The sequence below is a fragment of the Lepus europaeus genome, chromosome 15, assembly GCF_033115175.1.
Source record: "Lepus europaeus isolate LE1 chromosome 15, mLepTim1.pri, whole genome shotgun sequence".
NCBI classification, from domain to species: Eukaryota; Metazoa; Chordata; class Mammalia; order Lagomorpha; family Leporidae; genus Lepus; species Lepus europaeus.
The window spans coordinates 85,542,889-85,831,246 of NC_084841.1; the positions used below are offsets into that span (position 1 = coordinate 85,542,889).

The window sequence follows — 288,358 nt, forward strand, 5'->3', positions numbered from 1 at the left end:
TAACATAAAGAATAATAGAAAATAATTTAGAGTATGTCTATGCCACACACAATTCCAATCCCTTTTTTACAAAAATCAACTAATTTCATGGCAACACTGAAGATCATAAAAGGCAAACCTGTTGTATAGGCAAATGTATAACTTGCCCAAAGTCATCCCCAAAGTCTCCAAGCTGGGATTATATTTATATAAAATACTTACACCTCTCCTCCCATATAGAAGTGTAATTGGTCCAGAATAATTTTTCTCTGGGATTTGCTTTAATGCTACCTTTATTCAAATAAAAGTCTCTTGATCCCTTTAAACTATTATATCAAGCTTCAGATATAGGATGTTTGTCCAGGGTTAAAATGGGTCCTTCCAAAGGGAGTCACAGAAAAGCTCCCTGCTCTAAGTCAACAAATGGAAACCGTGGCAGCAACCATGGAGTAATTAACTGCAGGACTGGTGTCGGCACCGCTGAATCCATAGGGTCCCCTTTCCGCCTCCTGATTTCCATGTGAGCGCTGCAGACACGACTAGCAGCCAGGAGAGTGAGCTTAGGCATTGGATACAACCTGAGAGTTCTCTTTCAGGGGGAAAGACTCAAAGCAGGAATTAGGGGTGTAAATAATAAAAGTTAACAGCAGCCTTCAATGACAGGCTGAAGAAAGTACAAAAAAAGAAAGAAAAAAAGTAAAAAAGTCAGAAATCACTCTAAAGCTATGCACACGCACTTACTGGTGCGCTCAGGAAGATCACTAGCATGCCTGCCCTGAACACACTCACAGGCGATCTTGCCCATCAACACAAACAAGCAGGGAATCCACCCATCCCTCTCCAACATAGGTCTCCAAATTTTCACGTAAGTGAATCTTACTTCAATGTAAAGAAAATTTGAGGCAGACTTTTGGCTCAATGTTTAAGGCATTGCTTGGGACACGTGAATCCCATCTTATCAGACCAAGTAAGAAACCCCAAACAGCCAAGCTGTTCACTGAAGGCAAAGACGATACAGAGTTAAAGCAGATGAAGGGTGTTAGAAATGCCATTGGTAGGGGTGGGCGTTTGGCACAGCAGCTTGAGTTGCCATTTGAGGCACCTGAATACTGTGTAGGAATGCCTGGTTCGAGTCCCAGGTATACCACTTCCGATTTAGCAGTTAATGTGCATCCTGGGGGGTAGCAGATGATGGTTAGAATGGTTGGGTTCCAGCCACCCATGGGGAGACCCTGATGGAGTTCTGGGAGCCTAACCTTGATCGGACCCAACCATGGCTCATGGCTTTTGCAGGCATCTGGGGAGGTGAACTAGTGAAAGGAAGATTCTCCTCTGTCTCCTATCTCAAATATTTAAAGAAAGGAAAGACCAAGTATAATGATGTGATCACTTGGAAGAATGAGGACCATAATAATTATAAGATTTCCACTCCTATTATACTGTATTTGTGACTATCCATTTTTCTTCCCTCATCCCATCCCCTCTCATCTAACATGAGATATGTTAATAGTAGTTAACTTTATTCCTCAGTATTTAAGTTAAAATACAGAAAAAGTATGGTGCGATTCTGCTAGACAAAGAAGGATCCACGACCCAAAGACAGATAATGGGATGTCTCCTTTGAGAGGGTTAGCATGTTTCATTGATGCATAATAAGATAGTTACTTCGTAATGTTAGTTGGCTTTATAGTGTGCAAATTTGACTGAGATGAATTATATTTCCTCGGATTCAACTCCCTGAATGTCCCCAGTTAGAATTAGCCATAACAGATTTGCAAGACTTCTAGAACGCACAAGTGAACGGGCAGTCTTGGCTTACTCTCTGAAGGTAAAAAGCCTGTAGGAGGAGCCACGCCTGGTCCCTCCCTTTAAAAATTGGAAATCATACTATTGTTGTTGGTAGGTAATATAGTTGTACCTTAGAAATGCAACAGAGTTATTAAACCATCACAAATGATTTCAGAGAAATGGATAGACACATAATTAATAGAAATGATTGGCTTCTCCTTATACAAAAATATAGGTTGAAACTACATTGCTGGAGATAGGAAACTTTAAAATTACTACAGACAAGAAAATAATGCGTGGACAAATGGAAGAGCATTGTATGATCTTAGATTCAGTATCACAATATTTCCAACTCTTATTAGGGTTGTGATGGGCTTATAAATTACCTTAATAAGAATAAAGGATGAGATTTTCTATCTAGATTTTAGGCTTTATTTATGTGGAAAAATAAACAAGCAAAAAAGGCCAGAAAACTTGTAAATAAAAAATAGTAAAAAGGGAATCTAGCCATACTAAATCGTAAAACTATCTAAGTGCAATCCATTCAGTACCAGCTTATGAGTATGGGAAAGTCTCTTACAAGTCCAGAAATAGACTCAAGTCTACTCATTTAAGACAAGTTAGCATATGGAAAAGATGGTAATATAAGTCTTTGGAAAAGTATCCATAATTCATGATGTTAGGGAAACTAGATAACCACTTCATACCCGACCCTGAAATAAATACTAGTAGATCACAGATTGAACTATAAAAGGAAAGGGAAACTATAAAAGTACTGGAAGTGCTCGTGCCAGTCCTACTAATCGCACGGGGCAGAAGACCTCTGTGGTGCAATCTGAGGTGGAGACAGAAGGAAGGTCGCACACACCTGGTGCTGTCAGTGCCCGAGGAATTCTCCTATAGCAGGATGAAGCTGAGACTCCACTTCAGATCGCAATGTTGGTTCCCTGCTCTGTCTGCCTTCTTTCTCTCTCCTTTTCCTAAGAAATCACTTAAATAAGAATCCCCATCTCGGTCTGTTTCCAAAAAACGTATACCTAAAACACTGCTGAGTTTATGATCTACTAGGAAACATCTTTAATTTTTTTTTTTTTTTTCGACAGGCAGAGTGGATAGTGAGAGAGAGAGAAAGGTCTTCCTTTTTGCCGTTGGTTCACCCTCCAATGGCCGCCGCAGCCGGTGCATCGCGCTGATCCGATGGCAGGAGCCAGGTACTTATCCTGGTCTCCCATGCGGGTGCAGGGCCCAAGCACTTGGACCATCCTCCACTGCACTCCCTGACCACAGCAGAGAGCTGGCCTGGAAGAGGGGCAACCGGGATAGAATCCGGCACCCCAACCGGGACTAGAACCCGGTGTGCCGGCGCCGCAAGGCGGAGGATTAGCCTGTTAAGCCACGGCGCCGGCCAGGAAACTTCTTTAAAAGCTAAGATAAAACCTGCGCCCTGAGCTTTACTGCTGGGCACATCGTTGGGTATTTATTTGATTCTTTTGAGATCCAACTTAAGCCTCGTGAATTCCCTCATAAAAGCAAGCCAGTTAATTTAAAGACAAGCCTCACGCACTGTCAGGTTCTGGTCCACGAGGCCTTCTCAGCACAAGCAGCCACTGCTACTTAAGAAAAAACTCCAAATTGTGAGAATCTCTTCTCTGGCATCAAGAACGAGGCTGGTGACCGAGAACTGATTTCCTTATTTTTGTTCTTGAGACCATGAAGCCTGTAGTACGACACTATAGGAGACTTCAGTGTCAGGAAAGTCAAAATCCCAGGCAAATTCCTTGTTGCTTTCAAGTCCAGTTCCCCAGCCTCTGCTCTCAGCAAAACTACCACTGAAAAATTTTTGAGCACAGGAGATTCTATCTGCAGACTTAAATGCAACACATCAGCCTATGGGTGGTCACAGTTTGACTGATCTTCCCTCATACCAGCAGAGATGGCCCCTTCCAGCACTGTCTCTTCTCTGTCCAACCCCAGCCTCAGCGTTGACCTCTAGGATACAACCATCCTTTATCCCTCGACTACCAAACAGGGGTTCTTACCACTGGTTTTCAGTTCTTTAGGATGTCTTTGTATCTGTGGTTCTTCAGTGGTTTCAAAGAAGAATATGTGTAGTGGGTTTGTCTGGCAATTTCCTGTCACAAGAGTATAAGAACTTCACGCCTTCTTGTTTTCTAATAAGCAGTACAATAGAATTGCCACCTGTCTATACTTAAAAAAAAAAAAAGATTTTATTTATTTGAGAGGTAGAGTTACAGTGAGAGGGAGAAACAGAAAGGTCTTCCGTCTGTTGGTTCACTCCCCAGTGGTCTCAATGGTCAGAGCTGCACCGATCCAAAGCCAGGAGCCAGGAGCTTCTTGCCAATCTCCCATGTGGGTGCAGGGGCCCAAGCACTTGGGCCATCTTCTACTGTTTGCCCAGGCCACAGCAGAGAGCTAGATTGGAAGAGGAGCAGCCGGGACTAGAACTGGCGCCTATTTGGGATGCCGGCACCGCAGGTGGAAAATTAACCTACTGTGCCACGGCGCCAGCCCGAATTATTTCTAACTTTATTCTGGAAGTTCTTATAATTCTTTTCAGTCAGTGTGCTGGGTAATCTGGATGTTTACATCCAGAAGAGTGATTTTGCATGCTGTATTTTGAAATAAAAACTAACTCAGTGGTTCGAAGAACTGAATGTAAGAGCTAGACCATTGAAAACTCTTAGGAGAAAACTTGGCTGTATATCTTACTGACATTACTAAAGGGAATGTAAACTAGTACAATTACTTTGGAAAGCGTTTTGCTAATTCCTCAAATTATTCAATCTATAGTTATTATACCTGGTATATACCCTAGAGACCCAAAAATTTATGTCCATCTGAAAATTTCTACATGTACGTGAAAAGCAATATTATTCAAAATAACCAAAGGTAAAAACCCCACATTTTTATCAAGTGATGAATAGATAAAATATAACATTTGTTCAATGGTGTGCTATTCATGATAACATGGAGTCTGGTATTCCACACTGAACTTGAAGGTACAGCACTGGGGAAGATACTGTGGGACAGCAATTCAGCCACCATTTGGGATTCCCATATCTCTATCATGCTGCTTAGCACCAAACTCTGCTTCTGATCCAGCTTCCTACCAATGTAAATCTTGGAAGGCAGTGAGTGATGGCTCATGTACTTGGGCCCCTGCCACCCAAATGGGAGATCCAGATAGAGTTGCTGGTTTCTGGCTTCCGCCTGGCCAGGCCCTGACTGTTAGATTATTTAGGGAGTAAGCCAGTGGATAAGAAACCTGTCAATTTGCTTTTTAAATAAATAAATATTTTTTAAAAAGAAAATACACTGCTGAATGAAAACTATTCAGAAGAAGCCACACATTGTATGAGTCCCTTTATTAAAATAGCAAAATTCCACAGACCTAGAAAGTAGATTAGAGACAGGAGAAAATGGAGATTTTCTCCTAACGGAGATGAGGCTTTTTGTCAGCAATAAAAATATTCTAAAATCATATTATCATGTCTATTTTACAATTTCATGAATCGCTGAGGTATACACACTAAAATGATGAATTTTGATACATGAATTATAACCCAATAAGCTTTTTTTTTTAAGTTACACAAGGCTCTCTCTACATAAGTACTGAATATACACTATATTGCTCATATAACACTAAGAGCCTATTGAATCAGTAAAACAAAGTTAAGTTTCTCTTAATACAAAATAATTAGAGAAAAAATCTAAAGTTAAAACTTTAAGATGAAAATGTGAAAAGTTAATAAAGTTGTTGAGAAAGTTTTTAACAGTTTAAAGAAGTAGAACCAGAATGCAAAACTTAAAACATTACACATGTTGAAGAAAAAATTAATCCAAAAATGTCTGTAATGACAGTTCCAGGAAGAGAAAAATAGAGATAAAGAAGAATAAAAGAAACAGTAGAAGAAAATTTCCCAGAACTTGAGACTGCAAGTCTCTAAACCAAATGGGTCTACAAAAGGCCACACAAAAAGAATTTTTAAATGACCCATGTTTAGGCATTTTCTCATGAAATTAAATATATTAGTTACAAAAAGATCTTAAAATCTTTGAAAGAAAAGAGACAGTGACCAACAATTGCCAGAAATCAAGATGGCATCAGAGAGGCAGTAATATTGAAGGTTAGAGTGGTGGAGGACTGGCTTCAAACATTGTGAGGATGAATAAATGTTAATCTGAAATTCTGTATCTAGATAAGCTATCAAGCAAGTAGAAGGGAAATGTATTTTCATACTGCAATTATGTATGCATACATAAAATTACCTGTCACGCATTCTTTTTAAAGAAGTGACTCCATTTTGTTCTCAAGTAAAATGAAGCCAAGAGAGAGATTGCTACCCAAGGAAGCAGCAGAGCATTCAAGTGACATTGTACTAGCCCCTGAGAAACCAACCCAGAGGAACAAGGGGATGAAGGAGAGACTCTAAGGAAAATAAAACGTAAAAACCGCTTTAGATTATTTGGCACATAAGTACTTTTGAATAAGATCTGATGGATATTTGAAAAATCTGTTGGATACACTTGTTACAAAATAATGACAGATTGGTATAAATGAGGAACAAGGCAAAAATAAAATGAAATAATTACTACTATCCCTCTGCAAAGAAGAAAGTTTCTACTAGGGAAAAAAAAATCAGAACACCAATGGGCTCAGCAATAAACAGTGTTTTCATTTTCATGATGAAAATATTAACTCAGTAAAACAAAAATAATTCGGTGGATGCAGAGAAGGTGTGGGTGTGGAAATCATGTAAAACTTCATCCTTCAAGAATCATATTAGTAGATAAGACCTAGAATTGACAAATAGAGGTGGAACTTGGGTCTAGCTGTTAAGACACTAGTCAAGAATCCCATGTGCCATATCGGAGTGCCTGGGTTCGATTCCCAGCTCCACCTCCTGATGCCACCTTCTTAACACAGACCCTGGGAGCCAGTGCTAATGGCTCCAATCGTTGGCTTTCTGCTACCCAATGGGAGACCCAGATGGAGTTCGCAGCCTCAGCCAAAATGCCTTGCAGGCATGTGGGAGTGAACCAGTCAATGGAGGTGCTTTCTCTCTCTCTTCCTTTCTCTCAAAATAATTTTTAAAAATTAAATCAATAAGGAAATAATATAGTTATAACATTCAGATATACAGAAGCCAGTTAAAAAGACTCAACAGGGAAGGGCATTTGGTTAAAGCAACTACATCAACCTCTGGGACACTCACACCGTATGTGAGAGGGCGTGAGTCTAGTGCCAAACGCTCAGCTTGGACACAGCTTCCTGCGAATGCACACCCTGAGAGACAGGAGGTGATGGTTTAGGTACTGGAGTCCCTGCCACCTGCATCGGAGACCCACGCTGAGGTTGGGGCTCCTGGCTTCAAACCTGCAGATGGAAGTTCTCTCGGTCTCTCTGTCTCCCCTTGTAAATAAAATATTTAGATAGAGCGGGAAAGGAGACTCAACGTAGCTCTTCCTGGAAGGATAAAAAGAGAATTGGGGTGGTACTCGGCACAGGAACACTATTTTGTCATGGGACCGTTGACATAATTTGACTAACTAGCTTTTGTATGCATTGCTGAAAACAAAGGACTTGGGTCCCGGCCAACACCAGTCAGGGCTTCTGGAGCCCATCTCAAGCCATCCAGCAGCTGCTGCTTGCGAGGCCCTAAGCGAAAGACCTACCGGCTGAAGTAGGCCTACCGGTGCTCAAGGTGAACTTGCACGGCACCGCCTGCAGAGGGAGACAGAGCTCAAGGCCAGCATGGCCGCTAAGCTGGGTTCCCACGCAGTCGCCCCTCAGCACGTGGTCCGGGGCTGGCGTTTTAGGTGGCCCCTAGGAAATACGCAGCCTTAGCAAACTCGAGTTCCGGCCTTAGTGAAAAAGTATTAAATTGTTTCTGTATGTCCTGGTAGGTCACTTCACTCTGGAAAATAGCAAATCTAGCTTTCCTTAGACTTAAAATTTATCCAAAGGTTTTTGTCTTTTTACCATATTTCTTAGAAATTGAATGAACACAGTTGTCTGATTTACTATGCCTGTTAGCTAAAGCAATAAATAGATCATTGTTGAATTCTTTCTTTGCTCTAGCTAAAAAAAAAATAATAATAATAATCTCTGAAGAAAGAAGGGGATTAAAGTTTTTTGAACCTGTGCATTCTTGAAGGTCAGGGGTCTTGCTATGAAAAAGCAGATCAGTGTAACCTGTGTGTAGTCCATTCCAAATATTGAACAGTACTGAAATTGGGCTACTTTTAGTTACTCCCAATCAACATAACTAGATGGCAGAATAGAAGAACTTGTTCCATGTTATTGTTTGATATTCTGATAATCGCTTAAGACTGAAGATTGCCTTGCAACAGAAACAAAAACAAATATATAAATTTGAAAAGGAAAACTGGAGGCACTTGGGAGATTTGAATAACAAGATAAACAACCATTCCAGTTAATATACCTTTTTATCACTGTAAGGTTTTTTCCCCACATTTTAACATCCAAGAATTAGGATGCATTTTAAAATCAAAGGAATATTGTTTTTATTCAAAACAATAGTTTTGCTTTGTAACTAAAACATAAAATGATTATGTAATCAACTATATCTTATATTTAATGAAATATAGTTTGTATATTACTGTAAGAAAGCAAAGAATACATATTTGTATTCTTTTGTCATGAAGATCATTTATAAGAACTAGGTATGGATTGGGGCTGGCACTGTGGTGCAGTGGGTTAACACCCTGGGCTGAAGTGCCGGCATCCCAAATGGGTGCCGTTTCAAGACCTGGCTGCTCCACTTCTGATCCAGCTCCCTGATATGGCCTGGGAAAGCACTAGAAGATGGCCCAAATCCTTGGGCTCCTGCACCCGCGTGGGAGACCCGGAAGAAGCTCCTGGCTCCTGGCTTTGGATCAGCACAGCTCTGGCCGTTGCGGCCAACGGGGGAGTGAACCAGTGGATTGAAGACCTCTCTCTCTCTCTGCCTCGTCTTCTCTCTCTGTAACTCTGACTTTCAAATAAATAAATAAATCTTAAAAAAAAAAAAAAAAAACTGGGTATGGAACTACAAAGATGCTGTCAAAGTTATGGCTACTGGGGATGATTAGAAGTATCAGACAGGCTGGAGCCGCGGCTCAATAGGCTAATCCTCCGCCTTGCGGCGCCAGCACACCGGATTCTAGTCCCGGTCGGGGCACCGATCCTGTCCCGGTTGCCCCTCTTCCAGGCCAGCTCTCTGCTGTGGCCAGGGAGTGCAGTAGGGGACGGCCCAAGTCCTTGGGCCCTGCACCCCATGGAAGACCAGGAGAAGCACCTGGCTCCTGCCTTTGGATCAGCACGGTGCACCGGCCGCAGCGCGCTACCGCGGCGGCCATTGGAGGGTGAACCAACGGCAAAAGGAAGACCTTTCTCTCTCTCTCTCACTGTCCACTCTGTCAAAAAAAAATTTTTTTTAAATAAATAAATAAAAAAAGAAGTATCAGACATACCAGGCAAAGTAGGCTCAACAGGTTTAGTGATATAAAACCTATTGTCACGGAATCAAGAAAGAAAAGGGTAAGAATCCACATGGAGCTGGCACTGAGATGCCTATATTCAGGCTCATAAATATGTTGCTAAATCTGGAGAGTCATTTTAAAAAGCATTGAACAGAAAAATTCAAGGGATGAGAGCACAAGCTAGAAACAATTTTAGAAAAGGTCAAATGAGTAAGACAAAATTAATGTAAAATAAGTTATGATGTTATGAACACATAGGCAAATTCTTATTTCAACAAGCTACCCTTGGAGAAGGAGGTCTTTCTGCCCCCCAATGGAAGGGGAATCCCACAAACATCTGGCTAAATTTGCCACAGGAAGACAGGATGATGCCAAAGAACCATGGCTTAGGTTGCTAGTCATCATGGGATGGAAAAAAATCTCCTTCAATTAAACCCAGAAAGCTTGGGTCTCATTTTTTCCCCCATAATCCATTGTGTAAAGTGTTCAGTTACCCTAATGGAAAGCTGTAGAGTGAAAAAGAACCTTGGGATGATGCAATTGCAAAAGTGGAACTAATGAGTAATGAAAGCTACAAGGACTCCACATCACTATGAAAACCTCATAGTATGGACTTCAGGCATCCAAGGATGACAGTGAAATACAGAATAAGTCCCACAGGTAGTGGAAGATGGAAACCCAGGAGTCCTCAAAGTCCAAGAAGGACTCGCCACTGAAAACCTCAATCCCACTTCTTCCTGCTTTCCCGGGGTCCCCCAGCCTCACTAAGAATAACCAACCCTTGTTTTCACTTTAGTCCACAGAGTGTGGAATTTGTCTGCAAGCTCTTTTCCCTTGTTTTTCAAAAGTCCTCGAAGGTCTTGAAGACAATTATCTCCTCACAAACAGAAAATACTAGAAATAAATCTTCTAGTCAAAAGATATTAAATGTACTAGTAATGTAAGAGACTAGAATAAAGTTTTATATCTGTAAGGAGTACATGGTAAAATTTCTTTTTTAATACAGTGCTTTAAAAAGAATTACATATTGATGTTCATAATGAATTAGTGTTTAACTTGAAGTTTTCACATATCACATTTTTATAGTACTTTGGCTGTCAAATTTCTCTGGAATGTGCTAAAATTTCCCAAAGAGGATGGCACTGATTTTTTTCTTTTTAAATTCTTTCTGAGCAGATTTGTTTCTTTTTCTTACTATTTGTTGAATTCTTTACTTACTGGAGGGTTAATCATATGGTTATAAAATAAACTGAAATATGTCATTGTAAAAATTAAAAGAGGGAGGGTAGGCTGGGAAGTATCACTATGCTCCTAAATTTGTACGCATGAAATACATGAAATTTTCCTCCTAATAGGTTTTTAAAAAATTATAAATAATGAACAACAACAAAAACACTGTAAGCTATTCTTATTAAAGTAAAGGGAAAAGCATTTTCCCAGAAGAAATGTCTCAGGGTGTCAACTTGGGAATGAATTAGAAAGGAAGAGAATCAACTCAAGTGTTATTTTCACATTTGAAAGGCCTGACATCTAAGAAAGAATTGACCATAAGTCCTTGGGCTAGTAAGAAGTGAAAAGTGGGGTGGGTGGGGGGAACAGATGCTAATGCCTTACGTGAACACAAGAAAGGAGTGATAAGAATATAGACTGAATTGAGGGAGCAGGCTTGCAGCAAATGTCTTAGAATGAAAATGTACAGTGTGTTTGTAGCAATGGGAAAAGGAATGGTGCACAAAAGTCAGGAAGGTGTTCAGGTTGAGGGTGACTGATGAGAAATGGACCCAGAGGGAATAGAGGGCACAGCGAGAGATGGTGGGGAATTACTCTGGCCACGTAGAAATGGAAGCGTGGATCCCTCATTTCAAAGAAGCAAAACATAGAATTCTAATTCTAGAGTTTGCACTCATCTTTATACTGAGAGTACTCGCCTAGGTGACAAGGAAGAAAGGGGGCTGGTGCCACGGTAGCTTAGATGACTTTTGGCTATCGTTCTGAGTGACAAATCAGGGCATTAGGAGGACAGAGGGGAAGTGCTGATGCTCAGAAGTATTAAGGAAAGTTGAAGAGAATTGTGAGGATATGAAAGAAAGTGAGATTGAGGTGCGGAAGCCTAGAAAGAGTGTGAAATCAATCCGTCACAAGAAACCCTGCAGGTTTAGTGAGACTTTCAGAATTTCCTCAGCCCAGTAGGTAATGGGATTGGCAACGTGAACTCCCCTACATAAAGTTCTAATTTAGGCAGACATTAAAAGTGCTATCACCCATAATTTCTTTATCCAGTCTACTGTTGATGGGCATTTGGGTTGGTTCCAGGTCTTAGCTATTGTGAATTGAGCTGCAATAAACATTAATGTGCAGATGGCTTTTTTATTAGCCAAATTAATTTCCTTTGGGTAAATTCCAAGGAGTGGGATGGCTGGGTTGTATGGTAGGGTTATGTTCAGGTTTCTGAGGAATCTCCAGACTGACTTCCATAATGGCTTAACCAGTTTGCATTCCCACCAACAGTGGGTTAGTGTCCCTTTTTCCCCACATCCTCTCCAGCATCTATTGTTGGTAGATTTCTGGATGTGAGCCATTCTCACCGGGGTGAGGTGAAACCTCATTGTGGTTTTGATTTGCATTTCTCTGATTGCTAGTGATCTTGAACATACTATACAGCAGTAAGGAACAATGAAACCCAGTCATTTGAAACAAGATGGAGGGATCTGGAAAACATCATGCTGAGTGAATTAAGCCAGTCCCAAAGAGACAAATATCATTTCTATTCCCTGATCGGCGACAACTAACTGAGCACCAAAGGGGAAACCTACGGAAATGAAATGGACACTATAAGAAACAATGACCTGATCAGCTTAGGTCCTGACTCTAGATATAGAATGTAATACTTTATCCTTATACTTTGCGTTTCTGTGTGGGCACAAACTGATGAGCTCTTTACTAATGATATACTGAAGTGATCCTCTGTATATAAAGAGAATTGGAAATGAAAAAAAAAAAAATAACAACCTGGTATTGAAGGGGAAATGGCATAGAAAGTTAATTAATTTGAAAAAAAAAATCATGTGGGTTCTCTGTCTTTAATGTGCTGTACATTGCTATTTGATGCTATAATTAGTAATCCAATGGTAGTTTTTTTCACTTTGTAGTGCTATATGGGCAAAATGTTGAAAACTTTACCTAATATATACTAAGCTGATCTTCTGTATACAAAGAGAATTGAAAATGAATCCTTACATGAATGGAAGGGGAGAGGGAGCGGGAGAGGGGAGGGTTGCGGGCGGGAGGGAATTTACGGGAGGGGGGAAGCCATTGTAACCCATAAGCTGTACTTTGGAAATTTATATTCATTAAATAAAAGTTAAAAAAAAAAAAAAAAAAAAAAAAAAAAAAAAACCCTCCCCTATACCTTTTCTATAGCTAGGCACTTTTTAAGCTCATAAAAGAACTATATGGTAAATGCAAATAAACACTTACTTGGAAAAAAAAAAAAAAAAAAAAAAAAAGTGCTATCACTCCTCCTAAGATGGCAAATACTATATAGAGTATTAAAACGTATTCAATCACAACACACTGCATTTGCTACAGTGGTTTTTAAATAAAGACATTTAGCATATTTGATTATTCCTAAATTTGAGTCTAGTTTTTTTTTTAATGAAAAAATAGAGGTAACTTCAGCTACCTTAGTAACGGCTGATACTGCTCCTGCCTGCCATGTTACAAATCCCTGAAGCAAGTGTATGAGACAAGATGCGTAAGATGAGACCAGGGAAACAGGGGAGCAAGTGGTAAAGGAGGATATGAGACATTCCCTCGTCCATGTTTTTTGACACCTACAGCTGTCTCTCCAAGTGTTTTTGGAAGAACACAGAGTGACTAGACACAAAGAGGAAGTAAAAAATGACTACAGATCCCTTTGTCACAAGGAAACATATTTTCCATATGTATGTGGATGCTGAAACGGCAAGACTGTATCTTCCTTTCTGTAAACTGAAAATATTAAAATATTTAGTATGTATAAAATACAAACAAGAAAGTTACTGTTTACTTGTCTCTTTCAATGAGCAAGTGACCTCAGGACACTAAACATAAGATTTCATGTTCACATAATGGTTTGAAATGAATCCATGTTCTATCCAAATTCCAGAAGCAGAAACATAGCTATGCCAAGTGAGGGTCAGCAGTAATCTGTCCGTAGCTCTGTGGTCTGATGGAGGCAAGAAGGATGATTGTTTCGTAAGCCTAATAACTCTTTGTAGGGTAGAGTGGTTTTCCTAAGCTATTTGTGAAGTGAAATTGGAAGAATTAATGAAGAGGAAGTTTCTGCTCAACAAGTGGATTGGCTGAATTAGAACTATTTCCTTGCTTTGTCATCTATAAAACTCAGAAAATGTTTTATAATATACATTTGAATATCTTTGTCCTTTTTCTGGTCTTAGATCTGTGTAATGCTCAGAGTGCAAACTTGGCCAGGCTTTATCCCTTTTTGATATCTAATTAAACCTGATTTAGTGGAGAATTTATCAGTATGCCTTTTCTCTCATATTTCATTTATTCATATGGACAGCCACCCATTTTTACCATGCACTGTATATTGAAAGATCAAATACATCAGCATAATTTAAATAAATCTGAGCCCTATAAATTCCCACTGGATACAAGACCACAAATGGAAACAAGAACCAGGGCATGCTCAATGGCATTAAAATGCAACTAATTTAGAACACAAAGGAAATGCATTTCTATGGAGTGCCTAATAAATCTACAGCACTCATTTCCACAGGATTTTAGTGATCCAAATGCCTTGGCAACTTTCAAGAAAGAATTACACATTCATAGCATAGGAAAAAAAATATTTGCTGCTATGAGTACATGGACTATCAATTGAAATGCTTTGTTTTGGGGTCAAAAGAGATTCCACTCAACTTCGACTAGTAAAACTTCCTTGACAATTAAGAAATGAGCTAAAGTAAAAACTGTATATCTGGACTCTTCATTTACTTAGTTCTTTTATTTGACTGTTGGGATTATTTCAAATAGCATCGGGCTTAGATAGGTCCAAAATCTTCTTTTGGATATTTTTGGATTGGCTATATTAGGAGGTCATCAGTATAAACTGAAAATATTCCTGAAAAACTAGATTAAAAATTCTAAACTATATTAAAGTAATAAAGCAATAAAAATGAAGTAATAAAGCAGTAAAAGATTATTCATGGATAAGAAGGGAAAGAACAGAAAATTGAGAAAAGGGGAAAATGAAGAAGAACTAGAGGGGAGAAAGGAAGAAAGAAACGGATTATATGTGATGGCTTAGCTGGGGCCACAGAGTGGTTCTGGACCAAAATAGAAATAAGTAATCAAGTTATGCTAATGAAATAGCAAAGCTTGACGTTTCCCTCCTTATTACCAATGTTGCTTAATGCATAGTCTTCCATTTAATGTGTATCCTGATGTTTTTCTCTTTATTCCTCTTCCCATGTCAGCAATCATTAGAGGAGAGGCCTCTGTAAGCTTCCCTTTATCCACATGTCTTACAAGCTCTCCAGGCTTAGACCACCCCAGTTGTCCCTTGCTATGACCCTGATCTTATGGATGCCATTAGTGAATTAACTGCCATTCCAGGAGCATGATTCTTCATTCATTCAACTATTTAATGAGCAAGCCACTCTACCCCAGGCACTGTAGCAGACTCTAAAGACGTAACCATGAGCTTATACTCTTTTGGTGGGGAAGAGGGGAGGAGGAATGGGAGAATAGATAATAAAGAAAATTTGGAAGTATAATATAGAGACAGTTATAAATGCAATGTAGAAAAGCAAAGCAGGAAATGTGAGTAGAGATTGAAGACTGGGGAAAGGGTGCGGTTTAAACAGTAATGGGAAAATTCCCACGGGGAAGTGTGAGTTGAACACTGGGCCAAGTAGAAGTGCATCACCTGGCATCCTGGGTAGTGTGTGATCAAAGAGGGGAGAAAGAATGCAAATTCCCAGAGGCAGCCCCTTGCCTGGAACATGTGAAGAATTACAAGGCCAGTGTGGTTCGAGCAGGGAGAGCAGCAGGTGAAGTCAGAGGCATCAGGGGCAAGGAAACGGGATGCGGAATGTGCAGGGCCATATGGACCCAGACAGCAATCCCAGACCGAGTTTGGAAGATGATGGGAGGTAGGTGGAGTCTGGGGGAGATGAATAGCTGTGTTGTGATCCAACTTGCATTGTGACACAGTCGTTATCTGTTTGTACTCCAATGAGTATGAAGCTCTGAATAGGTGGTTGTAGGGACATAAAAATGGAAGTCTTTAGAACAGATGCAGAAGTTAAAACCAGAAAGGCAGAAAGTTAAAAGCAAAGCAAGCATGTGAGAAGAACAATAACAGGGCAGAGATGGAAATCTGTGGGCCACTACCAAGTTAAGGGGTGGAGAGAGATGGGTGAAGTCATGGAATCCAAGAAAGCAGTGGTCTGAAAACTAGGAAAAGACACAAGCAAGCAGAAACGGTAACAACTGTTGAGCTTGACTAAGGACCCCTGGGCTTAGACACCTTAGACTGACCTAAAATTGCACTGAATTAGGTAAAAGCATGGATGTGTGATTCACCTAGGAGTTCTCCTATGCCAGTAGTCGCAGGAAACCTGGTTGAGGAATTGACTGAGTTGTAGTGTTTGCTGAGTGGGTGCAGTAAGCACATAGGAATATCGGATAACTGAGTTGTTGACAAAAGAGTGTAGATAAGACAGCTGTGTGGTTCTGAGCAGAGGAAAACACAGAGAGCCAAAAGAATGACAAAAACTGAAGAAATGTAGAAATCAAGAAATAGCATATGTCTAAGTTTGAAGAGTTGATTTAGTAGGAATTCAGCAGAAATGAAGAAACAATTGAAAAAACTGTTACAGGGAAATTTTGGTGTTCAAAGTTTTTAACGTGGAACATAACATAATGGAACATAATAATGTGGGACATACTAACCAAAATAAATTTTGATCTCTTTACTCAGTGTATCTTGGGCTATAGACAGTTGTATGTCATGATTTCAATCTAATCACTCTCATTGAAACTTCGTTCATGTAAAATGCCATGTTAAAGGTCTCTCTGTGTGTTTCCGTAAACGGTCTTGGTTCTAGTGTAGCCATCTGAGCACCACAGGCAAGCAGAAGAGCCCATTGTGAGAACGCTGATCCGAGTTCACAGAATCCTCTTCGCACAGACTCACTGAAAACTGGATATGAGTGTTTTTCTCACACGTACCTAGTTCTAGGGAGTTTAGAGATCAAGTTTGACAGTGATTAGGCCACCAAACGCCATCAGAGTGGGGATTTTTTTCTACTAGTCTGAGAGCACTCACACTCATTTAGTAAAACTGGAGAAAATAATATATAGCCATGCAAAGATGTGTTTTAAAATTGTAATGTGTTGTTTCCTACCTAATATAATCACAAAAATGGATAGACAGGTAGATAGCCAGCCTTAGTTCTAGTCTTAAACTCAAGTTGAATTTCTCAAAACCAGGTAACACAGGTGAAACTACATTAATTGTTAATCTCCAACTTCTCTGTATTTTTTTCCCCTAAAGTCTCAGAGCAAGTTTTGCTGGGTATAATTTCTGGCTCTTTGAGAGTGGCTGTGCGTGGCTCAACAGGCTAATCCTCCACCTTGCGGCGCCGGCACACCGGGTTCTAGTCCCGGTTGGGGCGCCGGATTCTATCCCGGTTGCCCCTCTTCCAGGCCAGCTCTCTGCTATGGCCCGGGAAGGCAGTGGAGGATGGCCCAAGTGCTTGGGCCCTGCACCCGCATGGGAGACCAGGAGAAACACCTGGCTCCTGGCTTCGGATCAGCGAGATGCACCGGCTACAGCGGCCATTGGAGGGTGAACCAACGGCAAAAAGGAAGACCTTTCTCTCTGTCTCTCTCTCTCTCACTATCCACTTTACCTGTCAAAAATAAATTAATTAATTAATTTAAAGAAAAAAAGTGGCTGTGGAAGCAAGTTGCCTCCCTTTCTCCTAGGTGAAGGGCGTTACTTCCTTTTGCTGCCAGCCCATTTAAACTCCAGTCCCTAAGGCCCAGCCTGGTCTCCAGCCTTGCTCCTCTCTTGCATCTCTTTCCTGTGATCAGTGGTGCTCACTGCTTTCAAGTTCTGTGTAAAATCCTGACACAATGACTGCAAAGCTAGCTTTTGGTCCTCAGTCTCCAAGTGTCTCTAATGTAAACCACAAAAGAAGAAGTTGATAACTCCCTGCAAGCAAAGGAAATCAGGATTTTATGGTCCTCAGAAGTAGGACTCCCTAAAGTAAATCTTGCAACACAAAATGCTCCCTTTTCACTTAAACCAAATATCCATTTCCATTGGTAGAATAGAGAATTTAGCTAAGGAAACATTCCCATCAAGTTTTAACTGTATGTTATAAGAAATTCAGTTAAAAAATTTAATGAAAAGAGAGACAACATTAGGCATATTTCGGTGAATATTGTCCACCAGTGTGTTAGAACAGAAAGCGAAAGAAAAGATAGGCAAAAAAAAAAAAAAAAAAGTGAGAAAATGGAACAAAGTCTTAGAGATAAGGAGAAAATGAACAGAGGAATGAAAGGCAATGAGAAGTAAATTTTAAAAAGAGAATGGATATTGCTCACCATTGTAAAACAAAGCAGTATTATTTTAATAGTAATATATAAAATTTTAAGTCACAAAGTGATTTAAAAAATGGCTATAAAATATTTTCTTGCTAAACTTCTGTTTACATGCTGCTGTGTTACTATTTAATTTTTTAATTTTCTGTACTTTTTTGGTAACAATGTCCATTTCCCCATCCTTATGTCATTAGATTGGTTAGTTCATGTAGAAATCGGGTGCAAATGGACTAATCACACATCTTAAGTGCAGAGGACTCATTATGTGTGTCCATTAATCAGACTATCCACTCCTACTGGAATAAAGACAATCATAATGCTACAATTTTTGTACTTCCTGGAGAACTAACTATTCAATCAGGCTTTAGGGATTCTTACTTATTTCAAATAGAATTGGGATATCCCCTGAAAACTAATGATTGCTTCCTGTTACAGCTGTGGGCTCAGATTTATGCAAATAGGAAACAATTTCTGCAGCACCCTATAAAAATAAAAAATAAAGTATCTGATCATGATAGCCATTTTGAAGGTTCAGATATTTCAATACCTTCTTTCTTGGGAACAATACCAAGGAACAATAATCACAGGTAAAACTTGGTACCACCAATTGCCTTGAAAAGGAAACAAATATTTCCCACATACACAAGAAAAAACACTGTCCATTCCTGTCAGCCTTTTCAACCTCTTTTGTGTTCCAAGAAATTGTGAGTAATGAAAACAGGGCAGAGCCAATCAAATGGGTGTGTATACCAGTGCACTGTGAGAGTTGAAAGCTCTGCATTGAAAATAAGGCTCATGCATAATTCATAGGCTATGCATGTTTATGTAAATTACCCAAAGCGGAAGTGTATAGGAAACCAGAAACTGAGGTAAAATGACGATGTTATAATATACTGCTGGACTTGCATCTTGCCAATTCAACAGACTCCCTCCCCCACTTAGACTATTCTGGAAAATTACATCATATGCTGGTTCACAGGAGGAAATCTAATAAAACTTCAAGGCTAACCCACATTGTATATTTTTCAACATTTCTTTCAGGTTCAATATAGCATTGAGTCCCAAAACTTGGCCATATATAATTCAGACAGCCTAAAAATAAAGATGTACACATAGATTGCCATAGGTAGGTGCTCCAGAAGTTGAGGGAAATGGAAACGGGGTCCAGAAATGTCACTTACAGATAAGGTTCTTAATGCATGGGGGATTTGCATTACAAAAAACAAACAATCAGAAACAAAAGGAAATGAGCCCTCCTTCTTCGAGGTAGAGGTAGAGCCAGTGAGTTTTGGAAGGGGTATAATCTTTGGAAGGCAACCTCTCTCTACCAGGGCCGGCGGGAGTGGTCTGCAGGCAATTTTCAGCCCCTACTCCTTCCTGGCTGACGGGCTCTGACAGTCATTGTGGGGCGGGGGCGGGGAGGCTCATCTGCATGAGCTCCCCACCTCCTGGTCAGCTTAGAAAATCTTGGCAGCTCAGCCCTGAATTGGCAAGAGTGTTGTTTTTTTTTTTTTAAATAATAAATAAGAGCTTCCAAAGAAAACAGTGTCACCAAATTAAGTCCAACGCACCTGAAATACATTGCTCTGTTGTCTTTTAAATTGTTATAAATATAGCAGGCATTTTAGAGTCATTCTGTTTATTCCCCTCTTAATGTCCTGTGTGAATCATTTTTCACGTGTGTTAGCGTCCTGTATGCAAATGGCGTTTAATGTGTTTTATCCACGGGATGCATTTACAAATCATCCTGTGTGAGGAGGAAAGCAGGGGCTTCTCTTCTGCATGGGAGGAGGAGGAGGAAGAGGAGGAGTGTGTATCACTACGTTTCTAAGATGAGAGAAAATGTAAATGGGATGAGGAAAGCCCACAGATGCCATAATAGAAATTGTCTGTGTTCCTAATTCAGCTCTTAGTACCTTTTCCTCACTTCACAGACTTTGAAAATCTGGTTTGCTGAATTGCCCTCCCCGAGAACTTGAAGCGCTTGTCATTGGAAACAATTATCCTGTGTTTTATTCATGCACAGGTCCGCGTGCGCGCTTCCTCTCAGAAACCACAAGAAAACCTCAGCATTGCAAACACTTTTAAGTAAAGCAAAAAATTAACTTAAACATGTGTGCTCCGTGTACTACTGTAGTGACTGAGAATAATTTCCCACACACCTAATCATGGTGTGTTTTAGTCATGGTGATTTAAAGACTTGCAAATAATTGGGACCCAAATTTATTTTATTCTAAACAGTTTTCGTACACTAAATATAAAGTCACTCACGAGCTGATTGAACTAGAGGAGATAAAATATTAAAGGTGCATTAAAATCTATTTTGTGCAATATTAAATGTGTAACCAAAAATGAACATCTCACATTATTTTTCTAACAATTAGAGAAATGTGGAAAACATAATGCTTTTATTTTGGTCATTTATAGAAATAGGCCTCTAAATGGTTATTATTTTCACTCCATGTACAGAATGACCAGGAAAAATGCTGGCAATTACTCTGAATGGCATTCTACCCTGGCATGAAGCTATCACTCATTTGCATATAGCATTGTTGGAACGAAGCCTGCGACGTGCAGATCCTCACCAGCCCTGGGAGTGCACACTGCCAATTGTACCTCCTCATACAAATAGATACTGCCACTTAGGGATCAGAGAGAGTGTTGCGACCACAGTCCTGAGCTATTAAAAACCACGACCCGCAATGGGAATTTTAAATGTGGTTTCTAAGAGGGGCTTTATCATTAGGCTATTTCTCTTTTGTTACGGAAACAGAAGGAATTCTCTCATAGTTATTCCATGGAAGTATGTAGCTTTTACCTGCAATGTCATATCCCCACCCCCAAGGAAAAAAGCATATGGTATGCAAAATAAAAACTCAATTATTCGCTAAGTTAATAATCAACAGTATTATTTATAACAAAAAGACAATAAAAAGTCCTCTTTACATTTTAGAATTGGAAGGAGAAAGAACAAAATGCAGATACAACCCACTAATCTTTGAGCAGTGGCTTAGTAGTTTCCATGGTGACATGAATCTACAAATATAAACTCAAGTGAGGCAACTTATACCTCATTTATCAGAAAAAAAAAGCAAGAGAAAATTCTGTTTTAAATTACTTGGATAATTCTCTCAGTCATTGCCTTCATGGAGCATATATATCACTGGTAGGTTTATCTCCTAGTAGTCATCTTGGTATTGAAAGGAAAACTAAAAGTTTGTTCTGTGCATGTTAGGAAATGAGGTATTTTGCAATTAATGTAACAAGAGATTGTTACTATTTCTTGATGTTAACTAAAGGTTTTCTTGATAACAAAATAGTGAATTGGTTATAGAGCTTGAAGTGGATTAAGCTCCCAACAGAAATATTTTTCTACCAAAATCTTTGTTCTAGGCCCAGGAACGCCTTTGGTACATTACATCTGCACACGGAGTCTGTCTACAGCAGACTGTGTACCTCATGTGGTGTGCCGAAATTGGCCTGTGGAGGCGTTTGCAACATGTGTGCACTGGAGTATAATGTACGAAATGCACTCCTGAGATATTTCTACACCTCTCACTTACACCTTCCCCATCCTCTAGTTTTCATGAGCTTTTCCCATGCATCTGATTTTCTATTTGGTGAAGAATCTGAGTGATTGGTTATGGATGATAAGAAAAAAAATTAGTCCAGTGTGGACATGGCTGTCCTGCTAATACTGAGATGAAGCACGCTTCCGATTGTGTCATTTCCAGCTATGTTCCAGTCTAAGGCAATGTCCGACATGACACTCTGTGGGCTCCACTGAGTCACACGTTTCACACAGGTAGTGTTTTTCACATGACATCAAGTTAGAAGGGGATACTGACACCTCGGAATCCAAGATCAGCCTTCAAAGTGGCCTCGATAAATTGAAGACAGCATGAAACAGATGAAAATATTTGCTAGCCATAGGTTCCACGGGGCATGGGAGGGAGCAGAATCTAAGCTAGAATTCATCACTCATTTTTTTCACTCATTCATCAAATATGAATTGAATGCCTACTATGTGCTAGCCTCAAGCTGAACACCGGGTAGCACAAACACAATTTACTTTAGAAACCTGTCCCCACCCTTGTTGCATGGCTGACCCCTTTGAGGAAATCGGTCCTATTGCAAATTTTATGTTCTTAAGCAAAACCAATAGATTTGAGAAGAAAAAACATACTCGGCCTAGCACTGACCTATGGGTATATACACATTTGCACCTCCTCATTCTTCTCAATAAATAGTCAATTTGAGGAGACAATGTTTATAGTTAGTGTTTAGCTTTGGGTTAGTTTAGGATTATAATGAAAGTGTTTTAAAAGCTTGTTTTAAAAGATGTATTTATCTGAAAGGCTGATTTACAGAGAGAAGGAAATACATACATAAATATATGAGACAGAGAGAGAGATCTTCCACACGCTGGTTCACTGCCAGACTAGGCCAGGCCAAAGCCAGGAACTTCTTCCAGGACTCCCAGTTGGGTACAGGGGCCCAAGGATCTTGGATCATCTTCCGCTGCTTTCCTAGGTGCATTAGAAAGGAGCTGGATTGGAAATAGAGCATCCAGGACTCAAACTGGTGCCCATATCAGGTGCCAGCACTGCAGGCAGAGGTTTAAGTTGTGCCACAGTGCTGGCTCCTCAAAGATGCTCTCTTGGATCAACCTTCACATGCCGAAACTCAGAAGTCTTCCGTGCACCTTGAAAAACTCGATTCGAGCGGTGGGTGTTTGGCACAGAAGCTAAGACGCCACTTAGGATGCCCACGTTGCTTACTGGAACGCCTGGCTTCATTTCCTGGCTCTGCTTCCATTTCCAACTTCCTGCTGATGCACACCCTAGGAGGCAGCAAGTGATGCATCAAGTTTTTGGGTCCTGGCTTCATGAAGCTGAGTATTCCAAGTATTTCAGGAGGGAACCAGTGGATTTTCTCTCGCTTTTGCTTTCGCTCGCTCACTCTCTCTCTCTCTCACTTTTTTAGAATCTGATCCCACTGGCGTTTAACCTGTGTTTCCACCGTGGCTGTCTTGAAGAAGGGTAACCCCATATCCTGCGTTGGTTAGGACAGTCTACACCTGCTTTCTCAGCACCATTATTATTCTGCCTTTGACTCTCAGAAGTGATCAACTTAAACAATAAATTACTTGGCATCCATGCCTGTTCTGTCTCTTCACTGTGCTCGTGCACAGAACCTTCTGACATGGTCAGATGAGACGCCAACCTTGCCGTCACGAAGCTGAGTGGACATCCAGGGAGACGTAAACATCAGGGGACCTTCCCGGGGAGATCAAGGACCTGGAAGCCGCACAAACTTCCTCCAAAGGTGTAAATCAAAGGGTCTGGCGCTCCAGATGGCATTAAGGCTGTCAAATTGGGGAACATAGGATGGCAAAACCTAATTAGCAGCTTAACTAGTAAAGTGCATCTATGAAAAAAAAAAATCACCTGAGAAAGATGGTTTAACTCAAAAACCATATTCCAGAAACAGTTACAAAACAGGCAGACACGATGAGAGAACACACCAGTAACACCCATAAGTAAATAATACATACCTGCACGCTATGAAAATTACTTCATTACTCTTACCCTCTTATTACTCTTCTGGGCTTTTCCCCATTCTTTGGAAATGGACAAGGCATATACACTTTTTTTTCCCTCAGGAACCAGTGTCTCAAAACTGTTGTGCCTGGTTTCTATTTTTTGTAATGTTTTTCTCCTCTTCTGAAATGGTAGGCCTGAGGAAACAAAGAGTTAAATTTTTAAGCAGCCACTGATATGCTCTCTAAAGCAATTATTCCTTCTGTCACCAAGAGATAAATGTACTACCACAAGACAGTACCAATGTGCTCTTTCAGGCTCTGATACAAATTCCTGTCAGACCACACCATTGAAAGCCCTCTGCCTCTTAGTAAAGCTAATTTCTTGTGATTTTTTTTTTCACATATAAAAAAGAAAATATCTTGCTTGGATGATGGTTGAACACATTTTAACAATTTTTAACCCATTTAGAATAGCATTACCTGCTTATTAACTTTTTTAAAAAATATTTCTTTGAAAGGCCAAGTTGCAGGGGGAAGAGGGAGAGACATAGGGAGGAGAGGAAGAGACAGGGAGGGGGAGGGGGGAGAGGCAGGGAGGAGAAGAGAGGGGGAGGGGGAAAGCCGGGTGGGGGGAGAGGGAGAGGGGAGAGGTGGGGGTTGGGGGGAAGAGGTGGGAGGGTTTGTGCTGATCCAAAGCCAGAAGCTTCTTCTGGGTCTCCACAGGGTACAGGGACTTGGGTCATCTGCTATTGTTTGCCCAGGCCATAGGAGAGAGCTGGATTGGAAATGGAGCCACTGGCGCTCAAACTGGCACCCATATGGGATGCTGGCACTGCAGGCAGTGGCTTTACCCACTATGCCACAGCTGGTTCTCTTGAATCTAAACCATCTGTGATCAGCAAAAATAGGAAGAAATGCTCCGGCATAACATCTGAAAACAATAGGGAGGACCGTGGGAAAGAAGGACAAGGAGGAAAATAAAGACGAGAGGGGATGGGGAGAGGGAGGGAGAAAGGAAGAACTCAAGAAAACCCCAGGAGATGAGGGAAACTCGACAATGCGTTCCTCAGAAAATAAGAGACCCGGTCCACTCAGAAGAAAAGGGAGGAAGAGGAGAGGTGAGCGCAAGGGAAGGAAAAGGAGAAAAAGCAGCAGCAGTGAAAACCATGAAATATCATCCTGAGTAACGATTAGCTACTAAATATTAAGACATAACAAAAACAACACAAAAATTGGTTGATAAATCTCCAAAAAGTTAAGAACAACACAAAAGATAGAAAAAAAAATTAAGGACTAGGTAAAGATCTACAATCAGGAAATGAGAGTTTGAAATATAAAAGCGACGATGGTGCTGTGGCATAGAGGCATCCCATATGAGCGCTGGTTCAAGTCCCAACTGCTCCACTTCCTATCCAGCTCTCTGCTATGGCCTAGGAAAGCAGTGGAAGATGGCCCAAGTCCTTGGGCCCCTGCACCCACGTGGGAGACCCAGAAGAAGCTCCCGGTTTTGTTTTGGCTCACCTCCAGCCATTGCAGCCATCTGGGGAGCAAACTAGCAGGTGGAAGACCTCTCTCTCCATCTCTGCTTCTGCCTCTGGGTAACTCTGCCTTTCAATGAATAAATAAATATTTTAAACATGGAAAATTACAGGAAGAAAATGATCAATGATCTTATACTGGAAAATCTGTTGTAAAAGAACAAATGTCTCTGAAGTGAAAGGGCTCTTCAAGTACCCAGCACAATGAATGAAAGTAGACCACACCTAGGACATACTCCTGTCATTTCAGGGCTAGTGTTCAAGGTATCACCAGGTTAAAAGTCACATGCAAGCCTAGTAAGGCATGCTGACAGGCACACACAGTCCACATGGTGCCAGTTTACTACCTCCATCTATTCTGATCGAGAATCTAAAATGATCACATTAGCTCACAAAAATGGAAGCTAAGGTAAGGCTATAAAATCAAACATAAAAGACAAAGATTTTCAGTCGCTCATACCCAGCTGGAGGAATCTAGACTTCTCTGCCAAATGGCTCACATATCAGGAAAAGAGCTTGGGATCCATACATGAGAACACCTAGCTATTCAACCTTGAAACCAAAGGATTGCATGTAAAAGTCTACTTGTGCTGTTGACAGCACAACATTTTCTAACAGATGATGTCGTGTTCTCCAGTATTCAGACCAAACAATTGCATAGCTTAGGTGGCCAGAAAAGTGTAAACATGTGAGCTCAGAACAGAGGAGAAAGAGGGAACAAGGGAGAAAGAAAGCAGAGAAGGGAGAGGAGGAGAGAAGGGGAGGAGGGAGAGACAGAATTCTTTCAGATAGACCAGTGCAAAATCTTGTGATTTTGAAATTAATCAGTTTTAATGTGTGCACACATGTAAACTTGTGGTTTTGCGCCCAAATCTCAAATTCTTTCTATTTTGCAGTTCTTAATCTGATCATCCCACTAGGTGATTTGCTCCCTTCCAATAGCAACAGTGTCCACCAGGACTAGCCCCACTGATCCTTAGCATTGCAACAAGCCTCAACACCACTGCCTTCTGTGAAAGGACAAGGGAATTCAATCAGCAGCTCACTCTTGAGAAGCTAAAATTGGAATCTGAACTCCTATGTGGCCTTAAGTCATGGAGAGATGGCCTGAGTTAGGCTAGGGACCGGCAGAGTTAGGAGAGTGTGTTGACTTTTTAAATCAAATGACTCTACTTGATAGAGAACGGGAATGATGTGGAAATGCTGAACCAATAAAAGATTTGGCACAGCCGGAGGGATTGGCCCATCGTTGGATGTATTTCCAGATAGACCCTAGTTCCAGCCTCAGAAACTCACTCTAGGCGCCAGCCTCCTAGCATATGTTACAGCTCACTTGCCTTGTTTTCTCAACTAAGGGGAAAAATCTATCTAGGAAAAATAGTTAAAAATTAATTGTATAAACAAACAAAGTGTGGGATACAGGAATTGTCTGGAGAATATAATAGAGGATGTATATTGAAATCAATGGGAAATAGTTCAAATACCATGTCCTGACACTTGGGAGAATATGGCTTTGGGACTATTTATCATAGCAAAAACCTCTTCATACTTGAACTGGAAAACTTTTGCTAAGTTCAAAGTAGGTTCCACAAGACCTTGATCTTTCCTACTACAAGATAATTTATGTAAGATATAACAGTGGGGGCAGGTAAAGCAAAGCCAGAGGCATCACAATATCAGATCTCAGGACACTACAGGGCAGTTATAATCAAAATAGCCTGGTACTGGCACAAAAATAGACATGTAAACCAATGGAACAGAATAAAAAGCCCTGGAAATTAACCCATGCAACTACATCCAACAGATCTTTGACAAAGGGGCTAAAATCACTCCCTGAAGAAAGGACAGTCTCTTCAACAAATGGTGTTGAGAAAACTGGATCTCCATGGGCAAAATTATGAAACAAGATCCCTTCCTTATAAAAATCAACTCGTAATGGGTCAAGGATTTAAATCTGTGACCTGATACCCTCAAATTATTAGAGGAAAACATTGGAAAAACTCTGCAAGACACTTGCATAGGCAAAGACTTCTTGGAAAAGACCCCAGAAGCACAGGCAATAAAAATAGACAAATGGGATTACATCAAGCTAAGAAGATTCTGCACTGCAAGGGAAATACAACAAAGAAGCAACCGACAGAATGGCAAAATATTTGAAAACTATATAATTGATAAAAGATTAATATCCGTGATGAGAAAAGAGCTTGAGAAATTCAACAATAACAAAACAAACAATCCAGCAAAGAAATGGTCAAAGGAAATGAATAGGCATTTTTCAAAGAATAAAACATGAATAGCCAGCAAATACAAGAGGCTCAGGATTAGGATCACTAGCCATCAGGGAAATACAGATAAAAACCATAATGCGGTTTCACCAGTTAGAATGGCTATCATCTAAAAACCAAAAAAATAATAAATGCTTATGAGGATGTAGGGGAAAAGGCACCCTAGTACACTGTTGGTGGGAATGTAAACTAGTACAACCATCGTAGGAGACAGTGTGGAGGCTACTTCAAAATCTGAAAATAGATTTACCATATGACCCAGCCATCCCATCCCTGAGAGTTGACCCAAACAAAATGAAATCAGTATGTGAACGAGATATGTGCACCCCCTTTCTTAACCCAGCTCAATCCACAATAGCTAAGCTATGAAATCAACCCAGATATCCAGCAACTGGGTAAAGAAAATGTGCTATATATATACATATCATAATACTACTCAGTCATAAAAATCAGTGAAATCCTGTCTTTTGCAACAAAATGAATATAATTGGAAACCATTCTGCTTAGTGGAATAAGCCAGTCCCCAAATAGCAAATGTCATGTTTTCTCTGATATGTAGCAGTACTGCAGAATTTTTAAAAATGTATGAGAATGAAACAAACATCTTATATTTGTCATTGTTTGTTAGCCTTTGTCTAACTCCTGTGGAACTATGGTCTCTTTTCTTTTTATGGTTGAATATTATGTTTAGCACTGCGTTAAGACTGTGATTATAAAGTAAAATGAAACTAAGTTTTTGCAAAAATTAAAGGAAAAAACAAATGAAATAAGGAGAATTGAGGGAGGGAATAAGGCAGGCAGGGAAATGATTATTTTCTGAGAATTTTATCTATGAGGGGCCGACGCTGTGGTGCACTAGGTTAATCCTCCGCCTGAGGTCCCGGCATTCCATATGGGTGCCAGTTCTAGTCCCGGTTGCTCCTCTTCCAGTCCAGCTCTCTGCTGTGGCCCGGGAAGGCAATGGAGGATGGCCCAAGTGCTTGGACCCCTGTGCCACATGGGAGACCAGGAGGAAGCACCTGGCTCCTGGCTTCAGATTGGCGTAGCTCTGGCCATTGTGGCTAATTGGGGAGTGAACCAATGGAAGGAAGACCTCTCTGTCTCTCTCTCTCACTGTCTGTAACTCTCTCAAATAAAATAAATAAAAATGTTTAAAAAAAGAAAAAGAATTGTATCTATGAAATACATTAAATCTGTTTCTATATTAATAACAATTCTTTTTTTAAAAGGCTCTTGGGGAGGCTCCTCTCAAAACCAACAAGGATTCTTCACTTATTTTGATTGAAAAGCCACCAAACAGACAGCAAAGACTCAAGGCTCAGTATATAAATTCAGATTACTGTTTATTGCCACCAAAGTGGATATTCATCATAGTTAAAACTGGTAAATTTTATATTATATGCGCCAACTTTAAAAATTAAATAAAAAGGATTTTTAAAAAAATCCTTTGACTTATTTCTCTTGATATTCTGAGTTTCTGAACAAACAACTGTGGAAAGGACTAATTAATGTATGAATTGAGAAAGACATCTCTGTTTCAGATTTTCTAAAATAGGCTAAGAAAAGAGTAAAGCAGGCCTTGAGAATCCATTAGCATTATTTCAGGAATGAATTTTAAATAAAACAACCTGGTCCTTGAGACATCTTTGTTTCTTGAAGTGTTTATTACCATTGTGGAGAGAGAAAAAACAAATGACCAAATAAAAGACTAGTGATCAATGAAAGAGGAAAGCATCAATTTGAAAACATTCAGAAGTCCTTGGGTGTACGATTGCTCTGTTACAACTACAGTGATAAGGACTATTAATTGCTAAAACAAAAAGGGATGGAAAAGAAGGGAGGGAGAGAGGGAGGAGAAAGGAGGAGGAGAGAAAAGGAGAAAAATTGTTGGCATACCAAAAAAGCTAAATAATCTCACAAACATAATTAAGACGTTTCTGTCCCTAAGATCTCTTTAGCACTAGAGAGACTGTCATGTTTGCAGAGACCAGATTGCATCAGGCCCATATTTAATAAAATAGGTTCCCCCTTCAGGTTGACAATACAGTGCTATGGGAATTCAGATATCCCTTTACATAATGCACGTCAACACATTAACATTTTTACCGGAACTCGTAGGCAGTGGGGGGTTAATCCAGGTAAATTCACATTCGTGGATGATGTCATGGGCCTGTGAAACTTCTCTACTCTGCACTGCCATTCATATTCTCCTCTTTCCCCTGTTGCTCTCTGCCAGATGCAACACTTTCCTCTTGTTTTCTTGGTCTTTGTCAAATATGAAGCAAGGCACCACCAATTAGAAACCCAGGCGCCAGGAGAAGCTACCAACTGCACACAGCTGTAGAAGCAGCAGGCCTGTTTCCTCAAAGATGGCAGACGGAGCCACCACACTGAATAGAAGAATGCATTTCCAAAGGATTCTTTTGAACAAGCAATTTCTTCCTCATTTTGTGCCACATAAAAGACAAACATGGGGAAAGTCGTGAGGCTTTGCTGGTTTTGCATGTTTTAGTAATGCGCTGGCTCATGTCCAAGGACAGATGAACAGCTCTGATGAAGGTTCTAGGTAATAAAGACTCTCCTTGGTTTTCCCACTTCTGCCTCTTTTCACAAGCAACAAATGAAAGCATGTTTGCTGTGTGCATGAACCCTGAGCAAAGTTATTCATTAGAAGAAATGTCCCACTGGGACTTCCCCTCTCTCTTTTTATCACCTCTCCCTTGTTGGTGGGATCCATGTTTGCTTCAGTCTTTGGGGAATGTCTTTAAATTTTAAAATACACATGCTCCTTGATCCTGGCACTTGTATGAATATTTCTGTAGCATTGATTTTGAGAACGGGAAATCAGCCCCTGACATCCAGGAACCAGACCAACACAGCAAGGCCTTCACGCTGCCAGTTGCTTGCCTGCACCCACAGAGGTGTCCTGTTGAAAATAAACAAGCTCGGAGAACACCCATGTCAGACAAGGTCCCTTTGTGACTGGGATGAAGTGAGATCAAAGTAAAGCAAAACAAAACTAGCAATCAAAGACCACTTCCGGAAACCTTATTCAAATTGACTGGCCGAAGCGCAGATTCTGCGTCCTTCCTAATTTGTCTCCCTGCTTTGGCCCTATGGTTCCCCATGATGTGTGCAACTCGCATTATTGCATCAACAAGAAACCCGATCTACTCTCTGGTGGTAGCAGGCATAACCTGCAAATATTTTTGTTTATTCAGAGCCCTTGCCATAAATAGCCTTTTTCGGCCCAAGACAGAGAGACAGAGACAGAGAAAACTGTTATAAGTGTATGAACTTAAAAATAAGACCTTGTTACTCAACTAATAAGTCCACAATAAAAGGTCCCAAATGGGATGGAATTTGTGCTAAAAGTCAATGATATCCTCACAGTCATAAACTATAGATCCTCTAGATTCTGATCCCTGACACTTGCATCAGTGACATAATTTGTGGGGTCAAGTGAAAAATGGAAATGCGGGTGTCTTTTTTCTTAAAAGATACTAAAATACAAAACACTTTCCTTTTCCCACTGTCTACTTCTTGACCTGTCTTGACTTTTTAATTGCTTCTTAATGTCATGCTGTCTGGGGCAAGGTAATATTCTTGGACAAAGCACAAATTTCCTCAAGAACTGGGTTGTGATTTGGCCCTCCTGGGGTCCACCAGCAGTCAAGTCTCCCAGCCAATCGGTAGCCAGGAGGAAGCACTGTGCCCAGCCACTTAGGGGCAGGAAAGTCAAACCAGGGAGTGCCCTTCCCAAGGGAGCTGCTGTTTTAACCCCTTGCACCTGGATGAACCCCAAATGATTGCCACCCTTGCTCTGACAATCACACTCAATTCTCGATGAGGCTAGGTGAAAATCTTGCAGCCAGGACTCATGAGTCCAAAATCACTGTGGCATTGCCAGCCTGCCACCAAGCCTTGCTCTCAAATGTCATGGGGTGCAGATACCCAACGCCATCCCTTCTTCAGGCCCAGTCAGGGAGAGCATTGTAGTGGTCTCTGGACAGCTGCAGGGAAGGAGAAATCGGGGGCAGGAGTGAGGAGTCGGGAGGTGAGAGCAGGTCCCAGAGGACGTAGCCACGGAGGCCTAGAAACAGCAGAAGCAGCAGGAGGCAGGAGCTATGTGTACACTACGCCACATCCTCTACACCATGTACACTTCGTGATCCCCCTGGATTTTGCTTTCCAAACCGACACTTGAAATAAAATTACTAAGATTGTCAAGACAGCAACTGCAGAGTATTAAGCCTCCATCATGCAGCTCTCTTGAGTGTGGGGCCTGGTACAACCACACAGGACAAATACTTATACAATACTTAACATTAAAAGAAAAGCACAGATATGACTGATATAGCAAACTATTTTACAACAGAACTTATCATTACCCTATCATCTAGTCTTTTATGAAAACTTACAAGTTTCAGGGGCCAGTGCTGCTGCGCAGCAGGTGAAGCCGCTGCCTGCAATACCAGCATCCCATATGGGTGCCATTTTGTGTTCCGGCTGCTCCACTACTTGTTCAGCTCTCATAATAGCCTGGGAAAACAGCGGAAGGTGGTACAAGTGTTTGGGCCTCTGCCACCCATGTAGGAGACCCAGATGAAGCTCCTGGCTCCTGGATTGGCCTGGGTCAGCCCCAGCTGTTGGGGCCATCTAGGAAGCAAACCAGTAGATGAAAGCTTGCTTACTCTTTCTCTGTAACTCTTTGAAAATAAATTTAAAAATGTTCAAAAACTGTTTGAGATAATGCCATGGATTCCTAAAACCTATTTTAGGAGTATTACTAGTTCATGGAGCATACACTACTGACAGTCATTTGAACTGTACATACCATCCTCCCCTTGAGGAAATGATTTTTGTTTCCCATAGCTCTAAGTTGAAAAAAATGATTTCATGGATGTTACTGGAAACCATGATACTTAGCGAATAAGGCAGTCCCCAAAAGACAAATACCGTATGTTTTCCCTGAGCTGTGGTAACTAACAGAGCACCTGTATAGGAGTGGAATTGACATTTCGAGATTCCATGATTGTTTATAGCCCTTGTCTCCACCTTTGAGGAACAGTGTTTGGTGTTTTTTTTTTTTTTTTCATACTATTTATTGAACTCTTTACTTAGTGTAGGGTTACTCTTATGAGTATAAATTAAACTGAAAATAGATCTTTGTAAAAATTAATAGTGAATAGAGGGAGGAGGAAGAAGGGTGGAGGCAGGGTAGCATGGAAAGTATCACTATGTTCCCAAATTTGTTTATATGAAATACATGAAACATTTATATCTTAAATAAAATCAAAAAATGATTAAAATGGATTTCAGTCCATTTGTGTCCCTAAGTTTTCTGGTCCCTAAGGTTGCTGGTATTAGTGGCTGTGTTATGACAATCTGTCTTCTTAAATTGAAGTTTAAAACAAATCATTGTCTAATGTGTCTATTCTATTTAATGCTTATAATTCTAAATTCTATCCCCTTAAAATTTTTTTGATTGGGGCTGGTGCTGTTGTGCAGCAGGTTAACGCCCTGGCCTGAAAAGCCAGCACCCCATATGGGCGCCGGTTCTAGTCCCTGCTGCTCCTCTTCTTATCTAGCTCTCTGCTATGGCTTGGGCCCCTGCACCCACCTGGGAAACCGGGAAGAAGCTCCTGGCTTCGGATCAGCACAGTTCTGGCCATTGCGGCTAACTGGGGAGAGAACCAGCGGATGGAAGGCCTCTCTCTGCCTCTCTTCTCTCTGTGTAAGTCTCTGACTTTCAAATAAATAAAAATCTTAAAAATTTTTTTGATTTGTTTTATTTTGAAGGGAGGAAGGAAGGGAGGGCTGAGGGGTCAGAGAGAGAGAATATGGATCTCTTATCTCTCAACTCACTCCCCAAATCTCACAACAGCTAGGGCTGGACCAAGCTGAAGTCAGGATCCAGGAACTCCATCAGGGCCTCCCACTTGATTGGCAGAGACTCAGCTATTTGAGCCCTCCCCCATTGCCTCCCAGGGTGCATATCAGCAGCCAACTGGAGTCTGAAGCCAGGACCCCATCCCAGGCATCCCGAGCCATATCCTGACCAGTATGCCAAGCACCCACCCCAATTCTACCATCTTGGATGTAAATATTGCCAGTGCGCTCTCCGATTCTGCTAGCTTAGAATCTCATTGCTTATTCTTTAATTTCCAACTTTTCTATTTTGCTCCAAGTGTGTCCCTTATAACAAATATAGAACAGATTTTATTTTTACCTTAGCCTGATAATTACTGCTTTAAATAGTGGTGACCAGCTTGCCAGCATGTCATGTAACATATGTGACTATAGTTCATCCACCTGACATCATTCCTGGTTTATACTCTTTAATTTCTTATTTTGCTGGTTTTCCCCACATTCTGTTCATTTCCTCTGTTCCCTCTTGCACTGCGGAAGTCCTAGTGTTTTCTCCTCCACTAGTGGTTGCCTACCTTTCTTCCACAGACTCCTGCTGGGAAACAAGATGTAACTGACTTCCAACACACTGGCTGTGCTTTTTCTGCCCCAGAAGATGGGACCTTTTTCTCAACATTCTTCCCACTCCTCGCTCCCTTTCAAGGTCTTGCCTCCCCAGTCTCTCTTCCCCTTCCCCATCTCAACTGTTAGACATCCTGGGGAGGTTTAGGATTTTAATTCCCAAGATTGATGGATTTTTTTTTTTAACCTATAATGTATCTCTTCTATTGTAAAAGTTGGTTTTTAACACTCAGATTACATAGTCCTATTCTTTAATTAACCACTTAAATAGAACTTCATTTACTCATTATATATTTATCTATTATATATTTATTCATTATATTATGTAATATATTTTGATGTGATTTATGCTATTTAATTTACATACATGAGTAATTATATATATATATAGTTCTATAAAAACATAGATGTTTTACTCACCACTTTTTCTACTTTCATCTTCCCCTACTTTGAAGTCTGTCCTGATTCACCTGTTGGTGTGTTGGAGAGAAGCCCGCTGAATCCCCGAGTCCTTGCTCGTTTGCAGACACTTTTATTTCACTTGGTCAGAGGAGCAATGCCCCGACTGTGTATCAGATTCTCCGGCTTCAGTTCTCTTCTGCCTGCAGTACTTCAGCATGCCTCTGTCTTCACTCTTACAGCTAAGAAGCCTTAGGTCAATTTGACTTTTCTTTGCACAGAGTTTCTTCTGTTTGGAAACTTGAATCATTTTCTGTCTTCAAAGTTGGGGATTTTACCAATTTATATATGTGTCTTTTCTCTTCTGCCTGCAAGTTGAATTTTTCAAATGAAAGTTCAAGGCTTTCTTCAGCTTAATTTTCTTCCATCACTTATTAATTGCTGAATCTCCTGCATCCATTCCTCTTTCTTCTTTGGGCCTCTGATTGGTCTCCTGGTTCCTCTCTTTCCTCTAATGATTTCTGCCCTTGGCATTTCTACTCTGTGTGTCAAGACATTTCTCCCACTTCATCTTCAAGGTCATGGGCAGTCTTTTATTGGACACTATTGTCTCACTCAACTCAACAATTTTTTATCTCAAAGATCCTGGGAGTTTTTTCTTAGTTCTAATTTGATAAAAATAAATTGGCTATGGTACATTCAGGTTTTCTTAGGTTTTCTGCTTATATTGTGCTTGTTTAATAATTTGTAGATGGGAGATTCAAATATCATAAAATCAATCTATTCAAAGTGCATGATTAAGTGAGAATCAGTACAGTCACATTATTGTGCACCAGCTCAGTGTAATTGCAAATCATATCTGTCACTCCAAAGTTAAACCCCTTATCCACTCAGTAGTTTCTTCACATACCTGCTCTTCCAGTCCCTGGGAACCGCCAGTCTGCATTCTCTCTCTTTGGATTTATCTTTTCAGGATATCCTCATGTAACTAGAATCATATAAAATGTGATCTTTTGTGCTAGAATCTTTCAGTTAATGTATTTTTGAGGTTCATCCATATTGTAGCATAAATCAAGATTTCATTTGTTTTAATGACTGAATAACATTCTATTTTAAAAAGATATGAAAATTTTTATCCCTTCATTCATGGACATTTACACTGCTTTCACATTTTGATCATTTTGAATATCAGATACATGATTTGCAAATACTTTCTCCTACTCTGTGGGTTGTCTTTTCACTTTATTGATAATGTTCTTTGATCTAAAAAAGTTTTAAATTTTGATACAGCCCAATTTATTCTATTTTTTTCTTTTGTTGTTCGTGCCTTTGGTGTTGTATCTAAAAATCTATTGTTAAATTCAAGGTCATGAAAATTTATCCCATGATGCCTCCTAACAGTTTTGTGATTTTAACTGCTACATTTATGTTGCAGATCCATTTTGAGTTAATAGTTGTATGTGGTATGAGAAGGGGATTTAACTTGATTCTTTCATGTGGGGAAATCCAATTGTCCTGGCACTCATTCTCCATTAAATGGTCATGGCATGACTGTTGAATATCAGTTGGCCATAGTTGTAAGGCTTGCTTTCTGGACTCTCGCTCTATTCCATTGGTCTACATGTCTGTTCTGTTGTCAATACCACACTTATTTGATAATTGTAAGATTGTAGGAAGGTTTGAAATCAGAAAATGTGAGTCCTCTGACTTCATTTGTTTTTCAAGATTGTTTTGGTTATTAAAGAATGCTTGTAACTCTTTATGAATTTGAGAATTGGCTCTTCCATTTCTTAATCGTTGTATTTTTTGAAAGGAATTGCATTAAGCATACTGATTTTTGGGGTATTTTGGCATAATAAAATATTTTTCAGTTCATAAACACTGATGTAATTCACTTTTTTAGATTGGCTTCCATTTCTGTCAACAATATTTTACAGTTCTCAGCATACAAGACTCTAATTTTTTTATTTTTTTTATTTGACAGATAGTGACAGAGAGAGAGACAGAGAGAAAGGTCTTCCTTCTGTTGGTTCACCCCCTCAAATGGCCGCTACAGCTGGAGCTACACTGCTCCGAAGCCAGGAGCCAGGTGCTTCTTCCTGGTCTCCCATGCGGGTACAGGAGCCCAAACACTTGGGCCATCCTCCACTGCCCTCCCGGGCCATAGCAGAAAGCTGGACTGGAAGAGGAGCAACCAGGACAGAATCCGGCGCCCATGTGGGATGCCGGTGCCGCAGGCAGAAGATTAACTAAGTGAGCCACGGCAACAGCCCCAGCATACAAGACTTTTAACTGTTAATTACTCAAGGCTCTTCAGCGATCCAGAACCAGTAGGATAAACATATATGTAGAGAAAGAGATTTATAAGGTAGGATTGGCTCATACAATTAAGACCCATGCAAGTTGGAAGCTCAGAGAAATTGATGGTATAGATTTAGTTCAAATTTAAAAATCTGAGATCTGTGGGACTGATGGCATAAGTCTTGAGCTCAAAAGCTTGAGAACCAGGAGTGTCTTTGAGGACAGAAGTAGATGTGTGTTCCAGCTCAAGCAGAGAGCTAACTCATTCTTCTTCCACATATGCATTCTATTCAAGCCTTCAGTGGATTGGATGATGCCCAACCTCATTGGCGAGGATGATCTTCTTTACTCAGTCTACCAACTCCAGTGATAATCTCCTCTGGAAATACAATCAGAGATACACCAAGGTGTAACATTTTACTAGTTACCTGAGCATCCCTTAGCCCAGTCAAGTTGATACACAAAATTAATACCACAATCTCCTTGGCTAATTTTTTCTAGGATATTTTCTTCCTTTTGATGCTAAGTGAAATTGTTTAATTTCTGAGTTTTTTGGGGAATATATAGAAACATAACTAGTTTCTGTGCATTGATCTTATGCCTAAAAACTTTGCTAAATTTATTTATCAGCCCTAGTAGCATTTCGTGTGGATTTGAGGATCCCTTACATATAGGATCACATCATCTGGAAATATAAGGGGTCTTCATAGTTAAAGGAAATGCAAATTATGGTAAAACTCTGCATGGATTTGAAAATTTTTTGCACCAAAGTAAATTTATCTTGTAATTCCATGAGTATTTATTTCATTCAAGATGAAAAAAGTTCCCATCTCTTGCTTACTCCCCAAATACCTTCAATGATTAGGGCTGGCTTGGGACCAAAGTCAGGAGCAGAGAGCACAATCCAGTTCTCCCAAGTGAGTTGTAGGAACCCAATTACTTGAACCCTCACTGCTATCTCTAGGGTCTGCATTACCTGGAAGCTGGAGTCAGGAATCAAATCCAGATACTCCAATGTATGCCACAGGCATCCTAACCACTAGGCTAAATGCTCACTTCCTGAAATTCTTGAAGTGCCCTCATAGAGATCACTTTACTTCCTCTTCCCCCATTTGGATACTTTTCATTTCTTTTTCTTGCCCAATTGCTCTGGCTGGAACTTCCAGTTTGATTTTTAAAACGTAGTCGTACAAGTATCCACCCTTGTCTTGTTCCTTACGTCACAGGCTTCACTCAGATTTCCCCAGGTCACTTATCAGTTCATCAGCCAACACATTCACAACTTCAGGGACTGTATTGCTAATAACTTTTAACACAAAGATGATATTAACTTTTTGTTTCTAAGATTTCCAAAATAATCAAAAAGCTAATATTCAAGTGTATGCCCACTGATAACTTTATATTTCAATGCTGATCTCTTATGTATACATACTCAATAAATATATTTTATAAATGAATATACTCCCTGGGGTTGAGATCATACTTTACATATTTTGAAGTCTACTTTCCATAATAAGTAAACCTTATAAAACTTTTAAACATACTATTGTTTTGTACATCTTCAAATTGGAACTCTACATTGGTATAATAGTAATTACACTATAACCGCATGTCCAGAAAAATTATTTCTTAGATACCAAATTGTTCCTCAAATTTTACCTAGGTACGTTTAAGAATATACACAATTCTTTAAGTAATTAAAAAGAATTAGTGTACTAGTGGCTTAAACTCATAATGGTTATGGCCTTTAAAAGGTGAAAAGCTTTTAGTTTTTAATTTTTTTTTTTCTATTTAACAGGTACAGTTAGATAGTGAAAGAGAGACAGAGAGAAAGGTCTTCCTTCCATTGGTTCACTCCCCAAATGGCCGCTGTGGCCGACACTGTGCCGATCCAAAGCCAGGAGCCAGGTGCTTCCTCCTGGTCTCCCATGCAGGTGCAGGGCCCAAGCACTTGGGCCATCCTCCACTGCCTTCCAGGGCCACAGCAGAGAGCTGGACTGGAAGAGGAGCAAGCGGGACAAGAAACCGGCGCCCATATGGGATGCCAGTGCCGCAGGCGAAGGATTAACCAAGTGAGCCATGGCGTCAGCCCCTAGTTTTTAAATTTTTAAACTCTGAAATCTATTAGCATTTTTAAAAATATGAGTCCATAAACAAGCTCCTGTGTAAATTTGTTGGTGGTGGCTTGTATGTTTTAAAGGCATGTTTAGAAGATAATTCTAAATGGTGAAAAGTATTTAAGATTTCTATAACTTTTTTTCTTTTAAAATTTTTTATTAATATAGAGAACAGATTTTATTTATTTCATAGGTTCAATTCTAAGAAGGTAATCATACTTCCCTCCTTATCTCTCTCCCTTCCTCAATCCCCCTCTTTTCTTCCTTTTTTTAAGTTTTGCAAAAACATTATAATCCAATCTATAATCACAGGCTTAATGGATTACTAACCCATTAAGAAAAACCACAATTCCACAGGAGTATATACAAGGGCTAAAGACAACAATCAAATCAGAGTATGTCTGTTTCATTCCTATACATTTTTGTATTCTATATTAACTACCATATATCAGAGAAAACATGATATTTTTGGACTTGCTTCTTTCACTAAGCATAATGGCTTCCAGTTGCATCCATTTTGTTGCAAAAAAAAAAAAATTCACTCTTATGCTGAGTAGTATTCCATACTACCACATTTTCTTTATCCAGTCATCAGTTTATGGTCATCTGAGTTGATTCTATAGCTCAGTTATTGTGAACTGAACTGCAAAACACATGGGGGTACAAATAACCCTTTGATATGCTGATTTAATTTCATCTGAGTAAATTCCAAGGAGTGGCATGGCTGGGTCCTATTGTAGATCTGTTTTCAGCTATCTGAGGAATCTCCATACTGCCTTCCATAATGGTTGTACTAGTTTACATTCCTGCCAACAGTGAATAAGGGTACTTTCTCCCCACAACCTCATCAGCATTTACTATTTTTTTGATTTTGAATGATAGCCATTCTAACTGGGGTGAGGTGAAATTTCAACAGTGGTTTTTATTCGCATTTCCCTGATGGCTAGTGATCCTGATCATTTTTTCATGTGTCTGTTGGCCATTTATATTTCAAAGGATGAAAGACTTCACTAACTTATAAAAGTTAAAAGTACCATCCATAAGTAGAAAGTAAATTCCTTTCTTTTGTTTTGCATCTGGTTTATTTAAATACTTCCTTTTACAATGCTTATTTAGAAAATAACTATGAGCCCATTAAGAAAAAAAATGGTACATTTCTCCACATACTCAATATCTGATTCAAAAAATTTTGTTTCACGATTGCTGCTTCTATTGTTGATAAAATTGATAAGAAAATGATCTTGCTTTCCACTTCACTCTATTATTCCTCAATAATTTGGGAAAGTTAATATAAATTTCTTTATATGATCAAGATTGAGTTCAACAAATATGAAATAAAGCAAAAAAAGAATTCTAAGCTTCAGTGTTTGGCAGAAATATTAAAGACTTTGGAAGTAAGGCCATAGAAGTCAACATGGGAGAGAAATCTTGAGTGCTCATGTCCACAGGCAAAGATCTTGCAGTGGACAACTTGCCACCCCCTCATCTCTCTGGCCTTTCCCACACTCTAAACTGCCCTCAGCGCTATAACCTTCACTCTACAGACAATGTCTTTTGTGACCATCATTACAGCTTTTAAACACCTTGTATGCTCAGAATCAACTCTGTTCTGTAGGATTCATCAGTTCAGCTACAGAGTAACAACATGTCCTTGGCATTCAACTCATTTATTGGTGCTTAATATTAAAGGAAGCAAATATCTGAATGTCATTCCTGAACCCCAGGTACTAGAGTCATGCCATGGACCCAACTACTAAGGCCATTTTCTACTGCTTTTTCCAAGCACAACAGGGAGCTATATTGGAAGTAGAGCAGCTCAGACCGGCACCCATATGGAATGCTGCATTGTAGATGGCAGCTTAACCCACTGCTCCACAAAGTGGGCCCTGAAAGCTCAAGCTGATACAGTTGCATTGTGTTGGGTATGATTCCATTATACATGATGAAGCCAGTAGTCTCCCCAGATCCTGAAAGTGAAAGTGCTGAGGCTTTAGTAGATTATCCCTGTGATCCTATAGAGTCTAAGGCATAATGGGTAAAATGGTCCCAATACTAAGTCTTGTTTAATAGTCTCCTAATCTACATTTTACTTATTACCATTTCGGTTATCTGCAATCAACTGTGAATCAAAATTATAAAGTGCAAAGTTTCAAGAATAGAGAGTTCATAGGTTGTAAATTGAATGCTGTTCTTGGTGGTGTCATGACACCACATTCCATTGTGCTCTGTCCTACCCAGAGTGTGAATCCTACCTTTGTCCAGTATATCCAGGCTGTCTAGGTTACCTGACCATTGGACACTTGATATCTGTCTCACTCAGGTCAGCCATTGTGGTATGCAGTGCGTGTGTTCAAGTACCCCTTACTTCACTTCATAATGATCCCTAAGTGCAAGATTACCGATGCTGGAAATTTTATTATAATATATTGCTATGACTATTCTATTAGTTTTTATTACTCATCTATCACTGTGCCTAACTTTATCAATAGTATGTACATATAGGAAACATATAGGGGGTTTGGATTATCCATTGTTTCAGGCAACCAAGGGGGGGAAGGGAGTTTTGTAATATGCTCATGAATAAGTTGTGACTACTGTACTTCTCTTATCTTAAATTTCTGTATCTTTGCATTGAGAATAAATGTTCTCAAAATGTCTCTAGCAGCCTACTGTGTGAGCTACTACCACTTAAAACAGTGACACAGTGAGATCCAGGTTAAAGTAGAGGGGGTGACAGAAAAAAAAAAAAAAACTGCCATGAATGTAGCAGAGGAGTAACGAAGGATAATCAGAAAAACTCTATGGATAAAAGGTCTCTGCAGAATTGGAAATGAAAAAAAAACAACCTGCTGTTAAATTGGAAATGGCATAGAAAATTAATTTAAAAAAAATATTATGTAGGATCTCTGTCTTTAATGTGCTGTACATTGTTATTTAATGCTATAATTAGTACTCCAATGGTAGTTTTTTCACTTTATGTTGCTATATGGGGCAAACTGTTGAAATCTTTACCTAATATATACTAAACTGATCTTCTGTATATAAAGAGAATTGAAAATGAATCTTTATGTGAATGGAAGGGGAGAGGGAGCGGGAAAGGGGAGGGTTGCGGGCGGGAGGGAAGTTATGGGAGGGGGGAAGCCATTGTAACCCATAAGCTGTACTTTGGAAATTTATATTCATTAAATAAAAGTTTAATAAATGAAAAAAAAAAAAAAAAAAGAAAGAAAGTCCTGGCCTGAATCGCCAGCATCCCATATGGGTGCTGGTTCGAGACCTGGCTGTTCCACTTTCGATCCAGCTCTCTGCTATGGCCTGAGAAAGCAGTGGAAGATGGCCCAATCCTTGGGCCCCTGCACCTGTGTGGGAGACCTGGAGGAAGCTCCTGGCTCCTGGCTTCAGGTCAGCGCAGCTCCGGCCAGTTGCAGCCAACTGGGGAGTGAGCCAGTGGACGCAAGACCTCTCTCTCTCTCCTCTCTCTACGTAACTCTGATATTTAAATAAATAAATAAATCTTTTTTTTAAAAAAAAAAGTCTCTACATATGCACATTCTTGCATTTATGATCCAATGATCTAATTCAATGACTTACTGCAAAATGCTTACACTGACACTGAAATTCACGTGATTGAGTTTATGATGGTGAACAGTAAAACCCTGGCAACAGTTTGTCAACATTTCCCTCATTCTGACAAACTTTCCTAATATAAACTTTTATTTCCTTGCCCCATTCCAGCTTCCACCACTCCCACTCTATATTAAGCCTACGCGTGCCCAGAGTCAGAAATGGAATTATCTTGTCCGTCTTCTCTGAGTTTGCATGGATCCAGTTCACATTCTTTGAAGATCCCAGATATGTATTAATTAGTGGCCACACTAATGATACCATCAGACTGCAGCTAATCTAGCCCTCTCGGTATGTTACTTTGAAATGCCCTAGCATGCATGAGGGTATTGAAAAATATCAACCCTTGGGAACAAGATTTATCACCCCTGTCAAATAACACTCACATTGATGAATTCTGACATTCACCTCAATATAAGTCAGAATCCACTTATTATTTAATTAGGTAATCCTACGTAACTTTTGCCATTAGGTCTGACAACACAGGCAGCCTCTCTCTTTTCCTGTATCATGGTGTAACCCAACATGAATTAAAAAGGGATTTAAAATTGAGAGGTCAGCCTTCAAAGTCATTTATTCTTTGACCTTCAGCTTTAGCATCCTTTGGGTGATATGAGCTTCTGTGAAGAACTGAAACCTGTTGTAGCACTGTAAGGTCCAGTCGCATTTTGAAAATGAAATTTTGACATAAAATTGAATAATTTCTAGAAGGAGTAGCTTATGAGGGAGATAATGGCTCATGTGGTTTATCTCAAATATGAATATTCTAAATCAAATAGTCTTTGTCCCTAGTATCTATGTATTGACAAACTGAGCCAGACCTTCTAACTCTCTGAGAATATTTGAGTTTACCAATAGAATCAAAAGTGCTTGTAACTCCATTTCTTCTATCACCAATATAGTTAGATCTCTAAGAAGAAAGTGGATAACCATTCAATTAAACACCTGAATGTATTTAAATCTTAATTTTTTTAAGCAAGAAGAGTCGGAATTTGCTAGGTCATTTGGGACACAAATAGTTAAATTCACTCCTGGCAAACTGAGCCCCAGTTAAGAATGACCCTGAGAATGTCAAGATGGCCCCAAGAGCCTGCTAGCACTCTGGCTCTTAGAGCTACCCACTTGCCCTGAACATATCAAACTGACAAGATCATACATTGTAGACAAGTGGTCTTTTGCTCATTCAAACCTGTTTCATCGCAGTGTAGGTCTCTGCACATCCGCATGTTCCCCACCCAACAAAAAGCATAAATAGGCTATTTACTGCATGGTGGGTTGAATTTCTTCTCAGACACCTGCTCACCGTCTGAGCATAAAACTTAATTCTACCATGGTGTCCTATCTGCAATAAAAGGCCTTTCTGCCTTAACTAGTTGCCTCCTTGTCTCTTTGAACCCTAAAAAAATCTTAAACAAGATGAACCTACCAAAATCCTAACATCTAGTAATCCTCATAGGGTACAATGAACAGAGTTGTTCTGTTAAACCAGCGACCTGTCTCCCAGGACATTAATCTACTAACGATGTTCCTTTCCTTTGTGGAATTCCCTTTCTTCTCATCCCAGTCATGTGTTTCTGCCATTTATATGCTACTATTCTAGCCAAAAGTTGGGTGAGCTCCTGCCTCATCTTGAGCCCAACTTATCACCCGATTCTAAAGCCTACATTGATTGTTCAAACACGAAATAGGTGATTCAAGCTGGACCAGAGGGCATCTTGGTAGAATATAACTGCGAGTGTCAGGATCTCCCTTTTGCCTCTTGAGTAGACGAAAGGGTTTAGTCTAGCGTGGTCCAGAGCTATGTTGCCAATTATGGAAAAAATCATTTGGAATAGGAAAATAATCTCATATGCAGAAAGAATCATGGTCAAGAGTCAATAAGAGAAAAGAAATCTGATTGCATAAACTCCATCAATCTAGTGATCTCTGTGTCTGGTTCTACCCTTTCATTTTCCTTGCACTGGTAATATGAAACAATGAATTCTTCATACTTGCATAAGTTAATTGGTTAGAGGTTTTTCTTTTTTTTTTTTGTCACTTGAAACTACAAGATATTTAAATTACTGTGGAACTCCTGAAAGCTTAATATTTTTCAGGAAACCTAGTGGTTTCTGATGAGCAGGAAACTTTTTGAAAAGAAAGAAAAATTTACATTTAAGCATAGATTATATGTAACACACACAGAGTACATATTGTTATAGTAAAGTAGTAACTATCCCCAGTGATTGGTCCCAAGAGGGAGGTGACATTCATGAAGATGTTCAGATCATGAGGTTTTCCCACATAATCTGAATCCTGGTTGTGCCACACACTAGTACCATATACCTTCAGGCAATTTTGTAACCTCCTGTATTTCTATTTCCTTATATGTAAAATAGAGATGATAATGCATAGCTCACCCGATTCTTACAGTGTATGGTACACACAGCATACTCCAAAGTGGTATCTATGATGAAATCTCAGCTAACTGAATTTAGGTACTTAGCATAGGTAGAACTAAGATATCCCAGAATCGTAAGTGTGAAGAAACTTGTTAATTTAAAACAGTTACTGGGGGTTCGCTATTTTTTTTTTTTTATATTTATTTGAAAGGCAATTATAGAGAGGTGGGGCAGGGGGAGGGGGAGAGGTTTCTTCTATCCACTGGTTCACTCCCCAAATGACTGCAACAGCTAGAGCTGGGCTGATCTGAAGCCAGGAGCCAGATTCCTCTGGGTCTCCCATGCGAGTGCAGGGCCTCAAGGACTTGAGCCATCTTCCACTACTTTCCCAGGCCATGGCTGAGAGCTGGATCAGAAATGGAGCAGCCGGGACTCGAACCAGTGCCCATATGGGATGCCAGCACTGGACAAAGATAAATGGCTTACAGCCTTCTCTCATGGAAGTTAGTTTTATAGGAGACAGCATTAAATACAAATATCTTGTGGAATTCTACATAGTTGGAAAGGTATTAGTGACCCGGGAAGCAGCACACAGTAAAGGATTATTGTGTCTGGAAGTTCAACATGACAGAGTTATCTAAGAAAGCTCTGTAAACCCTGTCTGAGCCAGGTTTATAACAGACTTCTCATCAGAAAATATAAAAATTATCAGAGGAAAAAAATAATGTCATCTTTGAAGTATTGAAAGAAGAAAAGGTTGAGAATGATCTTATTTACAGTAAGTTGCAGAAATTAAGGTGAAGGATCAATGTCATCAAGATGACCGAATAGGAAGTCCTGGTGCTCCTGGAGACATACCAATCCAACTGTCATCCGTGAACACACAAATTTTGAGAGCTCTGGAATGCATGTGGAAGGTCCAGAACCCTCATGGAGCACAAAATCTGAGAGCAGCTGCTGCGATGTAAAGATAAGAACAGTTTCACTTCACTCATATCATTCCTGCACAAGCTGGCACAGGTCAGAGCCAAGAGGGAACCCTCAGCACATTGTTGATTCCTCCTACAGGGGGAATGATAGAGTGAAGAGAGCATCCAATTTCCCTAGACTTTTGAGCTGCTTCCCAAGAGGCCTTCCTCTCTATCACCTCACCTCACCTAGGACACTGAGGAAATCATAATCAGGACACCTGGGAGTAAGTATGAACAAAGGAAAGGGGCAGGTGCTCATGTCAACCTGCCCACAAATCTCAACAACTTCCCTGTGGATTCAACCAGCCAGCTGGTAAACACATGGTACACAGCCACTCGCCTGGGTGTTGACCCAAGCATCCAGCCAACATATGGATCTTGGAAGCTTATGTTCTACACACCATTGAAGCACCAACACACTTTGTCCAAGAATGTGTTAATTTTAGATCTCAGAAGTGGGCTCAGTTTCAAAGGATTGGGAAAAAGCACATAACATTGAAACTGCTCTATCAAGAGGGATGCAGAGAAGTGCAGCTTTTACCAGGTGCTCAGATCTTTCAAGACATTCCCCGGGCATAGCCACATGACAGTGCCCTACACACTGAATGAAAGTCACCAAATCCTGAGAATTCTTCCTCTAGAGAGAGCAAGAGGAGTGTGTGTTCATCCATAACAAAAGGTTTGAGAGACCCTAAAAATCTCCATACTGGCTGACTGCTAAAGGACTTTCCCTGCCAAAGCCATCCCAAAAATTCCAGAAGAGGTTAAGTGACAACATAAAGAACTAGGGAAATTTGACCCCACAAAAAAAAAATAAATAAAAGCCATGGTAACTGAGTCCAAGGAAATGGAGTTCTACAAATTGCCTGACAAATAGCTCATAATAATCATTATCATTTTTAAGAAGCTATTGAACCAGATACCACTGATGGACAATGAAATGATATAAAGAAAATAATATGTGAGCAAAATCAGAAATTCAGTAGATAGAACAAAACCAAAATATCGGAACTGGATAATGCAAATACCAGACTTAAACAGAAGAAAAAAATCAGTGAACTAGAAGACAGGTCTTTTGAAATTATCTAGTCAGAACAAGAAAAAAAAAGAAAAGGATGAAAAAGAATGAATAAAGCCTACAGGACTTAAGGGAGACCATTGAGTCACCCAGCAGGATTTATTATGGGAATCCTAGGGAAAGAGGGAAAAATAAAAGTACAGAAAGCTCCAAAGAAATAATGTGTGAAAACATCCCACATCTGAAGATAAAATTCATCTAGATCCAAGAAGCCAAAAGGTCCCCAAATAGACTGAACATGGGAATAATTTTTATAAGTATGTGAAAGGTCGGTATATGAAAAGCTGTTGAAACTAAAGACATTTTAAAAATGTGTGCATATAAGAATGTTATTAATTTGCCGGCGCCGCAGCTCAACAGGCTAATCCTCCGCCTTGCGGTGCCAGCACAACCGGGTTCTAGTCCTGGTCGGGGCGCCGGATTCTGTCCCGGTTACCCCTCTTCCAGGCCAGCTCTCTGCTGTGGCCAGGGAGTGCAGTGGAGGATGGCCCAAGTGCTTGGGTCCTGCACCCCATGGGAGACCAGGAGAAGCACCTGGCTCCTGCCATCGGATCAGTGCGGTGCGCCGGCCGCAGCACGCTGGCTGCGGCGGCCATTGGAGGGTGAACCAACGGCAAAAGGAAGACCTTTCTCTCTGTCTCTCTCTCTCTCACTGTCTACTCTGCCTGTCAAAAAAAAAAAATGTTATTAATTTGTGACTTCTCCACCAAATTAATCTGTAGTTATTTTATCCAACATGATATCCAGGATTAAGATGTGTTATAAATGTAAATATACACAATATTTCAATGACTTAGTGCCAAAAAGAATTTAAAATATCACATCAATATTTTCATATTGATTACAAGTTGAAATTGCAATATTAGGGTAAAAATAGATTTTTAAAATTTACAGTTTGGGGTTTGTTTCTTTTACTTTTGTAGTGTGTTTATCTGAAAACTTTAAATATTATATTCCCATTGGTCAGCCTTGATCCATAGATTTAATACAATTCTAATCCCCTTAGGCTTCTTGTTAAAATTGACAGACTAACTATAAAATTTATATGGGAATGCAAAGAATCAAAACAAACTTTTTTAATATTTTAAATTTATTTGCGAGACATAGAGATATACAGAGGGAGCTGTCATCTGCTGATTCACTCTCCAGACACCCAGCTGGAGTTAGGCAGAGACTGAAGCCGTGAGCCAGGAACAGAATCCAGGTCTCCCACGTGAGTGGCAGGAATCCAATTACCTGAGCCATCACGCAGCCTTTCGGGGTCTACATTAGCTGGAAGCAAGCAAGAGTTAAAAGAGCAGAGAATCAAATGTAGACATCTCAACTAGAGCCTTAACTACTAGGTTAAATGCCTACCTCCAAAACCTTTTATAAAAAGCAATTTTGAAGGACTTACACTACTCGATTTAAAAACTTATTGTAAAGATACAGTAACCAAAGTAGTGTAGTATTTGGCATCAAGACAAATGGATCTTTAGAGTAGAATATAAGAGTTCAGAAATTGGGGCAGACGTTGTGGTGTAGCAGGTAAAGCTGCCACCTGTGATACCAGCATCCCATAAGGGCACCACTTCTTGTCCTGGCTGCTCCACTTTGGAGCTAGCTCCCTGTCAGTGGGCTAGGAGAAGCTGTGGAAGATGGCCCAAGTGTTTGGGGCCCTACCAGCCATGCTGGAGGCCTGGAAGGGTATCTAGCAAATAACTACACACTGATTTTCAGTGAGAGAGGATAGTAAATCAATGAGGAAAAGATAACTTAAACAATTGGTGTAACAACTAGATCACTATAAAGGAGGAAAATTAAACCTTTACTTCTGTCTTATGGTACACACAGTTCATTAGAAATAGATCAGGGTGCTGTTCAACAAAATCTATGAGAGGTCAAAGTCCTTACCGAACTCCTGCATTGGGTCCCATCAACTGGAACAAACAATGCATTCATTCACTTGTGCCAGGTTCCACATAGTCAAATTGGGCTTTAAAATGGGTTCCTTTCCATCTGGAAAACGTCACGTTGAGTGAAATAAGCCAGTTCCAAAGGGACAAATATCATGTTCTCCCTGATCTGTAACAACTGAGCACCTAAAAGGAAACCTGTAGAAGTGAAAGTCACACTATGAGAAACAGTGACTTGATCAGCCCTTGTGATGACTGTCGAGGGACAGCTTACTGTTTTATTCTTTTTAGTATTTTTTTTTGGTTCTAGTTAATACTATTGGTTGAACTCTTTAATTAACACACAATTATTCTTAGGCATTTAAAGTTAACTGAAAAGTGATCCCTGTTAAAAACAAGAGTGGCAATAAGAGAGGGAGGTGAAGTACAATTTGGCACATGCTCACTTGGACTTACCCCAACGGTAGAGCTAGAAATGTGCCATGGGTCTCCAAATCCCATTAAGTTGGCATGTACCAATGCCATCTTACTAGTTACAGTTCATAATTGATCAAATTGATCAGTTTAAGTTCATAATTGATCATAAACATAGGACTAAGTGTCAAAGGGATCACATAAATAAGACCAGTGTCCGCTAATAATAATTGATAGAATTAAAAAGGAGAGAACGATCCAACATGGGAAGCAGGATACACAGCAGATTTATAGAATGGCAGATGTCCTGGATAGCACTCTGGCCTCAGAATCAGCCCTTACAGCACTCAGATCTGGCTAAAAAGCCATGAGAGTTTCTCAGGCATGGAAAGCCAAGACACTGTGGCAAAAAAATGACCTAAATGAAAGATCTCTGTGAGTGAAATCCCAGTGGAAAGAATGGGCCATCAAAGAAGGAGGTACCTTTCTCTGAAGGGAGGAGAGAACTTCCACTTTGACTATGGCCTTGTTTAAATAAGGTCGGAGTTGTGAACTCAAGAGGCTTCCATAGCCTTGGCAGCTCATGACAAGAGCCTTGGGTGATTACTGATGCCTTAAACAACTGTGTCAATTGTTAAATCAACAACAGGAGTCACTGTGCACTTACTCCCCATGTAGGATCTCTGTCCTTAATGTGTTGTACTATGAGAATTAACAGTAAAACTACTACTCAAACAGTACTCTATACTTTGCCTGAATCTTAAGAATGGGATTGTAGAGGGAGTAGGAGATGGGATGGTTTGTGGGTGGGAAGGTGGTTATGGGGGGAAAAAAACACTATAATCCAAAAGTTGTACTTTGGAAATTTATATTTATAAAATAAAAGTTTTCTTAAAAAATGGATTCCTTTTCAAAGAAACAGGAAATACAAGCAATCTGTTATAAGAAGCCTTGTTTATTTGAGCTGACATGTTAAGGAAGTCTACTCTGTTAAACCCTGTCAGGAATATAACTTTGAAATGACCAATCTACTTTGGGAACCTTATTTCTGCTTCCTTCAGCCTTTTTCTGCCTAAAAGGCCCACCCCCTTTTTTCAGCTCAGCAGATTGCTTATCCACGCTAAGTAGGACGCTGCCCATTCAGAATTGCTTAAAAGCCAATTGGACCTTCAAACTTTTTTAGAAATGACAAAAAAATTCAAACCATAAAAGAAAAAATGATTGGATCTCACCAAAATGCAGAACTTCCTGTGTAAGAGAGACACAATTACCAAAAAAATGCTGGTCACAAACTGAGAGAAAATATTTATAATAGGCTCAACTAAGGACTGGGTACTTACAGAATATGCAAATGATCCAAAATTGTTAAAACTCAATAAGAAAATTAGCAAGATAATTACAATTAGACAAAGGTTTTTAACAAAAATGCCACACAAGATGGTTGACAAATAAAATAAAAATGTGTTCAATTGTTAGTTATTAGTGAAATACAACTTAGAAACATAATGCGAAACAACCACAGACACATGAAAATGGGAAAATGCTTTGATATTGGTAATACTAAGTGTGAGTTAGGAAATAGAGATACAGGAATTCCAGTGCATTGCTGGTGGGATGTACGATGTTGCCACCACTGTGGGAAACAACTTGACAGCTTCTTATAAGGTTAAACATATACTGATCACAACTCAAATTCATAGGTATTTACCTAAGAGCAACAAAAATCAGATCCAGACAAAGATTTGCTCATGCAATTTCAAAACAGATTTATTCATGATAACTCCTAACCAGAACAACTCACTGCCTATCAACAGGTAAATAGATAAAAAAAAATTATGGGAACTGGTGTTGTAGCATAGCAGGCATCCCATATGGGTACTGGTTTGTGTACTGACTGCTCCACTTCTAATCCAGCTCTCTGCTAAATGGCATGGGAAAAGCAGCAGAAGATGGCCCAGTTTCTTGTGCCCATGCCATCCACACAGGAGACCCAGATGAAGTTTCTGGCTCCTGGCTTGGCTTGGCTTAGCCCCAATCATTGTGGCCATCTGGGGAGTGAACCAGTGATGGCAGATCTGTCTTCCTCTCTCCCTCTTTTCCTCCCTCTCTCCCTATGGCTCTGTAACTCTGCCTTTCAAATAAATCTTTAAAAAGAAAGAATTATGGTACCCATAAAGTGGACTATTACTTAGCACTGAGATGAGACAGACTTCTGATATGCACAGCCAACTGAGTATTTATTGAAAACAATGCATGCTGAGTTGAGGATTTTAGATAGAAAAGGGTACATACCTTTTGATTTTTATATGAAACTCTAATATAGGGAAATCTAATCTGCAGGGACAGAAGCATCACTGGATGCTTGGAGTCAGAGACAGGGTAGAGTTTGACAAGGGAAGAGTACAAGGTAATCTTTGGGGATGTTGGACATGTTCTATGCTGGTTCCATGGGTGTAAACAGATTTATCAAAATGCATCAAATTTTTCATTAAAATGAGTGCATTTATTTTACATAAATTAGACTTCAATAAAATTGGAAAGTTTTTTAATTGGTCAGAACAAGAGAAATTTTAGAAGTAGGGTTCTGAGAATACTTTTAACTTTTATTTAGGGCAGGTGTTTGGCACAGAGGTTAAGATGTTGCTTCAGACACCCACATCCTCTATTGCAGTACCTGGAACGAATCCTCGCTCCACTTCCAATTCCAGCTTCCTACCAATATGCACGGCAGGAGGCATCAGGTGATGGCACAAGGACTTGGGTCCCTGCCACCCACACAAGAGACCTAGACTGTGTTCCTGGCTCCTGACTTCAGCCTGGTCCACTGCCAGCTGTTGCAGGCAGAGTGTAAACCAGTATATGGGGGATCTCTCCTTAATCTACCTATCTCTCTGTTGTCTGTCTTTCAAAAGAAAAAAGTAAGGCTTAAAAAACTTTAATGCTTATCATAATTTTTATTAAATAAATGTTTGCTATTAATTTACCTATATAAATATTTCTCCTCACTTTGTGATTTTGGTCTATCACCCAACATAGCAACAGTGTTAACAGAGTCAAGTTTTAGGAATACAAAAAATTAAGAGACAATTTGAACACAACTTCATAAACTGAAGAAACTATGGCATCCTAGCCACTGGAGAATAATTTCATTATAATGAAGAAAGGAAGAAACTCCCTTCAGAGCGCCAAACTACTGATGCATATCTACACAGGAAAAGTGGCTTTTGCTGATAGTCTGAGAAATAATTTCCTGGCAGCCAAGTGTTGTAACCTACATACTAGATGAAACATCTTTGTGAAGAAATGAAAATGCAATCCCTAAGACAAATTGTTATAGCTATTGTCATTTTTTTCCACCAGAGAAAATAGTTAAAGAACCTCAAGTCATAAATACATGGATCATAGCTTGTGAGTTTTGTAACATTTTATCAACTATAAAAGAAGTCTAGTGAAGCTAAGCATGTGCATTTTTTGGTTGGTCTTTTATGCCATTCTCGAACTATTATCTTTCAGTAGCCAAAAAAATACCATTCATGCTTACTAAAGGTGAGGAAGTTCAACTTGTTTATCAAGAAAGAAATATTTTATTGCTTATGTTTTCCACACTGAAGCAAACTGATAAGCTTTAAAAGAGGAAATCCACTCATGCTAGGAATATGGTAGAAGAAATTATCTTTGGGCTTAACCTTCCCTTCCTTCGTGGTATAGGATACAGAATAAAATTTTCAAAATGCATTCTCTCACATCACATGCTAGCAGTTCATATTTCAGTACATTCAGCAAATAAAGAATAGTCCAAACAGTCTGTACTGATAAACATTTTTTAAAAATATATCTTTTTTATTTGGTTATAGATCTACAACTCTCACATGTCCAACCTGAATTATAACTATAGTTTTCTTTCCAACTCATGATTTTCACTTCTCTGGATTATATAAATGTATGACAAGACAATGGAATTAAAGTAGATGACAACTAAGTCTTAAGACATATGCATACTAAAGGAAAGGTCAGATGGCTAGCCATGCCTGTGAATGTCCTGCACACTATAAATGATTCTAACGTGGGCTAAGTTCATTGTATTCACTGTAATGAGACATCCCTCTAGCTTTTTTTCCTTTCTTTTTCCCCTCTCCCTTCTAATACAGTGTTGAAAGGTGTTTGGCTCTGCAGTGGAAATCGCTCATCTCCTTTCCTGTTCTTTGATGAAGATGCCAATATGTGCTTTATTTCACTCAAAAGAACTGAAACCTTCCTGTGCCAGTCATCTTCCACCCACCCGGCTGCTTATATACATCTTCCTCTCTCTGAAGTTTCCATGCTAATTGGAATATTTAGCAATAGATGCCAAAGAGTGTTGGTAACTTTATTTTAATGCTCATAGGACACCAGATTACCCATGTGGAAGAAATGTGTAATTAAGTCCTTGCCCCCTACCGTACCTGAAAGTCCATTACTGAAGGACTAAAAAGATCCACGTGATGCAATGACCACAAAGGTTCCAGGCAAAATATGTTCTCAGGGTAGGAAAGTTTTTAAACAATTCACAAAAACTCATAAAAGATGAATTATACTTATTAAGAGTCTGTTCATCAGTAAACATACAAAGCAAGTAAAAAGTAATACAAATAAAATATTTGCAGTAAATAAGGGCAAAAAAGATTAATATCTCAGTACAGGAAAAAATTTGACAAAAGAAAAATACAAAAGAAAATGGACTAAATAGACATAAATAAAAAACATTTTATAGATAAGGAACACAAGTGACTCAAATATAAAAGACTCATTAAGAGTTATTGTCAGAAAAATGTAAATTAATTTTTGGTACTTCCTATATTGGCATAACTTACAAACCTAACAACACCATGTATTGTCTACAATATAAATCATCAAGGAATTGTAGACACTGTTGATGTGAACACAAGTTGGCACTACTCCTTTGGAAAATAATTTTTGAATTGTGAGTTTGTGATTAATCATTCTCAACAACCCAGAAATTTCCTTGGGAATGGAGCAACTCTTACATATATGAAGGAGCTATATATAAGAAAGAGCAACATAGTTAGTAACAGAAAAAACCTAAACAAGCTAAATTTCTATCAACAGGAGAATTAATACACATATATCCTCATAGTAGCCACCTGATGGAACATTACACAACAGTAGAAGAAATGAACTATACTTAGTTGCTTCAGTGTGGGTGAATCTTGGACACATTTTTTTTTTTTTTTTTTGACAGATAGAGTTAGACAGTGAGAGAGAGACAGAGAAAGGTCTTACCTCCGTTGGTTCACCCCCAAAAGGCCAAACGGCCAGAGCTATGCCAATCCGAAGCCAGGAGCCAGCTGCTTCCTCCTGATCTCCCATGTGGGTGCAGGGGCCCAAGCACTTGGGCCATCCTCCACTGCCCTCCCAAGCCACAGCAGAGAGCTGGACTGGAAGAGGAGCAAGCGGGACAAGAAACCGGCGCCCATATGGGATGCTGGCGCTACGGGTAGAGGATTAACCACGTGAGCCACGGCGCTAGCACCTGGACACATAATATTGATATGCAAAAGCAAGTCACATAAAGTTATATTCTTTTCATAAGATTCAAAAAATACATTCATGTGAACTTAAGTACACAGTCACATATAATTAGCCTATAAAAAAGCAAGTAATTGATAAATGAAATTCAGGACAGCATTTACTTCTTGTCAAGAAAGAAGAAAGAACACGTGTTGGCAACAGTATTTACTATGTTCTAGTTGTTAAACTGAAATGTATTTTCATTGTTTATTACTTAAATATATCAAATATTCTGTATCTAAAGACAAATGTACATTATGGGCTAAAGTATGCCCTTCCCCTAAAATTCAGATGTTGAAGTCATAACCCCAAGAATCTTGGAAGATGGATATTTTTGCAAACAGGATCTTTAGAGAGAGAATGAGGTTAGAATAAGCCCACGTGGTGTGACCTAATGCAACGTGACGGATGCCCTTAGAAGGGTGAGTGGGACACAAACACACACTCAGGAAAGCCTGTGTGAAGACAGAGTGAGAATCCTGCTATCGAAAGGGTCTCAGAAATGAAGCCTGGTGACACCTTAATCTCAGACCCCATCTTCCAGAGCTGTGAGAACCACCCTGCTGTGTCATTTTGTTATGGCAGCCCCAGCAAATGAATGCAATGGGATTGCATTGTTGTAAGTGACATTTTTGAAAGCTTCACTCCCCTGCTCCCGAATGGTCCTGTGCTTGTGAACAGCTTCAGCTATAAAAGCAGAGAAATGTGATAGGGCATTTGAAGTGGGGCTATGGCACCCTGCATAGGTGCCCGTCTGCCTTAGCCTCTGGCTCCAGTCAAAGGCAGGCTGAGGGGAAGGGATATGGTGCCCCAAAGGGATCTGCTAACAACATGGTCTCGCCCACCTAAAGACAGTCTGTGCACTGCTCACGGTGCCCTAGCGAGCAATATGTTAGCCCACAGCCCATTACCTACAGCAGGGAAGTGATAGTATTGGGGACACCACACAGCTTCCCAATACCTAATCCATGACACCTGCAAAAAAAACAAATTTTAAATAAATCAGTACTTAATTAAATGTTACAAGTTTTGAATTACAAATAATTGAGCCTTAGAATAATGATGATAAAATCAAGTGAACACTTTCCAAATTTCAGGAGAGGGGTTTAAGCTAAACTTACAAGTAATATATCACAAAGCTGTGTATCTGATTTTTTTTTTTTTTTTGCTGGCCATGTTTTATTTGCCCTTTTTCTTCAAACAGGAAAACCAAAGATACAGACAGTATTCAATAAAATAAAATAGATGAAACAAATTCTAAGAGTCTACGGCCATACCACCCTGAACACGCCCGATCTCGTCTGTATCTGATATTTTATGCATAAAATATCAAATATAAAATACAAAGCCAAAATTCTCTACTGCTTCACTGATAATATCAAATGATATCATACTATTCTAACCTCTTTTTTCCATGTAATATTTCTCTCTTCTCTGGCTAAAACATTCAGTCACTAACATCAGTGTTGACAAACCAATGAATAAGTTAAACAATTTGAATCTGTGTCAGTGCAATACTTGAAAAACAAGCAAATAGAACTTGCTTTTACCAGAAACTGTGATCCAAAGAGACTGCTTACTGATGTTGCAAAGCTACATAAATTACCATAATTAATGATGTAAAACATCTTCCCATTTAGAATATAACCTTTGCAAAATACATAGACATCTATCACCACCTCTGATTTAAAATGTTCCCGTACGCCCTCAAGAGTCATGCTTTGGTTAGAGTTTTCTCTAAGTGCTGTTTCCTATAGTTGTAGAGACTAAACACTCCTCAGTGACCATGGAACAGCTCAAAACTGCTCTTTTTCTTATTCCACCATCCATGCCCTTGGAAGTAAATCTCTCCTCCCTCAGGTCTCTGACACTTCTGGATGCTCTTTAGCTCTGTATGACCACACACACACACACACTTAAATGCAGAATTCACCTCTGACTTGTCTCTGAGTTTCTAGTGCACCTTAGAAGAATGGTTTTGCATGTAGGGAGTTCTGATATTTATTGGCTCAAAAAGTTACATAAACTGATGCGTCTGTACCTGAAGCTGCCATCAGTTATTCGATGCTACTTCTTTCTTTATCTCACAGACCACTTTAATCCTGACACGTGAAAAACGTCGAGTTCCTTTGGTCCATTTTATCTTCGATATTTTTTCACTTTAATTCACAAATTGGTTATTGTTAATGACTGACCATTGGATTTGCTCAGGTTACCAAATGAGAATAGATCCTTGGAATTTCAAGTTCAATCCTATCATAGTTGATAGATTCATAAATGGTGAGGAATCGGTCTCCAAATCAAACACTTAAGAAAGGGACACTTGCTTGAAATTTGAATTTCAAGTTTTTTCTTGAATATTTTCTTATTCCAGATATTTTTGAAATTATGATACTTCCATCCATAGAAATTTTTAAAAACTAAGTGGTAATTCTTGCCAATCAGTCCTTCTGAAAGAGAATTCTACAGGAAATTTGGACAAAGAGAAACTTGATGGACTTCGCCAGCTGACAGAGCTAACCCACGCATACCCTTCCTTTTTCTTTTTCTTCTCTGTAACGTCATTCAGAGAAGGCAAGAGTCTGTCTAATCAAGGAGACTGGAATAAAACCTCCTTTTGAAAAACTGAAGGTTTCCTCAGTTTAATCACTCTGAAACCACACGATGTACCTTTACATTCCAAAAATGATGACTGCAAAGAAAGCAAAGAGACAGGTTCTGTAGAACAGTCACGATTCTCTTATGTTAATACAGCAGCCTGATGTGCTAAACCTGCTGAGAATGTTTCCAGGAAGATCTTACGAGATGAACAGAATTCCTAAGCTTGCTACTTCTTTCTAGTACCTATCACTAGACATCATCATATTGTCCCAGCTTAATTTCAGTCTATGGAGAGAACTTTGGATATGTTTTTACGAACACTTAAAAAAATTTTTTTTTCTAAAGGACCTAATATTGAATCTAGAAAACATTGTCAGGCTATAAATTTTACCAGACATCTCAAAAAGACAGATTTTTTTAAACCTTATTAACCAAAACAGTATTTCTACAGGATCAGCATCTTAACTTTTTACAGAACTGAACCAAATGCTTTTGATGATATTTTAATTCTAGGCCCATGCTGTCCAAAATGGTAGCCACTAGTCACATGCAGCTACTGAGCACTTGAAATACGGCTAAACCAAGAGAGATGAGATGTAAAATACAAATCATATGTTGGAGGTTGATGTTAAAAAAGCAACATATAGCATCTCATTAATAATTTTACATTGATTATATGTGACAATGATATTTAAAAATATTTGTGCAAATAAGATATAAACATTATTTTGCCTGTTTATTTCTTCTTGTATAAATATGACTAATGAACACTTTAAAAGGTGAAAGATTTATATTATCTAAAGAGAAACCAGATCATAACAAACTTTATTTTTTTAAAAGATTTGTTTATTTGAAAGTCAGAGTTACACAGAGAGGAGAAGCAGAGAAAAAGGTCTTCCATTCGATGGTTCACTCCCCACTTTGCTGGCTGCAACGGCCAGAGCTGCGCCGATCCAAAGCCAGGAGCTTCTTCCGGGTCTCCCACGTGGGTGCTGGGTCCCAAGGACTTGGGCCATCTTCTACAGCTTTCCCAGGTCATAGCAGAGAGCTGAATCGGAAGTGGAGCAGCCAGATTTCGAACCGGTGCCCATATGGGCATGCCGGCGCTTCAGGCCAGAGCGTTAACCTGCTGCACTACAGCAACAGCCCCCATAACAAAAACTTTAAATGACACATATGGGGGGCTTGCTTTGTAACTCACATTATATTACTTTTGTGCATCATTGTTCTCACCTTGACCTAGTTTTGCTGAAATCAGAAATACTTTTTTCAGAAATATGCAACTATTCAAAATTCTGAATCAGGAAATTTAAGGAAACAATGGATAAGGGCTGATTTTTCAAAGATCGGTCCATGTTTAAGAGGTAATAGTTTGCCAAGAGTTTTCTTCCATCAATAATTGTTTTTGGATCTCATGACAGTTTTTTCACTTGGGTTGTCTGCAATCTTTGCATGGCAAAATCATGTCTGGTGTTGTGGTACAAGATGCATACAAACACTGAAGTACCGAGCAGCAGAGTGGGGGAGCCACCTTGGGTGCCACTTCCACTGAAACTTTCAATGTCTGATAATCACAGCAATATTACAGAATGCTCTACATTCAGAACACCCATACAACAAATGAAGAATTCAGAGAGTAGCTCAAAGTCTTTAAAATAAAATCGCCATAGATAGTGAAATGACACTATTAAATTAAAGGGACATGCTTCCTTTTCCTCTCACAGCACTTAATCCACAAGTTGTTTTTTAGCCGGTGCTGTACAAAGAATAATTTTTAAATGTTAAATGGGAGTCTGTCTTACCATTATTATTAGAACTCTGGCTGTCTTAAGTTCTTTACCTCTTTGTCTTTGAAAGCAGACATTACTTCCCAGCATCATCTAATGAACGGTACAAAAGCAAGGACACACAGATAATAGGAGAAAGATGGCTTTGGAGGTGCCTCCTAACATAGAAAGTATATTGCACACTCTTCAGATTCCCAAATTCCTTTTAGACCATGCTTGTTTGCTGTAATTCCACCCACTAGAAATGATTCACAATCAGACACTTAGCATTCAGATTCTCCATCTGTGTTATTTAAACCAGAGGGAAAGAGACATGAGCAGTGAATAAGTAGTGTGGCTCCCCTTACACGGTTATTGTTGCTAGGGAAACCACTTCCTTCTAATCCTTGTGTTCAGCCTGTCCATCCCACTATCTGGAATCATCGCCTCTTGAGGAGAGCAACACCACAGCATGGCATAAGAAGAGGAAACAAAAGGGACAAAAACCACACATTATCCTGCTGCACACAACATTTCTCAGAAAATCTACACCGTAGTGACTTCTGAGAAATGAAAACCAGAGCCAATCCCCTAAAAACTGATGTCTGCACATGTGCTAGTGGCTCCACAGTACTGCATTCACACATAGAAGTATGCAAAAACACCAATTTCCAAGTCACATCTGTTATTGCAGAGGAGAAGCAATGTGTGAGGCCTGGACAGGACAGGGCCTGGCAGAGCAGCATCTCGGGGCATGCTGGGTTGGAAATGGAGCCCTCATTTTTCTGAGAGGTGGAGTCACGGCCTGACAGTATGACCGGTCCAGTGACTTTGTGGGAATAGATCCTGAGAACCAAGCTAAGGAGGACTGAGAGCCCCTAGGTCCTAGGGCCAGGCTGAGATATAGAATAGAAGATAGCCCACCAAGGGCATCATGAAAGAATAAAAAGACAGCTGGCATATGCTGGTCAAAGCACCTCAGGCCACAAAGGCAACTTTTCTTACAAATCCAATAGTCATTCCCTTCTGGACATCTTAACAACTCATTCAGGACCCAGACTGGTTTTACAAAACAAACAAAACCTTGGAACATAATACACAGTAACTAACCTGAATGAATATAGTTAAAAAGCAAGCGCTATTCACAACTGTGTAGAAGATATCAAAAAGTCAGTTTCTATATTGGTTTTGGTTTTGGCCTGTTGTTCTGGTATTTACTCCATGCACACATAAACATGTCAAACTGAAGTGAACGTACAAGACAATGGCTGTAAAGGGTCAACATTGTGTACCAAATTCCAGAGCCAACTGGCAGTATTAAACAGTTGTGGCCCCAGCAGATCATTATGCAACCGATTCAGTTACAAGGCTGCAAAACAAAATGAAATATCTTGCACTGATCCGAGAGAACCACAACCCAAGGATGCTTATTAACAATCAAGTGAACAAATGGGTACAGCTTGGTATGAGACAAAGTTCAAAGACTATTCAGCACAGTCTGTTTGCTTAATTCTTTTATGAACCGTACCACATGAGACTTGGTGGTCTTACAAAGTACATACACTTGTGCTTTCTTTTGGAATGATAATCAAGGGTAATCCTTGACCATGGCTACTATGAAGAGTGCCTATGAAGACCACCGTGGGACATCATGCCAATACAAAGGGGGATTTTCTCAGCCCTGCTATGCAGTCCCAGAAGACAAGCACTTAGAATGCTCCCCAAAAAACCTAATAGCAACTTCTCTGCTTACTACCTGGAAACAGAAGCAAGTTGTCTGAAGTCCTACATTCTTGAAAAGCAAAATCCATTCACTATTCCTACCTGCCTTTCTGGGCTGTGTTACAAAATTGAAGATACCTTTGAGTTCTGCTCCCTGTGCTGTGAAACTTACTTTTTTAACCTGTTTATGCCATCAGTTTTGAGACTTTAAAAATGTGTCAATGATCTCTGAGAGAAATTGAAATCTTTTAAGGATGATGTATATTTCTTTCAGAGGAGTTCATTTTTATAAAACTCAGAAGCTTACCTTTTACACAGAATCATTAACTATAATGTTAATTTCTTGTAAAACATGAATTACGAATAAAATAATAAGTTATTATAGACCACACTCATTTTAATTCCATTTTTGTAAGTAAATATTCTGCCCTGTGACTCGAGACTAGAGAATTCCCTTTCTGATAATGTGAGGAGTCAGTTGCAAGTCTAATGAAAATCCAATACCCATGCAATGTAGAAGCTACTTGGTCCACCATGCCAGAGTAGAGTAGAGAGAAAATTGGAAGCAAGTGGTATCAAAGTGCCCCATGGGTGCTCTCCAAACCATAGCCTTAGCACCCCAGTACCAAAGACAGGGTCATCCACGAGAAAAGTGCTCCATAATCTGATGTACAGACTCAGCCTTTCATGATCTTGTCTTCCTTACGCCCATAATATTCCAAATATAAGCATGACTTTATCAGTGGGGCCAAAGCACAGATACAGTTTAGTAGTTTAGTTCTGAAAGCCATTATGAAGTATCTACCATGTGGTAAGCCAATCATTTATGAGTTCCAAATACTTGAATTAGCTTGCAGTTCATTTGATTGGTTCACTAGCAGTCAACAGTGCACAGACAATAGTACTATTTGATCAGACTGCATGTATAATGAAATAATTTTTTGTCTTGGTGGATATCCAATGAGACAAGAATTGTTTTGTGGAATTTGTACTCTTGCCTGTCCCCATTCCCCAGTGAAAGTGCATTTCTCAGAGAGAAGGGGGAGAGGAAAGGAGGAGACTAAGCCCACACTGGCAAGTCCTAAAGGAACCAGTAAAAGCCAAATCTGAACAATGGAGAAGTATTCTCAGGAGTGCAAATTGGAACCTGGGTATTGATGATATCAAGGAGGACTTGACTGTACCTAAGTAATTAGGTGTGCCTTTTATTATTTGTATTTATACAGATGTGAAATTTACTTTATGTAAAAAGCCACATGAAAAACACTCATAGTTTTTATTTTCATTTACGTCTGAATAACATTTCATGGTGCCGAATGCCCCTGATCATCAACAGTAACCGAGACAAGGGTCTCTCTACTCTCACCTGTGACTGCTGCCCACACACAGTGGATGCATGCAGCTGTATTCTGCACAAAGCCTTAAGGGAGGAAACAAAGGCAAGTTCAGGAACCAAAAGGATTTGTGACAATGGGTGAACTAGATTCGCAGCATAATATATAAGTAATTATATATCTTTAAATAATTATGTATATTTAAGTTATGAGACTAAACTTTTATCTGATACACATACCTAAATAAAAATTAATAGAAACTTTAAAAAACCAAGGATGAAGTTCAGTTCACAGGAGGCCGAATGCAGTGGGAAATGACAAAGTCTCTGGAAAACTCCATGTGAGGAATGGAGGAGGCACAGTGGACAATGGGTGAGGGAACGTGAGAGCGAGAGGAGTCCTGAATCCCTGTTCAAGATGTTCTTTCTGAAATGCCACAGCAGTGCAAAGCTAAACCCTTGAGATCTGTTGTATGAGCAATATTCATAATAGTCAATATCTATGATATTCAGCTATGAATTTCTTGGGATGAAATTTCTCAAACCCAATTTTTCCTCTAAAAAACAGGGAAAAGAAAAAGAACAATATTGTAAGTTTGAAGAATGTAGCAGCATCATATTTATATGTAACACTCAAATTGCCTTTTCTCCTGTTCAATGTATAGAAGGTTGTCCTTGCCCACTCAGCCTTAGCTTGAGCCACAACTGAAGTTAGCTAACCTGAGAGCTTCCTCCAGCTTCCTCTTTTACACTTTGCCTTCTTTCCAAGTAGCCTCTTTCCAAGTGATCTTTCAACAAGCTGAATAGTTTCTTCAGTACATGGGTACCTTGGATGATTTGGCTGTAGTAAATAGTCTTAGAAAATAGATGGTTTTATCAGGCCCTTTAAAGTCTGAAAAAACTTAAATTTCCCTTAGATGGCCTCAGCTGAAGGTTGGACTATATTATGGAGCCCCTGGCAAGGCCCAAATGCCCTGATTAGGAATCAGCAGAACCAGCTGGATGATGTGCTGAGCACCATTTTTAAATGTGGCTTTCTCATCTTTAGGAATATTTCTGAATGCAAAATTGGCTGTAGAATATCTAGTCTTCACTGGGCTACACCAAAACCAAACAAGGCAGACACTGCATTTCCATTCCTGTAGCTTAAAGAATGATCCAATGGAAAGTTTTCACTAAATATTATTAGAAAACAAGGCATAGGATTGAGAAGCCATGATATGTTCTGGTGACTCTGAACTGTTCTTAGCACGCTCAGGGTTTATATTTTTCCTTCAACAACTTCCTGCACTTTACTTAAAAATTATACTTACATATCTATTTCTGAAATTTCATAAGCAATTTTAAAAATAATATAAAAATATGTTCTTAACATTTGATTTTACAATTAAAGATAGAAAATATCACAGAAGTTTTCTCAGCTTGTTGGGTGAATCAGATTTCTAAATGTGTGTGTTAAATACCACATTTTGAAAGTTTTCTACTAATTACTGCCTTTCAAAATAGTTGTTACATAATCAAGTGTGGCATGACACTTTTTGAGAAATAAAATTTTAAAGCACAATCACAAATACATAATCACCAACAACAGCATAGAAATTCACAGAAAATACGTCTACTAAAATCAATTAATAACCATCTCCTGAATGTCAAAATTGACTGCTGAGTTGACTAAATTTACCAAAAATTATTTTAAGAAATATTATTTTAGAATGTATTTAATGAAAAATGAATCCTTTAAATATATCCCCTGAATCTAATCATTTTTCTCACCATCTGTTAAGAACTTAGAAGATATCAGGCATGATTTTTATATGTCCTACACAAATTTGAAGTATATTATATTATCCCATTTATAGAGAAGGAAATTGAAGGCCAGTCATGATAGAAAATTTGTCCAAGTTTACATGGCAAAAAACTGCAGAGTTTGGCCATACCTTTCTGCCACATAACATGACGTTCACCACAATTATATTAATTGATATTTTTAAGAATGTATACATCTAAAAATAAAAGCATTAAACCTAAAAAAATTCTTAAAAGATGTATTAAATCTTGCTAATAATACTATATCATAAATTAAGTGGATAAAACTTGAGTATAATAATGTAACAAGAAAATTCCCTAAAAAATATCATCATTTGGGTTTTAGTCCAGTCATTAAATCCCACAAGGAGGAGAATTAAGATCCACTTCTTGAAAAGAGATTCGGAGTTTATTGACAAGTTTTAAACCACCATACAAAGAAAACTTAACAGAGTAAACCTTAAACATAGAAGACTCTGTGAGGACCTCGCAGATCAAGCTTAGCAACTCCATGTGTTGGAGTTCTGGCAAGATGCTGACTAGGGGCACCAGAAACACTTCCCTCCCACAAAAAATGGATCAACAATGAAGGACAAACAGATACTTTGCAGCTAAAATATTCTGGAGAGAATGGGTGATACAGTGCAGATGAAACAAAGGAACGGGGACACAGACTCCCAAACGCTGGGTGAGGAAGAGAACCAGTGCCCACAGTGTGGACCAGTCTGAACCTGAACAAGTCCTCTCCATGAGGAAGAGGTAAACAGAAGGCCCCCAATAGCCAATATTGGCACCAAGGACCACTCGAGTTATTGCTGCTGGGGAATCCTGCAGCTTTCTAGGCCCCAGTTAAGGAGCTGTTGGGGAGTACAGAGCATTGCACTGCTGCAAAGGGGATTCCAGATCACCACGTACCCCCTCCCCCAGCCAGGCTGCTGCATAGGTACCATGTTGACAACAAGCACAATCGCGCCACCTCTACCGCTGTGAGCAACTCGCCCTCCGCGGCTGTGAGAGTGGCTTCACCTCTGTGCCCTTCATGGACACTGAGAGCTGCAAGCCACATAAGCTTTGCCATAAACCCAGCAAAGATATAAAAATATACAGAAGATTAAAACTACCCCCTTCCCCACCTCCCAGGCTATAATAAAAATCAACTCAAAATGAAACTGCTAGAAGACAACATGGGCAAAACACTTCAAGACATTGGCATCAGCAATGGTTCTTTGGATAGACTCCAAAGCACAGGCAACAGAAACTGACAAAATCTGTCATTCTTTCTTCTGCAAAAGCAAAGGAAACAATCAACAGAGTAAACAGACAATGAACAGAGTGGAAGAAAATATTTACCAGAAATTCACCTGAAATGGATCAATATTCAGAATATATAAAAAAGTCAAAAAACTCAAAAAGAACCAACTAAACATTGAGAAAATAATCTTAATAGGAATTTCTCAAAAGACTAAATACAAATGATCAATGAACTCATGAAAATATACTCAATAACATTTGCCATAAAGGAATGCAAATCAAAACTGCAATAAGATATCACATAGAATGGCTGTCATAAAAAAGACAAAAATTAACTAGTGCTGATGAAGATCTGGAGAAAATGGAACTCTTCTGCACTGTTTGCAAAATGTAAGTTAGTACATCTATTGTGGAGAACAGAATGGAGATTCTCCGAAAAACTGACAATAGATCTTTCATATGGTCCAATTCTCCCAATTCTATTTATGTAATCGAAGGAAATTGTCATGAAAGAAAAGCTGCACTCTCATGTTCATTGCATCACCATTCACCACAGCCAAGATTCGGACTCAACCTAGGTGTCTATCAACAAATGAATAGATAAAAACAATGTAGTGTATATATAAGACTATTTTTCAGCCGTAAAAAAAGAATGAAATCCTGTTATTCACAGCTAATAGATGCATCTAGAGGACATTAAGTTAAATAAACCAGAAGCAGAAAGAAAAATACTCCATATTTTCTCTGCAATATGGAAACCTTAAAAAAAATGATGTGGAGGTAGATGAGTAATTACTAGAACCCAGGAAGAGTGTGGAAGGAGGCAGTGGGAGATTGGCTAGCAAGCACCAAAGAAGTTAGGTAGAAGGAATAAGTTCTAGTGTTTCACAGATAGTGCTATGACCTAGTTCACAAGAATGTATTATATGTTTTATGAAGAACTAGAAGAGAGGAGCCAAAATCTTCAAACATAAAGAAGTGACACAGAGATTGAAATGATAATGACCCTAAATTGACAAATACATGGTGTATTCCTGTGTTGAAATATCACACTGTACCCTAAAAATACATACAATTATTAAATTTCAACAGATAGAAAAATTTAAAGGGAAAAACCTCTAATTAGATGTGCTATGAATATTTCATTGAGATTAAGAGTTTTCTTTTTTAAATATTTTCTTTTAAGACCTACATCCTCAGTTCATTAGCAGCTTCAAATTTTTTCAGTGCTGAAAAGTCTGCAGCTGTGGGCAGTGGCATGGAATGTTTCAGGCAAGAAGATCTTTTTTGCATAAACCACAAGCAAAATCTATTCCTTGATAAGATTATCAATTTGCTTTAGTGATAGAGGGACTTATGTAAGTTAAAAGTTTGCTCACCTCCTACTGAGTCATGTCTATTTCAGGGTCCTCAGATTTCATGCGATTATCTCAATCCTAATCTACTATTGGGTTATCTATTTCATATCCAGCCCATTTTTCCCCTCTAAATTTACTTAAGTTCATTACAGAATCATCATTAGGCTCCTTCTCAGAACTGCAGTAATCAACCTGGGGGAAAATTTAAGAATTAGGGTGACTCAACTCCGCCCAGTGTTTGCTGTAAGATGACTACATGGACACTGCTGATTACTTTGTGTGCTGTGCTCTTCATGTGCACACATTGGCCATTCCTCCTCTCAGTATCAGAAAGAAAATGCATTTTTCTGATATAATTGATTTATATTTGTCTTGTGGACATGAGAATCTCAAAGTTGACTCTGTTTCCATTTTGCATTGTCAAGTAGAAAGTTGAGAGCCTTACTTCTTCCACTCTTTTTTTAGGATTTTTGAAACAACTTGTTCCTGCTAAATCATTTTCCTCCCACTTTCTGCTTTTGTCCTGTTTTCTCCATTGTTTGTTTTACAATTTATGATATTACTACACTGGATTGATTTTTCTAAATTGACTCAATTACTAATCAGATCTCTTGACATCATGACAATTCAAACATGATTTTAACATAAATTTCCCAATTTTCACCTAAATACAACCAAACTTTAATGAATGCTTCTTCAAACACCTTCTCACATTTAATTTTCTACTAGGGCATCTCTTCCTCATTCATGTCTTGCATTAATGCCTGTACTCCATGCGACAACCAGGAAGGTCCATCGCTCAGATCGCCCTTCAAGAAAGAACTTGCTGTACAGCAGTGAGAAGGGATGCTAAGGGACAGCCTCCAGCTGCAGTTCCTTCCAGACTCACCAGTGCCTCAGCCTAGACCTTTTTCCCTGGCCAGCACCCAGCCAATGACTGAATGGTACCAGAGCCTGCCTAATGAGGGAGCCCTCTAATGGTCAGTCTTTGATCTGCGGCTCACTCTTGAGTGGGCCAGGACTTTGTCCAACCTGCATCAGAGTTTGAGGCTCTTTTTGCCCAGTGCTGGCTCTTTCCTGTCAGAACAACATTGTGGTCTGAAAACATTCCATGCCCAAACCCCCATATCTTGTAGGAATCATCAACCCTTTACACTGCTGACCCATAAACCTCCTTCTGCCTAACTCCAATCAGCATCTCAATCTTGAACACAGCAAGACACACTAGATAACTCAAAAATGTATATACTGCCTCATTCCAGATTATTAAAGCCATCTTCAGGATGCCTCAAAGACACTTTGGGTGGGAATCTAGCCACACTGAACTCATAATCTCTCTTTTTTTTGTTGTTCTGCTTTTCCTATCAGTTGACATGCCTAGTATCCATTTGGTTGTGCAAGCAAGAGACCTGGAAGTTATCCTTAAGGTTTCTTCTTGTTTACTTCACAGATCCAATGTATCACCAAGTCATGTAGGTTGTGCCTCCTGAATTCATTCTCTTTCTGGTTATCTCTACTTCCATCATAATAGTCTTGGTCTAGAATACTGTCTATCCCCTTTTGATTTTATTCTATGTTCACCTTCAAAGAACCATATCCGCTATAATCATCATCCAATCCATTGTCCATACTGCAGCTAGAATTAGTTTTAAAACACAAATCAGACCTTGTCACCACATAGCTTAAATTCCTTCAATTATTTCTCATTGCTCTGACAACAAAAACAAAATTCTTTGGGGGCCTGCATTATAGCACAGCAGGTTAAGTTGCCCCTTGCAATGACAGCATCCAGTATCAGAGTACTGGTTCCAGTCCTGATTATTCCACTTCTGACCCAGCTTCCTGCTAATGTGACAAGGAAGGCAACAGAAGGTGGCCAAAGTACTTTGGACTCCAACACCATTTGGAAGACCAGAAGGGAGGGACTGGTTCTTGGCTTCAGCCTGACCCAAACTTGGCTGTTGTGGCCAATTGGAGAGTAAATGGATCTTTCTCTCTCACCCTTCCTTTCCCCCAGCACCCCATTGCTCTGTCTTTCAAATAAATGAATAAATCTTTAAAAAAAAAAAACATGTAAAACTCTAACACAGTCTATAAGCCTCTGAGGTCAAGTTCCACACTCCCTGCTGCATTGTAACTCCATGGTGGCAGAGACTATGCCTATTTACATTTACCATTTTATCCCCACATACTTCTTGAGCTCCTGGTGTATATATCTGTTACCAGGCGTTCAATATTTAGTTGGCTAAGTAAATGGCTGAGTAAATAAATGAATCAAGAAATTGCATCTATGCACAACCCACTGCATCCTTTTTGCTTATTCATTGTAGTACATTATGTCAATGTTCTATCTACATATCCATCATACATAATTCTCAACAGAAATATCACCTCCATCAAGAAGGCTTCCTTGGTTTACCTAGCTGAAAGTAGTTATGTTAACCTACTATAAGTGCCTACATTCTCTTTGTATGTTATGCTTAATATTTAATCATTTGGTTCAAAGTCATTATTATACATCATATATCTCACTAAAGCCCTATATTCCTTGTAGTGTAGAGCCTATAATTTTATGTATTCTGAGCATGAACTAACATACATACATGTATATGACTGTGAGCTCTCATTGACTGAATGGTTTGATTAACTGATTTGGCAACATCTGGATGATTTTCCCTGCCACTAGAGAAACATGATTGTGATATTAGAAGGAGTGGATGAGGCTAATAAAAGTGTGATGGCCCAGTAAAAATGTTGGTAAAGCAATATATCTCTTGAATCTAATGTTAAGTATCAACAAAAGGAGACTCATTTGGCCTATAAATTTTTGTTGGTTTTCTAAGCTCAAATGCCATAAAATCTACTTTGTAGCCACAAAATGTGCAGGAACTATGTATTTTTAAGAATTGCTTAAGCTTTATACTTGAGAAAGTTTCCAAAAGAATAATAAATGTACTACTGGGAACATAAAAGTTGATTTCTGACAGCCAATATTGCAAACTGTTTTAAAATCTTTAATTGTTATGATATATTTTAATATACAGTGCAAAATAAAATATAGCATCAGAAACATGATGTCATGGTATTGTTTTGGATAGGGTTAAGCAGTTTGTTTCAGAAATAATCATTTGAAATTAAAATATTAAAATAATAACTGATATCAGAATACAGCCAAACCTCTGGCTGCAGCATGAGAAATACTGTTTTGGAGAACTGAAGTATTAATCTAATGCTTTGTTGAAATCTAATTTTCTTTTTTATTTTATTTTATTTTATTTTATTTTTTGACAGGCAGAGTGGATAGTGAGAGAGAGACAGAGAGAAAGGTCTTCCTTTTTGCCGTTGGTTCACCCTCCAATGGCTGCTGCAGCTGGCACATCTCGCTGATCCGAAGCCGGGAGCCAGGTGCTTCTCCTGGTCTCCCATGCAGGTTCAGGGCCCAAGCACTTGGGCCATCCTCCACTGCCTTCCCGGGCCATAGCAGAGAGCTGGCCTGGAAGAGAGGCAACCAGGATAGAATCCGGCGCCCTGACCGGGACTAGAACCCGGTGTGCCGGCGCCGCAAGGTGGAGGATTAGCCTGTTAAGCCACAGCACCAGCCTGAAATCTAAGTTTCTATACCTATCAAAGTAATTGGATCTGCTATGCATTTATTTGTAAGATATTTATGAAGCACTGACTATGTGTAAACACAGGCTCAGAAATAGATTACTAAATGGTTAAGAAAGCTTCCTTAAGCAGCTTGCCACCCTAAAAGGAAGACACCACGGAAAAAAATAAATAAACCCAGTGTAAGTGTCCTAATAGAAGCACATCTACACATACCATACAGAAAGGTCAATTATGGAGGAGAAATAAGTGGGAATGATCATCTCTGCTTAGTGAATTGATGCCAACAACAGGGAGCTTCATTTAGAAAGCTGAGAAGCTCATCTGTTAAATGAGTGAGGTCACATCACTTCGGATTCACATCATTCAGATCTCTTATGCCAGAGTACCAACCACAACAAAGACTAATTCCAAATGGCTAGAGCCTAGGGTGCAACATGGTTGGGATAGGAATCCAGCCTAACATAACTGTAGCCATAATGGTCATAACCAACACCTTGTTCTTTGGTGATCCTAAAAGTCAATCCAGATCCTCTAGGATAAGCAAAGTCATCAAGATAATCTGCCATTTTGTGCCAGGAATGTCTCATATCTGATGCCTGAAATGTCAATATTTCTTGAGAAAGTTGAGATACGTTCCAGGTAGAAACTCCTTTTCTCTTGCCTCATGGCATGATAATCCTCAAGTATTGTGACCACCAAAGATGCATTTCTAGCCATAAGTCCCTGACAAACTATGCTCTATGTGATACTGAATCTTGTTCACCTCTCTCTTGGATTTCACCTTCCATCTCTATTGGCTCGTTTCAGTACATCAGATTTTCACTTAACAGTAGGGTCTGAAAACCGTAGCAAAGTAAAAAGTAAACACATAGCATGCTATGCCAAGGAATTGCTCCTATACCTGAAAGGTGATAGAAGACCAATACGTAGGACAGACGTATGATCAGGGTCTTTTTTTTTTTTTTCTTAAAGTTTCATGAGAATTTTATGCTCATATGAATTCCAATGAGAGAAGTTTAAAAAGTGTTTTTATAGTGAAGACCCTTTTACAAAACCCACTTTCTCCAAAATTCCCAAAAGTGAGATTTATTCTAGGGATACAAGGATGTTTCAACATACAGAAATCTGTAAATGTGGTATACCACATTTACAGAATGAAGAATCAAAACCATATGATCATCTCAATACATTCAAGAAAAGCATTTGACAAAATTCAACATCACTCATGACAAAAGCTCTCAACAAATAAATAGGATATCAAATAAATTTATCTCAACACACTAAAGGTCATATATGACAAACTGAAAGCTAACACTATATTCAGTGGTGAAAAATTGAATGTTTCACCACTTCTGTTCAATATAGTCCTGGAAGGCGAAGGCAGAGCAACCAGATGAGAGAAAGGAATAGAGGCATGCAACTCAGAAAGAAAGAAGTTAAATTGACCCTGTTTACTGAAGAAATGTTCTTACACATTAAAAACCCCAAAAGATTCTACCAGGAAACTGTTGGAACCAATAAATGTATTCAGTAAAGTTATAGGATACAAAGCCAAAATGCAAAAGTCAGTAACATTTCTATTCACTAAAGCAAATAATCTGAAAAGGAAATCAAGAAAATAATTCTACTCACACTAGCTATGAAAAACATGAATGTAGTTAAGGAGAAAGACTACACTTACAACTATAGTTAAAGACTATAATAAAAACTATAAGATGGGCCGGTGCCGTGGCTCAACAGGCTAATCCTCCACCTTGTGGCGCCGGCACACCAGGTTCTAGTCCTGGTTGGGGCACTGGATTCTATCCCGGTTGCCCCTCTTCCAGGCCAGCTCTCTGCTATGGCCCGGGAAGGCAGTGAAGGATGGCCCAAGTCCTTGGGCCCTGCACCCGCAAGGGAGACCAGGAGAAGCACCTGGCTCCTGGCTTTGGATCAGCGAGATGCGCCGGCCACAGCGGCCATTGGAGGGTGAACCAACGGCAAAAAGGAAGACCTTTCTCTCTGTCTCTCTCTCTCACTATCCACTCTGCCTGTCAAAAAAAAACTATAAGATGTTGTTTAAAAAATCTGAAGAAGACACAAATAAATGAAGACATTCCATGACTGTGAATTAGAAGAATTAATAATGTTAATCTGTCCATACTGCCAAAATATATATATATGTATGTGTGTATATATTTGTTATATATGTAACATATATAAGCATATATATGTGTGTATATATATGCTTGCTCTTGATTCCATCTTCTTGTTATGCAGACTCTGAGAGGCAGTGGCTATGGCTCAAGTAATTGCATTCCTGACACCTGCATGGCAGACCTGGATTGAATCCCCACTTCCCAGCTTCAGCCCTAGCCAGGGACATTGCAGGCATGTGGGGAGAAAACCAGAGGATCGGAGTGCTCTCTCTGTCTCTATCTCTCAAGTAAATACATAAAAAGTAAAGTTTTCTAAGTGAAAATAGACAAATGAGATTATATCAAACTTAAAAGCAAAGGAAACAATCATGAGTAAAGAGAAAACCTATGAAATGAGAAAAAAAATGCAAACCATATAGCTCATAAGAAGATAATATGCAAAATATAGAATGAAACCCAACAACTCAATAGAAAAAATGAAAACAGTTAAAAATGGACAAGGTCAACACAAATGATAAATGTTTGCAGTGACAGTTACGCTAATTACCCTCATCAGAACATTATACCACCATATGATTTGAAACATCACATAAATCAGAATGATCGTTATGTAGTAAACTATAAAGTGACTAACGAATGTTCAATGCTATGGTACCTTGTGACTTCCTCTACACAGGAAGTAATCTACTTAAAGAATCTGAGACAGAAGGTGAGATTTTCTAATCCCTATTTTGTCAGGGACAACCCAGCTTCTCTAGTCTATAATACAGGACCTTGAAACGTGCTACTGCAGTGAAGTCTGGAGTGACCTCTAAACAAACCCCTTTTGCTGTCTCAGCTCACACAGTTGTCTGTAGGTTCCACACTAGGAGAAAAGATCTGGTTAGGTATTTCTCAAAATAAGGCACACAAGTGTCTGAGAGATATATGAAAAAACGCTCACCATCACTAATCATGAGGGAAACACAAATTAAAACAATAATGAAATATCTCACACCTGTTAGAATGGTTGTTATAAAAAAAAAAAGAACGTTGGCAAGGAGGTGGAGAATGTGCAAACTGTTGGTAAGAGTATGAACTGCTACAGCCAATGTTGAAAACTAATTTTGTTTCCTAAAATGGAGTTTCCTAAAGCATTTAAAAAGTGGAACTACCATATGATCTAGCTATCTCACTGCAGGCTATATATCCAAAAGAGATGAAATCAATAAGTCAAAGAGTTGTCACCATGTTCACCACAGCATTATTTATAATGGACAACATGTGGAATTACCCTAATGACCAACAGCAAATGAATGAATTTCAGAATGTGGTATATGTACACAATGGAATACTTGCTACCTAGCCATATAAAAACAAGGAAATGTATGAACCCGGAGTAGGGGTTGGAGGAGCATCATTACGTTAGGTGAAATAAATCAGAAAGCCAAATATTGTATGATCTTATTTCTATATGGAATTTTTTTAAAGTTGAACTGAGAGTAGAAATGGTGTTTACCAGGAGCTGAGTGGGAGGGGCTTGAGGGAAATGCTGGTGAAAGGACACAAAATGTCAGCTGGATAGAAGGAGTAAGTTCAAGAGATGATCTGCAACATGGTGATTATAGCTAATAACTATATGTTGCATTCTTGAAAACCACTGAGCGATCCTTTTTTATTTTACCATCCTAATCCTTTCCTAAATTTTTTTTCTTTTTATTTACTTGAAAGGCAGAGAGACAGCAAAAGCAGAAACAAAGATATTCCATTCAGTAGTTCACTTCCCAAATACAACATCCAGGACTGGGCCAGGCCAAAAACCAGGAGCTCAGAACCCCATCCAGGTCTCCCACAAGAGTGACAGAACCCACATGCTTAAGTCATCACCTACTGTCTCCAAGAGTGTTCATAAACAGAAAAGAGACCCAGGACTCTAAGTGGGCACTCCAATATAGGATGCTGGAGTCTCAGGCTGTGTCCTAACTGCTGCAGCACATGCTTGCCCCTAAGAGAGTAGATCTAAGTGTTCTTATAGCACATCAAGAGTATGTGAGGTAGGGCATAAGTTAATTATCTCTGTAGAGTCATTCCACAATGTGTACATGCTTCAAAATTTATTGTACATGAGAAATACATATAATTGTGTCAGGCAAAAAGATTAACAATGTGAAAAAAAATCTAAAGCACTATATGATTTATGGTATTATCAGCATTTATATCACATTAATGAAGGAAATCTTAAAATGAAAGGTGATATTTTTTAATAAAAAAGGGGCAAGAAAAAAGAGACAAGGCATATATAGCACAATATGAAATCTTTGACCAAATCTTGATTCATAAAAAAGAACTATGGGGGCTGGCTCTGTGGCATAGCAGGTGAAGCCGCTGCCTGCAGTGCTGTCATCCCATATAGGTGCCAGTTCAAGCCCAGCTGCTCCACTTCTGATGCAGCTCTCTGCTATGACCTGGGAAAGCAGTGGAAGATGGCCCAAGTCCTTGGGCCCAGCACACTTGTGGGAGACCTGGAAGAAGCTCCTGGCTCCTGGCTTCGGATTGGTGCAGCTCAGGCTATTGCAGCCATTTGGGGAGTGAATCAGTGGATAGAAGATCTTTCTCTGCCTCTCCTTGTCTTTCTGTGTAACTCTAACTTTCAAATAAATAAATAAATCTTAAAAAAGAGCTATGAATGGCATGATTGAGCAAATGGAGCATTCTGAGCACAGACTGATAGTAATGTTACTGTTGCTAAATTTCCTGAGTGCGACAGTTGCATACTGTATATTGAAGAATATCCTTGTTCTTTAGAGTTTCAGGCAGAAAAATTTAGGGATAAAATTTCATAATGTGAGTAAGTTATCTTCAAATATTTCAGAATAAAAAACATAGTAATGCTTATGTAAACAGAGAGCTAAAGTAAATGTTTGGAGGAATGGAGGTGTTGATTTACTCTTATAAGTCCTGTATGCTTTATTTTTTTAAAAATGTTGGGGAAAAAATTGACACCTGAGTCCCACATGGAAGTTTCTGACTTGATTGGTTGAGGGCATAGCTAAGCATGGGGATATGTTGAAGCTCCCTAGATAACACTTAGGTTGAAAACTATTGCAGTCCCTCAAAATCGTTACTTCACAATTATGTGGGGGTGAAAATGCCAGTTCCTCAGGCATGGCAGTGTTGAACTCTGACCACATGCCGACACTCACACAGGCATTTCTCATGTGGTAATTGGCTGCCTTACCCAACAGGGAGGGTAGAGGCTTGAACAGACACTTGATTTCAGTATTTTGTCCCTTTGTATAAGATGTATCTATGCGAGTGATCTACTTTGCAGTAGAAACACAAACCATTCCAACTCAGAAATAAGCCCAGCCCATTTAAATAGCATCTGCCTGGATTATGGAAACTGTTAGACCAAAAAGTTAAAATCTGAAAACCCCATGTGAAAAACTCAAAATTATATGTAGTATTGATATATATCACTGAAATCCAGAGTTTTTCACACACAAAATTAATGCAAGAAAAGAGATGATAAAATATGTACACAGTTAAACACTGAAAGTGATAGAAATACAAATTTCAAAAGTCAATAGATTGGTAAAAAAAAAATTGAACTATCTAGCCTTCATCCAATATAAAAGTGAAAATCTCCAACTAAGGCACATTTTATTTTACATTTTCAAAAATATCTAATGGATGATATAGTATCAAAGTAACTTTTTATCACTCTAGCCACATATAAAATTTAGATTTCATATGGCCTGATTTCAGGGATTTGTGTTACTTGCTTTGGGAAAATTAGACATCATCTGAAGCTATAATTACATCCTATTTTTGCCGTGACATTTGTCAGCTAGTCAGTGTTCCTGCTCTTTCCATGTCTTTGCATGTCATAAATTAAATAAATTAAATGGTAATATTTCCATAAAAAGAAAGATTATAAGAAGAATAGAAAATATTCTTCAATATAGCAGATTCATAATCTCTAGGCTTACATAGTTCCAAACAATGTATTTATTATTATTTTGGTAATTTATCACTAAACAGAAGTTTATCCTTTAATAAAATGAATTTAGTTGGTCCAGTACTTTGCTACATTTGTGTTAAGTAAGCTCTAGTTTCACAGCCAAACTTTATTTTTTTTTTTATAAATTTCCAAAGTATAGCTTATGGGTTACAATGGTTTCCCCCCTCCCATAACTTCCCTCCCACCCACAACCCTCCCCTTTCCCGCTCCCTCTCCCCTTCCATTCCCATCAAGATTCATTTTCAATTCTCTTTATATACAGAAGATCAGTTTAGTATATATTAGGTAAAGATTTCAACAGTTTGCCCCCATATAGCAACACAAAGTGAAAAAAATACTGTTGGAGTACTAGTTATAGCATTACATAAGAGTGTACAGCACATTAAAGACAGAGATCCTACATAATAATTTTTAAAATTAATTTTCTATGCCATTTCCAAATTAACACCAGGCTTTTTTTTCCATTTCCAATTATCTTTATATACAGAAGATCGATTCAGTATATAATTAGTAAAGATCTCATCAGTTTGTACCCACACAGAAACACAAAGTGTAAAAATACTGTTTCAGTATTAGTTACAGCATCACTGTACATTAGACAACACATTAAGGACAGATCCCACATGGGATGTAAGTACACAGTGACTCCTGTTGCTGACTCAACAATTTGACACTCCTGTTCATGGCGTCAGTAATCTCCCTAGGCTCTAGTCATGAGCTGCCAGGGCTATGGAAGCCGTTAGAGTTTGCCGACTTTGATCTTATTTCGATAGGGTCATAGTCAAAGTGGAAGTTCTCTCCTCCCTTCAGAGAAAGGTACCTCCTTCTTTGATGGCCCCGTTCTTTCCACTGGGATCTCACCACAGCCAAACTTTAAAATCTAATTGAGTGCTTATTTGAGACTGTCAGGTGCACTAAGAGTCTTTACCTTCTAATGTTCCTTAACGAAAACAAATTTTATTTGGCTGTTACTTCAAATGTTATTCCAAAGAAACTCATTTCTATGATCATTAGCTAGAAAAATGAAATCACTTTCCCTGTCCCTTGCTTCTTACTACCATCTACCCCTTAAGACCAGAAAGAGGTTTACAGGTTCTTTGAGAGCTATAATGGCCATGTTTTGGCTTTGTCATTTACACCTCAGGAATCAGTCATGAAGAACTCCTGGAACAAATTACTTACTTACACCCAGTAGCCTTAAGAGATACAATTTAGAAATGGGCTAGCAGCAGCTGGCATTGTGCCATAGCAGGTTAAGCTGCCACCTGTGACACTGGCATCCCATACAAGTGCAGGTTTGTGTCTACTTCTGATCCAAATCCGCTCTGATCCAGCTCCCTGTTAATGTGCCTGAGAAAGCGGCAGATGATTCGAGTGGTTGGGCCTCTGCCACCCATCTGCAAATCCCAGATGAAGCCCCTGGCTCTTGGCTTCTGCCTGGTCCAGCCCTGGTTGTTGTGGCCATCTGGGGAGTACACCAGTGAATGAAAGATATCTCTCTCTCTCTCCCCCCCCCCCCCGCCCTTGGTAACTCTGTCTTCAACTTAAAGAGAAGAGTGGAGGGAGTAAATGTAAAGAATTAATACCATGCCAAACTTTGCATGATGGTTATGTGGAAAGTCATAGGGAAGGAAAGGAAATTATTTCCCTTCTTCCTTATGAATTTACCCTTTCCTGTCTCTGAACATCAGTATTTTCCCAGTGGAGAGATGCGTGTATGTGTGTGATCCGATAGCTGTTCACTGCACACTGAGATTATACATGTTCATGTGCAACTCACACCCTTGGGGAGACTTTTAGAGACCAGGATTGTAAACAGAACACCTTTTCTAGACATTTCCATGGGAGTTGAGTTGCAAGTAATAGATATGAGCTGTTCTTCTTGCGGTCCCAAGGGGTTATTCTAAAATCTAACTTAGAATATACTTCGGTAAGCAAGGGAAATAGATTATGGAGGGTGATTAACTCTTGTGGAAAAGCAATAGAGTTTCTCAAAGTAGACAGAGATTGACAAGGAGATGCTCTAAGAGATCTGGAGATGGAGTGGGGTCAGGAACTGGGGCCCTGCAAGAACGGTGGGAACTCATGGCAACTCTGCTGCTTCACTGGATGGGAGCCATGGCTATCATACTCAGCTGCAGGTCTTTCTCCCTTGGTTTTAGTTTTCTTCAGTACTTAAACACATACAGATACAGGAGAAGTAACCAAGAAACAGGGCCATGGAGACAGTTTGGATTTTCAGCCCTTTCACCACACATACTTCTGCAGAGGACTTTGGCAAATAGCACCATTTTCCTGAGGGGGCTGAAGTACATGAAAGTGATACTAAAACAAAAATAGGAACAGTAAAGTCTGGCATCTATTTTTTCCAATGTATGGCACTGTCAGCCATGTTTCTTCTTCATGTATACTACATTAGATACTGTGAAAAAATATTTTTAAATGAAATTTTATCATCAAAAAGGGAAGGAAAAAAGAACTATCAAATAAGGAGGCTGGCATTGTGGTGTAGAAGGTTAAGCCTCTGTCTGCAGTGCCAGCATCCTGTATAGACACTGGTTTGAATCCTGGTTGCTCCATTTCCAATCCAACTCCTCATTGATGTGCCTGGGAAAGCAGTGGAAGATGACCCAAGTCTCTGGGCCCCTACACCCACGTGGAAGACCCAGAAGAGGTTCCTGGCTTCAACTGTAGCCATTTGGGGAATGGACCAGCAGATGGAAGATTCTCTCTCCTCTTTCTTTTTGTATTTCTTTCAAAAAAATAAATCTTTTAAAAATAGGAAATAGCATAGAACTTTGAATTTTTAGTCTGAAAACTTACTTCTTTGAAATTCCTCTAAAGATGAACATGGGCTACCACAAGATCATTGTTAGAACCTTGGAAATTTGGATAATAAAGTAATATAAAAATATTTCAAGTCAGTATTAGAAGAAAATGCAATGGTTCTCATATGGAAAAATTTCTCTTAAAAACATGTAAGTATAAATGCGGTTTAAGCAAGTGACTGGACCACATCACACAAGTAGTAAGCAGCAATTAAGTGTCTACCCAGGACTCGGTGTTTCCCATGATGCACTGTTATCCCCTAACTGTATAATGTTGGCCTTCAAACCTAAGTGACCAGAATGAACTTGTCAGTTCCTTGGGACCTGTAGAGTGACAGGAAATCCTGCTACAACCTAAGGGCAGGATACGACAGCATCACTTTTTTTTTTAAATATGTAACAGAGTTTTATCAGTGGCAAGCCATAAAATGACACTAAACCTTTTTGGTTTTCATTTAGGATTAAAAAAGAGACATGGGAGCCTCCAGAATAACATGCAGCAAATTCTCCTGGTGGCAGTCCTAAGAAACAGTGAAATTGAGGGAGTTAAAAGGTGACTGGCAGGAGGACCCATTGTGTTCTATGCATTGACACATAGATCAGAATGTTGGGAAACAGTGCAACTCTGAATACAGGAATATAGATTTCTTGTCATATATCATGTTGAACAGATGTTTTTAATATTCACTATTGAATATTAAAACTCTATTCCCTTGAAGCAGTAGAGGCATCAAGAAAGAAAGAAAAATGACATGTTATCTTTTTTGACTGGGTGAGCATGAAGAAGACTCAGAATAAATACTATCTTAATCATGACAGGTGTGCCAGGGGAAAGCACGTGGTATTCACTGCAAGCACAAGAGCACAGATGAGAGGTCCAGTGAGCCCAGCTCTGTGGCTGTCATACCAAATATACAGCCTTGGACAATCTGTATTGCTTACCTTGGTTTCCTCACCTGCCAAAGGCAGCTATTTATGTGGCTTTTGTATACCTTTTAGCTTCATGTAAGGAGCAAATTAAAAAATGGATATGACTACAGAAGACCATGACAAAAATAGAAGTGGTTCTAGCAGCTTGGCAGAATGATACATCTGTGGTATGGACATTATACTTGCCAACCACAGAATTATTTTAATGAACAACTGCAGATTAGCTGAGCCACCCATGCAGAATTAGAAAATACAATTGTTAAATACATGAGAAATAAATGAGATAAAATAAATAAATAAATGAGAAAAACATAAACTATTTTTGAGTGTAGTTTCAGGCAATTTTTATCCCAATGACATAGATTTCACAAATAAATATAATATCAGATTCTTGGAGGAAATTATTGATAGTATAAAAGTAACATTTTTAATTAATGAAATTCAGAGTGGTAAAATGTTTTGAAAGAGGAAATAGAGCAAAGAATAAACAAGCTGATTTTCAACTCTAAATGTTTACAAACATAGGCTGCTGGACTTGAAATATTACAACGGTGGCTGCAGGATGTACATTGTCTCAGTATGAGTGGGTTGCTAAATAAAATGCCACTGACTTGGCTTTTAAACCACAAACACTTCTTTCCCGTGGTTCAGGAGATTGGGAAGTCTAAGACAAAAGCACCAGCCTCGTCAATGTCTGGTGATAGCCTGTCCCTCCTAGAAGGCACCATCCAGCTGTGTCCTCACATGGTGAGAGACAGAACCAGCCCCCCCCCCCCCAGGGGCTCTTATATCAGACAAGTAATCCCTTATACAGATTATGAGGTGCCCTCATGACCTAGTTGCCCCTCAAAAGGACCCACCTCTTAGGGAGATCACATTGTACATTAGGTTTCAATCTGGGTATTGAGGTGGGGATGGCTCCAAACATTCAGATCATAGGTCACAGGGTTGCACATTTCCAGTTCTATAAGGATGTCTTGCTTTAGAGTGTCTTCCTCTACATTTTCTAAGGCCTACTAATTATGTCTCGCAGTGGACAGACCCAGCAATGTCATCCAAGTAAGACTTCCTGAGCTTAAATTATTAACCACAAGGCATTCATTCCTCATTTCTCCATTTCAGCGAAGTGTGATGCTATTCCCAGTGCAGCATTCAACCCAATGCCCCATCATGCTGATGGGCTTGTCCTGGGACACCCTGGCTGGCTCCTATTCCAGAAGGGCAGATTGAAAGATAACTCCCAATGCTTAACATCACATTTTTTTTTCAGTATCACACAAGATTGGGTTATTAGAATGGCATCAATAGCAGCAGACATTGGTCAACACTATTAGCCATAAAAAAAATAAAAGTTCCAGACTTAGGCTGCGAAGAATGCACACCTGAACCATGGGTTTGATCTCTGTATATGGGCTAATGCATGCGCTCTCAATCATTTCTTTTCTGACCACAGGGCTACCTTTGTTCTACACTACAAGGTGTGCTTTACCCCAGACATCCTTGGCCACTGACCAGTGGGGCAGTCACTTGTCCCTAGTTCAGGCTCCATGCTATATACTCGGCAGCCTCCTGGGTTCAGTCATACTCATTTACTCTGAGAGCTTTGAGTTAGTACCCAGTCTTCCCATGGATCAAGGGGGTAGTACCATGTTATTCTGAGCAACACTGCACATTCTCGTTCTGTATGCCTGATTAAAAATTTCATCCATCTCAATACTGATTAGCTTCTGGAACTAGTCACAGAAGTAGTAAGTAGGTCAAAATGATTACAGGGATGGAGGGAGGTACTAAATGGTCTGTACAACATTTTTTGTAGTTTACTCAAAAAGTCCTATACCCTTTATCCTTGGCTCCTCTCATCTATTGCAACCCAGTGCATGTACAAATGTTATCTTGGCCCATCTCATCAGACTGTGAGACTTGGCAAGGAGAACCGATGCAAATATACTGATGCTCACTGTTGCTTGCTGTGCAATGAGCAATTAAGTTCTTTGTCTCCGAGCCAGATGTCTCCTGTCTTTTGCCAGAATCCTTAAAATAGTAGCAAACTAACTGGCTAGAGTGCTTCTAGGGTAAACTCAAAATCTTCACAGTTCTTGGCAGATATTACAAAGAAATTTCAGATCCATTGATTAGAAAATAAATGCATAAAATTTTCTATTCATTTTTATAAATTTTATACATACTATAACTCATGTGGGCCTGTGAATTTCATAACGCATTTTAAAGTCAGATTAACCACATACATAGGAGCCTGTTTTAAAAAAAAATCTTTTTTTTAACTCGGCATGCACTAGGAATAGGCCTTGGTTCTCATTATCTGAACGCCTACTTTTACTGATAAATAGAAAATATATCCAGTTGGCTTAGTTGTGAAACCAAGAATCATGTTTATTCATTGTTAGAGTTTTCAAAGCATGTATATACAAGGGATCATAAAAGCTAATAATGAAAAATAATAATTCTAGCTTTTATTTGTTATGTTCCAAGGATGGGTCAAATGTTTAGTATAGAATATCTACTTAATCCTAAAATCCTCTTAACCTCAATTTTTTTTCCAATTCATTACCAACATGTCTGAAGTTCATCACTTAGTGAATATTTCACAACATTCAACTTAGAGGTATGTATGGATTTAAGCTTTGGATGAGGAAGATGTCAAAGGAGGAGGTGAATGTATTGCACATATATTCAAAGGACACTAGATGAGCTCAGTAAGAACAACCAAGACCAAGAATGGCAAAAAACAGTTTTCACAGACCTCCAGAACTGGATCTGGAGCTGTGAACACTCTGCTCAGGACTGTTTATGGTTGTCTTTTCTTTGGTGCCCTCTGGTAGCCCTCAATCCAAGGTTGAACTGCTGCCACTGGCTAACAGTGGATTAAGGTCCTCACGTTTTCACTACTGGAGAAAAGGGCTCATTCCTATAACTTCGGTTTAAATTCTTAGGAAGGAGTTGGACATGACATATGTCAGGTGCCCACTCCTTGGACTGATCACTATGGCGCAGTGGACTATGACTAGAGACATTTACTAAAGGTAGTGTGTTAAGCTCAGAAAAAAAGGAAAGTTGCCAGGCAAATCAAGTGAAGAAATATCAGATCAAACAGTTACGAGTCTGGTTTATCCTTTACAATTCTGAACTAACCATATCAATACCATTGATTTACTTTTTGTAAGAAAAGATGAATTGTTACTCTATAACACAAATTACATGGCATTTTGAGGGGCTGAACCTACATGTCTAAGAACTGGTTAATACTTAAGAGTATAGCACAGAGATGACAGGCAAAAGATGTTCATATATCCAAGAAATGCATTCTAAACACATTGTAGTCATCAAGGATCATCAACCCTAAAATATTTCTACCACCAAAAGGAGATCCCCTCGTATAACCAATAAAGGCAGCAGAGTTTATTATTCATCTTTAATAATGAATTATATTAAGCCTATTCAGTGTCTCAGAAATTTGCTAATTGATTCAGCAGCATGTTTAAATTTACATTAGAAAGGCAAAATCTCTTGTTTAGTATTGCATATAAATATCATCCATATTCTAATCATGGATTTTGACGTCAAATGCGTTCAGCTAAATGTGAGCTGTTCGCAATGATTAACACTTTGAAAAACATTTATTGTCATAAATTTAAACTATGGCAACTTCTTTCACTAGAGTGTATTTTAAAAGACTATTCCTGAGACTATCAAGTATACATAGCAGGACAGTATTATTTGTGCGACCTTACGCATTTTTAATATTGGCACCTTTGCATTAGCACATTAAGATGTATTTGTTTAGGACCTGTACTGTGGCATAGCGGGTAAAACCAGGGCCTGCAGTGGTGGCATCCCATATGCTGCTCCACTTCCAATCTGGCTCTCTGCTATGGCCTGGAAAAGCAGTGGAAGATAGCCCAAATCCTGGGGTCCCCACACCCACTTGGGAGACCTGGAAGAAGATCCTGGCTCCTGGCTTGAGATTGGCACAGATCTGGCCATTGCAGCCATCTGGGGAGTGAACCAGCAGATGGAAGACCTCTCTCTCTCAAAAAAATGTATTTGTTCAAGAACAGTAGTTTCACTTGCCAAGTGACTCACTCAGTTATGAGAAAGCTACCTGACAGTGTGAAAAATCGGTTTGAAGTGATAATTCGGGCATTTTACAGTGTGTGACAAACGAATACCCTACACTTCTCCAGGGGTCAGCTGGAGGGAATGAGGACTATTGGAATAGATATTGATGGGTCAGAAAATAAATAGCAGCTGCTGTCAGCAGTGTGTTGCCCGGCAGCCACATATGGGGAGATATTTTAGAGCTGGAAGGCTCCTCCCTAGTTCCCCTGAAAATAAGTTCTGCATGACTGCCCAACATCAAACATTTTGTCCTCATGGACAAAAATTTTTAAAATTTAAAATATTAATCAAATAATTACAAATTGTATTTTATCATGGTGTTAGCAATAAACATGAATTTATTGCTAATTCATATCAAAATGTTTTCTTTGATCAAAGGCTTATTTCTTTTTTTCTAGTTGAGAAGATACTAAAACATGTTGATGGGTGTCTGAAAGCATGGAGGCTCTTGGACACTGTGCTGGCTGTGCCTAAAGGAGAAGATGGAGCTGACTAAAATCACACTACTTTCTCTTCAAGGACAGCCAGCCTGGAAAATCACATTCATTTAGGCTCATGTTATTTGTAAGATAAGAACTACAATGAGACAAAATTTTCCAAGCGATTAGCCAATGAGTATAAGGATCAAGTCATGTTTTGTAAAACTAATATTTGCAACATAACCCATATGCAACAGTTCATTTTCTGTTGATTTAAACAGAAATGTTAGCAGGCCCCTCAACCTAAATTTCTTAACTCTTTGTGGCTCAGTGGGTTAAGCTGCCACTTAAGGCTGGCATCACATATGAGCACTAGTTTGAGTCCCAGCTGCACCAGTTTTGATCCAGCTCCCCTACTAATGCACCTGGGAAAGCAGCAGAAGATGATCCAAGTGCTAGAGCCCCTACCACTCACGTGGGATAGAGTTCCTGGCTCCTGGCTTCAACCTGGCCCAATCCCAGCCATGGCTGCCATTTAGGGGGTGAACCAGTGGATGGAAAATTCTCTGCCTTTCTCTCTCTCTCCCTCCCTCCCTCTGCTTTTCAAATAAATAAATCTTTTTATTTCTCATTTAAATTTTTTTTCAACTTTTATTTAATAAATATAAATTTCCAAAGTACAACTTTTGGATTATAGCGGCTTTCTCCCCCATAACCTCCCTTCCACCCACAATCATCCCATCTCCCATTCCCTCTCCCATCCCATTGTTCATCAATAAATCTTAAAAAAAAATTTTAGTTTAAGAAGATGTACAACGTAGAGGCAGCTATTTCTAAGGGAGCTTCGACTTGAGTTGAATAAGTTGGCAGAACAGTGTTTTCTGCAGAATATACTTAGCATTTATTGGCTGATTTGATGCCACATTCTGAATGCTAAGCCACAGATAGGTAAGCAAATACTTGTGAGTTGACAGAAATAAATACCCATGCCTAAATAAGAAGATGCCACTTTACATTATTCGATTAGTCATCAGAAAAACATTCATTAATGCCTATTGTATTACTTTTTAGGGATCTTAGAACAAGTCTGGAGGTATTAAAAGTCCTAATGAGTTTAGGAGCCTACAAGTCATTCTGTAGGCTGGGTCTCCGTGGATGTTGGAGGTGGGAGATGGTGATGACACTGCTGGAAAGGCAAAGATGAGATGTTGAAAGGAATTGTTTGCCTTGGTAGAGGAGTTATTCAAACTAAAGCTGTTGGGAGCCGATGACTGATATTTTTAAGATTTATTTTTATTTATTCAAAAGGCAGAGTTAGAGAAAGAGAAAGAGAGACAGAGTCTTCCATCCACTGGTTCACTCCCCAGATGACCCCAACTGCCTAGGCTGCTCCCATCTGAAGCCAGGAGCTTCTTCCAGGTCTCTCACATGGGTGCAGGGGACCAAGGATTTGGGCCATCTTCTACTGCTTTCCCCGTCCATAGCAGAGAGCTGGACTGGAAGTGGAGCAGCCGGGACTTGAATCAGCGCTCATATGGGATGCTGGCACTGCAGGCTGCAGCTTTACCCGCTACAGCACAGTGCCGGCCCCCAGTGGCTGATTTTTCCTGGAGGAATAGTATGAGTATTTATTATTGAAAAAGGTATCTAGAGTAGTAAAATGATGCATTGGATTACAACCTTACTTTTAGGAAAGCACCACCTGTGGAGTTCTTAAATAAGCCAGTGCCAAGGCACCACCTTCAAAAGATACCTGTTCAATTAGCCTGAAGTAAAGCCCCCAGCCTAGGGGTTTCCAAAACAGCCCAAGTGATTGTAAGCTGCAGACAAGGTAGGAGAACCACTACTGTAGAATACGGATCTAAATGGAACAAGATCGCACTATGCTCAGTGGGGAGATAATAAGGAACTACACTAATAGTATCATGGCAAACTGCGTGCAGGAAGAAGAAACTTGGTTGGTTGGATTTACCATGAATTATTTCAAAACAATAAGGATAATAAAACGAGTGTCTCCAGGTTCTAGCCACATGGCTCCACCGTGTGGACAAATGGTGATGCTCCAAGTCAGTCGGTTGACTGCTTTTTTGCTTCTGATCCTGGTTCTGTTACACAAGACTATTAGCATAAATAAACTCAAAAGCCAAAAACAATGTATTGATTATGAGAAAAACACATTGACACCTGAAAATACTTAGATTTCAAATACTTATTCAAACCTGATAGGATTCTTTACAAATGAATTCTTTTATATAATTTTTCCTTGGGTACAACATTTGTGGAAAAGAGATTTACTTGTATCCACTAAATTCAAAATGTATTAACTAGTAAAATAGCCACAGATATTTTGGGTAAAAGATTAAAAGTGGTGCTTCAAGGACTTCTGAAAGGCCAAATATTAACTGCCCTTTATATTTATTTGTAAGATTCTTTGAAAGTAGTATTAAAATCATGCCATCCTTATTCTTGGGATATACCGAAATAATTCAAGTAGAAATTTTAAATTGATAAGAATAAAATAAATTGACTAATTTTTATGACTGCAGAAGTTTCTCTTATTAACATTCCACATAATTCTCTTCAAAAGCTGGAAAGTACAGTTCTTAATGGCAAAATAAAGCATTTTCAAAGTCTGTAAACTTTTATACATGATTGGCTATTGCAATTTATCAATATCTCTTCAAGCAAATTCTGAAAATGAGATGGCTAAACTAGTGAAATTAACATTACATTTCTAATTCTCCAGCCCCCAGACAATTTGCACAATAAGCAGTTTTTCAGTTCATAATTAAGGTGTACTTTTCATTTCGAGGCTTAAATAAAGCTTAAATTTCAAGTCTATGCTCTGATTTGATTTAATATCAATCCAAAGACTTATATTTTTATTCAATATGGTTTTGTTCTAGAAGAAACATAATCCTTACTGCTGAAATGTTTCAGAATTTATTTAAACAAAGAACACAGGGGCCGGTGCTGTGGCACAGCGGGTTAAAGCCCTGGCCTAAAGTGCCGGCATCCCATATGGGTGCCAGTTCTAGTCCTGGCTGCTCCTCTTCCGATCCAGCTCTCTGCTATGGCCTGAGAAAGCAATAGAAGATGGCCCAAGTCCTTGGACCCCCACACCCACCTGGGAGACCCCGAAGAAGCTCCTGGCTTCGTATTGGCGCAGTTACAGCCATTGCGGCCATCTGGGGAGTGAACCAGCGGATGGAAAACCCCACTCCCTGTCTCTAGCTCTCTCTGTAACTCTTTCAAATAATAAATAAAAATAAAACTTTAAAAATAAAGAACACAAATTAATTCTAAAAATGTGTCAATGGATAAGAATATTACCTCCTTCTTGTGATGATATCCTGTTGATAAAAAATGCCTTTTCTACACTAGGAACAGTAATTAACTTAATAAATATTTTGCAATATATAAGGTATTATTTGGTCTAAAAACAAGACCCCTTAATTTGAGAGAGTTTAAGTCTTTTGAGATAAAGACAGACACAGATAAATCAGGGATGGGCATTTGACCTGGTCAATAAGATGCTTATGTCCCATGTTGAAATACCTGAGAACAATACTTGGTTCAGCTTCTGACTTCAGTACCCTGCTAAGGCTGACCCTGGGAAGTCACGTGAGCGATGGCTCAAGTAATAGGGTTCTTGCTACCCTTGTGGGAGATCTGGATTGAGTTACAAGCTCCTAGGTTTGGACTGAACCAGTCCCAGCCAGTGTGAGGCATTTGGGGAGTGAAGCAGAAGCTAGGAGCCTTCTCTGTGTATCTGTCTCTCTCCCTCTGAAATTTAGGGGAAAAAAAAAGTAGTTTTAAACAAGAAAGCAACACGGAATATAGTTTTTAAAAAGCAGAGGAATGAAACAAAGTAAATGCAATGTGTAAGAATAGTTCATTGGTTCATGTTTCTAGAATGCCCAGAAGTAATACTAAAAGAACTCTGTATAGGTGTGGGTTTAAGGCTCTGTTGTCATGTACTGTGACAAGGACAGACACTGAGAAATCAAATGTACTTTACAGTCTAGCAGCATTGACTTCATCCAGGAGCACTACAGAGGTGGGGAATCTTGACTCTGACCTCCTCAATCAGAATCTACATGTTAGCAAGATTCTCTGGGTGATTGTAGAAGCTCTCAAAATAATAGTGGACAAAGTTGTTTTTTTTTTTCCTGTAAAAAGCCAGACTGTAAGTAGTTTAGGCTTTGATGGACAGGATGTCAGTCTGAAACACTCAACTATGCGGCTGTAGTGTGAAAGCAGGCATAGGTGATAATATGTGACCACATGAACGTGGCTCAGTTTCAATAAAAATTCCTTACTAAGAAGGTTACTTTTTGGGTCAGCCTGACTGGGATATTTGATTGAATTTTGTTCTGGGTGTGTCTATGAAGACATCTCTGAATGAGACGAACATTTCAATGAGTAGACTGTGAATGAAGCAGGTTACCCTCCCCAGTGTGAGTGGGACTTAGTCAATCCTTTGGTGGCCTGAATAGAACAAATGGCAGGGAAAAGGAGAATGTTTTTCTCTCTGCCTGGCTGTTTTCTTCTCCTGCACTAGGACTAGAAATTACATCATCGAGTGTCCTGCTTCTCAGAACTTCAAACTCACACTGGAACCTGCACCATGGGTTTCCCAGGTTCATTGGCCTCTTCAGAGTTACATTGAAACTACACTACCAGCTTCTTGGGTCTGCAGGTTGCAAAAGGGCAACACAGATTCTAGGATTTCTCAGCTCCCATAATTGTATGAGCAGGTTCCTTATTATATATGTACTAAAAGTCCATGGCATGGGTTAGTGGTAGAATTACATGAAGTATGACTGCATGGGATACTCCTAATCAATTACTTATGAGAAGCGAGGAGCTGGGTTGCTGTGAATATACTTTTGACTTTTTTTTTTTTTAAACTAGTCAATTTAATGAGGTTGGCTGGTTGCTCCAGTGTTGCTGGACAAGGTGATGGAAGAAGGATGAACTCAGGGATTCAGATTCTCAGCTCCAACACCACATACATGGTCTGAAAGCTCTATGTGTGCCTGAGGAAGACCTTCATCTCCTGAAGCTTCGGGGGCTGGGAAGACTGAAAAGTCAAATGCAGAATCTCATCCTCATTACAACTCAAGTTGAATTCTCAGCCCTTCAGGCCGTCTACTGCAAAGGCGAGGGAGTTGACCCAGAAAGAAGGAGACCCTTTAAGTTGGGATGGGGATGTGTGAGAAGACACAGATAGAGCCAGGGACATTGAACAGTGAAATTCTGATGAGTTGCTGCCAGTGGAAGAGACCTCCCCACCACCGGTTGTATCAGATTAACTGCATTGCCTGGAGAAACTAATGATTTTTCTCTGAAGCAGCTGCCAAGCAAACGAATGCAGATTCTCCCCCAGACCTTTCTCCCCTTTTCTTCTGGACCCATTGCTCAATACCTTGATAGGTGAGGTACAAAGCGTGACCTTGGGTTTGTATGCTACCTTCCAAGAGAGTTACTTAAGTTTTCTAATTGACAGGGACAAAAATTGAGGAACTAAATGTGAGAATAGGTACAAAGTATGTGGAAGGGATTTGGGCCAAATTTATTGATAGGGGTTCACCACGCAAAGATTGTGGGTTTAAAGGTACAGTTTAGAAAGTTAGAAAAGGCAGCCAGTGCTGCGGCTCACTAGGCTAATCCTCCGCCTGCGGCGCCAGCACCCCAGGTTCTAGTCCTGGTTGGGGCGCCGGTTCTGTCTTCGGATCGACACAGTGCGCCGGCCAAAGCGGCCATTTGGGGGGTGAACCAATGGAAGGAAGACCTTTCTCTAACTCTTCCTTCCAAAAAAAAAAAAAAAAGCAAGGGTTCCCTTTACATACCTGCTTCTGATGGAACAGATGAAGGCTGTGTTTCTGGTCTTTCCACAGTGGGTGAAGAGGACCTAACAGACTAATCCATTCTCATATTCCAAGATCCCTAGGCCTTTGAATTGTTTCCCCTACATTAATCCAAGGCAGCTCACTCACTATGGACCATGGAACCTGTTTCAGTCAGTCGAACTGTTACTGCCTTTTCTTTTTTTTTTTTTTTTTGGACAGGCAGAGTTAGTGAGAAAGAGTGAAAGGAAGCATTGAAGCATTGTGAGTGCCAGGATATTGGGGTGGCTTTTTGAGGACTCAGTCACAGTACCAGCTAGGTGGCAACACTTTGAAATGTTGGGGCAAGACTTTTCAGAAGGTTGTTCCTGCTTTAAATCAGCCTGTAATATCTGATCTGCTTGTTCCATAGCAAGGATTCACAGGTCCAGCCATCAAGGGGTGGAAATAGGAGTTGTACCTCTCACCATGATTAATAGTAACCAGATAGAGAATTTCTGATGCCTGCTCCCACGACCTTATGCTCTGCTGCCTTGGACGTCTTAGTTCCAAAGGGAGAATGCTACTACCAGGGGACACAATGATTCTGTTGAACTGGAAGATAACCCATCTGTCTGGCTACTTTGAACTCATTACACCTCTGATTAACAGGCAATGAAGGGAATTAGCATGAAGCCTTCATGACTGAGCAGGATTACCAAGGAGAAAGTGGATTGCAACACCACAGTGCAGGTTAAGAATGATCATGTCTGAAGTACAGATGCTTTACGCCACACCTTAAACTAAGAACAACGGAAAATTACATCAACCTAATCTAGGCAGGGCTACTAATGTCCCAGGCCCTGCAGGAGTGAAGATGTGTGTCACTCCACTAGGTGAACAGCAAACTGAACTGCTCACTACAGGAAAAGGAAAAACAGAATGGATAGTGGAAGAAAGTACTAGTGAGCATCAGTTAGAATCACAGGGCCAGTGACAGAAATGAGGATTGTAACTGTTAAGAGAATTACTCTTTATTTTGTTATGAATACATTTGAGGTACACATATACACAGTTATATACAGATATTTCCTAATATGTAAGTATATCAAGCAATATAAAATGTATTGGCTTATCATATATTAGGTATTGGTATTTAAGTATTTGAGTTATGAGATGTCAAGAAGAGTAAACATCATTCAAGGATTTTGCCTTCTTTTCTGGACAAGGGGCTAGCACATGTCAGTTGTATGTTGGATATCTGTGTCACATTAAAGTGGAATTATGACCTTATTATTGTGTCTATTTGGCGATAAAGTGGGAGCTAAGAAAATGTCTAGCTGCCAAGTTGATAAAGGGTGGGCTTGTAATCGTTAACTTTATGGGTCAACTTTGCTAGGATGTGTGATACTGAGGTATTGACTGAACATAGTTCTGGGCATGTCTATGAGGTGTTGTTTATGGATGCTAGAGTTTGAACATGATTTGGCTCCTGAACTCACGTAGGCCTTCAGATCACAAAGTTCTAAGTTAATGGTACTAAGAGAATGGACACTTAATCAAGTTATGGTATTTAGGAAGTGGGCCTCTTGGATGGGCATGAGGTCATGGGGGGGGGGGTGCACCCTCATAAGTCAGTTCTTGTTAGAGGACTGGTTATAAAAGCCTGAATTGGGCCCAGTCCCTGTGTCTGCTTCCCAGCTGGTCATCCTGTCCATCCTCCACCTGTGCTCCAAGCTTCATTGTGGCCACCTGAATCAGGCTAAACCAACGGGGCCACCCAATCTTGGATCCAAATCTGCAAAACTATGAGCCAAATAACACTTTTCTCTATAACGTTTGCTTTCTTAGATATTTTGGTGTGGCAAGGAAAAGCTGCCTAAGGAGATCAAGCTTGACTTCACTAAGCTGAGTGAAGCAGGTTGCCCTCCCCAAGACGAGCAGGCGTCACCCAATCTGTTCAATGTCTAAATGGCACAAAGTGTTCAGTAAGGAAAAACTGGCACTCCACACCTTTTGTTTGTTTGTTTGTTTGTTTATTTGAAAGGCAGAACAATGGGTGGGAGTGGGGGTCGGGAGAGATCTTCCACTTGCTGGCTATCTAAATGCTCGCAATAGGCTGAAGCCAGGAACTCTGTCAGGGTTTCTCATATGGGTGACAGGGATGCAAGTACTTGAGTCATCATCTGCTGCATCCCAGGGTGTGCATTATCAGGAAGCTGGATTGGAAGTGGAGGCAAGACTCCATCCCAGGCACTGTGATATGCAATGTGGGCATCTCAAGTGGTGGCTTAACCCCTTGTGTCATAACCCCTGCTCCTGTACCTCTTTAAGATTGGGCATTGATCTAATCCTGCAGTTGGACTAGAACATACACAAGAAACATTCTTGGATCTCCAGCTAGACGGCAGTAGTAGTTCATAGGACTTCTCAGCCTCTGTAACTGCATCAGCCAAGCATATGAGCCAATTCCAATATATAATATTATATACTACTTCTATTTGTATTATCCTATTGGTTTTGTTTCTCTGGAGAATCTTAATATAATTATGAACACCAAAATTTGATTTTCATATAGTCTCCATTTTTCACATGCCATGAAATATTATTGTTTTTGAACTTTTAAAACCATTTAAAGTCATAAAAATCATTCTTAGCTTGCAAACCACACAGAAAACAACCATTGGTTGGAGTTGATCTGTGAGCCACAATTTGCTGACCCATATCCTAGAACATAAGCAGTCAATAGAGGAACTGAAATAAGTTATTGTTTTTCATTATTTTTATCACCTAAATGCTAGATTCTAAAATAACAAATAACTAAAGAGCCTGATGGCTTTTATTACTCTGTAATCAAAGGGTGTTTTAGTCCAACTGTGGGACAATGAGTTTATGAATTTCTTTCTTCACTACTTGTAGCCAGCCAGAATGTGCTCATCAATTTTTTGAAATGTGTATTAAACTTCACTGTGGTCATATCATGTATGTGAGGCCAACAAATGATTTAGCATCTTCCTTTTTTTTTTTTTTTTTTAAGATTTATTTGAAAGGGTTACACAGAGAGGAGAGGCAGAGACAGAGAGAGCGAGATCTTCCATCCACTGGTTCACGCCCCAATAGGCCGCAAAGGCCGGAGCTGCACCAGAGCCAAGAGCTTCTTCTGGGTCTCCCATGTGGGTGCAGGGGCCCAAGGACTTGGGCCATCCTCTACTGCTTTCCCAGGCCATAACAGAGAGTTGGATCAGAAGTGGAGCAGCCAGGACTCGAACTGGCACCCATATGGGATGCCGGCACTTCAGGCCAGGACATTAACCTGCTACACCATGATGTCGTCCCCTAGCATCTTCCTTTTCTAAGGGTAGCAATAAAAGCGTGATTTCTTTCAATCAGCCTAACAGAATAGGGTAAAGGCTCCCCATTACACAAGCTGTAAAGATCATTCACCCAGTGCTTCTTTAAGTGTGGCCCATGTTCCCAGCATTACTGGGAATCAATTAGAAAGACACACCTTGCCCAAACTGGCTTAATGAGAAGATCAGCAGTCTGCTTTAACAAACTCTCTAAATGGGTATAATGAATGAGAGTTGAACTCGTTAGGAATGATTTATAGAGTTCCACATCAGCTGGACCAGATTGGATTTCTGTGGTTTTGTTGTTGTTGTTGCTGTGACTTTTTTTTTTTTTTTTTTTTTTTTTTTTTTTTTTTTTTTTTACTGAGACAGGAGGAATTATCATGTGCTGGTTCACTCCCCATATGCCCATGATTGCTGAGATGGGGACAGGTCAAAGCTGGAGCCTGGAAAAGAATCCAGGTCTCCCAAATTGGGTGGCAGGAACACAATTACTGAGGCATCATCATTTTCTCCCAAGGTCTGCAAAAAAAGCAGGAAGTTGGAGTCAGAGCTAGAACCAGCCATTAAACCCAGTTACTCCTATGTGGGATGCAAGTGTCTTAACTGATATTTTAATCACCAAATGCCCATTTGTAGCTACTTCTATTTAAAACGAAGGAGTTGTCAAATAGCTTTCAGAAGAACAAAAGCCACTGAAATGATATACAGAACTGCCACAAACCCAAGATTGCACACACATACTCTATTTATCTGGATTACTTCTCTCCCTGCCTGCCTTTTGTAGCTTTTTGTTTCTTCCTTTTAAGTTCTTCTTTCTCCATCTCCACCAGCTCTTAGTTGTCCATAGTGCATTGGAGTCAGACTGCCATGTCCTCTTCAGTATCATCACATCTTTCTTCTCTATTTTTTAGCAATGCACTGGTCTAGACTACGGACGCATGTTTGACAGCACGGATCTCCAAAATGATCAACTACAAATGATAAAATTTAAGGAATTCTAATAACTGTAGCAAACCACAACTGCACCAAAAAAGGGGGGGGGGAAGCTCCCTCTTTCTTAAATCTGTAAAACATTTTCATAGAAAGCAACGTAAAGTCATCTTCCACCTGCTTTCACCCCTGTGGACGTTTCAAGACCTAAACTCCGTGTCTCATCATCTTCATCTGATTTTTGGATGAAATTGTCCTGGGGGCTATGATACACAGAACTGGGTTTCCTTAAATGCGACACCTAGAACTGGCAAAGACTTAACTAATGTGGATTTTGTATCTCAAGTGCAATTTTGGAAGCTGTAAACCTCAGTGACGGTAGCTATCATTAAGACTCCCCAGAGTCCTTTACGAAGATGAGAATCTCAGGAGAACCCTCCAACTACCAAGACTCCCGGCTCCGGAAATGGCACCGGAAGCAGACGCAAGCGTTACCCACAGAAAGGCAGGGGAAGCGGACAGACGAGGCCCCACTGGAGGCAAGACAGCAGCGTCCCACATGCACTGCTCCGGTCTGCCAGCCCTGGTCTGTTCTCGGATGGTGACAGGGCTCCCGGGACACCGGTGTCCTCGGCTCTCCCGCCAAGCACGCACGAACGCCTCCGCGGTAGGCCTCAAGGACGCAAGATGGCTGCCGACCTCGCGGCTCCCTCGGCGGTGCCACGCTTCTCTTCAAACACCTTCCCCTTCAACACGGTCTCCCTACCTCGCGAATCTACCTCAGCCTACTCGGCCCCTCACGCTTCGTCCCTTTCGGATGCCCTCGGATCAGGCTTCCTTAAGCACCGGTTACAAGGGCCGGTCCCCAGCTCCCTAAACCAAGGGGGCGGGAAAGCCCGCGGCCCCGCCCACGTGCGTCGCAGTCGCGCCGCGGAGCCGCGCCGCAGTCCGCCTTCCCAGGGTGCTCCACGAACGCCGCGCAGGGCTCGGCGCGTGACCGTGACGTCAGCGCGCGCGCCGCCGGCCTGGCGCACTCTCGGCTTCCGCGATCCCGCAGCGCTCGGGCTCGGACTTCGCCATGTACCACAACAGCAGCCAGAAGAGGCACTGGACTTTCGCCAGTGAGGAGCAGCTGAGCCGACTGCGGGCCGACGCCAACCGCAAATTCAAATGCAAAGCGGTGGCGAACGGGAAGGTGAGATTCCCCGCGAGGGGCAAGGGGCCGGTGCCGTGCGCGGCGCTCAGCCTGGGCGGCGGTCCGAGCTCCCCGGGCTTCCCCCGCGGCCTCTGCCTGGGCGGCGCGGGTGTGCGTGCCGGTGTTGAGTAGTGGGCGGGCGCCTTGCCGGGGTCCCCGCGTCAGGAGGCCCGCGAGTCACTAGTGCTCGTAGCACGCTGGGAGTGCGGACGGGCGCCATCCGCTCTTCCCGAGGGGAAGGCGGGGAAGGCTTTTCCCCCCGGGGCCGGGTGCGGGAGATCGCGCAGGTGAGAAGGGGGCGGCGAGAAGTTGCCGGGCGGTGCGAGGAACGCCCCCGGCGGTGTGTGCCTGCAGCTGTTGCGGGGGTGGGGGGTGGAGGAGGTGTCCCAGGGGCTGGGGAGGGCAGGCGAGGGACTTGGAATCTGTACTGAAAAGATGGGACACCTTGCAGAGATTCCAGCGGGACATTAACTTTCGGGGATCTCGGTTCTGGAAGGCGACCTCCGGCAGCCTGGAGGGGAGCGCGTCAGGCGAGGCAGAGAGGAGACCCCGAGCCCAGCCAGTTGAAGATTGCCCACCGCCCGATAGCCACATCCCTTCTGTTAGGGGTCCCCCGCCGGCTTTAAAATCCGTCCGCTCCACCACCCGTCCCAGCACACGCCTCACTCCAGCAAGGGTCGGATGCCCCAAACCTGTTGGTGCTGAGCTGCACTAACTCACGTGTTTCCTATCACTGCGTTGCACCTGTGCTAACGTCCTAGCGCTTTTAGAATAAAATGGCCAGGACTGGGTAGCTTACCATAACAGAAGTAGTTAAGATGGTTACTGTTGCCTGTCGCAGCTGTGTGACATGATGGTTGACCGACAGAGATGCTGGAAGTTTCCCAACCATTGGAAGACCGTGTGCTTTTTGATTTATAATCGATGGCATCAGATCTGTTAGCATACGTATGCACAGACTTAAGTGATCCTTTATAGCTTCATGAAGTTCAGCTGACAGTCTGAGACATTGAAATGACCACATACATTCTGACATGCTTTCCTGAAGCTGTTTTGTTTTTGATGAGCGAGCCTAAAGAGAAAATGAGGCGTGGTGTATTTGCGTTCGTTAGAGAGGAAAGCTAAATGTAGTAAGAGAAGACCTTGACAGTATTTAATTCACTGAACTACTTCTCTAATTTTTGATCAAAAGGTTCTTCCAAATGATCCAGTGTTTCTTGAGCCTCACGAAGAAATGACACTCTGCAAATACTATGAGAAAAGATTACTGGAATTCTGTTCCGTGTTTAAGCCAACAATGCCAAGGTCTGTTGTGGTAAGTTATGGTGGCTTTGGAGTTTAATGTCCTTTTAGTGACTTATGAAATCTGACCTCTTTGAAATCTAACAAATTTTCTGTTGACTGCTCAAAAATTTACCTTGGTTTTATTTGTTCAGTTTTTGCTGTCTATTTTTCAATAAAGGCTAAAAATTATGAATTACTGTATTGTGTCTTGCAAAGTATTTCTTAGTCACATTTCATAGTCAAAAGAGCCCTGAAGTCTACTGGACAGGCAGTGACAGCTCGTTCAATAGAAGAATAAAAAATCAAATTGCTTTCCAGTTGTTCACTAGTGAACAGTAGAACTAGAACCAGAACGCAGACCAGTGCTTTTTCAAAGGCACATGTTTATTTTTATTTATTTATTTATTTGACAGGCAGAGTGGATAGTGAGAGAGAGAGAGAGAGAGAGAAAGGTCTTCCTTTTTGCCGTTGGTTCACCCTCCAATGGCCGCTGCGGCTGGCGCATCTCGCTGATCCGAAGCCAGGAGCCAAGTGCTTCTCCTGGTCTCCCATGCGGGTGCAGGGCCCAAGGACTTGGGCCATCCTCCACTGCCTTCCCGGGCCATAGCAGAGAGCTGGCCTGGAAGAGGGGCAACCGGGATAGAATCCGGCACCCCAACCGGGACTAGAACCCGGTGTGCCGGCGCCGCAATGCGGAGGATTAGCCTGTTAAGCCACGGCGCCGGCCAAAGGCACATGTTTGAAATACTGTGTTCATTTATCAGTTGTAATCATACATTGCAGCTGAAATTCATGCCACAGATTTGTTTAAGATTTATTCATTTGAAAGGCAGACTTGGAGAGACAGGCAGAGATGTCCATCCACTGCTTCACTCCCCAGATGGCCCCAGTGGCCTAGGTTGGGCTAGGCCAAAGCCAGAAGCTTCATACAAGTCTTCCACATGGGTAAGCAGGACACACTTGGACCATCCTCCACTGCTTTTCCCAAGTCATCAGCCGGGAGCTGGGTCAGAAGTAGAGCAGCCAGAACACAAACCGGTACCCATGTAAGATTCCAGCATTGCTGGTAGCAGCTTTTTACCTGCTAAGCCACAACACCGGCCTTGACAAGATTTTTTTAAGATTTATTTATTCAGAAGGCAGAGAGAAAGATCTTCCATCCACTGGTTCACCCCACAAATACCCACTATAACCTGGGCTGAGGCAGGCTGAAGCCAGGAGCTAGAAACTCTGCCCAGGTCTCCCACATGGGTGGCAGGGTCCCAAATACTTGGACCATCATCTGCTGCTTTACCAAGTGCATTAGTAGGAAGCTAGATCGAAAGAGCAGGGGCCGGTGTTGTGGTATATTGGGTTAAAGCCACTGCCTGTGTCGCCGGCATCCCATGTGGGTGCCAGTTCAAATCCTGTTTGCTCCACTTCTGATCCAGCCCCCAGCTAATGTACCTGGGAAAGCAAAAAAAGATGGCCCATGTCTTTGGGCCCTTGCACCCATGTGGGAGACCTGGAAGGCGCTCCTGGCTTCGGTTTGGCCCAGCTATGGCTGTTGCGGGTATTTGGGGAATAAACCAGAAGATGTAAGATCCCCATCTCTCCCTCTTTCTCTAATTCTGCCTTTCAAATAAATAAATCTTATACACACACACACACATATATATAGTAGAGCAGCCAGGACTGGAACTGATACTCCTAAATGGGATGGCAGTGTTGTAAGCTACAGCTGTTGCAAGCTGTGGCTTAACCCCCGTGACACAATACTGGTCCTCATAAGGTGTTTTTTTTTTTTTTCTCTTAATTAGTGGAAATACTGCAGGTTTATCTTTGGTTTTGAAAATTGTCTTATGATTGCTTGAGGTGTATGGTTTTCAAGACCTTGTTTTTTTTTTTGCCAGGGTCAACAATGATAAGGAAAAATAGGTAGCTGAAACTAAAAAGCTGAAAGATAAGGGCTGGCATCGTGCAATAGTGTATAAAACCACCACCTACATCCCTGGCATCCCCTATGGGTGCTGGTTTGGGTCCCAGTTGCTCCACCTCTAATCCAGTTCATTGCTAATGCCTTGGGGAAAGCAACAGAAGATAGCTCATTTGCTTGGGACCCTCCCAACCTAAGTGGGAGACCCAGATGAAGCTCCTGGCTTTGTCCTGGCCCAGCTCTGGCTGTTGCAGCCATCTGAGGAGTGAACCAGCAGATGGAAGATTCTCTATTGCTCTTTCAAATCTTTAAAAAAATAAATTTAACTCCTAAAGATTGAAAAACCTGAGTGGAGAAGTAGAGAGGGTGTGGGAAATAGTTTTACTTTGCATATTACCCATTTATTATAAAGATCAAATATGAAAATCTTAAGTTTTAAAGTAAATAACTTCATGTCCCAATAGAGAATAATTTTCAGTATCTCTGTAGTTGAAAAAAAATTTAAGTATATGGGAAAAGTTAAGAACAAAACTGTTTAGTGTTTTTGTAGTTTACCAGCCTTTTATCTGAGAGAACAGAGATTTAAGAATTTTAGATAAACTTGATTTGTTTCTATCTCCATGTTTGGTTCTGTTTTGTTTCAAGAGAACTGCAAAATGAATTATTTGGTTTCAGTTGTCTTTTTTTTTTTTTTTTAAAGATTGATTGATTTATTTGAAAGAGTTACACAGAAAGAGAAGGAGAATCAGAGAGGGAGAGGTCTTCCATCTGCTGGTTCACTCCCCAGATGGCCGCAACGGCCGGAGCCTCCAGGTCTCCCACGTGGGTGCAGGGGCCCAAGGACTTGGGCCATCTTCTACTGCTTTCCCAGGCCACAGCAGAGAGTGGGTCTGAAGTAGAGCAGCCGGGATTTGAACCAGCACCTATATAGGATGCCGGCACTGCAGGTGGCGGCTTTACCTGCTACGCCGATCAGTGGTCATTTTGGATGAAAAAATAGATTCCTTGAGTGAAATTTTTTGGAGAATTTATACAACACATTTATGATTGAAGAATTTTGTTTCATATAAAGTGATAAAACGATAATAATTTAAGTGAAATACTATTTTTTCTACAATAAAATAGGTAAGAGGTTATTGTCACTGATTCTAGCCAAATGATTTAGTGATTGAAAGTACATACAACTCTTAGTTGAATCCAGCCCTGTCCCTTATTAGATGTGTGAGTTCAGCCTTGTTGATACTCAGTTTCCATCTCTACAGATATAATAGTACTTCACCAGGCTGTATAAGTATTGAAGTAGGATGATAGTTTTGTGCTTGGCATAGAGTCTGTCATTCACTAAATGGTAGGTGCACATTTTGTGGTTCTGTGACAGTGATCATGGTTATAGGACACATCTGGAGTACATTTACAAAGAAGACTTAATACCACAACTGTTGCTAGTATTTGTTCAGGATTGGCACATTTGTATTCTTCTGGTTTCCTAATAAAAAATTTTTTTCTTGATGTGAATTATAAAATACATAACATTTTAAAATCCAGGGACGGTAGGGAAGATTGCTGAGGGTGGGCTGGGAAAGAGCAACTAACTGGTAGAAAATGTCTTTGGCTTTGTTTCTGTCATCTTTCAGCACAGTTTATTTTGATTAAAGAATTAACAAGTATTGGTATTTGTACACTGAACCATTACAAAGAAATATGTAACGTGTGAATAGAATAATATAGATATGTTTTTTTTTTTTAACCTCAGGGGACAGCTTGTATGTATTTCAAGCGTTTTTATCTTAATAACTCAGTAATGGAATATCACCCCCGGATAATCATGTGAGTTTAAACTTCTCATTTGTTATTTTCATTAAAGACTTTAATGCTATTTGAGTACGTGTGTGTGTGTGTGTATGTGTATGTGTGTGGGAGGCTGTGTGAGAACCGACCTTCTAAAGGATAATTTAGGTTTGCATTCTTTTGTCCACTCAGAACGTAAGATCCTTGATTACCTGTACCTCATGTAATACTGATGGCATTTGAACTTCATCCTGTCCACATTCAAATTTATTTTTCTCAAACTGGCTATATCTTGTTAGGATACCTTTGTTCTTCCAGTTGCTCAGAAAGTCAATTGTGGTAACTCCTCTCCACGATCAGTCACTTTATAGATCCTATAGCTTCATACTGATTTTAGTTGAACAAAGGTCTAGTTTTGTTTCTGCTCTATGCTGAGCACTATGGTTATAATTAAAGATGAAACTAATGTGCGATTCATCAAAGAGCTTGCTGCCAATTCCGTTGTCCCTGCTTGTTTTTGTTTTTATTCTGGTTTCCACCAGTCAAGGTTAGGCCCTTGGTTTTACTTTCAGTATATTGATTTTTCCAGTGACTTTCTTACTGGTTTCCTACTCTAAACCTCAGGCACTGGCCACATGAGTTTGACAAGCTTCTCCCTAAACTAATGATCTCCTGTCTACACTTGGAGACTTCCCACTGAGAGCATTCAGCAGTAGTCCTTTGGCCTTCCTTTGTCTCATTACTCTTAAGGTGCAATGTGTATATTCTTATATTTTTAACTATTATGTTGTCTATATCTCATGCAAAGTACTTTTTTTGTTTTTCCAAGGTGAAGTTGAACTGCACCTGTATGATTGCCATTGAGCCAATGATGGTTGAATGCTATGGATAAATTAGGTGGTTCAACCTAATTTTATAGTTTGTTTACTGTTTCATAATAAAAATGTGAGCAGGAACTACTCTTTAAAAATATTTCCTTCATTGTCTAGCACAGTCACTTGTTAATATGCCATTTTAGAAAGTACTTCTAGAAATTATTTAGATATTTCTCACTATATGTACCTGTCCTTCTACTTAGCCCCATCTCTCCTCCCCTTATTTTTTTCCTTTAGGCTTACATGTGTGTTTTTGGCCTGCAAAGTGGATGAATTCAATGTATCTAGTCCTCAGTTTGTTGGAAATCTTCGGGAGAGTCCTCTTGGACAGGAAAAGGCACTAGAACAGATTTTGGAATATGAACTACTACTTATACAGCAACTTAATTTCCACCTTATTGTCCACAATCCTTACAGACCGTTTGAGGGCTTCCTCATTGATTTAAAGGTAAACTTGCTGATGAAAACTAGTACAGTGTACTTCTTTGCTGCTGTTCATGACTCCTCCTCTTCCCCCACAATCTAAAACTTTAAGACCTGTAATGTTATAATATGGATGTAAACAGTTCTGGCTCAGACCTCTAGATTGTAAACTTTTGGGTGCATCTGAATTGCCTGGAGAGCTTGTTAATTCTGTTTTTTGGGTGAGACTTGCAGAGTTTCTCATTAGTGATCTGCAAGTCCTAGTTCAGCCAGCATAATGAATGTTTTTAAGCAGTGAAGGTTACTCCTCTAACCTGAAGTATGTTGACACAGATCTAGGCTGGGTGATTGAAAGACTCACAAAAAGACCTTAATTTTCAACTTAAAAGATTGCTAATTCTGTTTGATACTGAGTGAACTAGAGTCAGTTAAGTAGGCATCAAAAATAGAAGCAAGTCAAAGGCAGTCTAAGTTGTTTGGCCCTGAAAGAAGTTAGGTAGTCAGAAAGGATCATTTAAAGTGAAATTCAGAGCAATGGTAAGAATTAGGTTAGGGAAGAGCATCCAGGCAAGAGGGACCTTCCTGGTCAAAGGCTCAGATCAAGAAACTCTGATGCCTGTAAGAACCTAAATGTAGTGTAGAGATACAGGGTGACAAGTATCCCGGAGAGCTGCTGTCTGAGTGGCAAGCAGAGTCCAGACTCCGGAGACAAATGCTGGAAGACTTTGAATAAAGCAAAGGAAGCCAGTGAAAAGTTTAAGTTCATAAAGTGGCATCATGATTGAGTTTGCAGCTTTAGATTGTGTTGGGTCGTATTTATTGCTCATATGTATGGGTCAGGCTTAATGTGAAGAACAAATTAGACTGGGTGATGGGATAACAGTGCTGTTAGACAAGTTCAGACAAAAGGTAGTGATTGGCTTCACTTGTTAAGTGGCAGTGAGTACAACGAGAGCTTACTGGGCATCTCAGCTCCTTGGTAGAATCAAAGGAACGTGAGAATTGATTGCATACAGAGAGTGAGACTAGAGGAAGAATCTGAATGTCTGACCTTGAGCATACAAGTTAGATAGTAGTGCACTACTACTCAAGGAAACATTGGTGCAGGAGAGATTGCTTGATAATGAAGGAATTTGCCTTACCTGCAAGACGTCATTTGGATGTGGAAGTCAGAGGAGGTGACCAAGCTAGCCATAGAGACTACAGGTCACTATCCAGGAGGATTTAGACTTGCTTGGTTACAGGCCAATAGAGAAATAAAGAAGCCAATAAGGCTATTGAATATTTGCAGAAGTAGGAATTGTTTGACAAGCAAAGTGGAGAACTTTAAAAGATGAGCATGGGCAACTCTGCCACTCAGTTCAGGCAGAGCGCAATAAAGTGGCTATGTTTGCAGGATTTAGTACCAGACGTCACTTGTGATCTTGCAGAAATTGGTCTCTGGAGTGTGGAGGCAGAAAGCAGATTAGTGCTGTTTAGGGGAATAAATGGAAAGTGAGAAAAAAAGCAGTCATGCATCACTAAACAATGGGGGTACAGTCTGTGAAAATCCTGGTTAAGTAATTTCACTGTGTGCAAATCCACAGCAGGGGTGGGGAACAGAGAGCCTGCAGAGTCTTGGTCTGGCAACCAATTTCAAGTACTTGAAATTCAGTAAATTGGAAGCAGGCTAATTTTTAGGTTGATAGTTTTGTATGTCCTGTGAGTGCTAAATATCCAGATGGCCCTCAGCAGATAGTTTCCCCACTCTCGTGATCTAGAGTGTACTCACAGAAGCCGAAGTGGTACTGCCAGGTTTTAAAGCTTTGCTGTTAGACACGCTAGGCTTACACAGGGTCAGGGTGCTCAGTAGCACTATCTTCTGAATCCACATCTTGTCACACCTGGAGGTCTTTAGGGGACACTAAACTCATGAAGTTGTGCTCTTCTGTAACAACAGTGCCTTCTGAAGGACCTGCCTGATCAGACTTTATAGTTAGCTCTATTTGCATATATAAGAGTATACTTTGAAATAATGACAAAGTAAATAGTAAATGAGCAGTGATGTGGTCATTTTTCTTTCTCAAGTATACCGTTCATAGATGTATGTACTTTTATGTGAGTTGAAATGCAGTAGATTTGTCTACACCAGGATCTCCACAAACATGTAATGCCAAGTACTGTGTCACTAAACGGTGCTTGGGACCACCGTTCTGTATGCAGTCCATTGTTGACTGGCCTGTCTGTGTGGTACATGATTGTACATACAACTGGGATTCAAAACCTTCCTTGAAGTAGGGGAAGAAAAAGATGGAATGGTTGAGAAGGTGGGGAAGCTGCTGAAAGTAGAGGAAAGGGAGGGTTTTTGTTTTTTTCATTTCATTTAAAAGACCAATGAGTATTTCATTGTTGAAGCAGGGAGCTAGTAAAGGAAAAATGGTAATATATAGTTCATTTTCTTTGGAATAAGGGGTTGGTATTGGAGAATGAGCTTAGAGGGAACAGTAGCTGTTTCTTGTAATAGAGGGAAAGCTGACAGTGTTGGTGAGGGGTGCTGGTGACAGGAAGCCACGTTTTTCTTTGTTAGGAATAAACTTTGTTTTCTGAGAGTGATGCAATGTCTTGGAATCATCAATGACATTGAAACAATTGAAAATGTTTACCATAGTCACTGGGAAAAAGGGGGACCAGATTTGCTGTGAAAACATCGTTGCTTGGCAGTGTTAAATGACTTGCTGAGCTCCTTATACATGAGTTGAAGTAACATGGTCAGACCTTTGGGTCATGTGGTTTTCTCCGACAGTACCCAGAAATCTGAATGTAGTTGCTAAGACAACATACATCTGTCTGTCTATCGAAAGTTTTGCCAGAAATGTGTTGGCAGCATGTTGGGGCAGAGGACAGGAGTAAGTGAGGGCAAGTAGAGGGATAACTGACCAGAGGTTCTGAGGAGGGAGAACAGACGGTAAGTAACTCAGCAAAAATGTTTGGAAAAGGGACATTTATGGTCAGAGTGGAGTGTCTGAATTTGTCATATCAGAGGTTAGGCATTTGGGGATAATGGATATAACTAGACAGTTGATTCTGAAGTGTTTTTTTTTTTTTTTTAAATCAAACCAAGATTGATTTCCATTTACCTCTTTGCAAAAGTAAACTTTTAAATACAGGGATTTTCATGATAAAGTGAGATGGGGCTGAAGTTCTGAAGTGTGGCCTTACATCTGAACTACCTTGATTGCCTGGGAAGCATTTATTTGGGAATACATCAGTTTTACACCAGCAGAATGTCCAAGTGCCTCCCCTTCCCTTCCTCCTCAGGTGGAAAAGTACAAAGAGAAGGGATTAACATAGACTGACATAAACTGAGTATAGTGTGAGGTACTGCTCTGCTGGCAGCTTCAGATACGTTATCTTAAAGCATACGCTTCTTGCTCTGGATTGTGTTCAGAAAAATTTGAAAACCATGAGCTAAAGGGTAGTATCAAAGAGGACAGATTATTAAATAAAATATTCATAACTTAATGATTGCAATTTTGCTACATGGTGAATATGCCTACAAAACAATCTTATATTGTAAGATTATTTTTTGGGTATAGGAAAAGGAGTTAGATTTATAAAAATCTCCTGCACTGTTTGCAGAATAATATAAATATTGTTGAGCTGTTTGTCGATTACACTCCCAGAAATGATAAGATTTGCAAACTCTTTTTCTAGACTCGCTATCCCACGTTGGAGAACCCAGAGATGTTGAGGAAAACAGCTGATGACTTTCTTAATAGAATTGCACTGACGGACGCTTACCTTTTGTACACTCCTTCCCAAATTGCCCTGACTGCCATTTTATCTAGCGCCTCCCGGGCTGGAATTACTATGGAAAGGTATCTGTATTTTATCTTAGATCAGGTTCAGTCAGCATGTTTTCTTTATGAAATCTGAATTGTAAAACAATTTTTTAAATTTTTATTTTAAAAAATTTAAGACATAAAAATTGTATGTATCATGGAATGTTTGTGCAGTGTCCATTCAGGGGTAAATGTATTTTATTCTTTCACATTTCACAAATTTAACATTTCTTCCAGGTGGAAAGTCCCAAAAATCCTGCCTTTTTTTTTTAATAGAGAAATATATAGGAAATTAACATTATTTATCTTTGCCCTACTATGCAAAGTTCTTACCATATAGCCGTAACCTAGTGCCTATCAATCAGCCTTTCTCAGTTCCTCCCTCCCTACTTAGCTCTGCAGCCTCTGGTAACCACAATTGTATATTTTACTTCTGTGAGATCACATGTGAATGAAATCATTTGATACTTGTCTTTCTGCTTTTGGCTCATTTGACTTAACATAGGGACCTCCACTTCCATTCGTGTTGCAGATTAAAAGATTTTGTTCGTTTTTAGGTCTGCATAATATTCCATTGTGTGTGTGCCACATTTTTTTAAAATTAGTTCATCAGTGGATGGGCCTTTAAGTTGGTTCCATTTCTGGGCTATTGTAATAGTCCTGCAGTAAACACAGGGGTGCAGGTATCTCTACAATAAATGGACTTTTGTTTCCATTGGATATATGCCCAAAAGTAGGATTGTTGGGTCATGTGGTAGTTCTATTTTTAGTTTTTGTGTAACCTCCATTCTGTTTTCCACAATAGCTGTGTTAATTTATATCCCAATAACAGTGCAACTCTTCATATCCTTGCCAACAGTTGTTACGTTTTAGCTTTTAGTAACAGCCAATCTAACTGGCTTTCTCAAGTGGTTTTTATTTGCATTTCCCTGATGAATGATACTGAGCATTTTTTCATATACCTGTTGGCCATTTCTGTGTTTTCCCTTGAAAAATGTCTGTTTAGAACTATTGCCCATATTTTTGCCCATTTTTTAATTGTATGGTGGGGTTTCATTCTGAGTATTAACTCCTCATCAATTATACAGCTTGAAGATATTCCATCTGTAGGCTGCCTCTTCACTCTGTTTCCTTTGCTGTGCAAAAATGCCTTGGTTTGATGAAATCCTATTTGTCTATTTTTACGCTTAGTTCTTGTGCTTTGGGGGTCTGATCCATAGAATCTTTGCCTCTTCTAATGTTCTGTAGTGCTTTCCTCTAATGGTCTCCAAGTTTCAGGTCTTAGATTTATGTCTTTAATCCATATTGAGTTGATGTTTGTGCATGGTAAGAGATGGTTATTCTGTTTGCTTTTTCTGCATATGGATATCCAATTTTTCCAAGTAGAACATAGGTTAATGTTGGCTGGAGTAGTTTGATGGTGAGAATAAATGATTCTCAGTAATAAGTGGAATTCGACATATATGAAATATTAGAGAATAAAATGTTTAGAAAAACAAAGACAGAATATGAAGATCTAATGTGTTACATTTTTGGAGGACCACTAAACTAAATTAGCATGCAGTAGGAGAATGCTGAGAAGACATTGGTCAGGGTAGGGAATTCTGGCCTCTGATGCTGCATGGTTACTGTAGAAGCTGATTATCGAGCGCTTTATATAAGCCAAAGGCTTTTTTGCCTACATTATGAAGTTTTGGGTTTTTTTGTTTGTTTTTGACAGGCAGAGTTAGAGAGAGAGAGACAGAGAGAAAGGTCTTCCATTGGTTCACCCCCCAAATGGCCGCTACAGCCGGCGCGCTGCACTGATCAGAAGCCAGGAGCCAGGTGCTTCCTCTTGGTCTCCCATGCGGGTGCAGGGCCCAAGCACCTGGGCCATCCTCCACTGCCTTCCCGGGCCACAGAGAGCTGGCCCGGAAAAGGAGCAACCGGGACTAGAACCTGGGGTGCCAGCGCCACAGGCAGAGGATTAACCTAGTGAGCTGCGGCACCGGCCGAAGTTGTTATTGAGTGAAATACTCTTTGGTGTTCCTAAGCATAGTTACTTGCTAGCTAGTCTTTAAGGAAAATTGACATGAGTTAAGGGAACCACTCAGTCCAGAGACATTACCGTAACTTATGCTTACAGTGACTAAAGCTGTAATCACAAAAAATCAAAGATCCTAGATTATAGATGAAGACACCATCTGTCTGGCTTAATACACAGGTAGATAAATAAAATATTTATGGAAATGTATGTATGTATGAATTGGTGTACAATATATATAGTCCTATTTCCTTGCTTCGTTAGTTCAGAGAAGCTAGAAGGAATCCTACCCCAGCAGCAGTGGGCATATTCAGTGCCCAAATCTTGATTATTCAGACTGTTCTCCAATAAAAGGAACTGGGAATCTTTGGAGAAAATCATTGAGTCTGTGTGGTCAGTGAAATTATCACATCCCAAAATAATTCCACATGAGAATTTCCAAATCCTGAGTAAGTTGTGTTAAAGGACAGGAGAATTAAGGTAGCAGGTGGAGTTAAGGTTGCTAACCAGCTGACCCTAATTTAGGGAGATTTACCATGTATTTTACCATGGGTCCAGTAGAATAAGAAAGGTTCTTAAATGTAAAAGAGGTGATCCAGAGAGATGGAAGCATGAAAGGGAACCCTAGCTTGGAAAATGGATGACTGGGTCCCTGAGTCAAAGATGCAAGGAGCCTTTAGAAGAATGAAAAAGAAAAAAAATATTTTCTCCCTAAAGCCACCAGAGGTGATGCAGTTAGTCTTTCCTTTAACTTGATTTTAGCCATTTTTGTAATTCTTCTGCAGTTATTAGATAATAAACTTATTATCCACCACTGTTTATAGAAAGACCATCCTGTTTAAAAAAAAAAAAAAAACAGTTGGCAGTAGAGATATGAATTTACTCCTACGGTTCTATTCTGCTCCATTGGTCTGTGGATCTCGTTTTATGCCAGTACCATGCTATTTTGATTACTGTAGCTTTGTAATAGATTTTAAAGTCAGGAAGTGTAATGCCTCCTACTTTATTTTCTTTACTCAATGTTATTTTAGCTATTCAGGGTCTTTTGTGGTTCTATATAACTTCTAGTAGAGTTTTTCTAGTTATGTGAAAAGTGTCATTGAAATTTTTATAGGGATTACATTTAATCTGTAAATCACTCTGATGCACGGTATGATAGTGATTTTTCCAAAACATGGGATGTCATTCCATTATTTTGTTTTTGTTTTTTTTCTTTGTATGTAAATAGTTTTTTTTTTTTTTTCTTCTTGGTGCAGTAAAGTTTGTTTTGGCAGGAGGAAGCACCTGAGAGAGTGGGAGGATTGGAGTAGAGTGGAGACCTCTGGGAAGTGGTGGGAAGGAAAGCAGTCGGTGAGCTGTCTGGAGGCTGTGGATGGGGTGTGTGGTGGGGGAACAGGAGCAGGACCAGCACTTGGAAACAGAGCGGTCCCTTTTTGTTGTTAAGGCTGTAGTTCTGGCAGTTAATGGGGGATGGCGTCTTGGCTGCACCTACTCCGAAGCTCTCGGAATACTTGTCCTACAAAGACAAAAAGGTAGAGATGAGCCCCAACTAAGAGAAGTGTCAGTGTGGAGAATCTGTTGGGTATCCAGTTTGACAGTACCAAGCCAGTGCTGCTTAGGGATTTAGCATTTAGACCATGAAGACTCAGAGCCGTAAATCCCAACCTCTTCCCTGGCTGCCTCTTCTACATGCTTTCTGGTAGAAGCTTTTCCTCTTGGCTGACCACATGCGTAGAAGTGTCTACACAACATTATGTCCTGCCAGCCTGTACCGTGCCAAGCACTGACAGGGGAGCATGGGCTCAGGCTCTTCCATCTAGCCTCCAGCTTCGGCTCCGCTTAAGTGAATTTCTTTGATTTACCATCTGTGACGTTAAGGACACCTACTTAACTTTTACGGTTGGTGAAGGTTAAATGAAGTGTGTGTAAAATGGCACAGTGATTCCCTCAGCCACCACAAAGCTTACAGGGACCTGCTTGGTGGTCCCTGTTGAGGAAGCGAAGCTAGTGTGGAATTTGAGAAGCAAGATACAGACTTCACTATTGAGCCCCCTCAAATTTCATCATTTTCCTCCAACTTAGCCACCATTTAACTCTGGCTTGTGGTTCCCTCCTGCCCGCAGTCAAGTCTGCTATGGCCTAGACCTTCTACAGCAGAAGCTGGAAGCAACTCAGTGAATAGTATTTACTGGTCTGTCAGGGTCTGTGACTTGGAGACAAAGAACGTGTTAGAAGGAAGAGACTGGAATTAGCAGAGGCTGTGATTTCTATCACAGCTGCAGAGAGACCAGACCCCTCAGGCAGCAGGCACCGCTTGCGTTCCATGAACTTGTAGATGACCTGTGCGAGTCATTACATACATTCCATTATTTTGTAGCCTCTTCTGCTTCTGTTACAAGTGATGTATAGTTTTATTATAGATATCTTTGACCTTTGTGGCTAAACTTATTCCCAGACTTTATTTTGGTAGCTAGTGGAAATGAGATTGCTTTCACTGTTGGTGTATAACAGAACTACTGATGTGCGTTAACTTTCTGCCATGCAACTTTGCCAGATTTGTGTATGACAACATTTGGTGACTCCTTTGGGTTTTACATATAGAAGATGAGTAACACTTTGACTTCCTCCTTTTGCATTTTGAATACCCGTCATTTCTTTCTCTTGACTATTTGCTCTACTTGGACTTCCAGTACTAGGTTGAATAAAAGTGGTCTTGTCCCTTGTCTCGTTCCAAATCTAGCAAGGAATTCTTCACCTTTTCTGTTGGCTTGTTAAATGGCCTTTATTATGTTGAGGTATGTGCCTTCTATTCCTAATTTGGCCTGGGATTTTATCATGAAGTGATATTGAGTCTTACCACATTACTTTTCTGCACCTTTTAAGATGATACAATCTTTGTCCTTCATTGTGCTGTATTACATTTATTTATGTGCCTATGTTGAGCCACCCTTGCATTACTGGAACAAATCACACTTGATCATGGTGAATGATTTTTTTTAATATCAAGGTCATTATTTTGTTTTTTAAAGTCTTGTTTATTTGAGAGGCAGTTAGAGGGAAAGATACAGATCATGGATCCACTGTTTCATTCCCCAAATGGCCACAAGAGCCAGGGTGGGCCATGCTGAAGCCAGGAACCAGGAACTTCATCCAGGCCTGCCACATGGGGCAGGGACCCAAGCACTTGGGCCATCCTCTGCTACTTTCCCAGGAGCATTAGCAAGGAGCTAGATTGGAAGTGCAGCAGCCAGGACCTGGACCTGTGCCCATATGGGATGCCCGCAGTGCAGGTGGCAGCTTAACCTGCTGAACTACAGCGCCTGCCCTGAATGATCTTTTTAATGTGCTGTTGGATTCAATTCCCTAGTATTTTGTCAGAGTTTCGTTTCTTTATCAAGGATATTGATCTGTAGCATTAAAAAAATATGTATTTGAAAGATAGAGTTACTGAGAGAGAGCGAGCTCTTCCATCCTCTCAAACACTCACCAAATGGCTGTAGCAGCTGCTGCTGGGCCAGGCTGAAGCCGGGAGCTTCTTACAGGTCTTCCGTGGAGGTAGAGAGGCCCAAGCACTTGGCCATCTTCCACTGCTTTCCTAGGCATATTCGCAGAGAGCTGGATCAGAAGTAGAACAACTGGGACTCAAACCAGCGTCCATATGGGATGCTGGTGCTGCAGGCAGCAGCTTCACCTGCTGTGCCACAATGCTGGCCCCAACTTTGTTTTTTGGTTCTGTCCTTGTCTGGTTTCCATAATGCTGGCTGCATGGCCTAAACTTGGAAGAATTCTTTGTTGTATTTTTTTCAAATACTTCAAGAAGAATTGGCATTATTTCTTCTTTAAATGTTTGGTAGAAATCAGCAATGAAGCCATCCATCTGGTCCTGGGTTTTTCTTTTTCATCCCCCCCCCCCCTTTTTTTTTCCTCTCTCTCTTTTTTAAATTATTTATTTGAAAGGCAGTGTGACAGATCTTCCATCCTCTGGTTCACTTCCCAAATGGGTGCAACAGCCAGATCTGGTCCAGGCCAGGAGCCAGGTACTCCATCCTAGTCTCCCAGGTGGGTGGCAAGGACTCAAGCTGTTGGGTCTTTTGCTGGCTTTCTTTGCAGGAAGGTGAATCAAAGCAGAGGAATTGGAGACATGGAACAGGAATTCCAAAATAGAATGCCGCAGTGTTGCAAACTGTGGTTTATGCCACTGGGCATACCACCAACCCTGTGGGCTTTTTGTTTGCTGCAAGATTTTTTATTCCTGGTTCAGTTTCTACCTGTTACTGATCTGTGTAGGTATTCCATTTCTTCATGATTGATTCTGGGTAAGGTCCAGTTAATCTAGGGTATAACTTAATGCTTCTGGTTTTTTTTTTTTTTTTTTCTGCAGTGGTTGGGTGAGCTGTCCATTTCTGAAATTGGAATGTTAAATCCTCATACTATTGTTGTATCACAGTCTGTCTCTCTCCAATGCTTTATGGATTTAATTGCTCCAGTATTGGGTTTGTTTGTATTTACAAGTGTTATTTCTTCTTGCAAGATTGAACCCTTTATCATTGTACAGTGACCTTCCTGGTTTCTCTTACTGCTTTTGATTTACAGTATACTTTATCTAAAAGAAGTATGGCTACTCTGCCTTCTTTTCAGTTTCATTTGCATTGAGTATCTTGTTATATGCAGAGATGGGGATCCTTTTTTCTGCCAAGGGTCATCTGGACATTTATAACATCTGTGGGCCATATCACAGTACCAACTTAAACATTAGACTGCCATATGTTTATGGAATTTTGAGTCTTGCCCATGGTTTACCTGGCAGGGCCTTAAGTTTTTGCCCTTGGGCCAGACATTCCCCACCCTGATATAGAGGTCTGTTGATATTTAAGGTAATTATTGATAGAACAGGTCTTAGTACTGCTGTTTTAAGAATTTTGCATTTTTATTGTAGAACCTTCCTTTCTTTATCCATGAAATGCAGTCTGTAGGTAAATGATTTTCTCCAGTGGTGTACTTTGTTTTCATGGTGATTATCTTTCATAAGTCAGTGAATGTATAGGTTTTGCTTTGTGGTTACCTCAAGACTTAAATGAAAAATATCTTTTGACCCTAACAGGCAGTCTTGAAATTATAACATTGATTTTACACTTGACCTTAGCCAGAAGGCTGAGAAGTGATATAGTATTGATTTTAAAGATAGAAAAGGAAACAGATAAAAAACAGAGATATGAAATATTAGTGAAGCTCCATTTTATCTCACATTATGAATTTTTGTTGTTACATTTGACTTCTTTCCATATTACCTGTCTCTTAACATTTTGGTGTGGTAATTATATTTGTTTTTAGTCGTCACAGCAAAGATATAAATGATTTATATACCATGTTTTGGTATAGGTAATCTTACCAGTGAATTTGCTGCCTTCTGGTATTTTTTCCTTACTTGTTAATAGCTTAGTTTAACAATTCCCTTTAATGTTTGTTTTTCTTAACCTAGGTCTGGTGATGATAAATGTCTCAGCTGTAGTTCTGTAAGAGTCTCATCTCACTTCCTCCTAAGCAGGCATGTTGGGATCCCTTTGTTGTTTACTTCTTATCTCTTAGAGCTTTGAGAATCCTCTCTTCATCTTAAACCTTGGAGAACTTGATTATAATTTTTTTTTTTTTTTTTTTTTTTGACAGGCAGAGTTAGAGACAGAGAGAAAGGTCTTCCTTTTTCCATTGGTTCACTCCCAAGTGGCCTCCATGGCCAGCGCGCTGCAGATCCGAAGCCAGGAGCCAGACGCTTCCTTCTGGTTTCCCATGTGGGTGCAGGGCCCAAGCACTTGGGCCATCCTCCACTGCTTTCCTGGACCATAGTAGGGAGCTGGACTGGAAGAGGAGCAACTGGGACTAGAACCCGGGGTACCAGTGCCGCAGGCGGAGGATTAGCCAAGTGAGCCATCATTGTGGTTTTGATGTGCATTTCTCTTACAGCTAGTGATCCTGAGCATTTTTCATGTGTCTGTTGGCTATTTGGATTTCCTCTTTTGGAAAATGCTTTTTTAGGCCGGCGCCGTGGCTCAACAGGCTAATCCTCCGCCTTGCGGCGCCGGCACACCGGGTTCTAGTCCCGGTCGGGGCACCGATCCTGTCCCGGTTGCCCCTCTTCCAGGCCAGCTCTCTGCTGTGGCCAGGGAGTGCAGTGGAGGATGGCCCAAGTGTTTGGGCTCTGCACCCCATGGGAGACCAGGAGAAGCACCTGGCTCCTGCCATCGGATCAGCGCGGTGAGGCCATTAGAGGGTGAACCAACGGCAAAGGAAGACCTTTCTCTCTGTCTCTCTCTCTCTCTCTCACTGTCCACTCTGCCTGTCAAAAATAAAAAGAAAAAAAAAAAAAAAGAAAGAAAAAAAAAAGAAAATGCTTTTTTAAATCCTTTGCCCATTTCTTAACTGGGTTGGTTATTCCTTTATTGTTGAGTTTCTTGATGATCTCTTTATATATTCTGGTTATTAATCCTTCATCAGTTTTATAGTTTGCAAATATTTTCTCCCATTCTGTCAGCTGTCTCTTCACCTGTTGATGGTTTTTGCTGTGCAGAAGCTTCACAATTTAATGTAACCCCATTTATTGATTTTGGCTTTGATTGTGCCTCTGTGGTCTTTTCCAAGAACTCTGTCTATGCTGATGTCTTCTAGGGTTTCTGCAATGTTCTCTAATAATTTGATGGGGTCAGGTCGTAGATTTAGGTCTTCAATTCATTTTGAGTAGATTTTGGTGAAACATGTCAGGTGAAAGTCTTAATTTGTGCCTCTGCATGGTGTGATCCAGTTTTCCCCGTACCATTTGTTGAAGACTGTCCTTGCTGCAGGGGTTGATTTTAGCTCCTTTGTCAAAGATAAGTTGGTTGTAGATACTTGGATTGATTTTGGGTGTTTCTGTTCTGTTCTAATTGTCCATCTGTTTTTGTACCAGTACCAAGCTGTTTGGATTATTACAGACCTGTAGTAGGTCTTTAAATCTGATACTGTCCTGCCTCCGGCTTTGTTTTTGTTGTATGATTGCTTTAGCTGTTCTGGGTCTTCTGTGTTTCCATATGAATTTCAACATCATTTTTTCTATATCTGAGAAGAATGTCTTTGGTATTTTGATTGATATCACATTGATGGAAGATTTTTCCATTTTTCTGTGTCTTCTGTTTCTTTAATGTTTTATAATTCTCATCGTAGAGGTCTTTGACATCCTTGGTTAAATTTATTACAAGCTATTTGATTTTGGTAGCTGTTGTGAATGGAATTGATCTTAGAAGCTCTTTCTCATCTGTAGCATTGTCTGCATATACAAAAGCTGTTGATTTTTGTGTGTTGATTTTATATCCTGCATTTCCAAGCTCTTCTGTGAGTTCCAATAGTCTCTTACTGGAGTCTTTTGCATCCCCTACGTATAGGATCATGTCAGCTGTGAATAGGGGTAGTTTGACTTCCTCCTCCTCCATTTGTATCCCCTTGATTTCTTTTCCTTGTCTAATGGCTCTGGCTAGAATTTCCAGGACTGTATTGAAAAGCAGTGGTGAGAGAGGGCACCCTTGTCTGGTTCCTGATCTCAGTGGGATTGGTTCCAACTTTTCCTCATTCAACAGGACGCTGGCTGTGGGTTTATCATAAATTGCCGTGATTGTTTTGAGAAACGTTCCTTCTATTCCCAGTTTGCTTAAAGTTTTCATGATGAAGGAGTGTTGTAATTTGTCAGATGCTTTCTCTGCATCTGTTGAGATAATCATATGGTTTTTATTCTTCAGTTTGTTTTTAAGATTTATTTTATTTATTTGAAAGAGTTACAGAGAGAGGCGGAGACAAAGAGTTCTTCCATCCGCCGGTTCACTCCCCAGAAGGCCACAATGGCTGGAGCTTCGCTGATCCTAAGCCAGGAGCTCCTTCCGTGTTTCCCACGTGGGTGCAGGGGCCCAAGGACTTGGGCCATCTTCTACTGCTTTTTCAGGCCATAGCAGAGAGCTGGATTGGAAAAAAGAGCAACTGGGACTAGAACTGGCACCCATATGGGATGCTGGCACTTTAGGCCGGGGCTTTAACTCGCTATGCCACAGTGCTGGCCCCTTATTCTTTAGTTTGTTAATGTAGTGTATCACATTGATGGATTTGCAAATGTTGAACCATCCCTGCATACCAGGAATAAATCTCACTTGGTCCAGATGGATGATCTTTCTGATTGTTGTTAGATTTGATTGGCTAGTATTTTGAAGATTTTTGCATCTATGTTCATCAGGGAAATTGGTCTGTAGTTCTCTTTCTGTTGAATATTCTTCAGGTTTAGGAATCAAGGTGAGGCTGGCTTCATAGAATTTGGGAGGATTCCCTCCTTTCAGTTGTTTTGAATAGCTTGAGAAAAATTGGAGCTAGCTGTTTCTTAAATGTTTGGTAGAATTAAGTGGTAAAGCCACCTGGTCCTGGGCTTTTCTTTGTTCAGAGAGTCTGCTAATTCAAAATCTGTCTTGATTATTGGTCTGTGTAGGTTTTCTTTGTCTTCATGGCTCAATTTAGATAGATCATATGTGCCCTGGAATCTGTCCATTTCTTTTAGGTTTCCTGTTTTGTTGGCATACAGTTCTTTATAGTGATTTCTGATGATTTGTTTTATTTCTGTGGTGTCTGTTACATTTCCTCTCTCATCTCTGATTTTGTTAATTTAGGTCTTCTCCCTTCTTTTTTTGTTTAGGTGGTCCAGTGGTGTGTTAATTTTATTTATTTATTTAAAAAAAAAAAAACCAGCTCTTTGTTTTGCTGGTCTTTTGTATTTTATTGGTTTTGATTTTGTTTTCTTCTCTATTTATGTTCTGCTTCTAGTTTGGGGTTTGGTTTGCTGTTGCTTTTCTAGGTACTTGAGATGCATTGACAGCACGTTTAATTGGTATCTTTCCAGTTTCTTGATGTAGGCTCCAATTACTACTAACTTTTCTCTTAACACTGCTTTTGCTGTATCCTGTTAAATTTTGATGTATCATCTTCATTGTTTTCTAGAAATTTTTTGAATTGTTTTTTGATTTCTCCTATGACCCACTGTTCATTCAGCAGCATGTTGTTCAGTTCTATTATTTCATTAAAAAGGCCTTCTAATCCTTTCTCTTTCCACGCCTTCAGGAGCTCCTAGGACCCCTACGATGGGTCGTTTGATAGTGTCTTATAGCTCTCCAGCAGGATTTCTGTATTTCTTAGTTTTCTAATTTCTTCTTCTTTTTTTTGGTCTGACTGTAAAATTTTCAGAGATTTGTCTTCTGCTGTTCTTCTGTCTCCCCTGCTCTGCTAAGACTTCCCGCTGCATTTTTTTATTGGATCTATGGAGTTCTTCATTTCTAGTATTTCATTCTGATTTCTCTTTTAATATCTGAATTTCATGGGGAAAATTTTCATTTAGTTTGTGAATTTCCTTCTAGTTGCTTCTAAGAAATCTGATTAATTGTCTGAATTCTGCTTCTGGCATATACTCAATCTCTTCATCTTCACCTTCTACTGTTGAAGTGTTGTAGAGTTCCTTGGGGGACTAATAGTGTCTTATTCTTGTTTAAGTTTCTTCCTTTGTTTTTGCCATTTGTGTAGTCTGGGGGGGTTTTCTGTTTCCTTTTGTTTTTTGTTTTTTTTTGGGTTTTTTTTTTTTTTTTTGGTTTTTTTTTGGTCTGGTAGCTTACCTCTTTATTTTGTGTCTTTGTGGCTTAATGGGATGTCTAGACTTTCAGTGAGTACCAAGAGGTATGTGCTGGGTGTGACCTGTTTGTACTGTTAAGTATCCTAGAGTTGAGCAAATATCCAAGGTAAGGCCCCCGTGGGGCTTTGTGGCTCTCCTCTGGTATCTGGCTGGAGGAAGGTGTTGACCTCCATCGGTGTGACCGCTTTTGTCCTCATAGCTGCAGGACACCCTGGTGTTAGTCCCTGGTGTTTTAAGCACTAGTTTGCATTGCTTGATAAACTTGATGTTTGATCCATAGTGTCTTTCCTGTGAGCATGGTTTCCCTCCTTTATGAGCTGCTATATATCTGCGGGCATGTGCGGGGAGCCTCTGCCTACTAGGGTCTGTTACTTCTCAATGGTGGTGGGCAGACACAAACTTTTTATAGGTGGGGCTTCCCTTGCTGTAAGCCACCTGGCAGGATGGGGAGGGAAATGCCACCTCCCTAATTGTTCATTTATTTTGTTACCACATGGAACTTGAAAAGCAGTTCACCAGGCACTCCCTCCCACCACTCTCACAGCTTTGTGGGCCCATGGATTCCCCTCTCACCTGGTCCACGGGACCACCTTTTTTCCTTATTTGCCCATGTGGTGTGGACCAGGACCACCTCTGTTCTCGCTGGGTTTCCCAGTGCAAATTCCCCACGGCTTTATGTCAGGTGTGCAGTTTCTATCCTTCTTTAAATTAATTTTGCCCCACGTGATTCAGACCATCTTGTCGCTATTCCACCATCTTGGAACCCTCAATATATCGATTTCCCAGCTTCCAAGGTGTCCCTGGGGGATCCTTGTAGCTTCCAGTAGCTCAGGAAGCTCCCACAAGACCAGGGCCTGAGCCACTGGGTCCTCTCAGCGGCGGAGCTAGGCGGCGGCATGAAGAACCTGCATGATTACCTGTTGATGCCTTCTGTCACATTTTAGATTTCATTTGGTATATTTTTGTTTATTTTTTTATCTCTTGATTTTTTCCAGAAGTACATTTATAAATTATTAATAAATGGCTGAAATGTGGATATTGGCCAGAGAAGGAACGACCTCATTTAGAGAAAGCTGAGAATATTGAAAGGATTTCTTTGTACTTTAAGTAAATCATGAGTCTTGTACAAACAGAACACAGTATGGTAGTACATCATGAGCAGAGATAGTAGCATCCTTTGCAGATGCTTTGCTGGCATAGTCAGGCGTTTTTTCTCACACAGGTTTAAGAGCTGAATGATACTGCCCACCCATACTCCCAGCTCCCCTCCTTTCCTCATTTTTTCTTTTGATTTTTACAATGACATAGCAGCTTATTTTGTAATCACAAGCTTAACCCTCCACTAAGTAAAGAATTGAAGTATTAAGTAGAGAATCCACTGTTCCTCAAGGGTGGAAACAAGGGCTATAAACAAAAATCAAATCTCAGAATGTCAGTTTCACTCAAATACTAGTTTTTTTGTACTCTCTATATTAATTACCGCAAATCAAGGTAAACATGTTTATCTTTGTGGGATTGGCTTTTCTTCAGTAAGCATAATGGTTTCTAGATGCATCTATTTTGTCGCAAAAAAACAGGATTTCATTCTTTATGAGTAGTATTCCATAGTATGTATATATACATTTTCTTTAGTCACCAGTTAATAGATGACTGGATTGATTCCGTATCTTAGCTGTTGTGAACTGAGCTGCAGTAAACATGGGGTACATGTTTGATACTTTTTTTTTTGGTAAAGATTTTATTTATTTATTTCAGAGGTAGAAAGTGAGAGGGAGAGACAGAAAGGTCTTCCATCTGCTGGTTCATTCCCCAATTGCTGCAACAGCTGGAGCTGAGCCAGTCTGAAGCCAGGAGCCAGGAGCTTCTTCCAGGTCTTCCATGTGGGTGCAGGGGCCCAAGGACTTGGGCCATCCTCCACTGCTTTCCCAGGCTTAGCAGAGAGCTGGATCAGAAGAGGAACAGCCGGGACTAGAACTGGCATTCAAATGGGATGCTGGTGCCCTAGCCAGAAGAATAACATACCACGCCACAGTGCCGGTCCCTCGTATACTCTTTGATTTTTTTTTTTTTTTAATTACTTCTGCCATTCTGTCAAATCTTCCCATTAGAATATTGCATCATTTTTCTGTTCTCTTGAAATTTGAGTTTCCTTAAAAACAGCTATTTTTGAATCATCATTTAAGCATTTAGAAATTTCAGTTCCTAGTTGGTTGGCTCTGGCACCTTGGTTTGCTCTGTAGGTGAGAGCTCCTTGAAGTTCTTGATGTTTTTTGGAGTAGAACATTGTGTGCACAGTAAAGAGTTTCTGTAATCTGGCTTCTGTGTCTGTCCTATAATTCCTATGCTGTTTGCCGTGCTGCTGAATGGGGCTCACTGCCCGGTGCTGTGCCTGTCCAGCACTGCTGATGCTGCCTGGCCGAAGCTCCAGACGCTCTGTCTGCAGGCAGTGACCAGGACCATGGGAACCAGCTCAGCTGGGGCTTACCACCCAGGCACTGAGTTCCAGAAGAGCAGCTCAGTTCACAGCAGCTGGAGCTCCTTATTCATATTACATATTCATATGCCATCTTTTGTGACTCGAGTGCTTTATATCCTATGTGGCTGGGAAGGTTGGTGCAGAAAGAACATTATTAAAAATAAAGCAAAGTAGCGTTGAGCCAAGAGGATACATACATGTATGACTAATGCAGAACTAAAACAAGTGATCCTCGAAAGACTGTATTTACAAGTTTTATGAATTGCTAAGCAAATATGTGCCTTGTTTTATCATTGTTCCCTGCTTAGTGTGTGTGACACATGGCACTCAGTAAGTGTGCTGAATGAATAATGCTTCAGAGGAGGTCCAAAAGAATTGCAATTGAATCATAAGCTGATAGTGGTTAATATAGAAATGTTCCTAGAGAACCAAGCTCTTAAAGTAAAATCACTTGGTTCTTAGAACAGTATCTTTTACACAGATTTTAATATTTTTTCTGTATTGCTGTTATTAGATTTGTAACTACCTGAAACACAGGTTAGCACATCAAACCAATTTTTTCTTTATGTATTTAATTTTTCTGTTTATGACCTTTGAACTTTTTTGATTTCATTCGTGAAATCATTCAGCTGGACATGGCTAAATACAGGGGTTGATAAAATTTTGTAAATAACTGTTCTGCAAGTTTATAATCATTTCTCTGTAACTTCAAATTCTGTGAAAGTGACAATAGATAAGAAAGATGTGGTTTAATTTTTGTTTTAATTAATAGAAATATTGTTACAATTCTTTGCAGAAATATTACTATTCCTGAATACAGGAGGTTGTCTTGGCATCACATTTTGTAGTTTATGCAGTAGGTTGCTTTTCTAAGAAATAAACAGATGTGACTCTCGAACGACATGTGCATCCAAGATGAGGGAATGTGTGCTTGTTGTATATTATTTATGGTATAACTCTTTACAAACATAGCTCACCAATTGTATATAAATATATACTTAATTCTAGAGTGATCATACTTGTATTTGCTAAGCAAACATGACGTGTGCTATGTACTATTATTTGTGTGTTTTCTGTACTCTGCATTGCACTATAGTTTAGGAATGTAAGAATGAAGCAGATACAAGTGTTTGGCATAGTGTTCAAGATTCCAACTAAGATCCTTGTGTCCATAGCAGAGGGTCTCACTTTGATGCCCAACTCTGGTTCTTGGCTCTCCTTCCTGCTGTTGCAGACCCCGAGAGGCAGCAGTGGTGACTCTAGTAATTGGGCTGCTGCCACCCACTTGGTAGACCTGGATTGAGTTCTGGCTTTATCCCAGCCCAACCTGGTCCTGACCGCTGTGGGCATTTGGAGAGTTAACTAGCAGAATAAAGCTCTGTCTGCTCTGTGTCTCTGTTTATCTTTCTGTCTCCACCTCTCAAAAAGAATTTTTTTTAAATAATGAAGAGGACACAAAATCCCTGTCCTGGTTAGTAAAGATAGCCACGTAAATAATTGATGTCTGTGGAATTTAGATATGCACCTTCCAGTCTATAATGGGAAAAAGCACTCTTTTCCACAGTTCACATCACCAAACGTTTGGTTGATAATGTGCAGTGTAGATGCACAGTGTCCTGTGGTGCGATTTTAGTTACTTAGTCACAATGGGAGGAAGTATCCTCAGGGCCAGATTTGAACTGATGTCTTCTTAGAAATTCAGCTATCCTACCAGATACCCAAAACTGAAATTGTAGTACCTTGGGCTAATTACAAATTAAATAGGCCCTTGTAGCATTCTCCACCACTGTGGACATGTGGGCATTATTTCCTTTAGGGAAATGCTTCACAATGATTTTTAATTTACAACTGACTTGTAGGTCAGCTTTTGGGGTGTATGAGTATTGCGTTTACATTTATTGCTGATTTCAGAGAGTGGAAGCCCTGGCTGCGGTTATATTCTAAATGTTGCAGCAGATTATTGGCTGGAGGATGTTTTGTTATTTCTTGGTTATTCTTACTTGTGGACTTGTAACTTTAATTCTCAGCTGTTGATAATGCTGCCTATTTATTTAACTGAAATATTAAAATTCTAAATCAAAATTGAGACTGAGTTGCAAACTCCAACTTGCTAAAGAATCCGGTCATTTAATTCTTAGGAACAATCATGTTGTTGTTTTGCTTTTAAAAAAAAAAAAAGAAAAAAAGAATAAAGACAAGATGGAGAGTGTGTCGTAGCACAGCAGGGTAAGCCATGGCTTGGGACCCCCTCTGGTGCTAGAGTGCTAGTGCAAGCCCCCGACTGATCTGCTTCCAAGTCAGCTTCCTGCTAATGCACAGGGAAGCAGTGGATGATGGCTGAAGAGCTTGAGTTCCCTGCCATGCAGGTGAGAGATCCGGATGGAGTTCTGCCTCTTGGCTTCAGCTTGGCCTAACCCTAGCTGTTGTGACTATTCGGGGTACAAACCAGTGGATGGAAGATCGATTGCTCAATCTCTGTCTGCTTTTCACATGAAAAAATAAATCTTTAAAGACAAAAAAGAAATGAAAATGACAGAAGTTTAGGGGGAAAAAGGAAAAGCTAAAAGCTTATTTATTTTGAATTACTTAGAAATTCATAATTGTCAGGGTAGTTACTGGTTTCCATAGCCAAAAGTAATTCTTTGAATAGGTGGTAAACTGTCAAAACTTTGTAATGAAATTTAAATAATCTGGATAGTTTAAAAGAGCAACAAAAATTTTTTTGATATTTTTGTAACTTTATTTCACCCAAGAGAAAAATTTTTGCATTCATGTTTGAAAGATGACTAATGCATTGAGAATCTGTTCACTTGGGTATTTAACAGTGATAAAACCTCAAAATAGCTAAACATTTAAATACAGAAATTTTTATACTACTTTCAGTGGTCCTGAGAAAAACAGGTCATTGAGCTTTGCATCATATCAATGGAAAAATATTATTACCTTTGATTTGAATTTGGTACATATAGGACATAATAGCTTTATACAGCTTGGGGTGAGAGTCTAGATATTTGAGTGCTTGTTAAGTCCCAAGAAGTGCAACTGTAGACAACCAGGCCTTGATACTAAGGAGAGAGAAATTGCCAACAAGTGCCAGATTCCACCTCTACTACTTCCAAGCTTGATAACTTTGGGCAAGTCACAAGGTCAAGATTTATCTATTCCCTTAATTCAGATTCCTCATCCATAAAATGAGGTTAGATTTAAAGGGTTTCTAATTTAAACACTTATATTGTTTATAGTATTGGCTATTATTGGTGTTGTATTGCTTTCTTCTGAAAACTTACTTATTTAAAGTCAACTTACTTAAATTTTATAATATCTCCTAATGTAAGGTAATAAATCCTTAATACTGTGAGAGTTATAGATAATACTTTAACAGGTTCAGATGCTTTTAAAATGAGTTCATTTTAAAACTGCATTGAAGAAATGAACGTGGAAGAAAATCATTTGTCACGTTTTCTCAATATGCTGCATATTTTCAATATAGTAAAACCTTTTCCTTTCTTTATCAGTTACTTATCAGAGAGTCTCATGCTGAGAGAGAACAGAACTTGCTTGTCCCAGTTACTGGATACAATGAAAAGTAAGTAAAACCACACTTTTCCACATGACTTTCTTATGTAAAGACCATTTCAGTATTTCAGGAGATTGGAGCAGATTCTGAGCAATTTCAGTGAATAAAAACAGGGTTATGTTAAAGGATCTGCATGTATAGGAAATGGGCACTGAACACATCTGAAGGGAACCAAACTAAGGGTAATGTTTTAATTTGGAACTTTTGTAGATAAACTGGTTTGACCTAGTCATTTGCTAGTTATCTTGTCAGTTGATACTGCAAAGGCTGTCACACTGCATTGTCTGGAGACATTTTGACTGTGAACATAGAGGGTGGTAGTGGCTACTCTAGGCATCGATCTAGGAGGGCAGAGGTCATAGCAACGCTGACCACTCTGCAAGGCGCAGGGCCTGCTGCTGGGCTGAATGATGCTCCCTCAACAGTGGCCCCGTCTTCGCCCCAGAACCTGTGAAGGGTACTTTATGTGGCAGAACAAGCAAGAGCTGAGGAGGTTTTGCAGATAACCTGAGGAGTTTGAGATGATGACATAAACCTTGATTATTGCGGGGAGGACTAAATGCAAGGATCCTGATGAGAGAAGGAGGACGATTTGACATGGAGGAGACAGTTAAAGACGGGAAAGACGCTGGCTTTGAAAATCACAGTGATGTCACAGTAAACCACAGGACACCAGCGGCCGCCAAAACTGGAAGAAGCAAAGAAAGAATTCTCCCCTAAGACTCCGAGAGTGTGGCCCCTCCAACATCTTCCTTTGGCTCAGTGAAACATTTCAGACTCCAGAGCACCAGAAGTGTTGTGTTAGGCCACCAAGTTTACAATGCTTTTTAATGGCTGCCCCAGGAAACGAACCTAGCCCACTTTATCTTTGGAGCCGGGGTTAAGAAACTGCCTTAAAGGTTGAGTAAGTAGTGTCTGCGCTTCACTGCCCAGATGGAACTGCCAGTCTTCTCCGTACCTCCTCCTCGCCTGTGGCTCTCTGAATGCTCATGGCTGCCAGCCTGCTCTTTAGGGTTAAAAGTCATGTGTTTGTGTGCCCAAACCTTTTTGTGCCTATTGTTAATTAAGTTTTAAATGTAAGTATTAAGATACTGATCTTAGATGACAGTAAATAGGTATACATTTTGAATGTATTATATTGTAAAACTTAAGATTCTTAAGGACATAGGTGTTAAGTCTTGATTGTCTTGATTGTTTGATCTTGAGGGCTTTTCTCATTGAGCATGGTGATTTGTGGTTTATGAATTGGTAACTGTAGGCCTTCAGTTAAACCACTAGGGGGTTCACTTTGAAAGCTAATTGTGGTTTGGCCATAGCTATCAGGATCTTAGGATTTAGTAGGTAGAAGAGGTCCTAAAAGAGAATTCGCCATACTCATTTTATTGCTTACATCTTTATTACTGATTTCCTATAACATTTTGCTTTTTTGATAGAAAATAAGAATCCTCCTTCATAAAAGAATGTTTTAATAATTCAGTTTTTTATAACACAAGTATTATCCTGTAGATGTGCAGTTATAGGTGTTAATTCAGTTAAACACTGCTTCATTTGCATTATAGGCATTATGAAATAAGTCATTAGGAACACATGGCTGGCTAATCCAAATCTCTGATCATTCCCATCATAGATCTTTAAAAAAGTTTTTAAGTTTATTTTCTCTCTAGAGAAAAGGAGAAAGAAGAGGAAAAAAAAATCTTGCATCTACTGGTTCACTGCTCAAATGTCTGCAACAGCTGGGGTTGGGCCAGGCTGAAGCCAGGAGCCCAGAACTCCCATCTGCATCCCCCTTTTGGGTGGCAGAAGCACAAATACTAAAGTCTTCATCAGCTGCCCCTCAAGATGCATTAGCAGGAAGCTGAGTTGGAAGTGGAGGTGTGAGATTCCAACCAGCACACCTATGTGGGAAGTTGGCAGCCCAAGTGGTAACCTAGCCTACTGCACTGTAGTGCCTACCCCATCTGCTGATGAATCTTAGGTATAGTGTAGTTGTGTAGCCAAGATGAGCTAAAGCATGTTTCTGCAATTGTAAAGTTACTGATGAGCTAGTTTGTGTTTAATGTAGTCTTTACTGAGTTAAAGCACAGGATCACCCTTGGGTTTTCACTAAGCATCCCCTTTGTATGTTGATAACAGTTTCCTTGTAAACAAGAAATACACTCTTGGCCCACCATATCTGTACCACAGACTGTTATAAATACTGAGGGTGCAAAGGAACAAAGCATATTCTTAATCATTTAAGGGTTTGTTTTTTTAAAGCCTCAAAACTGTAAGAAGTGACCATAGTAAAATGCCCACCCACCAAAAAATGACACTTGCTATATTAAATAGCAAACTTATGTTTATGCTGTACATGATATGGGCTAAACAGCAGACAGCTATAATTCCTGGAATTAAAAGTATGGTGTTTTGGGGATTTTAATGAAGAATGATACAAATACTGTTAAGAATTTTAAGTGGTTTTTTTTTTTTTTTAAACTTGTCTCCTATAAGAGATGGGAAATTATTATTCAGCTCCCTTACTATGAGAACAGGGCTTTATATTGTTCAACTATTATTCTATTTAATCCCTTTTTAAACCTTATTTAAACCCTCCATATAGGCATGAGAAACTTAGTAAAAAAGTATGAACCACCCAGACCTGAAGAAGTTGCTGTTCTGAAACAGAAGTTGGAACGATGCCACTCAGCTGAGCTTGCACTTAATGTAATTACGTAAGTAGAAGTGCCAGTGTTACCCATTCCACCTAGTACTTAAAATATAGGTTCATCTAGGGAAACCTGACTTATTAAGTCAGATTTTTATTAGGTGGGTATTTCTAACAGTGTTAAATCCAGGATGATAGTTGGGATCTCATCATGCTGTTCTGACAATGCTGTGACGCGTGTGTTGTTTGGCTTGCAGGCTGTGCCCAATTCTTTCTGAATCTTGGGCATCCCTCAACTTTGTGCTGCCCTTTTCATCTTTGGTCTCTTAGCGAGTCTGGTGTCTGGTGTGAGGAACTAGTATGCTGGTCCAGACTAATTTCTGTTAGCTACAGTAGGAAATTGGCATAGTTTCTTTCAGTGTGCTGAAGACAGGATTGGTAAGGAAATTGTGCTATTAGATTTTGTCTTGCAACAAGACCATCTGAAATGTTTCTGAATTGATAGAGCCAAAAGTAGAAATCACTGTAGAATTTGCATTTCATGCTTTGCAAATTGAAGGATCCACTTAATCTCTTAGTTTAAGCGGTTGGAGATTAGGGTAGGTAATAGGAATGCTGAAACTGACATTGTCTCTTTCCTGAAAAAGGCATTCTGATTCTAAAGTTCTTCCTAGCTCTAGCTGTGGCCCACCAACCTAGTCCTAGCTCTTGTGGGCATTTGGGGAGTGAACCAGCAGAAGAGAGCTCTCTGTCTCTCCTTGCCTCGCATAAATTGTTTTAAAGTTTTGTTTGGAAGACTTAATGAGAGTGAGATCCATTTGATAGTTCGATCTGTACAGTTGATGAATCTGCTACAGGATGTGTTTGAGAAGCAAGAAACATTCAGGGTCTTCAGATCAGGTACATGTTAGCTGAACAATCACAGTAGGGTAGAATCTAGGATACACGAAGTGTGCAAAATAAAGGACTATTTGTTGTTACAGCTGTAACTGCAAAGTATGACTTAGTATGAAAGTTGAAATGGTAAATTTTACTCCTGGGTAAAAGAAATATAGTGAGAAGTAAAGAAAAGTAGACTTTAATGAATAAAAGTATCATAGAACTCATCATGTTATTTTCACGGTGATATTGAAATGGGCTAACAGAGGTTGGCTACTTAGGCCTACAGGCCAAATCTGACCTCTCACCTGCCTTCCTCAGAAAGACAGTGTTGCAGAAGCAAGGTATACCCAGCAATTTACATGTGAGAGTTCTTCAAAAGTTTCGCAGAAAATGCATATTATAACGAGTACATGGATTTCAAAATTTCTGCACCAAAATAAACTTACTATTTAATTCTTCCATTGCTCATGAACTTCCTGATGCTCCCTCATATGTACAACTATGCCATGGTAGAAAAGTTGAGTGGTTGTGACAGAAATTTATTATGGCCTGCAAGGCCTAAAATATAATTCCCAGCCCCTTTAAAGAAAAACTGTATCAACCCCTGGATTAGACCTTTGGACTGTTCATGCTACCTTGCTAGCTAGGTCACCATGATTCAGAATTTTTGATTGCTAGAGTTTACATTTTACTCCAAGTTACCTTCTGCTTTGTATCCACATATCTATGAGTACTTGCGGGGTACTTCTCAGACATCTGTGAAGGGCTTTTTGGAGAAAAAAAAAAACTAGCGACATCTACTTTTGTAAAATACAATAAAAATGAATTACTAGAAAAGTGAAATTAAAGACATAGAAATAGATGCCCAAATTTTATTAGCCTCAACAACCATGAAGTTAGCTGTTAAGCTGTTATAAAAGTTTCTAAACACAGTTTCTCTAGTATTGATCTCACTGCAGACTGGAAATAGTTCATGGACCAGACACTAATGAGTAGTACCACTTTAGGACAAAATACTTGTTTTCCTTAATCTTTAATGTTCTTTTCTTTTCCTGTAATAACTGAACTGTCAATGGAATATGTATAAAACCTAAGTTTCCTGTTTTATGTCCGTGTTCGCCTGCCCCAACTTTTCCTGTAGGTGTGTGTGTATCAGAAAAGTTAGTTTTCTTTGCATTCATATTCTCATACTGTACAACATTTAGTGTGATGAGTATTTAGTAACTTGTCAATCTGGGTGAAAAAGAGTATTGTCACTATGGTAATTTAATTTCGTGTTTCTTGGATTACTATGTTTCCATGTTAAGTGGTTCTTTGTATTTTTGTAGTGTTTATTTAGAACTCTTACTGATTCTCCAGCATTCTTTTCATTTGTAGTACTTTATAGAATCTGTATATCCATCTTCTTAAATGTGATACAGCTGTTACACTTTTGGCCTTACACTTTTACATATTCATGTGATTTTTTCACCCTAAAGTAACCAGTATTTATTTTGCCTTTTGTTTAACTGTTAAAACATTCAGAATATTTGTGAATGATGTGGATTAAAGATAGAGCAAACTTTTTTAAATATTAACTTTCATCGTAGCTCATTTTGGACTATTTCATGGTTTTCCTAGTTACTTGAAAAATGACAGATTGAATTCATGTGTGTAGTCATTTTTTGCCTATCACATCATTAATGTTTGTTAAATGTCTGTTTTTGTTGTTATTGCTCTTATTGTAGAGACACAGCTCCCTATCCACTGGTTCACTCCCCAGATGCCAGGGCACCAAAGCTGGGAGCTGGGAAGTCTATGGTTGGCAGGAACCCCTCTAGGTTCTGTGTTAAAAGACTGACTTGAAAAATGTTGCCTTCCTATTCATAACTCTCTTTATCTGTCCGTTTATCCATGCCTTGTTCTACATTAGATACACAGCAATGCATATCCCCTTGCTAGTTCATTTCTAAATAGTTACTGTGACCAGTACTGGATTGCTGCTTATTGATGGTTGATTCACTCCAGGAAGAAGAGAAAAGGCTATGAAGATGATGACTATGTCTCAAAGAAAGCCAAACAGGAGGAGGTATGTTTACTCCAAAGATGAACAGTCAAGTCTGTTTCTCTTAGGATTTATTGTTCTAAAGTACAGGCATTACAAAAGTGTGGCTTTTTAAAGTCTTCATTTTTTGCACGCTTTTTAATGTACATTGTCCATTAGGGAAGGGGGTTTTCTCTGAAAAGTACAGTAGTTACTTGATAAAGAATCAGTCCTGTTTTCACAGAAGAGGGCAGGGATACACCTAAATGCCCAATTTTTGCTTTATTTCTTATTCTCTAAGGTTTCTTCCTTTGCCCCCCTTTTAAAAATACCTGGCAGCTCAAGAGATAAATAGCCAAAGGTCAGGACTGTGACTTTCATTCCTCACTGAGGCAGTCAGATGAGACCATGTCAATACTACTGTAAGTTTGAACTACTTCAGAGTTTCCCAATTTATTTCTCTTCTGTAATCAGCATAGGTGAGACTCTTAGCTTAAAAAGAGAAACCTTAATAAACAATACTGGTTATGCTGTGATGTTAAGTATATCTCAATTTTCTTTCTTTCTTAGGAAGAATGGACTGATGACGACCTCGTAGATTCCCTCTAGCCCTGTAAAGTTGATTTGTCACTGCTAACTAATCAGCAGAAATAGGAAGCATATCTGGATTGTAACTGCATGTAAAAAGTTCATTGTGAAAAATCAAATCTTTTCTGTTATTTAAATTGTTTACCTTTTTTGGCAGCTTTGTGTAAAATAAACCCAGAATAATACCAGGTTTGGATATTCTTGCCCCACCATGACTAATGTCAAATTAGTCTCTCTGGTAGGCAAACTGAAGTTGCAGTTTATAAATCTGACAGGCAACCCTGTCCTTTTGGGAAAAGGCACCAGAGAAACCAAAACCACGTCGAGTTTCAAAGCTGGTAAGGAATGTGTTTTGCCCTTCAGGAACTTAAGTGACTTCTGACGCCCTGGTATCCATATTGCTATTGAAGTGCACAATGTATTTCAGTTGCTACGTGACTCTGAAAGCTGGCCATTCTAGGTAATGAACATTTGATTGGTTTTCTTCAGTTACTGGAGAACATGTCTGAATGGGTTTCTCAGTAAAAATCTTAAGTTGCTGTAAATAAGTAGGTATTAGCAAATTATATATTCATTTTGACAATTAGTCTACTAGACTACCACTAAGTGAATCCATATATAAGGTGATACTAGGGATTTTACAGATTAAAGGTAAAAATCAAATTGAAGTGAGTTGATATTGAAATATAAAAACATGAGGAGGCAGCCAGTTATCTGCCTATGAATCCAGGCTGCCTCTGCTGTACCATGTGACCTTCGTAGGTCATTAAACCTCTGTGGGCTAGTTTCCCAGTTTACAGGTGGGGAAAATGATAATGCCTACTACTCATGGAATCAATTAGAATACTGCTGGCTTTTAGTAAGCATTCAAAAAATGGTAGCTATTATAGTTAGAACCAAATTGTGGCTGTTGTATACGGGAACAATTTTTTTTTCCTACAAAACTGGCTTGAAGGAATTCTAAGGAACTCTGCTGCCCTGAATCTTCTTAAATTGTCTGAAAGAAAACACACCTTGGACTCAGTGCTTGCCATTTCCATGAGGGTAGGTAGCATTTTAATCACATCTTGGTATTTGAAGGTTGACCTTATGCATATTCATGTGTCGTTTTTTTATGATCTAGGCTTCAGTGTTTTAGGATTTGGGGGTGAAGGGGTTGGTTGGTTGGTTTCCTTCTTAAATTGGAATGAGTGGGTAGATCATGAGAGCAGAGGGAAAGAAGCTGAAGGCTGAAACCCTCAGTGCAGTCTAGGCAAGCAGCTGTGCCGCTGGGCTCCAGAAGGAACAGATGTTCAGTCTACCTCCTTTTTCCTTCCAGACACCTCCCACTCAGCCCCACTGATGAAAACTCAAAATCTGTCAGATGGTCAGCTAGTTACTGCAGGGCCTACAAAGGTAAGTGACAAATTCCCCATCTACCTTAAAGAGCAGGGTGCTGTAATAAAAGGCAGATAGTTGGCAACCCTAGTATCAAAAATTCTGAAGTTTCTTCCCCCTGGGTAGTCCTTAAGGGCAGTTCAAATTTTAGCACTAAAGGGAGAAAGAAATGAAATGCTTATATTTAGATGGAAGTAAATGTATGCAAGATATCCCTTGGTTTTATTTTAACTTAGCCCTTGTAAGCACTTCACAAAAGTATACATACAGAAGTAAATAAAACTATACAAACTAAATATCCAAGTAATCAAATTCAGAGATGATGGATAAGTTGTTAAATGGCTGATGAGGCTGTCTGCATGAAAAAAGGGTAGCACAAAAGCATTATAGATTTTTTTTTTGCATAAAGGAAATAGGTAATTTGCAAAATGGCTGAATGGATAACATGCGTTGATCAGTACAATGAACAATAATATTTATTGAATTCAAACTATTTACTGTTGTAAACATTTAACAAAAGCATTTGACAATTCCAACAAAATAAGTGGTATGTTTAAAAAATAAAGCTGATGAGCAATAGATCCATTCTTATATATTTTCTTTTAACAGTTTCAGCAAGAGAAATAGCACGGTATTTTAAAAAAGTATACAGCAAAGATTGTTCCTATTATAATGGCAAACTCTGGAAACTGTAAATACAAATAAAGTCATTGAACAGTCAAATGGTCATATTCCTAATCAGGAAGAAGTTACAGTAAGAACAGTCTGCAATCCAGTTATACTCAAAATCTTGTCAGCAGATTCCATAGCTTTTCTTTTCCAAGAGACAGCAGAACTTTGGCAATTGGATGTATTGAAAATATATTTTCCAAGTTCAGTATGCAGTCATAGCATTTTGTTTTGTGTAAGGTGGTCTGTACACCAAGGCTCAGAGGTTGGTAAAGGTGGAACGGGTGCAGATACCCTGCACCCGTAGCTTACCAAGTTGCTGGCACAGTTACTCACCAGCAGCATCTTGGGTTCTGTTTGCATAGTTCACACATCACTGGAATGTGGAAAGGTGTGCTATTTTTTTGGCAAGAGCAAAAGAGACGTTATACTGACGTGAATTGGCATGCTGAATCCATGCAGAACACTGGGGTGAAGGCTGCTACCTGACATCATTGGTTTTTGTATACTGGTTTTGTTTTTGTTGAAGCAGTTCTGTGATAGCCAGGAGTTTTTTCAGTACATGCTAGACAGAAAAATAAAATGAGAACTTGGTCATAGATTTGAAAAAGCTTTAGTCCTTATTTTAGCATTCATCATTTTGGCTGAAAATAATGTAAGGAATTAATATCTAAAACCATCTTAATTTAGTTTCATGGTGATCAGAACTCTAAGGAAAAAAACTGAGGATTTTAGAATCACTCAGTGCTTTTAACCTCTTCTACAGAAGAATCCTTGCCAGTTGGCCGCCAGTGCAATGATAGTATTCACTAAGATTTTATTCTAGACATGGAGTTAGAAATATATCAACTTTCAAAGAGATTCTCAAAGTCATTTTGTCTATCTCTCACATACAGGATCTGGCCAGAATGGAAGAAAAAAATATCCTCTATTGTACACGTGCATGAACGCACTACTCTTGTCCACTAGAGCTAATGTTTTAGACTCCAGAGCAAGATGTGTGCAGTATCATCTTTGTGATCTTCTGAGTCAGATTCTTATCAACGGTTACCTTAGGGAGTGTGGTGCTGACACTCTTAAGTGTTCATGAAACATTGTGAATAAAGGCAACCCCCTACCTGCTGTGCACCACGCTCATTGCTGAGTGTTCGCAGTTCATCGGAGTGAGCCACACAAATCTCGTGCAATGCTGCTAGATCACGGGAAAGATCAGTTCTAGAATGCTCTGTAGTGTCTGGAAGTTCAGGTACGTTCTTTAAGGGAATCATAAGACTGCATTTAGTCTCTTGTGTGAAGACCTTTACAGTTTTAACGTAACAAATAATAACTGCTAAACTGGATGAAATGCTACTAGGCTTAAAATTCTTGCTCTATATTAAGAGTACAGCATTTAGCATAAAAGCAGGAACGCCATGACAGCTTTGTAATTAGCTGTGGACTACATTTAAAATAATTGCTATCTGGAAATGAGCTATCTTTGGATTAGTTTTACGAAATAACTTACAAGTTTACCAGTAATTTTGTATAATTCCCAATCCTTTCACTCCCTAATGGTGACAATATGCATTTTTTGTAAAACAACTAGAATAGAATGACTAAAGGGTTAGATGTAAATACTACAGTGTTTGCTTTCAGACAGTTTACAAAGTAAGCTAACTGTAGCAGCACACACTTGGGGACAGGAGAAAGCTGTTTTATTCAGGCTTGGGGCTGACCAAAGTTTCAGATCTGTAAACTCTACTGTTGGAGTAATAGAAGAGTAACGGGGCGGAGGGGGTGTGTGTGATAGACGAGCTAAGCATGAATCTAAAAATATATAAAACTTATGATCTTTTCTAGTCACTGAGTAGCTATTTTGCTAGGAATCACTAATATCATTTGCCTCTTAATTTCTAAATTGTTGTAAGTATGGAGCTATGCATGCAATAGACTGGTTTACTCTCCAAATGGCTGCAACAGCCAGGGCTGAACCCAGAACTGCATTCAGGTCTCCCCCAAGGAGGGAGCCAGCTTCTCAAGGCTTGGCTCAAACTGCTGCCCGCAGCTGACTTAAGTTCTCCTACCCTTGCTGGTTTCTCTATTTGTATACTGAATTGTTAATATTTAAGAAAATTTACTAGGAAATCAAATCACTCAGTGCTTCAATCTTTTCTACAGAATCCTTATCAGTTGGCTGCCAGTGTAATGATAGGGTTCAATCAGAAATTATAAGAGAGCCATAAATATTCACATTGAATGTAGCATAACACCAAGTGCACATACTTTGGAACAGCCACAAGGCTACTCATTCTCCACTAGCATTATGTAACCTGTTTGCATTTGTGGATCATCCGTGTTGTTTCAAATCCCAGAAAGCAGCAGCAAAGTTAAAGGTGCTAATAGGCAACAGCATATCACAGTAGAGACATAGCTTGAAAGATCGTGTAAGGCCAAGCAGAAACACATGACTGATGTAGTCCAAAAGCCATAATAATAAGGTATTTCTCTAAGAAGGCAGACAAATAGGATTTTCAGTTGTGTGTGTAAAGTCTTTCTAAATAGGTCTCACATTTTTCGACAATTATATACCTACCCCGAGTTCATCTAAAAACATGATCATGCGGTGTTTGTTGCTTTTGATGAATGGATTGACACCTTCCATATATGGCTCCTAGAAGAAGAGAAGTTTACACTTAGGAAACACACACTCTCTAGTGAGAACTGTACACATGGCAAGGATTTTCATGAATCTGATGTCCATCAGCAGAGCCCATGGTCACAAGAATTAACTTAATCATGCACTAAGTTATGTTCTGGTATAAGCAGGCAGCTACACTGAGGAACTCGATTATTTTTAATCAAAGAATGAGAAATGCTGGCTCACAACAGACTCTGGCAGACACATTCATTCAAAAATAATGGAAAAGCTATTACTTGCCCAGCACCAAGACAAATGGGCCCAAGCCATAGGTTAGAATACAGCAAAGGTTATAAGGAATGAAAATATAGTGTGATAAGACCTCAAAACAAATACACATAATTCATAACCTGCCACGAGATTCAGATAAATTCTAAAGCCAAATCATACAAGTAAGCTTCTCATTATACTAGAAATCCTAAGCCTACTGAAATGGGCTATAAAATAGGAATACTAATGCAACTCAAAAGTCCATGACATAAGGGCCTCAATAGGCAATTGCAAAAGTTTAAAATATGAACTTAATTAGCTATTTTACTGCAAACCTACGAAACAGTCATTTCTAGGTATGGTAAGCAGTGACAGTATGATCTCAACCATAAAATCAACAATTGTTCAATCTTAAATGTTGCGATCACATGTGGGTATTATTAGAACCCCTTTCACACAGGCTGAGGAGATGGAACCGTATAGTGCATGGTGATACCTATATCTTTTAAGGTCAGTAAATGAACTGATTTGCAAGTGTGGGTATGGCAAAATCAGCAAGAAGTGGACTGCCTTCACAGGTGATACTCGGCATCTTCATGTCGGATTTGATCATGAGAGACACTGTTGTAAAGGACTTTAAGGAAGCAACTGGCTTCCTGTGGCCCTTCAGGTTATCTTCCTCATATATGAGGTGGGATGAAGACAAAGACCCCACCCACTTAGTAGAAGGTGGAGATGATTTGGTCTTCTCTGTTGCCAGTACTAGGCTTGCTAGAAGGATGAACTAAGGTGTCTACCACATTATGCTTGATAATGTGATCACTTAACAGTGATTGCTCCCGAATAAAATTTAATGTTTACAGTGAAATAAAATTAACTTTGATACATTTTAAATCTTGCTCATTGGTCTTTATATTTAAAACGGAGAATATAATCTTCTCTGTTGGCTAAAAATGATAGCTTTTAAGTTCATTTATTAAAAATAGAAAGTCCAAATATTAAAACATAACAAGTGAAAGAGATAATCTTTAAGGTATACATTGTTGTAAAATTATTTATGAATCAAACTGTAATATAGAAATATAGCTTAAAGTATCAAGATGTTTTTACCTTAGCTCCAAATTCCACAAGATTTGCTAAATTCTGCACAGACTTGGCCACTAATATCAGTGTTCTTGCAGCAATAGGAGATGGTGAATCTGTAGGAGAATTGGCCACAGCTACTGACACAGACTGCAAAGGCACTTCCAAATAAACCATTATGTATTTACCAGTTACTGCTATTAGTAATTCAGTAACTCATAAGTTTTTGAGAAAAATCTGAGCTACAAGTGAAAACCTCAATACATTTATTAGTACTTTAGCTTTATGAAAAGGGTCCTCTAAAAACTGGTGGTATTTCAGAATGCCTCAAAGCTTTATGCTAAAAAAAGACTGTCATTCCATAGCTTTCTACCTCCTAGGACAGCTCACAGAGCTAAATTTCAACCCACTCAGATTTACTTCAAAGCTTAAGAACAAAGAGAATTTTGACACCTTTACTTTTTGTGGAGGAGAAACACATGCAATTTAATAAACATTTACATAATGTAGATAGGATATAAATGCAAAGTATTGTGGCTATTAAATACAGGTTCTGAAGTCTAGTCAAGATAATACATACTAGTAAAAATGACCTGGCTGCCCGATTTTGGATTATACTGTCTTAAGGCACTAAACTAACAGGTTCAAGCATTTCATCAGTTAAGTAGCAATAAAAGATATTAAAAAATACTGTTGGTTCAAGCTGCTGTAAATAGTAAAGTAAAAACTCATCACTGTATTCAAAGTCACAAACATACCACATCATGTTTACTGGAGTTTAAAATGGCCAATGAACATCACATAAATGGTGACCAAAAACCTCTACTGGGAGTAGCAGGGGCACCTTTTCTATATAAATACACACATAACACTCCTGAACCTGTAGATGGAATTTTATTTTGATCTTCAAGAAGCTCCAGCTTGAGTAGTTTGGCATGGGCTAATTCCCACCTTGAAAAGCCAAGTTACAAACTCTTAAAACATCATCCTAAGATTTTTGGATACAAAGAGGTAGATAAAAAATGGAATGCGTTGAATCTTGCCAGGTCAGGTTTCAGACTAAACAAAGCTAATAATGAAGGAGGAAGAAAAGGGAAGGGTACTTTAGAATGCCTTAAACCCAAGTCTTAGAATTTGATCATTTGCAATACATTTAAAAAGTGATTAAAAGAAGCAATTTCATGTTATTTAAGATGAATAATCAAAACCTGTAAAGATTACCTGAGATGATATTAAACATCCGAGGATTCAGAATCGCAGGACAGATGAGCCGCAGGAACACAAAACCACTGAATACCAAGTAAAAAAAAGTTTTAGAAAGCTACATCTATTACATGAAAATGGAATTTTTAATACTCATAGAAGCATGAACTTTACTGTGAACTCATGTAAGGAAGCTCACACATAGAAAGCTTTAACAAGCCAAAGGATCCTGTTTTAAGAATATATACTGCTTTTCATATTACTCTTTTAACCTAATTAGTTATTTCAGGCTAGTATTACATTCTATATTTAGGGAAGTGGCATCCTTAGGAACCTTAAGAATTTCTGGAATACTACAGGAGGACAAATAAACTTTTTATAGGCATATAACTGAGTAAAATTCCAAAAATCAACCTTTGATTTACTCCATGTGAAGTATTATTCCACCATACTTTATAAAATTCCTTCTAGAGTCTAACATAATTGTTAGTCTTTCTTCTGATTCGGTAGCCCAAATTCTCCGTATTTGCTTATAAAATGTTAGCCAAGTGGCACATATTTTAAAATTGTAGAAACTGAGTATGTTACTTTTTAAATAGCATTTATATGCATGACAATCACATAATTCTTTAAACATTTTGATACTTAAGTATGTTATCCTGCAGATTTAACTGCGCTGAAACACTATGCTTATAATTGTTTTCTATTCCCCCCAATCATCATGAAAGCCAAGAAATACCAAGTCTACACTTCTTAAATATTTATATCATAATTAACCAGGAGATTTTTACCTGCTAAGATTTTAGAAGCCCCTTGACAAAATATAGGTTGGAGGCAAGAGGCAAGATTAACACACATTTTCAAAACTCATGGTACATACTGGCATCTTTAGTGGTTTCCTCTAGGTTTTTTCAGGTAACATGCAGTATATATTCCATATAATAAATCATTAGAAAACAGTTACATTCTCTGATACTTTTGCACTATGCTTCCACTTATCTTCAACTGGTTAGGGTATGCTTAACAAAAGCCTGCAACAATGTTATGGATATTGGATTGAGTTTCAGAAGGTCTCCTTTAGCTCTGCTTCAGCCACTGACTTTCCCTATATATAATCTTAGACAAATTATTTAACCTCTTCAGGTCTGCTTCCTTATTGGAAGAGTAAGTTAGAATAAGAATAATAATAAAGTCTTTTTATAAATTCCATGAGTTGCCAAAGCAGTTTGTAATAATTGCACAGTGAACATACTGAAGCACAGTTTCAGAACTAGAGGCTCTGATGGGAGATTAACCAGTTACAGGTCTTGTTTCAAACAAATTAATGCCTAAGTGACTCAGTGTTCTTCCTTTTTAATATGAAATCAATCACGCATACTGCGTATACAGAGGGTACTACATGAAGTAAGCTACAGATTTTGTATTTAGCTTTTAACCTCATTCAGTAATACTTAACTGACAAGTATTCAGTTCTGTATAAAATGTAAAAGTAGCTAAATGTCTCCTAATAACTTTGAAAAAGGCAGTTAATATTTTCTGAGTTAGATGGCCCCTCAACAGGACTTTGACATTAAAAGGCTTTGATTTTGTATTGTTACCCTTGGAATTTTCAGTTAATTTCTTTGACTCATACTGGTGCACACTATATGCAGTGATAGAACAAATGAATTGATAAGCCTTACCTAACAACTCTTGTTCTCATGGTAGTATTGGTAGGCCACTTGTGCTGAACAGATTTCTGTAAACACCCATAAATATATCTCAGTGTCCTGCCAAAATAACACAATCATCTCAAAAAGGAAAGCAAATAAAAATTCTGATCTCATGGCAGCCAAAGCTTGATTTACATAATTTAACACTTTAATCCAAATGGCCACTTCTAAAGTATTTTGCCAAAAGTAAGGAGAGACATTATTTACCAAGAAGTAAGGTAAACTTAGCCCAGTAGATTAGCATTATCAAAACTATCTCCTTGACACTTACTTTGTGAGAACTTTTACCATTTTTGTCCAACTTCTAGAAAAGATACACAGAAACTAACATGGAACAAGTTGTGAAGGAAAAGATTTTATCTACCTGATCAAGTCTGTTCACTAACACTGGAGGCCTTCAAGCAGATATTGATAATCTGATGTACACTTGAGTAAGAATTCAAATACAGAGTAAACATGTTTTCTGTGATCTCTATAAGCCTCTTTATTCATTCCCTAGGCTACAATATAAACCGCATAGGCTGGTCTGTCTGGTTTAAGTCACTGCTTTTCTTAAAACTTAATTCACCATGTAAAGATTAAAAAGCATTAACACAGAAAAGTTCTCACATATTTCAGAAATAGGACTTTTTCAAAACATGGATACAGAATTTTTTGTCAAATGAAAATTTCACCACTTACGGTGGAAGTATTTCTGAAGCCATGAATATTTTCTCCACAAGCTCTGAAAGTATGTTCAATAGATGTGCTAAATTAGTGTTCACATCTTCATTTTTTTCTAACTTTGATGGACTTAACTAAGAAAAGGAATAAATCAATATAAATGCATTTTGGCAGTGATAATACAAATGAATCAAGGCAAACAAGCAGTTGTAATTGTCAAGGTTCTTTGAACTTCCAGTTTTCAACATGTATCAGTATTTTTTTCTTTGTATAAATAACAATTTTAAAGTACTTTACTCTATGAAACTCCTACAGGGGTTTTTACCATTCGTTCCAACTTATAAGCAGTGATTATTTAATTCTATTTATTTGAAGGGAAGAAAATGACTTAAGTGAAAAACTTAACTGATTCAGACTTAACTTAGTAACTAATAAAAATACCAAATACCTTAGACAGAATTATGAACCTTTCTCAAAGCTTTTCCAGTAACCCCAGAAACCTAAGAGGCATTAACATCCAGGTAGTATATATGAATGCCCTAGCCTCCTTCCAAAGAACAGAGACTCCATACAGACTGTGTCAACCTTCTTACTTAGGCCAACTCTACATTTATCTCTATTTTCCAATATCAAATAATCCTCACTTTATTAGTAAGAACTGACAATTTTAAAGAATTAGCATTTGACAGTTCCCAGTGTACATAATCAAAAGTAATTCCTTACTTTAAAAAGTTTGCATTAAGGCCGGCACCACGGCTCAACAGGCTAATCCTCCACCTTGCAGCGCCCGCACCCCAGGTTCTAGTCCCGGTCGGGGCGCTGGATTCTATCTTCCAGGCCAGCTCTGTGCTATGGCCCTGGAAAGCAGTGGAGGATGGCCCAAGTCCTTGGGCCCTGCACCCCATGGGAGACCAGGAGAAGCACCTGGCTCCTGGCTCCTGGCTTCGGATCAGTGCGGTGCGCTGGCCGCAGCAGCCATTGGAGGGTGAACCAACGGCATAAAGGAAGACCTTTTTCTCTCTCTCTCTCTCTCTCTTACTATACACTCTGCCTGTCAAAAAAAGTATGCATCAGATTTAATAAACTCATTTACTATCTTCTGTTATAGTTCTACCATCAAAATGACAGAATATAAGTACAATTCCACTCTGTCTTAATGGCTTATTATGAATTTACAATGAAGCCTTAATAATCCTAAAAAGATCCTTTGATTTGCTCCTGTGGAAAATCTCACAGTTTCGCTCACTTTCCCCAAAAAACCCTTCTAGGACGAGTGCTCGGGAGCACCGCATAGCCTTACAGCAGAAGCCCTTGTGTTTACATTTTGCACACTTTGTGAACAAGGATCATTACTAAGAGAAATGACAGAATATTTAGTTTCTGGTACAGCTGTAGGTTTTCTAATCCCAAGATAAAGTATGTGTTTTTAAGACGCTTGCTTGGCCAAAAAGTTTTATAAGCACATTTACAGAAGATGCAACTATTCTGATGAATAAATTTAAAAAGTCACTATTTTCCTTTAACTAACTATATGAAGTATTGCCTACTGAAATATGCTTTTCCCAGAAATGCTTAAAACACTATGTTCTTACCTCACAAGACTGCTTACTTTCCATTATTTTTAAAATAGAGTCTTTCAAAGCATGATGAACAAACTGTGTAGCTGTGGCTTTCATGTACTGCTCCATCAAGGTGCTTGCAAGTGTTGTAGCTCGAAACAGGGTAGTGGCTTCATCTATACAAATATTTATATTACAGGATTATTTGCAAAGGGCTCCATTCATGTGGCCACACTGATAGATAATTAAATAAAATTCATTTTCCCTCAACAGTCATTCAAATGTACTTTTTACCTGCGGCACTGAAGTACTGATTATAAAGACATCTTGTATTTATATTAAACTCTTAAGACTTTCATATGGATTGCTTGATTTGATCATAACAGCAAAGGGTATTAACATGTTCATAATGAACAGTTAGCCAGTTAATAATAAAGTGAAACGAGCTTGATTGCTTGCTCACTGATCCCAGTCCTCAAAAAATCTGACTTAATTGCCAAAAAGATAATTTCAGTAGTCAGTTAACTGGCCTAAAATATGGGTACTCTTTTTCAACAAATTTTTAATAAGGCATAAATAATGTTAGTAGAAACAATCTCAGTATAAAATAGGCACCACTGTTTTATCTAATCCTTGACACCTATGCTATTTTTACATTTTTCATGAATAAGAGAAAATAATTCTATACTCTAATTTTTTTTTTTGGAGATCCTACACATGAGGACTTTTCCTGAATCAAAGTGCTGGGGATAAATGGATTATTCTGGCATATGTGTAAGCTATTAAAAGTATTTTGTGTCTAGTAACCTAGGGACTGTCTGCAGAAGCCATAAATAAAACAGCTAATAAAACCTCCTTTACAATGAATTAGTAAAAAAAAAAAAATGGAACCAAACTAATAATAATTAAGCCTCATGGGCCACTGGTCTAGGCAGAGAAATCACATTTTATGGTTTCCAATACTAATCTGTCATGGCTAAAACCTATATTAGAAATACCAGCTCTGGGGCCAACACCATGGCTCACTTGATTAATCCTCTGCCTACAGTGTCGGCATCCCATATGGGCGCCGGTTCTAGTCCTGGTTGCTCCTCTTCCAGTCCAGCTCTCTGCTGTGGCCTGGGAAGGCAGTGAAGGATGGCCCATGTGCTTGGGCCCCTGCACCCGCATGGGAGACAAGGAAGAAGCATCTGTCCCCTGGCTTCAGATCGGCACAGCACTGGCTGAAGCAGCCATTTGAGGGGGTGAACCAAAGGAAGGAAGACCTTTCTCTCTGTCTCTAACTTTGTCAAATTAAAAAAAAATACCAGTTCCTTACTAACCAAAATAAGAATCAGAAATGATATCCCAACTGCAATTTTTAATTTCAAAAAATAAAAAACTCCAGTACAAATTAACTGATTGGCATGAAACACAGCTATCTGATTTAAGTTATCTTGAATAACTTATTTTGCATTGTGATCTAATTTTAATATATTCAAAGAAAATCCATGTAGGCTTGATAATGAAATGTAACTAATTTTAAAAGTATCATACTAACACATCAATACTATACCTTCCATGCTTATTTCTCTGTCATTTAGTGTACATAACAACAATGATTCAAGCTTTTCATGAAGAAAAATCCTCAGCAAGATGCTAGCCAGTAGTGTTCGGTCTTGTCCACACACATGTGATAACGCATAGACTACATGAAGCTCCTTTTGCAGTATAAGCTACAAATGACACCAGAAAGACTACTTAAAAGTACTTATAGCATTTACCATTCTCACAGAAACACGAAATATGTTTTCCTAATCTTACACTTGGAAATACGTTGCAATGAATAATTTATTAAAAATAAGGCCATACATTTGGCATCACAATCAAGTCATTCTTTGGGATGCCTGCATCCCATGTCCAGATGGCTGCTTTCTATCCTGATTTCTCTACTTCCAATCCAGCTTGCTGCTAACATGCACCCTGGGAGGAAGCAGACGATGGCTCACGTACTTGGGTCCCTGCCAGCCACACGCAGGGACCCATATGGAGTTTCCAGCTTTGGCCTAGCCCAGCAATGACTACTGTGGGAATTTGGGAAGTGGACCAGCAGATGGAAGATCCCTGTTTGTCTCTGCCTTTCACATTAAATGAAAACAAACCAATAAAATTGAAAATAAATAGAATGAGCTTGAAGTGTACATATTTCTAGTCCTTAAGACCAAAATATTTTTAACCTCCTCTGGGTATCAGTATACCACTAAGCTATGAAATTACAATATTTAACTTAATAGATCTTGTATTAACTAAAATATTCCTGTTAAAAATACTCCACCAAAAGTGATTAGACCAGTAAATACTTAATACCTCTTTAAATTCACTGTACTCTTCCTCTGGCATGATTTTTTCCATAGAATATCGTGCTCGAACACGCAAGGATCCTGGTTCAATACCTTTTAACGGTATATGGGAGCTGAGCAAAAACCATTCATCGGTGGCATGCCCCTTCTGTAACCGGCTTAACTGGCAACGCATAAATACTTTGAAAGAAAAACAAATGCTTACTAAGAAGAAAACATTTTACTTAGTCACACAAGTACATTTTCCTGATGCTCACAGTCTCTATAGTGTCAATCCTTTCTTTTAGAGGAACATTAAGAATATCAGAAGTTGGATAGCGAGTTGCTACTTCATTTACTGATTACCAGCTGTGTGCTAGTATAGGGTGCTGAGTGCTGCACCAGTGGTTAATGCTCTTGCAGTACAGAAGAATAGTATCTAATTCAGCCTAGACGGCTAGAAATCCATTCCAAATTGGTAACCCTTGAGATGACTTGTAGCAAGATCTGGAAGGATAGCTAAGAAAACGGTAGAGGGGGAAAAAACCAGTCCAGAGGGTGTGGTCTTGGTTCTGTCATTACTTAAGAGTTGGATTTTATCATAAAAGTCATGAGAAATGACTTTAAAAATGCTAAACATTTAAACAAGCATCGAAATTATACAATAAACATTACTTATGGAGAAAAATTCAGGCTTTGATCTTGCTTAATGTAGCTGGTCTATGTATATCACTTCCTTCACTAAGCTGAGTTTTAAGAAGGTATTAACCTAGTTCAGCCTGATGTGAGCCGCTAAAATCCCACTGCCAACTGTCTTAGCAGCGGGCTGGGAAGAGGTGTGCTTCTTAGAGAAAGAATTGGGAGCCCCCGACTACCAGAATTCAATAAATAGCACACTGTAGTTTAAAGAAATTTTTTAAAACAGATTACTTTTTATTATGCTAAAATAGGAAAGTAGAAAAAATATAGAAATTTGAAAGATGGAATGGAAAGAAACCTGATAGAAAGATGACCACAGTTACCATTTTCTTATTCTTCCTATTGACTGGGGAGGGAAGACTGCATAAGTTATTTTTAAGGGACGAAGTTCACAGTATCTGTAGTTTAGCCATTTTGGTCTTTCTTTCTAAGATACTTAAAATGTAACAGAAATTCTCAAATTTTACTGTTGGTGCTTTTTTTTTTTTATTTCCATCTTAAGGCTATACAGTTCCTTTAAAACTTTAAAACTATTTAAAGCATGCCTTTTAACTTTAGAAAGAATTTCTGTATCAACTTACAGATATCAGGATCTTTGCTTTTCTTTGTTTTATTACTAAGAGTTATTTCAAATCTATTGATGTCAGGAGGAAGATCGCTAAAACAAGAAGAAAGAAAAAGAATTAACAAAATGTTCGATGTTCTGGTATTAAACTACTTGAAGTACTTAATAGTTCTGGTATTAATTAAGTCCCCTATTTATGTTTTAAAAAAAAAAAAGTGTGCTGGATTTAAAACTAGATTTACAACATTTTTTTTTAAATTTCATAAACAAGAACACAGACAAGCAACTTACATACCTTCCTCACCAACTGTAAACTTCTAAATTAATAATTTATTCAAATTAAATCCTAGAAACCCTAGTAAACACCTTGTATGTGTGGACTAGTCAATGTTTCTGGACTTTTCAGTAACACTAATTTGTATTAATAGGTGAACAAGCAAGGGCACGGATAGTGTATCACTAATAAAGGTAAACATATACAACTGAAAACGAATTATGTGTTAATAAAACACCTACACTTGCTATCCTGTTTTAACAGCTTACATACACAGACAGAAAGAGAACCAGAAGAGAAAAGAAAATGCAATGTGGTAAAAGAAAATTATGTAATGTCACGATAAAATAAGACTTACTCAAAGACAAACTCTTCTGACCATACTGGGTTTTGCCCTTCCCGCGCATGAGTTTTTGCTACCTGGACACTATTCAGATAGATGTTACAGTATGGATTAGTAAAGTGTTTTACTGGGAGTTTATGGGCCTCTTCAATATGTAAAACAAGGCTGCTGACCTAAAAAATATAAAAGTACAGACAAAAAAGTTATTATTCCTTTATTTCAAGAATTATGCATTAAGATTCAAAAGCAATCACTACAAAAGCTTCCAATAACTTGGTTTCCTTTCAGGAAATCTGAATTTTGCTTATATTTTCCCCCTTTTTGTGTGACACACAATAAAGTCATTTAAAATAATTTTTCTGACTTAAAATATGCAATTTTATTTCTCAAGTTATTCCTGTTACATATTCTTGCTGACATAGTAAAATGTCCCTTTTTCTATCCTAAAACAATGATATAGAGAAAAGGATTCCTCAGTAAACAACCATCACTACTTGAATCAAAATCCTGTGCTATGTTATGTTTATCTGGAAGATTTCAATCACTGTTAAAGGAAATTCCACAGCAAAAGAATCAGCCTTCTAGTGAGTAGAGAGTCTACACTGCAGACTGATCCAAGGATCAGAAACAAGGTATGTGCACCCTCTAGGAGAATACTTGGCACATAAAAGCAGCTCAGGAGATAACAGATACAAAAGTAATTTCATGGCTAAACTTTCATCCAAGACACAACTTGTTCTCTCCAAAAATTCAACCTGGTTTCTCCCAGCTTATAAAACAGTATAATATATTTTGAAAATATTTGCTGTTTATAGGTATAATTAAATATCCTTGGAAGAAGGGCCGGATCTCTGGTTACAGGGACTATTTAATTAAACAAATTTTAACCATTATCCACTCCCAGTAGAACAACATGTTAAATTCACCAATTATTGGAAGTCTCTGTGAGAAGAATAGGAATCACTTCAGTCATATATGCATATTGTATTAAACTTTCCTCAAAACCCCACAAATGTTGAAATTTGCCTAATTTATTCCAATAATCTAGGGGTTACTCTAAGTATATAACTACAGAAATAAGCCAAGAAATAAGGTTATAAAGTCATCTTTATATACCTAGGAAAAATAAGTCTAGTTTAACTTTTCACAAATGAAAAGTATAGGACATGTTAAGGTTTCAAATAAGATTGGGTATTACCTAAAAGTTACATGGTAGGTTTCAAACGCAATTAAAACAGAAACCAACAGCCAAAAGTTTATTAGGATTAGTACTATAAATCAGATGACCTTTCCAGTAAGTACCTTTAGTTCCATTAGATATAGGCAAAACAAACCAAAAAAAAATTTTGAAGGAAATTACCCAATAGAATAGTCTCTGTTGTTTCCAGTTTGGCATTATTATTTTAAGTGGAAGTATAGTCCATTTTTATTCAGAACTTGGCATTAAAGACTAAAAACCAGAAAATTTAACAAACATTCTCTCTTATAAAGTAGTAACAATTTTACTGTTTTTGAAGCAAGTGGTAGTGTGCCTTTAAAATGTGTGAGAAGATAAACATTTCTCCCCCAAAAATGCTGCTCAAACTAGCTCAAATAAAAAAAAAGTACAAAGAGCAAAGTGGTAGTGCATAGTATGACAATTACAAATTAAGAAAATGAAATTTCACCTGACGAAGACGTTTATTAGATGCCCCTGGACTACTTTTCCGTAAATTGCAAAATGCCTGTAGACCTTTCATCCAATCCTAAAAGAAATAACACAGCATTTTAAAAAACTATATCTGGTTTCCAATCAGTTTTTTTTTTTCCCCAAATTGAATAGTTCTTACCTTCCCTAGGCTGCTATTTCTATTCTCAGAACACTGCAATTTATTCGTGCTCCAATAAAGTAACAGAATGTTAAACAATTTTAATTACAAAACATTGCTTTGATATATATACAGTCTCTAAGTTTATGGTAATTACACCAATGAGTGGCCATTAATTAGCCCCAAAATGAAATTTATATTAAAGTAGTTATTTAACCCAAATACCACCTTAAGTAGAAAAAAATGTTTCTTACATATGAAAGTTCTCATTCTTTAAAATAAAAAAAAAAAGATTAGATTTCGGTCCTTTTTATCACTTTATTTTCAATGCAACAGTTTTCTATTCCAGTTAGTAAGAAAACATGGGTTAGCGTAAACTTTATAGTAGTTTAAGAAACATTTATCTTACCTCTGCTTGCTCTGGAGTTTCTCCCGCAAAGTAAAAGATGTAATGTTCTTCACTAAAGTGCTGAACCACTATCTGAAAACAGTTTGGCCTATAAAAAATAAAACAGTACTAAGATGCTTAACAAAAAAATATCAAAACATTTGCACCAACCTTTAAAATAAGTGTAATACATAATTTATGTAGGATTTTTTAGAGAAAAATCTTCCATTATACTAACTGTAAGATGTTAGCTGCACACATTTTAGAAGATTTTCATGCTAGGACTATTGAAATCTTATCACCCTATTAAAGTATAAATTTTAAAAAATTGTAGGGGCCGGCACTGTGGCGCAGCAGGTTAAAGCCCTGGCCTGAAGCGCCAGCATCCCATATAGGTGCCAATTCGTGTCCCAGCTGCTCCTCTTCCAATCCAGCTCTCTGCTATGGCCTGGGAAAGCAGCAGAAGATGGCCCAAGGACTTGGGCCTCTGCACCCACGTGGGAGACCCGGAAGAAGCTCCCGGCTTCTGATTGGTGCAGCTCTGGCTGTTGCAGCCATCTGGGGAGTGAACCAGCAGATGGAAGACCTCTTTCTGCCTGTACCTCTCTCTGTAACTGTCTTTCAAAATAAATAAAATATATCTTTTTTTTTTAAAAAAAAGCATTGTATATACTTATTTTAAAAGATATTAGAGAAATAGAAGAGTTATAAATGAAATTGAAGTAGGACTACACATAGCTAATCGACAAAGACTAGAAATGTTCTCAGGCCAAAAATGTTTGTACTTACTATCTCTAAATAGACTGCGGATGATTCTCATTTTACAGTTTTAAAGTTTTTTACAAATCCATCCTTTATCCTTATCTGTCAGAATGGAGACAGAATATTCCCCCTACATATAAGCTTGTCACAAGTTTAATGATCTGACAGTGGTGTATATCAAGTGTAGTTCTGGCTCTCCTTTATTATTATACACCACTATTTGCCAACCCCTAAGCTGTGCAGGGAAGGTAAGATACTAAGATGCCAAGCAGAAAGCAGCAGCTAAAAGACTAAAAACACTAACCAGGAAATCCAGTAGTCTCACAGTACTGGGAGAGAAAAATAGAGTTTAGAGTCTTCGAAGAAAAAGCTTTCAGGGCCAGTGTCATGGCCATGGCGTAGCGTGTTAAGCTGCCACCTGCAATGCTGGCATCCCAGTTAGGCACCAGTTTGATTCCCGGCTGCATCACTTTCGATCCAGCTCTCTGCTATGGCCTGGGAAAGCAGTAGTGGATGGTCCAAGCCCTCAGCCCCTGCACCCACATAGGAGACCCGAATGAAGCTCCTGGCTCTAGCCTGGCCCAGCTCTGGCCGTTGTGGCTACTTAAAGAGTGAACCAGCAGGTAGGAGATTTCTCTTTGTCTCTCCTCTCTCTGTAACTCTGTCTCTCCTCTCTCCGTAACTCTTTCAAATAAAACAAATCTTTGAAAACAATTATCTTTCAGCTGAGAACCCTTCAGGGCTCATGCTTCTGTAATTATGGCAAAACTTACATAGGACAGCCTTCATCATACCAAACCCCACCCTCACCCCTACTCCATCTGTCAAAAGAACAATCCCTTCTGGAGGCAGCAACATTATCCATGGCTTCCACCGTTTTTACACTCATTGTCCATCATTCAGTCAAACTTATGTGCATTCTAGGACCCAGACTCAAATGACTTTAACAGGAAAATAAACAAGAAGATATTCATGCAATCCAAATAACTACAATTAAAGCAGATAACAATAAATTTTACACAGAAAACTGGGTTTGCATTAAAAAATGATCAAATGGAAAACGATCAAAAATGTAATTTTAGATACTAATAAGTTGATTTAACTGAAAGATCAGAAGGAAATATCTAGCTTGAAACCCAAAGAGGGGAAAAAACAACAAAGGCAGTAACAGGCACACTGATACAGTGAAAAGGTGCAACAAGTTAACAGCAATCTTGAAGACAGGACAATGTGGCAGAAGCCCTGGTTAAAAAACACCAAAATTCTAAAACAGAAAATATCAGGTCTCGGGTTGAAAAAGCTCTATAAACACTACGATAATTTTTTTTTTAATTTTACATTTGGCACATCTTCATTTTAGTGCTGAAATTCTAATATAAGGAAACATTTCAAAGCATCCAAAGAAAGAGGAACTGCATGACCTCTAAGGAAAAAAAAAATAAAATCCATTACTCCTCAAAGGAGGTCATGAGAATGACAAGGAATATGCTGGAACGCAGACAACGACCTTTAAAATGGTCAAGGAAAATTACTGCCAATGTAAAATTTAATGTCTCGCAAAATATCCTTCATCAATGAATGTGAAACAATAAATACTGCCGAAGTAAAGATCTAGGAAAAATTGAAGGTATAGAAATTCTCACAAATATTCACTAAAATAATTCTATCACCAAAAGATCTTTCAACTTGTGCCTCTGAAATGGTTAATGTTTTAAGTGGCATTAAATGTCTAATACAAAGAAACACAGCCCTTACAGACTTTTTAATACTGCTGAAAATAATCTGGAAAAACTGGACATCTGTGCAACCAGAGTCATGCAGAAGAGCAGCCACACAAAGCAGTGCTGTCCAACACTGTGTCAGAAGCTGGCGTGGCAAGCACATCAAATCACTGCAAAACACTGTCGATGACTTTCCCCTTAAACTTTATAAATGCTAAAGGTCAGTGTACTGGGTTCCATACTTATACAAAGCATGAAATATTCAATGCCTTCCATGTATGTGATAACACAATAAAGAAAAAGATAACAGCATTTATTCACAATCTCTGCTTTTGTGCCCTGATATTTGCATTTTATGACACATAATTTGAAACTCTTATATTAACTAAGATAGGGATAATTTAATCTCTTTAAATTGTACTTCCAAAGAACGAGATCTTCTTTTAACTCTAGCAGTTCTCTGTCAAGTATAATGTGGTCCAATCTTTTGATAGTGCAAAAAGATATTTTCAATCTGATTGCACCTGTTCTCATAGAGCATGTCAATAATGCTAAAGCTTTTTCTCAAACTTATTAGAAGATTCATATTATCCAAATAAGAAATACTACTGGTGAATCATTTTTAACCTTTCTTTTCCAAGGTTCAGCTTCTGCTTTGAACGTATTAGCTGCTCATGAAGCCTCATCACTAATCGTAATTTTAAATAGCATTTCCATAGACCCAACTTTGTATCGAAGGATTCATTTACTATCTAGAAAACTTTACCCTAAATAGTTTTGGTTTCTCTTTGAGTGACTAACACTCGTCTTCCAAGTGTTTCTCTAATTTCTGCAGTTTGCAGTGAAAATGTAGTGTCTGGATATAAATACAGTCTGTCACTTGGATTCACTAAAATGAATGCATTTATGGATAATACTATCTGAATACTACCTAATACTTGACAAAAGTGGTATCTCTTCTATTAGTTTGCTTTTTTTTTAAGATTTACTTATTTATTTGAAAATCAGAGTGTTGGCAATTCTCAACTGGTAAAACATGCAATTCTTCCCAATTTTGTGTGAGGCATTTTTGCATCACCTTCAGCTTACTGATTCCTAACAAGCTTTCCAGCTCTAATCCGATTCTACAGACAGATCTGTAAAAAAAAGACGTGGGGAGAGACTAAACTGCTTATCACTTGGGAGTTTACAGTTGACATTCTTCTTGAGAAGAAGGTGTTCAGTGGTATGGCACCAGAATGATGTGTCTTGTGCCACTGACTTATTAACTTTTATGCTAATAAAATACTTGAGCTGGACAAAACAAGATTTACTGGTTTCAATAATCTAAATTCATTATATTTTCTTAGTACTTTTTTTTTTTAATTTTAAGACTACTGCTTTTATCCTGTGAATCTATTGACTTTCTAGTGCAAAAATGAACAAACTCGTTTATGGTACAAAAATAAATGTGTATATTAAACTCAATTATAAAGAAGTAACAATGAAGAAAAAAACCTTAAATTAGCTAGATTCTTTTCCAGACTCCCTTATATATTTTACAACAATAATGAAAACAATTTTAACTTCCATTTCAATAGAAAGAATGTAGAAAACAAAGTGAAACTAAATTTATGCATGAACTCGAGAAACTTCATTGGTGATTCACAAAAAAATTGTGACTAAAGTGAGAGTAATTGCATGATTTAAAGAGGGATTGAAGTACGGCCACTAGAGCTTTTTTTCTGCAGCTATTATGCATAATCCTCTTTCCCAATAAATAATTAAAATAGCTTATAGAGGGAGCTGTATAATTTCAAGTGTCACAGTTACTGAAATGTAAAAAGACTTGTTTTAGTATTTTTAGTACAGTAACATTTTACAACCACCAATGTCTCAAAGGACAGCTACAAAGATTCATGGCACATTACTAGGGAAGCTCTGTTCAACTATGCAAATAAATTCATACCCATCTTCTAAGACTCCTCTCAAGAGCCATTTTTTCATATTACAATCAACCTCCTAAATCTGTGGGTTCAGAATCCATGTATTCAAACAACCTGAATAGAAAATATTTCAAAAAGATTTACAACTGTACTGAACATGGACAAACATTTTTCTCGTCAGTCCCTAAACAATCCAGTATAAGAACTACAAGCAGGGCCAGCCCTGTGGGGCAGCAGATTAACACCCTGGCCTGAAGTGCAGGCAACCCATATGGGCACTGGTTCGAGACCTGGCTGCTCCACTTCCCATCCAGCTCTCTGCTGTGGCCCGGAAGTGCAGTAGAGAGTGGCCCAAGTCCTTGGGCCCCTGCACCCGCGTGGGAGACCCAGAAGAAGTTCCTGGCTCCTGGCTTCGGATCGGCACAGTTCCGGCCATTGAGGCCAATTGGGGAGTGAACCATCGGATGGAAGACTTCTCTGTCTCTGCCTCTCCTCTCTGTATAACTGACTTTCAAGCAAAATAAATAATCTTTAAAAAAAAAAAAACTACAAGCAGAATGGGCATTTGGCCAGTGCTTTATTTAGCCACGAGTCAGGACACCTGCATCCCACACGGCAGTGTTTGCATTTGACATCTTTCAGCTTCAATCTAATGTAGACCCTGAGACACAGTGGTGATGGCTCAAGTGGTTGGGTTCCTGAAACCTGGATTCAGTTTCCATCTCCTGATTTCTCCCTCATCTTCTGTCCCAAGCCATGTGGGCATTTGGGGAGTGAACCAGAAGAAGGGAGATCTCTGTCTAGGTGTCTCTCTCTTATGTGTCTCTCAAATAAGAAATTAAAGTTTTAATATAAAACACAAATGTACATTTTATTAGGTATTTTAAGTGACATACAGATTACTTAAAGTATGTAAGAGGGAGGCCAGTGCAGTGGCATAGCGGGTAAAGCTGCTGCCTGCAGTGCCGGCATCCCATATGGGCACTGGTTTGAGCCCTGGCTGCTGCACTTTAGATGCAGCTCTCTGCCATGGTCTGGGAAAGCAGAAGATGGTCCAACTGCTTGGGCCCCTGTACCCGTGTGGGAGACCCTAAGAAGTTCCTGGCTTCAGATCAGCCCAGCCCCACTATTGCAGCCATGTGGGGAGTGAACCAGCAAGTGGAAGACTTCTCTCTCTCTTTCTGCCTAACTCTTTCAAGTAAATAAATAAATCTTTGAAAAATTATTTAAAAAGTAGACAAGAGGATGTATACAGATTATATGCAAATGTTATATAAGGGAGTTAATATCTTCACATTTTTGTGACCACTAGGGCTCCTGCAACCAGTCTTACAGGGATATTCTGGTACGATTACTTAACTCAATAAACTTGGCTCCCAAACCTCATCCCTCTATTCATTGTTTTAACTATTTTTATCACTTAATAAACTATATTTGGTGATGAAGAATGTTGCTGTATGTCCAACAGTCATGTCACCCACAACTACTGCAGGTTCACTATTTGTGAGATCCATTCCAGCTACATAGCTGGGCACCAAATGGCTTCAATCTATCAGAGCAATCTGATTCCTTGGCTACTCAGGCAACCCAAAACTTAATACTGGGGGTGGGGGGTGGGGGTGGGCTGCACTAAGGCACAGGGGGAAAAAAAAAACCTTGAGGAAACTCCATTCTCACCCAACCCAAAACAAAAGTTTTCTAGGGCAACTCTTTTCATGAGATTTTAGGGAGTGTTCAGGCTAAAAAGATGATATCAAGGTCAGATGAATTTATGAAATGCTTTCTATAATAAAAAATTCACAATATAAATGCTAAGATTAAAAAAAAAACTGCTGTAAAGAAAATTTTTTATTCATCACTTAAAATATATTTGACCAATTAAAATAACTGACTACCCATGATATCACAAATGGTATTAACATAATCTCCTCAAACCACTCAGGGAAAAAAAATGACTAAGTGGCATGCTTTACAGGCATTTCTGTAGATATTACATACCTTTCACATGATAAGACCTAGACTTGCCAAGTAGAAATAACCATCCCACAGTAAATGATAAATGACAAAAGCTGAATTTATCTTAGGATTTTTTAGAATGTAGCTTACACACTTAATATTTATTTTAAAAAAATTCTCAAGTCAATGTAAGAGAAAAAAACATTTGTACTTCAAATCTGAAATAGTCCATTTTTTATTTTCATATTGCAATTGCTTTTTAATGTCAAGTTTCTTAGGAACATACCATAGAGAGTTAATATTACTGCTTGTACACAGTATTATCAAACATACTGCATTAGCAAGAGAATGTGATAAGAATTAGAGAAAAAGTTGTAAGACTCAGTGAGTCGCTGAAAATCTCATTGGTGAAACAAGGAGGAAATCTGCTAGATAGGTCAAGTCACCATAAGAAATGTCATTCCAAAGATTTCAACATAATACAGTGGAGAATAATTTTCGCAATTAAAATAGACAAGCAAGGCAAAAATTACCCTCAAAAGTACGTCTGAAATTTTTGGAAGATGATTTTAGGATACTCTAAGTTGATATGCTATTTTAAATGATCTGATCATATTATTTTATTATAAAATAATTCCAAAAAGGGAAACAGAAGACCAATTCTTACCTTCCAAAGAGACTATCGTGCACAACGTAGACAGAACATACACTGAGATCTATTAATCCTTTTGGTTTTGTAGCTCGCTTTTCACTTTCAAAATAAATAAGTTGGGCATCACTGCCCTCTAAGATAAAATATAAATTTTTCCAGCGTTTTCCTTTGCCTGTTTAAAAACAAATTGTTTTCTCTTAGCCAAACAATAATATGTGAACCTGTACATATTAGAACCATAAAAATTACTGTTGTCCCCGCCAAAAACTGTATGTACTTCAATTTTTATTTCCAAGCTTAAACAATGCACCAATCCTTGTATAATGGGAAAATACTTGTTATACTGTTTTAATGAGTCACAGAATAAATAATAAGGTTACCTTAACTGTATCTTCAGAGATTTCATTGTAATCAAATCTCCAAAATACTTATTTTGGAATAATTCTTTTGCAGTCTTAAGGAAAAAATTCTTCTATCAGACACCCACCCAACTTCCCAGTATGTCTTAATGTCAAATTGAGGCAAATCTATGAAAACAGCAACACCATGAATGTGTTGAGTGCCATAAGGAATTTCTCAAAAAAAAAAAAAAAGGGGGGGGGGGGGGAAAGGGGCTCAAGGGAACAGGGCAAAGAATCAAAACACCTAGCCTAGAAGCCACCTTCAAGTTTAAGGGCATACATGGCAACATACAAGCTTGTTCCCTAAGGTTCCGGTGGAAATGAGGACTTAATGTAGATAAACTAAATTCTGAAGAATGCTAACACCATAAGCTCTAAACGAATGTCAACTACTAATAATTCATGTCAACACAACTCACTAAATACATACCCCAAAGTTTAAGGCTTCATATTTACAATGTCCCTCTATCAACTAGATCACTGGTAAAATAATGAAATTAAATTCTCAGTCTTTAAGGTTTACTCACCCTTTTTCAGAAGATAGCCTTTCTTAACAATATTTTTATAAAAGGCATCTTTTGTTTTACGACGAATTGTATTGTAGATTTCCTTGCCATCTACTGAATCATTGAGTACTTGTTCTTGATCCTGAATTTTTAAAATTATTAAAATTATTTTATGAATTCTTGATGGAAATGTAGCAAACATCTAAGAGATTTATGATCTAATCTTCAAATTTCTTATTTTAGAGTAATTCTTTAAGTCTTAAGGGAAATTAAATTGCCAATTACCAATTAAAAAGCCACACAAAGTATCTGTAATACTAAAATCTAGACATACAATAACATATAAATTAAAAGCCTTCACTTTCCAAAGAAATTCTGATTTCTTTACCATTTCCCTAGAACATGTCCCATGAACAACCAATAGGCCATTTCCAAAAAGTCAGTTTTGGCATATTTTACAGCAAATACTATGATTTTAAAACTTAAGTTTGTCCTATCATAACTGGAAACAGTGACTATAGAACACTATACCCAACTGGACTGAGATAAGTGAAGACTGAAACGGCAGCCACCTGAAAGGCCCAACAGTTCCCTCATTTAACCAAATGTGTTGAAAGCTGTAACCAGACATCCACAAATGGTGTCCCAATCTTTCTCGTCAACTGGTAAAGTTTCCGACTGTTATCTCTCTAACCCCACTTTGCCCACAGGCCCTGTTGGCTTTTATTGCTTGACTATGTATAATGCTGACTTTTAGAAACGCATATTCCATATTGCAGCAGAACTGGCATTAATTGCCAAATCCCTCAATTAATAAAAAGATGTCAGGAAAAGAAAAGAGTACCTCCACAGAATCAATATTCAATTCTACTTTCAGTGTCCACTGCACTTATTTTTACTTTTTTTGTTTATCTTTTGGGCAGTTCAGAACATTTGTAAGGGTTAGTATTTTATGCCTTTTAGTCCAGCCCACTACCTGTTTTTGCACATAATTTTTACTGCTCATCCCTTTACATATCGTCTGGGATCGCTTTTAACTACATAGGCGGAAGTATACTTGAGACAGAGATTGAAAGGCCCACAGAACATAAAATATTTAAAACTGGTCCTTGACAGAAAAATGTTGCCAACTTCTGGTCTGGAGTATGATGCAAATAGTGAAATTAGTCATCTCCATTGCACCACCATTTGGTATTTTTACTGTGTTGCCAAGTACTGCAGCACCTTACCAAAAATAATTAAAAGCCATCTTTGTTGTATTTTATTAGCTTTTACAAAACAGCTAACAATTTAGAACTCTTAATTTTCTGCTCACGATGGTGAAAGAGAGAGCTAAGTAAGATGTCTGACAACTATGAGAAGAATCAGAAGGTGAATACAGATAAAGAGCAACACTCTAGATTCTACTGTGATGGCAAAATGGATTTTGATGAGCACAACTCAGGCTACATCCTTCAGCTGATAATGCACTCAATGAATTTCTAAATGCAACAATCACTGAGTGAACCATTTCATTTCTCAGGGAAATGCAGGAAATATAATAGTCTGATCTAGTTGGTCATTCAATAGAAAGGACATCATCATTATCCAGCTTTGCAGAAAAGTAATCCGAGTATTCTTTAAATTTCTGGTTGGGCATCAAAATTTACTTAGTATCATGTAACTGGACAAGTGCTGAAAATGGTTTTTATAAAAGGCGACTGAAGGGAAACATGGAAATTTAAAAGTCCTAATTGATATTTATAAATCTAAACATAAAAATGTTTTATGCTTATGGACTCAAGAAGACTGCACTCTCCAACACCATTATGAGCCATGGAAGTTTTCAAATGTACTGCATTTTGATGATACGAGAATAAGAATCATAACCCAGAATTGGTATTGCATTTTGACAGTGACAGTGCAAAAAGCAGCAGAGTAAGTACAGCATGAGAGATGTGACGGAAACATGGAGCAGCATTTAAACTAAGAGTGTCTCCAGGTATGTCCATTTCAAGGATGTAAGCCTTTTATGTCCCAGAAAATACAGAACAAAAATTGGGGTTTGCTACATTTAAATTCTGATTACATTTTCTATTAAAAGTGTTTTCGGATTAGCCCTTTAGTCTCCTACAAGTCATTTGTAAAATGACTTAAGAGTATAAAAAATTTAAAAGGTTACATAGGATCTAGATAGCAAATGGTGATGGCCATGTTGCTGGCCGTACAGACTTGTTTGTTACAAAGCACTAATTCTTACTTCAAGATTGAAAGACAGTACTTAGTATTAGTTGCAGAATGGGGCATAATTGTATTTTGTCCTTTAAGATATATTACTATGCAAATATTTGGATCTAAATATGTGATTTCAAGATAATGTATATAGGTTTTTTTTTTTTTTTTTAACAGGCAGAGTGGACAGTGAGAGAGAGACAGAGAGAAAGGTCTTCCTTTTGCTGTTGGTTCACCCTCCAATGGCCGCCGTGGCTGGCGCGCTGTGGCCGGCGCATTGCGCTGATCTGAAGCCAGGAGTCAGGTGCTTCTCCTGGTCTCCCATGGGGTGCAGGGCCAAGCACTTGGGCATCCTCCACTGCACTCCCGGGCCACAGCTGAGAGCTTGCCTGGAAGAGGGGCAACCGGGACAGAATCCGGCGCCCCGACCGGGACTAGAACCCAGGGTGCCAGCGCCACAGGCGGAGGATTAGCCTATTGAGCCATGGCGCCGGCTAAGATAATGTATATAGCTCTTCAAAGAATAAAATTAAGATGGGGCTGTTATACTGACCTATAAGAACTAAAAGAGTCCAATGTATTAGAGAACAATATAAACAAGAAGACATCTTTACCTTCCAAGTGTTAGTCAATCACTAGATGATTAGAGGGAACACTTTTCTTATACATTGTTTATCTTACCTGCTCTCAACAGTTCTGGACAGGGAGGTCTTAGGTTTTATCAGTGCCTCTCCATGGTAGCTCAGAAGTTAGCTATACAGGTTCCTGAAGCCTGACTTTAGATGTTAATTGTGGCTAAGAAAACTCCATTTAATAAATTGATTGAATAAATGTTTCCTGAGTGCCAGACTCTATTCTAGTTTTTGAGATACATCAGTTAACAAAACAAAGATCCTTATCCTCAAGGAACTTACACTTCAAAAAGTTCAGGAAAGTGTGTGATGAAAATATCATGCATGGATTTGAAATATTTATGCACCAAAGTACACTTATCTTTTCACTCTAGATTACATGAACTTTTAGAAGTACACTCATATGCTAGCAAGCGAAAGAGATAATAAAGTAAATTCTATTATAGGTTAGAAGCTGGTAAATGCCTTGCAAGGTATAGCATGTTGCAGTCTTGAATAAGCTGTCTAGGTAAGTTTCATTGTGAAGCCAACTTCTAAACAAAAACATCAAGATGAGAGAGTTAGACAAGCAGATACCTGGTGGAAAATCATTTTGGGCAGACTGAACAAATACAAAGAAAAAAAACAACCTGGCACAGTTTAAAAAAAAAAAAAAAAAAAAAAAAAAAAAAAAAAAAAAAAAGCATGGAAAGAGTGAGAGGAATAGTACAAAGAAAAGAATTCATGTAACTAATAAGATTGCCCTGAAAGGCTTTTGTTTTCCTCTGAATGAAATGTAAAACATCTTCAATATTCAACAGAGGAATGACATGACCTGACTCGTTTTTAAAGGGAACCCTCTAATTGCCGCAAGGTACAAGGCACAAAGGAAGAAGCAGGGAGATGAGTCAGCTTCAGTTGGTGTTCATATTCCAAATTTCCAGATGCATTTAGAAGGGGAACGACATACATTTCCAGATACATTTTGAAGGGAGAAAAGGGGGAGTGGGAAAGGGGAGGGAAGGAGAGTCCAGTCAGGGATGACTCAAAGCCTAAAAGAATTTACTCAACTTCTTTGCTCTGTCTCCGTATCTGTAAAATAGTCGTAATTATAGTGTCAACCTCATCAAGTTGTCAAAAAATTAGAATAATGTATAATTTAGAAGTGCATAATTATAGCCCTAAAAAGTGTCAGTTGTTTTTATTGTGGGGTGTATGGTCTCCAAAGGCTGCTCCTGTTTGCTGCAAGAAGTGTCAGTTTCAGGAAGTAAGCCGACCTTGCTGGATCTCTGCTGTTTCTGGTCATATTCCTGCCTGAATCTGAGGACATAGGGTCACCTCAGAGGAGTGGTATTACTTTGACAGATAATCAGTTTGTCTGTTCTCAAAAAAAAACACAGTAGAATGCTACTGGAAGGCTAGTGAGTATTTTGACTCTCTAAACTACTGTAACCTATTTTCACTCCAGGCTCAAAATGCACACCACAAGTACTACTACACAGTTTCTGTATAAACAAATTACTTTATACTTATTTATTTTTTAGATATTCAATGCATTGGATAGCACATTTGCAAAGAACAATTTGAAGTTTGTTCAGTTATGAAACAACTTGTTACACTAAGACACAAAGTATTTGAGGTAATTCTTAAAGTGATCTTATCTATTAAAAGTTTACTAGATGTCAGGCATGTGGCATAGTGACTTAAGAAGCCACTTGGGATGCCCTCATCTCATAGTGCCTGGGTCTGAGTCCTGGTTCTGATTCCAATGCCAGCTTCTTGCTGATGCACACTCTGGGAGGCACCAGAATATGGTACAAGTACCTGGGGCCCTGCCACTCATGGGGGACAACTAGATTAGGTTCCAGGCTCCTCCTGGCTTCAGCCTGATCCAGCTTTGGCAGTTGGCAGCATCTGGGGAGTGAACCAGCAGATAGATCTTTCTGTGTCTGTCTCTCCCTCTCTGCTTTTCCAATGAAACAAAAATAAAATTTTAAAAAGGACGATCATCTAAAAATCAAAAGTAACACATGTTGACAGAGATGGGGGAAAAGGGGCACCCCGATACACTGTTGGTGGGAATGTAAACTAATACAACCATTATGGAATACAGTAGGGAGATTCCTCAAAATCTGAATACATCTATATGACCCAGCAGCCCTATTCATTGGAATTTACCTAAAGGAAATTAAATTATAATATGAAAGAGTTATCTGTAACCCCCACATTATAACAGTTCAATTCACAATAGCTAAGATATGCAATCAACCCAGATGTCCATCAACTGATGATTGGATAATTGGATAAAGAAAATGTGCTATGTCCATGGTGGAATATTACCTAGCCATAAAAAAAATGAAAAAAAAATAGAATCATTTTTTATTGTCTCTCACAACAAAAAGGATACAACTTGAGACCATTATGCTTAGTGAAATAAGCCAGTCCCAAAGACAAATATGTGTTTTCTCTGATTTGTGGTGACTAATGTACAGACTACAAAAAAAGGTAATCTATAGGAATTAAGCTGACATTTTGAGATTTGATTATTGTTTATAGCCCTTGTCTATACTCCTGACGAACATGTTTTTCTCCTTACTACTTGAATTCTTTATTTAATGGAAGATTAAGCTTGTGATTATAAAGTAAACTGAAAATATGTCGTTGCATAAATTAAAAGAAAAATAAGAAAGGGAGGGTGGGAATAAAGGAGGGTAGAGTGAGAAGTACTGTGTTCTTCTACTAATCGAACAGTACCCTATACCTTGTGCGGTGGTCTGAATGCAGGCTGTTGAAATCCTTGCTTAGTATATACTAAGTTGATCTTCAGTATATGAAGGTAATTGAAAATGAAACTCGATAAAGGGTGGGATGGGAGAGGGGAGGGCCACGGGAGGGAGGGAGGTTGGGGGGGGAAGCCACAACAATACAAAAGTTGCACTTTGTAAATTAACATTTATGAAATAAAAAATAAAAAAAGAGAAGTACTGTGTTTTTTGTTTTTGTTTTTGTTTGTTTGTTTGTTTTTGACAGGCAGAGTGGATAGTGAGAGAGAGACAGAGAGAAAGGTCTTCTTTTTGCCGTTGGTTCACCCTCCAATGGCCGCCACGGTAGGCGCGCTGTGGCCGGCGCACCACGCTGATCCGATGGCAGGAACCAGGTGCTTCTCCTGGTCTCCCATGGGGTGCAGGGCCCAAGCACTTGGGCCATCCTCCACTGCACTCCTTGGCCACAGCAGAGAGCTGGCCTGGAAGGGGGGCAACCGGGACAGGATCGGTGCCCCGACCGGGACTAGAACCCGGTGTGCCGGCGCCGCAAGGCGGAGGATTAGCCTAGTGAGCCGCGGTGCTGGCTGAAGTACTGTGTTCTTAAAACTGTATATACAAAATCTGTTTCACTTACATACAGTTAAAAAGTTAAAAACATGCCATTTATTTATTTTTATAACTATAAAAATATATAATTAGAATTCAGGATGAGAAATTATATGATTTAATTTGTAGAAAACATTAACAAACTTATGAAACGAAACTGTGACTAACTCAAACAGCCAATGAATTAGGGATGTAATTAAAAATTAGGGACATAGCAATGGTAACCTGTGGCACAATCTGTCACCTGGAGATAAAGGCTCTTCTGACTCCTAATAAAAAAAACCTTCAACACTGGTTTCCAGAAAGTACATACTGCAATATTTTGGTGCTTTTCTTTTTCTAAGTAGGTCTTACTTATGTAGTAATTAGAATAGTGAGTAGCCAAGATCAGCCAGAACTGCCAACAAAAATGCCTCATCTGTAATTATCAGGAAGCTGTCAACCAGGAAGTGAAACTTGAGATGTATTTCTAACAAGCAGAATTTGGATACAGAGTAAGAGACAGGAAGGTACACACTGCAATGTAAAACACTAAGTGGGTGCCTTATGTTGGAGAGCAGATAGTCATTCATTCAATTAAGATTTATTGAATACTTAATACCAAGTACTGTTTGCGGGAAAACAGTTCAAAGCAAACAAAAATCTCTGCCCATAGACCTTACATTCTACTAGAAAAGCATGAGGAAATGAAGATATTTAAAAATGGGACAGAATTGTGATGACTCTTGAATTTATATTTATTTTCAGAATAATGATTTCTCCTTTAGTAACTGCAATGGGTAGTAGGTATAACCATTTAAAACTTTTTAACATGACAAAAATTGAAAACCACAGACATTACACATACTATACAACTTTAGCTGGGTACCCCAAACCTCTTTTATGATTCTGTTTATCCTTGGGATATCAGTACCTTCATTTTCCACATGAGTATGCTCTTGAATCACCTTTTCCTAATCCCTGCTACACCCTTTCCCTGACACACTTCAGAAAGCACAATGAGGAGGAAATGAGGGTCAAACACCCTGTGCATGAAGCAACCAATACTAAATGAGCAGTCCTGTTCTAGGACAATCTTTCCTCTGATGTTCGGGATTACATTCACTTCTTATTTTCTCCAGGATCTTGTACATCAGGTACTGCTGCCACCCATTCCCCTGACCCCAGCCCCACTGCCACCCTCCTCTTCACCTTCCTCTTTACTCAGAGGATGCAGACATTCTCAAACTCTCTCACCACACTACTATAGGCAATTAAAAGGGGGGTTGGAGGGCTCAGTTTAAAACTCTTTTGGTCCTAATGCTCTTCTATAATTAGTTTTTATTTCTTTCTTTACTTACCAAGCTTACCTAGATAAGCTTGGCTGTGATTTATCCCTGTAGCTTCCAATTTTGCCTCCAGCAAACTCATTCCTTGACTTAGTGCAACTTGACAATAGTTTTATTCTCAAAAAGCCACCAAAGACTCCTAATTATCTAGAATCAACATATACAAAAACTAAGAGATTCTCTTAAAATTAATATTCTGAAAGAACCTGAATAATCTGAAGTTTTAAGCTTTATTCAATTTTCATTACATGAACGTGTGTATAAACATATCAACCACTGGAACGTATTTAAAAACTAAAGGGTGTTCATTGTGAAAAAAGCAAAACAACGAAAACACTGACCTGCATTGGTACAGGTTCCTTAAGATAATACCCTTCAACAATCTGCTCTTTTCTATAATGATCTATGATGTCACCAATGCTGTTAAAATAAAAATTACTACATTCATATAATTTGTCTCATAAAAACTGCAATATTTTAAATATATATAAAAACTGTTACCAAGAATTATCAAGTCTTTTTTAAAAGGGTGTAATGTGAACAAATAAATAGAATAAGTGATTCTAAGAGTCACATCATTTTAGAAAAACAACAAAGTTCCAATATAGGTTTTTAGGTCAGAATAGATGAGTCAGAGATTCCAATTCCCATACACCTCCAGTGAGCAGTTATGACAACAAAACCATACTTAAGAGAGTCACTATAAACTGAAGAAATTATTTTAAGTCTATCTTTTGGGGAAAGGAATAAGATCACTTCTGAGATACTGAGAATGAAGAACTGAAAAGTGACACTTATTTAACAAGTAGAATTCAGGTAAACTAAGAATTGTTATGAGAAAATTTATACATTTTGCTGTTGTATCAGATGCAGTTAGGTCATAAAAAACATGAATAGCAGGTAAAGTAGGGAGGGAGGGAGAGGAAATGAGATAGAATAGCAGAGAATGGCAGTGTCAGAGGTACTGAATAATCTTACTTTCCGTAACTGTATCAAAATAATAAGTGGTAATCATAAAGGTTTATCTCTCCTGGGAATCATTACTGACATTAATGTTGAAATGGGAGCATTTATTTCCAAAACAACTGAAAAAACTGGCATTTTCCCAGCACCAGAGTCACATAATTTTGACCTTTCTTAAAAAAGAAATTTACAATTAAAACTAGAAACAATACACTTGAGCTTTATAAGGCGAACATATCCAGGGAATAAAAAGTCTAAAAGTAACAGACTTGGAAGAATATCCAGGTCAGTATATTAGCATATATTTAATTAGCATATATAATTTTTTAAATCACACGAATTTTGGAAGGACGCAAAGTAAAAGTCATTAATTTATAGTCATGTTTGACACTACTACTAATTATATTAAAAGTGTTATATTTTTAAATAGGATATTTTACATGATTTTGAACCCAATATACTATAGTTATCAATATTTCAACTAATGTTTTTGCAAAAGTAAAAAAAGCTAACTATAAATTTCTTATGATTTACCTGTTATAATATCGGCCTCCCATCATAAACTGATTGTTTGGTGTTGGACATATTTTAAATCGCTGAATATTTTCATTGGTGCGAAAATACAGTGAATAGTCCCCAGGAGTATTATCTGAGGGCCTCACAAGAAAACTGCAGACTTGGCCAACTGCAAAAATTAAACTGTTAGTTTTATTTCCTAATTATCAAGTTAAAATGAAAAGGAGTTAAATAGTAATTACAAAGTGTGTTCAAAGTCATACACATGCAAATTTTCACCAATAACTGCTCTTTAAAAACACTTTTTTCGTATTTTCTGGTTTATGATTCACAAGTACCCATCTTGCTTGTCTGCTGTATCTCTGATCTATCATACCAGCTTCATTACATAAAAATGCGAATCAGAAATTTTGCAGCAATTACTTCTGGTCAACAACATCCATACCTTTCATAACTTGGAAAGAAGAGCAACTATATTTAACAGGCATTGGCTGAAACTGCCACATTCTATTTGTAAATTCCTTAATAAAAAGGCCCTAAAAATTAAAATCACTTTTGCTTAGGACAGACTTATTAGTTTATCAATATATTCAATTAATAATTTTAAAATAATGACTAGTAAAGAGAACAGTACCAAAAAGCTTACAAAGGTGAATTGAAAATAACTGAAATATTTGTGGAACTATCAAAATTAATATACATGCAATGTATTTCATGCAACAGGCATGATCCTGTAAAGATATGTAGAAGCAAATTATCATAATAAATATTTTCATATTAAGAATTTTTATATTTTCAATTGGCAGTGATTTAATATGGAGATGTTTTTCTGTTTAAATCTTAAAGACAGAAAAAAACAGGACTTTACTGTTTTTAGAACCCCATAGTGAACACACAGAATAAGATATAATTTTTGTAATTTACTAACAGTGTTATTCATCTAGCCGATGCACTTGCTATCAAGATCATTTTTAACAAAAAGAACTGAAAAAAGAATCCTCCTTAAAGTGAATCTTCAAATCTTAATACACAATTGAAAAGAAAAGAATGTGTTTCTTAGTTGATAAAACAAATCATATTTCTTCTAAAGTAGAAGATATAAATTTTTCATAAAAATGTGGTGGCAAGTGCTTAAGTGTATTTTTCAGGGAAGAAAATCCTGCTAGATTCTCAAAATAACACAGACCAAGAGAAAAAACAAAGTAACATAAAAAACTTAAGGATAGCCCCCTTCCAGCTTTGTATGTCTAAAACTAGAGCCTCAAGTGAATTAAGTTTCTACTACGCTCCAAAATTCAACAAATTCATTAAAATAAGTATTTTTGATCCCACTTTGAAAGTTGTAATTTTGGTTTAGCAATTGGTCCCTATTACTATCATATAGAATTACTACGTTTTTTATGTTTCGAACCTATTTAATATAGATTAGATTAGTAAAATTACACACTTCAAAAACTACCTCAAATCTTCCAAAAGAGCAAAGTATTGTTTAAAAATACATTGCCTTACTGTCTACAACAACAATTCAGACCTCATCTTTAATAATCAATGGCTTATTCACCATGATAATTTATTTCAGCAAATACAGAAATTATGAAACTATTAATTTTTAAAGAACAAAGACTGCTAAATTACATATCACAGGTTAACCTTGTTTCAAATCTTTCTAAGATACAATTTATTGAAAAACTATTTGGTACTTAATTCACCCTTAAATATTTAGCAAGAATAAATGATGTTAGGATGGTTTTTAAGTAACAAATCCACAACACCAGTCAATTTTTACTTTTAATTTTTAAATTTTCATTATAATCACAGGTTTTGGGAAATGTTAAAATTAGTACATTTTAAATAAGACTCAATTATATAATTCTACAAGTACACAAATACAAGAACACTGGCCTGCTATAGTTAACTGACAATCAAAATAACACATTATCACTCCATGAGGGGCTGAGAGACTAGTTTTTATTGTAATGGAAAGTTTATGGCCATTAAAAAGAATAATAAAACTATGTATCTGCAGATATGCACTGATGCCCCAATATATATCCTAACATAAAAGATGTTGCACATTGCTGTAACTGTGTGCATGTGTAAGAGTGAGGAATAGAGATATATAGACACAGAACATCTCTAGAAACATACAGAAGAAAACTGTCATCAAGTTTACACGTAAGGAAAGAGACAGGGCCTGGGGTAGAAGACAAATACCCTTTGTTTTATGCCATGTGTATGCTGCAACTAAAAACTAAGACAAAAAACACCAGCTTGTCAGAATCTGGCAAGAAATTAAAATATCCATAAACATTAACTGAATAGTAAAGACAAAACACATTACATGATAAATGGCTAACTCATTTTTTTATTCTTTTAAATAAAAACATTAGAAAAGGCAAGTGAACATACAAGTACCTGTCATTAGTAAATTATAAGCTTCTTGTTTGGAAATCTTCCCGTGAAACCATCTTAAAAAGATAACAAATTAGATATATAAATCAAAATCTATTATCTGTTATCATATGATCAGAACTAAATAACAAATTTAATTCAAACTGACAATAAATGCAACTGATCAAATTATCTAATTCCCATAACATTTGTTACATTTTATAAACATATTATACTCATTTCAACAAATATAAAAAAAAAACCCTAGATCTACTACACATAAACTACAATTTCCAAAGTAATAATCAACAAAAAATAGCTATGATTTTCAATCCTGTTACTGACTATGTGCTTGCTTCACAGTTAGCCCTTTTTTTTCTTTTTGGGAATTTAGGCAGGGGGGCGGGCAGGGGCACAAGGCTAAGTACAGGTAAAACCCAAACCAGAACCGCCCAGAAAATATAATGTTAATTAATTTTTGTCATATTTCCCTCAAAGGAAAATTTCTTATAACATACATAAGTTACTTTCTCAAATAATATCATGAGATTTAGGCATACTTTTTGAAAGCTGAAAGGTAAAATTCTGTGATGACAATGAGTTAATACCAACATTAAGAATTGAAAGAAAAGGACTGTTTCTAATTCTATCTGAACCAATAGCCTATCAAACTAATAAAGTATTTTATAGTATGTATTTTTAAAGTAAGGATATAGGGGCTGGCATTGTGGTGCCTACATCCCATATGGGCACCAGTAAGTGTCCTAGCTGCGCCACTTTTCAATCTCCCTGCTAAAGCACTTGGGAAGGCAGTTGAAGATATGTCCCAAGTACTTGGTCTCCTGTACCCAGAGGTGAAGTTCCAGGCTTCTGGCTTCAACTTGGCCCAGCCCTGGCTGCTGTGGCCATTTGGGGAGTGAACCAGTGGATGGGAAGATCTCTGTCTCTGTCTCTCCCTCCCTCTGTAAACTCTGCCTTTTCAAAGAAATAAATCTTTATTTTAAAAAAATTAAGAATTCAGTTATTATTGTAAATGGCATCATTTGATTTAACTGAATTATTTAAAAGTTACCTTCAAAGAAAATAGCATCTCTTTTAAAGAAGAAAGTAATGATTAGTCAAAGGATTTAAAATCTCCTCTTATTTACCTGTGGCTTATCTACCATACTGATTAACACAACCTGACACTTCCCAATCAACTCTCTACCACCTTGTTGCCTCTTCTTAGCATCTACACTTATTACAAATAATGAATTTCAGCACAGGATTGAAAGTACATAAAAGACTACAACAGAAAGGTATTTTAAAGTCTAATGTAGTTTTCTATTAAAAATAATAAAAACTAATACTTTTGAAATTTGTATTTATTAAATAAAAGCTTTCTATTAAAAATACAAATAACCCTGTAATATTAACAAAAACCTAACGTTACAAGTTTTAAGATATCCACACTATTACAGATAAAAGTATGAAAATTCAACTTCAGCTTTACCTTTTTACATAATGAAAAGTTAAACTTATAAATAAATTCTCTCTTTAATCTCATTCCAACATTAACTCACTAATTCAGTTTCTGTGCTGCTCCCAGTGCAAATTATGAAGATTTTAAAAGAAAACTATGGCTACTAAAGCCATAAAATGCCTTAAAATGTAGTGGCGCTCCATATTTCATTTAAGTACAGGTAAATTGACTACTTAGTACAAATGCCACAACAGGATTTCTATATTCTGGGGCAGAGTGCACCAGGTGAACTCCAAAGAAGAGTTTAAAGCTACAGAAAAAAAGAGAATTCAAAGAGGCGGGTAAAGAAGCAACAGATGGGAGGAGGTAGAAATTAACAAGATTTTTAGCTTAAAAACTGTAGTATCATTTTCTAAAGAGATTAAGAGTTTCATTCATTAGATTTATTCCTATGCAATATTTTTCTATTTTTAGCACACTGTTTGACACTGTGATTAAAAACATGACACTTTATTCTTAAGCAGACCCTACTCTAGCTAGGAAAAAAAAAACACAAACAGTGTGTAACTGTAAAAATGACTTAGGAAACTCAGTAACTGTGATGACAGATACACAGACAGAAAAGCACCAACTCCAGTATGTACAGAGGAGAAGATGAGGAAGAGTTACAATGGGAGGAGTGACAATAAGCTAAGTGTTGAAGTCTGAAAGAGTTGGGGACTCTGGCCCAGGAAACAGAGCTTAAGCAGCAGTGTAAAGGAACACAACAGTATAGTGTGCATTTGAAGACCTCCAAGATGGCGGGTATAAAAACAGAAATGACAAGGGATAGGACTAGGAAAGGATAAGAACTAGGTCACAGGTGTCTCTTCAGGCTCTACTAAGATAACAGAGAATCAGCTAAGGATTTTAGGTGAGAAAGAGATACAATCAATTATTAGCTGGTAGAAGAAAGAATCTGAGGACTGGAGAGTCAATACAGACCAACTTAGAGATATTGTTATATTAAAACCTCGTAGAAAGTTATTTAAAAAAAAGCCTGAATTAGAATATGCTTACTTAAGACAGAGAAGAGGTCACACACACATACATTAAATATTTTAGGAGATAAAATCATAGGACTTGGTACCAAATAATAGAAACAGAGAGTAAGAAAGAAACTCAACCAGTTATACCATCCACTTAATTTCAAAAGGCATTCATATATGTTACCGAAAACACTTGGGAATTTAAGACACTTCACTGCCATAGCACCACCTTAAGAAATTAAAGGAAGCACACACACACATCAAATAAATGAGCAAGGCTAACTTTGCTTATGCTAAGCATGAAATGAGTGAAGATTATAACATTAAGAAAATGAAAGAATGAAAATGCCATTAAATAAAACATGCCCCAGTGAAAGTGGGATTTATACATTACACTATGAGAAAACTGGATGTACTTTTAAATACTTACTGACATTTGACCAACATTTTTTAAAAAAAATGAACCTACACTAGTGTTTAAAATAACAAAAATCTAGATTTAGATTTTCTCTTAAAAATCAAGATTTCACATTCTTGTACATATCAACTACACAGAACAGTTACCTTACAATAGGCAGACTTTCTAGTGGAAACACTTCAAAACTGATACAATCAACAAAGTACAGTATCACTGATTGCAGTCTATTTTTAGCTATAAGGAGTAATATAAAAATGTACTTAGAATATACCTCATATAATCCACCTATAGAATGACAGAAAACTAACTTTTAAAAGCTCTAATGAAAAGGTATTAGAAGATGAACAGTCTATTAAAATAATATGAATAAGAACTAAGATTAGCAGTTAAGATCTTTAAAAGAAATCTTACATAATCAAAATCAGTATGAATAGAAAAACTTCATAGAATCTTGCTGAAATAGCAAATGATCTTGGAGAAAATTACTCTGACCACCACCAACAAAACACTGAACTATAAAATTTATAAAATGTATGCCTACAATAAAAGAGAAATGCTGATAAAAAGAAAAATTTGAGAAACTGTGGCATTAATAATATTAATGTAATATTTACCAGAAAGTCTTTAGTTTGGTAATACAAGTTTTTGTACAAATTTTAGATCATCACCTGTTATTTAAAAATAAGACCTTACTACCTAGCCCCTAAGAAAATACTTAGACATCATTCCCTCAACTGAATTTTTTTTTAAAAAAAATATTAACCCAATCAAGAATAGATCTAAAAATATGTTCGTCTGAGGTTTTCTAATTAGTATGTTTACTCTCCCTGTGTATGTCTCTCTCTATATATATGTATGTATATGTTTTTCCCCTTTTAAAATTAATACAAACTTACATTTTGCCTTCATGTGGATCTTCTTCCCGACCCTAAAAGGAAGACATTAAGACAGTATTTTATATAATTAACTATTTTCAACTATTTAATAATTTTCAATTATTTAATCAATTAACTATTTTCAATTTCATATTTTCAACCACACTTTCCTTCATATTTATCTGTATAGAACAAAAGATGCTTCTGATTAAGAAATATCTTTCCATAACTGTCTCCCTTACTCTTCTCCCCTTACTGCCATTACTCTAATTCAGATTCCCTTTCCCTTTTTGTTAAACTATCACAGTAGCCCAACTAGTGTAAATAACCTCTGTCCCATTCTCAACCCCAATTCCAGTCTGGATTCATCACTGCAGCTTTGTCCTGCATTTTGAAAAATCAAATAGAATAAAACCAGATTTTTAAAACTAAACTTTGAATATCTCCCTGGTGCCTACAAATTCTTCATTCTGCAATGAAAGTCTTTTACCAAAAAATTCAAGTCTATGTTGCTTGTCTGATGTTATCAATGGTCTTTACATACCTATAGAAAGCCATATATAACTACCTATTTTGCTTCCCTACATTTTTCTACCACTACAGACTATTCTCTTTTGTGGAACTCCTAAAAAGTGAGTATACAAAATATATCTTATTATCTTTTGAACTTTAATCTGTACTCCTATTTTTCAAATACACTAGTGTTATTCATACTACACAGTGGCTACAAACATCTTAAGGTCTTAGCCAACATTCATCACCACAGGCAACAGCTATAAGAACTAGCACAATGCTGGATGCATAATTTTCACTGAAGTCTCTGCTGAACTGCAATCCTAACATAATACCTGACACTGAATTTTCACTGAATACACAATGAAGGAAAGAAGAGAAAAACAGTCTAAGCATACATGGATTTAATTCTCTCAATTTTGTCCTCACTCATTTAAATACCTAATCAAACTAAGATCCAATCACTGAATGCCCACCATACCCAAGGCAGTATGCTAAAGTAACAACAATAAAATGAATAGAAGGGCCGCACTGTGAGGCAGTGGGTTAAGGTGCATGCAATAAGTAAAGTTGGCATCCCCTATCAGACTGCTGGTTCGAGTGTTGGCTGCTCTGCTTCCAATCCTGTCTCTGCTAATGTGCAGGGAAGGCAGCTGATGATGGCCCAAGTGCTTGGGCTCTTGACACCTATGGTTGACTTTGATTGAGTTCCTGGTTCTAGACTTCAGCCTGGCCCAGACCTGCCTATTTCAGCTATCTGGGGAGTGAACCAGCAGATGGAAGATTTCTGTCTGTCTCTCTGTCCTTCTCTCCCTGTCATTCTGCCTTTCAAATAAATATATATTTTTTAATAAGTGAATAGCATTTTTATAAATGAATAGCCCAAAAGGAAGTCACCTCTTATTGACACAAAAATTAATGTTATATGATGCAATGGAATACAAAACAAAGTGCTCTACAAACACAGGAGGACACAGTTTAGCCCGAGAATCTACAAAAGCATAAAACCTCTGTCAAAGAAGGGGTGACACCTCAACTGAATTGATAAAGATGAATAAAATTTTACATGACAAGAATATCAAAGAAGAGGAAATACAGGTACAGAGATATTCACGCAACAAACATTTACTGAATGCCTACTATTGCAGATACTGTTCAAAGCAATGGGGAGACATCAGTAAATAAAATCTTCTCTCAGAGAGCATATATTCTAACGTTAAGACATAAAAGTGTAAATGTGCTTTAAAAACAATAATCTGAATTTTAATGTGGGAAATTCCTTAAACCCAACCATTAACACAATGCTTGGAATATGCTCACAATGTAGATAAGGTCCAAATGGCTTTCCAACCCAAAAGGAACTGACAACCTTCCAATGAATCCCATTTTGAAAAAAATTCTAAAGTTATAATAATACTGGTTTATAATTCTAACTTGGAATTCTTCCACTAAGTATGGCTATATTCCACAAACGATAGCTATATTCATTTTTAGCAGCCATTCCACATTGCTTATTCATACTGAGGTGATAACCCTTTGCTTTTTCATGTCTCCTTATCCTAGATTGGGTTTGTATCTTTTATTTTTCTACCAACACTGGGTACTTTTCAATTATCTTTATTACAGTTTATCTTATTATATCTGATCTAGAATTCCAACAGCTCAAGGATAGTTCAATGACACTACAATTCCTTAAAATCATCTAGAAGAGGGTGATATACAGCAGGGAGATGCAAACCCAACATTGAAGTTTAACTAAGAAATTCTGTAGAATCTCTCTCCGTGTAACTCTGCCTTTCAAATAAAATATAATAAATCTTTTTTCAAAAAAAGAAATGTTGTAGGAAAATCAACATAGGCAGAAAGATGCCTCAGGTTTTTTTTTTTTTTTAAAGATCTATTTATTTATTTGAAAGTCAGAGTTACAAGGGAAAGAAGGAGAGGCAGAGAGAGAGAGAGAGAGAGAGACAGAGAAAGAGACAGAGAGAAAGAGGTCTTCCATCCACTGGTTCACTCCCCAATTAGCCACAACAGCTGGAGCTGCACTGATTCAAACCCAGGAGCCAGGAGCTTCTTCCCTGTCTCCCACATGGGTGCAGGAGCCCAGGCACTTGGGCCATCTTCTACTGCTTTCCCAGGCCATGGCAGAGAGTTAGATAAGAAGTGGAGCAGCCAGGACTTGAACCAGCACCCATATGGGTTGCCGGCACTGCAAGTGGCGGCTTTACTCATTACGCCACAGCGCCAGCCCCAATGCCTCAGTTTCAATATTTTTTGCCTATATGGAATAAGTATTTCTCCCACTATTAGGATACAGAATACTAATTTAGGGATTAGCTGTTCTAATCCCCGTTCCTCTACCATGTGACTATGAGTGCGGAATATATCACACCATTTCCTCAACTCCTTCCATCTTTTCTCTATATTTTACTTTTGTACACCAAAATCTGGTTGCCAGGATATGCACACAAGATAACTAATTGTAAAGAAAAATATTCTCCACTGCCATCTTTCTGGAGCAAATCAGAGTATGGGTTTCTGAATGTTACAAGGTCCACAGCATAATTTAAAAATCAGTAGGTTTGAGGGTTATAAAAGAACAGAAAGCCATCTATCTTGCTAGATAAATCTGAAAGGAAAGCATGAATTCCGAAATTATAATGTCTGGCATATCTTGGTGGTAGTGAACACTGAATGCTCACTTGTTATTTAAAAATGCACATATATGGTAATTTTTACAGTGTGATAACATTACTAGTAACACATTATATGATGGTAACAAAAGAATACTGAAAATACAGAACCATGTGTGGGGGCCGGTACTGTGGTGTAGTATGCTAAGCCTCTGCCTGTGGTACCAACATCCCATATGGGAGCCGGTTTGAAACCTAGCTGCTCCTCTTCCAATCTAGCAGTGGAAAATGGCCCAAATGCTGGAAGAAGCTCCTGGGTTCAGATAGGCCAATCTTGGCTATTTCAGCCATTTGGGGAACCAGTGGACAGAATACCTTTGTCTCTCTCTCTCTTTGTAACTCAGACTCTCAAATAAATAAATCTTAAAAAACACATATATTTAATAGCTAAACTATTTGAAACCAAACCATGATCAGTCTTAAGTAATTTCATTTGAGTAAGAATAGGAGAGTAATAAAAAACTACAAAAATAAACAAATTTTTAAGACATTTTTAATTCAGAAACTCACAAAACCTTTCTGAAAATTGGCAGTTACATATTTTAACAGATTGGCTTGGCTACTTTCTTTACAAATAAATAGCATTTCCTAGAAGTAAATATTTCTTAAGGAAAAATTTCCTGTACTTATAAAGTCTCCATAAAAGAAATCACACATAAGTAATTCCCATGATTATGAAGAAGTTCGATTTTTTAAAAAAATATTTAGAATTTTGAGTTGAAAAGAACAAACTTACCACCTCTTCCACTAGGTCTTCAACAATAAGGCCTTGCTCATCTGTTCTTAGATTTGTAACCCACATCCATCCATCTTCTAATTCATTATGAACAATGAACATATCTCCTTTTAAGAAACTAAAGACATCAATTATGAAGTTATTAAAATAAAAAATTTTAATCATGGAGTTCTGAGTAGTTGTATACCATAAGCACAAATATGATACTGGGAAAATGTAGGCGATTACAGTCCGAAGCCAGGAACCAGGTGCTTCTTCCTTGTCTCCCATGCAGGTGCAGGCGCCCAAGCACTGGGCCATCCTCCACTGCCCTCCCAGGCCACAGCAGAGAGCTGGACTGGAAGAGGAGCAACCGGGACTAGAACCCGGTGCCCTTATGGGATGCTGGCACCGCAAGGCGGAGGATTAACCAAGTGAGCCACGGCGCCGGCCCCCACAAACAACTTCTATTAAGTAAATCTATTCTCACATTCCTAAGTTTCTTTATACTATTCCAAGTTTGTTTCTTAGACAAGATTCAGAAAACAAAAGTTGTGCACAAAACTTTCCTCTGTACTGGATGATCACAAAGCATCACAAGATACTTAGTTACACAACTCTTCTAAAAGGTGGCCACTGCTGCACTAACTGAATGGCAGTACACATTATTCTTTAACTATTGAAATTATTCCTTTCTAAAATCACCTAAATGAGCACATCAAAAAAAAAATCTTGAGTGTAAAATCAGAGTATATAAACAAGAACTGAAAATGTAAAATGGTGCAATTTCTTGACTTAAAGTAGTCTTTAAATTTCAAGTTCTATTACCATTGCTATGCCAACGTTTTATGGTGCAAAAACAAAAAAAACTTCTAAAAAAAAAGATTACTAGCACCAACAACATAAACCATAAGATTCATTTGTACTATTTTGTATTTCCCCAAAAGAGGTTAAAGTACTTTATTAAATTTCATTAATTTTCAGATACTTTTACCTTTTAAAATATTTCACAGGTATGCACAAATTTTTTAAAAAATTCTAACACCATACAAATTTATATTAGCAAATTAAAAGTTATAAATTCTAATTTGTTTGAATTACCATCTTCTTCGATCATCACTTCTACTTTTGTTGGGTCTCTTAAGACTCATCTATATTCTTAAAAATTGATATCTTAAATGGCTCTTATTTATATTGCATATCTACTGATATTTATTCACATTAGAATTTAAAACATTTTTAAATATTTACTAATTACCATATTATATATCTCATTACATAAATTACATGAGTATTCATTATAACTTTTAAAAGTTTATCAAGAATACTAGTTTTACATGTCTGCAAGTCTCTAATGTCTGCTTCCAACTGAAAATGGATAGATTCTCACATCTGTTCCAGCATTCAGTCTGTTACTACATCATTTTTTGCTTAAAGTGTACAAAGAAAATCTGGATTCACATAAATAAGTACCTATGAAAATAGTAAGTATTTTAATAACCTTTTCAGATAATTAGATATTCCCTGGTATTGTACCAAATATAAATATTCTATATTACACTAACACAAGCGTTATTGTATCTTATAGCTTAGTTATAATGTGGTATCTAAAGCTATGTGTCAGTGAACTTTATGCATTCAAATGACATCAATTGGTCTATTTTACACTCTGGATGTCTTAACTGCACAGAAGTTTCTAACATCCTGCACTGAACATTTAGAGAACAGTTTCAGGGGCTGGCGCTGTCGCTTAGCAGATAAAACTGCCACCTGCAGCGCCGGCATCCAATATGGGCGCCAGTTTGAGCCCTGGCTGATCCACTTCCAACTTTCTGCTATCGCCTGGGATAGCAGTAGAAGATGGCCCAAGCCCTTGGGCCCCAGCACCCGTGTGGAAGACCTGGAAGAAGCTCCTGGCTCCTGGCTTTGCAACCACCAACCTCTGGCTGTTGCAGCCACTTGGGGAGTAAACCGGAAGATCAAAGACCCCTCTTTCTCTCTGCTTCTGCCTCTCTGTAACTCTGCCTTTCAAATAAATAAATAAATCTTGGGGCTGATGTTGTGGCATAGCAGGTAAAGCCACCACCCGCAGTGCTGGCATCCCATATGTGTGCCAGTTCGAGTCTGGCTGCTCCACTTCTGATCCAGCTCTCTTGTGGCCTGGGAAAGGAGAAGATGGCCCAAGCACTTGGGCTCCTGCACCCGTATGGGAGACCCGGAAGAAGCTCCTGGCTCCTGGCTTCAGACAGGCACAACTCCAGACATTGTGGTCAATTGGGGAGTATACCAGTGAATGGAAGCCCTCTCTCTGCCTCTCCTCTCTCTGTGTAACTCTGACTTTCAAATAAATAAATCTTAAAAACATAAATAAATAAGTAAATCTTAAAACGAAAAAAGAAAATACAGCTTCACTGAGCTGTGCATATCCTCCAGTTAACAAATGATACACTATCAAAACATCTCATTCTTTAATATCAACACCGATCTCAATAGACAGCCATTGTTTTCGAGTTGTCAAACTCTTGGTGGCTGATGCAAGGTTTCCTAAATTTGAATTTTTGCTTGCAAACTCACATTTTGTCATTGGCAACCAATACTGTCAGTTATTTCTTGACATAACACTCTCACATTGCTTTTCGAAAAAAGATGTCAAAACTGGAGTCTGAATAACAGCTTGCCTGTCAGTCATTCTCTCAAGTAAAAACAGTATGCATAAAAGCAGAACTTTTTGAAGGACCTTTATGCATCAGCCATCTGAAACAGATCTTAAATTCCAGAGTTACATGGATCATACTTCAAGATCTGCTGTCCTAGATGATCCCACTTGGAATTTACAAAGTATCTACAATTCCTGAATTTGTAGTTCACCACCATTCTCATTTATTAGATACTTTTTTTTTTTTTTTGCTTTCTTTTAATGGTCTTTCCAACTTAAAAGACAAAAAGTATGTTTAAATAGAACTCAAGACTTTTAGGAGAACTACATACAAATGGAATTCCTATTTGAGAGTCAAATACCTATCTGGTTTTCTTAATACCATATTTCCAGAAATTTTTAGTGCAATATAATTTTCTACTATATTTTGAATGCTCCCAGTGATTTCAAAGAGCAACTCAGAATCAGTAATTATTCAAAAGCAATCTTCCATTTTTAAGGTAAGAAACATCTGGCAACAATAAATGGCTGACAGAAAGAATAAAAATTTGACTATCATTTATATAAGAAAACAAATTACATAAATGAAAAACAAGATATCACATTCTATAATTCTATAATATTCTTATCATTTAAAAATTATCCACCCATTATGTAAAACAGAAGGCTAATTATCATCTCAGCATCATTTATAGCTGTGGCATAACTGTCACTTGGTAATACAAATTAAAATGAGTAAAGGTAGAAGAAAACTCACCTTACTTGGTTTAGAGGCAGTGTAACAAAAGCTAAACTATTTCTCCAATAGATCTTTATCCACAATCTGAACAGATAAGCCAACCCAGGATGATAAGAACAACAGATCCAGGATTACCTTCCTGGAGGCTATATTCTGAATTTCTAAGACTAATACATCCTTCAAAGTTTAGCTCTTTCAACTGCCTATTTCAACGCTTATACATGAGAATATACTATAAAATACCTTATTTCATCAGTGTCTGGTACTTTTGTGTAAGGCAGAATGGCTCGCACACGCCTTCTATCTTCTACTGGCTAGAAACAATTTAAAAAAAAAAAAAGATTTACAAAGGATAGTCTTTTTGTCTTTATGTGGAAAGAAGTAGGTCCACACAAAGTTAAAGCCAGTATTTTATAACCTCCTTGGAATCATCATTCAAATTAATTTTTACTGAGCATCTAAATACCCAGAGGCTAGAAATACCTACTGCTTGTTTTTAAAGAAATTCTTTTTAAAGTACAACCAGAATGTTTTTAACAGGTAATACGAATGACCATTTAATTCTAAATAAACCACATAGGATACATAAATTAACCTTTCTCTGCAGCATCTTCAGGATTAGCATATGAACTCAGTAATTACTCCAGACATTCAAATATATTTGGTAGGCTATTACTATACAGTATTATTTTTTTTAAATCCGCCTACTTAAATACAAAACTACATAAAAAATTACTTTTCCCTTTTTTTAAAGATGTTATTAGTTTTGTTTAAAGTGACATTACAACCACAAGAATTTAATGCAATACATACTTCTTGAATTACAATAAACATACAAAGAAATTTAATAAGCACTAAACCCACTATTAAAATGAAAAACAAAATAAAGTTCTCAAGGATATTTCATCCAAGTTTTACTTGCCTCTGGTGGTGCAACTGGATAAAGTAATTTTTCTCCTTTAAGTAAACAAGAAACATGACTGTAATAACCTATTAGGTCCGACAGTGAAGAAAAACGTCTTCCACCAATGTAGTAATCTCCACACATGGCAATAATCCTATTTGGACAGGAAAAAAAGCATATCACTACATAAAGTCTTTAAGCCAGTTTAAGATTAAATTTCATCAAGAAATTCTAAATCCATTAATACTCACACTCTTTACCTTTGTATCTATATTCCTATATTAAGATAGTATTCATTAATATCTTTATCATGGGCAAAAATACATGAGATTATTTTATATGTGAATTTAATTACATAAAAATTTTAATATTAAATTGTGTATGTATTTATTATGCTTCATGAGACCCACAAACCTCTATATAATTCAATCAGTTGGTTGAAAAATTCAGCCTCGGCCGGCACCATGGCTCAACAGGCTAATCCTCCACCTTGCGGCGCCGGCACACAGGGTTCTAGTCCCAGTTGCCCCTCTTCCAGGCCAGCTCTCTGCTGTGGCCCGGGAGTGCAGTGGAGGATGGCCCAAGTGCTTGGGCCCTGCACCCGCCAGGGAGACCAGGAGAAGCACCTGGCTCCTGGCTTCGGATCAGCGCGATGCGCCGGCCGCAGCGGCCATTGGAGGGTGAACCAACGGCAAAAGGAAGACCTTTCTCTCTGTCTCTCTCTTTCTCTCACTGTCTACTCTGCCTGTCAAAAAGAAAAAGAAAAAGAAGAAAAATTCAGCCTCAGATACCTCTCTTTACTTTCCATATTTGAGATTGAATTAGCTATTTCAAGTAAGTTTTCTCTGGCCAAAAGTAGATCACAGATCTACAAAATATAACAATTTCACACATATGTAAGTATATGATATGCTCTTAAAGCTTATTTTAAAATCTAAAAATCAAGGGTATACATTTTATCAACAATATAGGCCCTATATGGTTTTCTTCCTTTCTCCCATAAAAATGAAATAGGATATGATAAATGTAAAAATATTTATATTCAAACTATACTATCTGCACTTGAAAATCAACATGACCATTCACTGAAGTGACTGCAAAGTTTCAGAATAGTGAATCTAAGAATTAAAGGTTCAGGGCCGGTGCTGTGGTGCAGCAGGTAAAGCTACCACCTGCAGTGCCAGAGTCCCACGGGCACCAGTCCGATCCAGTTCTCTGCTATGGCCTGGGAAAGCAGTGGAGGACGGCCCAAGTCCTTGTGGCCCTGCACCAAAATGGGAGACCTGGAGGAAGCTCCAGGCTCCTGGCTTCAGATTAGCCTAGCTCCAGCCATTGTGGCCATTTGGAGAGTGAACTCGTGGATGGAAGACCTCTCTCTCTCTCTCCCTCTGGCCCTGCTTCTCTGTAACTCTGCCTTTCAAAAAAAAAAAAAAACGAATAAAAAGAATTAAAGGCTCAAACCTTTATCTTTAAACAGTGTTTCCTATATTTTCCTATTCCGCCATCTAAAAGTACACATTTCCTTAATTTCAGCTCTAACACTCAAAGCTTATTTGCAGTTTTTTTTCCTTTTAAAGTATAAGGATATGCAGAGTAATGCTCACTAATAATACTGTTTTTCAACTAAAACCATTCAACAGTATTCACTAAGTCACTATGCAAATTATTTACTTGAAGACAGGTTTCTCTATTATTTAAATGTCACTGGATCATTTACTTTCCTTGAAAGCACCTATATTTATGAGTACTACATCAAAATAGCTAAACTGTCCAGCCTTAAAACAGTAATAAAGACTTACCTAAAATGATTAACAACGTTTGTCTGGCTAAGAAATGAAAGTACAAAGGAGCCTGGCCTCCGATCACTCTCTCTTATAAGGTAGCTGCCAGCCTTCCCCGCCTGCCTGAGGCGTTCTTCTGCTATAGTTCTATCGAGTTTTCCATGATACCACCTGGGGGAAAAAGATAAAAGATAAGAATAAAAATAAAAATAGCGCCCAAAAAATTAACTATGTTGACTGAAAAACATATAATTAGAAGTAGCTGAAAAACACACTCCTAGGTTTTAAAAGCCTACAGGTAATTTAAGAAGTTATATTTTACTCTCAGTAATTACAGTTTTAACTCAATTATTTTAACTACTTCTCAGTCTTCAAAAATATCCTTTTACTCAGTTTTTAATTTGTTGTAAAAACCTTTGTCAAATCCACTCATATATGAACTTCTTCCATCTCTGCTTCCAGGATTGTCTATCTGTTTAAAGTACAAATACTTACTCCAATCATCCATACTTAAAAATAACAATAGCATGGACAAATGGAAATGAATGATTAATAAATTTTTACCATTCTAAAGATTAAGGAATCAAAACTTGACATAACAAAGCACAAGGAACCTGGGAGAAAATGTTTTATTCCATGCTACCAAACTATGCCTATAAAGGCCTCCGGGACTAATAAGAACAAAAGCACACTTAGAATGACAATGTCATATGAGGATGGTAATAAATCTACAAAGCAATCGTTATGAAGTATTTTTATGCTTTGATACTTTCTCAAAACTTAAAGGTACTTGTTTCTGACACGAAACCTTCAGAAATATATATTATGTTGATATACTTAAATATATATTAATATAAGCCAATAACACTATTATATGACTATAGCTGATTCTGTAAGTTTGCTGGAAAAAACGCTTATTATTCTTTCCCTTCTTTTTTAAAAATAAAAACTTAAAGTATCTTGAATTATGTTTGGTTGTTTTAAAAATCAACCTACTAGCCGGCGCCACGGCTCACTAGGCTAATCCTCCACCTGTGGCGCCAGCACCCCACGGTTCTAGTCCCAACTGGGGAGCTGGATTCTGTCCTGGTTGCTCCTCTTCCAGTCCAGCTCTCTGCTGTGGCCAGGGAGGGCAGTGGAGGATGGCCCAGGTCCTTGGGCCCTGTACCCGCATAGGAGACCAGGGGGAAGCACCTGGCTCCTGGCTTCAGATCGGCTCAGTGCGCCGGCCACAAAAGCCGGTGTTGCAGCCACTTGAGGGGTGAACCAACGGAAAAAGGAAGACATTTCTCTCTGTCTCTCTCACTAACTCTGCCTGTCAAAAAAAAAAAAAAAAATCAACCTACTGAGGCGCCGGCGCCGTGGCGCAGCGGGTTAAAGCCCCGGGTCTGCAGTGCTAGCATCCTGGCTGTGCCACTTCCAATCCAGCTCTCTGCTAGGGGCTGGGAGAGCAGTAGAAGATGGCCTAAGTGCTTGGGCCCCTGCACCGGAGTGGCAGACCTGGAAGAAGCTCCAGGCTCCTGGCTTCAGATTAGCCCAGCTCAGGCCATTGTGGCCATCTGGTGAGTGAACCAGTGGATGGAAGACACCCCTCCCTTCCTTTTCTCTTTCCATGATACCACCTAGGGGGAAAAAGATAGAAGTAGTTATACCCTGTGTAACTCTGCCTTTCAAATAAATAAATAAATGTTTAAAAAAAAAAATCAGCCTACTTAAAGGTCTGTATGTAATAATGAAAATAAGCAATAAAAAACTTAATCATGGAGCTTCATTATAACTTAATAGGAAAACCATTAGTATTAGAGGGAGAAGAGAAAGAATGATAAATACAGTATTTCTCTAAAATCCTCGTCAGTTGAACCATTATCTTTGAGATGAGTGCCAAATAAATTTAACTTGCTTCTGGGTTTTTTATTTTATCTGAAAATTTAGAGACCAGTGAAGTTCCTTTAAGGAACTAAAATTTAATGATATTTTCCAATAAAATTTTAAAATTCAAGACTAGTTTTTATTTGGTTGTGAGACTCTGAGATACCCTGAGAATATGAAACATGTAAATTCTTTATTACCAACACAGTGGAGCTAACCCAAGCAGATGTATGCATCTAACGAAGTCAAAATTAAAAACACTTTTAAGCAAGTTCCTACTTTTTGTGTACTTGATATTTGTTAAATTTGTGTTGCGTTTTGCGCAAAATGGCAGGATTAAAAGATTTTATTTGATCGCCATCTTGTGAGGTCACCATGAGATGATACAGAAAGGTGTGAGAATCATTATACAACTGCTATTTTATGATAAAATTTACAATATATACTTATTTGTGGCTTTTACTTTTCATGACTATGTATTTTCTGTAACATTTTAGTACATTAAAATTGGTAATCATCAAGACAGAGACATCAATCTAAAAAGCTATTTTCTGAATATTAGTAATTCCTCCTTCTCGTCCCAAAATCTCATAAGCTTCAAACACATAAAGTAAAATAATAATTGATTTTTATTTTATCCAATAATCAGCTTATAAGACTATATGTAGTTGATCTGATCTTCAAAAAAGTGTTCAAACATTTCAACAGCTACAAGCCTCCAGATATACTAGGAAAAAAAAAAAATCAATGCCTTAATTAAAACTCTAATTTTTGTAATTCTCTTTATTGTTTACTTCAAACTATCAGCTGAATCATAATATCAAGAATATTTTCAGGGACCAGCACTGTGGCTTAACAGGTAAAGCTGCTGTCTGTGGCACCAGCATCCCATATGGGCTCTGGTTCGTATCCCAGCTGCTCTACTTTTGATCTAGTTCCCTGTTAATGGCCAGGGGAAAGCTGTGGGAGATGCCCCAGGTGTTTGAAACCAGCTCCTGCCACCCATGTGTGAGACTTGGATGAAGTTCCTGTTGTCCATTTAGCTCAGTCCTGAACATTGCCTGGCCATCTGGGAAGTGAAACAGTGGATGGAAGATCTCTCTCTGTCAAACCTCTGGGGTGGGTGGGTGTGTGTCTCCCTTTAACTCTTTCAAATAAATGTTTTTAAAAACTTAAAAAGAATATGTTCAATGTATCTATATATACATTTTAAAGCTACTGTTAAAGAAGAAAAAGCTCTTCAATTAAACAGGTATCACTGGCTTTTCAAAACTGTGTAATTTAGGAAAATCATTAGAATTATAGCATAAAATGATCATTTCAATTCACAATATATAGCTAAAACAAATGTTTTGCAAATTAATCAAATAAATCCAATGTCACATAATTTGATTAACACAACTCACAGATTTCCACATCAATTAAACCTTAATTCTTGTTTCTTGACAAAAACAATGTTTCTCAACCTGTCTTTTTAAAACCTATAATGTTTTTTATAAACATAAGAAATTAAGAGTCCCTAAAACGGCAGCTCCACAGAATCACATATTCTATTTAACCTCCGTAACCAAAAAAAAAAGGCTGCCTACCTTAATTTTCTAATGTCTGTAATATAATTTTTTCATTCTTGACATAAAACAACATGGAATATGGCTTCTCAAAATATACACCTAATTACAAAGATCTGACACTTCTTCAAAGTGGACATTTTCATAATAGATTATTTGTTGACCCAATGTTCAGCTTAAAAAAAAAAAAAGCCACACTTTCTTCTCCTACAAAGCTATAGCAGCAGCTACAAAGAAATGATGAATGAAAACATAAAACATGTAGTTATTCAACTCCACTATTACTCTAAGTCTTTATAGTCAAATCCTAATTTTGCTGGTGACTGTTCTCAAGTAAGTTTTTAAAAATAAACTACAGGGCCAATGCCATGGCTCACTTGGTTAATCCTCTGCCTGCGGCACTGGCATCCCACATGAGTGCCAGGTTCTAGTCCCGGTTGCTCCTCTTCCAGTCCAGCTCTGCTGTGGCCCAGGAGGGCAATGGAGGATGGCCCAAGTGCTTGGGCACCTGCATCCGCGTGGGAGACCAGGAGGAAGCATCTGGCTCCTGGCTTCGGATTGGTGCAACTCTAGCCATGGCAGCAATTTGGGGGGTGAACCAACAGAAGGAAGACCTTTCTCTCTGTCTCTCTCACTGTCTAACCCTGCAAAAAAAAAAAAAGAAAGAAAAACCTAGAAATTCAGATAATTTATCAAATGTATTAAGAACACATCAAGGGACCAGCACTGTGGAGTAGCAGGTAAAGCTGCTGCCTGCAGCACCAGTATCCCACACTAGTGTGGCTTGAGTCCTGGCCACTCCACTTCTGATCCAGCTCCCTGCTAAAGTGCCTGGAGAAAGCAAAAGATGGTCCAAGTACTTGGGCCCTTGCATCCACATGGAGACCCAGAAAAAGCTCCTCCTAGCCTCTGGCTTTGGATCTACCCAGCTTAGACCATTGTGGCCATTTGTGGAGTGAATCAGCAGATCAAAGATCTCGATCCTGATATCTAACTCTGCCTTTCAAATTAAAAAAAAAATCTTTGGGGTTGGCTCTGTGGCTCAGTGGGTTAACGCCTCAGCCTGAAGCGCTGGCGTCCCATATGTTCGACGGTTCTAGTCCCGGCTGCTCCACTTCCGATCCAGCTCTCTGCTGTGGCCTGGGATAGCAGTGGAAGATGGCCCAAGTCCTTGGGCACCTGCACCCACATGGGAAGACCTGGAAGAAGCTCCTGGCTTTGCATCAGCGTGGTTCCGGCCTTTGCGGCCAATTGGGGAGTGAACCATCAGATGGAAGACCTCTCTCCTTCTCTCTGTGTAACTCTGACTTTCAAAGTAAATAACTCTTTAAAAAAAAAAAATCTTTAAAAAAATAAAGCATAAAATAAATAAGAAAAAAGAAAACATCAAAGGAACAAAAGTGTATCATATTAGAGATATGATTAAATTTTGAACATGACATGAGATTACTTAATAACAGTGAGCTTGGGGTTGGCATTTAATGTAGCAGCTAATATGCTACTTAGGATGCCCCATTTCTTATCAGAGTGCCTGGTTTTGAGCCCCTACTCTGCTCTGATTCCAACTTCCTGCTAATGTGTATTGTGGGAGGTAACAGGTGATGGCTCAAGTACTTGGGTCCCTGGCATCCATGTGACTCAGATGGAGATCCACATTTCTGGCTTAGGATCAGCCCAGCTCCAGTTGTTATAGGCATGTGAGGAGTAAACCAGACCGTCTCTGCCTTTCAAAGAAATAAATTTAAAAATTATAATAAATTGGGGATGACGCTATGGCACAGCAGGATTAATGCCATGGCCTGAAGCGCCAGCATCCCCATATGGGCACCAGTTCAAGTCCCGGCTGCTCCACTTCCGATCCATCTCTCTGTTATGGCTGGAAAAGTGGTGGAAGATGGCCCAAGTCCTTGGGACCCTGCACCCGCATGGGAGACCCAGAGAAGTTCCTGGCTCCTGGCTCCGGATTGGCGCAGCTCTGGCCATTGTGGCCAACTGGGGAGTGAACAAGCAGATGGAAGACCTCTGTGTGTGTGTGTGTGTAACTCTTTCAAATAAATAAATAAATCTGAAGGAAAAAAGAAAAGAGAAAAGAAAAGAAAAGAAAAGAAAAGAAAAGAAAAGAAAAGAAAAGAAAAGAAAAGAGAAAAGAAAAGAAAAAGAAGTGCATGTGTGTTCCATATAGTCAGAAGGACATTTTGGGCAATGACAGAGGGAATGTATATACATATATGGTACTATAAGATTACAATGGAGCCAAAAAGCTCCATTTCAAATAAATAAATCTTTTTAAAAAAATCAAAATAAATGAATAAAACGAGCCAAATCACCCAAGTTAAATTTTGTAAATCTGCTTACATTTGTGACAATTTTAAGTCACAGCCTATATCTGGCACACAAAAGCAAGTTTAAAAAGTGCTCATTACATGAAGAAAGGAATATTTAAACACAAAACATAATGTTTAAAAAGACTGCACAATTTATCTAATTTGACTTCCTTGTTAATAAAAACCGAAAGCAAAATAAAAATACTTTTTTCAATGTCCAGATAAGAAGTGTTGATTTTTGAGGCCTGTTACATATATATAAAAGAATATGAAAGTAAGTTAGGCTAAATAGAACTCAGAGAAGGATGGTTATAATGACACCCCTAAACTTGTTCAAAAAGACACCCCATTTGGTCACCAGTTCATGAGGTGGCTGTTCACTTACAACCCAGCTCCCTGCTAATGTGTCTGGGAAAGCAGCAGCAGATGGTCTAAGTATTTGGGCCCCTGACCCACATGGGCGACTGGGAAGCAGCTCCTGGCTCCTAGCTTTGGCCTGGCCCAGCCCCAGCAGATGCTGCCACGTCAGGGGTAAATGAGAGGATAAAAGATCTCTGACTTCCAAATAAATATAAATCTTTTAAAAAGAAGAAGCAGAAGCAACAACAGGAGCACCAGGAGGGGATGGCTTTTTAGTGTAATGAATTAAACTGCCACTTGCACTGTTGGCCTATCATATCAAGTGCCAGTTCAAGTCCCAGCCGCTCCACTTCAAATTCAGCAACCTGCTAATGTGCCTGGGGAAGCAGCAGCAAAAGGTTTGAGTATTTAAGCCCCTGTCATTTAAACTAAGTGACTCTATCTAACTATCTATGCATCGAGACTAAAATCTAGTCACTGGTAAACTTACTTGAACAATCACAAAGCTGAGCAAAACAGGTACAGAATACCTGAAACTATCACTTAAATTTCATAGAAACATGTTATATGTATGTTGCATATTATCAGATTTATTTGTATGCTTACGCAGGTATCAAGAGTATATATGTAGGGACCAGCACTGTGGCACAGTGGGTTAACGCCCTGTTCTGAAGCACCAGCATCCGATATGGGCAGCAGTTCAAGTCCCAGCTGCTCCACTTCCGATCCAGCTCTCTGCTGGTCTGGGAAAGCAGCAGAAGATGGCCCAGGTCGTTGGGCCCCTGCACCCGTGTGGGAGACCTGGAAGCTCCTGGCTTCGGATTGGCACAGCTCTGTCCCTTGCGGCCAACTGGGAAGTTAACCAGCAGATGGAAGACCTCTCCCTTTCTCTCTCTCTTTCTCTCTCTCTCTCTGCCTCTCCTTCTATCTCTGTGTAACTCCAACTTTCAAATAAATAAATCTTTAAAAAGAGAAAAAAAGGTGTATGTATGAACACGCAAGTTTGTGTCTAAGGACTTTATAAACCTCACATCAAATCAGTTAAAGAACAGAATTACTGTTCCCTTTTGTAATAGGTAATGCATTTACAAAGTCCAAAATAGGTTTCAGTTTGGAGGGAGTATTTCTAAAGAAACAATACTGTCATATGTTCTATCCACCCAAATTAAATCAGGTCAAAGACAACATATAAAAGGCAGGAATGAACACAGCACTTTCAGGAGTTTATAAACTAAACTGTATACTAACGTGCACTCAACCAAGATTATGGTGTTCTCACCAAAGCACAACACTTTAGAAAACAAAACAAAAAAAAAAAAAAATGAAGGATAAGGAAAAATAACAACAACCACATCTCTTCAAAAATGTTATGCATCACACCTAAATGTGATGAAAGGAAGTGAAGGAAAAAGTAGAGAAAGCATAATTAATACTCACTAGCAAAAGGCCAACATCAATTCCTATATCATATCATCAATCTCTCACATCTGTGTACTTTCAAGCCTCAAAACAGTCAGGACTTTTTTAGAACTTCAATAATTACTGTGCCACCCCCTCTCTGCATGAAGACAGAACAAGAAAACGCCTGTGGCCACCTAGTCCAATGCATTTTTTCACATAAATATAAGCTGCTTTGAGCAATCCTTTGCTTTAAGAGAAAAAAATAAATTTAAGGGGGTTGGAGGCGGTTGGGGAAGGTCAATGCTTAACCTACCACTTTGGAAGGTATGCTAATTCAGCAGCTACTTAATGCAACATTTTTCAACCACTATTTTAAGGTTTATCTTTAAGTCACTGAATCTGAAGGTTAAAGAAAAACTTTTACATATATTGAGTCCACCTTTAACAAAACACATGCCAGGCATTACTGAACTACATGGTAAAAATACTGAACAACACACTTGAAACATTATGATCCAGTGAAGAACACAGAACAATTCAACTTAGTATGGAAAGTACTAGGATGTAGGGAACAGAAAACTACCTGGGAGCCTACATCCCAGGAGAGTTCCTGTCCTAAATTCCTAACTCCAACCTCCTGCTAATGCAGGCCCTGGATTGAATGGGATCCTACCACCCACATGGGAGACCTGGATAGAGTTCCTAGCTCCCAGGTTTGACTTGTTCCAGCCCCAGCACTGCTGTAGGCACTTGGGGAGTGAACCTGGGATTAGAAGCAGCAAGCTTTCACTTTCTCTCATGCTTGCTCTCTCTGCCTCCTAAATAAAGTTTTAAGAGAAAATAGGTAAAGATATGACTATGCAATCTTGGGAGGGTAAAACGCGTACACAGTTTCAGGATAAAAAGTAGTTGTTTTGAGAAAAAAAATTATCAGAGGGAAGGAACTTCAAATATCTAGTCTAATCTCATAAGGGCACAAATAGGTAAACTGATTCATCAACTTGAAAATGCAGACCCATATATTCAGCTCTCTCAATAAAGTAGTAATCAAGGCCATTGATGAGGAAGGAAGTACATTTTAAGCATGTTAAAATACCAAGGAAGAACAGTTAGGGGAATATATATTAGAAATCTATAAGACAGGAACAAAAGGCTCAACAGAGAAGCAATAAAAGCACAATTAGGCCGGCGCCGTGGCTCAATAGGCTAATCCTCCGCCTAGTGGCGCCGGCACACCGGGTTCTAGTCCCGGTCGGGGCGCCGGTTCTGTCCCGGTTGCCCCTCTTCCAGGCCAGCTCTCTGCTATGGCCCGGGAGTGCAGTGGAGGATAGCCCAAGTGCTTGGGCCCTGCACCCCATGGGAGACCAGGAGAAGCACCTGGCTCCTGCCTTCAGATCAGCGCGGTGCGTCGGACACAGCGCACCGGCCGTTGCGGCCATTGGATGGTGAACCAACGGCAAAGGAAGACCTTTCTCTCTCTCTCTCTCTCTCACTGTCCACTCTGCTTGTCAAAAATAAAAAATAAAATAAAATAAAAAAGCACAATTAAAGGTAGCACAAATTTTTAGTATACAAGAGGCACCCACAGGTACTTTTTCCCAGAAACTCAGATTCTCTAGCACTACAGAGTAACTTTAATTTCCAAAGCTCCTTTCCCACAGGAAAGAAAATTAAATGAGTCTAGAAGTTAATAAAAAACAGCTTTATATCTGCTTTGACAGCTTATAGGTAGGAAGCTCCCCAACAGAGATGCAGTGGCACAGGAGGACTAAAAACAGATACAGCAAGGATCATGCAAATTTCCTTACTCCCATGTTCCCAAAGCTTAGTTTGTGCAGAACATGCCTAGAAAGCTCAGAGAAGAGAGATATGAAGAAAGTGGGGCTTCTGATACATGAAATCAAGTGCCGCGAAATCTGAGGGAGAGAAGTAGAAAATTTAAGGAAGAGAAAGATGAAGAAAGATGAAGAGAAAGATGAAGTGTTTTGTATTGTCAAATTTAACTATGATTATGGATTTGAGAGCCACAGCTGAATAAATTTTAAAATTATTGGCAGAGACCTTAAAATAATTTCTAAAGAGACTAAAAGACAAGTATAAAGATGAAATTTAACTATAAATTCAAGTGTCTAAATCAAATTCACAAAATTAAAACTAAAATGACAGCAAATAAGGCATATTTTAAAACAAATAACAATTTGAAAGCTTTCATAGGAAAAACACTTACTGAAGCATGAAAAGAAAGAAAACAGAATAAAGATAATAGCATAAAGGATGAATGATACCATTTGATGTTTAAAAACTGTTAATGTGTGTGTATGGAGTCCCAGAAAGGAGGTAAGAAAGATTAGAGCAAAAACACTTTAGAGGGGACAGCACTGTGGCGCAGTAGGTTAATCCTCTGCCTGCAGCACCCACATCCTGGCTGCTCTTCTGATCCAGCTCTCTGCAGTGGCCTAGGAAAGCAGTAGAAGATGGTCCAAGTGCTTGGACCCCTGCACCCATGTGGGAGACCCAGAAGAAGCTCCAGGCTTCGGATTGGCCCCGCTCTGGCCGTCACGGCCATATTTGGCAAGTGAACCAGCAGATAGAAGACCTTTCTCTCTGTCTCTCCCTCTCACTGTCTGTAACTGTCAAATAAATAAATAAAATCTTAAAAAAAAAAAAAAAAACTGAAGAGAAAATGTCTAAGAATTTTCCAAACCAGATGAAAAATATTAACCCCCAAATATTCAACATATACCAGATAAGATGTGATCAAAGAGGAAGGAGGAAAGGAGGAAGAGGAAGAAGAGGTAGGGGAGGAGAAGTAGAAGGGAAGGAAGATGGGGAAAAAAACAATATTGAGGCGCATCATAGTAAAGATGCTAAAATATCAAAGATAAGACTAAACCTTAACAGCACAACATAAAGACATTATCTTCAAAGAAACAGCAATAAAAATCTTTGCTGACTTTCCAACAACCATACTGGAAACCAGAAAGAATGGAATCTCTTCACATTTCTGAAAGGAAATATATCCAAACTCAGAATCTTATGCAGAGACAATATTCTTCAAAAACGAGTATGTTTTCAGATACACAGAAAATGAACTGATAGATGTTTGCGAAAAATAAAAATTAAACAGGCCATATGCAAAAGAAAAATGGTATTACAGAGGATGGAAATACAGTCTAAGTGAAGAGCATCAGAAACGGTAAAAATAAGACTATTTTTTAAAATTCACGGAAAAATAAAACTAAATAAAATATTGCTTACTTGATTTAAAACATTTTGAAATCCACGTATAGTTTTCTCACATTGTGCACTGTCCATTAACTTTTTTTTTTTGACAGGCAGAGTGGACAATGAGACAGACAGACAGAAAGGTCTTCCTTTGCCGTTGGTTCACCCTCCAATGGCCGCCGCGGCTGGCGCGCTGCAGCCGGCGCACCGCGCTGATCCGATGGCAGGAGCCAGGTGCTTATCCTGGTCTCCCATAGGGTGCAGGGCCCAAGCACTTGGGCCATCCTCCACTACAATCTCGGGCCACAGCAGAGAGCTGGCCTGGAAGAGGGGCAACCGGGACAGAATCCGGTGCCCCAACCGGGACTAGAACCCGGTGTGCCGGCGCCGCAAGGCGGAGGATTAACCTGTTGAGCCACGGCGCCGGCTTTAAATAGCTTTAATACATGGGTAAATCTAAATAAATACCGATTATAAAAATCAATAATAGCATCTCATGAGTATTAAAGTTCATGCAAGTTCGGCACATGCTCACTTGGACTTACCCCTAATGATAGAGCTAGAAACTTGCCAGGGGATTCCAGTTCAATCCCATCAAGGTGGCATGTACCAATGCAATCTTACTTGTTAAAGTGATCAGTTTAAGTTCATAATTGATCAAAAAGATAGGATTAAGTGTCAAAGGGATTACATAAATAAGACCAGTGTCTGCAAATAATAACTTATAGAATTAAAAAGGAGAGAATGATCCTACATGGGAAGCAGGATACATAACAGACTCAGAATGGCATGTGCCCTAAACAGCACTTTGGCCTCAGAATCAGCCCATAAGGCATTCAGACCTGGCTGAAGAGCCCATGAGAGTATTTTAGGCATGGAAAGCCAAGACACTCTGGCAAAAAAAAAAAAAAAAAATGACCTACATGAAAGATCTCTGTGAGTGAGATACCAGTGGAAAGAACAGGCCATCAAAGAAGGAGGTACCTTTCTCTGAAGGAGGAGAGAACTTCCACTTTGACTACGGCCCTGTCTAAATAAGATCAGAGTTGGTGAACTCAATAGGCTTCCACAGCCTTGGCAGCGCATGACAAGAGCCTCAGGTGATTACTGACGTCATAAATAAGAGCATCAATTGTTAAATCAACAACGGGAGTCACTGTGCACCTGCTCCCCATGTAGGGACCTCTGTCCTTAATGTGTTGTACTATGCAAATTAACAGTAAAACTATTACTCAAACAGTATTCTATACTTTGTGTGTCTGTGTGGGTGCAGTCTGTTGAAATCTTTACTTAGTATATACTAAGTTGATCTTCTGTATATAAAGATAACTGAAAATGAATCTTGATGAAGAATGGGATGGGAGAGGGAGTGGGAGATGGGGTGGTTGCAGGTAGGAGGGAGGTTATGGGGGGAAAAGCCTCTATAATTCAAAAGTTGTAGTTTGGAAATTTATAGTAAATAAAAGTTGAAAAAAATAAAGTATATGTACAATGAAAATGCAGGACAATAATTTATAAAGAAGAAGGGTTAAGCTGAGTCGGTGTTTTAAGTTCTTAAATCCATCAGCGAAGTGATGAAAGTAAATAAGGTCAGAAGACCCTAACAAGGCAATGACACATACTATAATCACTAGACAACCAATACAACATCAAAACTGTAAGGCTGTGTAAAAACTATAAAATCGGCCAGTGCCACGGCTCACTTGGCTAATCTTCCGCCTGTGACGCCGGCACCCCAGGTTCTAATCCCGGTTGGGGTGCCGGATTCTGTCCCAGTTGCTCCTCTTCCAGTCCAGCTCTCTGCTGTGGCCTAGGAAGGCAGTGGAGGATGGCCCAAGTGCTTGGGTCCTGCACCTGCGTGGGAGACCAGGAGGAGGCTCCTGGCTTCGGATCGGTGCAGCGCCAGCTGTAGCGGCCATTTGGGGGGTGAACCAACAGAAAAAAGGAAGACCTTTCTCTCTGTCTCTAACTCTGCCTGTCAAAAAAAAAAAAAAAAAACCTATAAAATCTACTTATAAGAGCTGCATCTTAAGAACACAAAAAAGATACCACACTCGCACTAATCTAAAGAAAACTGATGTCATGTAAGAAATATTAATAGAGAAAATAAGGCAAATTTCATTATAGTAAAGGATCTATTCATCGAAAATTGAAGTTAATTCTAAATATGCATATAACCAATAATGTAACACCACCATATATAAAGCTAAAATGGAATTATATACAGTTCTACATAGATAAAAATAGATAAATCCATAATCACAGTAGGGTGGGAAACCTTAGATACTTCTCTCAATAGTTGATAAAAGTAGACAAAAGAAAAAGAAATGATCAACATATGAAACATATAACTAAGACTGATTAAAATAGCTGACTTATAAAGAAAACTGCAACCAACAAGAATACACAAATCCCTTTTTAGTCAACATGGAACATTTACCTAAAACTGACCACATGGTAAATCAAAACCCAAGACTCACTTCAAAGGATTCAAATCATTCAGATTATATCCTCTGGCTCCAATGGAATTAATCAAGAAATCACTGACCATCCTCCAACTAAAATACTTCAAAAGTTCCCAATTATTTGGGAATTAAGTCTTATGCTTTTTAATAGTTCCTAATTCAAAAAATAAATCACAATGCAGACAGTTCATATAACAATTTATGATGTGTAACTGAAGGTATACTTAAATGTATAGCCTTAAACACTTACATTAAAAAAAGAAAACAATTTTCTATGTCAAGTAATTAGAAAAATAACAAAGTTAAATCTGAAAATGCAGAAAATAGAGCCAAATTTATGAAATCAACAGCAAATATATAGCAAAACTTCAGGTAAAAAAATCAAAAGTTGGTTCTTAGAAAAATTAATAAATTGATAGATCTAACAAGGCTAAACAAATGAAGACAAATGCCACAAATTATTAGTTTCAATAATAAAAAGGGACCTCCTAAAAATGAATGATTTATTATGCTATCATCAAGAGTCATTGCAAAGATCAACAACCACTAGGGCAGAATTAAGATGTTAACAGACATACATATATTAGCACTCATTTATAACAATGGTGAATGTGAAAAAGGCAGCTTTTTTTATAGTTGATGGAAATGGATCAACAGGATATCCTTATTTTTTTTTTAACTTTTATTTAATGAATATAAATTTCCAAAGTACAGCTTATGGATTACAATGGCTTCTCCCCCCATAACTTCCCTCCCACCCTCAACCCTCCCCTTTCCCGCTCCCTCTCCCCTTCCATTCACATCAAGATTCATTTTCAATTCTCTTTATATACAGAAGATCAGTTCAGTATATATTAAGTAAAGATTTCAACAGTTTGCCCCCACATAGCAACACAAAGTGAAAAATACTGTTGGAGTACTAGTTATAGCATTAAATAACAGTGTAGAGCACATTAAACACAGAGATCCTACATGATATTTTTTAAAAATTAATTTTGTATGCAATTTCCAATTTAACACCAGGTTTTTTTTTTTTCATTTTCAATTATCTTTATATACAGAAGATCAATTCAGTATATACTAAGTAAAGATTTCATCAGTTTGCACCCACACAGAAACACAAAGTGTAAAAATACTGTTTTAGTACTAGTTATAGCATCACTTCACATTAGACAACACAGTAAGTTGTTGTTGTTCTAGTACTAGTGGTTGAACTCTATAATTAACACACAATTATTCTTAGGTGTTTACATTTTAACTGAAAAGTGATCTCTGTTAAATGTAAGAGTGGGAAAGAGAGAGGGAGGAGATGTACAATTTGGGACATGCTCAATCGGACTTGCCACAAATGGTGGAGTTAGAAATGTGCCAGGGGATTCCAATACAATCCCATCAAGGTGGCATGTACCAATGCCATCTGACTAGTCCAAGTGATCAATCTCAGTTCACAATTGATGACTCTGATAGGTCTAAGAGTCAAAGAGAATCACACAAACAAGACTAGTGTCTGCTAATACTAACTGATAGAATCAAAAAGGGAGAGAACGATCCAGCATGGGAAGCGGGATACACAGCAGACTCATAGAATGGCAGATGGCCTAAACAGCACTCTGGCCTCAGAATCAGCCCTTAAGGCATTCGGACCTGGCTGAAGAGCCCATAAGAGTATTGTAGGCATGGAAAGGCAAGACACCCTGGGAAAAAAAAAAAAGAAGAAGACAACCTAAATGAAAGATCTCTGTGAGTGAGATCCCAGTGGAAAGAACGGGGCCATCAAAGAAGGAGGTACCTTTCTCTGAAGGGAGGAGAGAACTTCCACTTTGACTATGACCCTATCAGAATAAGATCAAAGTCGGCAAACCCTAAAGGCTTCCATAGCCTTGGCAACTCATGACTAGAGCCTAGGGAGATTACTGACGCCATAAATAAGAATGTCAAATTGTTAAGTCAACAACAGGAGTCACTGTGTACTTACATCTCATGTGGGATCTGTCCTTAATGTGTTGTCTAAGGATATCCTTACCTTTAAAAAAATTAATCCTGACCTCCTCCATGAGCCATACACAAAATTAAATTCCATATCGAAGTTACATCTAAAAGTGAAAGACAGAGCCCAGTGCTGTGACATAGCAGGTAAAGCTGCAGCCTATAATGCCAGCATCCCATTATGGGCACTGATTCCAGTCCCAGCTGCTCCACTTCCAAATTCAGCTCTCTGCCATGACCTGGGAAAGCAGTGAAAGATGACCTAAATCCTTGTGCCCCGTACACGTGTGGGAGACCTGGAAGAAGCTCCAGGCTCCTGGCTTTGGATCAGTTCATCTCTAGCCATCACAGCCATTTGGGGAGTGAACCAGTATATAGAAGACTTCTCTCTCTAGCTCTGTCTTTCAAATAACAAATAAATCTTAAAAAAAAAAAAAAAGTGAAAGACAAAACACTAAATCTCCTAGAGAACAAAATACACAAATATATTTTTATTCTTGTGGGAGGCAAAGATTTCTTAAACCTGATCCAAAAAAGCACCAGCCATACAGGCAAAAACTGTTGTAATAAAATTTTGTTCACCAAAAAAAAAAAAAAAAAAAAAAAAGCAGTGAAAATGTGGAAAATCTGGAAAATGCAAGCAGCGTACAAAATTGAAGGCTTTTGTATGAAATAATCCATCAAAAGGCTCCCTTTTAGGATATAAAACACCCAGAAATCAATATGAAGACAAAAGAAAACTGGGCAAAAGACATCAATATCCACTTTATGGGGCAGATTATTCAAATGGCTAATAAACATGAAAAGACACATATCTTCATCATTCATCTCATAAGAAAAACACAATTTAAAACCACAAGGACTATCTCACTATCTACACACCAAAACCACCACAATGAAGACAGTAAACACTACCAACTGCCAGCAAGAACTTTAGAGCAAGTGGAATCCTCAAACTTTGATATTCAGAATGTAAACTGGTCCAAACATTTTGCAAAACTATGTATTATTTACACTTATCAAATGAACATCCTGTGATCCAGAAAGCATAATCCTAGGTATGTAACATGTTCATGTATGCATGTATGTATGTCAAAATTCACTACAAAAGAATCTACAGTAATGATCTTTGTAACAGACAAAACTAGACACAATCTAAATGTCACATTCGTCACTAACAGAGAAGATAGTGCACTTTGGTATAGTCACTTTTAACACTACAAGCAATGAAAATGAGATATACTACCTCATGTAACAACATGGATAAATGCACAAAGTTAATGAAGTAACACAAAAGGGTATTATTGTATAATTTACATGAAATTCAACAAGTCAAGACTAATCTATGGTGTAAGAAGTTAGGGGTTTTGGGCCAGAGCTGTGGCGTAGCTAGCAAAGCCGCCAACTACAGTGCCATCATCCCAAAAGGGTGCCGGTTCCAGTACCAGCTGCTCCACTTCTGATTCAACTCCCTGCTAATGCACCTAGGAAAGCAGCAGAGGATGGCTCTAGTGCTTGGGTCCCTGAACCCGCGTGGAAGACCTGGAAGAAGTTCCTGATCCACCCAGCTCTGGCCACTGTTTGGGGAATGAAGCAGTGCATGAAAGATCTTTCTCTTTCTCTCTCTGAACTCTGCCTTTCAAATAAATAAAGAGAGAAAGAGAGAGAGAGAGAGAGAGAGAGAGAGAGAGAGAGGAGGGAGGGAGGAAGAAAGAGAAAGGGAGGAAGGGAGGGTGGGAGGAAAGAAGTTAGGATTTGTCTAATCTTGGGAGAGGTGGTATGGGCATTAGACTGGAAGCAGGCACAAAAGGACATACAGTTTCTTAAGTATGGATTACATCTACTTGTTAAAATTAATTGAGTTGAACACTTCTGATACTATTCTTTCTGTTGTATATTTCAATAAAAAGCATGCTTAAGTAAAAAACTAATTCTAAATGCAGAAAAAACTTTCTTCATAAAGCAGTCCTTTCAACATGAAAGGGGAGCAGGTTTAAAAATGTTAATGGCTTGCGTTGTGATACAGTGAATGAAACAGCCTCCTGTGATGCTGGTATCCCACATGGGCACCAGTTCAGTGCCAACTGCTGCACTTCTGATCCAGCTCCTTGCTAGTGCACCTGGAAATGGCCCAAGTGCTTGGGCCCCTGCCACCCACCACATGTCTCTCTCTGCCTCTCTGTAATGCTGCCTTTCCAATAAATAAATCTTAAAAGGGGGGGGGGGGGGGGGGAGATAAGATCATGTTAAAGATAAAATCCACAAGCAAAGACCACCCACATCTATCTTCCAGGAAACAGTTTAATCCTGTTTGTGCTGGAACTTAAAAGGACTGTTGATTAACAGTACAAAGAAAAACCAACACCACAGTCATCTCAAATGGTTCCACTTACACAAATCTGGCTGAAAATTCAAAGTGCGACACACCTTCTTCTTAGTGAGCACCAAAACTGCAATGCCCAGTGCAGCTGCTGACAAGAGCAGAATTTTCAATGGAAATTTTCAACATTTTTTCAAAGAAATATAATAGGAGATGAAACATCGGTTTACTAGTACAATCTGGAAAACAAAGCACAATCAAAGCAATGGCTACCAAGAGCAGGGAGCAGACCAGTCAAACCAAAAGCAATACAAGGAAAACGTCATGGCAATAGTTTCAGGGCTGCTCAAAACTTGCTTGTTGACTTTTTGGAGGGCCAAAAAACAATAACACCCGTTTATCATGAGAGTGGTTTGAGAAAGTTAGCCAAAGCTTCAGCACAGAAGCAGCCAGAAATGAAAATCAAAAGTCCTTCTCTCTCCAACAATACTCCTGGCTCATTCCTCTCAAATAAGGGCAGTACTATGAGAATTTTGATGGGAAGTCATTAGACAGCGACTTTACAGTCCTACTTTGGCGCCTTCTTTTCATTTCCTATTCTTAAAGAAAAACTTTAAAGGCCACGTATTTTTCCTCAGGTAATAATTTTTCTATTTTTTAACCAAATGACTGAATTATTTAGCTCATTTTTTGTTTGAGAAGCAAAAAGAGAGACAGAGAGAGCCTATCCACATTCTCCCCCAAAATGCCCAGAACAGCCCCTATCTGGGATTGAAGCCAGGAGTCAGGAATTCAACCTATGTGGGTGGCAGAGATCCAAGTACTTAGGTGATCACTGATGCCTTTTGGGATCTATATTATCAGGAAGCTAGAATCAGTAGCTAGAAGCAGGTATCAAACAAAGGCACTCAAATATGGGATGCAGACCTTTTAACCTCTAGGTCAAACACTAGCTATTCTGTTAATAACATTAAATAGACTGTATCAACACGATGAAATTTCAAGGACCCTCAGTTCTTTAGGGATGCAGTAGACGCCTGGTATCATCACTTACGAAAAGTGTCTTAAACTTCACGGAGCTTATGATGATCAATCAAGTTTACGTTTTCCATTTTTGTAATTCCATTTTCCACAAACATTTTGGAGTCCTCTTGTATACATACTGTATATATATATATATATGTGTGTGTGTATATACATATATATGTATATATGTATATATACAATAGTATGTGTATAAAAACTATTAGGCAAAGTTATATCCCTACTAGATACCTCCCAAACAGTACACTGTCCAGCTGTTAGCCTCCTCCTCATCTATTAGATCATCTGGTCTTAACTTTCCTTAACCCTCAGCACTGCCAAATGTTTGTATAGGCCAAGACTGTGGTAAGTCCTGCAAATTCACAGATATTCAGCCCAAAAACCTAAAACTCTGTGGTCAGTTATAGCCGCTGAGTCAATGTGTGACACAGAGCCAGACCCTAGCCCTGTCTCATCAGCTCTGTTTTTCTATGACTAACACTTCATGCCCACTGAGATCAGAGCTGTGACAATAATCCATGCTTCCGCCTCTCTGGCATGTGCATTTTTATACCTATCAGGATTCTGTCAACATTTTTTACTTTCTCTGTTAATTTGGTATTCATCTAAATATTTATTCATATTCATCATCTTTTGAACTTTTCCAGTAATAAAAAAACTGAGTATGTTAGTTTCTCTTTATATCAAAAGTTTTTCCATTTAAAATTATTACAGGCATTACTCTAGAACTCATCACTAGTATCCTTAGAATAAAACACCTATCATTGCAGATATTATTTTAGAAACAACTGGATGTGATTTTATCCAAATACTTTCTATCATGTTTCTATCATGCATGTTTCTATTTCTGCATTAATCACATAGCTTCCTGACTAGGGAAGCTGCCTCCTATCCCTCTCAATTGTAATAAACAAACAACACTAAAATATCTACTTATTCTTGTTTTATTGGTCATCTCTTCCTGGCCACATATTATTGTGTGTCAACAACAATAACAAAAGTAACAAGAACATAGCATAGTTTCTAGACACTGGTACTTCTATTTCATGTTAACATGCCATTCACTAATATATATTTTCAACATTTAAATAGGTTCCTGGTTCCTGTGACAATTCATATCATTATCACCAACCATCAGAATGTGGGTGTCAAATGTTCCTCTTTTTCTATAGGAACCATACACAGTGCTAGTTTTGAAAGCACATATAAGATGGCATCAGCACTGTGGCGCAGCAGGTTAAAAACCTGGTCTGCAGCGCCGGCATCTCATACGGATGCGGGTTCAAGTCCCGGCTGCTCCACTTCCAATCCAGGTTCAATCTAATGTGCCTGGGAAAGCAGCAGAGGATGGCTCAAGTCCTTGGGCCCCCGCACCCATGTGGGAGACCCAGAAGAAGCTCCTGGCTCTGGATTAGCCCAGCTCCGGCCATTGTGGCCATTTGGGGAGTGAACCAGTGGATGAAAGAAAGAACTCTCTCTCTCTCTCTCTCTTTCAAATAAATAAAAATAAATCTTAAAAAAAAAAAGGACATACAAGAACATGGGAATGATATAGAGATGATTAGCACAGCCCTTGTACAAAGATGTGTGCAAACTCATGAAGCATTCTGAAATACTTAGATATTCTCAGCACCCCCCACACACATATGAACATTCAGTATGTGAGATGATGGCTATGCTAATCTACTTGTCTGTATATCAGAATATTGTGATATATACAATTAAATATATATAATTTAAAAGAACTACATACAAACCTTATATATTAGGGTACTTGAAAATATTTATGGAAAAGAGAAGTAAAAGATACGCTTGTTTAAGGGCAAAGAAATCTGAATCCATGCAGTTTTTTCATAATACACATTTTCTGTGAAGTTTCTGAAGACATCTATGTAAGTACTTTTTTTTTTTTTTTTTAATTTGACAGGTAGAGTTATAGACAGTGAGAGAGAGACAGAGAGAAAGGTCTTCCTTCCGTTGGTTCACTCCCCTAATGGCTGCTACGGCCAGCGCTGCGCCAATCCGAAGCCAGAAGCCGGGTGCTTCCTCCCAGTCTCCCATGCGTGTGCAGGGACCGAAACACTTAGGCCATCCTCCACTGCCCTCCCGGGCCACAGCAGAGAGCTGGACTGGAAGAGGAGCAACCAGGACTAGTACCCAGCGTCCCAACCGGGACTAGAACCTGGGGTGCCGGCACCACAGGTAGAGGATTAGCCAAGTGAGCCATGGCGCCGGCCATGTAAGTACTTTATTAAATCCTTTTTTGATAATTATAAAACATTGGCATCGCTGTGGATTTTAAAATGAAAGATGTTACATTATTTCACAAATGGAAATACTGAATCATGAGAAACATAAGTAATATTTCTGATATAATGATTTGCTAAAAGCATTAAAACCACAAAGTCAGGTTTTCCAAAGCCTAAACTATGGGTTCTTCCTGTGGACCACTAGTACTTCCACTGTAAGCACCAGGTAGACAGAAACCTTGCTGCCTACTATTATGTTTCCCAAAATGCACCCTGCAAAGAATATTCACTGAGCACTTAAGTTTAGGAAAAGCAAAGTAAACAAAAAAGACTTTAAAGACTCCCATGCTAACGGTGCATTTGAAATTTCCAAGAGCACAGACACAAAATGCAGACGTTCCAAAACACTTAACCAGCAAAAAAGTCAAAGAACACTAACTCCTTTAATTGAACAACACTGCTCACAATTTAAGGAAATATTTTAACAGGCTTATAAAAGAGCTGACCCCTATTGAACGGCTAGTAATTCCCTCTATTTGTTCAAAATTGCTTTCTTCTGATAAAATGCCTACCTTAATTCTCAATGTTTTTGATGAAACAGGTCAACAATTATTGTAAATACAGTATCACTTTTCAATAATACTAAAATAAAAAGAAACCCAAGTTTAATGATCATTATTGATAAAAACATTCTATCAAACGTCATCATTTTGCTATTTTGAAAAAAAACCGTTCCCCTAGTTTTGCTCTCCACTCTACTTATTCTCTTAAAGGAGTCAGCCTCAAATTCCCACAAACCAATCTCCTTTCAACTCCTTTAAACTTAAAACATTAAACTGCTTTAAGCCACTTCCAGTTTCCTTCTAGAATATAAGGTGATTAGAAGTCATCACTCCATCCTAACAAGTAAAAAGCTGAACAAGCTGAAAAATTACCAACTCTTCCTAGATCTTTCAGAGAAGTGAAGCCTCTGGTCAAACCCAAAATGGAAGTCCTAATAGGTGGACATAGAAAAATCACAACTCACCAGAGCAGAAACCCACAAGAAAAACCTCCCTGGGAACCAGTGCCATGGGAGCAAAGCCTAAACCGTAATTTAAAAATTGCTGGAGACTCAATGAGGACAAATTTGAGTTAAAAGCTATACAGAGACCCAGTCATGGGTACGTGCTGATATGTTTTGAATTTAACCACTAAGAACTCTACCAAGTCCCCACAATAAATATCAGAGAAAAATACCCTGAGTAGAGGGAGAGCAAAAGAAACAACTTTGAAATACATCAGAGCTTTCTGATCCTCTTAACTAGGTCTGCCTTCAGGAGAAATTAATTTATTTGAGCCTAACACAATTGGGGTAAGAGAAATATGTAACTCCAGCCCCTTATATCCACCTAAGGGGGAAGGGAATCGGTAGAGGACTGAGAAGCACTGCTGGAGTTCACAGTTCAGAGGCACAGGCTCACCAAAATACAGAGTAGTCACCCATGTACAGAATGGTTCCCTGACCACTACATTACTAAAGCCCTGCTTACAACATGTCCTTTTACCCAGCATACTGTGTACATCTTTCCAAAAAAAAATCTGTTTCAAGATGTAGGGCAAGCATCAGAAACAGATATAGCAGGAATTTGGGAATAATCAGACTAGGAATTTTAATAAACTAATGACTCAGTGCTTCAATGAAAAAGGTAGACAATATGGATAATGTAAGCAGAGATGAAACTTCTAAGGAAGATAAAAAAAGAGCTAAAACTAAAAAACACTGTAATGGAAATGAAGAGTTCATTAGTAGAGTGGAGTCAACTGAGGAAAGAATGAGCATGAGAACAGAAATTATTTACCAAAACTGAAAATTAATTTTAAAAAAGACTGAAAAAAAAGAACAGAACATCCAATAACTATAGAACTACAAAGTTAATTTTTATATAATGAGAACACCAGAAGGAAAGAACAAAAGAAGTATTTTAAATAATGACTAAGAATTCCACCAAATTAATGTCAGACACTGAGTCCTGGGCCCATGAAACTTACAAAACCCAAAATAAAGATGCCAAAAACAAGATATACAATTAGGTATATCATATTCAAACTTCAGAAAACCAAACATGAAGAAAAAAAATTGGGGGCAGATGTTTGGCACAGCAATTAGGGGTTGCCCATATCCTCTATCAGAGTAACTGGGTTCAGGCTCTGCTTCAATTTCAGCTTCCTGCTAATGCCCACCCTGGGAGGCGGCAGCCGATGGCCCAAAGACTAGGGTCCCTGTTACCCAAGTAAAAAACCCAGATTCTGGGCTTCTGGCATTGTCCTACGCCACCTCCAATTGTTGAAGCATTTGGGGAGTGAAACAGCAGATAGAAGATTTATCTATTGCTCTGGGCTTTCAAAAAAATTAAAAATAAATTTCTTAAAATAAAAAAGAAATGAAGAAAATCTTGAATGAAGCCTGAGACAAAGCACACCTTACCTATCTATAGAGGGCCAAAGATTACAAATTCCACCTAGCTTCTCAGAAACCACATAATAGAAAATGGTGAGAGGAAAAAAAAAATCACCAACCTAAAATTGTGTACCTTGTGAAACTATCCTTCAAACGTAAAGGAGAAATAGACATTAAGTAAAAATGAAAGGAATTTGCTATCAGTAGATCTACGTTGCAAAATGTTTGAAGCAGTCCATCAGAGAGAAAGAAAATGTTTTTAGTCAGAAACTGTGATTTACATAAAGAAAACACTGAAGAATGAATACATGAAGACAAAATAGAAATTGTCATTTTTCTTTTTCTAGATTGATACTACGTAACAATCTGTTCAAAATAGCAGCAACAATGTATCTAATTTTGTGTATTTAGACTGAAAGAGAGCAGATACAAAGGACAGGAACAAGCAATCAGGAAAATTGTTACTATGAAGAACCTGCAATACCCATCAAGCATCATAATATTATTTGAAAATAAATACTGGGTACCAGCATTGTAGCACAGCAGGTAAAACCACTGCCTGCAATGCCAGCATCCCATTTGGGTACCAGTTCGAGTCCTTGACTGCTCCACTTCTAATACAGCTCTCTGTTAATGTGCCTGGGAAAGCAGCAGAAGACAGCCCAAGTGCTTACATTCCTGCACCCACATGAGAGACCCAGATGAAGCTCCTGGCTCCTAGCTTCAGCCCGGCCCAACCCCAGCCATTGTGGCCATTTGTAGATTGAATCAGAGTATGAAGATCTTGCTCTCTGTCTCTCCCTCCCTAACTCTTTCAAATAAAAATAAAATAAATCAGAAAGAAAGAAAAGAGAGAGCAAGTCAGCGCCTGGGTAAATTGTAAACATACATTACAAATCCCAAGGCAAACACATCAAGTTTTTCTTTAAATGTGTTAACTGATATGCTACAAAAATGAGGAAAAAATGGAGTCATATAAAATGCTCAATTAAAATCAAAATGCTGGGGCTAGTGCTATGGTGCAGCATTTAAGCCACCATCTGCAGTGCCAGCATCCCATACGGGTGCCAGTTTGGGTCCCAGCTGCTCCACTGTGGATGTATTTCCCTGCTAATGCACCTGGGAAAGCAACTGAGGACAGCCCAAAGGCTTGGGCCCCTGAAGAAGCTCTTGGCTCCTGGCTGAAGCCTGATCTGGCCCAGCACTGCATGTTGTAGCCATTTGGGGAGTGAACCAATGGATGGAAAATCTCTCTCTCTCTCTGTAACTCTGCCTTTCCAATAAATAAATAAATAAATCTTTTAAAAAGCTCAAAGTTCACAAAGTGTGGAAGACAAAATCTTTACAACGAAAAAGGGCAACAAATCAAAAACAGTTAATAAAGATGGCAAGTAATTACCTGTAGAAATAATCACTTAAATGTCAACAATCTACGTACACAGCACATCAAAAAACAAAGCCGAAGTATGTAAGCAAGAAGCCCATTTTTTACATAAAAACATATACGATTAAAAGTACTGGGATGGGCCAGTGCCATGGCTTAACAGGCTAATCCTCCGCCTTGCGGCACTGGCACACCGGGTTCTAGTCCCGGTTGGGGCACCGGATTCTATCCCGGTTGCCCCTCTTCCAGGCCAACTCTCTGCTATGGCCCGGGAAGGCAGTGGAGGATGGCCCAAGTCCTTGGGCCCTGCACCCCATGGGAGACCAGGAGAAGCACCTGGCTCCTGCCATCGGATCAGCGCGGTGCGCCGGCCGCAGCGGCCATTGGAGGGTGAACCAGTGGCAAAAAGGAAGACCTTTCTCTCTGTCTCTCTCTCTCACTATCCACTCTGCCTGTCAAAAGAAAAACCTTAAAAAAAAAAAAAAGTACTGGGATGGAGAAAGATATACCATGTTAACACTAACCAAAATAAAGCACTAGGGGTAACTGTCTTAATTGCAGAGAAAATTTCAAGAGCAAGGAAAGCTGTTAGAAATAATGAGGAAGTATTACATGATGATAAAGGAGTCAATATCACAAAAAGATACAACAATCTTTAATGTATATGTTTCTTTTTTTTAACTTTTATTTAATGAATATAAATTTCCAGTGTACAGCTTATGGATTACAATGGCTTCCCCCCTCCCATAACTTCCCTCCCACCCGCAACCCTCCCCTCTCCCGCTCCCTCTCCCCTTCCATTTGCATCAAGATTCATTTTCAATTCTCTTTATATACAGAAGATCAATTTAGTATAAAGATTTCAACAGTTTGCACCCACATAGAAACACAAAGTGAAACATACTGTTTGAGAACTAGTTATAGCATTAAATCAAAATGTGCAGCACATTAAGGACAGAGATCCCACATGAGGAGCAAGTGCACAGTGGCTCTTGTTGTTGACCCAACAAATTGACACTAGTTTATGGCGCCAGTAACCACCCTAGGCTGTCGTCATGAGTTGCCAAGGCTATGGAAGCCTTCCAAGTTTGCCGACTCTGCTCATATTTAGACAAGGTCATAAAAGACAGAGTGAGGATAGTAAGCAATGATCCTAAGAATGGCATTTACCAGGTTTGAACAATTATACAGCATTAAGTGGGGAAGAGGACCATCAGTACACACAGGTTGGGAGTAGAGCCATTGGTGGTAGAGTAGAGGTTATGATTACGAAGGAATGAGGCCCAAGTGCGCTAGACAGGGTCTAGAAATAAGGACAGAGTCATTATTAGAGGAGCTAAGAAAGGTGCTGTCTAAGCTACAATTAAGTTTTCTGATTGAGAGGCAAATAGAACCTGACAGAAGCGGCTTGATAATAATCTGGTGGGCTTTAGGCCTTGTAAATTCAGAGGCCCAGACCTTATCTATCTCTTCACTTGGGGTACATCCTAAGGGAGGTGTGAACCTCCTAGGGGAAGGCACTCTGTTGACTTTCATTACTTGGCTGGCCTAAGAGGAGAGCTGGCCAGGTAAAGGCAGGGGGCATCTCTAACAAGAAATTTACAGTTCTGCCTGCAATGTTGCTGACCCTACTTGACCATCCCCTCAGCTGCAGTGGTCACTTTGGAAGTTGGGCTGAGTGAAGGGCTTTTCAGCTTAGAGCCAATAAGATCTGTGGCTCTGACCTGGGCATCCTTCGACTCCAGGGCAGGTCCATTTCCAGTGATCCAACTCTTGGCAGAGCTGCCAGGGCTCTTCACAAGCTGACTTCTGCTGAAGCCCAGGCTTACCACATTGAAAGCCACTGCAGTGGACTGGCCTGTTGGGTCTCCTTGAGGGCAGGTCACTGTACAGATCAGCCATTAATAGGCCTGCCACCCATTGCTTCTGATGCCAAGCTTTCTTTTCCTCCTGGTTTGTGTTAAAGCAGACCAGAGGATGCAAGGCAAGGGAGTGCCCAAGTCCCATCTCTAATCTTCGGTGGCCTGAACTACAAGTCTATAGTCACAGGCATGTTCTGTAGTAGTTTTTCTAAGGTAGACAATGCCCATGAGGAAAATTATATTCTCACTTTAAAACTTTCTTTCCCTTCGGTCTGAGAGGGAGGTTTTTTCTACTTACTGTATACTTGGCTGATGGCGAAGTGAATCTAGCTATGAGATTATTATTTAAGTTCTTATTTTGGCTATGCTATTACAGAAAATTGTTAGCCATCTCTTTTATAAGGTCTAAAGATTAAATTGTGTGTCCTACAGATTCCTTCATAATAGAATTAGTTTCCTACCTTGAAGAGAATAGAGAAATGAAAGAACAAGTTGGGCTTAGAATAGAGAAATGAGGGAGCAAGTCCTAGATCGCTTGCTGACATTAGCAATATCACATGACTACTTAGCAAACAGTTTCAACCATTAGATAACAACTTAAGAAAACATTTACCAGAAAGTCCAATGCCTTCTAAATTTCAAGAATCATGTATTTGAAAACACCTCTTAAATATCTAACATGGTGTACTTTGTTTAACCAGTAAACTTAAGCACAACCATATAAAATGTTTTTAGTTTCTTTCTACCAACAAGTTTAAAACATATGGTACACAGATTCAGGTCACACAAATTAAAATGTATCTTTGATTGATTTTAGCAGCTTAAGTTTATGGACAATCTTATCCATAAGCCATTTAAAATAAAACGCTTAATAAAATTTCCCCATGTGAACATACAATATGTACACACATATAACATAGCATAGTAGACCAATATAGCAATTTTAATAATAGCTTTTAAAATCTTTAACTCTTTTTGTAGATTGCCAATTGATTTGAATTGCTTTTTCTTTTTAGTAACCTCAGTTAACCATACTTTCTCTCAGTTGGTACTGTTAATACATTATTGGCTTCATCTGTTTACAGAGCCATCCCAAAGTACTGAATACAATAGAAGTGGCTGGAAAAAGTCCATAGGAACCTATAGGAGGACAGCTAAACACAGAACCAACAACGCTTTAGTTTTATGAGCAGCAAATCATATATAACTGTGGATGACAAAAGACTTTAAGTCGCCATGTTTAAAATTGTAAACTCATCAACCAACAAGAGGCACTTGCTTACTTCACAGTATTTTTGAAAGCACCTGTAGGATTTTACAAGTATTTAACCCTTTAGGCCTCTGGGACTTTCTCATTAAGATAACTATCATGTCTAGTAACACAAGATCATTAGACTTTTTAATTCTCAAACATTTGTATTAATAGCATTTTCCATTATAGAAACTTAAAGTTTGGTACCACATCACATCTTGACAGTACTTTTAATAATGTATATGTTTCTAACAACAGAGTGTAATCACAGGAGGAAGAAAAAAAAACAAAAAACAAAAAAAAAAAAGCAAGAATGCATAACTACAACTAAGTCTTTAACATGTCTCTATCAGAAATGGAATGATCCAGCAGGCAAAAAGTCAATAAAGATACAGCTGAACTTAACAGCACTATCAATCAATTGGATATAACCGACACCTATATACCACCTCGTTCAGCAATAACAGTCTGCATATTCTTTTCAAGATCACACAGAACATACACCAACATAGACCACATTCTGAGCCATAAAGCACATCTTAACTTTAAAAACATGGAAATCACACTATATATTCTATTATTATACAATGGGATTAAACTAGGAATCAATAAAAATAGTTGGAAAATCCCAAAATACATGAAAAAATACATCCCATTTACTAAATAACACACAGGTCAAAGAAGAAATTCCAAAGTAATTTTTTTTTTTTTTTTGACAGACAGAGTGGATAGTGAGAGAGAGAGACAGAGAGAAAGGTCTTCCTTTTTGCCACTGGTTCACCCTCCAATGGCCGCTGCGGCCGGCACACCGCACTGATCCGAAGCCAGGAGCCAGGTGCTTCTCCTGGTCTCCCATGCGGGTGCAGAGCCCAAGGACTTGGGCCATCCTCCACTGCCTTCCCGGGCCATAGCAGAGAGCTGGCCTGGAAGAGGGGCAACCGGGATAGAATCCGGCACCCCATCCGGGACTAGAACCCGGTGTGCTGGCACCGCAATGCGGAGGATTAGCCTGTTAAGCCACGGCGCCAGCCAAAGTAATTTAAAAATATTCTGAACTGGGGCCAGCACTGTGGCGCAGTGGGTTAAGCTATCACCTGCAGCGTCAGCATTCCATATGGCATATGAATGCCAGTTCAACTCCCAGCTGCTCCACTTCCAATCCAGCTCCCTGCTAACATGCCTGGAAAGCAGTGGCAAATGGCCCAAGCGCTTGAACTCCTGCGCCCATGCAGGAGATCAGGAAAAATTCCTGGCTCTACTGTGGTCCAGCTCCGGCCGTTGTAGCCATCTGGTGAGTGACCCAGTGGGCAGAAGATCTCTCTCTCTGTAACTCTGCCTTTCATAATTAAAATAAATAAATCTTAAAAAAAAAAAATCTGAACTAGGCCGGCGCCGCGGCTCAATAGGTTAATCCTCCGCCTGCGGCACCAGCACCCGGGGTTCTAGTCCTGGTCAGGGCACCAGAATCTGTCCCAGTCGCTCCTCTTCCATTCCAGCTCTCTGCTATGGCCCAGGTGCACCCGCATGGGAGACCAGGAGAAGCACCTAGCTCCTGGCTTCAGATCAGCGCAGTGCACCGGCCACAGCAGCCATTGTGGGGTGAACCAACGGAAAAGGAAGACTTTTCTCTCTGTCTCTCTCTCTCTCACTGTCCACTCTGTCAAAAAAAAAAAAAAAAAAAAATCTGAACTAAATGAAAATGCAACTTAACAGCTGCAAGATACAGCAAAAGAAAGACTTAGAAATGAATCTATAATTGAATCACATATTAGAAAAAAAGGATCAGTTAGCTAAGCTTCACCTTAGGAAACTGAAAAATAAGAGCAAATTAAATCCAAAGTAAGCCAAAGAAATATAAAAACTATAGCAGAAAACAATAAAATTAGAGACAGGAGATCAACAGAGAAAGTTAATCAAACCAAAAGCTAGTCACTTGCAAAGATCAATAAAATTGTTAAAATTTCTGTTCATTTATGATAGCAGAAATGGACAGAGGTTACATGATTAAAGATTCATGTACATTAATAGGACAATAAACAAATATTATCAGTAACTTTATAGTCACAAAGTTTATAACTTAGATGAAAGGGACCAACTACATGAAAAACTTAATCTGCCAAAACTCACATAGATAATAGTTCACCTGAACAGAATTATATTTCTTTTAAATTGAATCCATAATTAATTACTTTCAAATCCAAAAGCATCAGGCCCTGAGATGTTCACTAGTTAACTCTACTAAATATTTAAGGAAGAAACTGTATCAATTCTCTGAAGGCTCTTTCAGAAGGCAGAAACAAAAAGAATACTTTCCCACTAACTCTATTAGGTCAGCATTGCCTTAATAACACCAGACAAAAACATTATATGTAAATACAAATAACTCTCATGAACATACATGAACACAATATTAGCAAAGCAAATTCAAGAAAGTATAGAAAGAATTGAATACAACAATCAAGTGGGATTTATCCAGGCTATCCCAACGTTAAAAAAAATCAATTAACATGACTAGCCAGATCCACAGGCTGAAGATGAAAAGTCCCATGACATATCAGCAGATACAGAAAAACCATCTGACAAATGTTTTTACTCACCGATGATTAAAATAATCAGTACACTAGGAATAGAGAGGAATTTCTTCAAGCTGATAAAAAACATCCATAAAAAACTTATAGTAAGACCCTTAAGTTACCAAATAATTTGGGGAACAAGGCAAGAACACCTGCTTTCATCGCTGCTTTTTGACATCATCCTCTAATCCCTAACAGAGAAAGTGAAAAAGAATAAAAGTATCTTCATTCTCTAATGAAATAACTGTCTACATTAAAAATCTTAAAAAAAAAAAAAAAGACAAAAAAACAAAACTCACCTCATGGACCTAATAAGTGGTAACAGCAAGGTTCCAGAATATAAGAGTTAATGGCTTTCCTGTATACACCAGAAACAAGCAAGTGGAATTTGAAATGAAAAACACAACCTCTTAAATGGAATGCTGAGGTACAAATCTAACAAAATATATACAAGATCTGTATGGGGAAAACTAAAATCTGATGAAAGAAATAAATAAATGAAGATTATTTCATGATCATGATATAAAGACTCAGTAAAGATGCCAGCTCCTCCCAACTTGATGTACAGTTTCAACACAATCCCACTCAATATCACAGCAAGTTATTTTGTGGATATCAACAAAGTCACTCTCGAGTTTATAGGAGGGAGGCAAAAGAGACTTACTATACACAGTAATCAAGACATTGAGGTACTGGCAAAGTAACAAACAAATCAATGAAACAGAACAGATACCCAGAAACAAACCAAAATAATTAACTGACCTTTGACAAAGGAACAAATGCAATTCAGCAGAACAAAGAGAGTCTTTTCAATCAATGGAGCTCTACAGATTATTCACATGCAAAAAAAATTAAAGAATCTAGAAATTCACAACTTTCACAAAAATTAATTTAAAGCAAGCCTAAAGGTAATATTCAAAACTATAAAATTTCCAGAATAGTAGAAATATTAAATGCCCTTGGGCATGGCAATGACTTTTTAGATACAATACAAACACACATAGAGATACACAAATAGATGGATAAATCAGACTTTATTAAAAACTTCTGCTATGCAAAAGACTGTCAAGAAGATAAAAGACAAGCCACAGACCAGGAGAAAAAATGCACACAAACACATAATAACTGACTGTTATGCAAAATATACAAAGAACTCTTAAACAATAAGAGAGCAAACAACCTGATTAAATATATTTAAAAGACACCTCACCAAGGATGATACATAGATAGTAAATAAACACACGAAAAGACATTCAGTATCACAGACACTACAGAAATGAAGTTTAAAAGAAAAAAAAAAAAAACTAGAACAGATAAAAATCCAAAACATTGAAAATACAAGATGCTGGAGAAGATGTGGAGCAACAGAACTCTTAATTCACTACTGCTGAGCACGCAAAATGGTACACTTTTGAAGATAGTTTTGATGGCTTCTTTTAAAAACTAAACATACTCTTACTACACTATCCAGCAACCAAGCTCCTTTGTACCCAAATGAATTAAAAATCTACAGGCTGGTGCTGCCACCACCCACAGTGCCAGCATCCCACATGGGCACCTATTTAAGTACCAGTTGCTCAACTTCCAGTCCAGCTCCCTGCTAATGTGCCTGGGAAAGCAGTGGAGGATGGCCCAAGTGCTTGGGCCCCTGTACCCACCTGGGAGACCTGAATAAAGCTCTAAGCTCCTGGCTTTGGCCTGGGCCAGCCCTGGCTGAACAGGCCATTTGGAGAGTGAGCCAGCAAATCGAAGATGGATCCTGCTCTCTCTTTGCCAACCCCCTATAACTCTTTCAAATAAATCAATCTTTAAAAAAAAGTCCATATAAAACCCTAAACATGAATGTTTACAGTTTTCTTTCAAAACTTGGAAGCAACCAAAATGTTCTTCAGAAGCTGAATAAATTATGATACATTTAAACAATGGAATATTATTCAGAGTTTAAAAAATTGGATATCAAGCCATTAAGACATGGAAGAATCTTAAATGCATGCTGCTCAGTGAAAGAAGCCAATCTGAAAAGGCCACATACTATAAGATTCCATCTACTTGACATTCTGTTAAGGGCAAATCCAGGGAGACAGTAAAAAGATGAGTGGTTGCCAGGGGTTACAAGGGAAGGAAGGATGAAAAGGCAGAGTACAGAGGATTTTTAGGGCAGGGCAGTGGAACTATTCTGTATGAAACTGCGATAAGGAAAACATGTCACTGCACATTTGTCCAAATCCATAGAATGTGTAACAGCTAGAATAAACCCCAGGGACAGTACTATGACGTAAAGCTGCTGACTATAATGCCAGCATCCCACATGGGTGCCAAGCGTTTGGTGTCTTGGCTGTTCCACTTCCATCCAGCTCCCTGCTAATGGCCTGGGAAAGCAGTAGAATATGGCCCAAGCACTTGGGCACCTGCCACCTATGTGGGAGACCTAGAAGAAGCTGATGGCTCCTGGCTTCACCCTGGCCATCTAGGGAATGAACCAGTGGATGAATAGATCTCTGTCTCTCCTTCTCTATGTAACTCTGACTTCCCAATAAACAAATAAATTGAAAAAACTCCCAATGTAAACTATGAACTTTGGGAGATGATAATATACTAGTGCAGACTCAATTTCAACATTCATACCACTGTGCTGGTCGTCAATTGTGGGAAAAGTTTTATGTTGGGTAGGGGCATGGATAAGGGTATAGGGAACTTTTTCTCTTAACTTTTGCCGTGAACTTAAAACTGACCTAAATATAAAATTCATTAATTAAAAAAATAAGTGATTTGGGTAAAATAAATTCTTTTTAGGTCTACCTAGAAGTATTCACCATTTTATTGAAATTGCATTTCCATCAGTTATGTACCACCTCACCATTAAATCCAACATCTTTTCTAATTTTGCATCCTCGTTTGCCCTCACTGTCTTGAAAATCTCAGTGTGGAAGAGTAAAACAAAAGGATAAGTTGCTAGGCAGAAGGGTTTCGTCCAGAACAAGCCAATTAACTTGTTGGCTACCAAGACACTTCACTAAGTAGCAGTAGCCAGGATAACTGCTCCAAGATATACAACCCAAACTTTAGTCAGTCAAGTTTGAAGACATGACTGTACTAACAGTGGCTGATACATTCACACAAAGCTAACAAGTGATTAATACAGAACCACAAGGACAACTTATCAACAAGAAAAAAAAAAAGCCTGTATGTATCTCTATCCAGTTTAATCTCAACCATGCTTTCTAAGTGAGAAGGCAAATAGTAATCTTAAGGTGGTGTAATGGAGGATGCCGACTAATAAATTTCAAAGGATTGACAAATAGGAAAATAAAACCACTTTTTTATAACATCATTACAAGGAGATAACAATTGATTCAGGCCAATAAAAACCATCAATGTATACTAAAACAACTCAGTACTTATTATTTATTAGCTACAAAGGGAAAGGTACCCTTAAAATAGCAAAATCTAGTGAAACCCTCCTTAACCAAGTTCTAACTTATGTATATCGCATCATCAACAGGACAAGATTTCACGTGACTTGTATCTAATGTACCAAAAACTACTGACCTATATTTCTGCCATGAGTGACTAAACTGAATCTAATTACAAAAAACAATCAAACACAAATTGAAACATATTATCCAAAACAACTGTCCTGGATTCTTTAAAAAAAAAAAAAATGCTAATATCGTAAGAGAAAATAAAATGTCAGAAGAAATGTCCTAGATTCAAGGACATTAAAGGGCCATGCAAGTAGGGGTGGTCATTTGGCCCAGTAGTGAAGTCATCACTCAGGACTCCCCCACCTTACATCGGAATGCCTCGTTCAGGTTCTGGATTTTTTTTTTTTTTTTTAAGATTTATTTTATTTATTTGAAAGACAGAGTTACAGAGAGAGGTAAAGACAGAGTTACAGAGAGAGGTAAAGCCAGAGAAGAAAGAGGTCTTCCATCTGCTGGTTCACTCCCCAAATGACTGCAATAGCCAGAGCCGAGCTGATCTGAAGCCGGGAGTCAGCAGCCTCTTCCAGGTCCTCCACATGGGTGCAGGGTGCCAAGGACTGGGACAATCTTCCATTGCTTTCCCAGCCCATACAGAGAGCTGGGTCAGAATTGGAACTGCAGGGACTCAAACTGGCACCCATACGGCATGCTGCTGCTCTAACCCATTGCACCACGGAGATGGCCCCAAGTTCTGGATATTCTGCTTTTGATCCAGGTTCCTGCAATGCACACCTGGGAAGCAGTAGATGATGGCTCAAGCACTTGGGTCCTTGCCACACTATGGGAGGGAGACAAGGCTGAGTTTTGAGCTCCTGGCTTCAGCCTAGCCCAGCCCTGCGGTTGTGAACATTTGGAGAGTGAACCAGCAGATGAATATCTCTCTCCATCAATCTCTTTTAACTAAAACTGAAAATAAAATTTTAAAAAAGTTTTAAAGATAAAAACCATCGGATAGGGAAAACTGATGAGAATAATATTAAACATCAAATTCATTATATTTTGCTATGTAGACTATTGCCTTTATTACTAGGAAATACACAATAAAGGATTTAAGAGAAAGGACAGGTATCCTCATCTAACATCCAAGCAGTTTGGCAAAAATATATATGTGTATAAAAAGAGGGAAAAAAATGGGGCTGGTGCTGTGGCGTAGTGGGTAAAGCCGCCGCCTGCAGTGCTGGCATCCCATATGGGCTCCAGTTCGAGTCCCAGCTGCTCCACTTTCAATCCAGTTCTCTGCTATGGCCTGGGAAAGCAGTAGAAGATGGCCCAAATCCTTGGGCCCCTGCACTCGCGTGGGAGACCTGGAGGAGACTCCTGGCTTCAGATGGGCACAGCTCCAGCCATTGCAGCCAATTGGGGAGTGAATTAGCAGATGGAAGACCTCTCTCTCTCTCTGCCTCCTGCCTCTCCTTCTCTCTGTGTAACTCTGAATTTCAAATAAATAAATCTTAAAAAAAAAAAAAAGCAAAGGACATTTAGGTTATCTGATACAGTATTACAACATTTCTGCAGATTTCAAATTTTTCAACATAAAAACTTGTGAGGGAGTTTATTGGACATGCAATCTGAACAAAAGGATATGGAAAATTCATATATTTTATGAAAATATTTACATAATAAAAAGGAAATAACTGTACCAGAAACAAACAGGTTTCATCTTTGGACTAATACATATCACTTATTTGAACTTAATCACTAACAAACTATCCCTTAATGAGTCTCCATGTTCTGAGTCCACAGGACTATACTTTATCTTTTGCTACAATCCCCATTATTTAAATGTCAGTAATCACCCAGCAGGTTACTGTCAGGTCTTGCTAACCACAATGTTTCTATAATCCATCATGTTTATTTAATTGAGACATTCTGGCTTACTTGTCTAAGAAACACTTCTTCACAAGTTTGCTTGATGAGATTACTGTCATTGTTTGAGAAGAAACCTTTATTTTTTGTCATAATATACCACCCTCCAGTAGTATTTCAGCTGTATTCAGAAGAATGAATGCTAGTTTGTCATGTAACCAATATAGGAAAAGCATTACTCACAGAAGAAACAAAATTCAGAGATAAAAAAATGTTACAGCAATGTGAAAGAATAAACAGTACAGTACTAACTCAATTTATTAAACAACATTTTTAAAGAATAAAGTGAAATGACAGTGTAAAGAAATATTAATTATCTCCTATTCACTTTTGTTATTACTTCAAAAATGGCTTCATGATAAAAAAGATGCTGATCCCAGTGATCACAGAAGAGGAATTTAGTTATTCTCAGAGTAACTAGAGGATGCCGTCTCAGGTCAGTCTGAGATTTGTGTTCCTTTCTTCCAAAATCCATGAGAAAGTAATCAAATTTATGCAATGACTAAAAACAAATATTTAAAACAAACCACATGGTTAACTCTCCTCTTTAATTGCCAGCAATAATAGATACAGGGAATTCTTACATGATTCCAAAGAACTACTAAAATCTCATCAAAATTATATTCCTCTTGGCACCAGCAATAAGCACTGCAGTGTTCCAGGAGTATTAAGTACAACAGCAATTCCACTCTATATACATCAATTAACTTTCTTAGTCAAGTAGGACTAAAAAGCAGTAAAATATTTATTAAGCCCTACTATGGTCGCTATTTAACCCAGCGATTAGGAGTTTCCACTACATCCATGCTTTATCAGCTGCCTTAAAACTCAATTGAAGGACAGGTGTTTAGCCTAGCAGTTAAGATGCCTGCATCCCACATCGGAGTGCCTTGGGTTCAAATCTTGACTACAGCTTCCAATTTCAGCTTCCAGTTGTCGAAGATCCTACAAGGCAGCAGGTGAAGGCCTAAGTGGTTAAGTGTCCATCTCCATTCCCATCCCCATCCCCCTCCTCCTCCCTCTTTTCTCTGCCTTTCAAATAAATATATCTTTATGAAGTAAGAATAAAAATAATAGTAACACTAAGTGTTAATACCAACGAACACACAAATACAGAACATTTGCTGGAGTAATATCATCCACAGGATTTTTCAGGGTTACCATGGTCATGGCAAAGGAGCCTTCCACACTATAGTAATCAGAAATGTATTTAAATATGCTTTCCATCTTTCAACATAGATATAATCAAAAGAGATGCAAGTCACTGAACAACAAAGAAAGAAGACAGTTGATCTTCCATGCAGTGAAAAACAAGAACTAAAAGAAATGAGAATCCTGTATCTCAAGGAGTAAATATACATTTAATCTGCTCTGAAATCATTCAAATCCACTTTTAAAGATTGAGAGTTACCTGTGTGTCATCAATTCAGATCATCAAAACAAAACACAGCTTAGGTGGCTTAAACAACAGTAATTAAATTTCTCAGCTCTGGAAGTTAGAAATCAAAACATCAAGGTGCTGGCAGGGTTGGTTTCTGGTCAGGCTTCTCCTCGTGGCTTACAGAAAACAAACAGCCTTCTCACTGTGTTCACACATGATCTTCTCTCTGCACTCCAGGTCTCTATTCTTCCTCCAAGGGTATGAGTCCTACTGGATTCCTAAACCACCCTTATCACTTCATTTAACCTTAATTACCTCTTTTAAGTCTCTATTTCCAAATACAAACACTTCAGAGGTTAGGCTTCAACCTGTAAACTGTAGGGTACGTAATCCAATTGACAACATCTAGGAACTGCCAGCTGCACATTATATTGTTTTGTATGGTACACATATACAAGGAGCCTTTTAAAGTTCATGGATGTGTACTATGAAAAAACCATGCACATACTTCAAAACTTTTTTGAACTAGGCCAGCACTATGGCGCAGTGGGACTAAGCCTCCACTTGCGGTGCTGGCATCTCATATGGGCAACGGTTCTAGTCCAGGCCGCTCCTCTTATGATCCAGGTCTCTGCTATAGCCTGGGAAAGCAGTTGAAGATGGCCCAAGTGCTTGGGCCCCTGCACCCATGTGGGAGACCCAAAGAAGTTCTTGGCTACTGGCTTTGGATCAGCCCAGTTCCAGCCATTTGGGGAGTGAACCAGCAGATGGAAGACCTTCCTCTTGTCTCTCCTTTGCTGTCTGTAACTCTACCTCTCATATAAATAAAATCTTTAAAAAAAAAAACAAAAACTTTTTTACACCAAATAAAATGTAACTTTTAATTCCATTTACCCACGTGTGTGTTCATGTGTGCGTTTTATATACATGGAAGGGGTAAGAAAAAAGGATAAAGTATAGTACAGGTTGTTGGATCAGGGATGAACAACCAGTAAAGCCTATGCAACCTTCCAGTATCTGAGAAACTCTTGTTCCAAGCATTTCAGATGAGGGATACTCAACTTGCATTAGAAATCCAGCTGTATTACTCAGTTTTTTCTACAATAAAAACGGATATAATTAAAAATTAAATAACCTATGTAAAGTACCTTACATGTAACACATGATTAGCAAATATTCTGGTCCTTTGCTTCAAGTCTCCTCTAAAAACAAAACGTGCTGGGGCCGGTGCTGTGGCACAGCGGGTTAAAGTTGCAGCCTGCAGCGCTGGCATCCCATATGGGCACCGGTTCAAGTCCCGGCTGCTCCTCTTCCAATCTCGCTCTCTGCTGTGGTCTTGAAAAGCAGAAGATGGCCCAAGTAATTGGGTCCCTGCACCCACGTGGAACCAGGAAGAAGCTCCCTTCTGTCTGTGTAACTCTTTCAAAAAAATAAATAAATCTTTACAAAAAAGCATTATAAATATTATCTAAATTTAAATATATCTGAAAATTTATGAGAACAGGGTTCTGTTCCCATACTACAAGATAATTTAAGGCACTCTCATAAGTTTGCTTCTGTACCTGGGCAATGAGAAGATTTCTCCTAACTCTAAAATTCTCTATGTACATGCATATCATCTTTAGACTAAAATATCAAATACCAATGCCACAAAAGCCAATCAAACTTTTTTCTCTATAAAACTCCAATATGAAGATTTTGGAATGAAATCTCAATATCATCCTTTCATTTACTTCCATTCTGTCAACTCTTCCATGACTATCCTCCAGACTTGAAGAACTTAGCTATATAATGTATCTGTAGGTTTTATTTCTCTCTGATTGATGCTCATCTTCCAACTAGATTATACATTCTTTTATAGTTCTTTTTGTCCCTTTTAATGGTCATTGTTTTATTCACTAAATCATGTACTCAAAAAATACTAAAATCACACACAAAATTCTGTTATGTGACAAGAACACAGAAAAATAAACTGTACTTACTACCAACTTATTAGATTAGATACAATGGATTACAGTCAGAAACATTACATCATATCAAACATCTTTTTTTTTTTAACTTGGACCCAAACTCAAATGCATTGTCTGTGATTTCAAATTTACATACCTATCACAGAAATACCCATATATTCAAACAATGCACCACAACCAACTCCCAAATATTCAATATTTTTGGTTAAAAATTAAGATAATGGTAGCCAAAAAGCAACACCTACTGTGGGGATATTTAAATCATATAACAAGGGGCCAGTACTGTGGAGTAGCAGGTAAAGCCACTGCCTGCAGTGCCAACATCCTATATGTTCACCAGTTCGAGTACCAGCTGCTCCACTTCTGATCTAGCTCTGTCACGCCTGGGACAGCAGCAGAACATGGGCCAAGTCCCTGGGCCCCTGCACCCTCGTGGGAGACCTCGAAGAAGCTCCAGGCTTCTGGTTTCCAATCGGCCCAACTCCAGCCATTGCAGCCATTTGGGAAGTGAACCAGTGGATGGAAGACCTACCTTTCTCCCTCTCTCTGCCTCTGCCTCTCTGTAACTCTGCATTTCAAATAAACAAATAAATCTTCAAAAATATAATAAAATAAATCATAGTAAAATCATAATAAAGACAATCTAGCCTGTTTGACCTAAGGTAATAATTTATATATATCTACCCTTTCTCCTATGCCCTACTCCTCACCACTAATATTCTAGTGTTATGTGAAATTACAGGTCAATGAGCAATTTGTGGTACACAATTCTTTGGTACCCTCAAGAAAGCTCACATGCCAACACGTATCCCATTTTAGAGTTCCCTGCCATTCTTATTTTGTGCTGGATCATGTGACTAGCACTAAGCATGATGAAACATGAGCAAGCATGAGGAACAACGAGGCTAGGTGCCTTTAGAAGTCTCTGGAACCCAGCTGCCACGCTATGAAGAAGCCCAAGCTTCTTGAAGTGGAGCAGCTACTAGGAGGGAGCAGGGAAGGGAAGCTGAATTCTAAACTAAGAAGCCACCTTTGGGGGCTGGCGCTGTGGCACAGCAGGGGAAGCCACTGCCTCCAGCACTGGCATCCCCTTTTTGTCTTGGCTGCTCCACTTCCAATCCAGCTCCCTACCAATGGCCCCGGGAAAGCAGCAGCAGATGGCCAAAGTGCTTGGGCTCCCACCACCCATGTGGGAAATTGGGATGAAGTTCCTGGTTTCTGGCTTCATCCTGATCAGCCCAAGCAGTTGGGACCACCTGGGGAGTGAACCAGCAGATAGAAGATCTTTCTCTCTGTGTAACTCTTTCAAATAAATAATAAATCTTTTAAAAATGAAACAAACAAAAAAAGAAAACACCTTGGGATGTTACAGTCAACCAAAGACACATGGAGTAGTCTCCATTAAACCCTGTCCAAATTTTAGAATCAAGACCAAATAAATGATTGTTACTGTTTTGGCAATTGAGTGTTTTACTACATAACAAAAGATACCCAAAACAATATATGTAATCCAATCAGAATAGCTCTTGCTAGGCTTCCAGGAACCAATAATTTTCAGTGGAAATAAATTATCGTTATTATTATTATTCTAAATTTTTTCTCTCAAAGGTATTTCAGTGTTGAGTGTTCTTAAAGGCATCCTGCTCATTTTCCTAATGGCCAAGAGATAGGAGCAAAGCAACCAGAAAGACCCCTTCTTTATTTTCCTTTTCTAATTTAAGGCTGTCCTTTTTCTTTACATTTCTGCTAATAATGTCTGCCTGCATTCTCTAGTGTGGCTAATCTATGAGCAAGACCAGTTCTAGCCTTTGGCTGTGCTTCAGGCACTGCATTCAATCTCCCTCCAGACCACAGCTAAATAATTAAGAGTCCAGCAGAACAGACTCTTCACTAAGGCCAATGTGTTTATATTCACTATACTCATAATTCTTTTTGACCTGATGGAATCATAACCAAAGAAAATTGGAACCAATAACCTCTTACTCAGAAAATAAATTCAGCAGTAAGAAAAGGATACCTGCTTTCTAATTGCACCCATTTCTTATCCATTTAAACCTCACAATCCTATGGTTCAACCCTCACTCATGAGATTTACCTTAACCTAACTTGAATCAATTAATTAATGTATTTAACTTCCTAATATATCTAAAACTCCCCTGGAAGAGGGACTGATTGACAAAGGGGGCATCTGACTCACTGTAACCTTTGAAGCAGGGACTACATTGCTCTACTCATACAAATAAACAAAAAATACCCAAGTTCTGGTCAGCAACCACTGTGTCTAAAACTAATCTCTACAATTCTCACTCCCTTCCCGTTTTAATAAGGTTCCCCATTCCTACTTTTACAGAAGATAGGTTATTATTTAGCCAAATTATTAAGGCTTTTTCCATTTATAGAGAACAACTGCATTTTCCCTTTAAGATGGTTTAACCTACTGTTGGAAGCTCTTATCAAGTGAAAATTAGAAATATAATTTATCATGTTTGTGGCACAATGGCATTATGACATAGTGTTAAGCCACTGCAGGAGCACTGATTGATGTTCTGGCAGCTCCACTTCTGATCCAGCTCCCTGCTAATGCACCTGGGAAGGCAGTGAAGGCAGCCCAGGAGGTGGGCCCCTGACATCTATGTGGAAGACCTGGATGCAGTTCCAGGCTTCTGGCTTCAGCCTGGTCCAGCCCCGGTCATTGTGGTCATTTGGGGAATGAACCAGCAGATGGAAGATTCTGTCTCTCCTTCTCTCTCTCTGTAACTCTGCCTTGCAATTAAATATTTGTAAATTGTTTTTAAAAATTTATTTATTTTATTTGAGAGTCAGGATTCCAATTCAAATCTTGTCTAACTTGAGAATTTGCACACTGAACCACTATACTATATTGCCTCCAGTAACTCTAGATTGACATCTAAGATTAAAAAAAAAAGGGAAATTTGCACTTCTAAGTAGTATATTTTAAAAGCATACTTAGACATGGAGGGTACTTTTAGAACATCAACAACTGTCATATACACAGACGTACAAGTTTTATTCTTACTCCTAAATACAAAAAAGATGACAATCTCACTTAACAGACTTCTCACAAACCCATATTTTCCTAAGTACACACTCATCTTTATTATTAAAAATTTAACAAGAACACTCTGTGCTTTCCACTCAATTCTGCTGTAAGCTAAAATTGCTCTAGATACTAATCTATTAAAAAAAATTTTGAACTACAATATCCTAAATAGGCCTAAATCAATTCAGTTAGGAACTGGTATAAGACTAGATTCTTTTAATATGAAAAGTTACAGTTTATTAAAACCTTAGCAATAAGCACTTAATATTAAGTGTGCACATAATATTTACCTGTCATTTTTTCCAAAAAAGGCTTGAAGGTGTGCAAGTAGCACTAAAAAACCAATTTTTAACATTCCCAAGAAATCTGCAAGACACACACATGAAATAAATTGGAATAAAATCAAACAAAAAAGTGTTAGTAATAGAGCATCTTTTCCTAATTTTCCTAATTACTTTTTTCTTAAGATTTATTTATTGATTTTGAAAATCAGAATTGCAGGGGGAGAGAGCGAGAGAAAGAGACACAGAGCGAGAGAATCTTCCATCCAACGGTTCACTCCCCATATCCCATATGGCCACAAGGGCCAGGACTAGGCCAGGCAGAAGCCAGGAGCCAAGAGCCTCCTCCAGGTCTCCGATGTAGGTGCAGGGACCCAAGGACTTGGGCCATCCTCCGCTGCTTTCCTAGGTTATTAGCAGGGACCTGGATTGGAAGTGAAGCACCTGGGTCTCCAACCAGGCTCATGTGAAATGCTGTTGCTGCAGGTGGCAGCTTTACCTGTTACGCCACAGCTGCAAGCCCTCCTAATCACTTTTTAAAGTCTTTCTAAATCCTCCAAAGTATTAAAAAAAACAAAAAAACAAAAAAAAAAAACAAAACTTTGGCTTGTCCACAGTAACCATCCATCCACATACCAACCAAATGTTTTTTCCTGATGCTCACCAAGGCTGCTGAAACCCTGAACATCAGTTAAGACTGATGTGACAGATCTATTACGTTTTGCCTACTATTACCCCTTCCTGTTCCGACATTTAAGTTATACTTAAAAAGCCATGCCCTGCATATTCTAAATGTCAACATTAATTTCAAATAGAAGACCGTATTGGCCACCAACAAAAATTCTGAAGCGAAGCGCTGTTAGAATCTGTTTCGCATCAATACTCCCAGCGTCTCAACCACAAAAGCATTACAGGTCCGTCAACCAAGTCAGTCTACGACACACGTTACAAGCTCGGAATCTGAGCCCGTCACCGCACGCCTAACTCTCACAACTCTTCTCTTCCTCCCCGACCCCCGTCTGCCTAAGTGATCAACCACTGCATCACTCTGCCTTGGACAGACAGAAGCTGGGTAAGTCAGGGCAACAAAAGCAGAGCATTTCTGGTCAATGGATTTTTTTTCTCTGCACGCTATCCCGACACACTAACTCATCAGGGCGCGCACACACGAGTCCATGTACATTATGACTGCCTTGGCGAATCCTGGGGCACCCATCTGCAGGGCACAGAACCATATCCGGTTCTCACTGGACACACACTTTGCGTCCCATCTTGAAAACTTTACATCTTTCCCAGAGGAGCCGTAAGCACACAAAGACGCCCGGGGAGCCCGCCTGTCGGGGAGAGGAGCGTTCCGGTTAAATCCCCACGCGTGAAACCCGAAGCTGCCCCAACTTTTCAGAACAAATCACAGCCGCGAGAGAACAAGGTGCGTCTTCCCCCCCAAGCCCGCAGCCGCACAGCCGACTTACTGGTTGGTTGGCGGAGCCGTCAGCGGGATGGCCACCTCTTCCTCCTCGTATTCTGGTCCATCCAGAGAGTCCCCTTCGTCCACCGTGCCCAGACCCGCAGCCAGCGGGGGCAGCTGCGGCGGCGGCGGCGGCGGCGGCAGGGGCGGGAAGCCGCCGCCCGGCCCGAGGGTCTCAGCCGGCAGCAAGGGGGTCCCCTTGGCGAGGGCCAGGTCCCCGCTAGGTCCCGCGGCGCCCCCCAGGGCCCCCGCCACGGACCCGGCTCCCAGGAACCCTGAGCCCACAGCGGCCCCGGCCACGCCGGCCTCCGCCAGCCCGGGGTAGGGGGCGGCGGCCGCGGCCACCGGCAGGGCCGCGGGTATCTTCACGCGACACACCGCCGGGTAGGCGGCCCCGGAGCCCGCCGCCGCGCCGCCGCCGCCGGCAGCCACCGGGCCGCCCTCCTCACCGCCGGCCTCGGCGGCCATCATGGTGAAGCCCGCCGCGCTCAGCCTCCGCGGCCCGCCCGGGGGCCCCGGGGGCCAGCAGGCCCGGGCTCCGAGCCGCCCCACCCAGGCGCGTCCCCCCTGCAGCTCCCCAGGCGGAGGAAACAACAACAAAAGGCGAGCGCCCTCAGCCGCCGCCGCCGCCGCCTCAGCCGCCGCCGCGCCCCCTCCCCGGGCCGCAGCCCAGACTCGCGGAGCCGCCCGCGTTACGGAGCGCGACGTGGGCAAAAAAAGCCCGGCGCCGGCACAAACGCCGCCCCGGGCTCGCCTCACACACCCACACTCGCGCGCGCACACATGCACGGACGCGGAAAACTTCCTGCGCTCCAGAGGAAGGGAAGCCCGGGGGAAGCGGCCGAGGCGGCCGCCGCTCCCTCAGCACCCGAGTTCCGGCCACCCCCACCGCAGCCGCCGCCGCCGGGGCCGCTGCCTGGGACGGAGCCCCGGCAGCCGCTTCATCCTCCACCGGCCCGGAGCTGGGAGGGGTGGGCGGGAGGGGCGGGGTGGCGGGGCAGCCGCGGAGCGGCTCGCTACCTGGAGCGCTCGGCTAGTGAAACCCGAGACCGACGGGGAGAGGGAGAGAAAGGAGGGCGGGGCGGGGAGGGGAGGAAGGGCGGCGGGGGCGGGGGGCGGCTTCTGCGCAGGCGCGGCCGGCGCGGGCGGGGCGGGAAGCGGCCGGCGAGGGGCGGCGGCGGCGGCGCGGCGGCCTGGCCCCGGGGTCGCTGGGGCGGGCGGCGGCGCAGGTGTGGGTGGGGGTGAGCGCGCTGTGACTGCCGCACTGGGAGATCGGCTCCGAGGCTGGGGTCCCGGAACTCGGGGAAGCGCCGCGGGCAATGGGAGCCGCGCGGGGAGGCGGCAGGCTGCGGCGGCAGCAGCCGTGGCCGTGGAGCCCGGGGTCTGCCGCCCTGTGCCGGCGCCCGCACAGGTGCACCTGCGAGGAGGTGTGAGAAGTGCCCGAGTCCGGACGCGATCCCGGGGCGGAGCACCTCCACTAGCCCCTTGTCCACGGTGTTCAAAACCTGGACCTCACCCTTAAAGCACGCAAGGAGGGGGGTTTTGTTTTTTCTTTAAAAGTATCCATGGGGAACTGGACCTCCACCACGGGATACCAGGATCTCAGGATGCTCGAATCCCTTTTTTTTTTTTTTATAAAGTGGTGTAGCGTTTGCATATAAGCACACCCTCCATGTACACCAACTCGTCTCTGGATTCCTTGCAATAACTAATACAATGTAAATGCATGTTAAATAGCCGTTATACTGTATTGTTTTGGAAATAACAAGAATAAAAATGAACATTTTGGGTACAGATGCATTTTTGTAAAATATTTCCCAGAGTTAGTTAATTCCTTGGATGTGAAGGGCCGACTAGATGCATTCGCAGACACGCAGGAATTATTCCCATTGTTTGAAATTAATGGATTGGCAGTTTTCCTTTTTCGATTCAAAAATTGTTCTGAGTTGGGGTGGATCTCAACACTGAATACCGTTGGATATTGTTCTTTCAGGTCAATATTTTCTGTGCTAAGGATGATCTAACCAACAAAGGAGCATACTGGGGAAGGCAAGGAGCTGTAATAGAAATCTAGGGAAAAGGGAAAGATGACTAAAGGAGATGGGGACATGCAAGCAAGCCATTCTCTGTAAGTCTGCATAGGTGTATTTACCTAGTCAGTGGCGACAAACAACTGGATTAAAAAGTAGACTTCGCATAGTGCTTACATTTTAGGCAGTGCACCACTCTAGATGTTTCAGTCACAAGAGCTGGAGTTCTCAGAGCAGACTCAGACCAGCAATGTCCTAGGAACTGGTTACAAATGCAGATGCTCAGACTTTCTGATTCAGAAACTGCAGTAACCTGTTGTAATGAGCGCTCCAGGTGATGGCCCACCTAAGTTTGAGAACCAGTGTACTCCAGTATGCAAATCAAGAAGGAGATATGCAATACCTTAAAAAGGTTCTGAAAGAAAGAGCACATTATTCATTAGGTAGGTGAGAGAGAGATGTGGATATTGGATTGCATTCTGGAAAGGAGGTTAGGAAAGGGCAGAATGGAGGAGTTCTTAATGTAGATCAGTTCTAAGACTGGGAAGAGTTCATTTCCCTTTTAAACTTACTCCCTCAGAGTTAGACTAGCCCATTGAAACACCTACTCAGCCCACTACCTAATATATAAACCCCAACAACAGCATCCCCAGCAAGTCCTCATATAACCTATACCTAAAAACCTACAGGATGTTAGCCACTGGTCCTCCAGAACTCTCAAGCACCACCATCGGTCCTTGCAGGCAGGACATTTGGGCTGGCAGATCGCCACCAGCTCTTGGCTGTCACCAAACATCGCCAAGTAGTTATATGCCGCATCACCATCCTCATTTCCCCGAGAGCCCTGGGCCAGCTCAAACACAGAATTGCCTCCTATTTTGGAAATTATTTAGCACTTAAAAGCCAATATTTAATAAAGTCTACACCAATTATATACTGATTACTTCTGCATACTTGTAGGTGTATGTTTCTACAAAATTGCTGCAAATAGGAACGTACTTCAAAAATTTCACAGAAAATGGGATTGAACAGTAAGTTTATTTGGTGCAAAAATGTATGTAGTTTTTTCATGATAAGTGCTTTCCATGAACTTTTTGAAGACCCCTCAGAATCTGGTCTATCCTACTGCCTCACTCAGTCATTAAGCGTCCTCAACATTGCTTTAAGCAAATCTCTGTCCTCTTCATGAATTGGAACTGTCTCTCAAATAGTATATATTTGTAAATAGTACCAGTATCTTATCTAGTTTATTGTTAACCTTAGACTTGGTACTCTCTTTTTCATCCAAAGATACTATCACATATTTTTGAGACATTTTTGGATATTTTATATATTCCTGTTATATATATAGACTTTGAACTTTTGTTTGTGTACTTCTGGAATCTCAAATGAGCCTTCTATCTTTGATGACTTTGTGTTTTTCCCCAAAAGGATTGTTTCTACTTCCTTTATTTTTGTTTTTTCCCTTTTTTTCCTACCTATATTGATTTACTGTTCTCTCATTTATTATCTCCTCTTGTCTTTCTTTGTTGTTATTTCTCCCTCAGTTTTCACGTCCATATCTGCCTTTAACTTTCTTTCAAGCTCCTGAATTTCCTGATGTAAATACACTTCTTGAAGTTTCAGGAATTACAAGACTGAAGAACAAGTTAGTAAAACAAACTATGAAATATCTAGGTTGAGGCATCTGCAGGATTTAGTGTTAGGTATGATCTTATGTAATGTCAGATAACAAAAATAATTTTGATTAGATTCATAGATAATGTTGAACAGAAAAGTGCTGAAAAGCAAGAAAATACAAAAAAGGAAAAATTCAAAATAGCTTTTAACTTTAGTAAAATAATTATATCTGTGATTTTAAAAAAGAACTTAAAATATTGAAATGTAGTATTTAATGAAGACTAAAGAATGCTGGACAAAAAAATTGTGAATGAAAAACTCAAAATTTAAGAAAATGAATTTTCTCATTCTGATTTTATTGGAAACTCACATATAACTTTAGTACATCCAAAATATTCTGCAGTTTTGATATTTTACTTAGGTGGGAAGGAAATTCTGACTCAGTAACATAACCATGAGCACAATTTTAAAGAGCTTAAAGGGGTTTAAACCAAATATATGAATAGTTTGATGGGAGGACCAAGCACAAGTGGTTAAGAATTGATAGCTGTGTTTGAAGAATTCCAGATTGTGTTCCATGTCCTAGTATGTACTACTCAGCTACACAAATCAGCATCCAAGTTTATCTCATTAGTGTCAAAAGGCTTCATAGACCCCACAGTTATGAAAAGAAGCCTTTACTTCTAATACCCCTGCTGCATTTGTTGACCTCATCTTAGAAGCCTCCAGAGCACAAATCTCCTTATTAGGAAGATCTTTGGAAAAGATAACATGAGGAGATGCAGGTTAAAGGAAATATTTTGATTAAAAAGTAAGCAGCTCTGTAGAGATTACAGTATGTGGTATAAAAGCTAAATAAGATTTATGAAAATTATAAACACCACAGAGAAACGAAAGAATAGTATGATCTCTGAGGCTGTAAAACAAACTTCAAAGAAAATTATCAGGAGCTCTCTTGTAACATTTAAACTTACTTATGGCTGAAGAGGCTTAGAAGAGTCAGATCTGAATACCCCTTCTTTTGAAGATTAAAGAGTAGAAAACTATGTTTTTATTATTTAGGTTATCCCTATTCTTTTGTCATTTTGCAGATTGCTCCTTCTTTATTGGAAATTTTCTCCAATATTTCTACACTGTATCTTTGCTTATTATTCTCTTCTTTTTTGTTTAAAAAGACTTAGTCATTTATTTTAAAAATCACAGTTACAGACATGGAGAGAGAGAGAGAGAGAGAGAGAGAGAGAGAGAGAGATCTTCCATCTGCTGGTTCACTCCCCAGATGGTCACAATGGCCAGGTAGGAGCCAGGCTCCACAAAGCAGGAGCTTCATCCTGGTCTCCCATGTGGGTGGAAGAGGCCCAAACACTTGAGCCATCTGCTGCTGCTCTCTCAGGCCATCAGCAGGAAACTGGACCAGAAGTGAAGCAGCCAGCATGTGAACTGGTACCCATATGGAATGCTGGTGTCACAGGCAGCGGCTTTACGTGGTGCACTACAACACCAGGCCCAATTATTTTCTTCTAAACAGCAACATTTATATATTTCCCTTTGTATGCCTTGGTTCCATTACCATGATGCCCCATGGTAGAAGTAAAAGAGAAAAAGAAGTAGAATGCTTTCAGGCCCAGGACCCTACCTAGTTCATAATTCCTTCACTATTACACTCCCTTCTTTGCACATGCCAGCAACATTTTAAACACCACTTGAGACACAAGCCAAAATCCAAGTGCACTTGGGCCTTTTCACCTCAGGGGTCCTGCAAAGTCTCTCAGCTTACATTCCATGGTCTACCTGAGAGTGAACTAGTAACCTCTTCACCTCCAAATTCAGTAAGTACATTGAATACACAGTGCTCTTTAATGGTCCTTAAAATGACTATGTAATGAAAGGGTTAAGTAGATTCTTGAGTAGAGATAATTATAGATAAACAAGGTATGAGCTTTACATACTTCAAAAGCATTGTGAGTGATGTAACTTCACTAATCTAAAAATAGTTTCTAAGATATTTCTAACTATAATTATGTCTTGATTCACATGCTGTTTTGAAAACTTTTCAACTTGGCCTGTTAACTTTTTATTTCTCAAATTTGTATTCATTCTTTATGTAATTGTTTAAAAAATGAAATGTAACATGCCATACTCATATGATAACATACAGCAGGAGTTTCCAGATTTCTGAATTTCAAGAAAAACTGAGACACTATTGAATTGTTATGAATTTCCCAATTTTGTGAAGTGAGGAGTTTTTCTGTTTCTGTTAACTACCATTTCCTGCCACTATATTTTATAAAAGGAAAGAGCATTGCAAGGCAGGCAGGCAGGGAGGAAAAAAAGAGAAGGGACGGAAATCATTTCAGAAAAAAAAAAGGAAAGTCCTTTGAATTATATAAATTTAGCTTTATGAGATGCTTACCATTTATCATGTCCTTATTTTTGGTTTACCATTAATTTATTTTATTTATTGATTTACAGCCCAAGCATCCTTCTTTATTTTTGAGACTTAAATTTTTTTTAAATTTTTTCTTTTTTAAAGATTTATTTTATTTATTTGAAAGACAGAGTTAGAGAGAGGTAAGACAGGGAGAGAGGTCTTCCATCTGCTGGTTCACTGTCCAAATGGCTGCAATAGCTGGAGCTGAGCCAGTCCAAAGCTGGGAGTTTCTTCCAAGTCTCCCACATAGGTGCAGGGGCCCAAGGAGTTGGGCCATCCTCTGCTGCTCTCCCAGGCACACTAGTAGGGAACTGGATTGGAAGTGTCTCCCTGCCAACCATGGAGGAGACCCAGGTGGAGTTCCATGGTTCCTGGCTCAGCTCAACCGCTGCAGCCATTTGGGGAATGAACCAGCAGGTGGGGGGTCTCTTTCTCTCTGTCTTCTCTCTCTTTCTCTGTAACTCTGTCTTTCAATTAAATAAAATAATTTTTTTGTTGTTTTTAAAAAGTCATGCCTCATACTTGTTGAAAATCTTAAAGTTTTCAAAGTGTTTTCTTGTGATTGATTTATTGTTATAACTGGAGTATGACTATTATCCTTTATTGACAGCCCTGTAAGACTTTTTGAGTTCTAAAGATGAAGTTAATTCACCTCAAGTTATAAAGCTTTATTATAAGGTTTCATGGGGAAGTAAGGCATGACAAGAAAACTGTTTCACAATAAAAATGTCTAGTGTCATATGGAACTGTAATATCTTTCATTGTTCAGCATCCAGAAGCAGCTCGTGGGAACAAACAATCACACTTGTGGTCATGTCTGAAGAATGGAGTCATGTTATTGTCTCCTTTAGTCATTGCACAATTTTCCTGACTCAAGTACCCTGTTACTGCTTCCGCTGATTCTGACTGTACCCCCAATGCCAGTCATCCCTTTCTGCACATCTCTCTACCTGGTTTCCACTACTTCTCTGCTTCCACTTACAACTATTTATGAAGAGTCAGAGAGAGGATGATGAGCCAAAGTAAACATGGTCTTTGCTCTTAGTGATACAAAGACAGGCAGACATTTGCTCAAGTAGCCACATAAATAAGTGCAACATTTAACACTGAGATATATTAGGGATAGAATAATTAATAAAAATCTGCATGGTATTTGTAGTCACCTAACAGAGTCTTTGCCAAGTGCACACACAAGAGTGACAGTGTAAAAACATAGACCCAGTAACTCAGCCAAAAACGTGGGAGGCTGTGACAGACTGTCTGAATCTCATCTCTGCCCCTTCTAGCTCTGGAATTCTGGCCAAGTTCCTTAACTTCTCTAAGTCTCAGTTTTCCCACTTGTTATATGCATGGATAACAGTACCTATCTGGCCTATACTGGGTTCCCTTAGAAGTAATTTCAAAGTGTTTATTTGGGAGGTGATCCTAAGAAGCTCCAGTTTTGGAAAGAGGAAGTGAGACAGGGAAGGGAAGGAAGCCAAGAGAGGGTGTGTCACTAAATGTTACAAGCTGGGGTGGGGGTGGGGCTCAATCTCATGGGGACACTATGGGAGACCATGTAAAAGTCCCATATGGTGGGGCTCGATCTCATGGGGACACTATAGGAGACCATGTAAAAGTCCTATATGGTGGGGTTCAGTCTCATGGGGACACTGGGAGACCACGTAAAAGTCCCATATGGTGGGACTCAGTCTCATGGGGACACTATGGGAGACCATGTAAAAGTCCCATATGAGAGGAAAGTGGCTGGAATGTTTATTCTCCCTCTGTCTTTGCTGAAGGCTTCTTTTGGATTCAGTAATTCCATGCTATCACAGCAGAGAACAATTCCGGGTGAACAGTTGCAGAACATAGATGCTATAGCCATACACCAGAATGGTGAGACACAGCAGTGCAATGGTCAGCTGCAACACCTAGCTTCATAAGTTTTTTATGAGGATGCAAAATAAGGAAATAGTGGGGAAAAGTAAGAGCTCAACAGATTATCTGGCATGGAGAAAAAGTCTTGTTGAGAGGATGTTGTGCACTTATGGTAACATCCTGGGGCCATCCTAACAAGCATCTTAACTGGTAGGCTAAACACCTGCCCCTGCAGTGCCAGTTTAAAAGAGTTGAGCAGTGCCGGCGCCACAGCTCACTAGGCTAATCCTCCGCCTTGCGGCGCCGGCACACCAGGTTCTAGTCCTGGTCGGGGCACCGATCCTGTCCCGGTTGCCCCTCTTCCAGGCCAGCTCTCTGCTGTGGCCAGGGAGTGCAGTGGAGGATGGCCCAAGTGCTTGGGCCCTGCACCCCATGGGAGACCAGGAGAAGCACCTGGCTCCTGCCATCAGATCAGCGCGGTGCGCCGGCCGCAGCGGCCATTGGAGGGTGAACCAACGGCAAAAGGAAAACCTTTCTCTCTCTCTCACTGTCCACTCTGCCTGTCAAAAAAAAAAAAAAAAAAAAAAAAAGAGTTGAGCAGTTTGTGTCCCGGAAGAAAAGGGCAAAGTTTTTCTTTGAATTTCTATTAGATTTCACCATTAATTCTTTTTTCTCTCTCTCTCATTATATATGAAAGGTAGAGTGACAGGGAGTAGATAGATTTTCTGTCTACCAAGTCACTCTCAAATGACTGCAACAGCTGGGCCTGGGCCACACCAAACCTAGGAGCCTTGAACTCAATCTGTTTTTTTCACATGGGTAGCAAGGACTCCTGTACTTGAGAAATCACTCCTGCCTCCCAAGATGCACCTGGGCAGGAAGCTGGATGGGAATAGCGAGGACTTGAATTCAAGTACTAAGACAGAGGATCTGGTCATTCCAAGTGGCCACCAAATGCCCACCCGTACTAATCGTGAAAGAAGAGGATTAGACTCCCTAGGCAAGCAGTTAAGAAGAGGTGAGGAGGCAAGGTGAACATTCTTTGGTGGTAGAGAATAAAAAAGCCAACTTTACTGGAACAGAGAGTTTGTATTTGGAAAGGAACAAGAAGTTATGAGAACAAATTTATGGACATTTTTCAAGCTAGTAAGAGGCATTTGGATTTTATTCTAATGCAAACAAGCGCTGCTGAAGATCATTGAATAAGGAAGACCAGAATGACAACAAAACTCTAAGGATGAGCATGAAGTGTTAGATCTTGAAAAGGACATTGAAGTTCACCTAGTACAAATTCTACCCAAGGCAAAGTACTTTTATAGAAACTCCTCTGTCTTACTGAGAATTGAACATTTTTAGTATAGTTAGTGCCCATTGGAGTTGGCATTTGCTGTAAATGTTAGAAAGCAGTTCCCTTTATTAGAAATGTGACTTCCTCACATTGGCCCTAGATCATGTTTCTACAGAAAATATAGAGCCCTAAAAATACCTGAATACTTTGGAAATAATGAGATACATTCCATAAGATTATGAATTAATGCTGAAGAAAGAAGACTTTGCTCAGGGACTGCATGCATTTGACTCTCTTAAAAACCTGTGTTGAAGCAGTGTGAGGATGAGAAGGTGAGGCCTTTGGGAAGTTAACTGGGATCTGATGAGGTCAAGAAGACAGATCTGGGCCGGTGCTGTGGCGCAGCAGGTTAAAGCCCTGGCCTGAAACGCCGGCATCCCATATGGGTGCTGGTTCTATTCCTGGCTGCTCCTTTTCTGATCCAGCTCTCTGCTATGGCCTGGGATAGCAGTAAAAAATGGTCCAAGTTCTTGGTCCCCTGCACCCACATGGGAGACCCAGATGAAGTTCCTCGTTCCTGGCTTCGGATTGGCCATTGTAGCCATCTAGGGAGTGAACCAGCAGATGGAAAACCTCTCTCTCTGTCTCTCTGTCTTTACCTCTCTCTGTAACTCTGTCTTTCAAATAAATAATCCATAATAAGTAATCCAAATAAGTAATCCATAAGCTATACTTTGGAAGTTTATATTCATTAAATAAAAGTTTAAAAAAAAAAAACAAATAAATCTTTAAAAAAAAAAAAAGACAGACCCCTCATGAATGAGATTAGTGGTCTTATAATAGTCACAAACAAGCATGCTTCCTTTTCTGCTTCCTACCATGCGAGGAAACAATGAGAAATTAGCTGTCTACTATCAGCAGGAACACCTTTACCAGAACCTGGTCCTTCTGTCACCCTAGAGTAGGACTACCATCCTACTATGGTAATTAGTTATAGTATCCTGGGTTGACTACCAAAGTTTTAGAATCTGAATTATCTAGATTCTAGACACAGCAAATGCTAAGTCAAAATTTTTTGATTTATCAATAGAGCATAGATAATTAGGTTTTTGTTTCAAGATGGGTATCCTTTGTTCTTTTTGACTGAGGTATTAGAATTGATTTTTATATTTTCAGTTTTGCTATTTCTCCAATGGCTCTATTAATGAATCTGACAAAGATGAGAGTTTGCATATTTGTGCTTTGTCAATTGGTATGAATATTTTTTAAGTCTTAGTTGATAGCAAGGATATTCATTAAGTTTTGATACACTTTTGAAATGCTTGAACCACATTCAATATTTTGGGTTTGAAAAATCAAAACAAATATAGGAAGTTGAAAAATACAGTGGCATTTTCCTAGTCAGCTAAAAATATATGACTTATGCACATAACCTGACTCATTTAGAATTGTGCTTTCCTCAAGTGAAATAATCAGTCACGTAAGACTTGGCATTAACCAACGCATAAGATGATTTTGGCCAAAAGTTTCTTAAGTGCATTATGTATTGATGTTCTTATTTCCTGAGCCTTCTGACTGAGGTAATACATAATATGCTGTTTACACAATCTATATAAATCTATTTGGCTTTTTTGTTCTACCAAGCCAATCATCACAGTATCACAGCAATAGATTCATCTAATTAAATTACTATTAAGAGATTATGTGTTTATATTTATTTTCTTTTTATTTTGCAGCTATAAAATCTTCATATTATAGGGCCCATCCAATATGAATAAAAGTTCTGATATTTACTAAAAGAATAAAACTCTATAATTCATTTCATCTAAAAATAATTTGTTGTCCCTTACAACAATTTTTTAAAATTTATTTTTCTTTTTGATAAACTGATAAATATTAAGATTTTCTTTCATTTCATATAGACTATATAAACATGCATTCTATAATTGCACAAGACTAATCCATTTTCCATGTTATAACAACAGTACTTAGAAGTTACATATTTCTGGGCCAGTGCTGTGGTACAGCAGGTTAAGATACTGCCTGGGATGTTAGTCCTATTCCTGGCTGTTCCACTTACGATCCAGCTCCCTGCTAATGTGCCTGGGAAAGAAGGAAGATGGTCCAAGTGCCTGGGGCCCTGCTGCCCAAGCAGGAGATCTGGATGGAGTTCTTGGCTCCTGATTTCCACCTGGCCCAGCCCCAGCTACTGTAGCCATTTGGGAAGTGACACAGCAGATGGGTGGATGAACTCTCTATCTCTCTCTCTGTGTAATTCTTTCAAAAAATAAATAAATCATTAGAAAGTAAGTTATGTACTTCTAAAAGCTTTAGATGCATTATATTTTTGTAGCAGCAAATATTTTATAATTTTTGAGTACAGGCTTTGACATATTAGCATTCATTTTTAATTACACAATTAAAATACAGCATCAGAAAATAAAATCAAGCAATGCTATGACAAGAGGGAGGAATTCTGCAGGGAATGGACAGTGATTACAGCAGATCCTGTGAGTTGTTTACCCACAATCCTCCTCCCTCCTCCCTTGCTAACTGAGCTTTTCTCAGCCACCTTTGCAACTGAACATGGTCATGCCATCCAGCTGGAGTCTTTTATGGCTTCAAGATTTGAGTCATAGTTAAAAATGCCTTCTTCATTTCCATTACAAGGCTATTTTTAGAATCTTCCCAAGTTATCTTCTGGGTTTTTTTTTGTTTGTTTGTTTGTTTCAGTTTTTATGTTGTTCACATCTCTGATTCATCTAGAATTATTTTGATGTAAAAAGTGAGGTCAGGGCCAGCACTGTGGCGTAGCAAGTTAAGCTATTGGCTGTGACGCTGGCATCCCACGTGGGCACCCGTTCCAGTCCCAGCTGCTCCACTTCCAACTGAGGTCCCTACTAATGTGCCCAGGAAAGCAGCAGCAGATCACCCAAATGCCTGGGCCCCTGCACCTATGTAGGAGATCCAGAAGAAGTCCTGGCTCTGGGCTTTGGCCCGGGTCAGCCCTGGCTGTTGTGGCCATTGGGGAGTGTACCAGAGGATGGAAAATCTCTCTCTCTCTCCTCTCACTTTCTCTCTCTCTCTGTGACTCTGACTTTCAAACAAATAAATCTTCAAAAAAAAAAAAAAGAAAGAAAGAAAGAAAGAAAAGAAAGAAAGAAAGAAAGAAAAGAATGAGGTGTTACCTACCTCGTTTTTTCCTAAATAAAACTTCCTCCTTTCAACTTGGCATTGCCTTTGTGTTTTCTCCCATTATACAGTTTCACAGCTTTAAAAATAAAAAATCCTCAACTTTCAGCAGTGTGGTATTATTAAAGAAAGGATATAACATTATGATTTTCATATTCTAGTTATCTTTGGCATACAGGGAACACTTCTCTTATATTTAAACGTTTGGATAATGAGAAACCAAGAACAACTAGTTTGACCCTTGCTACCTAAGTGGGAGACCTGGAAGGAACTCCCAGTTTCTGTCTTGGGCCTGGCCCAGCCCTAGCTGTGGCGGCCATCTGGGGAATGAATCAGCAGATGGAAGATCTCTCTCTCTCTTTCTTTCTATGTCTCCCTTTCTGTAACTCTGACTTTCAAATAAATAAATAAATCTACATTTAAAAAAAGGAAGGAACAAATGGCTTAAAATACTTCTCCCTTCCTCTACTGCATTCAAACATCCACTTTGGGATGAAAATACCAAGGGAAAAAAAGAGAAACTTCCATGAATATTTGTGAAATATGATTGACACAAGATTTTGTTGAAAATTTTTCTTGTGTATCAGAGAGATTTCTGGCAGCACAACTTCTCAAAAGTTAAACAGAGTTAAACTTCTTAAAAGTTTACGTGCTGTGGTATAGCAGGTAAAGCCACTGCCTTCAGTGCTGGAATCCCATATAGGCGCCAATTCTAGTCCCGGCTGACCCTCTTCCAATCCAGCTCTCTGCTGTGGCCTGGGAAAGCAGTAGAAGATGACCCAAGTCCTTGGACCCCTGCACCCATGTGGGAGACCCAGAAGAAGCTCCTGGCTCCTGGCTTCAGATCCGCCCAGCTCTGGCCATTGCAACCATTTGGGAAGTGAACCAGCAGATGGAAGATCTCTCTCTGTCTCTGCCTCTGCTTCTCTGTAACTCTGCCTTTCAAATAAATAAATAAGTCTTTTTAAAAAGTTAAACAGAGGGCCGGCACCGTGGCTTAACAGGCTAATCCTCCACCTTGTGGTGCTGGCACACCGGGTTCTAGTCCTGGATGGGGCGCCGGATTCTATCCCGGTTGCCCCTCTTCCAGGCCAGCTCTCTGCTATGGCCCGGGAAGGCAGTGGAGGATGGCCCAAGTGCTTGGGCCCTGCACCCGCATGGGAGACCAGGAGAAGCACCTGGCTCCTGGCTTTGGATCAGCGAGATGCGCCGGCCGCAGCGGGCCATTGGAGGGTGAACCAACGGCAAAAAGGAAGACCTTTCTCTCTCTCTCTCACTATCCACTCTGCCTGTCAAAAAAAAAAAAAAAGTTAAACAGAGGCCTTCTGTAGTTAAATATATATACTTTTTTAACACAGGGAGGGATCACTTTCTGCTTCTCTGTAAAGAGATATATTTCATGTGTCTCCTCTTTCTCTGGATAAATCATGATTTCCCTACACATAGCAATGAAATACTGCTTGCAGGTATGCTCCAGAATAGGAATCTGAGGTTACAGGAAGATCCTCTCTAAAAAAAATACGCACCCTTATCAAAGAGATGTGAGGGAAGATATAAAGCTGGCGACATATATTGTCAAAGCTGCGAGATGGCACGTGGGGGTTCATCCTATTCCTTCTACTTTCTGAGTTCCATAATGAAAAGGGTAATATTTTAAACATCAATGATCATTTGTAGCTTATTTTTATAAAGATCCTTCGAAGATACAGTAGGTCTTTCCACCAAGAAGTGAGGAGTGCTCACCCCAGAGAGATGAGTTCAAATCAAACAATGGATTGGATAAAGAAAATGTGGTATATATACACAATGGAATATTACTCAACCATAAGAAAGAATGGGATCCTGACATTTGCAACAAGATAGATGCAACTGGAGATCATTATGTTAACTGAAATCAGCCAGACTCAAAAAAATCACATAAATATTATGTGATTATTTTACAATTTACTGTATATGAGTCAAATGAACATCTTTTCATTTGATTATTGTTTATAGCCTTTTTCTAAATTCTGGAACTTATGGTCTTTTTTTAAAAATATTTTATTTATTTATTTATTTGAGAGGTAGAGTTACAGACAGTGAGAGGGAGAGACAGAGAGAAAGGTCTTCCCTCTGTTAGTTCACCCCCCGGGTGGCCGCAACAGCCAGAGCTGCATTGATCTGAAGCCAGGAGGCAGGTGCTTTTCCCGGTCTCCCATGCGGGTACAGGGGCCCAAGCACTTGGGCCATCTTCCACTGCTTTCCCAGACCACAGCAGAGAGCTGGATTGGAAGGGGGGCAGCAGGGACTAGAACCGGCCCCATAGGCAGAGGATTAACCTACTGCGCCATGGGGCCAGCCCCACTTAGGGTCTTTTTACTTTTTATTTGTTGAACTCATTATTTTGTGGATCATTAAATATTTCACTATAATGTAAATTAAAAATGTTATCCCAAAAATTAAGGAAGAAAGAAAGAAAGAGAGAAAGAGACAGACAGAGAGAGAGAGAGAGAGAAAAAGAGGGAGGGAAGGAGAAGAGGGGAGAGAGGTAGAGGGGGATGAAAGAAGTATCATTATATTCTTAGAACTGTATCTATGAAATACATTGAGTTTGCTCTCTGTATGAATTCACATTAACATGAAAATTTGATGAAAATTGTTTGGTAGTAACTATCATGTATTTTCTGTGACTCTGAGAATCTAGTGTATTAATAAACTCATCAAAAAATCAAACTGGAAATAAAAAGTTACCATTTCCCAAGCATTTAGAAATAATCTTTATGTAACCAAAAAGAAGGAGAAGCCTGAATGGAAGATAATTCAAGATGGACATAAAGGCATCTTCAAAATATTCCTGGTAACACAGTGCCTTCCCAGCAGCCTGAAGTTGCATCACAACACTCAGAATGGGGCTGGCTGTGGTGAGACAAATGCACGCCCCACTGTGTAGGACATTATGTCACAGCTTTGTAGCTCTTGCTCATTCCTTTTGTGAACAAAGAGTCTTTCTCTACATTACAGCTTTGAACTGCTTTAGGTTTTACAATTAAGACAGTATCACATTTTAATTAGTAAGGACAACAGCAAATAAGTAAGCACACCAACCTCTGACATCCATTTCAACACTAAGCTTCAAATATTCTTTGACTTGAATGGAGCGAAGACTGAAAAGTTTGATGTTCATCAAAGTCTCATTTGGATTGAGTTCTCATTCTGAATTTTCTAATCATAACTTTGTTTTCATTAGGATTCACTTCTGCAAAAATGTTAATTAAAGGGGCTGGCATTGTTGTGTAATGGGTTAAGCTGCTACCTGCAATGCTGGCATCCCATTCCAGTCCAGATCCCTGCTAATGCACCTTGGAAAGCAGTAGAGGATGGTCCAAGTGCTTGGGCCCCTGTACCTGTCTGAGAGACCCAGAAGAAGTTCCTGTCTCCTGGTTTTGGTATGGCCCAGCCCTGGCCCAGTCTTGGCTGTTGAAGCCATTTTGGGAGTGATCAGCGCATGGAAAACATTTCTCTCTCCCTCCCCCCCCCCCCTTTTTTTTTTGACAGGCAGAGTGGACAGTGAGAGAGAGAGAGACAGAGAGAAAGGTCTTCCTTTTGCCGTTGGTTCACCCTCCAATGGCCGCCATGGTAGGCGCGCTGCGGCCGGCGCACCGCGCTGATCCAATGGCAGGAGCCAGGTGCTTCTCCTGGTCTCCCATGGGGTGCAGGGCCCAAGGACTTGAGCCATCCTCCACTGCACTCCCTGGCCACAGCAGAGAGCTGGCCTGGAAGAGGGGCAACCGGGACAGGATCGGTGCCCAGACCGGGACTAGAACCCAGTGTGCCGGCGCCGCAAGGCAGAGGATTAGCCTAGTGAGCCGCGGCGCCGGCCTCTCTCCTTCTTTCTTTCCCTCTCTCTTTCTCTTCCTCCCTCTCCCCTCTGCCTCTCCCTTTCTCTTTCTGTAACTCTGCCTTTCAAATAAATAAAATAAATCTTTTTTAAAAAGTTAATTAAAAGAAAAAGAGGAAACATTTTGGGGAATGTGTGCTTTGTTCCCAATGAGATCCCTCTTTCTGATGATTCAGATCAAAAGATAATTCATGTTTATTCTCTTCACCTGATCCCACTGGAAAAAAAGACTCAAATGATAGTAACTTGGGTAAGAATGTCATGCTTCATATTAATACAGAGGTGGCAAAGGAAGAAGGAAAATATCAGAGGGAAAAAAACAGAATGGAAGTGGGGAGGGACGTTGTGTTTCATTATGGTTGTTTTATTTTGATAGAATTCTGAGGAAAGCAAAATTGTAAAAAATTTTGTAGATTTTCAAAAGGTGATAAGAACATGCTTGAGTTGCTTTTAGGTTCATATCTGTATTTATTTTAGATGAGTTTCCAAGTTGACAGTGGTCTGAGGTTGAAATAAAGTGGGCAGAGTTTTATTCAGATTTTAGTTCTATAAAATGAACTTTATCTAAGCTAGTCCAAACATAAAGGTTAATGCTGCTCCTTAAGGTCTCCAATTTCAATTTCAATAACTCAAGCATTAAATTTAAATCAAAAGAATGTCAGAAGATACTGTATATGGAATGCCCTCCTGATTCATTCAATTGTCCACTGAATTCAAGGAACAGTACAATGCAAAACATCACAGGCATTGCTTCTACTAGAACAGCAGTTGTGTTCTAGATCTACCACATAAAAGCTGCATGATCTTAGGCAAATGAAACTTAGTGAACATTTACATATTTAACTTCAATGAATATATTTCTTAGTTCTAAAAATTCTATCTGGGATTTTTGCCAAGATTGCCTAATACTATTTAAGAATGTCATGGTTTTTCCCCCCATTTCTTTCTATAACTTTCATTATTTGAAATGAACTTACTTTGCTTTCAATATCTAATAATTATATTCTCTAAACTTCTTAGAGGTCTAAACTCGTAGACTTTGGCTTATGATGGACTACCATGTGTTTTATAATTTTGGATTGTAAGTATTCTAACAAGAACTTTTTCTGTGGGAATCCTGCATGCAGTATCCTTGTTAAATAGTTTATATTTCTGAATGTATGCAACTTGGAAGAATAGGGACTGGATTTACTCCCCCTCCCCCAGAAACCACTAAAAATCTCAATGACATGTGTGAAACAACAGTTTGTTTGTTTGTTTGTTTTTGACAGGCAGAGTGCAGTGAGAGAGAGAGAGACAGAGAGAAAGGTCTTCCTTTTGCCGTTGGTTCACCCTCCAATGGCCGCCGCGGCTGGCGCTCTGCAGCCGGTGCACCACGCTGATCTGAAGGCAGGAGCCAGGTGCTTCTCCTGATCTCCCATGGGGTGCAGGGCCCAAGCACTTGGGCCATCCTCCACTGCACTCCCAGGCCACAGCAGAGAGCTGGCCTGGAAGAGGGGCAACCGGGACAGAATCCGGTGCCCCGACCGGGACTAGAACCCGGTGTGCCGGCGCCGCAAGGCGGAGGATTAGCCTATTGAGCCTATTGAGCGCCGGCCGAAACAACAGTTTTTAAAGGCAATAGACGTTAATCTAAAAATATAATGAACCCTGAGAGATAGGAAACACATCAGAGAAAGTGTATCCAGGAAGAGCCAGTGGTTGGTGAAGAGATAGAACTGAAAACATGGAAAGGTCACAGAAGATCAAGTTTACAGGCCAGAGTATCAGGTAGGAGACAGTTGCCTAGAGAGTTCTAGAGATCTATAGAAGGTCCCTTTCAAGTTTAAACATTCTAATGAAAAGGCAGAGATTGAAAAAGTTAGATTAACAAAAGGCAAGTCCAACTATGCACTATCTACAAAAAACCCCACCCATATTAAATAATAAGAAATAATTTAAGAGTAAAATGACAGAAGATGATATACTATACCATCATCAATAAAAAAAAAGTTGAAAATATATTTCAAAGTGAAGAATATTACCAGGAATACACAGGGCCATTTCCTAGAGTGATTTGATATCTGCTTCTGCAAGACCCCTTGAGTACTACTAACTTGGATGTTAAGAATCTACAGGGGAAATAACACCCTGACCTCAGAATCAACCGTTGAGGCTTCCTGGTCTGGCTGAAAGGCCTGTGAGAGCATTTCATGCATAGAAAGCCAAGACTCTGTGGCAAAAAATATCCTACACGGAGGTCTCTGTGAGACCTCAGTGGAAAGAAAGTGTCATCAAAGAAGGATGTACTCTTCTCTGAAGGGAGGAGAGAACTTCCACTTTGCTTATGGCTGTGTCCAAATACCGATGGAGTCTATGGTCACAGAAGGCTTCCATAGCCTTGGCAGCCGATGGCAAGAGCCTCGGGTGATCACTGAAGTCATAAATAAAAGAGTGTAAATTGTTAAAGGACCAACATAAGTCACTGTGCACTTACCCCCATATAGGACCTCCATCCCTATGAGAATTGATTGCGAATTTTGTTCCCAAATTGTACTGTATATGTTTTGTGTATGTGCGGGTGCAAACTGTGGAAGTCTATGCTTAACATGGTGTTGGTCCTCTGTATTTAAAGTCAAACTAAAAATGAACCATAGTGAAGAAGGAGATGGAAGAGGGAGAGGGAGGTGGGATGGGAGTTAGGGGGTAGGGTGGGAATGGGGGAAAGAACCATTGTATTCCTAAAGCTGTATCTATGAAAAAATATAATCATTAAATAAAAACTTAAAAAAAAAAAAAAAAGAAAGAAGGGGGCTGGCGCCATGGCTCACTTGGTTAATCCTCCGCCTGTGGCACCGGCATCCCATATGGGCGCCAGGTTCTAGCCCTGGTTGCTCCTCTTCCAGTCCAGCTCTCTGCTGTGGCCCAGGAAGGCAGTGGAGGATGGTCAAAGTGCTTGGGCCCCTGCAACCATGAGGAAGACCTGGTTCCTGGCTTCAGCCCAGGCCAGCCCCAGTCATTATGACCATTTTGGGAGTGAACCAGTGGATGGAAGACTTCTCTCCCTCTGTAACTCTGCCTTTCAAATAAATAAAATGAATCTTTAAAAAAAATACAGGGAAAGGAGGGATGTCCTAGACCCCTAACAGGCAAGCAATTGGCATTAAGGCAGGGAATTTCCAGGTTTACAGTACCCAAAGAGAATGAAAATTCCATTTTCAAACTTGAATCCTGCTCTGAGGAAATTTCTAAGAGGAAACTGTGTTTTCTGATCCAGAATATAGTGAGAAGACAAGCTTTCTTGTCATTTGGTGTCACTAGGTACGTTTCTTTCGGTTTCATCCTTTTATTGAATCCCAGTGAGTCCATCTTTTTGTAGAGGGCCTTAGTTCTAAACCTCCCCCTTGGAGCCATTGTTGAGTTGCGTGGGTTAAGCCACCTTTTGTGATGTCCATGTCCCATATCAGAGCACAGGTTTGAGTCCTGGATGCTCTACTTCTGATCCAGCTCCCTGCTAATGCACCCGCGAAAGCAGCTGAAGATGGCCCAAATTTTCAGATCCCTGGCACCATATGGGAGACCTGGATGGAGTTTCTGGGTCTTGGCTTTGCCCTGGCTCAATCCCGGATGTTGTGACCATTTGGGGAGTGAACCAGTGGATGGAAGATCTCAATCTTTCCATGTCTCTCTTCCTGTCACTTTGACTTTCATATAAATAAATAAATAAATAATTTTTAAAAAGTAAATCCCCTTCCCCACTCCTGGATCAAGTCTATCTCCCTACAAGTCTATGCTTATAGTGAATGACAGCATTTCCTGTGCCTGCCTTAGACAGTCCCAGCATCAGTTCACAATTTTAGCTCCAGTTTTTAGTTTCCTCTTCATGTTTCACCTCTGGGGATTTCCTTTACTTCCTTGCAAGCTCAGCTCTGCATTTAGAAGAAAACTTGTCACATTTTACAAACCATGTTTGCCATGTCTTGTTAGAGGTTTTTGGGGTTTAGATTGCCATAGAGCAATGTATGTCTGTGTTCCTATAGATGAAATAGGGACAAGGATGGCCACTGTAGGACGAGAGTAGGGTTTGGGGACAGTATTCACAGATGCAGGGCACACAGAGCCTGGTGCCATGGTCAGAACAATACAGACAGTTCTCATGGCGTGAGTGACCGTGGAGACAAAAACACGGTGCAGGAAACAAAATGGGAAGACACTCTCTAGAGATTACAAAAATTGGTTAGACAGAGGTTTTGTTATTTTTATAGACTTTCTTTATAAAAAAAATTTTAAAGATTTATTTATTTATTTGAAAGGCAGAGTTACAGAAAGAGATAAGGAGAGGCAGACAGAGAGGTCTTCCATCTGCTGACTCGCTCCTCAATTGGCTGCAGGGGCCAGGGCTGGGCCAGGTCGATGCCAGGAGCCAGGAGCTACATCCAGGTCTCTCAGATGAGTGCTGGGGCCCAAGCACTTGGGCCATCTTCTGCGGCTTTCCCAAGCCTGTTAGCAGGAAGCTGGATCAGGAGTGGAGCAGCCTGGAGTGAACTGGTGTTCATATGGGATATTGACATCACATGTGGTGATTTAACCCACTGCGCCACAATGTTGGCTCATAGACTTTCTGTAGAACTTCTGCTAGGACATCTTTTTCAAGAACTTGTAATTTTTGATATTAGTGATTGTGGATTATAATTTTTCTTTACATGGAGCACTTTACTTTTAAATGAGGAAAAATCATATATAAAATGGTTTAACTGAGAGTAACTATTAACTAATGGAACTATGTGTGCTTTTAAAGGCTTATATATTCAAAAGGCAGAGCAACACAGAGAGAGGGACATGGACATACACACACACACACACAGAGATAGAGAATCTTCCATCTAGTGGTTCACTCACCAAATGGCTCTAATGGCCAGGCAAAATCCAGGAGTCAGGAACTCCATCTGAGTCTCCCACATGGCTGGCAGAGGGCCAAGTACATCTTCTACTACCTTCCCAGGTGCATTTAGGGGGAAGCTGGAAGGGAAGCAGTATAGTCAGGACTAGAAATGGCACGCTGGCATGGGATGCAAGCATTGCAAAGCGGTGGTTTAACCTGCTGCTCCACAAGGGACTATATATTTGACAGGATATTAATTCTGAATGAAGGGAAACTCATCTGCTCTCTTTGTAAACATCAGTGTTGAAGATATTGAGACACAAGAGCTACAGTTTTTGCCCTAAATGACCTGGCGATCTTGTGAAGATACTAGATTGCATACATCCTTGCAAAAGAGCAGCTGATTAGATGACCAGATAATACATACTTTTTTTTTCCTGAAATACAGGTTATGATAATATGTAGGGTAGACCTCAGGCTGACATAGGAGTGACTTTACAGCCTCTCTAAGAGGACAGTGATCCACGAAAGTTGGGTGGAATGAGGTAGGTGGGAGGACTGTCCCCAGAAGAGGGGAGACAAAGAAGGCATTTGATACAGTAAGCAGTGAAGATGCTGCATGGGATACCTGTATCCACATGTAAAGACCTGCGTTTGAGTCCTGGTTTTGCTTCTGATTATTTTCCCGCTAAGTCGCACCCTGAGAGACAATGGTCTCTCAGACGGTGGAAGTGGCTGAGTCCTTGTTACCCACACAAGGCACTTGGAATGAGGGCTCAGATCCTGGCCATGGTCTGGCCCAACTTCAGCTATTGTGGGCATCTGAGGAGTGAGCCAGCAAATGGAAGATCACCCACCCTCTTGCTCTCCATTAAATATAAATAAGTTTTCAAAAGATAAGCATGGGCATCGTAGCAATAAATGGAGGTACTGAGGAGGCCAGGCCAGCTAAAGGCAATACATTGTAAAAGGAAGGCACCATGGGAGTAAAAGGCACATAAAGGAAGGCTGTGAGTGCCAGGGACTTCTATCACCAGCACTGAGGAGCAAATCAAAATTGGGAATGAAAGACATAGCCTAAGAGACTTTATAGGATAATTGGCACTCCCAGACATTGCATGGCACATTCTTTTACATATGTGTCTTCCTTCTTGCACTAAATCACATCCTCCCTGAGGGGTTGGGCTTTGGCCGTCTTGTTTGGTGCTGCACTCCTAGCATTTTAAGCAGCACCTGACACAGCCATCACTGAATGAATGAATGAATGAATGAATCGTTCACCCGGCGGCACTGTGCAGAGTATGTGAGAGGAAAGGCTTTCCACACTAAGCAGGCCCAGTAAGAATGGAAATAAAGGGAGGTCTTATAAAACCAGGGTCCTCAGCCCTGAGGGCCTTGAAGCAGGAGCCGTGACTTCCACACGCCAGCAGTTCAGGGCCTGGCATGATGCCTTAAGACAGCAAATGTTTATCCAGTGAACGAGGTGAACGGTATGACTTAGTGTCTCCATTTGTTGTGGGGATAAGGAAGGGAAGGGCATGGAGAATGACTTTCAGATTTCTATTATTAGTGACTGGGAGGAGGATGATGCCGTGAATAGAAATGAACAAATAAATTAGGAAGGAGCAGTAGTTTCAGGGAAGAAAACATTCCATGTCCTGTTAGAAATCCTGGATACAACTTACGCTCTGTAATGACCAGAGGGCTTCAAAAAATTCATGGAAAATTTACATTGTCTTAATTCCATTTCTCCATAACCTTTTTGTAGTCCTTCTCTTACAAAAATGCTTATAGTTATTAAACAAGTTCAACAACTTAACATAAACAAGCTTGTGTTTCACAGGTATATCAGTTACAAGATCATATCTTTTTGCAAATGATTTCTAGAGTTTTCTTTTTTTGTAAATTATTAGAAAAATTCAAAAATATCTTTCATGGGTTATATCTTTTTTTTTTTCTTAAAGAGAAGCTAGTGTGTTCTTCTTTGCTCTACTTTTTTTTTTTGACAGGTAGGGTTATAGACAGTGAGAGAGAGAGACAGAGAGAAAGGTCTTCCTTCGTTGATTCACCCCCCAAATGGCCGCTATGGCTGGCACGCTGCACCGATCCGAAGCCAGGAGCCAGGTGTTTCTTCCTGGTCTCCCATGCAGGTGCAGGGGCCCAAGCACTTGGGCCATTCTCCACTGCCCTCCTGAGCCACAGCAGAGAGCTGGACTAGAAGAGGAGCAACTGGGACTAGAACTGGTGCCCATATGGGATGCCAGCGCCGCAGGCAGAGGATTAACCAAGTGAGCCACGGTGCCAGCCCCGGGTTACATCTTTCATAATGAGGTATTTTATGATAAAAATTAAAATATTGGTAATCATAATGGTTTTCTTCTATTTTTAAATTTTACAAGGAGTCTTCAAAAAGTTCCTGAAAAATGCATATTATGAAAAACCTAAACATGTATTTAAAAATTCTTTGCACCAAAATAAACATCTTTCAATTTCATTTCTCCCTGGGCTTGCTGAGGAGCCACCTATATTATCCAGTAGGTGTGAAGTTTCAGCTATGTAAGATGAACAAGTTGTAGAGATCAGCTGTGCAATGTTGTGCCTACATTAACAATGTTGTACTGTACACTGAAAATTGTTTTAAAAATGTTTATTTATTTGAAAGGCAGAGTTACTGAGAGAGAGCGTGAATGAATTCTTCCATATGCTGGTTCGCTGGTTCACTCCCCAAATGGCACAATGGCTGGGGGCTGGGCCAGGTAGAAGTCAGGCACCTGGAACTCCATCCAGGTCTCCCATGTGGGTGGCAAGGGCCCACGTGCTTGGGCCATCTTCTAGTTGCTTTCCCAGGCCCTAATATTAGCCTGGCCTTGAACTTGTGCTTATATGGGATGCTGGTATCACAAAAGGCAGCTTAACCTGCTGTACCACAATGCCAGCCTTTGAAAATTTTGATCTCAGGTTAAATGTTCTAACCACAATAAAAAATTGTATATTACATTTTAGCTGCATAATGTTAACTTGATATGTTTATGTTTGCTTTTTATTTCTGTAATTGTCAACACTGAGCCATCATAGTGTTTCCTCATTCAACTTTTAATTCATCTTTTACAATTCTGATATCATGTCATGATACAGTGGGTTTGCAAATTAATTAAATGGTCCTTGCATTCAAACTGATATGTGGCTAAAATGCGCCTGTGGTTAGCAGGACCCTAAATCAACTTTCTGTTGCGCACAGCCTACAGAATACCCTTATCTTGAGTACAAGCAGAACCACAAAATGATGGGTTTGTCACTCCATTAGGTTATCTGAGTCCATCTGAGCCTACTGCAGGAAGCAGTTCTCTTGATGAACTGCATGGTCTGGAGACAATGTGGCAGGGACTGGTGGGCAGGCCCTAGAAGCTGCAAACAGCCCCAGGTGATAGCAAGAAACCGGGGAACTCAGTCCCACAGTGCAAGAAAATGAATTTGACAGCAGCCAGTGACCTTGCAAAGACTGCACAGTCTCTGAAGGGATCATAGCTGTAATTGACACCTGCATCTCAGCGAGGAGAGAACTCAGCTACTTTGAGCCTGGGATCCTGACCCCTGGGACATGTGATAATAAACTTGTGAATTTAAAATTGCTAAATTTAGGAGGCTGGCGCCGTGGCTCACTTGGTTAATCCTCCGCTTGCAGCACCGGCATTTCATATGGGTGCCGTGTTCTAGTCCTGGCTGCTCCTCTTCCAGTCCAGCTCTCTGCTGTGGCCCGGAAGGGCAGTGGAGGATGGCCCAAATGCTTGGGCCTCTGTACCTGCATGGGAGACCAGGAGGAGGCACCCAGTTCTTGGCTTCGGATTGGCATAGCTCTGGCCCTAGCGGCCATTTGGGGGGTGAACCAACAGAAGGAAGACCTTTCTCTCTGTCTCTCTCTCTCACTGTCTAATTCTATCTGTCAAATAAATAAATAAATTGCTAAATTTGGGAAATTTTGTTTTTCAACAATATAAAATTAACATGGAATATATATATATTATATAGAATATATTATATTCTATATAATCCATAATTATATAGAATTATATAGAATTATATAGAATATATTATATTCTATATAATCCATAATCCTTATATATCTTATGTATCAAAATTTGTCTCATATCCTAATTATTAATTTTTAGACACTGAGGAACTCAGTTTATATATTTGTTCTTAACTACTCAAACCCTAGGCTTAATTGCCTGTGGCATGTGTTGGTACCTAATTTGCTTTTGGGTTATTACATTTTTTAAGGCTAGGAATACAGTCTTTAATATCCCATATAGGATGCTTGTATCCCACATCTGAATGCCTGGTTTCAAGTTCCAGCTCAACCCTTGATTCTAGCTTCCCACTAATGCACACCATGGAAGGCAACAGGTGATGGCTCAAATATTTGGGCCCTTGCCACAAAAATGGGGGGCCCAGATTGAGATCTGGGATCCTAAATTTGGACTGGCCCAGCGCTGGCTGTGGTGGGCATTTGGCGAGTGAAACCGCAGATGGGATGTCTCTTTGTCTTCTCTCTTTCAATCTGCATCTCAAACAATAAGTCTACATAAAAAAATAAATATTTTAGAACACCTTTTCAGAAAATTATCATTGGTAGATCATAACTTTTCCCTCAATCTTTGTTAATCATAATTCTGTTGATAACATATTTAGTCGCACATTTAAAATACAAACTCCTGTTTAGATATTGATTAATTATAAATAATTATTTTTAGCACTACAAAGGGATAAAACCGTGTGTGTGTTTAAATGTGAAAGAGTAAGATACCCAGATTATGGTGTTAGCATGTTTATCAATTTCAAATTGCTATTTAGTGCTTATCTATTTTCACCTTAAGGTTTAACAATAAGCTTACCAATCTTTCAAATGTCAACTTTTACTTACTCAACATTCCAGATACATAGCAACAAGTTAGTGAAATGCTATTCTTCTATTTTTTTTTTTTTAGACTTTTTTTGTGCTGGTATGGATAGCCTTTTAGTTTAGTTTTTTTTTTTTCTTTCTCCAATATCTGTGGCCTTTAATTGACATCTAAATAGAGAACATGTCTTCCATAATTAGAATACGAAATGTCCACGAGCAAAATAGATCAATTCCTTGTTTTGGCAAATGCGTGGGAAAGTATGGTGTAGGTCGGGGCGTCCACGTGGCAGGGCGGGGTCAGTGTCTGGGGACGCAGGTGAATATCCACGAGCCACGCATCTCCTTGATTACCTCCGTGAGCGCCCGCTTAACCCTCTGGTGTGCTGCACGGTTCCCATCTCCTTAAAGCATTCTGACTCGATTTTGGTCTCATACATCGCCCCACAGCCCCCGGAGATGTCGATGACTTTGATAGCTTTAGCTCAGGGAACTCTTAGAATCTGCTCACTTGGATCTCCCCCTCGTCTGGGAACAGCGAAGAGGCAGCCCGTGGACCGCGCGGAGCAGACCTGTTGCCGTGGCCGGACCCAAGCCACGGTGCCCGGCCGACCCCATAACGTACTGCTCGCTGGAGTTTTCACAAAGTGAGCACTCTCGAGAAGTTAGCAACCCGCTCAGTGAATGGAACGACGCTTAAACTTCTTGTTTTCTACCCTCCTTGCCCGAATGGTGATCAGTAACCTGATTTCCAAACATCAGAGATAACTTTTGCCTGTTTTTGAATTTTATGTAAGTGGAATCATATTGAATATTCTCTTTGGTGAATGGATTCTTTTTTTTTTTTTTGACATTGGATTTGTGAGATTAATTTCTGTTGTAGTTCATTTACTTTTACTGCCATAAAGTATTCTATCGTATGAATATACAGTAATTCATTCCATGGTAGATGGACATTTGGCTGTTCCCAGTTTCCGACTATTACAAACAGTGCTGCTATAACCATCCTAACCCTGTTCTTTGTTGAACATACAGACACATTTCTTTTGGGTATACACCTGGGGGTGAAGCTCCTTGAACTTATGTGGATGCATTAAAGGGTGCTGCCAAACCATTTTCTAAGCTGGTTGTTCTGAGCGACACTCTCAGGAGTCCCAGTTCCTCCACGTCTTCTCTAGCACTTAATATTCTTTTTAATTTTAATGATGCAGGTGATACAGAGTGGTATCAATTTGCAATAGTTGGACAAGCAGTCACCTTGCTCAGGTTCTTCATAGGTTTATTGGCTATTTGGAGATATTCGTTTTTGAAGTGCTTTTTCATGCTTTGTCCTCATTTATCTCTTGGACTGTCAAATATTTTTTGTTTATAAGCATTCTTTGTATATTCTGGATATGAACTATTAAATATATAAGGAATGAATATACTTTTCTACCCTACAGCTTGTCTTTCTACTTTTTCAGAAAGGATTTATTTATTGATTTGAAAGATAGAGTGACACAGAGACATGGAGAGGGAGGGAGACAGAATGTTCCAACCTGTGATTCATTCCCCAAATGCCCATAACTGCCAGGACTGGGCCAGGCTTATTTATTGATTTTAAAGGTAGAGCGACGCAGAGTCATAGAGAGAGAGAGGGAGAGATAGAATGTTCCAACCTCTGATTCATTCCCCAAATGCCCAAAACCACCAGGGCTGAGCCAGGCCAAAGCCAGGCCAAAGCCAGGCCCCAAGAACCATGTCTAGATCTCCCTCCCGGGAGATAGGAACCCAAGTCCTTGACTTGTCATCCACAGCTTCCCAGGAGAATTATCAGGAAGCTGGGCTGGAAGCATGAATGGCCAGGACTCTAACCACATACTCTAGCAGGGAGGTGGGTCTACCAAGCAACAGCTTAACCTGCAGCTCCACAAGGCTCACCTACCCCTTTTGTTGCTAATGGTGTCTTTTGTTAAAAAGTTAACTTCAGTGTAGAACAGATTTTGTTTTTTCTCTTTTAGTTGGTCACCTTTTATATACCATTAAAAATCTCATCAGACTCCAAAGACATGAAGATATTCTGTGTTTTTGTCTAGAATTTCATAACTAACCTTTCACATTTTGCTCTACAATTCATCTGAAATTGATTTTCATATGTAGTCCTTTGAATATTAATTCCACTTATAAATAGTGAGAGTTTTATTTATTCCTGATCCTGTGTTTCTTATTTATTCTTTTTAAAAAAGATTTTATTTATTTATTTGACAGGCAGAGCTACAGACAATGAGAGAGAGAGACAGAGAGAAAGGTCCTTCCTCCGCTGGTTCATCCCCCAAGTGGCTGCAACTGCTGGAGCTGCGCCAATCCGAAACCAGGAGCCAGGTGCCTCCTCCCGGTCTCCCATGCAGGCGCAGGGGCCCAAGCATCTGGGCCATCCTCACTGCCCTCCCAGGCCACAGCAGAGAGCCAGACTGGAAGAGGAGCAACCGGGACTAGAACTGGTGCCCATATGGGATGCCAGTGCTGCAGGTGGAGGATTAACCTAGTGTGCTATGGTGCTGGCCTCTCTTATTTATTCTTATTGCATAGGTACTTAAGGGGATTTGTATCATGATGTTGCATGAAGTGTTCAAGTTTGTTAGTCGTATTGATTAGAGTCATTAACTCTTGAGGTTGTTAAAGCATCCTATTATGTTGGGCCTTGTATATTTCTCCTTTGAACTTTTGTCAATTTTTTAAAAGATTTATTTACTTATTTGAAAGAGTTACGGGCGGGGGTGGGTGGATGGTTATCTTCCATCCGCTGGTTCAATCCCTAGATGGTTACAATGGCTGGAGCTGGGCCAAGCTGAAGCCAGAAGCCAGGAGCTTCTTCCATGTCTCCTGCATGGGTGGCAGGGGCCCAAGCACTTGGGCCATCTTCTGGTTTTCCCAGACCATTAGCAGGGAGCTGGATCAGAAGTGGAGCAGTCAGGACATGAACCAGCACCCATATGGGAGGCCAATGCCACAGACGGTGTCTTTACCCACTATGTCACAACTCTAGCCTATCAACTTTATCATTTTTTAATTTATATATTCTAAGGCTATATTATTAGGTGCATATAGACTTAGAGTTATAATATTTTCTTGGTGGTTTAACACTTTGGTCATCACAAAATTTACATCTTCATGTCTAGTAATGTTTCCTGCCATTATGGCTACTTTGTTCTGTTATTTTTTAAAGTTTATTTATTTATTATTTAAAGGCAGAACAACAGAGAGAAACAGAGACAGAGATCTTCCTTTGGCTGCTTCATTTCCCAAACGTCTGCAACAGCCAGGACAGGGCCAGGACAAAGCCAGGAGCCAGGAGCTCTATTCAGGTCTTCCAAGGAGATACAGCGACCTCCTCCCGTGAACAAGAAGTCACTAAAGTGACTTGCTGGCCATTAGCTGGGGGCTGTTCTCAGCTCCCAGAGGTGGCCCACCATTCCCTGCCATGTGGCCTTTTTTGCAGGGCAGCTGTTTTCTTCTGGAACAGTCAGTTTGCATCTCTCTGATATCCTCTGGGATCAGCATCAGTTTTTGTTTTTAGTCTTTAAAAAATTTTTTATTTATGGGGGGGCAGGGAAATCCCCCATTCACTGGTTTATTCTCCAGATACCCACAATGATTGGGACTGGACCAAGATGGAGCCAGGAATTTAATGCAGGTCTCCCACATGGGTTGCAGGCACCCAACCACGTGAGCCATCACCTGTTACCTACCAGGCTGTACATTAGTTGGAAGGTAGAACTGGGAGCAAAGCCAGGACTTGACCCAGAAGCTCCTATATGGTATGTGAGTATCTTAAGTAGCATCTTAGCCACTGTACCCAATGCCTGCCTTGACAACTCAGTTTTCAGAGGCTTGTGTGATTAGTCAGGTCTACCAGAATGACCTTCCTCTCTTGAGGTCAACAGTTTGGGACATCAATTATGTCTGTAACACTCCATCCCAGCAATATTTAGCTTAATGTTTGACTACATGGAAGAAGGAGTGTGCTAATCAGGTAATCAGGAGATGGGAATCTTGGAGGGCCAGCCTAGAGGTATTTATTGTGTCTCACTGCTCAGAACACATTGACAAAAACACAGGTAAAAATCCAAACCTCTGTAGCACATACATTCTACAGAGCTTAAAGGAAAAATGTGTAGTTTATTTGCAGTATTTCATCATTAGGAACTGTAGGAGATAGCCAGATATAGACAGTCATCAGACTACTCCCATATACCTGATTTGCATTTGCTATTATTCCTTGTTAGTTTTCAATTAACTATTTTTAACAGATGGCATTTTTCTCTCTGTGCTTATAAATGTGTACATAATGAAAATGTCTGAGCTGTTATGATACACATCCTTCTGATTTTAGATTCACAGAATTTCAGAGGGACATTAAGAATTATACCTTTTTTTTCTGTTAGTATTTAAGGTAAGGTCGTTGAAAAGAGCCTTCCTCCATTTATAGTTAACAAAATATCAAGGTGTTATTCTATGTTTTTTGCATAAGTATACTTCCTTTCAAATGATAACAGATGTGACCACCCCTGCTGAGTGCATTTCTTGAAATAGAGCAGAAACTTAAATAGCTAGAATGGGCAGGATACCAAGGAAACAGGCTAATCAGGCAGATGGTGGCTGCTTCCTAGGGAAAGTCTGACTAAATCATAGCTCTGCAGCCATGGTCTGAAAAGAAAGGCACACTAGCGGGCATGGAAAACATAATGTTTTTTGTATTTTTTTCCCTTACCTCATAATAAGTCATTAGATTTACATACATGTTTCTATCTGTTACCATAAACTATATGGTGAAATTTGGTTATTTCCTTCACTACAATACTTCCTCTTCATATTAGCAAAACTTAGTCCAAATTTTTTTTTTTACAATTCAGATACAGCAATGGATTTCCTGTTTTTATTATCCTGCAATACCTTTTGAATATTTGCAATACTTTTGAGGGAATCTATTGGTCTTTTAAAATTCTTTAATCATTTTGGGTTTAATCTATTTCAAAATTTATCAAAATAGACACATAAATGATGGGCTTCAGTTGCATAAAAAATAAAAGCCACGATCAACTGAACTGCATTTGTTAAAGAATGAAATTTTGCATAAAACACAGAAGTTAAAAAAAAAATCCTAGCAGGAAACTAGGAACGGAATAAAAACACAAAAAGGTATCCCTGGCACAATGCCTTGAAGGTCAACAGTCATGGCCAAGAGCATGAGGTAATGTCAGAAATAAGAAAACACCCTGGGCTGGATCTTTGCCACTCTGATCTTAAGATCATTAGTGTTTGTGTGAAACTGTAATCTGATCAGTGATTCAGAAAGTTGTCAGTTGAATGTCGCATTTCACTTCTACTGCATGATCCCCTGGGGAGACAAAGCAGTTCCTGTCACCCCCATTCTACATATGGATAAATAAGTGCTGCAGAGAAATTAGCTTGCCACGATTCACAGAGTTACTAAATGCCCGAGCAGGAACGAGAACTGAGTCTGCTAATTCTGAATCCAGTGTATTCTGAACTGAAGGATGGAACAGTCCAGAGGGAGTGCCGATCATTTGAAGAAATGAATTTGTTTTTAGTTAGCATCTTAATATATTAAGATAGTTTCTTTTTTATATTTATTTATTTGTTTATTTGAGAGGTAGAGTTATGTGAGAGGGAGAAACAGAGAAGAAGGTCTTCCATCAACTGGTTAACTCTCCAGATGGCCATAAGGACTAGAGCTGAGCCGATCCTAAACCAGGAACCAGGAGCTTCTTCCAGATCTCCCAATGGGTGCAGGAGGCCCAAGGAATTGGGCCATCTTCGACTGGTTTCCCAGGCCAAAGCAGAGAGCTGGATTGGAAGAGGATCAGCCGGGATTTGAACCAGTGCCCATATGGGATTCCAGTGCTGCAGGCTGAGGCTTAGCCTTCTACACCACAGTGCTGGTCCCAAAATAGATTCTTAATACAGTTGTATTCTTAATACAGCATGCTGTATTTAATTTATAAAGGATGGTTTCGGGGATGGGGGGTTTGTAGCACAGCAGTTATACCACTGCTTCCAAAGCCAGCATCACATACTGGAGTACTGTTTGAGTCCTGGCTGCTCTACCAGGCCCCTGGCTTTCGCCTGGTCCAGTCCAGGCCAGCATTTGCAGCCATTTGGAGAGTGAGCCAGCAGATGGAAGGTCTGTCTGTCTGTCTCTCTGTGTGTGTGTCTTTCACTCTACCTTTCAAATGAATGTCTTTTTTTTTTTTTTTTTTTTTTTTTGATAGGCAGAGTTAGACAGTGAGAGAGAGAGACAGAGAGAAAGGTCTTCCTTCCATTGGTTCACTCCCCAAATGGCCACCATGGCTGGCACACTGCATCAATCCGAAGCCAGGAGCCAGTTGCTTCCTCTTGGTCTCCCATGTGGGTGCAGGGCCCAAGTACTTGGGCCATCCTCCACTGCCTTCCCAGGCCACAGCAGAGAGCTGGACTGGAAGAGGAGCGACCAGGACAGACCGGCGCCCCAACCGGGACTAGAACCCGGGGTTCTGGCAACGCAGGCGGAGGATTAGCCTAGTGAGCAACGGCGCCGGCCTCAAATGAATGTTTAAAAAAAAAAAAGATAGGGGCTGGCTCTTGGTGCACTAGGTTAAGCCTCCACCTGCATCACTATTATCCTATATGGTGTAGGTTCTAGTACTGGCCGTTCCACTTCTGATCCAGCTTCCTGATGGTGGCCTGAGAAAGCAGTGGAAGATGGTCCAAGTGCTTGGGCCCTTCCACCCATGTGGGAGACCTGGAAGAAGTTCCTGGCTCCTGGCTTGGGATTGGCTTAGCTCTTGCCCTTATAGCCATTTGGGAAGTGAACCAGTAGATGGAAGACCTCGCTCTCTGCCTGTAATTCTGACTTTCAAATAAATAAATAAAAAACAAAGATAATGTTTAAGATTAGCATCTTTAAAACCCTGTCCTCAGCTCCTTTCTGAAAGCTGTGCGGATTTGAGTTGCTTCCACGTTTGCCTGGATTTCTGTGCTTTATTTTCCTAAGTATTATTGAAAGCAATCAAAAGGCACAAGCATGAAACAAAGGAAACCTGATCGTCCTTACAGAGGACAATCCTTCCTGTTGATTTTCCGATGCCCAAGATAGGTCCCACAAACATCCAGCTGACTGGGGAAGGATATGAAGGGTGCATTTCACAAAGGCAGTGAAGAGGAACCAGTGCGGGCCAGCCTGCAGTCTGGTAGGCACCAACACTGGAATGATCTGCTCTTGTCTTAACAGAGAACAACTCCCTGAAGGGGCACTGTTACTCCTTCTGAGTCTGCCCTCCTCCCCTAGGAATCACATACATATCTTAGGCAGAGCAGGAGTCCCCTGAAGCCTCTGAATATCCGACATCTATAATCCAGAGCACAGCTGTGGTCTTTCAGAGGACAAAGGCTCTGATGCATGCATGCTTAAACTTTCCCTTGAGTCTAAGTAGAGATATAAAAATGTAATTGTTTACAAAGCATGAGTTGCGGAGGTCTTTGGCATAGACTAACCACATTGTTTGCTAGACAGTTTTTCCTTCATTTCTGGACAAACTTCTAAGTGTCTCCCAGCTGTCCTTGCAGGTAGATATGTCCTTCTGACAAAATCTAGGCAGGGGCTGGCGCTGTGGTGCAGTGGGTTAATCCTCCGCCTGTGGCACTGGCATCCCATATGGGTGCCGGTTCTAGTCCTGGTTGCTCCTGTTCCAATCCAGCTCTCTGCTATGGCCTGGGAAAGCAGTAGAAGATGGCTTGGCTGGCACTGTGGCCCACTAGGTTAATCCTCTAAAAAAAAGAAAAAAATCTAGGCAAAGGAATGTATAGGAAAGTGCTAGGGATCATTTGAAGGTCAGATCCATGAGATACTCCATGATCTTGAACCTTTCATATGCTGGGTATTTATGCCCTGGGGGTATTTCTGGAAGGTTTGTATAGAAGTTAACAGAGAAAAGGAGAAGGAGGAGGGAGAAGAGGAGGAGGAAGGAGAAGCAAGAAGAGGAGGAAGGAGGAGGAGAAACAGAAAAAAAAACAACCAAAATCAAAAGTTGATAGAGCCCCTTTAGCCTGTGGGACTGTGAGGGGCAAAGGAGAGAGGGAAGAAAGGGAGAGTAGGAGGGAGGAAGGAAGGAAAAAAGGGAAAGAGAAAGAAAGAAAAGAAAACGGAAGTCACTCAAAAAGCTTGAACTATTTATGCATGAGAGACACATATTTCCGTTGTGTTTGAACCATTTTTCATTTTTGGTCAACTTATTACAGTTGCTCGGTAGCTAGCCTACCTTAACTAATTTCTGTAGTGTCTCACCAGAGAATACCCTTAGAGTTTTCTTCTCTCTTCATGAATGAGAACATTGCTAACTCTTTTCTCATAGCTCACTACACTTCACTGTTGCCTCACCACTGACCTTCTTTATCATTTCTGGAGAAAACTGCACGTTCCTATGTCATCTTGTGCTCGAGAGCACCAGCTCACTCTGTCCCTAACTAGCCTCAACTGCTTTATGTATTTTAACTCAAAGGACCCTGGCCAACTCAGCTGAAACTTCTCTCTACTGAATACAATCCTGGATGAGGAGTCGTCAAGACTTGCTGGAGATGTTAGAACCAAAGGCACAAGAGAGTCCAGAATATTACTCAACTTCCATGCTTTGAATTTAACTCACCTGTGAATCCACTCTGCTGCAGTCAATGCTTGGAGCCAGACTGGACTTCTCTTTCCACACACTAATGAGCTGGAGGGCAATACTGGAGCATAACTGAAGGGTTAGGAAAGAAGTCAGATTGGCGATCTTGATGCCTGAAATAGCAGGAGGTTCAGGTCAGACATTTACATTTCAAGGTATGTTAGTGACACTCCAAAAAAGGCAGCAGGCACCCTAGTCATAAATAAATTCACACACATGTGGCTAATCTAATGTTGTGTTAGGTAAAGAATGAAGAACAGGAAGGGTACTGTTACTGGTGACCGGGTTTCCCAATCCTTATTTTAATCTATGATAACATCTTGCTTATTGACTTACTCTCATTTTGGACAAAAATTCAATATTACAAAAAATTATAAAATATTACAAAGAATTTCTGTATTTACTTCACTTAGCTTGTTCAAATGTTAATATCTCAACATCAAGATAATTGGCACATAGGAAATTAACGCTGAGATTTCATGACTGACTAATCTACAGATTGTATTCAAATTTCACCAGTCATCCCTCTACTGTTTTTATTTGGTCCAGGATCACAAACTACATTTAGATGTCTCATTTTCTTGGTATCTATGAGAGTTCCTCACTCCTTACTTTGAGATTTTTTTCTTTCATGACATTTGTTGGTATTGCTGAAGAATGCTGGTCAGGTAATTTTAAAGAATGTTCCTCAATTTACTTTATTCAGGTATTTCCTCATAACTGCATTCAGGTTAGGCACTGTTGGCAATCCATTACAGCAGGGAGGCTGTGCCCTTCACAGACCATGATGGCAGGAGACACATACCAATATCATTTTTGATATGTATTGTCACAGATGATGTTAACTTTGAAACATATCAACATCATATTATTCACTGAGAAAGGCTCAGTGTGCTCAGATAAACATTTTTCATTCGTTAGATGCTATGGCTTAGGGTGACCTTGGACGCTATTGATAGAAGGTAGAAAAACCTCTTTGAGCCAGAGTTTCTGAATAACTGTGTGGAACAGAATCCCTTCCAGCTCTATCCACTAATCTGTAGCCATCTTGGTTTGTTCATGTGTGAGAAAAATACATTTTTGGTTTGAGCCACTATACATTTTGGTTAGAGTTCTTAGCCTACCTTATTATATTATCTAGGGTTAGTTAGATTCAGTACCCTACAAAGAGAGTATTTCATCTAAAAACATTCCTACAATTTTCTTCTACTATTCCAGGAGCCTCTATCTTCCAATATTTCTATGTAATTCCATTAAAATTCAAGTACTTTGAAATATTTTATGCTTTATACACCATTGCTATTTTAAGTTATATTGTATTTTGAATTATAATTGTTTTTAAGCAACACCAAATTAGTCACTATCTATTTTCTATAGTGTTTAATCAGATTTATCTGCATAATCATCAATTATTATTATTATTATTTGTAGTCAATACTTCTAGTATCCCATTCTTTAACAATGATTTTTAGGAAGATATGCAAGTGGTTTTTTTTTTGAAATATCTTCATTAAATGATGGTTTTCCCTTCGGAGATATTTTGGTTTTTTTTTTGGCACCAAACAGATAAAAATAAAAATGGATTATATTTACCTGAAAAATTGAGATTTTCAGGTTGGATGAAAATAACTAATTTCAGGATATTTGCCTTTTTTCCCCCAAGAATCATGCCTAAAATACAATAATCTTAAAACAGTGAAAGTAATATGAGAAAAAAGGTACAATAATAATCTAAACAAAGGAACAAAGGAAATACAGCAGAGCAACATCAATGTTAGAAAACAATTATAGCAAAAATCATTATTAAGGTTAAAGAGGTTGACTTCTTAAGGATAAAAGGATCAATTCACCATGATAGCAAGGACTGTTAGGGCTCATCAATATCCATTTTCTCTTCCTTTTTGGCACACAACTGAATTACTTTCATCATCTTCTTATAATTTTATTGGGAACATGTATCTGAGTTTTAGCCAGTGGAAGATTCTCAAGAGACATTTGCCACTGCAGCTCTGGCACATTAACGCTGTCAATGCATGGCCTTTCAGATCCTCTATACATCCTGCAGTGACTTTCAGATCTGTTGCTGAAGATGGATATGCACTAGGTACTGTCGTACACCTTTTATTCTTCTCCGTATTGATTAGCATTTTTGTTGTAGTTGTTCTGTCCCTGATACATTACTCATAGGATTTCATTTCAGGACAAACCAAATAGTCACACATTGGATAAAACAACCCATTACTTGCAGATCATAGACTTTGGACCAAATGCCCTGACTGGAACAGACCGAGGTAGTGTTTTCTGGCGAGGTGAGGTAATAAGTGAAAGGATAACAGAAGGTTCCTTTTCCTTTTTTTCCTATGTAACAGTTCAAATATATTTTTCAATTCTATTACAGTTGAGTTGGAGTCACATGGGCATGTGTGACCTTAAATATTAAAAATCATAAGAAAATCACAGGTTAAAATTTTATAAAAATGAATTTAATGATTAACTCAAATGGAAAAAATTCTGTAAAAATTTAAATACCAAAAGTGACTCAATAAGTATAAACATGTATCTGAGGAGACAGTACTGAGAAAAATTTAATCAATAGGCAAAAATTACCCAAAATAAAGGCAGAAAGTACAGAAAGCTCTTTGCAGGTTTCACCAATGTTTCAAAGCACAGAAAAAAATCTCCCTTTGTACAAAATTTGATAAAAAAAATAGAAAAAGAGGGAAATTCTCTAGCTACCTTTATGAGGTCAATGTATTCTAGATACCTAAACTGGAAAAACAAGTAGTAGAAAGAAAAAAATACAGATTGATCTTCTTACTGGGTCTATATGCAAATATCTTAAAATGTTGACAAGCAATTTATTTGAAAGACAGTGACGAGAGACAGAGACAGAGAGAGAGAGAGAGAGAGAGAGACAAAAAGAGAGTGAGAAAGAGATCTTCCATTTGCTGGTTCACTTCCCAAATGGCTGCAATGGCTGGAGCTGGGCCAGGCTGAAGCCAGGTGCTTGTGCCTACATGGGTACAGGGGCCCAAGTATTTGGGGCATCTTCTGCTGCCTTCCCAGGCACTTTAGCAGGGAGCTGGATCAGAGCGGAGGAGTCAGAGTTCGAACTGGCACTTTGAAATGGGGTACTGGCATCACAGGCATCAGCTTAACTTGTTATGGAACAGCACCAGCCCTGAATCATGCATTTTCTTTTAACTTTTATTTAGTAAATATAAATTTCCAAAGTATAGTTTTTGGATTACAATGGCTTCCCCCCCCCATAACTTCCCTCCTACCCGCAACCCTCCCATCTCCCGCTCACTCTCCCATTCCATTCACATCAAGATTCATTTTCAATTATCTTTATATACAGAAGATCAATTTAGTATATATTAAGTAAAGATTTCATCAGTTTGCACCCACACAGAACATAAAGTGTAGTTATAGCATTAATTCACATTGAACAACACATTAAGGACAGAGATCCTACATGAGGAGGAAGTGCACAGTGACTCCTGTTGTTGACTTAACAAATTGACACTCTTGTTTAAGCAATCTTAAATAATCTCCCCAGGCTCTAGTCATGAGTTGTCAAATCATGCATTTTTAAAAATACTTTATGATCAAATGTTGTTTATCCCAGTAATTATGTTTGAGGATTTATAAAATTCCCATTGACATTAGGAAAGGGCACTTATGTTTAATGTCTCCAGCAATAACCATTATTTCTCTGGAGTTTCTAAAATAAAGATTACAGTCACATAGAGAAATAATCAAATATTTAATATTTTAAGATTATTTGCATAGAGAGTCCAATAATGGGTATAGCCAAAGAACTAGAATGGGATAGGTAAGTGGAGTTTCTACATCCAAGAACAAGGTTGGATGTCATTACGTCATTGGGGGCACTGCCTTTGGAAGGCATTAATGTAGTTATCAAGTGACCCCTCAAGAGCAAATTATAAAAAGGGAAATCCTCAACAGAATATCTATAAGCCAGCCTTAGTATTTTCCATGTGATGTATAATTCAGTTTCATTAATATTGCCATGCCAGATAATGATGGCCTATAGTGATATTACTAAACTCTATTTTGGATCAGAACTAAGTTAATAGATCCATAAAGAAAAAGCCAGAGGCAGAAACAGACTCACATACATGAGAACTTGGTATGTGCTAAGTATGGCATTATGATTCAGGGATGTGGAGTTAGTCTATTTTAATTTCTGCAGGAAAATCCCAGATACTGGATATTTTACAAGTAAAAGAGGTTTATTTAGCTCACAGGTATGGAGACTAAAAGCCCAGGATCAGGTGGCCTCATCCTTTGGCCTTTCAGCTGCATCATCACATGGTGGGGACCCACACAAAAGAGATTGAAGATACCACACGATGAGACGAGATGTCAGAGAGAAAGTCAGAGGTGAGGACTTCTCTTTTATAGTAACCTGCTCTTGTGGGGCCACTAGATAACTACATTACTGCCTTCCAAAGGCGGTGCCCTCAGTGATGTCATGACACCCAATTAAACCCATCTCCTAAAGGTTTCACAATCTCTCAACATAGCCACATTATGGACCAAGCTTCCAGCACTTGCAGCTTTAGGGGATACATACAAACCACATCCAAGCTATCATAAGGGACAAAAGTAATTACTCAATAGATGACACTAGGGCAAAAGGTTAGCCACATTGGCAAAAAAGAAATTTCTGCCTCACACTACATTCCAGATGAGTAAATCTCAAACATAATGAGCACAACAGGAAGATCTATAGAACAAGATTGCATTTATGACTTCAGAATAGGGAAAAATTTCTTAAACCAGACTGAATAGCACAAATTACAAAAGAAAAGTTGATGATTTTACAATAAACTGAAAAATATATTGTATAAAATAAACCAAAATTAGAAGTCACAGGATCTTAGTCTAATCAAGCTGCTGTAACAAAAGCACCATAGACTAGGAAGACTTGAACAGCAAGTGAGCTGATTTCTCATGATTCAAGAGCAAAGTGCTGGCAGGTGCAGTGTCATAGATGGCCATCTCCTTTCAGTGACCTCACATGGAAGAAACAGCAAGACAGCTGTCCTGAGTCCCTTTCACCAGGGCACCAATCCTCTCCGTGAGGGCTCTGCTCTTGCAACCAGATCACCTCTCCAAAGCCCCAACTCCAAATACATCACATTACAGGTTAGGATTTCAGCAGACAGATCTGGGGAGGACACAACCCCAGAGACTGGGAGAAAATATTTACAATGTAATGCAAATTACAAAATAACTCACATCTTGACTACATAAAAGATTCCTCAAGCAGATGAGAAATTGCAAGACAGGACAAAAACATAGCGACAGTTGACAGAAGAGGTGACCCAAAAGCCAATAAACAATGAGAAAAAAATGCTTAGCCAAATTTTAGTGTCAGGAAGACACAAATGTAAACAAATACATTTACGTATAATACACAACAGGTCTCTAAAAATTCATGACTGAAAAATAAATTCTTAAATATTAACAAGTAAAACACGCACACACACACACACATACACATGTACACACAAACCGCTGTTAGAAAGGCAGTGTTAGTAGCCTATCCAATATGCACACTGCCCCCTTCTTCCTAAAGAACTGAAGTGGAATCCCGCCCAGAACAAAAAGTGTTCACTTCCTAATGATGAATCATGACATTCTTGTCCTCTCTCTCTTAGCCTTTCTTGCCAAGAGTGGTTCCATGTGACACTTTTCTGGCCAATGAACCATAAGGAGCAATTCTCAGGATATGTTTCTGTGAAAACTTTTGCTGTCTCTATCCCTGTCCATCCTTTGTCCCGGTTTACACTTACAAGTGATGGTTTAAGGTCTATGTAGTGTATGGATCACATGGCTGTCCTGTTGTTATGAGCAAAGAGAACTGTAAATACACCTGTTGCTGTAGTTAACTCCTCTTATACTTGTAGCCAAGTCCAGTTATATTTGACAAAGGCACTCTGGCAAGCAGCATGTCAATATTTGATATAGACGATTCATTTTCAAAATCTGGACTTTAATTTCTATTTCTGTATCTTATAGGAGACCTTACACATGTGCACAAGGAGACATGCACAAGCCCACATCACAAAATTCATCATCAAACACTAGAAACAATCTCATTGTCCCTAACGAGGGTACAAATAATAAACTTTTGTCTACTTCTACAACAATATGGTATTAACCAGTCTAATGAGTGAGCTAGATCTATGTACAACATAGACACTTCTCAGAAACATATAGATAAAAAAGCAAGTTGTACAAGGATAATATGATACCATTTATACAGATTCTAAAACATATGGACCAATTTTTTATATGGGTTAGGGCCCCATATTGATCTAGCTAGGTATACAAACATGTGCAAGAAGGAATACAAACTTTAAACTAGCAATTACTTTAGAAATACCATGAGGGAAATGGAATTTGGGAGAAACTACTCAAGTAATATCTATCTTTTTTTTTTTTTTTTTTTTTTTTTTTTTTTTTTTTTACAGGCAGAGTGGACAGTGAGAGAGAGACAGAGAGGAAGGTCTTCCTTTGCCATTGGTTCACCCTCCAATGGCCACCACAGCCGGTGCACCACGCTGATCCAAAGCCAGGAACCAGGTGCTTCTCCTGGTCTCCCATGGGGTGCAAGGCCCAAGCACCTGCACGATCCTCCACTCCACTCTCGGGCCATAGCAGAGAGCTGGCCTGGAAGAGGGGCAACCGGGACAGAATCCGGCGCCCCAACCGGGACTAGAACCCGATGTGCCGGCACCGCAGACAGAGGGTTAGCCTATTGAGCTGCAGTGCCAGCCAAGTAATATCTATCCTTTAAAAGTAAAAACCAAAAACAAGGATGGCAGTATATTTATGCATGTACATCCAAACTGTGAGTATACGGGTGTCATATTATCAAGTGTACATAGCTGTATTTTTGAAATAAAAATATGATTTGGATATTGGCAAAAAGAATATGGAGGAGAATATATGCAATTTCTTTTTTTTTTTTTTTGAGTGCCAACCTTTTTAAAGGATTTATTTATATTTATTTGAAAGACAAAGTGACACAGAGAGAGGGAGAGAAAGAGATCATTCATCTGCTGGTTCACTCCCCAGATGGCCACAATGGCCATGGATGGGCCAGGCCGAGGCCAGGAGCCTGGAACTCCATCTCAGTCTTCCACATGGGTGGCAGGCACCAAGTACTTGGGCCATCATATGCTGCCTTCCCAAATGTATTAGCAGGGAGCTGTAGTGGGAGCAGAGTAGCTGGGATCAAACCTGTGTACCAAGACAGGATGCCAGTGTCACAAGCAGTTGTTTAACCCACTGCACTGCAATGTTGACCTGTAGATGTATACGATTTCTAGGAAAAAAGTTATACAAAGTTTTGAGGAATAGAAATGGAGCTCTGAATCACTAGAAAGACTATTTCTGGATGAAAAAAAATCACTGTAACAATATAAATCACTCACAGATTAATATACAAATGTAATGTTAGCCAACTGAAAATCCCAGTAGGATTTATTTAGCGCTTTATAACTTTTAATTTCATTTGGTCTGAGAATAATCATGGAATATTAATGAGAGAAAAATACAATAAGAGAAGGCATTTACCTAATGTCGTTGTATTAGTTAGGGTTCTCCAGAGAAGCAGAATTAATAGGATGCAAAAATGAGAGGTATTCATGGGTGGGGATTTGGTACCGCAGGTGGGGATTTGATTCACACATCCCACATCCAAGTGCATTTTTCCAACCCAGCCTCCTGCTAACGCACACTCTGGGAAGGCAGCAGACAATGTCTCAAGTACTTGCACATCTGCCACCCACGTGGGACACTCAGGTTGAGTCCCTGACCTTGGCTGTGGCCTGGCTCAGCCCTGGCTGTTGTTTGTGGACATTTGAGAAGTCAACCAGCAGATGGAAGGTGTCTCTTGGCCTTTCTATGTCTGTCTATCTCTTCCAAATAAAATGTAAAAACAAAGAAAATCAAATATAGACTCTGAAGATGGAGAGAGAGAAGTCTTCAAAAAGCTCACGGAAAAATGTGTATAATGAAAGAACTATTCATGGATTTCAAAAATCTTTTGTGCCAAAACTATATTATCCTTTTATTCCATTTTCCCCATCAACTTTTGGAAGTACCCTTGTATGTATACAGAAAGGGGTTTATTTTAAGGAGTTGACTCACACTATTGTGGAGGTTTGGGTCTCAACTCTGCAAGGTAGGGCAGCAGGTTGGAGACTATGGAAAGGCTGTATTTGAAGTGCGAGATAGTCTGCTGGCCGAATTTCTTCTTGCTCAAGGATGCCAGTAATTTTTCTATTTAGGCCTTCAACTGATGGAATGAAGTTTATCTGCACTAGAAAGAGCAATATGTTGATGCTGGCACTGTTACTTAGCAGGTAAAGCTGCCGCCTGCTGTGCGGGCATCCCACATGGATGTTGGTTTGAGTCCTGCCTGCTCCACTCCCAATAGCAGGGAGCTATCCCTGCTATGATCCGGGAAAGCAGTAGAAGATGGCCCATGTCCTTGGGCCCCTGCACCCATGTGGGAGGCCTGGAAGAAGCTCCTGGATCCTAGCTTTAGATAAGCCCAGCTCTGTCTGGCTGTTGTAGCTATTTGGGGAGTGAACCAGCGGATGGAAGACTCTCTCTCTGCCTCTGCCATTCCATAACTTTGAATTTCAAATAAATAAATAAATCTTTTCAGAAGAAAGAAAGAGAGAGAGAGAGAGAGAGAGTAATATGCTTTACTCAATGTTTGCAGATTTAAGTTAATCTCAACTAAAATATACTTGCACAGGAGGCCAACATTGTGGCATAATGGGTTAAGCTGCTGTCTTCAATGCCAGCATCCCATATGGGCAAGGGTTTGAGACCTGGCTGCTGTACTTCTGATCCAGCACCTTGTTAATGTGCCTGGGAAAGCAGTAGAAGATGGCCCAAGTGCTTGGGCCCCTGCACTCACTTGGGAGACTGGAAGAAGTTCCTTGCTCCTGGCTTTGGCCTGGCACAGTTGTGGGCATTTGGGGAGTGAACCAGCAGATGGTTCTTTCTCTATAACTCTTTTACATAAATAAAAAAATGAATCTTTGAAATAAAATAATATATACCTTTACATAAATATCCAGAATGTTTGATCAAGTGCTTGACAAAGACCTAGCCAAGTTGACACATAAAATTAACTATCATACCTGTCATGTTTCAAAAACTACAATAGCAAGATTGCAATTAAAACAGTGAGATGGGGAGTTGTGGCAAGATGGCAGAATAGGAAGGGAGCACACTGATAGTCCGGGAAGAGACAGTTTAATAAAAGTGGAGATACTGCAGGTTCAAGGAAGAGTAGGGGAAGAAACAGCAGAGGAAACTCTTCCGGAACTAGTGATTCATGGTGGACCTGCGTGGAGGGCGTGGGAGCCCACGGCTCAGGACACCAGTGGCACAATCAATGCACCAGCGCTGGAACACAAGGTGAGCCGAATCTCAATAGCCTGAGACACTGGCGGGAAATTGGAAAGAGGAGACTAGAGGGAACGAGGCTTGAAACCCCGTGGGGAAAATTTCACCAGGCTAAATAGAAGAGAGAGGGGGAAAAAAAAGTGACCAGTACCAGCACGAGTTTCTCTCTCTGCTCACCTCTCAAAGGCGAGCAAGACAAAGAGCAGGCGCCATTTTGGACATACGTCATAAGCGGCGCGACCTCAGGGCTGCACCCACCCTCAGCCAAGCAGAAAAACCTGACTCTGGAGGGGGGTGAAATAACAGGAGATTAGGACCTAGTGAATGTGTGGTGCTAATGAACTGAGACTGTGAAAAAAGAGACGGTGGGTGAGAGAACTCATGGAATTCACGTGAGTACTCTCCAGAGATGCTACAATTCAGTAACCTTGGCAACCCAGTGGGAGACTGCAGGAGAATTGGAGCCCACACTGAGGGCAGCACAGATTCCCTGTGTGGTCCTTGGGAAAGAGCTTCCGATCTCTGGCTCCTGTGGGTATATCATTTGCCTGCTAACTACCTTCAATTCCACTCAGCTGTGTGGAATTACTTCTCTTCTGAATCAAAAAAAAAAAAAAAAAAGAAAAAAGAAAAAGAGAAAGAAAGAAAGAAAGAGAGAAAGAAAGAAAGAAAGAAAGAAACAAAGAAAGAAAGAAACAAAGAAAGAAAAAGATTTACCACACCTAACCTGGGAGTGTCACCTTTGGCACACCCTTAACCCTGAGGAACCAAACAGAGCTCTCAGGCCACACCCATCTCAAGCCTCTAAGGCTCCATCAAAAGCAGACAGTCCATTTAATACCGTCATAGTATAACAAGAAAAAAACACCACAGCGAGGGAAGGAGAATCCAAAGAATATCTCCACAATGCCAAGCAACAAACGCAGAAACTGAGGAAACAAGAACAAGGGAGACATTATTATGCCCCTGAATGAACAAGACACCCCAAGCCAAGATTATGAAGATGATGAGGTGGAAGAAATGCAAGATACAGATTTCAAAAAATTTATGATAAGAACATTTAGGAGTTTTCAAAAACAAATGCTTGAGCTACATAAATTCTTATTGGACAGGATAGGAAGTCTCTCTCATGAAAATGAAATCTTAAGGAGGAATCAAAATGAAACACAGAAACTAGTAGAACAGGAAAGTGTGATATTGAAGAGAAATCAAAATGAAATGAAGAACTCAATAGATCAAATGAAAAACACATTAGAGAGCCTTAAAAACAGGGTCAGTGAAGTAGAAGAGAGAATATTGGACTTAGAAGACAGAGCACAGGAAAGTATACAGTCAAACCAAAGAAAAGAGGAAATTAGAAATCTAAAAAATATTGTTGGGAATCTACAGGATATTATTCAAAAACTCAACATTCGGGTTCTAGCAGTTCCTGAAGGCATGGAGAGAGAGAAAGGATTAGAAGGCCTTTTTAGTGAGATAATAGCAGAGAACTTCCCGGGTTTGGAGAAGGACAGAGACATCCTAGTACAGGAAGCTCATAGAACCCCTAATAAACATGACCAAAATAGATCCTCACCATGACACATTGTAATCAACCTCACCACAGTGAAACACGAAGAAAAGATTCTAAAATGTGCAAGAGAGAAACATCAGATTACTCTCAGAGGATCTCCAATTAGACTCACAGCAGACTTCTCATCAGAAACCCTATAGGCTAGAAGGGAATAGCGAGACATAGCCCAGGTACTAAGAGAGAAAAACTGCCAGCCCAGAATATTATATCCTGCAAAGCTCTCATTTGTGAATGAAGGTGAAAGAAAGAACTTTCATAGCAAACAGAAATTGAAAGAAAATTGTCGCCACTCATTCAGCCCTGCAAAAGATGCTTAAAGAGGGGTTATACACAGAAACACAGAAACACGGTCATCAATATGAAAGAAAGTAAAGGAAGGAAACCTCACAGCAAAGATCACAGGAAGTTCAAAGCATATATTAGAAAATATCTTTGGCAAATGACAGGGCAAAGTTACTACTTATCAATAGTCACATTGAACGTTAATGGCCTCAACTGTCCAGTTAAAAGACACAGATTGGCTGATTGGTTTAAGGAACATAACCCATCTATTTGTTGCTTACAAGAAACACATCTTTCCAACAAAGATGCATACAGACTGAAAGTGAAAGGCTGGAAAAATATATACCATGCCAACAGAAATGAAAAAAAGAGCAGGTGTAGCCATCTTAATATCAGACAAAATAAACTTTAACACAAAAACTGTTAAGAGAGACAAAGAGGGGCACTATATAATGATGAAGGGATCAATTCAACAGGAAGATATAATGATTATCAATGTATATGCACCTAATTACAGGGCACCGGTTTATTTAAAAGGTTTGTTAAGGGACTTAAAGGGAGATGGGAGGGGTGCGAGTGGGAGGGAAATTGTGAGGCGGGGGGAAGCCATTGTAATCCATAAACTGTACTTTGGAAATTTATATTTACTAAATAAAAGTTTAAAAAAAAACCAGTGAGATGGGAAATGTAGGTTTTACCTGGGTGAAAAGACAGACAACTGAAGCAAGATCACAGCATCATCTCCAGTAACTGACAGGTTGAACCGAAGAATGTGCAGGGTGAATGTCCCTTATCTAAAAGGCTTGGGACAAGAAGTGTTTCAGTTTTTTTCAATATTTACATATACATAATGAGTTATCCTGGGAGTGGACCCCAGCTTAAACATGAAACTCATCTATGTTTCACAAATACCTTACACACAGCCTGTGTCCTTTGTCTTTCACTTCCCCCCAGGTATTGCCTGCAGCCCCTGGATGAAAGGAGGCTATAGGATCTGTTTATAATCCAGACTGAACTTGAAAGTCGTTTCCGGAGGGGTATTACTTATTTCCAATGGAAAACAGAAATGGCAGATGAACTCTTCTCTCTTCTCCTTTACAGACTACCTGGAGATGTGGTACTGGCTCTTGGAAGGCAGCCCTTCAACACGTAATCAGCTGAGCTTCATACCACACAGTGGCAAGCTGGTGATGCACTTGTCCTAAGACACACTGCTTCACCCATTTCTTTCTCTCACTTGTGTTTCTTAGGGATTGGACTCCATGACAAGGTAAGGGAACAGAAGACATTGCCAGGCCATGGTTGCTAGAGAATCTATGCTAAGACAGTGACCTAATTATAAACGATCGTCCCTGAAGGGTTTGTTTGAAACAAGTTTATTTTATAAATGTTATAGTGCATAATATTAATACTGTTATGATTGGCTATATATGAGGGTCATTTTAGAGTACCAGGACGTAAAGTGGACAAATAGAATTTAAATGATCTATACAATATCCCTTCTAATTAGAAGATGTGATTGAAATATCATTTGTTTATATACAATTATTTCCAAGTTAGACATCGAGGTTTTTAATACACTTAATTAAAATGGACATTTAAATTATAACTTTAAAGAATGACCTTGGGGTGATAGCTAGCTGGTAGAATTTTGCCTATTTTTGAAGTAAACATTCCCTAAATGTCTGTAAAACTTGTTACAAATTAAAGACATTAGATTTATTAATTCTATGGTTTTTACAAAAATGTACATTTTACATATACTTGTGAAAATATAACTTTATAGAATAAGAGTACTATTTTCTATAAAGTAGAAAACTTCTGTTTAAATGCAAAAATGTAAATTATTTGGGCAGAAGATAACTCCTATCTGTCAGAGAAAATATAATTCAAATAAAAACATTTATAGGCCGGCGCCACGGCTCAATAGGCTAATCCTCTGCCTGCGGCACCGGCACACCAGGTTCTAGTCCTGGTCGGGGCACCCGATTCTGTCCCGGTTGCCCCTCTTCCAGTCCAGCTCTCTGCTGCGGCCCGGGAGTGCAGTGGAGGATGACCCAGGTGCTTGGGCCCTGCCCCAGCATGGGAGACCAGGAGAGGCACCTGGCTCCTGGCTTCGGATTAGTGCGGTGCACCGGCGGCAGCGGCCAGTGGGGGATGAACCAACGGCAAAAGGAAGACCTTTCTCTCTCTCTCTCTCTCACTGTCCACTCTGCCTGTCAAAAAATAAATAAAATAGGCTGGCGCCGTGGCTCAACAGGCTAATCCTCCGCCTAGCGGCGCCGGCACACCGGGTTCTAGTCCCGGTCGGGGCGCCGGATTCTGTCCCGGTGGCTCCTCTTCCAGTCCAGCTCTCTGCTGTGGCCCGGGAGTGCAATGCAGGATGGCCCAGGTTCTTGGGCCCTGCACCCCATGGGAGACCAGGAGAAGCACCTGGCTCCTGGCTTTGGATCAGCGCGGTGCACCGGCAGCAGCGCGCCAGCCACGGCAGCCATTGGAGGGTGAACCAATGGCAAGGGAAGACGTTTCTCTCTGTCTCTCTCTCTCACTGTGCACTCTGCCTGTCAAAAAAATAAATAAATAAAAAATAAATAAATAAAATAAAATTTAAAAAAGTATAATGCTAAGTAGTTTGAACTGAGACTAAAAATTAATAGCTATAGTTAAAAGATAAAATTAGTGATAGATGGTAAATTATTTGACACAGTAATTTATCTGAAAATGAATACTTTATACTTTAATGCTGAATAGGAAATTAACATATACTGTTTGAGAGAGAGAGAGAGAAACATAGATCCCTTCTTTAATAAGCACTGCCTCTATCTTTCCAGGAAGTTACTAAAATTAATTTTTACAAATTATGAAATTATTTTCCTCATCTAATGGGCTATAACACTCTCCTTGTGCTTTAAATACAAACTTTGAAATAATTTCCATCTTTAGGTGATACAGCTGAAAATGATTTGATGAACTTCTTATAAAACTCCATTATCTGCATAAGGAATTTTCTAACTTATTCTGATTTTTATTTTATTTTATTTATTTGAAAGGCAGAGAGAGAGAGAGAGAATCAGAGAGATAAGGGAGAAAGAAAGAGAGAGGGACAGGGAGAGAGAAAGACATATCATTTGCAGGTTTCCTCCCCAAATGCCCCCAACAGTCAGGAGTGGTCCAGGAGGAAGCCAAGAGCTCAATCTTGGTCCCCTACGATGTGTGGCAGAGACCCAGGCACTTGAATACTCACCACACAGCTGCCTCCCAGGGTGCAAAGTAGTAGGTTCCTGGCATCAGGAATGGAGTCAGGACTTGAACCCACTCTGATATCAGAGTGTTAATCACTATGACAAACACCCATCCCTAACTTACTCTAAATAAATAAATGTTTTCTTTTAGCAGAGAAAACAGTTGTTCCATTCAGCTATTGATGAAGAATATTTAATAATATGATCACTGAAAAACACATTTCATAGGCTATTCCTAAGGCATGGGAAGAACTGTTACATAAAATACTGCCTTATACTTATATTCATAAAAATAGGCCATTAGCTGTACAAAGGAAAAACAAAGCCCCCTTCAGGGTTCCCTCTGTTCCTAAAGCAGAATGGTAAAGTCTTGAACTGAGCTTTTCCATCCTCTGGAGCAGATCAGCAAATGAAAAGAACTTCAAAGAGAGACATCACATTCAGGGTTTCTTTGGAAGAAGCTCCTGGAATAGCCATTCTTTTCAAAGTGGCCGATTTGGTTGCTTCTTGAGGTATGTTTTCAACCAGAGCCAAGAAACCCGGGTCTAATCTCAAGCCATGTTTTCTTTTCTCAAAAATCTTTATAATAATATCAAATAAAGAATTTCAGCAAGTTATAAATTCATTGTTACATAAGAATGTTACACCTTTTGATTAGTTTACAGGAAAGTTGAGTGAAATCAGGATAAACTGAAATTTTCTATATAAAAAATTGAAAATTTTTGTATACTTGATTAAATGGTACTTAAAAATGAGTACCAGAATTTGGTAAAGATAATGATATAGTTCTTTCATTTGAATAAAAATGTTTTTATGTGTCTTTTTCAGTTAGGAAAGGTATCAAATCATAAACTCAAATAAACCAAACAGTACTGGACCTTCAAGGCACCTTGAGTATAAAGTTTATATCAGTGTTTTAAAAATTAAAGCATTTTCAATTTCCAGTAAAAGCAAAAATACTCATTAATAACCATTTGAAATAAGTTTAAATGTAGTCTATTTCATGTTATATATTTTATTCTTTAAATTTTCTTTTATAATAAGTATATATTTGGGCTACCATGTTTATAATTTATAAGTAAAAAAATTATAGTATATGCCCAATATCCTGACTGATCAGAATATGTGATTCCAAAACAAAGATATTATTTCATAGGTATTAATTAAAAATAGTCATATATTTTCCTTATTAGGGCCATGCTATGTTGTCTTTAGGACAGTATCCCTATAATCTTAGCTGGACAGGTACTTTGAGGGTTCCTGTCTAGTTTTACTACCTACGACTTCTCTTCTGTGGTAATTCCTATCTCCCTACATATGTCTCCTTATTCATTTAGCCTTCAACAACGGATTCATTGCCTTTCTGTACACCTTTAACTCTTGCCATTGTTCTTAGCAACTGCAAGAACCATGAAATACCCTAAGCGTTAGCCGCTCTAGTCCTTGACATTTCCTCTTTCACTCTCTTCCTCAACCCACACTTTGCCACTGGAACTTATCACCGTCAATGCAATGACCAGCATTTTAAGTATACTATTATATGACCATCACCTGCTGGTCTTCTCATTCATTACCCATCCACACCATTGCTACAGTTCTTGAACCCCACTGTAGTCTCCAAACTACTGACCCCTGTCCTTGTTTGCATGGCAAGAGCTGTACATTGGTGGAAAGAGCAAGGTAGGCTCCTAACACTTGAAATTCATGACCAAAATACCTCAGTTGGCATTCAACACTGCCTAGCGCACCTGTGTTTTCCCAGTAAATTTACTTTTCACTCTCTCAGATGACTATTTGAAAACCTTCTTTCACCCCTCACATCTCTTCCCTGAGCTTAGCTAAGAAAATAGAAGGCATCAAGGTAAACTCCCTCCTGTTCCCACACTAAATCTAACTAAACAGAACCTGTGCCCTGTGTGTTTCAGTGAAAGAATTATCCCTTGTCTCTACCAAGTGCAAACCTTTCACTTTTCTTGGACTGTAATCCCTTCTTGTTTTCTTATGGACTAGGGCTTATCTCTCTTCTATCTGGCAACATCACTTGCACCCTTCCTCCTGGGTCGTACCTGTCCACATATCTAGCATGAAAACAATAACAAAAAAGAAAGCACACTTCTGGTGACCTCACATTTTCCCCCTCAGATACTACCCTATTTCTTTTTGCCCTTCTATTAAGTGCCTTGAACACATTCTGAATTCTATCTTTGTTTCTTGCAATTCATATTTTTTTACCCCGTTCTAATTTGGCTCCCATCTCTACCTCTTTCTGCATGAAATTCACTTTGTCACGGCCTCCCACAGCCTCTGCATTGCCAAGCCCAGCTCTCTTCTACTACCTCGTCTGAGGCCTTGGCAGCCTTAGACACAGAAACCCACACCCTCCTGGAAACCTTTTCTCCCCTTGGCCCTGGGACACTATCCTCTCCTGGTTTTCCTCTTAGCTCACTGATGCTACTTTTCCATCTCTTTGTCAAGGCTCAGAGCTTGCTCTCTTTTCAATGCTATCAGAACTTTGCCCTTAAGAACACTCACTTAGTCTAATGGATTTAAACACCATGTATAATGCCAGCAGCTTTCAAAATTGATTTCTATCCCAATGTCCAAAATTGAGTTTTTCATGTTCTTCACAAACCTAGGCTTTTGTTATTCTCCTCAGTGTTTGGCACCATCACGCATCCATTTTCTCAAATAAAGCTCAGGCATCTGCTTTAATTCCTTTCTTGATTCAATTCCCTACAGCCAATCCATCACCCCATTCATTTATGTCTACAACAAAAAGCATCTCAAGTTTCACCACTTCCCTACACCCATATGCCACCATCCTAATTAAATCACCATAATCTCTTTAAATTTGAACTAACTTCCAACTGATCTTTTTTTTTTTCCTTGATTTTCTTGAAAATGTTTTTTCACATAGTAATCAGTTATCACCATCTAAAGATCTGAATCAGGCATGTCACCTACCTGTTCCTTAGACTCATTCAATGGGTTGTCATTGTCCTAAAAAAAAATCTGTATTAATGCTGGCCTACAAAGCCTGGATGATGTGGCTCCAAAATTCTACAATATCACCTCCTGTCCATCTCATTCTCCCTTGACTGCCTTATGCCGATCCAACTGGCATCCCTCTTGTGTTTCTCAAATTCCTTAAGTGCTTTCTGATGCCATGGCATTTGCACTTGTTCCATTTGCCTGTAAATCTCCTCTGTCAGCATTTTGCAGAGGGAGCTCACTTTCTCTGCCAGGTCTCAGTGTCTACGTTACTTCCCAAAGGTTCTCCTCGGACTGCTCAGGACGCTCCTTAGCTGAAAAGTATTCCTCTTCATTGAATCTCCCTTCATTGCACTTCTCACTGTCCCTATCTGGCTGGGTTGTCCAGTGCTTCTTCTTTGTGACACTATATCACAGGATGTAAATTCTACATGGGTAGAAGTTGTATCTTGCTTACTATTCTACCTTCGAAGTCTAGTATAATGTCTGGCATGAGATAAATTCTCAATAAATGTTTATGAACAGGGGCTGACGCTTTGGCGTAGCAGGTAAAGCCACTGCATGCAGTGCCGGCATCCCATATGGGCACTGGTTCTAGTCTCGGCAGCTCCTCTTCTGATCCAGCTCTCTGCTGTGGCCTGGGAAATCAGTTGAAGCTGACCCAACTCCTTGGGCCTCTGTAACACCGTACCCATGAGAAGACCTGGAGGAAGCTCCTGGCTTCAGACCAGCATAGCTCTGGCTGTTGTGGCCAATTGGGGAGTGAACCAGCAGATGGAAGTCCGCTCTCGCTCTCTTTCTCTCTCTGCCCTCTTTCTCTCTCTGTGTAAATAAATAAATCTTAAAAAAAAGTTTATGAATAAATAAAGCCTTGTATTCTCTTCACTTCATGCTGCATTATCTTGATTTTCTTATTATTACTCTGTCTGACCTTTCAAATTTCCTCCTTTTACCCTCTAGTAACTATCTGCATTAACCAGTTCAGGCTTCCATAGCAAAAGACTGGGTAGCTTGAACACAGAAATTTATTTCCTAACATTCTGGAGGCTGGAAAGTCCAAGATCAAGGTTCTGACCAATTTCCTTCCTTGGTTACAGAAGCCACCTTCTGCACATGTCCTCATACAACTCTTGCTTGTTCTTGGTACATGCACATGGGGATGGGATTGGAGAAGACTGAGCTTTCTGGTGTCTCTTTTTTATTTTATTGTGTTATTTTTATTTGAAAGAGAGACAGACAAAGTACTTAAATCCATTGGTTCATGCTCTAGGATTGGGCTGGGCCAAACCCACGAACCAGAATTCAATCTCTGGTCTCCCATGTGTGTGGCATGGATTTAACTACTTGAGCCATTATCTGCTGCCTCCTAGGGTGTGCATCAGCAGAAATCTAGAATCAGGGGTAGAGCCAGGACTTGAACCCAGATACTCCAATATGGGATACTGGAGTCTTAACTGCTAGGCCAAATGTATACCCTGGTGCCTCATTTTTTAAGGACACTAATCCTATTGTTTGAGAGCACCACACCTATGACTGTATTTAATTACTTTCTTAGGGGCCCCACCTCCAACTGTAGCCACAATGGAAATTCAGTCTTCAGCATATTTATCTGGGGTAGACTCACCATCCATTTTACAGTGATTTTACTTATATTGTCTTATATTGACAATTACAGTGTGCCTCTCTCTAGCTAGGTCTCACTTAAGCCTGTTTTGCCGTTTTCTGTTGTTACCTGTAGAGAGATGCACAAGCACACCTTGCTTGTTCTTTGCTATATACTCCCTTCCCTTTCTCCACACAAGCCCTTAGTAGTACTTGTTTCTTAAGTAGTTACTGGTTGAATGATTAAATCTCCACCCATGTTTCCATTCATGAACTTTCACCCAATGCTAAATTCATTCTCTCCAACTGTTGATTATATTTACATGTGAATTACCCATTTTTGTCTCAAATTTGTTTAAGACAAACTCATTATTTGCTCAACCACCCGCAAACTTCCTCTCTCATTTTTTTCCCTCTGTCACTGTGTTAAATTCATTTAAGCCTAAAATGTTGGCATAGTCTATGACTCATTCATTACTTTCTCATCTATTCTATCTAGTTAACCCCAAGACCACCTTTAAAACCTTACATGAAATTATCTTCTTCTAACATTTCTCTGCCATTTTAAAAATAAACTTTTTATTTCAGAAGAGTTTTAGATTCACAGACAATTGTAAAGATGGAGCAGAGAATTCTCTTACACTCTACACTCTATTTCTCCGATCACTAGCCTGTTAACATTAGCATGCTATCCTTGGTCAACTAAGGAAGCCATTTTGATGATTACTAACTAAAGTCCACACTGCACTCAGACTTTCTTAGCTTTTACCTGATGTGTTCGCTGTTTCAGAATCTTACCTGAGGGCCGATGCTGTGGCACATCAGGTTAAAGTTCTGGCCTGCAGCGCTGCCATCCCATATGGGCACTGGTTCGGGTCCTGGCTGCTCCACTTTGGATCCAGCTTCCTGTTAATGCACCTGGGAAAGCAGTGGAGGATCGCCCAAGTCCTTGGGCTCCTGCACCCATAGAGGGGACCTAGAAGAAGTGCACAGTTCCTGGCTTTGGATCAGCTCAGCTCCGGCCGTTATGGCCATTTGGGGAGTGAACCAGCGGATGGAAGACCTCTCTCTCTCTCTCTCTCTCTCTCTCTCTCTCTGTCTCTACCTCTCTCTGTAACTCTGTCTTTCAAATAAATAAAATAAATTTTTTTTTAAAAAAAAGATTCTTACCCAGGATACCACTTTATATCCAGTTGTTGTGTTGGAATGAATTTTATAATTTTATGCTGCTTGGCAATCATCTGAAATTTATGTTGGACTTTCTCACATCAGAAGCAGGGCTCAGTTTCCTTTGACAGTTCTCCATCTTCCCCAGTTCCTCCATGTGATTGAGCCAAATATCTGTCTTAAACAACTTCCTGCTGGTGACCACCTTCCTAGAGGACAGCTAGACACAGCCTACTGCAGTGGCCCTGCTGACCCTCATACCCCACATGGCCTTGCAGATACACCAGAGTGGCCACTTAATGTGGATTTTAAAATTCTTGCTCCAAAAATGAGCTCATTTTTCAATTCCATTTTCCCACAGACTTATTTAATTTTATTTGAAAGGTACTCAAAATTCAATAGATCTATAGCCAGCTAACTGGTAAGGTGATAATTTTGTACAGCCTGCAAATGATGTTTTAAAAATCCAAATGGCCCCAGGAGAAGAATGACTCCCACCCCTGTGAGGCTGCTAGCATCCTTGGCTCTGAGCTCCATGCTTCCATTTTCTAAGCTAGCAGTGTGGCATTGGTTCCCGCTCATGCTTCGGTCTGTCTGGTTCAGCTCGTTCACATTTAAGGACCCTTGTGATTACATTGGGCCCATCTGGAAAATCCAGGATACTCCTATATTAGAGTAAGACAGTTAGCAACCTCAAATCCATCTGCTACTTTAAGTCCCCTTTGCCATTTAACATAACTTACTCAGGATTTGGGAATTGAGATGTGGACATGTTTTGAGAGGCCACAATTCTGCCAGTCAGACTGCCACATAGAAGCAATAATTTCTCCAAGAATTGCCGATTCCTTTTATTGTAGAATAGTCTGAGCAATCAAGATTTGAGCACTGGATGTGCCCACTGTTGCTGAAGGATGACTCCTTTTAGGCTCTCTTCATTAACAAAGCAAGGAAATTTGAGTCTATGTATTGTACACAAATTCACACATATACATATATCCATAAATGTTTCTGTGTGTTTCTGTGGATTAAGTCAGACATGTGGATCTTCACCTGTAATCTAGGATCTGTTATTTTTTTTGTGTGTGACTCCAGCCTTTGGAATTGTAAACATAAGTTTGTATAAAGTCTCTGGACTCAGATCAATTTTCCTTAAAGACTAGCTTTATCAATTAACTATGCCTAGGAACACCAAACAGTATTTCACTCAATAACAATCTGTTCATAATTTAAGCAAAAAAAAAAATTAGCTTATACAAAACTCTCTACATTCAGTTTCTACAGTAATTTTTACAGAATTCCCTAATATAAACATTGTCTTCTCAGTCCATCAATGCTCCTGGTATATGTTAATCTAGTTAGTCTTGTGGTCCTCCAAAACGTAACATTTTAGGTATTAATATTGTATCTTTGCTTTTCCAAATATTTTATTCACTGTTATTTCATATATGTGCAATTCCACCTATCACTGAGAATCCATTTATTCCAACCATCATTAAACTATTATAGCCAACATTAATATTTCTGTCCTTTAATTTATTGCACTTGGGAAAATTGGATTTGTACAGGCAGAACAATGAAACTAGATACCTATCTCTTGCCACGTACAAAAATCAACTCAATATGGATTAAAGACCTGAATATAAGTCCTGAAACTCTGAAATTGCTAGAAGAAAACATAGGGAAGAAGACACCAGAATGGGCAAGGATTTTCAAGATCAAACCCCAAAAGCACAAGACATATAAGCAAAAATAAACAAATGAGATTTAATCAAACAAATGAGATCCTGCACACCAAAGGAAACAATGGAGTGAAGAGACAGCCTACAGAATGGAAGAAAATATTTACAAGCTATACAACTACGAAGTGGTTAATTTCCAGAGCAACTCAACAGCAAAAACCCAAAAATTCCAAATAAAATATGGGCAACAGATCTCAATAGACAGTTCCCAAAGGGAGACACAAACTGTTAACAGGCACATGAAAAAAATTTTCAACACCACTAATCATTAGGGAAATGCAAATCAAAACCACAATGAGACATCACCTACTCCAGTTAGAATGTCTATTATCAAAAAGATGACAGATAACAAGTGTTGTTGAATATACGGAAAAAGGGAACTGTTGCATACTGTTGGTGGGAATATCAAGTAGTACATCCTTCATGGCAAACAGTATGGAGGTTCTCAAAATTAATGTGATATGATCCCACAACCCCAAATCTAGGTATAGATCCAAGGAAAATGAAGTTAATCAGTGAACGAGATGTCTACACCCCCCTTTTAAAGCAACACTATTAATATAGCCAGGAAATGTAAACAACATAAGCATCTACCCACTGATGAATGGAAAAGAATGTGGCACACAGACACAATGGAATACTGCTCAGCCACGACGAAGGATGAAATTGCAATAACATGGATGGAACTTGAGTTCATTGCATGAAGTTAAATAAGCCAGACACAGAAAGACAAATATGAAATTATCTCATTCATATGTGAAGTCAAAAAACCAAAAGGTGATTTCACATAAATTAAAATATAGAGGTTGTTACCAGAGGCTGGGGAGAGAAAGTGGGAAGGACGGAGAAAGGCTGATAACACTGGATTACAGAGAGGTTGAATAAGATGTTCTGGAGCTCCACTGCACAGTACAGTGACTATAGGTCACATTAATACATTGTGTATTTCTCTATAAATAAAAGTCAAACTAGATGATATGATTTTTGGTGTTACTACCATAAAGATGTGTTAAATGTTTGAAGACATTAATATATTTACCCTGAATGGACATTATACAATGTATACAGGTACCGAAACATCACCTAGTACCTCATAAACATGTACAACTACAAACATCCTACAACAGTTGAATTGGTACTCCATAATGTCTTATGCCTTAAACAATATTTAATAATCCTCGCGGCCGGCGCCGTGGCTTAACAGGCTAATCCTCCGCCTTGCGGCGCCAGCACACCGGGTTCTAGTCCCGGTTGGGGCACCGGATTCTATCCCGGTTGCCCCTCTTCCAGGCCAGCTCTCTGCTATAGCCCGGGAAGGCAGTGGAGGATGGCCCAAGTGCTTGGGCCCTGCACCCGCATGGGAGACCAGGAGAAGCACCTGACTTCTGCCTTCGGATCAGCGCGGTGTGCCGGCTGCAGCGTGCCTGCCGCGGCGGCCATTGGAGGGTGAACCAACGGCAAAGGAAGACCTTTCTCTCTGTCTCTCTCTCTCTCACTATCCACTCTGCCTGTCAAAAAAAAAATAATAATAATAATCCTCGTAGGGGCTGGTGTTATGGTGTAAGAAGTAAAACCACCAGCATCCAATATGGGCACTGGTTCATGTCCTAGCTGCTCCACTTCTGATCCAGCATCCTACTAATGGTCTGGGAAAAGCGGAAGATGGTCCAAGTGTTTGGGCTCCTGCTACCTGCATGGGAGAAATGGGAAGCTCCTGTCTCCTGTCTTCAGCTTGGTCCAGTGCTGGCCATTGTGGCCATCTGGGGAATGAACCAGTGGACAGAAGATCTCTCTCTCTCTCTCTCTGTAATTCTTGTTTGTTTTTTTCTTTTTTTTAAGATTTATTTATTTATTTGAAAGGCAGAGTTATAGAAGGGAGAGGCAGAGGCCAAGAGTGAGAAGTCTTCCGACTGCTGGTTTACTCCCCAAATGCTTGTGACAACTGCGGCTGAGCCAATCCAAAGCCAGGAGCCAGGAGCTTCTTCCAGATCTCCCACATGGGTGCAGGGGCCCAAGGATTTGGGCCATCCTTCACCGCTTTCCCAGGTACATTAGCAGGGAGCTAGATTGGAAGTGGAGCAACTGGGACCAGAACTGGTTCCCTTATGGGATGCTGGTACTCCAGGCAGCAGCTTTTCCCATTACGCCACAGTGCTGGCCCCAATGAAAAAACTCTTAAAAGTATAGGTTTAAAAACATTTGCACTCAAGTCAACTTTTCTTTTAATTCCATTGTTCATAATTTTTGGGGGTACCCTCGTCCAAGTATTTTGGTTTCTCATTACCTTTGTGGTAAATTAACACAAACTCAGTGGCTTACACCACACAAATTCATCATCTTACCTTTCTAGGGACTACAAGCCCAAACCGGTTTCATTAGGATCAAACCAAACTGTTAGCAGGATTGTACTCCTCCATGAAGGCTGGAGGGGAGACTGCTTCCATGCTGTTGCCAGCTTCTAGAGGGACCCCATTCTCCACCTTCAAAGCCAGCCATTCCATCTCTCTGCCTCTCTTTTGCAGGCACATTTTCCTCCCACTGATTCAGCCTCCTGCTCCACTGGGCTCACCTGGATAATCAAAGTTGACTGCCCCATTGTCAGGACAGCTGAAGAGCGGAGTGAATTCCACCTGCACCTTTAATTCTCCTTCGCTGTGTAACAGAACATGGTCCACGGTTTAGGGGATTAGGATGTGGACGTCTTTACGGAGCCATTATTCTGTCTACCACAAACGGACTGAGGTGGTGGAGTCCAGACAATTACTCATTTAACAACCATCTCAGCTGATTCTGATGGAAACAACAGAACAACACACTTCAAGAAAGTTCCTCTAGATATCTATGCATAACAGTGATGTTTATTCAGCTTTGGAATTCAAACATAGGACAATTGGTTTAAATAGAATATTTGATGCAAAGAAAAATTAAAATCAGGCTGATAAGCAAAGTTACCTAGAAAGGGCTATTTATGTAGGAAAAAGAGTCACTGGCAGATTTCTTGATTTTTTTAGGGGTTTTATTCTACAGAAACATTGCAGCACGATAACACAGTTTTACCATCAACTTTAAGAAATTGTGGGGATTGGCACCATGGCATAGCATGTAAAGCCGCTTCCACCTGCAGTGCCAGCATCCCATTTGGGCACTGGCTCTAGTCCTGGCTGCTCTACTTTTGATCCAGTTCTCTGCTGTGGCCTGGGAAAGCAGCAGAAGATGGCCTAAGTCCTTGGACCCCTGCACCCATGTGGGAGACTGGGAGGAGGCTCCTGGCTCCTGGCTTCAGATCAGCACAGCTCTGGCCATTGAGGCCATCTGGGTAGTGAACCATCGGATGGAAGACCTCCCTCCCTCTCTTTCTCTCTCTCTCTCTACCTCTGCTTCTCTGTAACTCTTTCAGATAAATAAATAAATATTTCAAAAAAAAGAAATTGTGCAACAAATATACTAAGTACCAGGAAAAAAATTAGTATGTAATCTAAGATATGGAATCAAATATTTACTTGGTTTTAAGACTAAATATTCTTAAATATTCTTTAATCTTTGGGTATATGCACATTTATATGTAATATGTAAGCTTGTTTATTTATTTATTTATTCATTCATTCATTCCATTTACATGATATCCTTAAGTATTCTTTACCATCTCTCCAAAGTAGCAACAAAAGCTACAACTATGCTAGGAATAGCATAACTAGCATAATCCCCTAACATCATATATTACTGAAGAGACTGTTTCCTGAGACATATTATTCATAAGAATAAATCTAACTATTTCATTGTACAGCTCATTCCAGTTTATACCAATCAGGGTGCAGCTCTCATGAACTAAACAGCTCCTCCAAAACCCCTACCTCCACCACACTGTTGGATTGAGGTTTATGTTTCCAACAAAAGAATTTGGAATCCATTCAACCATAGTAGTATCTACTGAATAGTTTTCTTTTCTTTTAAAGATTTTATTTATTTATTTGAGAGACAGAGTTATAGACAGTGAGAGGGAGAGACAGAGAGAAAGGTCTTCCATCCGTTGGTTCACTCCCCAAATGGCCACAACGGCCAGAGCGCGCTGATCTGAAGCCAGGAGCCAGGAGCTACTTCCAGTCTCTCACACAGGTACAGGGGCCCAAGCACCTGGGCCATCCTCCACTGCCCTGCCGGGCCACAGCAGAGAGCTGGACTGGAAGGGGAGAAGCCGGGACTAGAATTGGTGCCCATATGGGATTCCAGTGCTGCAGGTGGAGGATTAACCTTCTGTGCCACCACACCAGCCCCTGAATAGTTTTCAATAGTATAGTATCTTTCAAGTCACCAGAATAAAGTATCTTCCATGTGTAGTAATTGTTTTTCCGTTTAAAATCATTTTGGATATTCAGACATTTCAGTTGTTGAGACAAATTTTTACTCTCATTTGACAGCTTGCACTGCTCCCTGCTATAGGATACAGAACCCAAACCAGACTCTGAGGGCATAGGACTGTGGATATTTTTCTGCCCAGACCGCAGCCATGACCTGAGCACAATAAGTCTCCTGGATCAGGTTCCCCTGTGCTAGGTGATTTGAAGGGCATAAATCAATGACGATACAATCGCATTCCTAACTAAAGACACATATAGTCACAAACAAGCCAGAGGCTATGATTCCTAAATCTGTTTCAGGTTGTAATTAAGACAAATTTATGTCAGTCCTACATCATTCAAATCAAATAATTAATCTGATTTTTGCTCTTGAAATTAAATCTGCAATATCCTATGGAATTTAAAAATACAAACGGCTTATATCAACTTTAATACAACAACTAATAAAGCATAATATAACTCAGTTTGTCAATTTCAGGTGATATATGTACCACTAGTAATATCCAAGATGGTATTAAGAGGCACAAGGCATGATTTTGTGAAGTTCGTGGACAATGGCATTAATAAGCATTGAACCATATGAAGACAAAGTTATATTCTCTGCACACAACTCTCAATCCTTTGATTTCATCAAAGCGATTCTCTCAATTTGGTGTTAATTTATCTCTTAATTTTTGATCCAACATTTAACAAGGTAGAGTAGATTTTGGACAGGACTTCCATCAGGAAAAATACTGGCTGGAGTATACACAGGTTGAGTATCCCATATCTAAAATGCATGGAATCAGAGCAGAAGTGTTTTGTATCTTTTTGGGTTTTGGAATATTTTCATGTACATAATGAGATATTTGGGAATGGACTAGCCTAAACATGAAATTCATTCACAGTTCATATACACATAGCCTGAAGGTAATTTTAAATAATATATATATTTTCTATGAGATTTACTTATTTATTTATTAGTCAGAATTACACATATACAGAGAGAGAGAGAGAGAGAGAGAATCTTTCATCCAGAGCTGGGCCAGGCTGAAGCCAGAAGCCAGGAGCTTCTTCCAGGTCTCCCATGTGGGTAGAGGGGCCCAAGGACTTGGGCCACCCTCTGCTGCTTTCCCAAGGAGCTGGATTGCAAGTAGAGTAGCTGGGACTTGAACCAGTACCCATGTTGGATGCTGGAGCTGCAGAAGGCTGTTTAACCCACTGCTGTGCCACAGTGCCAACCCCCAAAATATGTATTTTTGAGAGAGTGTGAGATGGAAAGACTCAAACAGGCATTCACACAGGGATCTTCTATCTATTGATTCAATTCCCAGATGCTAGCAACAGTCAAGACTAGGCCAGGCTGAAGCCAGGAATTCAGTCCAGGTGTCCCGTGTGGGAAGCAGGGACCCAAATACTTGACTGGGAGGAGGCTGCCTCCCAGAATCTGCGTTAACAGGAGGCTGGAATTGAGGACAGAGCTGGGTATCAAAGCTAGGATGGACATCTCAACTGGCAGCTTCACCACTCGACCAAACACCCAGCCTGATACAACATTTTTAATAACTTTATGCATGAAACAAAGACTGTACACATAGAACCATCAGGAAACAAAGGCATCGCTAACTCGGTCACCCATGGGGACAATCTGTGGTTTTCAGCTTCACCATCCCTCCTGACCCTGAGTTTGTTTGCAGCTGATAGACAATCACTTTCTTTTCTTGCACTTATTCATGCATACACACTTGACATTGACATTGTCCTTCGTGGTTTTGTTTCCCCTGGGGTTGCTGAGTAAACAGTGTGTTGTGTGACTGTGTGATTGTGACTCGCCGCATGAGGTCAGGTGTGGAACTTTCCACTGGCGGCATCACGTTGGCGTTCAAAAAGTTTCCTATTTTGGAGCATGGTGGATTTCAGATTGTCATATTAAGGATGCTCAACCCCTGCCGATGTTGTTATTTTTACTCTACTGTGCTTATATTTATTATTGCTTTCTATTTATGGCAAGCAATTTTGGTTTTCTATTTATGGTGGTAAAAACCAGTGAGTTAATTTCAGAAAAAAATTTTTGTAGTATCAATGATAAAAAGATGATGCAAAAGATGAAGAAGGAGTGGAAGGGAGTGGAGATTGGAAGACATGAGCTGGGGGTAACAGGAAGGCTGACTTAGCTGAGTGGAGGAAACCCTGTGACTAGCTTGTTAGATAACCTGGGGCATATTACTTAGCATTTCTAGTCTCAGTTCCCACATCCTCTAACTGAACAGCTGGAGTTAGATAATCTCTGGGGTCTTCCTTAGCAATAAAATCTGGAATTTAGACCATTGGTAATGCTGCAGGTGAGATTAAGACAAATCTTGTTGGCTAGAAATATATCTTTAGGCCAGTTGGATTTTGTGTCCTGGATTTTGGGGTGTGTCTCTCCAGGGGCACAGCAACCATCTAGGCTAAATTTATTATGGGTGACTTCTATCTCCCTTTCTGTAACTTCTCTGCTTCTTGTTCTCATCTCTTCTAAGGAGCCAATGTCTACTGGATTCTCCAGGCCACCCAAGGAACTGAGGCCACAACAGCCAGCTCAGCTGCACCTTCCTAGGATGGAATCAACTTGTGTCTTCCTTTCTTTTTGTTTTAATCACAGTTTACATGTATATTACTTCCAATCAGATTTCCTCTCTCATAGCTGCTACCGTGAAATGCAATTGGTGAATAAGCATCAGTGAAAAGTACTGTAAGAGCTTACGAGGCTAGCCCCCAGTGGAACATTAAGTACTGTAAGAGCTTACGAGGCTAGCTCCCACTGGAACAAGAAGTACTGTAAGAGCTTACGAGGCTAGCCCCCAGTGGAACATTAAGTACTGTAAGAGCTTACGAGGCTAGCCCCCGCTGGAACATGAAGTACTGTAAGAGCTTACGAGGCTAGCCCCCAGTGGAACATTAAGTACTGTAAGAGCTTACGAGGCTAGCCCCCAGTGGAACATGAAGTACTGTAAGAGCTTACGAGG

The 288,358-nt window shown here is 39.4% G+C and overlaps 2 protein-coding genes and 1 long non-coding RNA gene across 3 annotated transcripts; 2 read left to right on the forward strand and 1 right to left on the reverse strand.

The window, feature by feature from the left end:
• The first annotated feature begins 95,546 nt into the window (after positions 1-95,546).
• On the forward strand, positions 95,547-129,902 carry CCNH (cyclin H). Its single transcript, XM_062212440.1, has 9 exons — positions 95,547-95,716; positions 96,909-97,031; positions 100,669-100,742; positions 101,816-102,026; positions 105,695-105,858; positions 123,516-123,586; positions 126,177-126,288; positions 129,111-129,171; positions 129,697-129,902. Exons 1-9 carry the CDS (start codon positions 95,600-95,602, stop codon positions 129,733-129,735), a joined length of 972 nt encoding a protein of 323 aa, XP_062068424.1. The 5' UTR covers positions 95,547-95,599; the 3' UTR covers positions 129,736-129,902.
• A 1,201-nt stretch (positions 129,903-131,103) lies between these two features.
• On the reverse strand, positions 131,104-224,665 carry RASA1 (RAS p21 protein activator 1). The gene is made up of 25 exons (XM_062212438.1): positions 224,199-224,665; positions 180,379-180,531; positions 178,598-178,733; positions 177,919-177,989; positions 174,302-174,419; positions 170,381-170,412; positions 166,601-166,653; positions 164,204-164,354; positions 163,048-163,126; positions 155,207-155,327; positions 154,294-154,450; positions 147,284-147,371; positions 146,734-146,811; positions 145,082-145,239; positions 144,466-144,542; positions 143,214-143,386; positions 142,423-142,582; positions 140,901-141,043; positions 139,327-139,442; positions 138,616-138,702; positions 136,952-137,019; positions 135,758-135,846; positions 134,333-134,410; positions 132,879-133,013; positions 131,104-132,325 (listed from the first exon to the last, which is right to left on the reverse strand). The coding sequence occupies exons 1-25, from the start codon at positions 224,663-224,665 to the stop codon at positions 132,242-132,244; spliced, it is 3,072 nt and encodes a 1,023-aa protein (XP_062068422.1). The 3' UTR covers positions 131,104-132,241.
• A 40,810-nt stretch (positions 224,666-265,475) lies between these two features.
• On the forward strand, positions 265,476-279,229 carry LOC133774603 (uncharacterized). Its single transcript, XR_009868101.1, has 3 exons — positions 265,476-265,841; positions 271,377-271,545; positions 278,901-279,229. It is a non-coding gene; the product is annotated as an uncharacterized LOC133774603 (long non-coding RNA).
• Positions 279,230-288,358: the final 9,129 nt, after the last annotated feature.

Bases quoted from the DNA above. Each gene is read 5' to 3' on its own strand.
- CCNH (XM_062212440.1), top strand. From the start codon at position 95,600: ATGTACCACAACAGCAGCCAGAAGAGGCACTGGACTTTCGCCAGTGAG. The intron at 97,032-100,668 runs GTAAGTTATGGT...TTTTAACCTCAG, and splicing joins CAATGCCAAGGTCTGTTGTG to GGGACAGCTTGTATGTATTT. The intron at 129,172-129,696 runs GTATGTTTACTC...TTTCTTTCTTAG, and splicing joins AGAAAGCCAAACAGGAGGAG to GAAGAATGGACTGATGACGA.
- RASA1 (XM_062212438.1), bottom strand. From the start codon at position 224,665: ATGATGGCCGCCGAGGCCGGCGGTGAGGAGGGCGGCCCGGTGGCTGCC. The intron at 178,734-180,378 runs GTAAGTCTTTAT...CTGTCCAAATAG, and splicing joins AACGTTGTTAATCATTTTAG to GATTATTGCCATGTGTGGAG. The intron at 163,127-164,203 runs GTAAATCATAAG...TTATTTTAACAG, and splicing joins GGAGGCCGATATTATAACAG to CATTGGTGACATCATAGATC.